The 288,358-nt window shown below is 45.6% G+C and overlaps 1 protein-coding gene across 1 annotated transcript; it reads left to right on the top strand.

The window, feature by feature from the left end:
* The first annotated feature begins 118,814 nt into the window (after positions 1 to 118,814).
* mrps5 (mitochondrial ribosomal protein S5) lies at positions 118,815 to 275,031 on the top strand. Its single transcript, XM_078212306.1, has 11 exons — positions 118,815 to 119,085; positions 144,874 to 145,017; positions 163,656 to 163,781; positions 168,840 to 169,073; positions 190,365 to 190,399; positions 239,777 to 239,867; positions 250,644 to 250,690; positions 260,208 to 260,265; positions 270,270 to 270,332; positions 272,156 to 272,292; positions 274,544 to 275,031. Exons 1-11 carry the CDS (start codon positions 119,037 to 119,039, stop codon positions 274,766 to 274,768), a joined length of 1,209 nt encoding a protein of 402 aa, XP_078068432.1. The 5' UTR covers positions 118,815 to 119,036; the 3' UTR covers positions 274,769 to 275,031.
* The last annotated feature ends 13,327 nt before the right edge of the window (positions 275,032 to 288,358 follow it).

The raw sequence follows: 288,358 nt of genomic DNA, 5'->3' as shown, positions 1-288,358 counted from the left end.
ATCATAACAGTTCTGTACTCAGATACCACATGACCATTAACTGCGCGCAAGCCCATTCCCTTGAGAATGGACATGGGTGGAAAGGAAGAACTCTGATAGCTGCTTGGGTGCCATCTACTACTCTTTGTATTGAAGGGAATGCTTCCAGTTGCTGAATTTCCTCCATAAGAAACCAGTGAAAGTTTTGCTCCCTAAGAAACACTTTGCTGATTCATAGGGGCACGGCTGGTTCTCTGATCTGCTGTTCCCTGAACTAGCTGGAAAGGTCCTGTGGCTTTGAACCCACAACAGAGTTGTGACCTTGGCAGAAACGTCCCTGAACTGGTCTACATTGCAGCTGGCTGCCAGGAACTGGTTCTTCACAAATGTGCGGAAATAAACTTTTCAGGTGATGGCCAAGTGGTATTATCGCTAGACTATTAATCCAGAAACTCAGCTAATGTTCTGGGGCCCAGGTTCGAATCCTGCCACAGCAGATGGTGGAATTTGAATTCAATAAAAAATATCTGTAATTAAGAATCTACTGATGACCATGAAACCATTGTCGATTATCAGAGAAATCCATCTGGTTCACTGATGCCCTTTAGGGAAGGAAATCTGCCATCCTTACCTAGTCAGGCCTACATGTGACTCCAGAGCCACTGCAATGTAGACTCTCAACTACCCTCTGAACAAGGGCAACATAGATGGGCAATAAATGCTGGCCAGCCAGCCACGCCCATGTCCCACGAATGAATAAAAAATAGATAGAATAATGAAGGCAAAACCACAGGAGTCACTTACTAAGCAATTGGATTTTACAATATCAGAGAGAGCAGGGGAGAGGTGGGGAACATGGGGGTCATGCTGGGCAGATGAATTAAATGGGTCCACTGGCCTTCTCTACATCCATAATTATCTTGTGAAGCTCTGATATGTTCTTTAGATTTCTGTTGGTGCCACTTCTGTAAAGTACAATTTCACCATTTGCTTTTCCAAAGCTGAACAGATCAAATTTCTTGAGTAGATGTTCCACTTACTGTCACTGGAGCAAAGTGCAATGGTACATTGTATTAGACACAGTAATACACAGACAAATGAATCGAAGCACGTCTTCGGCAAGTTATTTCAAGCTTCATTGATTTGTGTGAGATGACTCAGGAGTAAAACGAAAAATAAAACTCCAGCATGGAGAAGGGAGAGAAGAAGGGAGATGATAGAATTCCTACTGTGCAGAAGCAGGCCATTCAGCCCATCGAGTCTGCACCAACCACAATCCCACCCAGGCCCTATTCCATAACCCCACATATTTACCCTAGCTAATCCCCCTGACACTAAGGGGCAATTTAGCATTGCCAATCCACCTGACCCGCACATCTTTGGAGTGTGGGAGGAAACGGGAGCACCCGGAGGAAATACGGGGAGAATGTGCAGACTCCACACAGACAGTGACCCGAGCCGGGAATCGAACCCGGGTCCCTGGTGCTGCGAGGCAGCAGTGCTAACCACTGTGTCACCATGCCGCCCACTGTGCCACCTTGCCACCCAGAATGCTGACAAATATTCAACCAAAGTTGGCAAGTTAGGTTTAGTTAGGCCGCATTTGGAGTATTGCGTGCGGTTCTGGTCACCACAGTACCAGAAGGACGTGGAAGCTTTGGAGAGAGTGTAAAGAAGGTTCACCAGAATGTTGCCTGGTCTCAAGAGCGTTGGTTATGAGGAGAGGTTGAATAAACTAGGATTGTTTTCACTGGAAAGACAGAGGCTGAGGGACGACCTGATAGAGGCCTATAAAATTTTGAGAGGCTTAGACAGGATGGATAATCATAGGCTTTTTTCCAGGGTGGAAGTGTTGACTGTAAGAGGTCACAGGTTCAAGGTGAGAGTTGGTACGTTTAGGGAGACGTGTGGGGAAAGCTTTTCACTCAGAGGGTGGTGGGTGCCTGCAACGCTCTGCCAGTGAAAATGGTGGTAGCAGGCACATTAGCAAAGTTCAAGGTGTATCCTGATAGACATCTGAATGGGAGGCGAACAGAGGGATAGAAACTGCATTATGGCCCAGGCTTAGTGGGCCGAAGGGCCTGATCCTGTGCTGCAATGTTTTCCTTTGTTCTCTTCTTCTTCGTCTTAAAACACTGGCTCAAATTTCACCCAGCAACATAGAAACAACTTGCATTTTTACTGTGTCCTTAGTTTCGAAAGAAATTCCAGGGCACTTCATGAGGAGAGTGAGAGGTGCCACACCAGTGATTCCGAGAAGCGACTCTGAGCCCTGCCAAAGAGGCGGGAGGTTTAAGTTTTGAACTCTGACTGTTGATCTGCTATCACTGCCCCCCATCCCTCTCTATGTCCCTCCAACATTTACATTTATTTCAGGATAAAGGCCTTGCCACCCAAGCTTATTGTGGATGACCATATTAATAAATTGGCCTTGATGGAGACTGGAGTAAAGGGTGATGACGCCTTTCCCCCTCATGAAGCTTCCCTGCCTGGCTATGCTTTCCACCTCTTGCCTTGCTCGTAGCGGTCATGTAGCCTTTGGCCGGAATTTTGCCATGCCGGCAGGGCTTTCCCACCCCACCGCAGAGAACGAAGATTTGGCTGACCGCCGAATTCTCCGGCTGCATTGCAGCGGGAGCGTGGCATGAGCGGTGGGTAAAATCGTGCCCGTAATCCATAAATTACACCTTGATATGCCCCCCAACTTCTCTGATAACTTCTCCCCCTTTGAGCGTCCAATCGTGTTTCACCCTTCACCTGGCCCAGTTCAAATCCTTGTTGTCTACTGCCCACCTAACCATCACTCCAAAGTTATCACTGAGTTAGCTTCTCTGCTTTCTTCCCTCAGACTCTGTACACAGCGACTTCTCATATATGATGATCTCAACCTTCCTCTCAACTGCTCTTGTTCTCTCCCCTCTGTGTTTACTGCCCTCTTGTCCTCCCTGAAACTCATCCTTCATAGAAACTCTCCTGCACACATAGTTACCCCTCTAATCTTTTCTCAGATGCCTTGCTATTCCAATCATGGCCATCACTGATAAGGCAATATCTCTGGTCATGTTCTTCTAACCCTCTACCCTCATTCCTCTTCGTTGTACTGGACACAGTTTGTACATAGCTCCAAGTGTCAATAAAGACTCACAGTTAATCTAGTTCATCTGATTGATTGTTACTGTCACATGTATTGGGATACAGTGAAAAATATTGTTTCTTGTGCACTATACAGACAAAGCATACCGTTCATAAAGTACATGGGGAGACAGAAAGGAAAGGGTGTGGAATGTAATGTTACAGTCATAGCTAGGGTGTAGAGAAAGATCAACTTAATGCAAGGCAGGTCCATTCAAAAGTCTGATGGCAGCAGGGAAGAAGATATTCTTGAGTCGGTTGGTACGTGTCCTCAGACTTTTGTATCTTTTCCCGATTGAAGAAGGTGGAAGAGAGAATGTCCGGGGTGCGTGGGGTTCTTAATTATGCTGGCTGCTTTTTCGAGGCAGCAGGAAGTGTAGACAGAGTCAATGGATGGGAGGCTGGTTTGTGCGATGGACTGGACTACATTCATGACCCTTTGTAGTTTCTTGTGGTCTTGGACAGAGCAGGAGCCATAAGCTGGGAGCTTTTTTTGTGCTTTCTGATACAAATGGTTCTGTCCAAAACTTGACAGACCCCGGATGCAGATCTTGTGATCTCTGATATCATTCTGCGATACATTAGCCTACATTAACCCTATACGTGCCAGACACTTATACTACACCACCCACCTCCATATTCCATTTCTTTCTGTGTCCGGCCCTGGGAAAACTTTCTCCAGTCTCTGATACACTTTCAAATTCCCAACTATCTAGCCTTTGGTCTTTAATTCATATCTTTTTATTATCTTATTTAACAGGGCAACTATCAATTGGCTAAATCACATCTCTTCAACATCTTTGATGCCCTTGTTCCAATTTGAACTCTTGCTCTTTCCAACCCAGAATCAATCCCTTTGGTATATCCCCCATTTCTGCTCCCTACGTCCAAAGGATACAAACTTGAATGTCTTTGGTAAACAAATGATTGAACCATCACCCGGATCAGCCTGGACCACTTAAAACATTGTCAGGCCTTGCTCTCTATCTCTTAAAGCAGCCTTTCCCAGGAACATAAGAACATAAGAACATAAGAAATAGGAGCAGGAGTAGGCCATCTAGCCCCTCGAGCCTGCCCCGCCATTCAATAAGATCATGGCTGATCTGACGTGGATCAGTACCACTTACCCGCCTGATCCCCATAACCCTTAATTCCCTTACCGATCAGGAATCCATCCATCCGCGCTTTAAACATATTCAGCAAGGTAGCCTCCACCACCTCAGTGGGCAGAGAATTCCAGAGATTCACCACCCTCTGGGAGAAGAAGTTCCTCCTCAACTCTGTCTTAAACCGACCCCCCTTTATTTTGAGGCTGTGTCCTCTAGTTTTAACTTCCTTACTAAGTGGAAAGAATCTCTCCGCCTCCACCCTATCCAGCCCCAGCATTATCTTATAAGTCTCCATAAGATCCCCCCTCATCCTTCTAAACTCCAACGAGGAAGACAAAGGTAATTCCTGACTTCTCTCCCCGCCACTAACTCACTCCTTAAACCATCCTCCTGTAACCGCCAACAATGTGGCCAAACTCTTACGAGCAACGGCAATGGTGATGGGATTGCCGCTGAACTTAAAGTGATTCCCAACTCGCTGCATGCTTTTTTCCGGGATCTTCCAATCCCAGATCTCAAGAAATGAACAGTGCAGCATCCATGGAGGAGCGCCTTTGGAGCAAAGTAGAGCTGGGGGAAGAAAGGACACATCATAGCGACTCAAGAACAGCTTCTTTCCTGCTGCCATCAGACTTTTGAATGGACCTACCTCGCATTAAGTTGATCTTTCTCTACACCCTAGCTATGACTGTAACACTACATTCTGCACTCTCTCATTTCCTTCTCTATGAATGGTATGTTTTGTCTGTACAGCGTGCAAGAAATAATACTTTTCACTGTATACTAATACATGTGACAATAATAAATCAAATCAAAACATCCAAGTTTGACAACATGGGCTGTTGTGAGGTTAGATTTTCCGTTCTAATTTGCTCCTGTTTTTAAAGTTTAATTATTAGTGTCACAAGTCGGCTTACATTAACACTGCAATGAAGTTACTGTGAAAATCCCGCAGTCACCACACTTCGGCGCCTGGTCGGGTACACTGAGGGAGAATTTAGCATGGCCAATGCACCTAACCAGCATGTCTTTGGACTGTGAGAGGAAACCGGAACACCCGGAGGAAACCCACTCAGACATGGGGAGAACGTGCAGACTCCACAGAGACAGTGACCCAAGCCAGGAATTGAACCCGGGTCCCTGGCGCTGTGAGGCAGCAGTGCTAACCACTGTGCCACCGTGCCGCCCGGTGAAATCAAGCAACTTTCCTGCATAACACCATTACCTCAGTAATCTCGTTATTTTTTTTGGTTCAACAAGTCATGACCCTCCCCCACTCCCTTGTCCCCCCAAACCTCTCCCCCCATTATTCGCTACCTCGTTGTTTGTTATTCACTTGCTTCCACACCCGACCCTCAGACCGCAGTCCCCTCCCACTTCACTCCTCCCCATCCTTCGCTCTCCCTTGGATCCCTCTTCTGTCCCTCCATACTCCCAACCCCTTGACCCCACCCCACTCAGCCCTGACTCACACTTGCCAGTCCTGAGTCTCTGTGCAGTCTGCCATTCGCCATCTCGCAGTGTTTGACAAAGGCAAATCACTGGCCTCAAACACAATGACACCAACCCCAGCTGTTTTCTTTTCAAACCCTTATGCAGCAGAACATTGTAAGTGATTTCATAAGTGCCTCTGAGATAGACTCCTATAAGTTCTTAATGCATAATTGCTTTCAGCTAGAAGCACTCCATCACTCTCTGGATTTGTATTCCTTGGTAATGTGGCCAATAAGTTAGTTATGATAACTGATTCACCTCCCCGGTTATCCTTGTATCTTACAAGCATGACTGGAATGATAAATCCAGAATGACTACTTGACTCTTTAATGCGGTTTCACCAGTTAAACTTTCATTCAATCCTACTCCCCTCTTACATAGAGCATAAGAACTGGGGGCAATTCAGCCCCTCAAGCCTGTTGCACTATTCATTATGATCATGGCTAATCTCATCTCAGCCTCATCACCACCTTCAAAGAACAAAGAAAATTGCAGCACAGGAACAGGCCCTTCGGCCCTCCAAGCCTGCACCGACTATGCTGCCTGACTGAACTAAAACCCCCTACCCTTCCAGGGACCATATCCCTCTATTCCCATTCTATTCATGTATTTGTCAAGACGCCCCTTAAAAGTCACTAACGTATCTGCTTCCATGACCTCCCCCGGCAGCGAGTTTCATGCTCCCACCATCCTCTGTGTAAAAAACATGCCTCGTACATCTCCTTTGAACTTTGCCCCTTGCATCTTAACCTGTGCCCCCTAGTAATTGATTCTTCCACCCTGGGGAAAAGCTTCTGACTATCCACTTTGTCCATGCCCCTCATAATCTTGTAGATATCTATCAGGTTGCCCCTCAACCTCCGTTGTTCCAGTGAGAACATCTCCAACATCTCCAACCTTTACTGCCCGTTCACCATAGCCCTTCTAACCCATTGCTAATTAACCCATTGCTAATTCACAATCTGTCCACCTCATCCTTAAAGTTACTCAAAGTCCCGGTCCACGGCACTCTGGAGTAGTGAATTCCACAGACTGATCATTCTTTGAGGGACCCTTTGAAAACATCTCTGTTTTAAATCTGCCACCCCTTATCCTAAAAATAAGAGCAGAAGAGCTAGGAGCAGGAGTAGGCCGTCCGGCCCCTCGAGGCTGCTCCGCCATTCAATAAGATCACGGCTGATCTTTTCATGGACTCAGCTCCACTTACCCGCCCGCTCACCATAACCCTTAATTCCTTTAATGTTCAAAAATTTATCTATCCTTGCCTTAAAAACATTCAACGAGGTAGCCTCAACTGCTTCACTGGGCAGGGAATTCCACAGATTCATAACCCTTTGTGTGAAGAAGTTTCTCTTCAACTCAGTCCTAAATCTGTTTCCCTTATTTTGAGGTTATTCCCCTTTGTTCTAGTTTCACTCGCCAGTGGAAACAGCTTCCCTGCTTCTATCTTATCTATTCCCTTCACAATCTTATATGTTTCTATAAGATCTCACCTCATTCTTCTAAATTCCATTGAGTATAGCCCCAGTCTACTCAGTCTCTCCTCATAAGCCAACCCTCTCAACTCCGGAATCAACCTAGTGAATCTCCTCTGCACCCCCTCCAGTGTCAAGTAAGGAGACCAAAACTGTACACAGTACTCCAGGTGTGGCCTCACCAGCACCTCACTGTTTTTAAACTCCATCTCTCTGGAACAAAATTCCATTTGCCTTCTTAATTACCTGAAACTATGACCTTTTGTTCTCATAGAATCATAGAAACCCTACAGTGCAGGAAGAGGCCATTCGGCCCATCGAGTCTGCACCAACCACAATCCCACCCAGGCCCTACCCCCATATCCCTACATATTTTACCCGCTAATCCCTCTAACCTACACATCTCAGCACACTAAGGGACAATTTTAGCATGGCCAATCAACCTAACCCGCACATCTTTGGACTGGGGGAGGAAACCGGAGCACCCGGAGGAAACCCACGCAGACATGAGGAGAATATGCAAACTCCACACAGACAGTGACCCAAGCCGGGAATCGAACCCAGGTCCCTGGAGCTGTGAAGCAGCAGTGCTACCCACTGTGCTACCGTGCCGCCCCCTGTTCTAGATTGCCCCTGAAGAGGAAACATCCTCTCCACGTCTACTTAGTCAATCTCCCTTATCATCTTGTACACTTCAATTAGTTCTCCTCCCTCTCCTAAACTCCAGGGAGTATAGGCCAAAACCACCCAATCTGTCTTCATAAGTCAAACCCATCGGGCGGGATTCTCTGACCACGCGCGCCAGACACCAGAAAATCCCACCCGAGGTCCACCTTTGCATGTTCCATATCCCACCCGCTACAATTCCCATGGCAGGCGAGACGGAAAAATACCGCCCCTCATCTCTGGAATCAATTGAGTGAACCTCCTCTGAACCCACTCCAATGCAACTACATCCCTCCTCATGTCAGGGGACCAAAACTGTACACAATATTGTAAGTGAGGTCTCACTAATGCTTTGTACAGTAGCAGCGACACATCACTAAAGTTTTAAAGTTCATTTATTAGTGTCACAAGTAAGGCTTACATTAACACTGCAATGAGGTTACTGTGAAAATCCCCTAGTCGCCACACTCCGGCGCCTGTTCGGGTACACCGAGGGAGAATTTAGCACGACCAATGCACCTCACCAGCACATCTTTCGGACTGTGGGAGGAAACCGGAGCACCCGGAGGAAACCCACACAGACACGGGGAAGAACGGGCAGAGTCTGCACAGACACTGACCCAAGCCGGGAGTCAAACCTGGGTCCCTGGTGATACGGGTGGCACAGTGGTTAGCACTGCCACCTCACAACACTAGGGACCCAGGCGTGGCATGGTTCTAATATCCCAACGTCTAATAAAGTGGAGAACCGGCATCTATACGAACTGTTGCCTCGGAACTGCTGTTGGTGTCAAGACGAAACCCTCTGCTAATGAAGCATTAGTGATCAGTGATGCCACCAGTTAGCTCTCAATTATCACGTGATTTCCAAATGCTGTTAAATTCCTATGAAACTGGAGGTTGGCTCTGACTGCAACAGCACCGAAAAGGGGCATTCTGATCACCAACAGCCGGGTCTGAGGAGCGTATAGCCAGCAATCCTACAGGAGTAATGTCCACGGCCTGGATGGGGAAAGTCGTGTTGCTGGGTGCTTGGACAGAAGTGTTAAAGCTTTGGTTTTAACTCGGGGCTTGGGATTGGCATGTGGGAGTGCGGCGTAGGGGGGATGGAGTGAGACAATGGTTCTGAAGTATTCACATCAGCAAGGGGCCTGTTTACTCCCTGAATCTCTTCACCGTATTCCAAAATGGACACCAGCCAGCTCGCGACGTGACTGAAGAGGATGTTGAGAGGGGGCAGAGGGATTTCGGGTGGGAGGAGATCTCTGCCAGGATTCCCCGTGGTTGGATAAGGCCGGGGGAGCTCAAGGATTCTTTGTGGGTCTGGGGGAGCACTCCTGCTCCAAATAAACATTTGAACATTTCAAAAACTGCTCGGCCTCCTCAGGCCTTGGGTCTATTTGGTCATAGGGTGTGGTTGGCATGGTAACCTGGGGGTGAAATGGCAGCATTGTAACCTGGGGGTAAAATTGACTGAAGTCTGAATGATGTCATCTGGGAGGCAATGGCCCAGTGGTATTATCATTAAAACTATTAATCCAGAAACTGCCGACTGCCAGCAAGGCCACTAAACAAGTGTTCGATAAGGGAAAATGGATATTGTTCTGCACTATCCTATGACTATGACTAGTTCACTATGACTTTAAAATCCTCACATAGCCTCACTGAGCCGTCGGTCTTCATGACAGGAACAATGGGCGTAGCCCACTCACTCGAGGCCATTGGTTTCAACACCCTCAAACTTACTAATCTCTCGAGTTTGGCTTCCACCTTGGGTCTTCATGCTGTTCAGGTGTGTATCTGGTTTCAGTCATAAACTCACTTTAACTCCTTTCATCTCTCCAAGGGTTCCATTAAACACCTTGGCCGGAATTCTCCTGTCCCGCCCACCACGGGAGTTGTAGCGGGCGGGGGTGGGGGGCGGACCATTCAAAAGTCCATTGACCTCGGGCAAGACTCTCTGGTTTTGAGGCGAGCACGGCCGGAGAAGCTCGCCCCTTATATTTATATTTATTTTATTTACTTGTCAGCATTGTGAACTGTGGGGAGGGCAAAGGGGTCTCGACAGGGTAGATAGGGAGAAACTGTTCCCATTGACAGAATGATTGAGAATCAGAGAACACCAATTTAAGTTTGTTATGTGGGTTGGGGCATAGCCCCTTTAAGGGAATGGGTCATGTGACCTGGGGCGTAGGGTGAGCTGGTTGGGAACAGCCCTGAGTGGGCAGCCAAGCTTTGGAGTGTGGAGCGACTGGACTGAATAAAGATCTTGTTCCCTGATGCCAGGCTGTGTTGTAGGTCTTGAGGAGACACCTCAAGATTTGACACTGGCGACAAAGGTTGGCTCGTCAAGTGAAGAACGGGGATCTTCAACATGGACCCCCTGGAGATCCACAGTGCACCGTAAAGAAAGAAACCTTTGGAGGATGGGTAGGACCATGGGGGTAAGAGGGCGTCGTGGGAAACAGAAAATGGACAGACTTGGGTTGCAAGTCGGTCTCCACGACCGTTGCTGGCATTGGGTTGCAGGCAATCGAAGGAAGACTCGGTTGCCGGGTGATTGCAATATCCAGTGCTCGGAGAGAAGTGAGCATAGGAGACAGCACAGGAAAAACAGGCTTTGGGCCTAGTTCAGGGGCTGGAAACCCCTGCCACCGCCAAAGAGAAATGGCAGGAAAATTTGGTATGATAGGAACATTTGATGAAGGAGCAGTGTCGTGGACGACCCACATCAAACGGTTCAGTATTTTTGTCAGCGCGAATAGGGTGGAAGATGACCTCGTGGTGCTGATCTTTTTGGGTACAATGGGAAGTAAAACTTTTGGCGTCTCGAGAAGCCTTCTGCAGTCAGAGAAACCAACAGAGAAATCTTTTTCAGGAGTTGTGTACAGTACTGGAGGGGCACTTTGTGTCAAAACGCCTGCTGATTGTGGACTGGTTCAGGTTATCCAAGCGGGATCAGAAGCAGGGCCAGACTGTTCCCTAATCTGTGGCGTCCCTGGAGAGCCTAGTGGAGCACTGAGACTGCGAGGTTTTCTAGCAAGACATGTTACGGGACCGGCTCGTATGCGGCCTCCAGTAGGAAGCAATTCAGCAGAGACTTTTGGCCAGAACCGCAGCTGGGGTTTATGAGGCCGGTGGAGATCGCAGTCTCTGTGGAACGGGCTGACAGAGAGGCAGCGTATTTAGGCATTAGTGCCAGGGTGCACAAGGTGGCAGAGATGCCAAAGAGTCAGTCATGGACTGAGGAATGTTGCCTTTGTGGCCGCGGGTGTCGCACGGAGTCTAGTTGTGCGAAGCTAAAGTGGTTAGGGTTCAAACCCAGGAGGAAGTGGCCAAGATAGATGAGGACAAGGCGTCCTGCAGATGGAACAGAGCAGACTGAGAAGACAGTTGAAGTTAAACATCCTGTCGGTACGAGGTGAAGCGGACAGGTTCTGGGTGATGCCCAAAGTTGAAGGCAAACTAGTGAAGATGGAAGTGGACACGAGTGTCATTGATTCCAGAGTAACTTTACAAACAAAGTTGAATCATCTTCCACTGAAGCTTGCAAACATCGTCCTGAGGACGGATACGGAATGATTGGACTCTCTGAAAGCCTACGTCTCTGCCAAGGTACAGCTGAGAGACCAGTGTGCGCAGCTGCTTCTGTAAAGTAAAGTAAATTAAAGTTTATTTATGAACAGTACAGCACAGAACAGGCCCTTCGGCCCTCGATGTTGTGCCGAGCTTTATCTGAAACCAAGATCAAGCTATCCCACTCCCTATCATCCTGGTGTGCTCCATGTGCCTATCCAATAACCGCTTAAATGTTCCTAAAGTGTCTGACTCTACTATCACTGCAGGCAGTCCATTCCACACCCCAACCACTCTCTGAGTAAAGAACCTACCTCTGATATCCTTCCTATATCTCCCACCACGAACCCTATAGTTATGCCCCCTTGTAATAGCTCCATCCACCCGAGGAAATAGTCTTTGAACGTTCACTCTATCTATCCCCTTCATCATTTTATAAACCTCTATTAAGTCTCCCCTCAGCCTCCTCTGCTCCAGAGAGAACAGCCCTAGCTCCCTCAACCTTTCCTCATAAGACCTACCCTCCAAACCAGGCAGCATCCTGGTAAATCTCCTCTGCACTCTTTCCAGCGCTTCCACATCCTTCTTATAGTGAGGTGACCAGAACTGCACACAATATTCCAAATGTGGTCTCACCAAGGTCCTGTACAGTTGCAGCATGAGTCACAAGTCAGCTAACATCAACACTGCAATGAAGTTACTGTGAAAATCCCCTAGTCGCCACACTCCGGCGCCTGTTCGGGTACACTGAGGGAGAATTTAGCATGGCCAATGCACCTAACCAGCACGTCTTTCAGACTGTGGGAGGAAACCGGAGCATCCGGAGGAGACACGGGGAGAACGTGCAGATGCTGTGAGGCAGCAGTGCTAACCACTGAGCCACCGTGCTGCCCTAAGTTACGTGCCAACTGAAAATTTAGTAACTGCACCCCGTACACCTGGGTTTTGGTCATTAACATAGATCCAGAGAAGCAATGATCCAATGGTACTGATCCCTGGGGAACCCCACCTGCCTCCAGTCTGAAAGACAATCATTTATCACCCACTCACCATCTCTGTCGCTTAGCCAACTCTTTTATCCAGCCTGCCATATTCCAATTTAAGTCATGAGCTGCAACTTTGCTGACAAGCCGATTATTTGACACTCTGTTAATCGCCTTTTAGCAATCCAAAAACTTGGTTAAAAGAAAAAAGTGGTGATTTTCAGCAAGGTCTTAAAGAGACCTTTAAGGGGAATCTAGATAAACACACCCTGCTACCCATCTGCTCTGAAATGCCCTCTGAATTGGAGGGTAGTTAGAGATCGGCAATAAATGCTGGTACAGCCAGCGATGCCCGCTTCCCATAAAAATAATTTTTTAAAAATTCTATTGTGATTTGATTTGCTTTATTATTATCACATTTATTGGGATGCAGTGAAAAGTATTTTTTCTTGCATGCTATACAGACAAAGCATACCATTCATAGAGTACATAGGGGAGAAGGAAAGGAGAGGGTGCAGAATGTAGTGTTACAGTCACAGCTAGGGTTTAGAGAAAGATCAGCTTAATATATGGTAGGTCCATTCAAAAGTCTGATGGCAGCAGAGAAGAAGCGGTTCTTAACGGATTATAGATCATAGAATCATACAGTGCAGAAGGAGGCCATTCAGTCCATTGAGCCTGCACCGACCACAATCCCACCCAGGCCCTCTCCCCATAACCCCATGTATTTACCCTAGCTAGTCCCTCCGACACTAAGGGGCAATTTAGCATTGCCAATCCAGATAACCCGCACATCTTTGGACTGTGGGAGGAAACCGCAGCACCCGGAGGAAACCCATGCAGACACGGGGAGAATGTGCAAACTCCACACAGGCAGTGTCCTGAGCCAGGAATCGAACCCAGGTCCCTGGAGCTGTGAGGCAGAAGTGCTAATCACTGTGCTACCGTGCAATGGGGCACGGTGGCACAGCGGTTATGGGAAGTGGGCATCACTGGCTGGGCCAGCATTAATTGCCCATACCTAACTGCCCTCCGTTTCAGAGGGCACTTGAGAGCAAGTGGGTGTGTTCTTGAGTCGGTTGGTACGTGAAAGGGTTAATAGTCACACCAGTTTAAAAATCGCTGCTATGAAAAACAAAGGCCTTCACAGACAGGCAGCAAGGTCGTTAGCCTGGGCATAGCTCATTACATCAGCTATCTGCATTGGGCAGGGGAGTGATCCATGTTCTAATAACCAGAGACAGTTGGAATGCCTAAAGACAGGGGAAAAGAATACTTAGCTGAGGCAAGGAAAAACCTTCCATCAATTGGATATTATAATTAAGCAAGTGTAAGGTGTGATTGGTTTTAAAAACTGTACTTTTATATGATGTAACCTTGTATGATTGGATGGAGATAACTCCTATTCTTTTATTGGTACATGCTAATTACTTGTAATTGAAGCTGAGACTTTAATTAGTCATAGAGTCATAGAGTCGTAGAGATTTACAGCATGGAAACAGGCCCTTCGGGTCCAACTTGTCCATGCTGCCCTTTTTTTTTAACACCCCTAAACTAATCCCAATTGCCCGCATTTGGCCCATATCCCTCTATTCCCATCGTACCCATGTGACTATCTAAATGCTTTTTAAAAGATAAAATTGTACCCGCCTCTACTACTACCTCTGGCAGCTTGTTCCAGATACTCACCACCCTCTGTGTGAAAGAATTGCCCCTCTGGACACTTTTATATCTCTCCCCTCTCACCTTAAACCTATGCCCTCTAGTTTTAGACTCCCCTACCTTTGGGAAAAGATATTGACTATCTACCTTGTCTATGCCCCTCATTATTTTATAGACCTCTATAAGATCACCCCTGAGCCTCCTACGCTCCAGAGGAAAAAGTCCCAGTCTATTCAGCCTCTCCTTATAACTCAATCCATCAAGTCCCGGTAGCATCCTAGTAAATCTTTTCTGCACTCTTTCTAGTTTAATAATATCCTTTCTATAATAGGGTGACCAGAATTGCACACAGTATTCCAACTGTGGCCTTCCCAATGTCTTGTACAACTTCAACAAGACGTCCCAACTCCTGTATTCAATGTTCTGACCGATGAAACCAAGCATGCCGAATACCTTCTTCACCACTCTGTCCACCTGTGACTCCACTTTCAAGGAGCTATGAACATGTACCCCCAGATCTCTTTGTTCTGTAACTCTCCCCAACGCCCTACCATTAACTGGTTCAATCTACCAAAATGCATTACCTCGCATTTGTCTAAATTAAACTCCATCTGCCATTCGTCAGCCCACTGGCCCAATTGATCAAGATTCCGCTGCAATTGGAGATAACCTTCCTCACTGTCCACCATTGCCTATGTATTTCTGAATTTTTCACTCTGAATGGTCTGAATGGCTTCATTCAGAGTCCTATAGCTGTAGTCTTCTTTAATAAATCATCTTAAACCACTCTGTTATTTTGTCTGGCTACTTGAGGGGAACAATAGTTTTAAGTACAACAAGAAAATCATCGGAACAGCTCCTAACAGGATGCGACCTCAGACTTTTGTATTTTCTTCCCAATGAAAGAAGGTGGAAGAGAGAATGTCCGGGTGCATGGGCTCCTTGATTATGCTGACTGCTTTTCCGAGGTAGTGGGAAGTGTAGTATCCTAGAATCCCCACAGTACAGAAGGAGGCCATTTGGCCCATCGAGTCTGTACCGACCACAATCCCACCCAGGCCCTATTCCCGCAACCCCACACACTTACCCTGCTAATCTCCCTGACACGAGGGTTAATTTAGCATGGCCAATCAACCTAACCCGCACATCTTTGGACTGTGGGAGGAAACCGGAGGAAACCCACACAGACACGGGGAGAATGTGCAAACTTCACACAAACAGTGACCCGAAGCCGGAATTGAGTCTGGGTCCCTGGCGTTGTGAGGCAGCAGTGCTAACCACTGTGCCACCGTGCCGCTCTCCACTGTGCTAATGGATGGGAGGCTGGTTTCCGTGATGGACTGGGCTTCGTTCACAACCTTTTGTAGTTTCTTGATCAGAGCAGGAGCCATACCAAGCTGTGATACAGGCAGAAAGAATGCTTTCTATGGTGCATCTGTAAAAGTTGGTGAGAGCTGCAGCGGACATGCTGTAAGTTTTTCGGGCAACACCAACGCATATAAGGACTGTAAAACACACATTGGCCATTTAAATGGTAGAAGTGGCCACGTTTGGCTGCAGAAACTGGCTGTTTTCTCCCAGCAGGCGCAGCCCTTCCTGCCTCCAGTCGAATTCATAAACAGTCAGGGTCCAGACAGGCTGCTGATTAGATTAACTGAATCACAAAGGGAGCAGATGACGTCACCAGACCAGACCTGCATCGAGATTGGAAGATCAATACCAGCCACAAAGTACCTGGATAAGATACAATAGATATGATAATGGGGCTATCCAGCAGTAAGGAGAAACCCATCTCCATGATGGGAAAGCAATCTGTAAGCCCCGGTAAAGTGATTAGGAACATCGATGGGCCATTCATACTGGACAAGGCAGTCTCAGCCATTTGTGATTTCAATAGACTATGCTATTACTGGAGCTGATAGCGATCTGGGACCAATGTTCTTGCAATTGCCGGTGGGGGCGGAGCTCACGGGACTTTTGAAATCTGAACTTTAAAAAGTGTGGCTTCGCAGCCATTTCTCACTCTTTTCTCTTCAGACCAGCATGGCAACTCTCTCACCCTACTGAACCGCGTTACAGACAGCAGTTTTCCAGCACACAGACAGCCCAGAAGGTCAAGGTCGGCTCAACTGAGTATTTCCTAGTCATTCATGAAGTTCCCGAGGGTAACATAGCAGTGGAGGCTTTTGTGGGAATGGTGGGTGCATGAACCTTTTCATAGTATAAGATATTGCTAACACTGTTTAAAATTAGAATTTACGTTGTGCCCATTTAGTTTTGTTCTCATAGTCATAGTTATAGAGTATAAGATACCTATAGGTTGTTTTCTGGTGTTGATGAGGTTTAACTTTGGTGTTTAATAAAAGATATATGATTTGAACTCGATTGGAGCCCATCTTGCTCTTTCATTTTCTCATCAGCTATCTCTGGTCGGGTCACATTTTAATATCCCTTACCATAATTCCGGAGTCGAGAATCGAGGGTACCCTGGGCGATTCGAACCTGCCCACTCAGGAAAGGCTGCCAGGTAGTGGATAGGCAGCAGTTTCCTTTTCTCTCTCTTGGGAGCGCTACTCTAGTGAAGTAGGCGCAAGGTGGCCGTTGCTCCATCGGCGAGAGAGAGAATCACTCGGGCATTGGTGGGGTTTGCGTAACAGAGAACCAAACCTAAAATAAGCCCACGAGTGGCGCTATAAAAGGGGCGGCACGGTAGCACAGTGGTTAGCACTGCTGCTTCACAGCTTCAGGGTCCCGGGTTCGATTCCCGACTCGGGTCACTGTCTGTGTGGAGTTTGCACATTCTCCTCGTGTCTGCGTGGGTTTCCTCCCGGGTGCTCCGGTTTCCTCCCACAGTCCAAAGATGTGCGGGTTAGGTTGATTGGCCAGGTTAAAAATTGCCCCTGAGAGTCCTGAGATGCGTAGGTTAGCGGGATTAGCGGGTAAATGGGTAGGGGTAGGGCCTGGGTGGGATTGTGGTCGGTGCAGACTCGATGGGCCGAATGGCCTCCTTCTGCACTGTAGGGTTTCTATGATAAAAAGAGGGAGCCCGCTACAATGCAAATTCCCTTAGCCTCCATGTGCACCAAGTGTTGTACATGGAGAGGCACTTGCCTTTGCTGATCTACACTGGCGTTCCAAAGTACTTCCACCACCAGCCCCAACTTGTTCTTTCATCACATTGAATTACAAATGAAGTTTACAGAGGCTGGAGACCGGCCAGGGATGCATTGGAAGAGTTGAGGCTGGCCCTGTTTCAAGCTGCCAGCCTGGCAAATTGAACGATTGTTCGCTTGGCTCTGAAAAGAAGAATTGCCCCAAGCGGGATTTCTTCATTTGATGCTGAAGCATTTATTTCAATTTGAAGTATTCATTTCTTTGGTTGTACAAACCAAGTTGGGCAATGTCACAGAGGCGACAATTGCACTCATCTCTTGGCAGGCAAAGATAAGTTGAACCGTTTGGGGGGGAGAAAAAGCCTATTAGCTTGTGGTGGTGCCAGAGTCTATCAACTACACAGATAGCCTGGAAGGTGTTGGGCACTACCCAATGTATCTGCTTTATCATTTAGACTGTGCTACAAGGCTCAAAATGACATTCTGGTTGGTAACATGTGCCAGCAACTAAATAATTAAAAACTGACTTTGAGAACACTTCAAGCACTGATACTATTTTCAAGTTGGAATCCCAGAAGGAATTGTCAAATGTGCCACCTGTACTTAAAGTGATCCAGTTATACTTCCATAGAGTAGAACATAGCTCATGGAATAGGACAGCACAGGAAACAGGCCCTTGGGCCCACGATGCTGCGCTAAAAACATGAGGCCAAATTAAACTAATCCATTCTGCCTGCCCTTGGTCCATATCCCTCTATTCCTTGTACATTCGCGTGCTTATCTAAAAGCCCCTTAAACACCCTTATTGAATAGCTGACAATATCTTCAGTGTGGACTTTTAATGTAAGTGAATTTTTTTAGGAAATTATTTTTTAATGATAGGAAAAGAATAAAAATATCTGGGGTGGATCTGTTGCATTCTTTAACACAGAGGGCTGTAGTTTAATTACTAGTCTCATAAGTATTCTTACATTAACACCGCAATGAAGTTACTGTGAAAAAATCCCCTAGTCGCCACACTCCGGTGCCTGTTCTGATGCACTAAGGGAGAATTTAGCATGGCCAATGCACCTAACCAGCACGTTTTTCAGACTGTGGGAGGAAACCAGAGCACCCGGAGGAAACCCACGCAGACACGGGGAGAACATGCAGACTCCGCACAGACAGTGACCCAAGCCGGGAATTGAACCCAGGTCCTTAGCACTTTGAGGCAGCAGTGCCAACCACCATGCCACACGGTTGGGTCATTAAGTATGTTCAAGGCTGAGATAGACAGATTTTTAATCAGTAAGGAGATCGAGGGTTATGGGGATAAGGTAGGAAAATGGAGTTGTGGATTATCACATCTTAGAATCTTAGAAATCCTACAGCACAGAAAGAGGCCATTCGGCCCATCGAGTCTGCACCGACCACAATCCCACCCAGGCCCTACCCCCATATCCCTACATATTTACCCACTAATCCCTCTAACCTACGCATCCCAGGACACAAAGGGCAATTTTAGCATGGCCAATCAACCTAACCCGCACATCTTTGGACTGTGGGAGGAAACCGGAGCATCCGGAGGAAACCCACGCAGACACGAGGAGAATGTGTAAACTCCACACAGGCAGTGACCCAAGCCGGGAATCGAACCCAGGTCCCTGGAGCTGTGAAGCAGCAGTGCTAACCACTGTGCTAAGATCAGTCATGATCTCATTGAATGGCAGAGCAGCTCTGATAGGCTGAATGGCCTAATTCTGTTCCTACACCTTATGGTCTTATGGATTTTCCCCATATACTGTAGATTTGGCCAAGGTGGAATTTGTTTTTCATTCATTCGTGGGATGTAGGCCTCACTGGCTAGGCCAGCAGTTATAGCCCATCCATAACAGCCCTCATGTTGCAATGCCAGTATTAGGCAGCTTTAAGTGCAAGATGTCATCTTGATAAAGAGCGTGCAAGAAGCAGCCAGCCCCACCCAGAGCTCTTCAATTGGCTGATTGACAATGAAACTGTTGTCCGAGTCCTTTGGGACCTGTGAGACACTTTGACCAGTAGGTTATGAATAAATTTACCCAGGTATCCCACAATATCGGAACAGTCAAATCACTTCAGACACAAGTCGGTACCGATGCAAACTGTCACAACTTTATTAAGGAGGTAATGCATGTGAGGTAATGCATTTTGGAAGGTCTAATACAGATAGGAAATATACAGTAAATGGCAGAACCCTTCAGAGTATTGATAGACAAAGGGATCTGGATGTACAGGTACACAGGTCACTGAAAGTGGCAATGCAGGTGGAGAAAGTAGTCAAGAAGGCTTACGGCATGCTTGCCTTCATCGGCCGGGGCATTGAGTTTAAAAATTGGCAAGTCATGTTGCAGCTTTATAGAACCTTAGTTGGGCCGCACTTGGAGTATAGTGTTCAATTCTGGTCGCCACACTACCAGAAGGATGTGGAGGCTTTGGAGAGGGTACAGAAAAGATTTACCAGGATGTTGCCTGGTATGGGGGGCATTAGCTATGAGGAGAGGTTGGAGAAACTTGGTTTGGTCTCACTGGAATGACGGAGGTTGAGGGGTGACCTGATAGAAGTCTGCAAGATTATGAGAGGCATGAACAGAGTGGATAGTCAGAAGCTTTTTCCCAAGGTGGAAGAGTCAATTACTAGGGGGGCACAGGTTTAAAGTGCAAGGGGCAAGGTTTAAAGGAGATGTACAAGGCGGATTTTTTACACAGAAAGTAGTGGGTGCCTGGAACTCGTTGCCGGGGGAGGTAGTGGAAGCGGATACGGTAGTGACTTCGAAGGGGCATCTTGACAAATACATGAATAGGATGGGAATAGAGGGATATGGTCCCCGTAAGGGAAGGGGGTTTTAGTTAAGTCGGGCAGCAGGGTCGGTGCAGACTTGGAGGGACGAAGGGCCTGTTCCTGTGCTGTAATTTTCTTTATTCTTTGTTCTTTGAACAAGCAGCAGTAAGACTTTAATACCATCAATACTATTCCTAACTCTGCCCAATCCCCTTAGTCATTACAATACTTCCCAGAGTCTCTTGTAACTTTCGTTGGGTCCAAGAAGCCCTTGCTCTCTTTCTCTCTCTCTCTCCGAATGGTCAGTCGGTCTTTGCCTTTTCCCCCAGAAAATCGAAGAGAGCAATCTGCAGGTAAGCTCTGTTTTTAAACCTTTTTGGATGGTTTTCTGGAACTTTCTATAGGCCAATCTCCCCTGCTGCCATCAGACTTTTAAATGGACCGACCTCACATTAAGCAGATCTTTCTCTACTCCCTTGCTATGACTGTAACACTACATTCTGCACTCTCTCCTTTCCTTCTCTATGTACGGTACGCTTTTTATAACGTGCAAGAAACAACACTTTTCAGTGTATCCCAATACATGTGCAATGATAAATCAAATCAAATCAATCACGGGGACTCACTTAATTGTTCGAAACATTGTTAATCATTTGGATGGCTTACTAATGTTTGTTCCTTTGTGTAGCAGTGCCTGGGTGCCTTGTTGTTTGGTGTTTCGATGAAAATATGCATTCCTCCTTTGTTTGGTAGATAGGATATGTCTGTCCAGGATAACTGTTGATGAAATATGTCCTTTCACATTATGCTAATGTTATTAGCACCTGGCTGCTGTATTTGCACTGTGTCTAGTTTGCAATTTGTAGAGCTTTACTTGGCCAATGTCTCCCATACCCAGCATCCCTTGCTGTTTGGCCAAGTTGGCAGCCTACTTGTGTTTTAGCAGCCATGACGCTGCTACAAGATTGTCTGCTGGCTCGCATTATGGAGGCTGCACACCATTTGGCCAGGAGTAAACAAAATATTATTAAAGATTTCTAACACTCCTTAAACCACGCTCAGTTTTCACTGCTCACTTGCTTTTGGATACAGACTGTGTTTGCAGAGGGATTTTTTGAGACACATTGCAGATAATTTGACAGGAATTCAATAACGTTTGTTCCCTGAAAACATCACCTAAGGGGGACGTGCCAGTGCTACTCGATGTTATTGGACACTGGTGTTAGAGTGACCAGTCAGAAGACCACGCTTGGTGTGGTGAACCATCGTTGGTTACCACTGTGGGGTTATTCCAATGTTACTGTTGGGTTAGGGTGTTGCCACTGTGGGGTTGTTATAATGTTGTTGTTGGGTTAGGGTGTTTACACTGTGGGATTAATATACCTGTGGTGGATGCTGTTATGGTACATCCCGGTCGGGCCCCGCCTCCTGGGGAGAGGTATAAGACCCTCTGCTCAGGCGGGACCCCTCCAGTCTGGATTGGTGTACTCGTGTTGGATAGTTCCATTGTTTGTCAATAAAAGCCTTCAATCGCTGAAGCCTTGTACCTCGTGCTTGATTGTCGCACATCAATTTTATTGACAAACATAAAACTCTCGACAGTAAAGAGAGTATGGAGCAAATGCTGAAACCAGAGCGTCTGACGCTGGACCCACGTGCGGTCGGTGCCTCTAACACCTTCGACCACTGGCTGAAGTGTTTCGAGGACTACCTGGCGGCCTCTGCAGCAGTTACTACGGACGACGACAGACTCCAGGTCCTCCACGCGAGGGTAAGCGACACGGTCTACCTCGCGATTCGTGCGGCCACCACTTACCCGAGGGCCATCGAGCTCTTAAAAAAACGATACACGAGACCACCCAACGAGATTCACGCTCGTTACCTCCTCGCTACACGACGTCGGCAGTCGGGCGAAACCATGGAGGACTACGCCAATGAGCTCTTGCAGCTTGCCAGGGGCTGCGACTGCAAAGCTGTGTCGGCTGAGCAGTATATGTACGACCTCGCCCGAGATGCGTTTGTAGCAGGGCTAGGGTCCTCGTACATCCGGCTTAAACTATTGGAGAAAGGGAACCTCAACTTGACCCAAGCGATGGAGATGGCTGAGATGCTGGAGGCAGCGTCGAAAAGCTTGGCTCTGTACCCCGAAGACCACGTGGAGACAACGTGGCAGGAGCAAGCACAGATCCCTCCTCGCCCCACGGGCTCGCGCTCCCATATCGACCCGACGACGGCGGCAGCTCCAGGCGGCCAGCGGTGCTATTTTTGCGGAGGAGCCAAGCATCCACGGCAACAGTGTCCAGCTAAAACGGTGATCTGCAGTCAGTGCGGTAAAAAGGGGCACTACGCTAAAGTCTGCAGGTCGAAGCCCAAGAACGGCAGTGTAGCCTGTGACCCTCCAGAGTGGAGACAATCTCCTTCGGCGTCGCAGTACCCGCGAGGCCCGACCACGTGCGAATCCAGGACGGCGCCATCGTGGCTGACGGAGGAGGAGGATGACCACCAGGAGTCGCTACGCTTGGCGCCCTCACCCACGTGCGATTCATGGGGGCGGCCATCGTGGTCGACGACAACCAGGAGCGACCAGCAGGGGTCCTCAGTATCAACCTCGGCTGCATGCAGTGACGCCCTAGGGCCAACGGTGGCGTCGATCTCTCTGGACCAGACAAAGCATCACAGGCTTGACTGTTCGATGATGAACATCAAGGTAAATGGTCGTACTGTGTATTGTCTGTTTGACAGTGGGAGCACCGAGAGTTTTATTCACCCTGACACTGCGAAAAGGTGTGGACTCCGGGTTCTACCTGCCAAACAGACAATTTCTATGGCATCACGGTCCCGGTCTGTACCGATCCAAGGACGTTGTATGGTAACCCTAGAGGTGCAGGGCACAATTTACAAGCGATACAGGCTCCTTGTGTTGCCGCACCTTTGCGCGCCAATTCTCCTCGGACTAAACTTTATGGTCCACATGAAGAGTGTGATCCTACAGTACGGTGGGCCACTCCCTTCGCTGGCAGTAGGGAATCAGCCGCAGCCTCCAAATTGCCCAAAGCGCCCCGCATGCAACCTTTCCACACTAAAGATCACCACACCTTCTTTATTTAAGAATCTGGTACCAGGCTGCAAGCCCATCGCTACTAAAAGTAGGCGTTACAGCGCTGAAGACCGGATCTTTATCAGATCTGAGGTTCAGCGGCTCCTCAAAGAAGGGATCATACAGCACAGTGCTAGTCCGTGGAGAGCGCAGGTCGTGGTGGTTAAAAGCGGGAACAAACCCCGGATGGTCATCGACTACAGTCAGACCATTAACCGTTATACGCAGCTGGATGCGTATCCTCTCCCGCGCATATCTGATATGGTCAATCAGATTGCGCAGTACCGGGTGTTCTCCACCATAGACCTTAGGTCCGCCTACCACCAACTCCCCATCCGCCCAGAGGACCGACAATACACGGCTTTTGAGGCGGATGGTCGTCTATATCAGTTTCTTAGGGTTCCATTTGGTGTCACCAATGGGGTCTCGGTCTTCCAGCGTGCTATGGACCGAATGGTGGACCAGAACGGGTTGCGGGCTACCTTCCCGTACCTGGATAACGTCACCATCTGCGGCCATGACCAGCAGGACCATGACACGAATCTCCAGAACTTTCTGCGCACTGCATCTCGCCTGAATCTGACCTATAACAGGGAGAAGTGTGTGTTCCATACGCGCAGGTTAGCTATCCTTGGATACGTGGTGGAAAACGGGGTCATCGGCCCTGATCCAGACCGTATGCGCCCCCTTACTGAACTTCCCTTGCCCGCTAGCGCAAAAGCACTGAGGAGATGCCTGGGCTTCTTTTCTTATTATGCGCAGTGGGTCCCCAACTACGCGGACAAAGCCCGTCCGCTCATCAAGTCCACGACTTTCCCACTCACGCCGGAGGCCCAGTTGGCCTTCAAGGCTTTGAAAAGCGACATTGCGAAAGCCACGATGCACGCGGTGGATGAATCCATCCCTTTTCAGGTGGAAAGTGATGCATCGGATTTCGCCCTGGCCGCCACACTAAACCAGGCAGGCAGGCCCGTCGCGTTTTTTTCCCGCACCCTTCAAGGTCCCGAAATTCGGCATTCAGCGGTGGAGAAGGAGGCTCAGGCCATTGTGGAGGCCATCAGACACTGGCGCCATTACCTGGCGGGGAAGCGGTTCACCCTGATCACGGATCAACGATCCGTGGCGTTTATGTTCAGTAATACGCAGAGGGGCAAGATCAAGAACGATAAGATCTTGCGGTGGAGAATTGAGCTCTCCACCTATAATTACGATATTATGTATCGTCCAGGGAAACTCAATGAGCCCTCGGATGCCCTCTCGCGCGGAACATGCGCTATCATGCAGGAGGACCGCTTGAACGCCCTCCACAATGACCTGTGCCATCCTGGAGTCACTCAACTCTACCACTTCATAAAAGCCCGCAACCTGCCCTACTCGGTGGAGGATGTCAGGTCAGTAACGAGAAGCTGTCGGATTTGCGCGGAATGCAAACCGCACTTTTATCGACCGGACCGGGCACAATTGGTCAAGGCCACTCGCCCCTTCGAGAGGCTGAGTGTGGATTTTAAGGGCCCCCTTCCCTCAACGGACCGGAATGTCTACTTTCTCAATATCATCGATGAATACTCCCGGTTCCCGTTTGTTGTCTCCTGTGCGGACACGTCGACTGCCACAGTGATTAAGGCATTCAGTGATCTTTTTACCCTGTTCGGGTACCCCTGCTACATACATAGCGACAGGGGCTCGTCGTTCATGAGTAACGACTTGAGGCAATTCCTGCTCTCATACGGGATTGCCTCTAGTAGAACCACGAGCTACAACCCTAGGGGTAACGGACAGGTGGAGAGGGAGAATGCTACAGTCTGGAAGGCTGTCCTATTGGCGCTGAAGTCCAGGGGCCTTCCAGTCTCCCGTTGGCAGGAGGTCCTTCCAAATGCGCTTCATTCCATTCGCTCCCTCCTGTGTACGGCAACCAATGCTACTCCCCACGAGAGGATGTTCTCATTCCCTCGGAAGTCGTCCTCGGGGATCTCCTTACCAGCCTGGTTGACGTACCCAGGACCCGTCCTTCTGCGGCGACATGTGAGGGCCCGCAAGTCCGACCCCTTGGTCGAACCGGTCCAACTCCTCCACACCAACCCTCAGTATGCCTATGTGGCATACCCTGACGGGCGAGAGGACACAGTCTCGATTCGAGACCTGGCGCCCGCAGGGGACGTAGCAACTCCTGTCGCTCCTATACCCCCTGTCACGAACCCCCTTTCACTTCTTTCTTCCCCAGACGTGGCGCGGTCAGCGCCGGGACCAGTGCATAACAGTTATACTCCCATGTACAGCTTGCCTGAGACTCGGAGATCGGCGCCACCACAGAAGGTACCAGGATCCCCTGCACCACCGCTTCACCAGGGTCAACCGGCCCGTGAGTCCTCGAGGGGACAGCCGGACGCTGTTTTGGAGAGAACGCCACCGCAAACACCTGCTCCGGTGTCGCAACCGGTGTTGAGGAGATCACAGCGACGGTGCGGTCCTCCAGACCGTCTGGACTTGTAGATTTTGTATATATGTAATCTGTTTTCGCACCCCGCCGGCCTTTGTTTTTAAAGGAGGGGTGAATGTGGTGAACCATCGTTGGTTACCACTGTGGGGTTATTCCAATGTTACTGTTGGGTTAGGGTGTTGCCACTGTGGGGTTGTTATAATGTTGTTGTTGGGTTAGGGTGTTTACACTGTGGGATTAATATACCTGTGGTGGATGCTGTTATGGTACATCCCGGTCGGGCCCCGCCTCCTGGGGAGAGGTATAAGACCCTCTGCTCAGGCGGAACCCCTCCAGTCTGGATTGGTGTACTCGTGTTGGATAGTTCCATTGTTTGTCAATAAAAGCCTTCAATCGCTGAAGCCTTGTACCTCGTGCTTGATTGTCGCGCATCACTTGGTCAGGGTGATCTTGCTCAGAGGCCAGGCAGAGCTACCAACTGCTGCAGGAAAGAACGACAGGAGGGACATGAGGGTGAGGTGAGCTCCTCCTCCCTCCCCCGTACAGAACGTCCCTCCTCCTCTGGATCTCCCCCACCAGACTTTCAGCGTCTTGTCTTTGAACCACAGCATGTCCCCCGGTCTATGAGCTGTCCGGAAATATGTTAGTCCACGTCAGCCACTGCATTTGACACCTTCCACGAAACCAGTGAAGCATTTTCTCCCGGTTCCCCATTATGCCAGACTCAGTCAAATGCTTCTTAGAAGTCGAGGACAGTCACTCTCACCTCACCTCTAGAGTTCAGCCATTTAGTCCATGTTTGGACCGTGTTTGGGTCTAATGAGGTCAGGAGTTGAGTGGCCCTGGCAAAAGCCAAACTGAGCATCAGTGAGCAAGTTATCGCTGTGCAGCTGCTGCTTGATAGCACCATTGGCGACACAACAGTTTCAAAGTTTACTTATTAGTATCACAAGTAGGCTTACATTAACACTACAATGAAGTTACTGTGAAAATCCCCTAGTCACCACACTCCGGCGCCTGTTCTCTTCACCCTAGCTATGACTGTAACACTATATTCTGCACTCCCTCCTTTTCTTCTCTATGTACGGTATGCTTTGTCTGTATAGCGCGCAAGAAACAATACTTTTCCTTGTATACTAATACACGTGACAATAATAAATCAAAGCAAAGAATTTAGCAAGGCCGATGCACCTAACCAGCATGTCTTTTGGAGCACCTGGAGGAAACCCATCCAGACACGGAGAGAACATGCAGACTCCGCGCAGACAGCAACCCAAGCCGGGAATTGAACCCAGGTCCCTGACGCTATGAAGCAGCAGTGCTAACCACTGAACCACCATGCCGCCCAGTTTGGGCTGACACTCACTGGACTTTAGAAGGATGAGAGGGGATCTGATCGAGGTATATAAAATACGAAATGGGATTGATAAACTAAACGTAGACCAAATGTGGGGCAATCTAGAACAAGAGGTCACAGGTATAGGTTGAGAGGCGATAGATTTAAAACTGAGATGAGGAGGAACTAATCCTCGCAGAGGGAGGTGAATTTGTGGAACTCGCTGCCCCATTGCGCAGTGGAGTCTGAATCATTGAATGGTTTCAAGAAGATGACATATATTTCTGACTTTAGAAAGCAGGTTAAAGGGATATGGGGAACAGGCGGGGAGGTGGATCTGAGAGCAGGGAGAGATTAGCCATGATCTGATTGAATGGCGGAGCAGACTCGAAGAGCTGAATTTGCCCACTTCTGCTCCTAATTCCTAGGCTCCTATGCTCCTATACCTTCCATCACTTTGCTGATGTTTGAGAGTAGACTGAGGGAGCAGCAACTGACCAGGGTGGATTTGTGTGCAAGACATAACCAGAACCTAGGCTTCATAAATGGAAGCATAGATTACAAATGGAAGGAAGTTATAGTGAACCTTTATAAAACTCTGGTTTGGCCTCAACTGGAGTACTGTGTCCAATTCAGGACACAATACTCCACACATTAGGAAGAAGATGAAGACTTTAGAATGTGCAGAAAAATTTACAAGATTGATTCCAGGTATGAAGGACTTCTGTTCTGTGGATGAGCTCTCACAGAGTCATAGAGTCTTAGAGGTTTACAGAATGGAAACAGGCCCTTTGGCCCAACTTGTCCATGCTGCCTTTTAGAAAAATCACTCAGCTAGTCCCAATTGCCCGCATTTGGCCCATATCCCTCTATACCCATCATACCCATGTAACTGTCTAAACGCTTTTTAAAAGACAAAATTGTACCCACCTCTACTACTACCTCTGGCAGCTTGTTCCAGACACTCATCACCCTCTGTGTGAAAAAATTGCCCCTCTGGACACTTTTGTATCTCTCCCCTCTCCCCTTAAACCTATGGCCTCCCGTTTTAGACTCCCCTACCTTTGGGAAAAGATGTTGACTATCTAGCTGATCTGTGCCCCTCATTATTTTAAAGACTGCGATAAGATCACCCCTCAGCCTCCTACGCTCCAGGGAAAAAAGTCCCAGTTTATCCAACCTCTCCTTATAACTCAAACCATCAAGTCCTGGTCGCATCCTAGTAAATCTTTTCTGCACTCTTTCTAGTTTAATAATATCCTTTCTATAATAGGGCGACCAGAACTGTACACAGTATTCCAAGTGTGGCCTCACCAATGTCTTGTACAACTTCAACAAGACGTCCCAACTCCTGTATTCAATGTTCTGACCAATGAAACCAAGCATGCTGAATGCCTTCTTCACCACTCTGTCCACCTGTGATTCCACTTTCAAGGAGCTATGAACCTGTACCCCCAGATGTCTTTGTTCTATAACTCTCCCCAACGCCCTGCCATTAACTGAGTAAGTCCTGCCCTGTTTTGATCTACCAAAATGCATCACCTTGCATTTATCTAAATTAAACTCCATCTGCCATTCAGATGGCAGAGAAGTTGGGGTTGTTCTCCTTAGAGAAGAGAAGATTGAAAGAAGATTTGATAGAGTGTGTTCAAAATCATGAAGCATCTCCTTTGGACATGATCCAGAGAACACCATATTAAGGTGGTTGGCAAAAGAATCAGGAGAAACCTTTTGACACAGCAAGTGGTTAGGTTCAGGAATGCACCACCGGAGGGTGTGCTGGAGTCAGCTACTATTGGGGTTTTAAGAGGGGATTGGGGTGAGCACACAAGAGAAAGAATTTGCATAGCCCAAGGTAAAAGGCAAACGTGGGGGTCCAGCTAAGTAGATCATGCAGAAAGCTGGCATGGACACAATAGGTTGAATGACTTCTTTCTGTGCTGTAACCATTCTATGATTTCTGATTGCTAGATTAAGTGACAAAGCAAAAATGTGGCAAATGAGTTTCAATATTGATAAATGTGAGATGCGCAATGTCTTGTTTGAGATCTCACAGATATACGCCTCAACACAGTCTTCAATGTTTCCTTAAATCTGTTTTTCCCCTTTGATCTTACACTCTATTGTTTCTACAATCCTTTAAAAGTTCATTTTCCCCAAAATTGATCAACCTTTATTTACTTTATGGCTATTATATTTTAAAAGTAAACTTACACTATTTTGCCTTATTTATTTACAATCTTCCAATTGTTTATGTTCCTTTTGAAATACAACAGACAACTTTAGAGCACTCCTTTTATTATCCTATGCAAATTCCTATTCAAGCTCTCCTGACACTCTGCTCATAACCATTTCAAACCATTTGCCTTCACACCTCCTTTATTGCTGTTTTGACCTTTGCAGTGTACTGTCTTCAATTCAATTAAATCAGTTACATCTTTACAAGCCGTGATTCCCAGGATATGAAAATATGACAATGACATTATAAAAAAGAAATATTAAGAATCTCATTTTCCTCACGCGGGCATCGTCTAAAAATTGGAACCGGAATTCATTCTGCTCTCGGCCATCAGCTATCTAGAAGGACGACGGCGCGGTGGCACAGTGGTTAGCACTGCTGCCTCAAAGCTCCAGGAACCCGGGTTCGATTCCCGGCTTGGGTCACTGTCTGTGTGGAGTTTGCACATTCTCCCCGTGTCTGCGTGGGTTTCCTCCGGGTGCTCCGGTTTCCTCCCACAGTACAAAGATGTGCGGGTTAGGTGGATTGGCCATGGTAAATTGCCCCTAAGTATCAGGAAATGTGTAGGTTAGAGGGATTAGCGGGGTAAATTTGTGGGGATAGGGCCTAGGGTTGTCAGTGCAGATTCAATGGGCCGAATGGTCTTTTTCTGCACTGTAGGGATTCTATGACTCTATGACTGTAATGGCAGCAGATACCTGGGAGCACCACCTGGAGGTTCCCCTCCAAGTCACTCACCCCCCTGACTTGGAAATATATCGCCATTCTTTTACTGTCGCTGAGTCAAAATCCTGGAATTCCCTCCCTAACAGCACTGTGGATGTACCTACACCTCAGGATCTGCAATGGTTGAAGAGGGCAGCTTAGCACCACCTTCTCAAGGGCAATTAGGGATGGGCAATAAATGCTGGCCTGGCCAGCGACGCCCACAACCCATAGAAATCATTTCTGAATACAAAGGGAGGAGATGTATGGAGCTCTCCTCTACAAATGGCAGTTGATGCGATATCTTTTGTTAACTTTAAGTCAGAAATTTATTGATTTTTGATAATTAAGGGATATGAGGCAAAAGTGGATTTTTGATTTGATTTATTATTCTCACATATATTGGGATACAGTGAAAAGTATTGTTTCTTGCGCGCTATATAGACAAAGCATACCATTCATAGAGAAGGAAAGGAGAGGGTGAATATAGTGTTACAGTCATAGCTAGGGTGTAGAGAAAGATCAACTTAATGCGAGGTAGGTCCTTTCAAAAGTCTGATGGCGGCAGGGAAGAAGCTGTTCTTGAGTCGGTTGGTACGTGACCTCAGCCTTTTGTATCTTTTTCCCGAAGGAAGAAGGTGGAAGAGAGAATGTCTGGAATGTGTGGGGTCCTTAATTATGCTGGCTGCTTTGCCGAGGCAGCGGGAAGTGTAGACAGAGTCAATGGATGGGAGGCTGGTTTGCGTGATGGACTGGGCTTCATTCACAACTCTTTATAGTTTCTTGCGGTCTTGGGCAGAGCAGGAGCCATACCAAGCTGTGATACAACCAGAGAGAATGCTTTCTATGGTGCATCTGTAAAAATTGGTGAGAGTTGTGGTCGAAATATGTAGTGAGATTATCCGGCCTTCCAGCTGCGTGCTTCCCGCCGGCGGGAGGTGGCGCCTTGTTTGCTAACGGCGGGATCCTCTGGTCCTGCCACTGTCAATGGGAATTCCCATTGACGTCACCCCATGCTGGCGGGAAACCAGCGGGCGGGATGCGCTGCCGGCGGAACTGGAGAACCCCGCCGGCATGAATGGATGGAGAATCCCGCCCATGGAGTTTGGTTACAAGTAAGCCACGATCGCATCGACTGGTGGACAAGGCTCGATGGGCTAAATGGCCTGTTCCTATGATCCTAACACACTGTAATATTGGTGAACAGATCTGCTCAAATGATTCTGGAGTTTCAAATCAATGATTCTTTGTGATCTTGTTCAATCTACCTTTGCCTGCTAACTTTTTTTCCACATGATGCTCTTGTACCCGTCAAATTCGATTCGATGCATGCAAGGCCAAAATACAGAAAATGTGACCTTAACAATATTGAAGGCTGTGACATTCCCATCCAATTACTGAGCTCATAGAACTTAAGCTACACTTAGGTAACCAATTTTCATCAAAAGAATGGAAGCACATTATGAAACAAAAGCACTGCAATGAGGAGAGATTATTCTTGCTGAGGCAGGACTGAATCAGTAAATTCATGCTTATTGTATGTTCATGCAATGAAAACACCACTGATGAAAGATGACACAAGTGGCAAAATGGTCCCAGGCGTGTGAAAAATTGCAGCAAACAAACTGTTGTTATAAATCACGAAAGCTCATTCAAAGTTACAGTTAAAGGGTAAATTATATGGTGTGTTTCAAGCTCAATGCTGCAGTACCTTATTTTTGTTATTCATTCGTGGGCATTGCTGGCTGGGCCAGCATTCATTGCCCATCCCTAGTTACCCTTGAACTGAGTGTCTTGCTAGGGCCACTTCAGAGGGCAGTTGAGAGTCAACCACTTTGCTGTGGCTCTGGAGTTACGTGTAGGCCAGACCGGGTAAGGATGGCAGATTTCCTTCCCTAAGGGACATTAGTGAACCAGTTGGGTTTTTCCAACAATCAAACCCGGGTCTCCAGAAAATTAGTCGAGTTTTTGGATTAATAGTCTAGGGATAATACCACGAGGTCATCGCCTCCCCATCACGTGGTGACTATTAGTTTGAGATGTGCAGAAGATATTTACAAGGATGCTACCGGGACTTGATGGTTTGAGTTATTAGGAGAGGCTGGAGAGACTGGGACTTTTTTCTCTGGAACGTAGAAGGCTGAGGGGTGATCTTATAGAGGTCTATAAAATAATGAGGGGCATAGATCAGCTAGATAGTCAATATCTTTTCCCAAAGGAGGAGAGTCTAAAACTAGAGGGCATAGGTTTAAGATGAAAGGGGAAAGATACAAAAGTGTCCAGAGGGGCAATTCTTTCACACAGAGGGTGGTGAGTGTCTGGAACAAGCTGCCAGAGGCAGTAGTAGAGGCGGGTACAATTTTGTCTTTTAAAAATGGGTACAGAGGGATATGGGCCAAACGTGGGCAATTGGGACTAGCTTCGGGGTTTAAAAAAAGGGTGGCATGGATAAGTTGGGCCTGGAATGCGCTGCCAAGTAGGGTGGTGGAGGCAGGCACGCTGACATCGTTTAAGACTTACCTGGATAGTCACATGAGCAGCCTGGGAATGGAGGGATACAAACGATTGGACCAAGGAGCGGCACAGGCTTGGAGGGCCGAAGGGCCTGTTTCCTGTGCTGTACTGTTCTTTGTTCTTTGTTCTTTGAAGGGCCTCTTTCCATGCTGTAAACCTCTATGACTCTATGTAGGAATATAAGAACTGATTGTCAAATAAAGACCAAGCTCTGGTTCAGCTTCAAACATCATGCAGTGGTAGAATTGCCTTCCAATCCTGGCAACCAATTAATCTAAGACATACCTAAACATCATGCACATTCTTGAACCATCGTCCACAGTCCCCTGCTCCTCCCAAACATGCAACATTTCCTTTCTTTTTCTTCCACAGGATGTGAGTGTTGCTGGCTAGACCAGCATTTGTTGCCATGAACCCTGTCTCAGATTAGTCCGATCCTGTCCCATTCAGCAAGGCATCATGTTGATGGCTCCGCACTCCCTTGACTCTAGGCTTCTCTGATGCAGCCTAAACTCTTAAACTGTTCCTGCAAATTGTTTGGTTGAACTGTGATCAGCAAAGCAAGCAGCACGAGGAACGGCTTTGGCAAAACGATACGGCTGGGCCGTACGGAGCTCTTGTCAGCCTCTGCTTCAAGCACTATGCCCAACACAGATCAGCACAATAGACAGGAGCTACTCAAACCCTGCTTGGTGTACGGGCGGTGGGGTAGCTACAATGTTAGAGGATTGAGTGATGGGGCAAACCAGAAACCCCAATGGTCCATTGACATTGGGCGGGAATTTCCTGGTTTGGGGCGAACGTGGCCAGAAATTCCCACCATTCGTGTCAAAACGGGGGAATTCCAGCCAACAACACACAATCCAATTGTTACTGACAGAGATAGTCTTGGAGATAACATTGTCACTACTGTCTTAGATACAGGAGAATCAGGATTTGATTTGATTTATTATTGCCACACGTACTGGGATACAGTGAAAAGTATTGTTCTTGCGCGGGACACAGACAAAGCATACCGCTCAGAGAGTACATAGGGGGGAAGTGAAGGAGTGGGTGCAGAATGTAGTGTTACAGACAGTGGGGGCGAATTTTCCCGTTCCGCCTGCCACTGGAATCGAAGCGGGCGAGGGGCGGACCATGAAAAGGTCCGTTGACCTCAGGTGGGATTTTCCGGTTTTGAGACAGGTGACGCCAGAAAATCCCACCCAATGGGCAGGAGTTTACGACCTCATTCAGGCAAGATCATAAAATTACGCCCGAGGCCAACGGATATTTCCGTTCTGTGATTCCGAGGCGGGCATGGTGGCAAAATTCCAGCCAATGTCTTTTCATCATCGGCTTCATCTCCTTCTTACACGTCTTGTGGTTGACAGAGGGGAACCGGTGGATGTGGTGTTTTTAGATTTCCAGAAGGCGTTCGATAAGGTGCCTCACAAAAGGTTGCTGCAGAAGATAAAGGTACACGGAGTTGGGGGTAAAGTGTTAGCGTGGATTGAGGATTGGCTATCTGACAGAAAGCAGAGAGTCGGATTAAATGGGTACTTTTCCGGTTGACAATCAGTGACTAGTGGCGTGCCGCAGGGATCGGTGCTGGGACCTCAACTATTTACCATATACATAGACGATCTGGAGGAGGGGATCGAGTGTAGGGTAACAAAGTTTGCGGATGACACAAACGTGAGTGGGAAAGCAAATTGCGTGGAGGACACAGAGAGTCTGCAGAGAGATTTGGATAGGCTAAGTGAGTGGGCAAGGATCTGGCAGATGGAGTATAACGTTGGTAAGTGTGAGGTTATCCACTTTGGAAGGAATAATAGTAAAATAGACTATTATTTAAACGGTGAAAAATTACAACATGCTACTGTGCAGAGGGACCTGGGGTCCTTGTGCATGAATCACAAAAACTCAGTTTGCAGGTGCAGCAGGTGATCAAGAAGGCAAATGGAATGTTGGCCTTTATCGCGAGAGGGATGGAGTATAAAAGCAGGGAGGTCATGCTGCAATTGTACAGGGTACTGGTGAGGCCGCACCTAGAGTACAGTGTACAATTTTGGTCCCCTTATTTAAGAAAGGATATATTAGCTTTGGAGGGGGTACAGAGAAGGTTCACCAGGTTGATTCCGGAGATGAGGGGGTTAGCTTATGAGGAGAGATTGAGTAGACTGGGCCTGTACTCATTGGAGTTTAGAAGGTTGAGGAGATATCTGATAGAGACATATAAGATAATGAAGGGGCTCGACAGGGTAGAAGCAGCGAGGTTATTTCCACTTACAATGGAAACAAGAACTAGGGGGCATAGCCTCAAAATACGGGGGAGTCAATTTAGAACAGAGTTGAGGAGGAACTTCTTCTCCCAGAGGGTAGTGAGTCTTTGGAATTCTCTGCCCAATGAAGCAGTAGAGGCTACCTCGTTAAATGTGTTTAAGTCACAGATAGATTTTTAACCATTAAGGGAATTAAGGGTTATGGGGAGCGGGCAGGTAAGTGGAACTGAACCCACTATCAGATCAGCCATGATCTTATTGAATGGCGGAGCAGGCTTGAGGGACTAGATGGCCTATTCCTGCTCCTATTTCTTATGTTCTTATGTCTTGACTATACCACGGCCTGGTCCGGTTATAGTCCTTGGCTACCTGAAGGAATAAAGTGACAAAGTTACGATGGTGCTGTGAAGAGAGGGGTAAAGCATTAAGAGGCACATCCTACAAGGGCGGTATTGTGGCACAGTGGCTAGCGCTGCTACCTCACAGCGCCAGGGACCCAGGTTCAACTCTGGCCTCAGATCACCACTGTCGATGTGGAGTTTGCACGTTCTCCCCGTGTCTGCGTGGGTTTCCTCCGGGTGCTCCGGTTTCCTCCCACAGTCCAAAGATGTGTGGGTTAGGTTGATTGGCCACACTAAGTTGCCCCTTAGTGTCCCAAGATACATAGGATCGGGGGATTAGTGGGGTAAATACATGGGGTTAGGGAGTAAACCAGAGTTTGAGTAGGTGCAGACTGGATGGGTTGAATGGCCTCCTTCTGCACTGTAGAGATTCTATGATTATCTATAGCTTGTAAATCAGAATTTGTTATGGGCTGAGGGTAAAATGGGATGTGATAAGAAGCATTGTTTTTATTTGTCCATGGGATGTGGGTGTCGCTGGCTGGATCTGATTTATTGCCCATCCCTAAGGGCATTTAAGAGTTAGCCACATTGCTGTGGATCTGTAGGCCAGACCGGGTAAGGACGGCAGATTTCCTTCCCTAAAGGACATTAGTGAACCAGATGGGTTTTTAACGACAATCGACAATGGTCATCGTTAGACTTTCAAAATTCCAGATTTTTATTGAATTCAAATTTCACCATCTGCCACGGTGGGATTTGAACCCAGATCCCCAGAGCATTACCCCGGGCCTCTGGATTACTAGTCCAGCAACAATACCACTGCTTCCCTAACAGGGTTAGGCATGAAATTACCATCACCTTCAATGGGTTCAGCCCCACCACTGGCCACACCCACAGTTGTGAACACTCCAAAGGTGGTGTGCACCACCTCCTCCATTGGGGTAAGGACATGCCTATCCCCAACCATCATGGTAACAAACGGGCTGCCTGGCATGGAACGCATGGGCCTGAGTTAAGCATCCTTTGCCACCCTACGGCTTTTTGTGGGGACTGTCCAAATTTGTCTGCTTTGCCGTAACCTAATGTTTCACAATTATACCATCTAAAGTGGGGAGGTGACGGCCTACTGGTATTATCACTAGACTATTAATCCAAAAACTCAGCTAATGTTCTGGGGACCCGAGTTCAAATACTGCCATGGCAGATGGTGGAATTTGAATTCAATAAAAAAATCTCGAATTAAGAATCTACTGATGACCATTGTCTATTGTCGGAAAAACCCATCTGGTTCACTAATGTCCTTTAGGGAAGGAAATCTGCCGTCCTTACCCGGTCTGGCCTACATGTGACTCCAGAGCCACAGTAATGTTGTTGATTCTTAACTGCCCTCTGGACAAGGGCAACTAGGGATGGGCAATAAATGGTGGCCAGCCGGCGATACCCATGTCCCTCGAATGAATAAAAATAAAACCATGTTTCAGTATCGTGGTGTCCAACTGGCCTGCTTTAGACATAGTCGGCATAAATAGGGTCAACCTTTCTCAGGTCTTGAAACTTTGAAAGATATTTGTGAATATTTGTTCTCCCAGCTGTTATTTATTTTGATCACAATTATTGTCAAACACATTTTGAATATTCAAAAGGCAGTCACGTCTCCATTGCTTTAGACGCCTGTCCCACTGGCGTTAGATCTGACATTTACAAGACTTCAGAGCTTAAGCCCGTGAACACCATCACTCACAGGAATTGTCAGGAGCCACAAACAACTGGCCGTAAACAGCAATTGTCGACTAGATAACTGTCATCGGGCAATCATTCCTTAACAAACAATACAACTATCAACACTATTAATGGGGCATCTGTTCCTGTTATGATTAGCAATTATGTCCAATCAAGTGTTTAAGGCAGATTGCTGCGATCATGTAGCTATTTGCTAATTGCGAAAATAATAAATTCCGCATCAAATTTCAAGATAATTGTTGCACTATGAATGTCAGAAGGTTCAAAGAGTAGCTTAATGATATTGCTTCAGAATTCAATATTGGTGAGGCAAGGATTCACGGAGAGATGGATTGTAACGATAGCAATGAATCCTCACCATCGAACATTGAATCTGTGGATCAAGTTGGATCTCTTCCACCCGCATGGTAGCACCCGGGTTGGGAATAACTCCCCGCTGGTGACCAGAATACCATAAGACACAGGAGCAGAAGAAGAACAAAGAGAACAAAGAACAAAGTACAGCCCAGGAACAGGCCGTTCAGCCCACCAAACCTGTGCCGATCATGATGCCCTAACTCAACTAAAAAAAATAACCTTCTGTCCTTACTCGGTCCGAATCCCCCTATTCCCTCCCTATTCATGTACCCATCCAGATGCCTCTTGAATGTTGCTAATGTGCCTGCTTCCACCACCTCCTCTGGCAGTGCGTTCCAGGCACCCACCACTCTCTGCATGATAGACTTCCCCCGCACACCTCCCTTAAACTTTCCCTTCTCACCTTGAACCTGTGCCCCCTTGTAATTGACATTAAAGAAGTAAACCAATCGGCCCATTGAGTCTGCTGTGCCATTCAATAAGATCAGTATTGCTCTGGTGTGATGATCCTCTTTCCCTGCCTTATCCCCATAACCCTTGATTCCCTTACTGATTAGAAATCTGTCTAACTCAGCCTCCTCAGTGTGGTAACTGCTGGGAGCCGGTGGCCTGTTTTGGGCCGTTCAAACTTCAACCATAGACCCTAGCATGATGGCACAGTGGTTAGCACTGCTGCCTCACAGCGCCAGGGATCTGGGTTCGATTCTGGCCTAGGGTCACTGTGTGGAGTTCGCACATTCTCCCCGTTTCTGCGTGGGTTTCCTCCGGGTACTCCAGTTTTCTCCCACATTCCATAGATGTGTAGGTTAGGTTGATTGGCCATGCTAAATTGCCCCTTAGTGTCAGGGGGATTAGCAGGGTAAATATATGGGGTTACATGGATAGGATGGATGGGATTGTTGTTGGTGCAGCTCGAAGGGTCGAGTGGCCTCATTCTGCGCTGGAGAGATTCTCTGATTCATTCAGACACAAAAGAAACCTTTTTTAAAATTCATTCTTGGGACATGCACGTCATTGGCTGGCCAGCATTTATTGCCCATCCCTAGTTGCCCTTGTTCAGAGGGCAGTTGAGAGTCAACCACATTGCTGTGGCTCTGGAGTCACATGTAGACCAGGCCAGGTAAGGACGGCAGATTTCCTTCCCCAAGGGACATTGGTGAACCAGATGGGTTTTCCCAACAATCGACAATGGTTTCATGGTCATCAGTAGATTCTTAATTCCAGATTATTTTTTAATGAATTCAAATTCCACCATCTGCCGTGGCGGGATTCAACCCGGGTCCCCAGAACATTAGCCGCAGAATCAGGCCACTCGGCCCTTCGAGTAATAGTCTAGTGATAATACCACTTGGCCATCACCTCCCCATAATAAAATAACCTGGTGGGCTGCTACCATGACTAAAGACCTGTCAGTCGACTAGTCTCCCTCAATCAGTGGATAGAAGTGTAAAACCAATCCCCAAATATGAAAGCCAATGTCAATGACAAAGGTGGGGATCAAATCTAGAGATACTTACTCAGCCATGCATTATTTAAGCAGTGGCCCATGTACTTACACAAGATGAGCTGAATAGATGTTCCTTTGATAGCTAGGAGGGTAAGTGCAAAGTCAAATTCATCAGCATTTGCAATTTGACAAGGTCATGCTCATTTAGGTTTATATTCATGAAGGTTTGACAGATTTCCGCAATGCACAGATTACTGTCGATCTACAACTATCCTCGGGATATTGAAGAAAAAGCACTGTGAACTCGGGAAATAAAAGACTGGAATTTTGTCTCCCTCTGCAGTTCAACAGGTTTACACAGTAATCAGCTGAACCAGACAGGCCCGAGAGGTTCCACGTTTGGCCTCCAGTCTATTCCCAGATGCTAGAATTGTTCCTCTAAACCTGCGCGAGGTCCCTCCTCAGTATTCAACAGCTGCAAGTGGCCATGTCTGGATATTAAGTCTACCTTTTTAAAAAATTCATCTTTGGGACATGGGCATCGCTGGCTGGCCAGCATTTACTGCTCATCCCTCGTTGCCCTTGAGAAGGTGGTAGTGAGTGACTGGCTAGGCCATTTCGGAGGGCAGTTGAGAGTCACCTACATTGCTGTGGTCCTGGAGTCACACGTAGTAACAGTTTTAACAACACCAGGTTAAAGTCCAACAGGACTTTATTTGGTAGCAAGTACCATTAGCTTTCGGAGCGCTGCTCCTTCATCAGATGGAGTGGAAATCTGCTCTCAAACAGGGCACAGAGACACAAAATCAAAATCAAGTGTTTACCCCAGTCCAACGCCAGCATCTCCACATCGTCACACGTAGGCCAGACCAGGTAAGGACGGCAGATTTCCTCCCCTAAAGGACATTAGTGAACCAGATGGGCTTTTCCGGCAATCGACAATAATTTCATGGTCATAAGTAAATTCTTAATTCCAGATATTTTTCACTGAATTCAAATTCCACCATCTGCCGTGGTGGGATTCGAACCCGGGTCCCCAGAACATTAGCTGAGTTCCTGGATTAATAGTCTAGTTAGGCCATCACCTCCCCAGAATTTATGAGTCCTGGGTCTTCCTTTCCAGTCTATGTGGTGTAACTATTGATTCCATTCGCCAGCTCAACCTATTTCACACAAATCAGTTCCTTCACCACCTACCACAGGCCCAGACCAGCAGCCTGGACTCAGCTAGATGGATCAGTAGTGATGTTGCCAAGGCAATCTTGGTGCTGGACATTGAAATCCCTCACCAGGTAAACATTCTGTGTTCTTGCCACCCTACAAAAGGTCATGAATGTAGCCCAATCCATCACGCAAACCAGCCTCCCATCCATTGACTCTGTCTATACTTCCTGCTGCCCCGGCAAAGCAGCCAGCATAATTAAGGACCCCACGCACCCCGAACATTCTCTCTTCCACCTTCTTCCATCAGGGAAAAGATACAAAAGTCTGATCAGACTCAAGAACAGCTTCTTCCCTGCTGCCAACAGACTTTTGAATGGTTTTTGCCTCACATTAAGTTGATCTTTCTCTCCACCCTAGCTATGACATTAACACCACATCCTGCACCCTCTCCTTTCCTTCTCTATGAACGGTATGCTTTGTCTGTACAGCACAAGAAACAGTACTTTTCACTGTGTACTAATACATGTGACAATAATAAATCGAATCAAATCAAATCAAAATCAATGTTTCTTCCAAGTGATTTTTTTTTTAACCACTCCAGCTGCTGAGGGAGGGAGGCAACCAGCAGGAAGTTTCCTTCCCCAATGTCAGCCTGATGCCATGAGACTGCATGGGATGCTGAGTCAATCTGGAGGACTCACAAGAGTAACTCCATTCCGACTGTATTCTACTGTGCCACCACCACTGGGGGAGCTATACCGGAACAGGACATACCCAGGAATGGTGATGACCGAGTCTGCGACATTAGCTGAAAGGTGTGACTTGATGAGTGTGGTTATATCAGGCTGCTGCTTGACTAAGCTCTGAGACAGCTCTTCCAAACTTGGTACAATCGCCCAGAGTTCAACACCATCCAAAGCAAAGCAGCCCGCTTGATCAGCACCCCACCTATCAGCTTAAACATTCAGTCCTTCCACCACTCAGGCACAATGACAGCACTGTGTATAATAAAGAAGATCATAGAATCATTGAATCCCTACAGTGCAGAAGGAGGCCATTCGGCCCATCGAGTCTGCACCAACTCTCCAAAGCTCCTTCGACACCTGCAAAATCTGCATCCAAAAGGACAAGAGCAGCAGATGCATAGGAACACCACCACCTGCAAGATCCCACTCGAGACACACGCCATCCTGACCTGGAATAATATCGCCGGTCCTTCTCTGTCACTGGGTCAAAATCCTGGAACTCCCTCCGTAACAGCACTGTGGATGTACTTACACCACACTGACTCAGAAGATCAAGCAAGCTGCAAACAGCACCTCTTCAAGGGCAATTAGGGATGGGAAATGTATGCGAACCTTGCCGCAGTGATGCTCACATCCCAAAAACAATTTTTTGCAAAGGATTTTGCGATATTGCCTGGATTGGGTTCCCTTGATTTGATTTGATTTATTATTGTCACATGTATTGGGATACAGTGAAAAGTATTGTTTCTTGCGTACTATACAAAGCATACCATTCATAGAGTACATAGGGGGAAGGATAGGAGAGGGTGCAGAATGTAGTGTTACAGTCATAGCTAGGGTGTAGAGAAAGATCAACTTAATAAGAGGCAGGTCCATTCAAAAGTCTGATGGCAGCAGGGAAGAAGCTGTTCTTGAGTCAGTTGGTATGTGATCTGCGTATCTTTTTCCCGACGGAAGAGAGAATGTCCGGGCTGCGTGGGGATCCTTGTTTATGCTGGCTGCTTTTCCAAAGCAGCAGGAAGTGTAGACGGAGTCAGTGGATGGGAGGCTGGTTTGCGTGATGGACTGGGCTACATTCACAACCTTTGCTATATCTGGTGCCCACGATTTGTTTTATTCTGTCATGGGATATGGGCCCCACTGGCCAGGCCAGTATTTGTGATCTATTTCTGGTTGACCTTGAGCTGAGTGGTTTGCTGGGCCATTCCAGAGTCAACCATATTGCTGAGGCATGTCGGCCAGACCTGATCAGGACAGCAGATTGCTTTGACTGAAGGACATTAGTGAACCAGATAGCTTTTTATAAGTATTGATAACAGTTGTAATAGAAGCTTCATATTGCCGATTTATTAACACTACTAGCAGCCGGGTTGGGGATTTGAACCCATATCCCCAGAGAATTTAGCCTAGGCTGCTAAATAACTAATCTGGGGACTTTACCACTACCCGACACCACCACCTCCCTCAACAAGGTGTGGTTTATTCTCCCCCAACTTTATTCTTATTTGTCTTAAACCTTTTATATTAAAAAGAGGAAAGGCAATCATTCCGAGCTAATACTGGTTTACGAAAAGAAGTTTAATGTATTGTAAGTTAGTGCAGATGCGGTGTGTACTGTGTGGAATGTAATGCAAATTGACTCTCTTAATTTTAATGTTTTTTAATGCTTTTTTCCCCCATGTTCTGCCCTCGTCTTCTCGAAAGCTGGCAAAGGCTGGGATTTCGCATTCGTTCACAGGATGTGAGTATAAACCAGGGCTAACTTTTAATGTCAATTCATAATTGTTCCTGCAAAGGTGCTGATGAGTAACCTTCCTGAGTGCAGCCAGGCAATTGATTATATACTAGAATAGCGAGGCCATTTTTTAATTTGTTCTTTATTCATTCACGGGATATGAACGTCACTGGCTGACCAGCATTTATTGCCCATCCCTAGTTGCCTGAGGGCAGTTGAGAGTCATCCATTTTGCTGTGTGGCTCTGGAGCCACATGTAGGCCAGACCAGGTGAGGATGGCAGATTTCCTTCCCTAAAGGACATTAGTGAACCAGATGGGTTTTTCTGACAATCGACAATGGTTTCATGGTCATCAGTAGATTCTTAATTCCTGATTTTTTTAAATTGAATTCGAATTCGACCAACTGTCATGGCGGGATTTGAACCCAGGTCTCCAGTAGATTAGCTGAGTTCCTGGATTAATAGTCTAGTGATCATACCATTCAGCCATCGCCTCCTTCAGAGGGCAGTTACAAGTTTGTTACGTTGCTGTGAGTTTGGATTCACATCCAGCCCAGGGAAGAATGACACACTTCTTCCCCTGATAAACCAGATGGACTTTTCCCAAATTTCCAGTACGGAAGGTGGATATTGCCGAAAACAGAGACATGTTGCTGAAAATGAAAACATTTTGCACCCATCAGGACAAACACAAGAATGCCAGATTTCAAACAATCGCAACAACTTATACTGTAGGAGGAAATGGATGCCCAGTTGGTTGGCAAGATGACTCTGATTGGCTGAGGTGTTGCCATGGAAAACTATAGGCTTCCCAAAGCTCCGGGTAATTCAAAAAAGATACAAAACTTGAAGAAGCCTTCCCTTTATTTGGAGAGAACAGCTCCTTGTGTGTGAATGTATGTCATCTCCAGAAAGTGTAAACGAGCTCAACTGATTATCTTAAATTGGTTGTTAGTGTAGCTATTAGCGCACTCAAGATTGTTAAGCAGTTGCTGCCCAATCGCAGAATCACATCTAATAGTAGATCTTCTCCGTACTTCCCATATTCAACAACCTCTACTGTATTGTAAAACTTAGAAATTGCCATAAGCCTATTTTTATGTTTCATTTTAACTTTGTTTGTCATCCAGGGAGCTCTAGCCTTGATTGTCCTTCCTACTCTGTGCCTAATCTATTTCTCTATAAAGGCCTCCATCTGTTCAATTACAGCTTTACTTACACCTAGTTTATGATTCCAATCTGCCTTTCTCAACCCTCTGAATTTAGCATTCCTCCAGTTAATCATTTGTGCATTTGATTCTTTCTTTTCCATAACTACATAGCTCTCTTATACATATTTCAAGAATTCCTCCCCCTCTTTGTCTTTTGCATTGTTACTGAGCCCAGTTCATCCATCAACTCTGTTCTCACTAAGCTGCATTAGCTCCCAGTTAAGCAATGCTTTAACGTTAAAGTTCCCATTCTTGTATGAAAATGTTTCCATGACATTGGCTCTCTATTTTTCTGTGACCCTCTCCAGCCTAACAAGACGATAAGATCATATGATATAGGAGGATAACTAGGCCGTTTGGCCCATCGAGTCTGCTCCACCATTCAATCCTCTAAGACCTTGTTGAACGGTATCAGGTTCTGACAGGGCTGGACAGGCTGGATACAGGAATGTCCTTTCCCCTTGCTTGAACAAGGGGGTCACAGCGTCAGGATACTGGGTGGACAATTTAGGACTGAGATGAGGAGAAACCTCTTCACTGGTGAACCTGTGGAATTCTCTACCACAGAAGATTGTGGAGGCCAAGTGACTAGCTATGTTTAAGAAGGAAATGGACAGATTTCTAAAATTCTAAAGGTGTCAAGGGTATGAGGAGAGTGCTGGAAACAGTATTGAGATAGAAGCGGAGCAGGCTCGAAGGACCAAATGGCCTACTCCTGCTCCTATATTCTATGTTTCTAAGATTTCTGTGCTCATTTCGAAATATAAACATAGAAACATAGAAGATAGGAACAGGAGGAGGCCACTTGGCCCTTCGAGCCTGCTCCACCATTCATCACAATCATGGCTGATCATCCAACTCAATAGCCTAATCCTGCTTTCTCCCCATAACGTTTGATCCCATTTGCCCCAAGTGCTATATCCAACCACCTCTTGAATACATTCAATGTTTTGGCATCAATTATTTCCTGTGGTAATGAATTCCACAGACTCACCACTCTTTAGATGAAGAAATGTTTCCGCATCTCTGTCCTAAATGGGCTACCCTGAATCTGGACACTCCCACCGTCGGGAACATCCTGCATCTACCCTGTCAAGTGTTGAATGCTCCCTCCACCCACATTATCTGTACCTTTAAGACCTGGCTGGCTGTAGAGATTTGCATTCTAATTAGTATTCTGTAACTTGATTTCTGTGTCTGTGCACTGTTGGAGAACAGATATTCACTCCATCTGACGAAGGAGCTGTGCTCCGAAAGCTTATGGTATTTGCTACCAAATAAACCTGTTGGACTTTAACCTGGTGTTGTGAGACTTCTTACAATAAATGCTGGCCAGCCGGCGACGCCCATGTCCTACTAATGAATTTTTTAAAATTCCCACCTGAGGTCAACGGAGATTTCCGTTGTCGGACCCTCGCCCAGGTCGATTCTGTGGCGGATGAGGTGATAGAGTTCCGGCCTATGTTTCTATGTTTTCCTTCCTATGTCATTGGTTCCCAATTGATCCATGGTTCCTGGCTGCTCCGCTCTGCTCCCCTCAGAATATTCTCACTTGTCCAGTGACCTTCTTTATTCTATCACCAGGGCAGCTAATACCATGCGGGACACATATTGGCAGCTGTAGAAATATTCGTCAGTCTCCCTGACTAATCAATCCTGGTGAACGTTGCACTTCTGCGCTCCCCATACAGTCATTTGCCCCAGGTGGCACTAGTTGTGGTCTGAGCTACATTCACCCAAGGTATTCTGACCCTCACTGGTGTTCAGCATTGAAAGCCATTTGGAGAATGCCACACTCCCAAAGATTGCTGTACTGCCTGCCCTTTCCTGTGGCCATTGACTTACTGTTCCTCTCAACTCTCTGTAGATGTGGAGTGACCGCTTTGTGGAACATGCACTCCAGGAAGCCCTCAGCATCGAGTCTGCCCCGTAGTGACCCCAGCTGCCTCCTAAAGGCCACACGAGATGAAATGGTCCAGGGGATGGCTGAGCGTATGAGTGGGGGAGTTTACGTGGTGAAATAATATTTTGAGCTGCAGTGGAGGCTGAAATCATCATTTTTTAATGGATGTAGCTTTGCTGACTAGGCCAACATTGATTGCCCATCCCTAATTGCCCTTGAGAAGGTGGCAAGGGAGCTGCCTTCTTGAACCACTGCCATCCATACGGTGTAGGTACACCCATAGTGCTGATAGGGAGGAAGTGCCAGGACTTTGACCCAGCGACAGTGAAGGAACGGCGATATATTTCCTTGGAGGAAAGCTTCCAGAAATGGTGCTCCCATGTGTCTGCTACCCACGTCATTCTAGGTGGTAATTGTTGTGGGTTTAGAAGATGCTGCTTAATGAACATTGGTGAGTTGCTGCAATGGATCTTGTAGATGGTACAGAGCTGCCACTGTGTGTCGGTGGTGGTTTGCGGAAAGGGTAGCAGTCGGGCGGGCTGCACTGTCCTGGTTTCCTTCCAAGTCAGAAAGACGTGCTGGTTAGGTGCATTGGCCATGCTAAATTCTCCCTCAGTGTACCTGAACAGGCACTGGAGTGTGATAACTAGGGATTTTCATAGTAATTACATTGCAGTGTTAATGTAAGCCGACTTGTGACACTAATAAATAAATTTTAATTATGTAAGAAGGAATAAATAGCACGGAGGTAGCAACGCAGATGTTTGCATACACGCCATGGAACTTAAAGCACAGCAATAAGTGATGTCGGACTTAGTCCAGGAAAACTGAACATCTGTCACCTGCTTTATACATCAGTGCATTGCTGATGAGTATAATAAAAATGAATAGGCTGCAGCTGTACATTGTTCAGGCAAAACAATACATACTGAAAGGAAAGAATGTTCATCTATCCACTCCCAGTGAGCTGGATCTTGGATGATTGGCACAAAGATATTATGGTTGACAAATACTAAAATCAGTTTTAAAACTTGTGTCGGAGCACAAGCCAATGTCACACCATGATGAGGCAATGACCTCGTGGTATTATCGCTCGACTATTAATCCAGAAACTCAGCTAATGTTCTGGGGACCCAGGTTCGAATCCAGCCATGGCAGATGGTGGAATTTGAATTCAATATAAAAAAAATCTGGAATTAAGAATCCACTGACGACCATGAAACTATTGTCGATTGTTGGAAAAAAAACCATTTGGTTCACTAATGTCCTTTAGGGAAGGAAATCTGCCATCCTTACCTGGTCTGGCCTACATGTGACTCCAGAGCCACTGCCAAGTGTTTGACTCTCAACTGCCCTCTGAAATGGCCTGGCAAGTCACTCAGTTCAAGGGCAACTAGGGAAAGGCAATAAATGCTGGCCAGCCAGCGATGCCCATGTCCCACAAATAAATTTTTTAAAAACACAGGAACAGTACAGCTCAGTGACAAACTAGTTGGGGCATTAAACCAAACACAATGGTACCAGTCACAACAAACTGGTCCTCAGCAGCCAGGGAAGTCGTACAGGCATGAACTTAATTGGTCAGCAGTGAGTGGGTGGGCCTTCCCACTTTATTGGCCAACATGGCTGCCAACTTAAAACAAGTACTTTAACAATTTTCTTCAGCCAGCAGAATGAATGTTCCTCCACTTTGATTCTACCGCTCTGAAAATCAGTGACACCCCAACCTCTTACCCCATCCCTTCACACATTTGTTTTCATTTGTGGGACATGGGCGTTGCTGGCTGGTCAGCATTTATTAGTCCAACAGGTTTATTTGGTAGCAAATGCCATTAGATGCGAAGTGATGCATTTTGGTAGAACTAACGGAGGGGGGAGCTATACGATAAATGGCAGAACCATAAAGGGTGTAGATACGCAGAGGGACCTGGGTGTGCAAGTCCACAGATCCTTGAAGGCGACGTCACAGGTGGAGAAGGTAGTGAATAAGGCTTATGGCATGCTTGCCTTTATAGGACGGGGCATAGAGTATAAAAGTTGAGGTCTGATGTTGCAGTTGTATAGAGCGTTGGTTCGGCCGCATTTGGAATACTGCGCCCAGTTCTGGTCACCACACTACCAGAAGGATGTGGTGGCTTTAGAAAGAGTACAGAGGAGGTTTACCAGGATATAGCCTGGGATGGAAGGGCTTAGTTATGAGGAGAGATTGGGTAAACTGGGGTTGTTCTCACTGGAAAGACGGGGGATGAGGGGTGACCTAATAGAGGTGTATAAAATTATGAAAGGCATAGATAGAGTGAACGGTGGGAAGCTTTTTCCCAGGTCGGTGGTGACATTCACATAGGTTCAAGGTGAGGCGGGGGAGGTTTAACACGGATATCAGAAGGATGTATTTTACACAGAGGGTGGTGGGGGCCTGGAATGCGCTGCCGGGCAAGGTGGTGGAGGCGGACACACTGAGAACGTTTAAGATTTATCTAGATAGCCACATGAATGGAGCGGGAATGGAGGGATACAAAAGAATGGTCTAGTTTGGACCAGGGAGCGGCGCGGGCTTGGAGGGCCGAAGGGCCTGTTCCTGTGCTGTATTGTTCTTTGTTCTTTGTAGATGGCATTTGCTACCAAATAAACCTGTTGGACTTTAACCTGGTGTTGTTAAAACTCTTACTGTGTTTACCCCAGTCCAACACCGGCATCTCCACATCAGCATTTATTACCCATCCCTATTTGCCCAAGGCTGTTGAGAGACAGCCACATTGCTGTGGCTCTGGAGTCACATGTAGAACATAGAACATAGAACATTACAGCGCAGTACAGGCCTTTCGGCCCTCGATGTTGCGCCGACCTGTGAAACCAATCTAAAGCCCCTCTAATCTACACTATTCCAATATCATCCATATGTTTATCCAATGACCATTTAAATGCCCTTAATGTTGACGAGTCGACTACTGCTGCAGGCAGGGCATTCCACGCCCTTACTACTCTCTGAGTAAAGACCCTATCTCTAACATCTGTCTTATATCTCTCACCCTCAATTTAAAGCTATGTCCCCTCGTGCTAGCCATCACCATCTGAGGAAAAAGGCTCTCATTGTCCACCCTATCTAATCCACTGATCATCTTGTATGCCTCTATTAAGTCACCTCTTAACCTTTTTCTCTCTAACGAAAACAACCTCAAGCCCCTCAGCCTTTCCTCATAAGACCTTCCCACCATACCAGGCAACATCCTGGTAAATCTCCTCTGCACCCTTTCCAATGCTTCCATATCCTTCCTATAATGCGACGACCAGAACTGTACGCAATACACCAAGTACGGCCGCACCAGAGTTTTGTACAGCTGCAACATGACCTCATGGCTCCGAAACTCAATCCCTCTACCAATAAAAGCTAACACACCGTTCGCCTTCTTAACAACCCTATCAACCTGGATGCCAACTTTCAGGGATCTATGCACATGGACACCGAGATCTCTCTGTTCATCCACACTACCAAGTATCTTACCATTAGCCCAGTACTCTGTCTTCCTGTTACTCCTTCCAAAGTGAATCACCTCACACTTTTCCGCATTAAACTCCATTTGCCACCTCTCAGCCCAGCTCTGCAGATTATCTATGTCCCTCTGTAAACTGCAACATCCTTCCGCACTGTCCACAACTCCACCGACTTTAGTGTCATCCGCAAATTTACTAACGCATCCTTCTACGCCCTCATCCAGGTAATTTATAAAAATGACAAACAGCAGTGGCCCCCAAAGCAGATCCTTGCGGTAGGCCAGACCAGGGAAGGGCGGCAGATTTCTTTCCCTCAAGGACATTAGTGAACCAGATGGGTTTTTCCGACAATCAACAATGGTTTCATGGTCATCAGTAGATTCTCAATTCCAGATTTTTAAAATCAAATTCAAACTCCACCATCTGCCGTGGCGGGATTTGAACCCGGATCTTCAGAACATTAGCTGGGTTTCTGGATTAATAGTCTAGCAATAATACCACTAGGCCGTCACCTACCCTATTGACCATTGACCAATCTCAACCTCCTCCTGGACTTTACCTCAGAGCCATTTCTCACAGCTGAACATTCATTTTTCTGATGAGCTGAGCTGCCTTTGGAGGTAGTTTGTGTTGTGTCTTCATGTTATTCCCAGTGCTTCCTCACTCACAGCTTTGCAGTGAAACAGGGGTACTTTAAGAGACCAATCACGTGACATGACTGACGACATTTTCGGCCTTTCGCGTGGGCAAACGAATGGTCTATCTCAGCAGTCTGTAGTGTTAACATCTTTTCAATAAAACTCTTCACTTGTTTGAACCTTCGATGCCTGCAGCCTATCTTTTAAAACCACCACAGTTCACTCGCAAGAAGTAATTGAGGCCTGAGGTCTGTAACATGGACTGAAAAGATTGAAATGATTACGCAATTGATTAATTTTAATATTATGACTATAGCTATGCCCGTTATGCTGTGAAAAAGTACATTAGACACAATGGGATTAAACTAAATAGGCCACCAATGAATTTGCTAGCTTGATTTTTGTGGAACATAAAGTAGGGCAGCACAGTGGCACGGTGGTTAGCACTGCTGCCTCACAGCATCAGGGACCTGGGTTCGATCCCCGGCTTGGGTCACTGTCTGTGTTGAGTTTGCACACTTCCCCATGTCTACGTGGGTTTCCTCCGGGTGCTCTGGAGTTTCTTCCCACAGTCCAAAGATGTGCGGGTTAAGTAGATTGACCATGCTAAATTGCCCCTTAGTGTCCCAAGATATATATATATTAAGGGGATTAATGAAGTAAAATGTGTGGGGTAGGGGATAGGGCCTCAGGGGAGGTGATGGCCCAGTGGTATTATCACTAGACTATTAATTTGGAAACTCAGCTAATGCTCTGGGGACCCAGGTTCGAATCCCGCCACGGCAGATGGTGGAATTTGAATTCAATAAAAAATATCTAGAATTAAAATTCTACTGATGACCATGAAACCATTGTTGGAAAAACCCATCTGGTTCCTTAGTGTCCTTTAGTGAAGGAAATCTGCTATCCTTACCTGGTCTAGCCTGACTCCAGAGCTGCAGCACTGTGGTTAACTCTCAACTGCCCTCCATGAGCGACTAGGGATGGGCAATAAATGCTGGCCAGCCAGCGACGCCCATGTCCCACAAATGAATTTTAAAAAGTGCAGACTCGATGGGGATTCTATTAAACACCAGGATTTAAGGAGTGGAAAGACCATAAGACCATTAGATATCGGAGCAGGAATAGGAAAGTAAGCAATGTGTAAGCAAACTTTTAACAGAAAATCAGTCTGAAGTGTTTATGTGTTGCATTCTTAAAACAGGATACAGGCAATAAAAAGGCCAAGAAGAGTGTAATTATAACAGATCAGGGAGCATGTCAATGGTACCATTAACCAGGGTTATCGAGACACTCAGAGGAAGAATCGCGTTAACCTTGAAACTTCTGATTTCATTGCAGCCAGGGGAGCGAGGACCTTGAAATAGCGTGAAGAACCTGTCTGTGCGATGTTTATCAAACACATGGAGTGGTTGGAAGTCCTGTAACAGCCAAAAAAAGGGCATTTTGAAACAGTGAACAGGACTCTATCCATGAGAAGTGACATCAGCTTTGACCACTCGCAGAGTTGATCGTGCAGGGAATAAGCAATCTCCAATCACCACTGGCTCTGAACACAGTGGGGTATAAGAAAGGTGTACCTTTGCTTTGACCTTTGCTCTGGAGCTGAACATGTGCCATTACTGTTTGCAGCAGCAAATACACGTGTGTAAACCATTAACATCTAGGGCTCTAGAATGCCCCACACTTTAGCTCCTCTGTGGGGTAATCGAACTGTCCTGACATTCCCTGTTCCTCCTCCTCTTCATCCCAATAGCAGATAATAACAAATCCATTTATTGTCCCAAGCTGCAGACAATCTAAATGTGTGTTTGAGAAAACTGGGGCTTCAGAATTGGTAAACAAAACTCTGGCAAATTGAAAAGGAAGTAACTGGTGAATTATTTGTTCATTACTAAGTTGAATTAAGCTTGATCTAATTTTTCCTGTTTGACCTTTATTAAGCTCACCTTGGAGATAAGTTATCAAGTAATGTAAAGTCAGATAGAGCTGCATGCTTTATCGAGCCACATACCTTCAATTGTTCCTCCAGACTCTTAAGTTTAAGTTTATTTAAGTTTTTAAGTTTATTTGTTAGGGTCACAAGTAGGCTCACATTAACACTGCAATGGAGTTACTGTGAAAATCCCCCAGTCGCCACACTCCGGCGCCTGTTCGGGTACACTGAGGGAGAATTTAGCACGGCCAATGCACCTAACCAGCACGTCTTTCGGACTGTGGGAGGAAACCAGAGCACCCGGAGGAAACCCACGCAGACACAGGGAGAATGTGCAGACTCCGCGCAGACAGTGACCCCCAAGCCGGGAATCGAACCTGGATCCCTGGTGCTGTGAGAAAGCAGTGCTAACCACTGTGCCGCTGTTAAAAACTAAATACACAGCCTACCTACACACTGATGAGTTCTTCACAAGTTCCTTACTTCTCCCCACTGGTTCCCTTTTGCCACATGATCTATGGTGCTGTCTTCCACTTCTCTGCCTGTGCGCTAGGCTTTGTTTTTCTCCATCAGCAACCGCCTGTCTTTTTGCTGCATTTCATGCAATCAACTTTTGTCAGGCAAACTTTTTTAATATTTCATTGTAAGGTATCTAATGTAAGGGGGAGCTATGCAATAAATGGCAGAACCATCAGGAGTATAGACACACAGAGGGATCTGTGTGTACAAGTCCACAGATCCTTAAAGGTGGCAGCACAGGTGGAGAGGGTGGTGAAGAAGGCATATGGCATGCTTGCCTTTACTGGACGGGGCATAGAGTATAAAAGTTGGCATATGATGTTGCAGCTGTATAGAACGCTGGTTAGGCCACATTTGGAATACAGCATCCAGTTCGGGTCGCCGCACTACCAGAAGGACATGGAGGCTTTGGAGAGAGTACAGAGAAGGTTTACCAGGATGTTGCCTGGTATGGAGGGTATTAGCTATGAGGAGAGATTAGGTAAACTGGGCTTGTTCTCCCTGGAAAGACGGAGGATGAGGGGTGACCTAATAGAGGTGTATAGAATTATGAAGGGCATAGATAGAGTGAGCAGTGGAAAGCTTTTTCCCAGGTCGGAGGTGACGAACACAAGGGGTCACGGGTTCAAGGTGAGGGGGGCAAGGTTCAACACAGATGTCAGGGGGACGTATTTTACACAGAGGGTGGTGTGGGCCTGGAATGCACTGCCAAGCAAGGTGATTGAGGCGGACACGCTGGGATCGTTTAAGACTTATCTAGATAGCCACATGAACAGACTGGGAATAGAGGGATACAAAAGAATGGTCTAGTGGGCACATGAGCGGCGCAGGCTTGGAGGGCCGAAGGCCCTGTTCCTGTGCTGTATGGTTCTTTGTTCTTTATTTCTGCCTATGTAACTAATTGTGCTATTCTTTGAAGCTAACTTAAGCTAACTTGCCCACATTTTAAAACTCAGCTTGGAATTCTGAGTTTAGCTTAGAAATTGATTACATTTGAAAGTGCAACGTTAACAGAAATGGATTTTCTTTACAAATAAGCTTTCATGGTCACACAGCTGCGAATTGTTTTTGAAAATTGGAGACTGTGAGATTTAATAACAAAAGATAAGCAAAAAAGCTATATTGTGGTAACAGCCATCCTGCAGTTCAGTAGTTATTGTTCTGTCGACTGCTGCAAGGTTTTGAATTCAAGTCTGTAATCTGGGACCAACTGCTTGGGCCCTCTCTCTTTTTTCTTTTCCGCTTTCTGTATTTTTTAATTTCAAGTTATATTCAATAAATCATTTTTAAAATCGTGCCAAGTGCCCTCGGTCTATTCCGAGGAATGAATGGATCGGACAATTGTCTTACATACATAATGGCCTGAATTTTCAATTCTTGTGGAGACAAAGTCCTGTCTTCACATTGTGGAAACATTCCATCGTGCTGTGTGGCACTCCCAACGCGCTAAATAGGACAGACTTCAAACAGATCTAGCGGCTGAAAACTGGGCACCCATGAGGCACTGTGGGCCATCATCAGCAGCAGAATTGTACTCAACCACAATCTGTAACCTCATAGCCTGGTATATGCCCCATTCTACCATTACCATCAAATCATGGGGTCAACACTGGTTCAAGGAAGAGTGCAGGAGGGCATAGAAACATAGAAACATAGAAGATAGGAGCAGGAGAAGGCCATTTGGCATTTTGAGCCCGCTCCGCTATTCATTACGATCATAGCTGATCATCCAACTCGTTCTGGATATCCCCACCATCGGGAATATCCTCCCTGCATCTACCCCGTCTAGTCCTGTTAGAATTTTATAATCCTCTATGAGATCCCCCCTCATTCGTCTGAACGCCAGCAAAAACAATCCGAACCTAGTCAATCTCTCCTCATACATCAGTCCCGCCATCCCCGGAATCAGCCTGGTAAACCTTCACTGCACTTTAGAGCAAGAACATCCTTCCTCAGAAAAGGAGACCAAAACTGCACACAATACTCTAGATGTGGCCTCACCAAGGCCCTGTATAATTGCAATAACACATCCCTGCTCCTGTACTCGAAACCTCTCTCAACGAAGGCCAACATACATTTGCCTTCTTTACCGCCTGCTGCACCTGCATGCTTACCTTCAGCGACTGGTGCACAAGGACACCCAGGTCCCACTGCACACTCCCCTCTCCCAATTTACAGCCATTCAGCTGAGAATGGGTGTGGACAATTACAAAACTCGTAGGAGGAGGAGACTCCAAAAATATCCCCATCCTCAATGACTGGGGAGTTCAGCACCTCAGCGCAAAAGACAAGCATTCGCAATCTTCACCCAGAAGTGCCAAGTAATGATCCATCTTGGCCTCCTCCAGTGGTCTCCTGCATCACAGATGTCAATCTTCAACTAATTTGATTCACTGCAGACAATATCAAGAAACAACTGAGGCATTGGATACTGCAAAGGCATTGGGCTCTGACAATATTCCAGCAATAATCCTGAAGGCTGGTGTTCCAGAACATGTCACTACATTCGACAAGTTGTTTCAGTACAGTTACAACAATGGCATCTACCCGGCAATGTGGAAAATTTCCCAAGAAACAGAACAACTTCAACTCGGCCGATTACCCTTCCGTCAGTCTACTTTTGATTATCAGTAACGTAATGTAAGGGGTTATCAACAGTGCTATCAAGCAGCACCTGCTCAACAATGACCTGTACACGGACGCTCAGTTCTGGTTTCGCCAGGGTCACTCAGCTCCTGACCTCATTACAGCCGTGGTTCAAACATGGACAAAAGAGCTGAATTCCAGAGGTGAGATGGGAGTGACAGCCCTTGACATCAATGCTGCATTGGACTGAGTGAGGCATCAAGGAGGCCTAACAAAACTAGAGTCAATGGGAATCAGGGGGAAAACTCTCTGCTGGTTGGAGCCATTCCCGGCACACAGGAAGATGGTTATGGTGGTCAATCATCCGGATTGGAAGGGGAGGGAATTGTGTGGTTACTGATAGAACCCATTTGGTTATTTGACCCAGTAATATTGCTGGCAATGATGAAACACAATAGATTGTCCATTTTAGCTTTCATTGCTTTAGAGGAGGAAGATTTCTAACGGTTAGATCCTAATTATAGAAGAAGGAGCCCTCCAGCAAGTTCCGGCCTTCCACACAATCTCCAGCTTTCCCAACATTGCAAGCTCTAAAGGTTTGAGAACAACTTCTTTGGAAGAGAATTAGAGCAGCAAGTAATTAACTCTGCTGATGAAACCATGGGGGCTGGGGACTGAGACAATCACAGAACAGCAGCGTATTTTTTACTTATTAAAATGGTTTTGCATATCCAATACTTGCTTTTAATTTTAATTTAAAATTATGGAGGTAATTTTCCTTCAACTTTCCCATTCAAGGGGGGTATGGTCTTGAACTGAGAAAAACAAATTCAAGAACTTGCAAGGCTAGTCAAGGCACAAATCAATTCCAGCCTCCCGGACTACCTGGATCCACCACAGTTTGCCTACTGCGGCAACAGGTCCACAGCAGATGCCATTTCCCTGGCTTTGCACTCAACCCTGGAACACCTAGATAACAAGGACAAAGAACAAAGAACAATACAGCACAGGAACAGGCCCTTCGGCCCTCCAAGCCCGCGCCGCTCCCCGGTCCAGGATTGAATCCTGAATCCAGGATCCCCGCCCAATTTTCCAGCCTATCTACATACTAATATCCTATCCACCGAGCTGTCCCTCACAGCTACGATGCTTTGTTCATCACAACCTATTAACTATCCCCCACCCCCCCATTTCAGACCATGTGATCTCCAGGGAGAGGCGAAACCCAGAGTCAAAACCCCAGGGCCAATATCGGGAAAAGAAATCAGGGAAATTCCTCTCCGACCCCCTGAGGCGATCGAAACGAGTCCAGGAGATCACACTGGCCCTGATCGGAAAATGCTTCCCAACCTTAGTCATTTCCACTTCCACAAACACCATATGAATTCCCTGCCCCCGAGACAGGTTCCCAACTATCCGCAGTCTCGCTCTGTACTGGCACCAGCAAGATGATCATAGAATGAAGCCTTGAAACGAGAAACAAAGAACAATTAGCCCGCGCCGCTCCCTGGTCCAAACTAAACCACTCTTTTGTATCCCTCCATTCCCACTCCGTTCATATAGCTGTCTAGATAAGTCTTAAACGTTCCCAGTGTGTCCGCCTCCACCACCCTGCCCGGCAACACATTCCAGGCCCCCACGACCCTCTGTGTAAAATATGTCCTTCTGATATCTGTGTTAAACCTCCCCCCCTTCACCTTGAACCTATGACCCCTCGTGAACGTCACCACCGACCCGGGGAAAAGCTTCCCACCGTTCACCCTATCTATGCCTTTCATAATTTTATACACCTCTATTAAGTCTCCCCTCATCCTCCGTCTTTCCAAGGAGAACAACCCCAGTTTCCCCAATCTCTCCTCATAACCAAGCCCCTCCATACCAGGCAACATCCTTGTAAACCTCCTCTGTACTCTCTCCAAAGCCTCCACGTCCTTCTGGTAGTGTGGCGACCAGAACTGGACGCAGTATTCCAAATGCGGCCGAACCAACGTTCTATACATCTGCAACATCAGACCCCAACTCTTATACTCTATGCCCCGTCCTATAAAGGCAAGCATGCCATATGCCTTCTTCACCACCTTCTCCACCTGTGACGTCACCTTCAAAGATCTGTGGACTTGCACACCCAGGTCCCTCTGCGTCTCTACACCCTTTATGGTTCTGCCATTTATCGTGTAGCTCCTCCCTACATTATTCCCACCAAAATGCATCACTTCGCATTTATCAGGATTGAACTCCATCTGCCATTTCCTTGCCCAAATTTCCAGCCTATCTATATCCTTCTGTAGCCTCTGACAATGTTCCTCACTATCTGCAAGTCCTGCCAGTTTTGTGTCGTCCGCAAACTTACTGATCACCCCAGTTACTCCTTCTTCCAGATCGTTTATATAAATCACAAACAGCAGAGGTCCCAATACAGAGCCCTGCGGAACACCACTAGTCACAGGCCTCCAGCCGGAAAAAGACCCTTCCACTACCACCCTCTGTCTTCTATGACCAAGCCAGTTCTCCACCCATCTAGCCACCTCCCCCTTTATCCCATGAGATCCAACCTTTTTCACTAGCCTACCATAAGGGACTTTGTCAAACGCTTTACTTAAAGTCCATATAGACAACATCCACGGCCCTTCCTTCGTCAACCATTCTGGTCACTTCTTCAAAAAACACCACCAGGTTAGTGAGGCATGACCTCCCTCTCACAAAACCATGCTGACTATCGTTAATGAGTTTATTCCTTTCTAAATGCGCAGACATCCTATCTCTAAGAATCTTCTCCAACAACTTCCCCACCACGGACGTCAAGCTCACCGGCCTATAATTACCCGGGTTATCCTTCCTACCCTTCTTAAATAACGGGACCACATTGGCTATCCTCCAATCCTCTGGGACCTCACCTGTGTCCAGTGACGAGACAAAGATTTGCGTCAGAGGCCCAACGATGTCACCTCTCGTCTCCCTGAGCAGCCTTGGATAGATTCCATCAGGCCCTGGGGATTTGTCAGTCTTTATATTCTCTAACAAACCTAACACTTCCTCCTTTGTAATGGAGATTTTCTCCAACGGTTCAACACTCCCCTCAGAGACACTCCCAGTCAACACATCCCTCTCCTTTGTGAATACCGACGCAAAGTATTCATTTAGGATCCCCCCTACTTCTTTGGGCTCCAAGCATAAGTCCCCACTTTTGTCCCTGAGAGGTCCCTGACATAGAAAGGACATCTATGTCAGACTCCTATTTATTGACTACAGCTCAGCCTTCAACACCATTATTCCCATGAAACTCATCTCCAAACTCCGTGGCCTGGGCCTCGGCTCCTCCCTCTGCGCCTGGATCCTGAACTTCCTAACTCACAAACCGCAATCAGTAAGGATAGGCAACAACACCTCCTCCATGATCATCCTCAACACCGGTGCCCCACAAGGCTGTGTCCTCAGCCCCCTACTATACTCCTTATACACCTATGACTGTGTGGCCAAATTCCCCTCCAATTCGATGGTCAAGTTTGCTGATGACACCACTGTAGTGGGTCGGATCTCAAACAATGACAAGACAGAGTACAGGAATGAGATAGAGAATCTGGTGAACTGGTGCGGCAACAATAATCTCTCCCTCAACGTCAACAAAATGAAGGAGATTGTCATCGACTTCAGGAAGCGTAAAGGAGAACATGCCCCTGTCTACATCAATGGGGATGAAGTAGAAAGGGTCAAGAGCTTCAAGTTTTTAGGTGTCCAGATCACCAACAACCTGTCCTGGTTCCCCCCATGCCGACACTATAGTTAAGGAAGCCCACCAACGCCTCTACTTTCTCTGAAGACTAAGGAAATTTGGCATGTCAGCTACGACTCTCACCAACTTTTACAGATGCACCATAGAAAGCATTCTTTCTGGTTGTATCACAGCTTGGTATGACTCCAGCTCTGCCCAAGACCGCAAGGAATTACAAAACGTTGTGAATGTAGCCCAATCCATCACGCAAACCAGCCTCCCATCCATTGACTCTGTCTATGCTTCCCGCTGCCTCGGTAAAGCAGCCAGCATAATTAAGGACCCCACGCACTCCGGACATTCTCAAAAGTCTGAGGTCACGTACCAACCGACTCAAGAACAGCTTCTTCCCTGCTGTTGTCAGACTTTTGAATGGACCTGCCTTGCATTAAATTGATCTTTCTCTACACCCTAACTATGACTGTAGCACTACATTCTGCACTCTCTCATTTCCTTCTCTATGAACGGCATGCTTTGTCTGTATAGCGCACAAGAAACAATACTTATCACTGCATGTTAATACATGTGACAATAATAAATCAAATCAAATCAAAGCATTTTAAAAAAATAATGATTTTAACCGATGATGAACTCTGAAATTGTCAAATTTCTTTACTGATAATCCTGAATTGCGCACCTCGGGGCTGATTCATATAATTTGCATTACCAGCTGTCTGTCTACAGTGCAAATCCACAGAAAAGCAGCTCCTTAATTGAATCAAACACTCTAGCGAATAGCTCCATATCAGTTCACAACCAAGAACAGGGAACAGCAGCAGATTTTGCCAACTATCACACTTGATAACATCACAGTTAACTCGCAGGAGCGCCTAGCCAGCAGCAGATCTTCACACATTCACACACACTTCCAGGGACTGAACGTAGAAACCTGCATTCCCTTTCCTCATAAATAAATCAGCAAAATGCTGAAAACACTATCTCTCACGGGAATTTTACCTTATGCTGGTGGGGTTTGAACTTCCTTCTTTTCCTCCCTAACCCTTTATGTTACATGTCAGACATGCTGACCGTCTCTGACCAGCCGATATATCAGTTGGCCCACTCAGGTTTTTTGGTGAAACGACAGTTGTATACCGTTGACATAGAAACATAGACACGTGGAAGAAACACAGAAACATAGAAGATAGGAACAGGAGGAGGCCATTTGGCCCTTCGAGCCTGCTCCACCATTCATCACGATCATGGCTGATCATCCAACTCAATAGCCCAATCCTGCTTCCTCCCCATAACCTTTGATCCCATTCGCCCCAAGTGCTATATCCAGCCGCCTCTTGAATGCATTCAATGTTTTGGCACCAACTACTTCCTGTGGGTGAAGAAATGTCTCCTCACCTCCGTCCTAAATGGTCTACCCTGAATCCTCAGACTGTGACCCCTGGTTCTGGACTCCCCCACCATCGGGAACATCCTCTCTGCATCTACCCTGTTAGAATTTTCTAAGTCTCTATGAGATCCGCCCCCCCCCACCCCGCCAATTTGTCTGAATGCAGCGAAAACAATCCTAGCCTGGTCAATCTCTCCTCATACATCAGTCCCGTCATCCCCGGAATCAGCCTGGTAAACCTTCGCTGCACTCCCTCGAGAGCAAGAACATCCTTCCTCAGAAAAGGAGACCAAAACTGCACACAATATTCCAAGTGTGGTCTCATCAAGGCCCTGTATAATTGCAGCAACAATTCTGTGACAGTTCTGATATTAACTTCACAGCTGTTGGGCGAGATTCTCTGCCCTCCCAGCCGCATCTTTCCTGCCAGCGGGAGGTGGCACGTTGTTTGCTAGCGGTGGGATTCTCTGGTCCCGCTGCTGTCAATGGGAATTCCCATTGACATCACCCAACGCTGACGGGAAATCCATGGGCGGGAGTGCACTGCCAACGGGACCGGAGAATCCCGCCGGCATGAACGGCCGGAGAATTCCAGCCATTAATTCTGCACTACCTTGTTTTTTTTAAATCCTCGGAGGCAGCAGCATCCATTGATTGCGTCTGATCCATCTCGTTACAGCAGGATTTTAACCAGGTTACCTCATCATCAATCTATTTCAGGATGAAACTCACAGCCTCTCTAATGCCCATCCCTAATTGCCCTTTAGAAGGTGCTGGGTGAGTTGTCTTCTTGAACTACCACAGTCCCTGAGGTGTAGGTGAATCCACAGTGCTGTCATGGAGGGGGTTCCAGGATTTTGACCCAGCGACAGCGAAGGAACAGCGATATATTTCAAAGTCAGGGTGGCGCGTGGCTTAGAGGGGAACTTCCAGTTGGTGGTGTTCCTATGTGCCTGCTGCTCTTGTCCTTCCAGGTGGTTTGTTTGGAAGGTGCTGCCTAAGGAAGCTCGGTGAGTTCCTGCTGTGCATCTTGTAGGTGGCACTGTTTGACCTGGGAGTTGTCTTCTTTGTGCATGCGTGCTTGCACTGTTGTCCATGGCTAGAAGGTTGCACATGGGGGAGATTCTACCTTTGTTGCTTGAATAAACTCTTTCCTGATGTCAGGCAGCCCATTAATGTGACGCCATGATCACACAGGCTCAGACTGTATCTTTGTAAATCACCCTGCAAACGGCAAGTGTTCCTTTCCAAGATTCGTCCTGTATGAGTGTTATTTAAAAAGTCAGGCCCCCAAATTGGAGATAAGGTCATTTCTAAACATCTTCTTTTGTAAAGTGTCTAAATACTCTAGTATTTTTGGAGATGTGCTCAGTTCACGATTGCCAGAGAGAGTTGCTGCACCCTCATACCCATGGGCTTTTGAGTGGCTCACCCGCCCTGCCACTGGGGAACCTGCCACGAGGGTGGCACAGTGGTTAGCACTGCTGTCTCAAAGTGCCAGGGACACAGGTTCAATGCCGGCTTCGGGTTATTGTCTGTGTGGAGTTTGTACATTCTCTCTGTGTCTGCATGGGTTTCCTCCGGCTGCTCTGGTTTCCTCCCACACTCCAAAGATGTGCGAGTTAGGTTGATTGGCCATGCTAAATTGACCCTAGTGTCGGGGGCGGGGAGGGTGGGGCTAGCAGGGTAAATACATGGGGTTATGGGAATAGGGCCTGGGTGGGATGTGGTCGGTACAGACCAGATGGACCGAATGGCCTCCTTCTGCACTGTAGGGATTCTATGAACTTCAGTTGGATTAGAAATTCCCCTTGGTGGGTTGGGCCAGAAAACCTCTTTCCATAGGCTGCACTACACTAAGAATCATAAGAACTAGGAGCAGGAGTAGGCAATTCAGCCCCTCGAGCCTACTCCGCCATTCAATACAATAATGGCTGATCTCATCATGGCCTCAACTCCACTTCCCTGCCTGTTCACCCTTCAAATCTTTACTAATTAAAAATCTGTCCACCTCTTCCTTAAATTTACTCAAAGTCCCAGCATGCACCACACTTTGGGGTAGCGAATTCCACAGACCCACGACCCTTTGAGAGAGGTAATTCCTCCACATCTCTGTTTTATATCTGTCATCCCCTTAACATAAAGCATCTCTTGTTCTAGATTGCCCCACAAGAGGAAATATCCTCTCCACGTCTAGTTTGTCAATCCCTCTTATCATCTCGTACACCTCAATTTGATCTCTCATTCTTCTCAACTCCATGGAGTGCAGGCCTAGACGGCCCAATCTCTCTTCGTAAGACAAACCTCTCATCTCTAGAATCAATCTAGTGAACTTCCTCTGAACCGCCTCCAATGCAACTACATCCCTCCTCAAGTAAGGGGACCAAAACTGTGCACAATACTCTAAGTGCGGTATTCACAGTATTCCAAGTATTCGTTGTCAGTAAAACAAAGGAGATAGTCATCGACTTCAGGAAGCGCAGTGGAGTGCCTTCAATACCAATAGAATCAATAATACCAATAGTATCAGTACCTTTTCCCTAGTAGAATCATAGAATCATTAAGTGCAGAAAGAGGTCATTCAGCCCATCGAGTCTGCACCAACAACAATCTCACCCAGGGCCTATCCTCATAACCCCACGAATTTAACCTGCTAGTCCCCTGACACTAAGGGACAATTTACCATGGCCAATCCACCAAACCAGCACATCTTTTAGACTGTGGGAGGACAGCGGGGCACCCAGAGGAAACTCACACAAATACGGGGAGAACGTTCAAACTCCATACAGACAGTGACCCGAGGCTAGAATTGAGCCCGGGCCCCTGAAGCTTTGAGGCAGCAGTGCTAACCCACTGTGCCATTGTGCCACTCTGCTGTACCTGGATACTAGTGATGATGATAGTTCTAAGTTCCTCCCTTTCTATAACCTCTGCATCTTCTGTTATTATTGGAATAATACCCGTGTCCTCCGCTGTGAAAGCTGAAGCAAGATATTGATTTAGTGTCTCAGCCATTTCTGCATTCCCCACTGTTTACTCCGGTCTCATCTTCCAAGGCACCAACATTCACTTTAGCTACACTCTTCCTCTTTAGATACTTATAGACGCTTCTGCTGTCTGGGGCAGCTGTGCCATTGTCTCTGGGTCTGCAGCACAACAGGAAGATGGAGAAGAGGCTGAAGTGAGGGAAGGCTTTACTTCATTGTGAAAGGGTTAATAATCGCACAAAGTTAAAATCACACAAGCTGCTATGAAAAACAAAGGTTCTCTTATAAGAGTCTTCAATGATAGGCACTACTCTGGGCAAAGCTCATTAAATCAAACATCTGTAACTAGGAGGGAGGGAGTGATCCATAGACACTGGAATGAGCTGGACTATGACAATTTGTAGCAAAGATTGTGGTGAACCATCGTTGGTTCACCACTGGGGTTGTTATTGTGTTACTGTTGGGCTAGGGTGTTGTTGTTATGGGGGTTGTACTATGTTGTTGGGGTAGGGTGTTTACCTGTCCTAAGTGTTATCATGGCACACTCCAGTGGGGTCCCGCCTCCGGTGGCAGGGTATAAGACCCCCTGCTCCGGCAGGACCCCTTCAGTCTGAACGGGTGAATTTGTGTTAGTAGTTTCATTGTTAATGTATTAAAGCCTTCAGTACTAAAGCCTTGTTTCCGGGTGCTCATTGAGGTGCATCAATTTAATACATTAACTGAGAATATGGAGCAGATCCTAAAACCGGATCGTCTGACACTGGACCCACGTGCGGTCGGTGCAGCTAACACGTTCGAACATTGGTGGAAGTGCTTCGAGGACTACCTGGCAGCCTCGGTAGCTATCACTACGGACAGTGATAGACTCCAGGTCCTCCACGCAAGGGTAAGCGACACGATTTACCTGGCCATTCGTGCAGCTTCCACTTACCAGGGTGCCGTCGAGCTCCTAAAGAATAGGTACATTACGCCACCCAACGAGATTCACGCTCGTTATCTCCTCGCTACACGACGTCGGCAGTCGGGCGAGACCATAGAAGACTACGCCAATGAACTCCTGCAGCTTGCCAGGGCTTGTGACTGTAAGGACGTCTCCGCCGAGCAGTACATGCACGACCTCGCCCGAGACGCGTTCGTAGCAGGGGTAGGGTCCTCGTATATCAGACTTAAATTACTAGAAAAGGGGAAACTCAACTTGACCCAGGCAATGGGGATGGCCGTGAGGTTGGAGGCGGCGTCGAAGAGCTTGGCGCTGTACCCCGAGGACCACGTGCAGTCAACGTGGTTGGAGCAAGCTCTGCTCCCTCCTCGCCCCGCGAACCCGCGCTCCCAGATCGATTCGACGACGGCGGCAGCTCCAGGGGGCCAGCGATGCTATTTTTGCGGTGGGGCTAAGCATCCACGGCAGCAGTGTCCGGCAAGAACGGCAATCTGCAGCCAGTGCGGTAAAAAAGGCCACTACAGCAAAGTCTGCAGGTCCAAACCTAAAAACGGCAGTGCAGCTTGTAACCCTCCAGAGCGGAGACCATCTCCTTCGGCGCTGCAGTACCCACGAGGTCCGACCACGTGCGACCTCAGGACGGCGCCATCGTGGCAAACAGAGGAGGAGGAAGACCACCAGGAGTCGCTGCGCTTGGCGCCCTCGGCCATGTGCGATTCATGGGGGCGGCCATCATGGTCCACGACGACTAGGAGCGACCAGCAGGGGTCCTCAGCATCCACATCGGCAGCATGCAGTGACGCCCAGGGGCCAACGGTGGCGTCGATCTCTCTGGATCAGACCAGGCATTTCAGACTGGAACATTCTATGATGGAGGTAAAGGTTAGTGGCAGAACTGTAAATTGTCTGTTTGACAGTGGGAGCACCGAAAGTTTCATACACCCTGAAACTGCTAAAAGGTGTGGACTCCGGGTTCTCCCTGCCAAGCAGACCATTTCCATGGCATCACAGTCCCGGTCTGTACCGATCCAAGGACGATGTATGGTAACTCTTGAGGTACAGGGCACAGTCTACGAGCAATACAGGCTCCTTGTGTTACCTCACCTTTGCGCGCCAATTCTCCTCGGACTAAATTTTATGGTCCACATGAAGAGTGTGATCCTACAGTACGGTGGGCCACTCCCTTCACTGGCCGTAGGGAACCAGCCGCAGCCTCCAAATTGCCCAAAACGCCCCGCGTGCAATCTATCCACCCTGAAGATCACGACACCATCCCTTTTTAAAAATCTGGTACCTGGCTGCAAGCCCATCGCTACTAAAAGTAGGCGTTACAGCGCTGAGGACCGGATCTTTATTAGATCTGAGGTTCAGCGGCTCCTCAAGGAAGGGATCATACAGGCCAGTGCTAGTCCGTGGAGAGCGCAGGTCGTGGTAGTCAAAAGCGGGAACAAACCTCGGATGGTCATCGACTATAGTCAGACCATTAATAGATACACGCAGCTGGATGCGTATCCTCTCCCGCGCATTTCTGATATGGTCAATCAGATTGCGCAGTACCGAGTGTTTTCTACCATAGACCTTAAGTCCGCCTACCATCAACTCCCCATCCGCCCAGAGGACCGACAATATACGGCCTTTGAGGCGGATGGTCGTCTATACCAATTCCTCAGGGTTCCATTTGGTGTCACCAATGGGGTCTCGGTCTTCCAGCGTGCTATGGACCGAATGGTGGACCAGAACGGGTTGCGGGCTACCTTCCCGTACCCGGATAACGTCACCATCTGCGGCCATGACCAGCAGGACCATGACACGAATCTCCAACACTTTCTGCGCACTGCATCTCGCCTGAATCTGACCTATAACAGGGAGAAGTGCGTATTCCGTACGCGTAAGTTAGCCATCCTCGGATACGTGGTGGAAAACGGGGTCATTGGCCCTGATCCAGACCGTATGCGACCACTCACTGAACTTCCCTTGCCCGCTAGCACGAAAGCACTCAGGAGATGCCTCGGGTTCTTTTCGTACTATGCACAGTGGGTCCCCAACTATGCGGACAAAGCTCGTCCGCTCATTAAGTCCACGACCTTCCCACTTACGCTGGAGGCCCAATTGGCCTTCAAGGTTTTGAAAAGCGACATTTCGAAAGCCACGATGCACGCGGTGGATGAATCCATCCCCTTCCAGGTGGAGAGTGATGCATCTGATTTCGCCCTAGCCGCCACACTAAACCAGGCAGGCAGGCCCGTCGCGTTTTTTTCCCGCACCCTTCAAGGCCCCGAAATTCGGCACTCAGCGGTGGAGAAGGAGGCTCAGGCCATTGTGGAGGCAGTCAGACACTGGCGCCATTACCTGGCAGGGAAGCGGTTCACCCTGATCACGGATCAACGATCCGTGGCGTTTATGTTTAGTAACACGCAGAGGGGCAAGATCAAGAACGATAAGATCTTGCGGTGGAGAATTGAGCTCTCCACCTATAATTACGATATTATGTATCGTCCAGGGAAGCTCAATGAGCCCTCGGATGCCCTCTCGCGCGGAACATGCGCCATCATGCAGGAGGACCGCTTGAAGGCTCTCCACAATGATCTGTGTCATCCTGGAGTCACCAGACTCTACCACTTCATAAAAGCCCGCAACCTACCCTACTCGGTGGAGGAGGTCAGGTCAGTTACTAGAAGTTGTCGGATTTGCGCAGAATGCAAACCACACTTTTATCGACCAGACCGGGCACATTTGGTCAAGGCCACTCGCCCTTTTGAGAGGCTGAGTGTAGATTTTAAGGGCCCCCTTCCCTCAACGGATCGGAATGTCTATTTTCTTAACATAATAGACGAATTTTCCCGGTTTCCGTTTGTTTTCCCCTGTGCGGACACGTCGACTGCCACCGTCATCAAGGCATTCAGTGAGCTTTTTACCCTGTTCGGGTACCCCTGCTATATTCATAGCGACAGGGGCTCGTCGTTCATGAGCAACGACTTGAGGCAATTCCTGCTCTCATTCGGGATTGCCTCTAGTAGAACCACGAGCTACAACCCTAGGGGTAACGGACAGGTGGAAAGGGAGAATGCTACAGTCTGGAAGGCTGTCCTACTGGCACTGAAATCCAAGGGCCTTCCAGTCTCCCGGTGGCAGGAGGTCCTTCCAAATGCGCTCCATTCTATCCGCTCCCTCCTGTGTACGGCAACCAATGCTACTCCCCACGAGAGGATGTTCTCATTCCCTCGGAAGTCGTCCTCGGGGACCTCATTGCCAGCCTGGTTGACGTACCCAGGACCCGTCCTTCTGCGGCGCCATGTGAGGGCTCGCAAGTCCGACCCCTTGGTCGAACCGGTCCAACTCCTCCACGCCAACCCTCAGTATGCCTATGTGGCATATCCTGACGGGCGAGAGGACACGGTCTCGATTCAAGACCTGGCGCCCGCAGGGGACGTAGCAACTCCTGTCGCTCCTATTCCCCCAGTCACAGATCCACTACTCCTCATTACTTCCCCAGACGTGGCGCGGTCAGCACCGGGACCAGTGCATAACACTTTTACTCCCATGTACAGCTTGCCTGAGACTCGGAGATCGGCGCCACCATCATCACCACCACCACCACCACCAAACGTTCCAGGATCCCCTGCACCATCGCCTCATCAGGGCCGGCCGGCCCGGGAGTCTTTGAGGGGACAGCCAGATGTTGCTTTGAGAGAGCCACCGCAAGCACCTGCTCCGGTTTCGCAACCGGTGTTGAGAAGATCGCAGCGTCGGTGTGGTCCTCCAGACCGTCTGGACTTGTGAATCCTGTTATTTTTTTTGTCATTGTCTGTTTTCATCCACCCCGCCACCTTTGGTTCCTAAAGTAGGGGTGAATGTGGTGAACCATCGTTGGTTCACCACTGGGGTTGTTATTGTGTTACTGTTGGGCTAGGGTGTTGTTGTTATGGGGGTTGTACTATGTTGTTGGGATAGGGTGTTTACCTGTCCTAAGTGTTATCATGGCACACTCCAGTGGGGTCCCGCCTCCGGTGGCAGGGTATAAGACCCCCTGCTCCGGCAGGACCCCTTCAGTCTGAACGGGTGAATTTGTGTTAGTAGTTTCATTGTTAATGTATTAAAGCCTTCAGTACTAAAGCCTTGTTTCCGGGTGCTCATTGAGGTGCATCAAAGATGCATTAAGTTTTCACGCTGATTGGATATTGTAATGAAGCATGCGTAACGTGATTGTGATTGGCATATGCTAAGTACTTGTAATCGAATTTGAAAACAATTGCTTATGTATCTCCAGATATGCCACTCTGGCTAGCTACAGAGATGTGAACTCTAGCTTTCCACTATCCTTGCTACAGCTTGCATTAAAACAGCTGTTTAAGAGAACTCCGTGACTTGGTCTGGTTACTCGAAGGGTAAAGCTGTGATCAAATGAAAGGCTGAAATCAATGCCCACAACACACACCCTCTGCCAACTTGCAACCTGATTCATCCATTCTCCCCGACTGTGACAGGGGGCTGATTCTGTAAAGGATCAACTCTAACAATACACCAAGAATAGCTACTGAGCATGTGCATAAGGGGCTATGTCAAAATGGTGTCGCTCAGAGAGAAGGATGAGGAGAACTATGTTCTGTCATTTTGTATAGAGTTCATTATGTAAATTAAAGTACTGTGAAGAAAAAATCTTTGCCTCCAGTCAAATCTTTGAGTAAAAATAAGACACCCATCGAGGAAGAGCAATCTGGGGGAGGATGAACTCAGTGGGCCTGGAGGTCTGGAGTGCATCTGCTTCAATGCAAGGAGCGTAACGGGCAAGACAGATGAACTTAGAGCCTTAATGCTTGCGTGGAACTTGGATGTGGTTGCAGTGACGGAGACTTGGTTAAAAGGACAGGACTGGCAGCTGAATATTCCGGGGTGTAAGTGTTTTAGGCGAGACAGAGGAGGGGCGAGGAGAGGTGGGGGAGTAGCAACACTGGTTAGGGAGCATATTACAGCGGTACAGAGGGTGGACAATTTGGAAGGATCATGTAACGAGACACTGTGGGTAGAGCTCAGAAACAGGAAGAGTGCAGTCACTATGCTGGGGGTATACTACAGGCCTCCCAACAGCCCACGGGAAGTTGAGGAACGGATATGTAAGGAGATTCTGGACAGGTGCAGAAAAATAGGGTTGTTGTAGTGGGAGATTTTAATTTCCCTTATATAGACTGGAAATCTCTTCGGGCTGGGGGTCCGGACGGGGAGGAATTTGTAAAATGTGTCCAGGAAGGTTCTTTGGAACAATATGTTGATAGTCCAACTAGAGAGGGGGCTATACTGGATCTAGTACTGGGGAATGAGCCCAGTCAGGTCATCAAAGTTTCAGTGGGGGAACATGTGGCGAACAGTGACAACAATTCTGTAAACTTTCGGATTGTCATGGAAAAGGATGAGTGTTGTCCTATGGGTAAGGTGCTGAATTGGGGGAAGGCTAACATCGCCGGATTAGGCAGGATTTGGTGGCTGTTGATTGGGAGAGGCTGTTCGAGGGTAAATCCACACCTGGCATGTGGAAGTCTTTTAAGGAGCAGTTGATAGGAGTGCAGGACAGGCATGTGCCTGTAAAATGGAAGGACAGGAAAGGTAGGATTCAAGAGCCGTGGATAACCAGAGAAATTGTGGGTCTAACCAAAAAGAAAAAAGAGACTTACATAAGGTCCAGGCAGCTAAAAACAGATGAAGCACTGGAGGAATAAAGAGAAAGTAGAATAGAACTCAAACAGGGAGTTAGAAGGACAAAAAGGGGTCATGAAATGTGCTTGGCAGACAGGATTAAGGAGAATCCCAAGGCATTTTATACATACGTTAGGAACAAGAGGGTTCTCAGAGAAAGAGTCGGACCTCTCAAGAACAAAGGAGGGGAATTATGCTTAGAACCCAAGGAAGTAGGTGAGATCCTAAATGAATACTTTGCATCAGTATTCACAAAGGAGAGGGACACGTTGATTGGTAGTGTCTCAGAGGGATGTGTAGACCCATTAGAACAAATCACAATTACAAGGGAGGAAGTGTTAGGTGTTTTAGGAAGCATTAAGGTAGACAAATCCCCAGGGCCAGATGGCATCTGTCCTAGATTACTGAGAGAGACAAGAGATGAAATTACTGGGCCTCTAACAGAAATCTTTGTTTCTCCATTGGACACAGGTGAGGTCCCAGAGGATTGGAGGATAGCAAATGTGGTCCTGTTATTTAAGAAGGGTAGCAAGGATAACCCGGGTAATTATAGGCCAGTGAGCTTGACGTCCGTGGTAGGGAAATTGTTGGAGAAGATTCTTAGAGATAGGATCTATACACATTTAGAACTGAATAATCTCATTAGCGATAGACAACATGGTTTTGTATGAGGGAGGTCATGCCTCACAAATTTGGTTGAGTTTTTTGAGGAGGTGACAAAAATGATTGACGAGGGAAGAGCCGTGGATGTCGTCTACATGGATTTTAGTAAAGCATTTGACAAGGTCCCATGGCAGGCTGGTGCAAAAGGTTAAATCTCACGGGATCAAAGGTGAACTAGCTAGATGGGGACAGAACTGGCTTGGCCATAGAAGACAGAGGGTAGCAGTGGAGGGGTCTTTTTCTGATTGGAGGTCTGTGACCAGTGGTGTTCCGCAGGGCTCTGTACTGGGACCTCTGCTGTTTGTGATATATATAAATGATTTGGAAGAAGGTGTAGCTGGTCTGATTAGTAAGTTTGCGGATGACACAAAGATTGCTGGAGTTGCGGATAGTGATGAACATTGTCAGAGAATACAGCAGGATATAGATAGGCTGGAAAATTGGGCGGAGAAATGGCAGATGGAACTTAATCCAGATAAATGTGAAGTGATGCATTTTGGTAGATCTAATGCAGGGGGAGCTATACAATAAATGGCAGAACCATCAGGAGTATAGACACACAGAGGGATCTGGGTGTGCAAGTCCACAGATCCTTAAAGGTGGCAGCACAGGTGGAAAAGGTGGTGAAGAAGGCATATGGCATGTTTGCCTTCATTGGACGGGGCATAGAGTATAAAAGTTGGCATATGATGTTGCAGTTAGATAGAACGTTGGTTAGGCCACATTTGGAATACTGCGCCCAGTTCTGGTCGCCACACTACCAGAAGGATGTGGAGGCTTTGGAGAGAGTGCAGAAAAGGTTTACCAGGATGTTGCCTGGTATGGAGGGTATTAACTATGAGGAGAGATTGAGTAAACTAGGGTTGTTCTCCCTGGAAAGACGGAGGTTGAGGGGCGACCTAATAGAAGTTTATAAAATTATGAGGGGGTATAGATAGGGTGAACAGTTGGAAGCTTTTTCCCAGGTCAGAAATGACAAACACAAGGGGTCACAAGTTCAAGGTAAGGGGGGCAAGGTTCAATACAGATATGCGGGGGACGTATTTTACACAGAGGGTGGTGGGGGCCTGGAATGCACTACCAAGCAAGGTGGTTGAGGCAGACATGCTAGGATCATTTAAGAGGTATCTAGATAGCCACATGAACAGACTGGGAATAGAGGGATACAAACGGATGGTCGAGTTAGGAACACATGATCGGTGCAGGCTTGGAGGGCCGAAGGGCCTGTTCCTGTGCTGTATTGTTCTTTGTTCTTTGTTCCCAGACAATATAACATTAATAGAGGTTCCAACTCTGATCTAGCCTCCCAGGTATCTGCAGTGCCAGCTTGTGTCAGATCAGATGCTTTCATTTATGAAGTCTTCCTTCTTGGACTGCAATGGCTGGGCAAACAGCTGTTCTTGGGTGTCTGGAAACAGGATGTTTTTTTATAAGTTTATCCATCAGTGTCACAAGTAGGCTTACATTAACACTGCAATGAAGTTACTGTGAAAATCCCCTAGTTGCCATAATCTTGCGCCTGTTCAGGTACACTGAGGGAAAGTTTAACATGGCCAATGCTCCTAACCAGCACGTCTTTCAGACTGTGGGAGGAAACCGGAGCACCTGGAGGAAACCCACGCAGACACGGGGAGAATGTGCAGACTCCGCACAGACAGTGACCCAAGCCGGGAATTGAACCCTTGCGCTTTGAGGCAGCAGTGCTAATTTTGGAATGGACCTACCTTATATTAAGTTGATCTTTCTCTACACCCTATCTATGACTGTAACATTACATTCTGCACCCTCTCCTTTTCTTGTCTATGAACAGTAAGAAGTCTCACAACACCAGGTTAAAGTCCAACAGGTTTATTTGGAATCACGAGCTTTCAGAGTGTCGCTCCTTCATCAGACGAGTCACTGGTGTTAACCTGGTGTCATGCCCTAGTGCCCACCCCAGTCCAACGCCGGCATCTCTACATCTTCTCTATGAACGGTGTGCTTTGTCTGTATTGTGCGCAAAAAACAATACTTTTATAGTAATGCATGTGACAATAATAAATCAAATCAAATCAAAGCCCTCACTGTGCCACGTGTGAGGGATGGAGAGATGGGGCAGAAATGTAAAGGTTCACAGTCACACCATCAGGACGTTGCCCAGCAAGCCAGATAGCAGAATGAGGGAGCATTGGGCAGGAACTTGCCACATCTTCAATGTTCTCAGTGATTGACAGTTGGCACCAACACCCATTCCAGCTGCTCTCAAGATGCAGATATCCATCTCCTCCATCGCGCTCAGGACATTCAAATGTTCTTGTCCACCACCCATTCTGTTCTTTTCCCTTCTATTGTGTGCCACCTTCAGGGAGAAAGCAGACTATCAGTGGATGGTGTTGCATTGTGTTTGGCTGTCATGTCTGTTGAATGGCTGAAGTGATGTGGAGGCAATGTGAGGTGGGTGTGAGCCTGACATCATTTGTAGGTGTGTGGGTGTGAGCGGTATCTTGATACTGCTCTCCGGGCGGCACGGTGGCACAGTGGTTAGTACTGCTGTCTCACAGCACCAGGGACCCGGGTTCAATTCCAGCCTCGGTCACTGTCTGTGAGGAGTTTGCACATTCTCCCCGTGTCTGTGTGGGTTTCCTCCGGGTACTCCGGTTTCCTCCCACAGTCCAAAAATGTGCGGGTTAGGTTGATTGGCCATGATAAATTGCCCCTTAGTGTCAGAGGGACTAGCTAGGGTAAATGCATGGGGTTGTGGGGATAGGACCTGGGTGGGATTGTGATCAGTACAGACCTGATGGGCCGAATGGCCTCCTTCTGCACTGTAGGGATGTATGATTTTATGATTCTATAATTAGACATGAATCGTGAGTGCCAGCGATTGTCTCCGGATAAGAGATGAGGATATGACAGAATCATAGAATTGTTATGGTGCAGATGGAGGCCATTCAGCCCATTATGTCTGCACTGACCAGCTCTCCAAATGAGCAATTCATCTGGTGCAGTCCTTGTGCCACCTCTCTGTAACCCTGCAAACTTGTTCCTTTGTAAATAGCACTCTAATTTCCTTTTGAATATCTTGATGGAACATGTCTCCACCACACTCTCAGGCAGTGCCTTCCAGTCCTTAACCTGTTGTGCATGAAACTTCTTTCTCGCACTGTTTTTGCTTCTTTTGCTTACTTTAAATCTGTGCCCTCTTGTTCGTGATCCTCTCACGAGTGGGAAGTTTCCCCCGTGTCTGCACATGATTTTGAATACCTCTATCAGATCTTCTCTCACTCTCAGCCTTCATTGTTCAATTCCAGATACTTTTTACTGAATTCAAAATCCACCGTCTGTCGAGATTCGAACCCGGGTCCCCAGAACATTAGGTGAGTTTCTAGACTAATAGTCTCGCGATCATAGCACTAGGCCATCACCTCCCCTGCCGCAGTTAATCTATACAACATTTTTTTGGGGGGTTTCCAGCCTTTGTACAACAATCGATCAAATCAATTGTTGGTAGATTAATTCTCTCAAACTGCCTTCCTATTTTCTATGAATCAAAATTAATAAAAGGTACTTTATAATGCAAGAGGCTTCCTTTAGGAACATTGAAAACAAAAGATGCAAATCTTTGCCCAATTTTATATGAATGAAAATATAAAGCGGTGAGTTTCTGGAGCGAAGACTAGACTGGGGTCTGATGATGCAGATGTATAGAACGTTGGTTCGGCCGCATTTGGAATACTGCATCCAGTTGTGGTCGCCACACTACCAGAAAGACGTGGAGACTTTGGAGAGAGTACAGAGGAGGTTTACCAGGATGTTGCCTGGTATGGAGGGGCTTAGTTATGAGGAGAGATTGGGTAAACTGGGGTTGTTCTCACTGGAAAGACGGAGGATGAGGGGAGACTTAATAGAGGTGTGTAAAATTATGAAAGGCATAGATAGGGTGAACGGTGGGAAGCTTTTCCCCAGGTCGGTGGTGACGTTCACGAGGGGTCATAGGTTCAAGGTGAAGGGGGGGAGGTTTAACACAGATATCAGAAGGACATATTTTACACAGAGGGTGGTGGGGGCCTGGAATGCGCTGCCAGGCAAGGTGGTGGAGGCGGACACACTGGGAACGTTTAAGACTTATCTAGACAGCCATATGAACGGAGTGGGAATGGAGGGATACAAAAGAATGGTCTAGTTTGGACCAGGGAGCAGCACGGGCTTGGAGGGCCGAAGGGCCTATTCCTGTGCTGCATTGTTCTTTGTTCTTTGTATGATTGACAGCCCCAATGAGGCTCCACCTATGCTTTGCAACAATTTCCTGAATCACTGATTGTCACTGGTAGAAATGTAACAGCACTGAAATTGCGGGCAGAAATACAGCATCTCCCGACCACCTTTTCCCCTCTGGTGAATGCCCCACTAGCACCAGTCGTTGCGTTCCGTGAAGGAGCTTTTACATAGACGAAAATGAAAGCCAGCTTCACGGGGAAAGCATGAGCGGTTAAAAACTTCAAGGTTACCGCAGCACGGAGAAGGAGCTGATGGGAAGTGACAAAATGATGCAGAGCAACACTGAGGATTGCAAATGGGCTTATCCAATTTGTACAACACGGAGATTGTTTTCTGGGGAAACAAAGAGAAGCATGGGTTGCTGATGCATTTGCTGCTCCGGCATGTCACAATATTCTGACAGACAAGGAACCTTACATCTTCTTCGCTGGTGCAGTAAAGTGTGCTCTGTTTTTTTGCTGCTGGATATACATCCAAGATGAACTGCTTGAAAGATGCAGCCTGCAGTCAACCTGCACCAGTATTTTGATACAGATGCTTGGAATCGACATAGGAGAATAACAAACGTGTATATATAATGCATTTATATATTATATATCATTTTAAGTTTAAGTTTATTTATTAATGTCACAAGTAGGCAATGAAGTTACTGTGAAAATCCCCGAGTCGCCACATTCCGGCGCCTGTTCGGGGACACTGAGGGAGAATTTAGCACGGCCGATGCACCTAACCAGCACGTCTTTCAGACTGTGGGAGGAAACTGGAGAACCCGGAGAAAACCCACATGCTGCCTGCGCGGAGTCTGCACATTCTCCCCGTGTCTGCGCGGGTTTCCTCCGGGTGCTCTGGTTTCCTCCCACAGTCCGGAAGACGTGAGGCGCATTGGCCATGCTAAATTCTCCCTCAGTGTACCCGAACAGGCGCTGGAGTGTGGCGACTAGGGGATTTTCACAGTAACTTCGTTGCCGTGTTAATGTAAGCCAACTTGTGACACTAATAAATAAACTTAAAACGGACACGGGGAGAACGTGCAGACTCCACACAGACAGTGACCCAAGCCAGGAATCGAACCAGGGTCCCTGGCGCTATGAGGAAGCAGTGCTAACCACTGCGCCATTCTATATTATGTATGTAATATATATATTTATATATATAGATATGCTTGTGACTGTGCCAGAGTGCACTTTCTTTCTGAGTCAGCTGGTTGGACAGTAATTAGAGCTCCCCTGTTAGATTACACATAAGGACACAGAAGATTTTCTGCTGAGCATGAATCATTGCAAATAAGAAGGCGATTAATGTGTAACACTGGTAGTCGGATCTTGTCACGAAAGATACATGGGCATGAGTAAAGCCATTCTGCTCGTTAGGGAGTCATCCTAATGGGGCTGGTAGATGATGAAGGATGTTCCGCTGTAGAAAAAGAGAGAGGCTTCGTGCAGATTCACCAGGTGTTCCTTCCTTTTCTCTGTGTGGACTCCTAATTCCTATTAGAGGCAGATATAAACACAGTCAAACCCCCGCGCAGTCTCCAGGTGAAGCAGCATTAGCGTGATAATGGGATAATTGGTTCAGAGCATCATTCAGTCCCCATTTTAAAATCGTACCTGCATCCTTGCATAGTGGATGCTGCTGTCTGTATTTAAATGAGCAAAACTAATGGGTGTTTAGGAAGTAGAGGAATAGTGGAATTGCGTGGGTTTCCTCCAGGTGCTCCGGTTTACTCCCGCAGTCTAAAGATGCGTGGGTTAGATGGATTGGCCGCGTTAAATTGACCCTTAGTGTCAGGGGGACTAGCTAGGGTAAATGCATGGAGTTATGGGGATAGGGCCTGGGTGGGATTGTGGTCGGTGCAGACTCGATGGGCCGAATGGCCTCCTTCGGCACTGTAGGATTCTATGATTCCATGATGGTGAGATGTGTCAGTAGCAGCAGTAATTACACTGTGACATATTTGTATAGGCAGTTTTCGTCTTAAATGAACAATGGGAAAAGTTGACACAGAGTGAAATGAAAGTGATGACTGGTAGTAAGGCTGTAAGGATATGAAATAAGTGAACAAATGAAAAAGGTATGAACATCTTATAAATGACAATGCCATTGCCATTCATATCAACCATCAGATTTGGATTTGTCAGGTGGTTCTACAGTGATATACCCCACCTGCTGCTAACCCACCCCATTTTCCCAGACTTGGTACCAGCACCAATACATCATAGAATCATAGAAACCCTACAGTGCAGAAGGAGGCCATTCGGCCCATTGAGTCTGCACCGACAACAATTCCACCTAGGCCTTAGCCCCGTAACCCGACGTATTTACCCCGCTAATCCCTCTAATTTATGCATCCCGGGACACTAAGGAGCAATTTAGCATGGCCAATGCACTTAACCCGCACATTTTTGGACTGTGGGAGGAAGCCGGAGCACTTGAAGGAAACCCACGCAGACACGGGGAGAATGTGCAAACTCCATACAGACAGTGGCCCAAGCCAGGAATCGAACATAAGAACATAAGAACTAGGAGCAGTGCCAGATTTAGACTTGGTGAGGCCCTAAGCTATATAAAGCTTGGAGGCCCCTTGTTAAAAAGTTACACCAAAAGGTCTCACAAAGGTGCGTACCAAAACAGGACCTTGGGTCGCCACAAAAAAATTGAAAATATAATTATGCCTTTTAATTATTTAATAGCAAGGTATTTAAAGTGAAAAATACAAATTATTGTCAAATGAATGCATTTACTGATGACATATTTATCATTTGGCTGGCTTGATCTCTCTCATAGATTTTAGTAATTTTTTGAGTTGCTCTTCAAGCTGGTGCTTTCTTTTTCTTTTCTGGTATCCGCTCTTAAATGTTCTCTTCATTATAAATCTTCTGAAATTTTGTGAGGCCCCTGCGGATTGTGAGGCCCTAAGCTGTAGCTTGTTTAGCTTATGCCTAAATCCAGCACTGACTAGGAGCGGGAGTAGGCCATCCGGCCCCTCGAGCCTGCTCTGCCATTCAATAAGATCTTGGCTGATCTTTTTGTGGACTCAGCTCCACTTATCCGCCCACTCACCATAATCCTTAATTCCTTTACTGTTCAAAAATTTATCTATCCTTGCCTTAAAAACATTCAATGAGGTAGCCTCAACTGCTTCACTGGGCAGGGAATTCCACAGATTCACAACCCTTTGTGTGAAGAAGTTCCTCCTCAACTCAGTCCTAAATCTGCTTCCCCTTATTTTGAGGCCATGCCCCCTAGGTCTAGTTTCACCCGCCAGTGGAAACAACTTCCCTGCTTCTATCTTATCTATCCCCTTCATAATCTTATATGTTTCTATAAGATCTCCCCTCATTCTTTTGAATTCCAATGAGTATAGCCCCAGTCTACTCAGTCTCTCCTCATAAGCCAACCCTCTCAACTCCGGAATCAACCTAGTGAATCTCTTCTGCACCCCCTCCAGTGCCAGTATATCCTTTCTCAAGTAAGGAGACCAAAACTGTACACAGTACACCAGGTGTGGCCTCACCAGCACTTCACACAGCTGCAACATAACCTCGCTGTTTTTAAACTCCATCCCTCTAGCAATGAAGGACAAAATTCCATTTGCCTTCTTAATTACCTGCTGCACCTGCAAACCAACTCCTTGAGATTCCTGCACAAGGTTACCCATGCTGCAATTTTTTACCATTTAAATAATAGTCCATTTTGCTGTTATTCCTACCAAAATGGATGACCTCACATTTACCAACATTGTACTCCATCTGCCGGGTCCCTGGAGTTGTAAGGCAGCAGTGCTAGACACTGTGCCACTGTGCTGCCCTGAGGCTGGGCTCTGTTTCACCATGGTTACTAAGCTGTGTGGCAGCCGTCCCAATGATCCAGATACATGCTGAAAGTATAAGGCATAGCAATCCCTGGGTAAAATCCCAAACACCCATTACAGCAGTCTAATTATCCATGGGTGAAACAGCAGCAGCCATTAGAGTCTCTGGCAGGGAGGTTTGAGGCTGGGGAGTTGGGGGGTTGGTGGGGGGAGGGGGGGAGGGCGGTGGGGGGTTGATGGCTGCTGTACTGCAGATATCCCTGGAGTAATCACACAATCTATAGTATTGCAAAGCCATCTTGCAAAGCTCTGTAGGTACAGGAGGTTGAAGACTTTCCTTGGGGCTGAGTATATAGAAACATCGATGTAGAAACATAGAAGAAAAGATCAGGAGGAGGCTATTCGGCCCTTCGAGCCTACTCCGCCATTCATTATGATCATGGCTGATCATCCAACACAATACCCTGATCCCGTCTTCCCCCCATGTCCCTTGATCCCCTTTGCCGCAAGAGCGCTGTCTAACTCCTCTTGAAAATTTACAGTGCAGCATCTTGCGTCTGCGCTCATCCCAAAACCGGAAAATCCCACCCGAGGTCAACAGACCTTTGCATGGCCAATCCCCTACAATTCCCATGGCAGGCGGGCGGGCAGGGCGGGAAAATTCCTCCCACAATGTTTCGGCCTCAACTGCTTTCCATGGTAGCAAATTCCACAGGTTGAAAACTCTCTGACTGAAGAGATTTCTCCTCATCTTTGCCCTACGCATAGTATAGCCTGTATCCTCAGACTGTGACCCCTAGCATACATAGAAACATAGAAGATAGAAACAGGAGGAGGCCATTTGGCACCTCAAGCCTGCTCCACCATTCAACACAATCATGGCTGATCATCCAACTCAATAGACTAATGCTGCTTTCTCCCCATAACCTTTGATCCCATTCGCCCCAAGTGCTATATCCAGCCATCTCTTGAATACATTCAATGTTTCAGCATCAACTGCTTCCTGTGGTAATGAATTCCACAGGCTCACCACTCTTTGGGTGAAGAAATGTCTCCTCACCTCCGTCCTAAATGGCCTACCCTGAATCCTCAGACTGTGACCCCTGGTTCTGGACTCCCCCACCATCGGGAACATCCTCCCTGCATCTACCCTGTCTAGTCCTGTTAGAATTTTATAAGTCTCTATGAGATCCCCCCTCATTCGTCTGAACTCCAGCGAAATCAATCCTAACCTAGTCAATCTCTACTCATACATCAGTCCCGCCATCCCCAGAATCAGCCTGGTAAACCTTCGCTGCACTCCCTCGAGAGCAAGAACATCCTTCCTCAGAAAAGGAGACCAAAACTGTATACAATACTCTAGGTGTAGCCTCACCAAGGCCCTGTATAGTTGCAACAACACATCCCTGCTCCTGTACTGGAAACCTCTCGCAATGAAGACCAACATACCATTTGCCTTCTTTACCACCTGCATGCTTACCTTCAGTGACTGGTGCACAAGGACACCCAGGTCCCGCTGCACACTCCCCTCTCCCAATTTACAGCCACTCAGGTAGTAATCTGCCTTCTTGTTTTTGATTCCAAAGTGAATAACCTCACATTTATCCAAATTATACTGCATCTGCCATTGATTAGCTCACTCACCCAACCTGTCCTGATCATTCTGAAGGATCTCTGCATCCTCGTCACAGTTCACCCTCCCACCCAACTTTTTATCATCTACAAACTTTGAGTTGTTTCATTTTTTTCACTCATCGAAATTATTCATATATATTGTGAATAGCTGGGGTCTCAGCACCGATCCAAGTTGCATCCCATTAGTTACTGCCTGCCAATTTGAAAAGAACCCATTAATTCCTGCTCTTTGTTTCCTCTCTGCCAACCAGTTTTCTATCCATCTTAATACACTTCCTCCAATCCCATGCGCTTTAATCTTGCACGATAATTTCTAATGCGGGACTTTGTCAAACGCTTTCTGAAAGTCCAAATATACCACATCGACTGGTTCCCCCTTGTCAACTCTACTAGTTACATCTTCAAAGAATTCCAGCAGATTTGTCAAGCATGATTTCCCCTTCATAAATCCATGCTGACTCTGTCTGATCCTGCCACTGCTTTCTAAATGCTCTGCTATAAAGTCCTTGATAATGGATTCGAGAATTTTCCCACAACCGATGTTAAGCTTACTGGTCTATAATTCCCTGTTTTCTCTCTACCTCCCTTTTTGAATATTGGAGTGATATTCGCCACTCTCTAATCTGCGGGGACTGGTCCAGAGTCTATAGAATCCTGGAAAATGACCGCCAATGCATCCACTATTTCTAGAGCCACTTCCTTAAGTACTCTGGGATGTAGATTATCAGGCCCTGGGGATTTATCCACCTTCAATCCCATCAATTTTCCCAGCACCTTTTATCTATTAATATTGATCTCCCTCAGTTCTTCCCTCTCACTATATCTTGCATTCTCCAACGTTTCTGGTATCTGATTTGTGTCCTCTTTTGTGAAGACAGAACCGAAGTATGTATTCAGTTGCTCAGCCATTTCTTTGTCCCCTGTTATACATTCCCCCATTTTTGTCTGTAGGGGATCTATATCTGTTTTCACCAACCTCTTTCTCTTCACGTATCCGTAGAAACTCAGTGTCAGTCTTTATGTTCCCTGCAAGCTTACTTTCGTACTGTACTTTCCCCTTCTTAATCAATCCCTTGGTCCTTCTTTGCTGAATTCTAAACTATGACTAAAGGAACAGTTAACCAGCAAAGGCTTGGGCATCTAAGTTCACCCAATTGCCTGGTGGATATTCATGATAAAGTGTGAAATAAGTTTATGATAGTATAAACAGGAGGTGGCAATAAACGCCATACCTACTCATTACATTGCATTCGTGAGTTCTCGAACCCTGGCTGAGCTGATTAAGCCACTAAAGTTCTTTCATCACGCTTCCAGTGGCTCTGTCATGGAGTTGGCACTCATTCTGGTGGGCACCTGCTCCTGTTCCCTATCGCTATGCTTTCCTCGGCTATTCCTTTCAATATAGAAATCATCTCAGTAAATTGAAAGCAGTGACTACTGCACTGGCATCACTTTGATCAAAAGAGCTGGGAATGTAATTTTCAGCACAATAGGAAAGCTAGCAAAGGCTAATTGATATGAAGTTGCATGTCAGTGATACGTGGGCACCATCCCAACCGACTGCTTAGTGAGAAAGCAGTGCGACAATCTGCCGCACACTGATCCGCAGCCCCACCGTGAACTCCTTGTCAATATTCTCACCCTGGGAAGGTGACAAGTGGAGCGCTGGCACACTCCCTCAGAACGCAAGAAAAGGAACATTATATCCATTAAATGTTTGGTTCGCCTTTTAACCTGTTTTATGGAAGCTTCCTCCTAATAGCCTGCTGTTTTTCCACATTCAGGCAAGCTGTGAAAGGTACAGTTCAGAGACACCGTGAGCAACTGAACTGCTGAAAGCAACAGATGTAAAGGTGGGGGAGGGTTGGGGGGGGGAGGGGGTCAGGATGATTCCGGGGGGGGAGAGGTGACGGAATGCTGGTGGGTGGTGCAAAGAACTCGTATGAGCTACTAGATTGACACAACGAAGAGCAAATTTTTTATCTCAAACATTTCAGCAGATATTTATAGAAATTTATCCCCACCGAATGCACCATATTGAAATGCAGTTACAAGATAAATGCAGCGATCTGTGCATCAGTGCATGTTTACTTCAGCAAAAACTGTGTCGTTTTAGTCCTCGTTTGCATATTTCTGTGGGCGTTCAGTTAAATTGTGAATGAATATGTCGGCAACAGAGTCCTCCCAACCTGCCTATCGAGTCAGTGAGCAACTGCTTTTGATAAAGCACAAGATCTCATTAAAACCTATAAAATTCTAACAGGATTAGTCAGGGTAGATGCAGGAAGGATGTTCCCGATGGTGGGGGAATCCAGACCCAGGAGTCACACAGTCTGAAGATACAGGGTGGACAGTTTAGGACAGAGATGAGGAGAAATTTGAAAGTTGAAGGGTCAGTTACGAGGGGACACAAGTTAAAAATGAGGGGTGGGAAGTTTAGGGGGGATTTTAGGAAAAACCTTTTTACCTAGAGGGTGGTGATGGTCTGGAATGCACTGCCTGGTGGAGGCGGGTTGCCTCACATCCTTTAAGAAGGACCTGAATGAACATTCAAGGCTATGGGCCAAATGCTGGCAAGTAGGATTTAGTGGGCAGGTCAGGACCTTTCATGCGTTGGTGCAGACTCGATGGGCTGAAAGGCCTCTTCTGCACTGTAGTATTCCGTGATTCTATGAATCTCTTCACCTAGAGAGTGGTCAGTCTGTGGAATGCACTACCACAGTAAGTAGCTGAGGCCAAAACATTGTGGGCAGAATTTTCTTGTCCCGCCCACCATGGGAATCGTAGCAGGGCCGATGCAGACCTTGCAAAGATCCGTTGATCTTGTGCGGGAATTTCCAACCTTAGGGCGAGAGTGGCTGGAAAATCCAGCCCTGTATGTTTTCAAGAAGTGGTTAAATATAGCACTTGCGGCGAAGGGGATCAAAGAATATGGAGGGAAGGCAGGATCAGACTATTGTGTTGGATGGTCAGCCATGACCATGATGAATGGCGGAGCAGGCTCGAAGGGCCGAATGGCCTCCTCCTGCTCCTATCTTCTATATAAGAATGAGACATCAATGTTCTAGTCCCGTCTCTCACTCTCAATCCCTGGTCACTTCCTGTAGACTGGATGGCCATGTGGTTGCTGGAATGACATGGGTGCATATGGGGTCATGTGTCAGGAGCGCAGGAGTTCTCCCCGGAGTGCGGGCAGACACACAGCACGTCAGAGCTGCGCAGAGTTAACAATAAACCTCTGCTATTCTAAGTCCTTGGTTACCAGTCATTGCAAATCCAGTACATGGTGTCAGGGATTGGCAGAATAGCACAGAGACTTTGTCACCTCGACCCGCTTGTGTTTGACAAAAACATTGTGGACAATTGGACAAAATTTGCATCTGCTGCTTGCAGGACTAACAAACAAATCCAAGAAGTTACAGGCATTTACTTTATTACACGTAGCGGAGCCTGAGGCTGTCAAGACATTGGATTCTTTTGTCTTTCAATTGGAGAAAAAGAAAGGGGACCCTGATAAATGGCTAAAGAAGTTCACCTGCAAGTTCCCCTCCAAGCCACTCACCATCCTGACTTGGGAATATATTGTCGTTCCTTCGCAGTCGCTGGGTCAAAATACTGGAATTCCCTCCCTAACGGCATTGTGGGTCAACCCACAGCACATGGACTGCAGCGATTCAAGAAGGCAGCTCACCACCCCCTTCTCAAGGGCAACTAGGGATGGGCAATAAATGCTGTCCAGCCAGCGACGCCCATGTCCCATGAATGAATAAAGTTCGAGCACTTACGCATGCCAGTAAAGAACATCATATAGGATAGACATGTGTTTAATACCACCAACCAAAGCCTCGAGGAATCAATTCAGTCCTACGCCAGAACTCTAAAAATCTTTGCAAAATAACGTGCGTCTGGAACCCCCACCGACGAGCTTGTGAAAGATCGCATTGTGTGCGGGGTCCATGGTAATGTTATCTGCAAGCCGCTTCTTTGCAAGAAGGATCTAACATTACAATCAGCCATCCATATCTGCGGGCTGGGTGAGCAGTCAAAAAGAAACAGGAAGGAGTTCCGGTGGGAAACAGAAGATTTTGAGGTACAGGACATGCCCCGCCCCAACTTTGGCGGCCATCGCTCATAGATTAGAGCTGCATATTTGGCGCTTGATAAATGCTGCAATAAGTGTGGCAAATAGAATCATTTTGTGAAACGCTGCAGAGCTAAACCACAGCAGCCTGCCGAAAGCAGCAACCACATTGCAGCCAATCTCATTGCGCCCAAGACCTGAAGCATGAATAAGGTAAAAGAATTGGCGCTCGATCAGAGTAACCAAACACTGAACCTCCAATAACACTCTACAGTGAGAGTGACAACTCCATCACAGAGAACGGTGAGTTTCCACCACTTTAAACATTGCCTGTAACAATGCAAAACTAAAAGTGAAGATTGACACAGGAGCAAAGTGGTACGTGCTGCCCAGGGAAAGAAGGTTCACCAGGATGTTGCCTGGTCCCTCGAGGGTGTTGGTTATGAGGAGAGGTTGAATAGACCGGGATTGTTTTCACTGGAAAGACGGAGGCTGAGGGGAGACCTGATAGAGGTCTACACAATGATGAGAGGCATTGACAGGGTGGGTAGTCAGAGGCTTTTTCCTAGGGTGGAAGTGTCAATTACAAAGGTTCAAATTGAAAGGGGGAAAGTTTAAGGGAGATGTGCAGGGGAGGTTTTTCACGCAGAGATTGGTGGGTGCCTGGAACGCGCTGCCAGAGGAGGTGGTGGAAGCAGGCACATTAGCAACATTTAAGAGGCACCTGGATGGGTGCATGAACAAGGAGGGAATCGAGGGATACGGACCGAGTAAGGGCAGAATGTTTTTTTTAGTTTAGTTTGGGCATCATGATCGGCACAGGCTTGGAGGGCCGGAGGGCCTGTTCCTGTGCTGTACTGGTCTTTGCTCTTTGAAGTAAACCCACATGCTGCAGCAGATCCTAGCACCCAGGTAGATCTTGTGGTAATGTTGGACAAACTATCCGCACGGAAGGTGTGGCCATTTTCCATTGCACACAAGGCAGCTTCCAGTTTCATATCGTTAACCAAAACATAAAGTCACTGCTGGGCCTTCGGGACAGGATCGCACTGGGTCTAATCCAACTTGGTCCAGATGTTCACACTCTGCAGCACCAGGTACCAGAAGTGACACACTATGACAGCCCATTCAACAGCAACACCATTGGCAAGCAAGCTGTCATATATCATTTGAGGCTAGATGACCTGGTACCACCCACGGTCTGTGCTCCAAGAAGAGCACCCTTAACTATGAAGCAGTAGGTATTGGATGAGCTGGACCAAATGGGGACACTGGGTGTCATATCCCCCACAGATAAGGCCACAGAATGGGTTTCAGCAATGGTGACTGCAGTGAAGAAAGATGGCACGGTCAGGGTGCACATGAACAAGGCGCTGCTCAGACCTCAACATCCTGTGAAGATGATTGAACAGGTTATATCTGACATATATGCCAAGATTTACAGTGTCACGGATGTGAAGTGTGGCTTCTGGCAAATCCCGCTGGATGAAGAATGCTCAAAACTCACCACATTCATGTCTCTGGTAGGCAGATACCATTTTCTTTGTGTTCAGCGACTCTGCGCTGTCATGTGTCGCGAAGGCCGCCTTGGAGAACGCTTACCCGAATATCAGAGGCCGAATGCCAGTGACCGCTGAAGTGCTCCCCAACAGGAAGAGAACCTAAGGGATCTCCACTGGCAGTGAGGTCTTCCAGCGACGCATCGAGCAACTCTTCGCAGGCCATCCCTGCAAAGTCATCATCGATGTCATCCTAGTCTGGGGTCGTACAATGCAGGAACATGATACACGTCATCATTTAGTCCTCAACAGAATTAGGACCATTTGGTTAAAGTTCAACCCTGCTAAGTGCAGATTCTGGGTCACAGAGGTCTGGGTCCAGAGGGCATAGGTTTAAGTTAAGAGGGGAAAAAATTAATGGGAACCTGAGAGCAACTATTTTACAGTAAGAAGTTTAACAACACCAGGTTAAAGTCCAACAGGTTTATTTGGTAGCAAAAGCCACACAAGCTTTCGGAGCTCTAAGCCCCTTCTTCAGGTGAGTGGGAATTCTGTTCACAAACAGAGCTTATAAAGACACAGACTCAATTTACACGAATAATGGTTGGAATGCGAATACTTACAACTAATCAAGTCTTTAAGAAACAAAACAATGGGAGTGGAGAGAGCATCAAGACAGGCTAAAAAGATGTGTATTGTCTCCAGACAAGACAGCCAGTGAAACTCTGCAGGTCCACGCAACTGTGGGGGTTACAAATAGTGTGACATGAACCCAATATCCCGGTTGAGGCCGTCCTCGTGTGTGCGGAACTTGGCTATCAGTTTCTGCTCAGCGACTCTGCGCTGTCGTGTGTCGTGAAGGCCGCCTTGGAGAACGCTTACCCGAATATCAGAGGCCGAATGCCCGTGACCGCTGAAGTGCTCCCCAACAGGAAGAGAACAGTCTTGCCTGGTGATTGTCGAGCGGTGTTCATTCATCCGTTGTCGCAGCGTCTGCATAGTTTCCCCAATGTACCATGCCTCGGGACATCCTTTCTTGCAGCGTATCAGGTAGGCAACGTTGGCCGAATTGCAAGAGTATGTACCGTGTACCTGGTGGATGGTGTTCTCACGTGAGATAATGGCATCTGTGTCGATGATCCGGCACGTCTTGCAGAGGTTGCTGTGGCAGGGTTGTGTGGTGTCGTGGTCACTGTTCTCCTGAAGGCTGGGTAGTTTGCTGCGGACAATGGTCTGTTTGAGGTTGTGCGGTTGTTTGAAGGCAAGAAGTGGGGGTGTGGGGATGGCCTTGGCGAGATGTTCGTCTTCATCAATGACATGTTGAAGGCTCCGGAGGAGATGCCGTAGCTTCTCCGCTCCGGGGAAGTACTGGACAACGAAGGGTACTCTGTCCACCGTGTCCCATGTTTGTCTTCTGAGGAGGTCGGTGCGGTTTTTCGCTGTGGCGCGTTGGAACTGTTGATCAATGAGTCGAGCGCCATATCCTGTTCTTATGAGGGCATCTTTCAGCGTCTGGAGGTGTCTGTTGCGATCCTCCTCATCCGAGCAGATCCTGTGTATACGGAGGGCTTGTCCGTAGGGGATGGCTTCTTTAACGTGTTTAGGGTGGAAGCTGGAGAAGTGGAGCATCGTGAGGTTATCCGTGGGCTTGCGGTACAGTGAGGTGCTGAGGTGACCGTCCTTAATGGAGATGCGTGTGTCCAAGAATGCAACCGATTCCGGAGAGTAGTCTATGGTGAGCCTGATGGTGGGATGGAACTTGTTGATGTCATCATAGAGTTGTTTCAGTGATTGTTCACCATGAGTCCAAAGGAAGAAAATGTCATCGATGTATCTAGTGTATAGCATCGGTTGAAGGTCCCGTGTGGTGAAGAAGTCTTGTTCGAACCTGTGCATGAAGATGTTGGCATATTGAGGTGCAAATTTGGTCCCCATGGCTGTTCCGTGTGTCTGGATGAAGAACTGGTTGTTGAAGGTGGAGATATTGTGGTCCAGGATGAAGCGGATGAGATGTAAAGTTGCATCTGGAAACTGGCAGTTGTTGGCGCTGAGCACTGAGGCCGTTGCAGCAATGCCATCGTCATGGGGGATGCTGGTGTAGAGTGCCGAGACATCCATTGTGACGAGGAGCGCTCCTGGTTCAACTGCTCCATGTGTGCCGAGCTTCTGTAGGAAGTCCGTCGTGTCGCGACAAAAGCTGGGGGTTCTTTGTACAATGGGTTTCAGGATGCCCTCGACATAGCCGGAGAGGTTCTCGCACAGGGTCTCATTGCCCGATACGATGGGACGGCCGGGTGTGTTTGCCTTGTGTATCTTCGGGAGGCAGTAGAGATCTCCAACGCGGGGAGTACGTGGGATGAGAGCACGGAGGGTGTTCTGAAGGTCCGGATCAAAGGTCTTGATCAGAGTGTTGAGTTGACGGGTGTGTTCTTTGGTCGGATCTGCAGGTAATTGTCTGTAGTGTTCCTCATTGTTGAGTTGTCGGTACACTTCTTTGCAGTAATCCGTTCTGTTCAGTATGACGATGGCCCCTGTTCAGTATGACGATGGCTTGGGCATACATGTCAAGTCGAGGGCAGCGGCCTTCCGGAGGAGTCCAATTCGAGTCTTTCCTCTTCGGATGCACTGCGGATCTCTCTGTCGGCTGTTCCGGTTCATTGGCTGTCTCATTGTGTTCGTTGTTGGCCTCTTGGGGTTTGTGGAAGAACTCCCTCAGCCTCATTCGCCTGATGAATTCCTCTGTGTCTGCTGCGAGACTGATGGGGTCTATTTTGGTGGTGGGGCAAAAATTAAGCCCTCGGCTGAGAACTTCGATTTCATCTGGTTGAAGTGTGTAGTCGGACAAGTTGACAATGGACTTCCCTGCAGTGGTACTGTTTTCTACTGTGGTACCGGGGGAGACTTGCTTGCTGCTGGTGGTGATGCCGAGTTTCTCAAGTTTCCTGTTCTTAGTGTGCATGTAGATGGTGTAGTTCCTTTGTCTCGTCTGCTTGGCAGTGTTTCGCAGCTGGTCTGCGTCCTGAGCGCAAGTTGAGAATATGGATTCGATCTTGGTTTCCAGGCTGCGGCGTTTGCTGTAGAGTTGGTGTATGAGGTGGTTGAGGAGGGTGAGAGAGGTGCGACGGCAAAGTCTCTCAGCATAGTCTGTGTTATAGGTTGACCTGAGTGGGTTCGTGATCTGTAGTCCTTTCGGTATCTTGTCTGCTTTCTTGCATCTTTGTAGAAACTTGATATCTGTGTCGATATGCGGGATCTTCTTGGAGATCCTCTCCACTTGGAGCCGGCAGTTTGCGGTGTCGATGGTGGTCATGATGTGGCACAGCAACTATTTTACACAGAGGGTGGTATGTATGTGGAATGAGCTGCTGGAGGAAGTGGTTGAGGCAGGGACATTGACAACATTTAAGAGGCATTTGAACAGGTACGTGAATAGGAAAGGTTTAGGGGGATATTGGTCAAATGCAGGCAAATGGAGTTAGCTTAGATGGGCTTTTTGGTCGGCATGGACCAGTTTGGGCCAAAGGGCCTATCTCCGTGCCGTAGATTCTTTGGTTCTATGATTCTATGAACTAGGATCCTTATGTGGGTCACTTAATCACAGCTGATGGTGTGAAGCTAGATCCAGACAAGACAACAGCTGTATGATTGAAGACCATTTCTGTGGACAAGCAAACTTTACGGCGCTTCCTTGGTATCAGGTCCTCCACTACTACACAAAGTAGTTGAAGTCAAAACATTATCTGATTTCAAGAAGGAATTAGATATAGCTCTTGGGGCTCAAGAGATCAAGGGACACAGGAGGAAGGGGTGAATCAAGATATTGAATTCGACAATCAGCCAGGTTTCCTCCGGGTGCTCCGGTTTCCTCCCGCAGTCCAAAGATGTGCGGGTTAGGTTGATTGGCCATGCTAAAATTGCCCTTACTGTCCTGAGATGCGTAGGGATTAGTGGATGAATATGTAGGGATATGGGGGTAGGGCCTGGGTGGGATTGTGGTCGGTGCAGACTCGATGGGCCAAATGGCCTCTTTCTGTGCTGTAGGGTTTCTAAGATTCTTCTAAGATGATCAAAATGAATGGCGGGGCAGGCTTGACGGGCCGAATGGCCTACTCCTGCTTCTAGTTCTATGTTTCTATGTCCTAGTCAACTTTACTAGTAGTCGTAAAGGTTATTGAGAGTAACACTGTTTATTAATTATAAATTTATTAAGAATAAATTAATTAATGGCTGTCTAACACTGGAGGGCATGAACTTAGGGTGAGAGGGTGAAAGTTCAAAGGAGATTTAAGGGGCAGGTTTTTTACACAGAGAGTGGTAGGTGTCTGGAATGCGCTGCCACCCTGACGCTTGTACTCGATGCCCCGACCAATAAAGGCAAGAATGCCATACACCTTCTACAACTAATAAAACCTTACAATTACAAATAAATTACACAGGTTCTGAAGATGCACAAGCTAAATATTCATCTTTCTTTTCCAAAAATAGACTTTATTCATAAATCTGTGAGAAGATGACAAACATTCCAAAATGCCCATCACACAAAAAAGCAATAATATTTACATACATCACAAGTAAAGGCAGCACGGTGGCACAGAGGGTAGTGCTACTGCCTCAGCGCCAGGGACCCGAGTTCAATTCCAGCCTCGGGTCACTGCCTGTGTGGAGTTTGCACATTCTCCCCGTGTTTGCGTGGGTTTCCTCCGGGTGCTCCGGTTTCCTCCCACAGTCCATAGATGTGCGGGTTAGGTTGATTGGCCGTGCTAAATTAACCCTCGTGCCAGGGAGTGATTAGCAAGGTAAATATGTTGGGTTACTGGTATATGGACTGGGTGGGATTGCAGTCAGTGCAGACTCGATGGGCCTAATGGCCTCCTTCTGCACTGAAGGGATTCTATGATTCAAAATATTCGCCAACTGGTCCGTCACACTTTGACGTCTCAGAGAACTCAGCAGCTCTGACCTGGAGACACAGACTGGTCCAGATTGCTGAGCTCTGCTAATTGGGGGGTTACTGGGTGTTCTTTTTGCCCACACAAAATGAAAGTGTTGGACATCGTTCAAAGAAACACTGCCATGGAAACCTGGGGGACTTTCAATACTTGTCAATGCATAGAATGGAATCAGTTACCAGACACAAATCTGTGGAAACAATCCATAATCAACAGGGGCACTGAATGTTAAAAATAAAAGTAAACACACTGACTCGATCACAAAAGCTGCTGACAGAATAATTTCCTCGACTGGCAATATACTGGATTGTCATTTCTTTGTTATGTTGAGGTGGTGATAAAGCTGTGTTATTAGAGATTCGCATTTCATGGCCAGCTTGTTACATTCCCATTGTTCAACTCCAAGTCGGAAATTCGGATATATCAATCTGAATCTGTCAACTGGCTCATCTCTTGTGATTTTTATCAATCTGAGGAATGATACTTCTCAAAGGTAACTCTGCAGGGTAAAATTGACAACGCCGTGAGTATTTCGCATCTCATTGTCTTCATTTTTACACTATTTCATCAGGGTAGCTGTCAGGGGAAAACGAACGGAGGTGAATTTTGAATGAATTCCACGCACATCTTGTACTTAATGTTTTCCGTTAGACCCGTGATCTTGAGCAGTTCAGTCAGTTAGGCCAGTGAGTCACTCAACCATTATGGCCATTTATGGGTGGCACAGTGGTACAGTGGTTAGCACTGCTGCCTCACAACGCCAGGGACCCGGGTTCGATTCCCGGCTTGGGTCATTGCCTGTATGGAGTTTGTACATCTTCCCCGTGTCTGCGTGGGTTTCCTCCGGGTGCTCCGGTTTCCTCCCACAGTCCAAAGATGTGCAGGTTAGGTGGATGCTAAATTGCCCCTTAGTGTCAGGGGGACTAGCTAGGGTAAATGCATGGGGTTATGGGGATAGGGCCTGGGTGGGATTGTGGTCGGTGCAGACTCGATGGGCTGACTGGCCTCCTGCACTGTAGGGATTCTATGGGCCCGATTTTAACATTGCCTCACGCTCGTTTTCGGGCGTGAAAACTTGGTAAAGTCGGGCATGAGGCGATTAGCGCGATCTGCGCCCACGTCCACGCAGATGCCCACTTTACCAAGGTCCGAAAATGGCTGCGATCTGAGCCGCACCTGAAACGAGCGCAACGGCAATTTAAATGCAATTGCATGCATTTAAATTGAATTAATGAACTGCCCGCCCAACTTTCCCAGAATTTCCCCCTTTACCATTGCGTTCGCCCGTCCAGGTTCGGCGCGAAACAGACCTGCTCGGCAAAGGTCTGTTTCGGGCACTCCGGCTTCTGAAGAGATAAGTTCAGAGCTTCCAACGACTAACTCAGATCAGTGGTGGTGGGAGGGGGAGGGAGGCAGGCTAGATCATTCTCTGGTGAGGGGGTGGGGAGGAGAAGGCGGGTCGGATCATTCTCTGGTGAGGAGGTGGAGGAGGGAGGCCCAATCATTCTCTGGTGGGGGAGGGCGGGGGGGTAGGGGGTGGGGACGACAGGGGGAGGCCCGATCATTCTCTGGTGGGGGGGGGGGACGAGGAGGGAGGCCAAATGGATCTCTGGTGGGGGGGCAGGGGAGCAGGGGCGGGGGGGACTACTGCCACTCTGCGGGCGATCAGTGGGGGGGGGGGAAGGGGGCAGGGGGTCGCGATCGGTCTGGGAAGTGGGGGGATGGATGGATAAGGAGGACAGTTATGTTGTGGGGGTGGGGGTGATATCTGTGGGGGCCATCGCTCCCGCTTTTCGCTCCCGGGCCGCTATATCCACTTTTCACGGCCCAGGAGCAATGTGACAGGGGTGCGTTTTTCTTTTTTTTTCACTGCAGATGCGCAGTTCAAAGCTCCAATCAGAGCTGCAGCGTTTTGGGCGCAATAAGCCCCGCCAACAGCACGATTCAGACCCGCGATTATTTTTTCAGGCTAAGTGTGTATGGGGGCGCCAGAGAGCAGTTTTCTCAGTCGGATCTGAATTGCGCCCAGATTCAGCACCTGGAATCAAAATGGTAAAATCAGGCTCTAAGTGTGTGAAAATGAGGCTGAAACTCAGTAGTTGCTATGCTACAGGAAAGGGGGCCTGAACAAATGATCAGTGTTTCCTCACTGAAAGTATTCCATCTATATGTAAGGCTTTACATTCTTTTTTTTGGTCTAAATTCAAAAGCTATCTTTGAAATGTTTGATTAAAGAGCAATACTCTTACAGGCCCCAAAGAGATGCCTGAGGCCTGCTGTGATTTTCCTCTGTTCCCCTATGACCTCACGATCAAAATTCATTTCAAACATGAAGCTCTGACGGTTCAGTGCTGTGTCACCTGGAAGCAGTGTCTCATTGAGTCTCTGGAAAGTGGTGACTCATTTCTACTCCCCAGATTATTTATCACTTCATGTTTGCTACGATACACAGGATTAAGACGGAAAGAGTGCATTTCACAAAATCGCAGTGCTAACAAATGCTGGCCAGCCAGCGACGCCCATGTCCCACGAATGAACGTCGGCACGGTAGCACAGTGGTTAGCACTGCTGCTTCACAGCTCCAGGGGACCTGGGTTCGATTCCCGGCTCGGGTCACTGTCTGTGTGGAGTTTGCACGTTCTCCTCGTGTCTGCCTGGGTTTCCTCCGGGTGCTCCGGTTTCCTCCCACAGTCCAAAGATGTGCGGGTTAGGTTGATTGGCCGTGCTAAACTTGCCCCTTGGTGTCCTGAGATGCGTAGGTTAGAGGGATTAGCGGGTAAATGTGTGGGGATATGGGGGTAGGGCCTGGGTGGGATTGTGATCGGTGCAGACTCGATGGGTCAGATAGCCTCTTTCTGCACTGTAGGGTTCCTATGATTCTATGATTTGTCAAAACCTCAGAAAGTGAGTCTCAAGCAGTGTATTGAAGGTACTGAAACTCTGAATCATGCCTTGGAGCACTCTGCAGTGTGTCATGCTGAAGAGCAGACACAAAAGCTATGGCCGCGATTCTCCCATCCTGCTGCGCTAATTTTTTACCACAGCGGGCTGGGGGAATCAGGCGGGGGGCCGGTGCGTAGGATCAACCAGTGCCAGGTTTCCAGTGCGGTCTGCTCCGTGCCTGAAATCAGCAGGAAGGCAGAGCTAGCATTTAAATGATACTTAAAATATTAGTGGGCCCTGGACTGAATTCTCCAGGCCTGCTAGCCTCTCTCACCCTACCAGAGTGCTTCACAGAGATTTTAGTGTGAACTCCCACTGAAAAAACCAGCATGAATTACTCCAGTTTTCCCGTGAATTCAACACTTAGAATTTTTTTGGGAGAATTCCGCCCTATAACTATAAGCAAAAGATAGTGTGAATTATGGTACAAGGCATGACTGATCAGGTATTAATTGTATATTGTCACAGACAGGAGGAGGGAGGGAATTAATTTAAACAGCACTGATTCCTATTCCAAGTGCTTGTCCACAAACAGAAATCGGGCCCTGCCTTGACAAAGGGTCGTCTGGACTCGAAACGTCAGTTCTTTTCTCTCCTTACAGATGCTGCCAGACCTGCTGAGATTTTCCAGCATTTTCTCTTTTGGTTCCATAAACAGAAAATTGATTTTGTTTTGTTTCCCTCTTTGTAAGAGGTGGCATATTTCCCAACCCCTCGGTTTTTTGTGTGATCCAATTTCCAATTAATAATCTCACAGCAAACTCGAGATAGCATGAACTCAAAGGGTTAGTTTATTTGCACACACTCAAAATGTGGAAAGGAGGGTTTCAAATGTCACCCACCTCCACACTCAAACAGTAAAGAGAGAGATGGAGAAAAGAAAGTTTTATAATACTGAGATCATAGAGAAAATAAATATTGGTTCCTCGGGGTTCTGGAGTCCAGAATCAAATTCCGGTGAGGTATTCCTTCACGGAGGTTGGCAGGTTGAGAACTGATTCTATAGAATTTACTTTTCCGGTAGTGTTGACTTCACAGGGTGTGATAGGACTGCAGAGATGAATCAGTGTTGTAGGCTATGGTACATAACTTCCAACAGAAGCAGTGTAGATGGGAGAAGATTTTCAAATTGGTCAGAGTTGCCTTCTGTGTGACCTGCCAGGCAGATGTGTATCCATTGTCTGGAATTCAGCTGGGTCTCAAAAGCCGCTAAATGTCCCAGCCATTATGAGTTGAAAGGGATGTTTGAGGGGCCTTTATCTTTCAGGCCCTCTGATTCCTGCTGGCAAGCTGGATTATAAGATGCAAATAGTCTTTTGTAAGGCTGTCTTTGAAGTTGGGTTGTGGAGTGCTCAAGTGATCATTAGTGACTCCTCTGAGATAACGAGGTTTGAGTTTTCCTGAAACTGCAAAGTGGTTTCTTTTGTTCTGGGGACACAGACAGATTGCTGACTCATCTATTTTAAGGATCATGTTCAGTCAAAGTCTGGTTTTAAAATTTAGAAATAGCAAAGAATATAGATATTATATTTTAAAAATTAAGTACAGTCTGATGTCGTAGTCCATCACAATATCAAGTGGAGTTGATTGTATTGAGGGCATGGACATTAATTGGGGAATCACCTATGATCATATTCCAGAGCAGAAGAGGCTGTTTGGCCCATTGAGTCTGCACCGACTCTCTAACAGAGTACGAACCCAGGCCCTCTCCCCCTCACCCTATCCCCGTAACCCCACACATTTCCCATGACTAATCCATGTAACCTACACATCTTGGGACACTAAGGGGCCATTTAGCACAGCCAATCCACCTAACCAGCACATCTTTGGATTGTGGGAGGAAACCGGAGCACCCGGAGGAAACCCACACAGACACAGGGAGAACATGCACACTCCACACAGACAGTGACCCAAGACTGGAATTGAACCTTGGTCCCTGGCGCTGTGAGGAGGCAGTGCTAACCACTGTGCCACCGTGCTGCCCCATGGGCACTTAATTGCATCTCTTTCTCAGCAATATAAATGCTAATTTCTGTGTTAGCATTTACCTGATTAAGTCAAATTTCATCATCACAAAGCAGCAAGATATCACATCTTAACACATAGACTGTGCTCCTGTCAGTGAGGGGCAAATGGAAATTAAAAGCATTGATCATGAAATTCAAAACCTGCACATCAAAAATGTACAGTTAACAACAGCTATAAAACAGTAAATGTGAACCACAAAATATTTGAAATCTATTCTACTTTGTATTTAATGAAAGATTTCTGTTAGAAATACGACATAAAGTCATTAAAATATATATTTGACATTAATGTGATTAAATTTACCTGAAATATTTCATTTTGACTCTTATAGCTCCTTTATAAATATTTTAATCCAAAGGCCTATTATCGAAAAGGAGAGGTATGGAGGGATAACATTTCCACTTTCCCCTCACCTCTCTGTTGTCTACAACAAGATGTGTTTTAGTGGAAGCATTTCAAAACTTCTGAATGTTGTGATTTTCGGTGATAAACATGAAGGAGGCTTTTGGATACGTTTAAGTCAGAAGACAATAGAAACATAGAAAACTACAGCACAAAACAGGCCCTTCGGCCCCACAAGTTGTGCCAAACATATCCCTACCTTTTAGCGCATAGAAACAGGGATAAATGTTTACTCATTTATCGTCCGAAAGTTTAACATCCGAAAGACGTGATGGTTAGGTGCATTGGCCATGCTTATCCTTCCTCCTCCCCATAACCCTACACGTCCTATTAAAAAAATGACCGAATTCCCTTTTGAACACTTTGAGTGAAGCAGCCCCCACCACACATTCGGGAAGGCCTTAACCACTCATTGCATTTTAAGAACTTACATTTAAGGAACTTTCCAGAAGCATGTTCAGACTTGAGTTAATCCTTTGTCTGTGCAGAAATCACAGAATGTCTCTGATCCTCTAGTGGCTATTGGGGGTGGCACGGTGGCGCAGTGGTTAGCACTACTGCTTCACAGCGCCAGGGACCCGGGTTCGATTCCCGGCTTGGGTCACTGTCTGTGCGGAGTCTGCACTTTCTCCCCGTGTCTGCGTGGGTTTCCTCCGGGTGCTCCGGTTTCCTCCCACAGTCCAAAAGATGTGCTGATTGGGTGCATTGGTCATTGCTAAATTCTCCCTCAGTGTGCCCGAACAAGTGCCAGAGTGTGAAGACGAGGGGGGTTTTCACAGTAATTTCATTGCAGTGTTAATGTTAAATAAATAAACTAAAATAAAAGTTTGAGGTAAATTGTCCATCGGCCATGTTGTGTTTTAATTTTAACAGGAAAAGAAAACGTCCATTTTCTTCAAACATTCACGGACTTTTGAGGCGAGCATGACAGGCCTCACAACCTCTCTGAATAGCATAGAATTTGAATGAATATTCCTTGCACTCATTTCTCTGAAAAGACTAAACAACTGTCATTCTCCGCATGCTAATATCTGAACGTGGGAACAGTGGGTCCATCTCCCAACATGCGTCAATTTAATTCCTTCAGGTAATTATGCACACCAACTCAAAACATGTCTTTCTTCAGGCTTTAACTGCAATTATGAATTAGCATGAATGTTCAAATCCTGCTTTTGATTGACAGGCTAATAGGAAAACTGCTTCTTCAATTGTCTATTTCTGCTTCTCAGAAAGAGGTTAAGAGAGAGGAGGACAGGCAGATGGGGAAAGATTTGTTGGATGGGTGGGGAAGACTAGCCGTGAGTGAGACAGACACCCAGGCGAGAATAAAAAACAGATCGTGAAAGAAATAGAGGGAGAAACTGAGAAAGGAATATAGAAATTTGAAGAATCTGAAAGATGTGCTGGTTAGGGTGCATTGACCCAAACAGGCGCCAGAGTGTAGCGACTGAGGGAATTTCACAGTAACTTCATTGCAGTGTTAGTGCAAGCCTTACTTGTGACTAATAAATAAACTTTAACTTTTTACTTTTTCATTTTATTACAATGGGTGGGATTTTCCAGTCACACCTGCCCTGAGACCGGAAAGTCAACAGACTTTTATATAGTCCATTAAATTTTCCAGTTTTGCCCATGATGATTCCCACAGCGAACAGGACTGGAAAATCTACTCCAATATTTTGTAAGTCGCTACAGAACTGTTAATGTCACAGGTGATCCTCCTGTAAAACCCTCGTAGACGTCCTCCACACTTCTGACAGCAATTCCAACAATCTCTGGAAGGAACCTGCTGGATGAAAACAAAGAACAAACAAGGAACAAAGAACAATACAGCATAGGAACAGGCCCCTCGGCCCTCCAAACCTGCGCCGATCACGTTGTCCTCTCTAGACCAACCGTTTATGTCCCTCTATTCCCCATCTGTTCATGTGTCCATCCAGATAAGTCTTAAATGTCACTAACGTGTCTGCCTCAACCACCTCACGTGGCAGTGCATTCCAGGCCCCCACCACCCTCTGTGTAAAAAACTTCCCCCGCACATCTCCACTGAACCTTCCCCCCGCCCCCCCCTCCTCCCCCCACCCCCCACCGTATCTTGAACTTGTGCCCCCTTGCAATTGTCATTTCTGCCCTGGGAAAAAGCTTCCAACTGTTCACCCTATCTATACCCCTCATAATTTTATAAACTTCTATCAGGTCTCCCCTCAGCCTCCGTCTTTCCAGGGAGAACAATTCCAGTTTTTTCAATCTCTCCTCATAGCTCATATCCTCCATACCAGACAACATCCTGGTAAACCTTTTCTGTATTCTCTCCAAAGCCTTCACGTCCTTCTGGTAGTGTGGTGACCAGAATTGGACACAGTATTCCAAATGTGGCCTAACGAACATTTTATATAACTGTGACATAATTTGCCAACTTTTATACTCGATGCCCCATCCGATGAAGGCAAGCATGCCATATGCTTTCTTCACTACCTTTTCCACTTGTGCTGCCACTTTTAAGGATCTGTGGACCTGTACTCCCAGATCTCTCTGTGTGTTGATGCTCCTGATGGTTCTGCTATTTATTTTATAGCTCCCACCTGAATTGGATCTACCAAAATGCATCACCTCGCATTTGTCTGGATTAAATTCCATCTGCCATTTCTCCGCCCAATTTTCCAGTCTATCTATATCCTGCTATATTCCCTGACAATCTTCATCACTATCCGCAACTCCGCCAATCTTAGTATCATCCGCAAACTTGCTAATCAGACCAGCTACATTTTCTTCCAAGTCATTTATATATATTACAAACAGCAGAGGTCCCAGCACTGATCCCTGCGGAACACCACTGGTTACAGACCTCCATTCAGAAAAACGCTACACATCTCTTTAGCCTGTCTTGATGCTCTCTCCACTCACATTGTTTGTATCTTAAAGACTTGATTAGCTGGAAGTATTCACATTCCAACCATTACTCATGTAAATTGAGTTTGTGTCTTGAGATGCCCTGTTTGTGAACAGAATTCCCACTCACCTGAAGAAGGGGCTTAAGGCTCCGAAAGCTTGTGTGGCTTTCGCTACCAAATATACCTGTTGGACTTTAACCTGGTGTTGTTAAACTTCTTACTGTATTCTATGGAAAGCCAGTTCTGAATCCAACCAGCTAGTTCACCCCTGATCCCGTGAGATTTAATCTTTTGCACCAGCCTGCCATGAGGGACCTTGTCAAAGGCTTTACAAAAGTCCATGTAGACAACATCCACAGCCCTTCCCACATCAATCATTTTTGTTACCTCCTCAAAAAACTCAATTAAATTAGTGAGAAATTAGATCCCCACTTGTCCTTGGCAGAATTAAGGCCAGCACAGGAGTATATCCGGAGCTCAGCAACTTGTAGCCACCCTCCAACACTCATCCGAGAGTTCCAGTGATCAGTCGTACATAGTTTTCTTTTCTGGCATGGAGCCCAAAATTTCACAAGCACCAAACTATAAGTTTCCTCCATTAATAATCAGAGGTGACACAGTGGCACAGCGGTTAGCGCTGCTGCCTCACAGCGCCAGGGACCCAGGTTCGATTCCTGGCTTGTGTCGCTGTCTGCATGTTCTCCTTGTGTCTGCATGGGTTTCCTCCGGGTGCTCCAGTTTCCTCCCACAGTCCGAAAGACATGTTGGTTAGGTGGATTAACCATGCTAAATTGACTATTAGTGTCATAGAGTCATAGAGGTTTACAGCATGGAAACAGGCCCTTCGGCCCAACTTGTCCATGCCACCTTTTTTTTAAAACCCTGAAGCTAGTCCCAATTGCCCGCATTTGGCCCATATCCCTCTATACCCATCTCACCCATGTAACTGTCTAAATGCTTTTTAAAAGACAAAATTGTACCCGCCTCTACTACTACCTCTGGCAGCTTGTTCCAGACACTTACCACCCTCTGTGTGAAAAAATTGCCCCTCTGGACACTTTTGTATCTCTCCCCTCTCACCTTAAACCTATGCCCTCTAGTTTTAGACTCCCCTATCTTTGGGAAAAGATATTGACTATCTAGCTGATCTGTGCCCCTCATTATTTTATGGACCTCTATAAGATGACCCCTCAGCCTTCTACACTCCAGAGAAAAAAGTCCCAGTCTATCCAGCCTCTCCTTATAACTCAAACCATCAAGTCTCGGTAGCATCCTGGTAAACCTTTTCTGCACTCTTTCTAGTTTAATAACATCCTTTCTATAATAGGATGACCAGAACTGTACACAGTATTCCAAGTGTGGCCTTTCCAATGTCTTGTACAACTTCAACAAGATGTCCCAACTGTCCACCTGTGACTCCACTTTCAAGGAGCTATGAACACGTACCCGTAGATCTCTTTATTCTGTAACTTTTCCCAAAACCCTACCATTAACTGAGTAAGTCCTGCCCTGGTTCAATCTACCAAAATGTATCACCTTGCATTTACCTAAATTAAACTCCATCTGCCATTCATCAGCCCACTGGCTCAATTGATCAAGATCCCGTTGCAATCGGAGATAACTTTCCTCACTGTCCACTATGCCACCAATCTTGGTGTCATCTGCAAACTTACTAACCATGCCTCCTATATTCTCATCCAAATCATTAATATAAATGACAAATAACAGTGGACCCAGCACTGATCCCTGAGGCACACCGCTGGTCACAGGTCTCCAGTTTGAAAAACAACCCTCTACAACCACCCTCTTCTGTCATCAAGCCAATTTTGTATCCAATTTGTGTCAGGGGGATTAGCAGGGTAAATAGGTGGGGTTACATAGAAACATGGGAAATAGGTGCAGGAGTAGGCCATTTGGCCCTTCGAGCCTTCATTATGATCATGCACTTTCAATATCCCACTCCTGCTTTCTCTCCATACCCTTTGATCCCTTTAGCCGCAAGAGTCACGCCCAGCTCCCTCTTGAACATATCTAATGAACTGGCCCCAACAGCTTTCTGTGGTAGAGAATTCCACAGGTTCACAACTCTCTGAGTGAAAACGTTCTTCCTCATCTCAGTCCTGAAAGGCTTACTCCTTACTCTTAGACTGTGAGGGGATGGGGCCTGGATGGGATTGTTGTTGATGCAGACTCGATGGGCCAAATGGCCTCCTTCTGCACTGTAGGGATTCTATGATTCGATTCTATGATTCCAACAAGCATGAGCTTCTAATTGGCTTCAGGATTTCCAACAGTTACATCATTTGGCTTCAAAGATGTGGGACAAATTAAATAAGTAGACTGCTACTTTCTATTTTGATATAAGTCAGCTTAGCGTATGAATTACTCTGAACAACACCATGGGATACTTATTAGTCTTTCTAATAAGGTTGGATTTTTGCACACAAATTCGACTGAAAGAAGTTGCACTTCTGAAATAAATATTACTAATGACCGTGAATGCCAATTCTACAGGGCTTAAATCTCCATTTATACACTTCTTTATTTGTGCTGTTTCTCAAGAATTACTTTAGGACCAGTGCCCATCAATCTCTTGAGGTAACTTGCCTAAACAGTGAAGTGTAAACACCTGAAGTGTAAACAATTGGAATTTAAAATGAGATGCCCCAGTGATAGATATTTCAGATATTTGGTGTCTTGTGTAATTTAAAACCAAGACAATCTCATGCAATATTCATTCAGCTCCAAAAGAAATTCAGCTAAATTTGAAAATGTAAATCAAAAATTATAAAGAGCGGGTTTGAAGACATCTAATAGATCAAAATGAAATGAAATTTGTCTCTATCTCTCTCCCCGAACATTTTAAAGTTTGATTCGACGTAATTAGGGGAAAGGCAATGGTGTACTTGTAATTCCACTGGGCTGGTAAAGCAAAGGCTCAGGTTGATTGCAATGTTGCAACTATTAAAGTTTTAAAGTATATTTATTAGTGTCACAGGCAGGCTTACATTAACACAGCAATGAAATTACAGTGAAAATCCCCTAGTTGCCACACTCTGGTGCCTGTTTGGGTGCACTGAGGGAGAATTTAGTATGGCCAATGCATCTAAGCAGCACATCTTTCGGACTGTGGGAGGAAACTGGAGCACCCGGAGGAAACCCACGCAGACACGGGGAGAACGTGCAAACTCCGCACAGACAGTGAACCAAGCCGATAATTGAACCCTGGCGCTGTGAGGCAGCTTATCACTGTACCACTGTGTCATCCCATTGGGCTATTGGGCTGTTAAACCAAATGCTTAGGGTGACTCTAATGTACTAACTATGTTTGGGGTTGTGGGTTTTAAACAAAAAGAATAAAGATGTAGTTTGCACATGTAGATCCTAAATAGCAACAACAGGTTCTCGGCCTTTTGGCTAAGATCAAGTGTAGTATGGTCGGCAGCCCATGGTCGGCCGCACTTGGTTGAGGTCATTGGGTTGCACTGAGGCTTCATGTGTTTCATATGAAGCAATTTTTTAAAGTGGCATCTCGGCCTTTTGGCTAAGATGCAAATGAGCTCAAGTCTTGGAGGAGGAACCTCCCCCTTCTCCAATCAGCTTGGCTCATGTAGATCAGGCCCAGAACAGGGTGGTTTGGTCGCTCGCCCTGTCTTGTCAGCCTGGATCTGAAATGTCTCAACTTGTTGAGACTCTGAATTGGATTTGATTTGATTGAATTGGAAAAGTATTTTAAAAAAACAACAGGTTTATTGCAGGAGCCTGTACAGAGTAGAAAATGAAACTAAAACAGGAGCCTGGTAAACATCTCAATTACATCACCATCAAATTGTGTGACGGCTCTTAAGGCAATCATGTAACCACTTAAATATATAACATTAATGTTCTGGGACACATGAGTTTTAATCCCACCATCATAGTGGGTGAAATTTAAATTCAATTATCAATATTTTCACAGTGACTTCATTGCAAAGTTAATGTAAGCCTACCTGTGACACTAATAAATAAACTTTAAACTCTTATATGGAATTGAAAGCATGTGTGAAATTTTCCATTCCAGGATAAAGTTCCGTGGTAAGGATGGGAATAGGGCATGCTTTCCACCATGGAGGTTGCTGGAATTTAACACTGCATCACATGACCCTGGCCTAATTAATTATGCAGTCGGTAGTCTCCTGACATATCATGTGGCAGGGCAGGCTCCATGATGCGCGCTCCACCATGATATCCCGATGCCATTTTGAAAAGGCCTGAGTTCGGGTTCTGAAATGTAATCAACCTGGAGTCACATCGGTTTCATGCTGATCCCTGGCGGGAATCACAACCCACCAAGGACAACACCTTCCACCCCACACCACCCCACCCCCACTGGTGCTGTCCAGATAGGTCGACGGGACTGGTAAATCCTGCCCCTCAGTCTCAGTGACGATGAAATTGCAGGTCAGACAGAATAGATTCAAATAGAATGTTCCAGATGGTGGGGGAGTCCAGAACTAGGGGTCATAGTTTGAGGATAAGGGGTAACCCTTTTAGAACTGAGGTGAGGAGAAATTTCTTCACCCAGAGGGTGGTGAATGTGTGGAATTCACTACCACAGAAAGTAGTTGAGGCCAAAATGTTGTGTGATTTCAAGAAGAAATAAGATATATCTCTTGGGGCCAAAGGGATCAAGGGATACAGGGGGGAGGGGGGATCAGGATATTGATGATCAGCCATGATCATAATGAGCAGGCTTGAAAGGCCAACTTCTGCTTGCATTTTCTTTTGTTTAAGTTATAAGTTTAAGTTTATTTAGTAGAGTCACAAGTAGGCTTACATTAACACTGCAATGAAGTTACTTTGAAAATACCTTAGTCGCCACACTCCGGTGCCTGTTTGGGTACACTGAGGGAGAATTTAGCATGGCGAATGCACCTAACCAGCACGTCTTTCGCACTGTGAGAGGAAACCGGAGCACCCGGAGGAAACCCATGCAGACACGAGGAAAATGTGCAGACTCCACAGAGGCAGTGACCCAAGCCAGGAATCAAACCTGGGCCCCTGGCACTGTGAGGCAGCAGTGCTAACCACTGTGCCACTGTGCCGCCCCATAGAACCATACATGTTTCTATGTACGTTAATTGTTCACTGATGTCCTTACCCTGTTTGGCCTACATGTGACTCCAGATACACAGTTATTTGGTTGACTAGCTAGAGCTCAGTTCAAGCGGACAATTAGGCATGGTGTTTGCACGTTCTCCCCATGTCTGCGTGGGTTTCCTCCGGGTGCTCCGGTTTCCTCCCACAGTCCAAAGACGTGCTGGTTAGGTGCATTGGCCATGCTCAATTGACCCTAGTGTCAATGGATTAGCAGGGTAAATATGTGGGGTTACGGGGATAGGGCCTGGGTGGGATTGTGGCCGGTGCAGACTCGATGGGCCAAATGGCCTGCTTCTGCACTGTCGGGATTCTATGAACTATTCGGAATGGGCGACAAAAGCCTTGCTGGTAACACAAACGTCCCTTGACAGAATATAAAAACAGCCTTGTGAATAAAACAGATTTTATTTTGCTTCCCAGACATCAAGGATTTTTGTTGTTCAGTAGCAATTATGGATCATATAAATCATGCAAATGCATCTGAAAACAAAATAACATTTCTTAATTGAACACTGACTTTTCAGTGGCCATCAGCTCTCCTTAATAATTCAGAGAAGAAAGACTTCGGCGCAGACAAATATTATCCTATTTATGTCCTCATTTACTTGTCACTTCTTTGTTATTGCCATTGACAGACAAACATCATTAGCTCTACAGAGACCCAATCACAGTTCCCAAAATAAAAGATACTAAAGATTTAATTACGAGTTCTAATGTTCAAATGTCTGCATAATTAATTATACATTAAAATGTCTTAGATTTAAGACCACTTGAACAGATTATGCTGTAAATCCTTAAAATTATCTGCCAAAGACATAAGAACATAAGAATTAGGAGCAGGAGTAGGCCATCTGGCCCCTCGAGCCTGCTCTGCCATTCAGCAAGATCATGGCTGATCTTTTCATGGACTCAGCTCCACTTACCCGCCCGCTCACCAAAACCCTTAATTCCTTTACTGTTCAAAAATCTATCTATCCTTGCCTTAAAAACATTCAATGAGGTAGCCTCAACTGCTTCACTGGGCAGGGAATTCCACAGATTCACAACCCTTTGTGTGAAGACTCAACTCAGTCCTAAATCTGCTCCCCCTGATTTTGAGGCTATGCCCCCTCGTTCAGGTTTCACCTGCCAGTGGCAACAGCTTCCCTGCTTCTATCTATTCCCTTCATAGTCTTATATGTTTCTATTAGATCTCCGCTCATTCTTCTAAATTCCAATGAGTATAGCCCCAGCCTACTCAGTCTCTCCTCATAAGCCAACCCTCTCAACTCCGGAATCAACCTAGTGAATCTCCTCTGCACCCGCTCCAGTGCCAGTATATCCTTTCTCAAGTAAGGAGACCAAAACTGTACACAGTACCCCAGGTGTGGCCTCACCAGCACCATCATTCTATCTGAGCATATCATATCTCCTGAATAGAAAATTTCCTCTTGGACAAAGTAGGTTTCTAAAACTCAAGTCCTTGAACTTTGAATTTAAACATAGCATTCATGATGCTGCATGATTATTTGAACATCTGTGCCTTGCCTACTGTTGCCTCAAGATATCCCCAGATCTTTCTGCACTGCTGGCAGCTAATTCAGTGAAATCTTTTCCTACTGGTGTTATAAATTATTATTTTTAACAATAAGACAGAAATGATATATAACAAACTATAAAAATGCAACTCTGCATTTGGCAAAAATGGATTTGTGTTGGTTCCTATAAAAGGTTCATCGGTGTCACAGCGGTTGGCACTGCTGCCTCATAGCGCCAGGGACCCGGGTTCAATTCCCGTCTTGGGTCACTGTCTGTGCGGAGTCTGCACGTTCTCCCCGTGTGAGTTTCCTCCGAATGCTCCGGTTTCCTCCCACAGTCCGAAAGACGTGCTGGTTAGGTGCATTGGCCATGCTAAATTCTCCCTCAGTGTACCCGAACAGGTGCCGGAATGTGCCGGCTGGGGGATTTTCACAGTAACTTCATTGCAGTGTTAATGTAAGCCAAAAGTTAAAATTCTAAATTGGGGCAAGGCCAATTTTGATGGTATCTTTCAAAAGTTAATTGGGGGAGTCTGTTGGAAGGCAAAGGGATGTCTGGTAAGTGGGAGTCTTTCAAAAGTGTGTTAACCAGGGTTCAGGGTAAGCACATTCCACTTAGAGTGAAAGGCAAGGCTGGTAGAAGTCGGGAACCCTGCATGACTCGGGATATTGAAGCCCTGGTCAAGAAGAAGAAGGAGGCACATAACATGCATAGGCAGCTGGGATCAAGTGGATCCCTTGAATAGTATAGAGGTGCAGGAGTAGAGTTGTGACACTAATAAATAAACCTGAACTTAATCCGTGCCCAGTGCTCAGAGAGAGGGCATTGCCAGGTTTTGAATAGTACAAGTCGATAATGTGGGATAATAGAGAATATTTCTATTCATCTCTGTTGCTCAGCCTGGTTGACAGGTTACACTTTAGAACTTCAACAGATTAGCATGTATCAAAGAGAGTGCAGTCAGCATTGTCATTTTGTTGTGAATTATATATCTCCACCGCACTGCTCTGCAAGAAAATATTGGAACATCCTTAGATTTGCTGGAATTTTTCTCATCTGTGTTAGAGATTTTGGGTGGGATTTTCCGGCTGCACTCGCCCCAAGACTGGAAAATTTCACACGAGGTCAACGGACCTTTGCGTGATCCCTATCCCGCCCGCTACGATTCCCATGGCGGACAGGATGGGAAAATTTCCCCCCTTAATGTTTCATGCCATTAAAATAATGATGGGCACTTCCTTATTTGGTTTCAGAGCAGCACATGGACGGTCAGATTATTTCTTATATTTAGTTGCCACAGAAATTGTGTTTTTTAAACTGACTGCCATTAAAAGTCAACTGCACAGCGTGGGCTGAGAGCCAAGTGTGCTAAATGCTAATTTATGCAGCACAGAAGCAGGCCATTCAGCCCAAAAGGTCCATGCTAGTGCGAATGCTCCAAACAAGGCTTCTCCAACCCGCTCCATCTTACCCCCATCAACATTTCCTCCTCTCTTTCTTCCTTGTGTACTTACCGAGCGTACCCTTAAGTTTCTCTACACTATTTGCCTCAATTACTCCTGTATCTTCTAACCACACCCTGGGTAAAGAAAAGCAAAATACTGCAGATGCTGGAAATCTGAAATCAAAGCAGAAAGTGCTAGAAAATGCAGTGGGTCTGGCAGCATCTGTGGAGAGAGAAACAGAGTTAAAGTTTAGAGTCCACATGACTCTTCTTTAGCACTGAAGAGAGGTAGGGGTATGATTTATGGAGATAATGCTTTTTACCGCTGTTGAAAAAGGGGTGAGGGGCTTGTGGAGCAAAAGAGAAGGTCAGGGTTCAGTTGGAGGGTGGGGGAGATTAAATGACAAAGGTACCATGGAACAAAAGGCAAAGGAAATGGTAATGATAGTATTAAAGAAACAAAGCATTGGTCCAGAGTAGGTGTTAATAGCAAAGTAAAGATCAGCACTATCTTAGGAGTGGCATGGTGGCACAGTGGTCCGCACTGCTGCCTCACTGCGCCAGAGACCCGGGTACAATTCCAGCCTTGGAAGACTGTGTGGAGTTTGTACATTCTCCCCTTGTCTGCAAGGGTTTCCTCCAGGTGCTCTGGTTTCCTCCCACCGTCCAAAGATGAGCAGGTTTAGGTCATGGTAAATTGCCCCTTAGTGTCCAAAGATGTGTAGGTTAGTGGGATTAGCAGGATAAATATTTGGGGTTACAGGGATCGGGTCTGGGTGGGGTGCTTTGTTGGAGAGTCGGTGCAGAGTCGATGGGCATTGTAGGGATTCTATGAGATCAAGGGCAAAGAGAACGAAGTACAGCTGGCACTGGGGGAAGTATTCAAGATGGAGGACAGATTTCACGGTGTGAGGCTGTTGAAGACAATGTTGAGTCCAGAAGACTGTAAGGTGCCTCGTTGAAAGATGAGGTGATGTTCCTCCAGTTTGAGCACTGTAACAGGCTGAGTACACAAATGCATGAGAGTAAGATGGTGAATTGAAAGGCCGAGGTCACACTTGTGGACTGAGTGAAGGGTGTTCAGTTGTGTTTAATCTCCCCGTTGAAGCAGAGACCACATTGTGAACAGTGAATAAAGTAAACTAAATGGAAAGAACCACATTGTAAATTGCTGCTTCACCTGAAAGGAGTGTTGAGACCTTGGACACTGAAGAGGGAGGAGAGAAAGGGCAAGTGTTACGCTTCCTGCAATTGCATGGTGAGGTGCTGTGGGAAGGGGGGGTGAGCTGTTTGGGGTGATAGAGAAGTGAACCAGAGGGTCCCAGAGGGAATGGCCCCTTCGGAATGCTGACTCGGTGATAAGGGAAGATGTCCATGGGGGTGGATCATTCTGGAGTTGGCAGAAATGGCGGAGGATGAGGTGGGCGGCACGGTGGCACAGTGGTTAACACTGCTGCCTCATAGCGTCAGGGTCCCAGGTTCAATTCCAGCCTCGGGTCACTGTCTGTGTGGAGTTTGCACATTCTCCCTGTGTCTGCGTGGGTTTCCTCCGGGTGCTCCAGTTTCCTCCCACAGTCCAAAGATGTGTGGATTAGGTTGACCCCATGCTAAATTGAACCTTAGTGTCAGGGGGGATTAGCAGGGTAAATGCGTGGGGTTACAAGGATAGGGCCTGGGTGGGATTGTTGACGGTACAGACTCGATGGGCCAAATGGCCTCCTTCTGTACTGTAAGGATTCTATGATCCTTTAAATATGTAGGCTGTTGGTGTTTTGAAAGTGAGATGAAGAAGGTTTCGCCACCTTGAGCTTCTGGTTGTTTCCCCTTTCAATTCAACATCTTGCTCTCATGCTCATGCTTCTGTCCTTGGCCTGCTGGTGATGTTCCAATCAAGCCCAAGCCAAGCTGGAAGAACAGCACCTCGTCTTTCAATTAGGCCAAGTGCGGTGGATACTGGGACAGTGAGTAAACTTAAGGAGGAGTGAGACAGATTTTTAATTGGTAATGGGTTGACGGGTTATGGGGAGAAGGCAGGAAAATGGGAAGGAGGAGCATATCCGCCATGATCGAATGGTGGAGTGGACTTGATGGGTCGAATGGCCTAATTCTGCTCCTATATCTTATGAACTTTACAGCCTTCTGGACTCAACAGTGAATTCATTAACATCAGACCATGAATTCTGCCCTCCATTTTGATTTTAGTCCTAAGTGCCAGTCTGTATCTTGTTCTCAAGTTTTTGTTTTCAGACAGTGCTGACCTTTACTCTGCTATTTATACCTACTCTGGACCAGTGCTTTGTTTCTTTAAGACAATTGTCCATTCCCTTTGCCTTTTGTTTCATGACCCCTTTGTTCTTTGATCTTGCTGCCATAGAACCTGGCATTCTCTTTTGCTCCACCTGCCCCTCACCCCTTTTTCAGCAGCATAAAACACATCACATTTCTACCGCTCTCCAGTTCCGAAGAAGAGACTTATAAAGACGGTAAATGCACATGGGATACAGGGTAATTTGATAAAGTGGATTCAAAATTGGCTCAGTTGTAGGAGACAGAGGGTGATGACACAGGGGTAGTGACTGGAAGCCAGTGACCAGTGGGGTACCACAGGGATCCGTGCTGGGTCCCCTATTGTTCGTCATTTATATAAATGAATAAATGATTATGTGGGGGGTCGGATCAGTAAGTTTGCGGATGACACAAAGGTTGGCTGGGTGGCTAACAGTGAGGTTGAGTATCTTGGGTTACAGGAAGATATAGACAAGATGGTCAAATGGGTGGATAAGTGGCAGATGGAATTTAACCCTGAAAAGTGTGAGGTGATACATTTTGGAAGAAGTAATTTGACAAGGAAGTATTCAATGAATGGCATGACATGAGAAATTTCTGTGGAATAAAAGGACCTTGGCGTGTTTATCCACAGATCTCTGAAAGCAGAAGGGCATGTTAGTAGGGTGGTGAGAAAGGCATACGGGACATTCGCCTTTATCAATCGGGTATAGATTACAAAAGCAGAGAGGTCATGTTGGAGTTGTATAGAACTTTGGTGAGGCCACAGCTGGAGTACTGTGTGCAGTTCTGGTCGCCACATTATAGGAAGGACATGAACGCACTGGAGTGGATGCAGAGATTTACCAGGATGCTGCCTGGGATGGAACATTTAAGTTATGAAGAGAGGTTGGATAGGCTTGGATTGTTTTCGTTAGAGCAGAGAAGACTGAGGGGCGGCTTGATTGAGATGTTCAAGATTATGAGGGGCATGGACAGTATGGATAAGGAGCAGCTGTTCCCATTAGTTGAAGGGTAAATTGTGAGGTGACCTAGGGTCAAGGTGAGGGACAGGAGGTTTAGAGGGGATATGAGGAAAAACATTTTTACCCAGAGGGTGGTGATGGTCTGGAATGCGCTGCCTGGGAGAGTGGTGGAGGCGGGTTGCCTCACATCCTTTAAAAAGCATCTGGATGAATACTTGACACATCATAACATTCAGGGCTATGGGCCAAATGCTGATAGATGGGTTTAGATGGGAGGTCAGGTGTTTCTAATGTGTCAGTGTGAACCCAATGGGCCGAAGGGCCTGTTCTGCATTAGGTGATTCTATGATACTGTGCTATGGAGACTGGTCTTGAGACGCAGAATCCTCAAGTTAGAATCTGTAGGATGTTGCAGCTTAATGATCTCTCACATGAATCATGTAAATTTCCTTGCTGGAATATCTTTGAACAGCAATAATCATGTTTACTCTTAAAACACTCCAACGTTTAAAAAGCCCTTGAGCAATTTCATTAAAAGAAAACTGAATTAGTTTTAAAGCAATGTTTTTTTTTATTACAACTGAGAAAAGTTCTAATGCTTGGTGAATTATTCAGGTTTAGAATAATAAAACTCAAAGCTACATGAGTAAGCTACATGCTTAGCACCTTTCAGCTCAAGGTCTGTGAATTCTCCATGGCAACGCAAGGCCCATAGCGTAGTGGAGTGTGCTAGCCTGTGGCTGCATGTTAAATCAGTCAGCGATGCTTAGAGGCCTGCTGGTTACAATTAAAACAAAGCTGTGCACACTGGCAGATTTGAATCACAGAATCATAGAATGCGGAAGGAGGCCATTCAGCCCATCGAGCCTGCACTGACAACAATCCCACCCAGGCCCATCGCGTACCTGAGCTGAACACTAGATTTAACCCAGGGGAACTGTGGAACTCATGCAACCAAAGGATTGGCTCAGTCTCAGTACTTCTATCAGTCCTAGATGACTTTTGCAGTGAGGAGAAGTTCATGGCTTGTGTAAGGAACCAAAGTGAGGGCCTGCGGACCAACTGTGCGTTAGTTTGTTCCTTTCCTTCATCTATTGAAAGTTAACCTGCTTCCTAATGGGTGTTTTTTTTTAATTTTTGGGACATGGGCGTCACTGGCTGACCAGCATTTATTGCCCATCCCCAGTTGCCCTTTGAGAAGGTGGTGGTGAGCTGCCTTCTTGAATCGCTGCAGTCCTCGTGCTGTGGTTTGACCCACAATGCCGTTTGGAAGGGAATTCCAGGATTTTGACCCAGCGACTGCGAAGGAACAGCGATATATTTCCAAGTCAGGGTGGTGAGTGACTTGGAGGGGAACTTGCAGGTGGGGTGTTCCCATGTATCTGCTGCCCTTGTCCTTCAAGATGGATGCAGAATCGCAGAAAAGCAGAATTCCCGAGCAGAAACTGATAGCCAAGTTCCACACACATGAGGATGGCCTCAACTGGAATCTTGGGTTCATGTCACACTAATTATAACTCCTATCATTTGGCCTGGGCTTGCAAAATCCTACTAACTGTCCTGTCTTTAGACAATTCACACCTCTTTAACCTGTGCTTATCTCTCTCTCCTCTCGCATTGTCTGTACCTGTAAAGACTTGATTACTTGTAAAGACTCGCATTCCAACCATTATCTTGCAATTGAGTCTGTATCTATATATGCCATGTTTATGAACTCAACTCTCCACTCACCTGATGAAGGAGCAGCGTTCTGAAAGCTTGTGATACCAAATAAACCTGTTGGACTTTAATCTGGTGTTGTGAGACTACTTAATCTTCTAGATGGATGTGGTCGTGGGTTTGGAAGGTGCTGACTAAGAATCTTTGGTGAATTGCTGCATCTTGTAGATAGTACACACTGCTGCTACTGAGTGTCGGTTGTGGAGGGAATGGATGTTTGTAGATGTGGTGCCAATCAAATGGGCTGCTTTGTCTTTGATGGTGTCAAACTTCTTGAGTGTTGTTGGAGCTGCACCCATCCAGGCAAGTGGAGAGTATTCCGTCACACTCCTGACTTGTGCCTTGTAGATGGTGGATAGGCTCTGGGGAATCAGAAGGTGAGTTACTCGCCACAGTATTCCTAGCCTCTGACCTGTTCTTGTAGCCACTGTGTTTATGTGGTGAGTCCAGTTGAGTTTCTGGTCAATGGTATGAGTTCGATAAGATCATAAAAATCAAAAGAAATAGGAACAAGAATAGGTCATTCAGTCCACTGAGACTACCACTCAACACTTTCTTGCCTGTCCCTCATAACCCTTGACTCCCTTGTCAAGTAAAAATCTATCTAACTCAGCCTTGAATACACCCGCTGACCCAGCCTCCATTGCTCTCTGCATACCAAAGACTAACGACGTTCGTCATTTCTGTTTTAAATGGTAGATCACTTATCTTCAAGGTGTCTCCCCTAGTTCTAGATTCCCCCATGAGAGGAATCATGCTCTCAGCATCTACCATGTCAAACACCCCTCAGATCATTTCTCTAAACTCTACTGAGTATAGGCCCAACCTGCTCAACCTTTCCTTATAAAATAGTCCTTTCATCCCAGGAAGCAGCCTAGCGAACCTTCTCTGAACTGCTTCCAATGCAAGTACATCTTTCCTTAAGTCAGGAGACCATAGTCTTCCAGGTGCCCTCCCTGTACAGTTGAAGCAAAATTTTTATGTTCCAGCCTCCTTGCAATAAAGGTCAACATTCCATTTGCCTTCCTTGTGTGACGAAACTATGCCTTTAAGAAGTGTATTTTAATCACGTTTCTTTGCAGGTTTTTTTCAAGCACCTCCTTTCATATTGGCACCGCTTTGTCTACAACCGGAGTCCTCTAATTGTTACTGAAGCAATATAATGGACATCATGTTTATTTTTAATCTGGCCTAATGCAGTGTCCTGGGATTTTATGATCCTTTTGGAATTGCTGAGTGATTGACAGGTTAGGTGGTGCCTGGGGACAGTTTTTGGTCCACAAAAAAGTCCAAGGTTTTAATTTTGGTTTAGTTGCTGTTGGAAGCTACTGAAAGAAGGCAGTGTGTTTCTGTCTGTCTCTCTCTCTCTCTCTCTGGAGCCCACAGAATCATAGAGTCACCATACTGAAAGTTCTAGGACTGGGAAGTCTCAGAGTTTTAATCCAACATTCAAAAGGCCAATTCACAGCAGGTGTTAAAAAGCTGCAAAATCAGCATCAGGCGAGCATACTTGCTTTTTGTGCCAAGTCCAGAAGGGAGGTGTATGTTTGTTGAGTTTTGTTTGACTTGGAACATCATAGATAGCTAGCTGTTAAGGTTTATACTATATTATCCTTGATTCTTGCAAATGGTAAAAGTTGTGCTAAATATTTTTGTTATATTTAACTGTGTTCTTACATAAACTTTGCTTGATAAAATCTCCCTTGTGGGTCACTTGAATTATACCTGGAGTGAAACATCTTATGCTCACCAATGCCAAAATCAAATGTAAAACACAGGGTCTAGACTATCCTCATAAAACACCTTGGAGTTTCTGGCCGGGGTTCTAACACTTGCTATACCTGCAGACTAAAATGTTGTGATTCATGTACTAGATCCCTCTATACCGCAGTATTCTGCAGTCTCTCTTCACTTTAATCATAGAATCCCTACAGTGCAGAAGGAAGCCATTCGGCCCATCGAGTCTGCACTGACCACAATCCCACCCAGGCCCTATTTCCGTAATCCCACATATTTATCCTGCTAATCCCCTAAGGATCAATTTGGCATGGCCAATCAACCTAACCCATACATCTTTGGACTGTGGAAGGAAACTGGAGCACTCGGAAGAAACCCATGCAGACATGGGGAGAATGTGCAAACTCCACACAGACAGTGACCCATGCTCGGAATCGAACCCGGGTCCCTGGCGCTGTGAGGCAGCAGTGCTAACCACTGTGCCACCGTGCCGCCCCTATTTTGCTTTTGTATTCAATGGCTCCAAACCGCTATGGAGGTGCTGTGTCAATTACTGATGTGAGAAATATTAGCCGTTGTCTGATTCTTCATGTCTATAAAAAGGCCCACCGCAACTTAAACACGATCATTTGTTTAAAAACTGATTTTCAGGAAGTGAAAATCACTGGCAAGATCATCATTTATTGCCCAAAGCTAGTTGCCTTGAAAAGTTGGATTGCTACATAACTAGCATGAGACCAAAATATTACACTCTTTATTGGCACTGAAAATACTACTTTGCTACCACTTTTTAAACCTGCTTAAGATGCAAGTCACTTTATTCTTCCCTCCCAGACCCTTTGTCATCAGCTACTTATGTTATATATTATTTATGTCTGATTTGTTAATACCATTTAAAGCCGACATGGGAGGTATTTTTGCTGAGATAGGTGAAGTTATTTTCTGAATTATGTATTTTTTAGGCTATAAATATTATTCTTCCTCATTGTGCAATGCCTGAACGAAGAATAAAATGACAAAGAAATTTGCACTGATATCAGGCCTTAAACAAACAGAAATATCCAAAGGCATTTCACCACAGATTGGCAAAAAGCAAATGGATACCAAAGCGAAGAGGATTAGGAGCAATGACACAATACTTGGTCAGAAATGTTGTTTTTAAGGCGCATGTTAAAGGAGGATCAGCTCTGCACCATCCAGTCTTGGATGAGCTTCAGTTTCTTCCTGTTAAAAGAATCCATAGAATCCCTCCAGTTCAGCAGGAGGCCATTCAGCCCATCGAGTCTGCACTGACAACAATCCCACCCAGGCCCTATCCCACAACCCCACATATTTATCCTGCAAATCCCTCTAACCTACACATCCTGGGACACCAAGGGGCAATTTAGCATGACCAATCAACCTAACCTGCACATCTTTGGAGTGTGAGAGGAAACTGGGGCACCCGGATGAAACCCACGCAGACACGGGGAGAACGTGCAGACTCCGCACAGACAGTGACCCAAGCCAGGAATTGAACCCGGGTCCCTGGTGCTGTAAGGCAGCAGTGCTAACCACTGTGCCACCATGCCGCTGTAACAGTACAAAGAACAAACCTGCTTTAACCCACACCACAAATTCCATACACTTGCCATTGATTCCAGCTTCCTCCTGGTAACTGCCTCTGGTTGAATTAAAGTTTATTTATTAGTGTCACAAGTAGGCTTACATTAACACTGCAATGAAGTTACTGTGAAAATCCCCCAGTCGCCACACTCTGCTTTCTGTTCGGGTACACCAAGGGAGAATTTAACATTTTAACCAGCAAGTCTTTTGGACTGTGGGAGGAAACCGGAGCACCTGGTGGAAACCCACGCAGACACTGGGGAACATGCATACTCCGCACAGACGCCCAAGCTGGGTCCCTGGTGATGTGAGGCAGCAGTGCTAACCACTGTGCCACCGTGGTGTCCTCATGCATGAGTCACAAAAAGTTAGAATGCGGTTACAGCAAATAATTAAGAAAGCTAATGGAATGAAATGCTTATTACAAGAAGAATTGAATACACGAGTAAGGATGTTATGCTGCAGTTATACAGGGTATTGATGAGAGCACATCTAGTATATTGTGTAGTTTTTGTCTCCGTAGTTAAGGAGGGATGTAAATGCATGGGTCAGAGAAGGTTTACTGGATTGATACTGGAATGAGCGGGTAATCTTATGAGGAAAGGACTGGACTTATTTCCGCTGGAGCTTAGAAGAGAGAGGGTGACTGATTGAAGTATATAGGATCCTGAGCTACCTTGACAAAGTGGCTGCGGAAAGGATGTTTCCTGCTGTGGGTGACTCCAGAACTAGGGGACACTGCTTTAAAATTAGGTGTTGCCCTTTTAGGGCAGAGATGAGGAGAATCTTTTCTTTCAGAGGGTTGTGAGACTTTGAAAATCTCTGCCTTAGAATTTGGTATCAGTAGGGTCATTGAATATTTTTAAGGTAGAAGTAGATAGATTCTTATTAGGCAAAGGTATCAAAGGAAATAGATGGAAATGTGGAATTCAAAACACAATCAGATAAACCATGATATGATTGAATGGTGGAGCAGGCTGGAGGGGCTTGATTGGTCTATTTCTGCTCCAATTTCATATGTTTGTATTTAATAATGTAATTTTATGCAAGTTCATTAAAATAGTCATGATGTGGAGATGCCGGTGTTGGACTGGGGTGGGCACAGTGAGAAGTCTCACAACACCAGGTTAAAGTCCAATAGGTTTATTTGGAATCACAAGCTTTCGGAGCGCTGCTCCTTCCTCAGGTGAGTGAAGGTTGTGAACTAACCTCCACTCATCTGATGAAGGAGCAGCACTCCGAAAGCTTGTGATTCCAAATAAAGCTGTTGGACTTTAACCTGGTGTTGTGAGACTTCTTACTGTGCCCATTAAAATAGCATTTTTCCAGAAAAATCACAATAGTGTCACAAAGCTTAGCGAATTTTTCTCCACTTGATGAGCAGCACAGTAACACAGCCTCACAGCGCCAGGGACCCGGGTTCAATTTTAGCTTTGGGTGACTGCCTGTGTGGAGTTTTCTCCGTGTCTGTGTGGGTTTTCTGGCTTCCTCTCACAGTCCAAAGATGAGCATGTTGGGTGGATTGACCATGCTAAATTGCCCCTTAGTGTCCCAAGATATGTAGGTTAGGGGGATGGGGGGGTGGTAAATGTGTAGGGTTACAGGGTCGGGTGGAGGGTGGGCCTGGGTAAATTGCTTTTTTAGAGAATCATTGCAGATCTGATAAGCCGAATGGCCTCCTTCTGCATTGTAGGGATTCTATCATTTGATAAGCAGTGGGTTCACAACAATCGGGAATGAGCGGTCAAGTTCATATATGTGGGAGATTTAGGGCAGAAGGTCGTGGCTGCAGAAAGACTCTGGTAATATTTTGTGTTTTGGGTGGGGACCCTGATTTTGGGTCACATGCGGCTCCCAATCGCACCCTGTGTTGGAAGCAGCTGATATTGATCAGCGACACTAATAGTGATCGGCCAATTAATGGCCAGGAGGCACATTTACCAAGGACATCTGGGAAGTTCTTGAAGCTGGAGGGCCAATGGGAGGACCTCTAGCACAGAAGGCCTTCTGCTTGCCATTGCTGATAAAGGCAATGGAGGCACTTCCATCCGGAGGTGCCCTCTCAGGACTTTTAAAAGATTTGAACTGAGTGTCACGCTCAGTACAAGCATGAGGATATTGAATATTATGAGAACATTAGATCATACTTTATTGATTTGATTTGATTTATTATTGTCACATGTATTAGTATACAGTAAAAAGTATTGTTTCTTGCGCGCTATACAGACAAAGCATACCATTCACAGAGTACATAGGGGAGAAGGAAAGGAGAGGCTTCAGAATATAATGTTGCAGTTACAGATAGGATGCAGAGAAAGATCAGCTTAATATATGGTAGTTGGTGAAAGTAGTCACAAACTCTGTTAAGATGGTTGTAACAACATGTGGCTCTGTTTAAATCGTGGACCATTTAAACTTGTTGATCTTCCAGTGCAAAGCATTGTCCCCAACCGAGTGTTGCAGACTGGCACATTCCAAGGTCCAGGGCTACGTGCGGAGGAATGCACTAGAGCTTGGGATGGCACTGCAGAGTTGCAATGGGGGAAAGTCGCAGTCTAAAACCATTCAATTGGGAGGGAGTAGAATTGTATAGATGGGAGTAGAATTGGAATATTATTGCACTTTGTATGATGACCACTTGGAGATGTTTGTAATGTTCTTTTGGATATTTTATGAAGAAAGAATATTCTTGCAAAAAAACCCAGCTTACCACCACCTTCTGAAGGGCAATTAGGGATGGTCAATAAATGCTGGCCTAACCAGTGATGGCCTAATCCCATGAGTAAATAAGAAAAAATACAGACATCCTGATTATGGCTTGAAATGGACCATACAAATCTTGTCTGTAACAAAAGAGCACCAACGGCAGTATATCCTTATGGAGGGGAAATATTTCAGGGCGGCACAGTGGCACAGTGGTTAGCACTGCTGCCTCACAGCTCCAGGGACTTTTGTTTGATTCCCAGCTTAGATCACTGTCTGCGTGGAGTTTGCACATCCTCCCGTGTGTGCATGGGTTTCCTCCGTGTGCTCCGGTTTCCTCCCACAGTCCAAAGATGTGCGAGTTAGGTGCATTGGCCATGCTAAATTGCCCCTTAGTGTCCCGGGATGCATAAATTAGAGGGATTAGCGGGGTAAATATGTGGGGCTACAGGGCTGGGCCTGGGTGGGATTGTGGTCAGTGCAGACTCAATTGGCCGAATGGCCTCCTTCTGCACTGCAAAGATTCTATGATCTGCAAGGCAGCTTTCAGCAGCAACAGTGACCAGATAGGCCGAGTGTCCATCCCTAGATGACAGGTGTGCTACCAATGCTGTGGGGCACTGATGGGCAACTTAGTCTAGTGAATGGGCTGCGTGAGTGGCCCACCTTCATTTCAGTGGGCTGCAAGATTGAACTCGGGTTTGTCCACTAATCATGACCCCGTGAATAAATTGAAAACATTTAATACATGTCAAACATTTAATAGTGTGTTGTCGAAAATACTTTATGATTCTATAAATACAGATATCGTGTAGAATAAACACCAACAGGAAGTAAAACAAAAACAGCAGCAGATCTGACAGCATCTGCAAAGAGAGAATAGGAAGGGTCATCCCGACTCGAAACATTGAGCGAAATTTTACCATTCTGCACGCCATGGGAATCGTAGTGAGTGGGGAGCGGACTATGCCAATGTCCGTTGACCTTGGGTGGTATTTTCCAGTTGGTTGGCGAGCATGACCGGAAAATCCTTCCTGTTAACTCTATTCTCTTCCGCAGATGCTGTCAGACCCGCTGGCTGGTACTCTACGACCTTGTCCACCACGTAATCGGCGCGGTCGAGAGTTCGAGAACGGGAATCTCCGTTGACTTCGGGCAGGATTTTCCAGCATGTGGGCGAGCGTGGCTGGAAAATCCCACCCATTAACTCTAATCTCTCTAGAGAAGTTGTCGGACCCGGTGGCCGGAACTCTACCACCTCGCCCGCCGCGAAATCGACACGGGGCAGAGATCTGACAACGGAAATCTCCGTTGACCTCGGGCGGGATTTTCCAGTCTCGCCCCGAGCGAGGCCGTAAAAACTCGCCCGCTGAGTTTCTCCAGTAATTTCTGTTTTAGTTTCAGATTCCAAGCGTCCGCAGTAATTTGCCTTTACTGACAGGAGCTGGTCTGTTCCCGGAGTGAAATAAAAATAAATAATTCCGGGAAATAAGAAAGGTCCCTGATCAATAAAAGCTGCCAGACATTTATTCATTGACAGGGAGCCTTTAAGGTCTCCACACACACAGGGGCTGTCCCGGAAAGCGGCTGCAGGCAGCTTCAAATCATCAAACCCGGCAGCGGGGAGAGGGAGACATGGCAGCAGCGGCGGCGGCCAGGAGCCTGGGCCTGAGCCTGAGGAGAGGTCAGTAACCGGGGACTGAGGTCCGGGGCTGGGGGAAGCTCAGTAACCGAGCCCGGGGATTTTGAGGCCCGGAGCTGGGGGGGGACGTCAGTAACCGAGCTCGGGGATTTTGAGGCCCGGAGCTGGGGGAGAGGTCAGTAACCGAGGCCGGGGATTTTGAGGCCTGGAGAGAGCAGTTCCTCAGGGACAGGAGGTTAGTTCTCTCGCACTCAAAGCCTTTCACTTCTTTGCAGCATCTTGTGAGTGAATCTCCCCCATTGAGCAGTAGCTGCCCCATGTGCAGCCTGAGCCAGCACTGTGGCACAGCTCTGGGCCTGACTGTCACAGGTGACATTCTTGTTCTTTTAGTTGTAACTGCTTCTTGAAAGGTTTTCTGTCTGAATTCCTAAGTCTCTGGGTTTTTTAAAAAATGTGGTTTCAGCATCTCACCTCTGAGAATGTACTGCTCCATCTTTTAAGTTTTATCTGTCCCTGCTGGTCCTTTTGACAGGTAACCTGGCATCCTATTTCTGGGGTAAATAAAAACAGAAAGTGATGGAAAAACTGAACAGATCTGGCAGCATCTGTGGAGAGAAACAGAATTAACATTTCAAGTCCATCTGACTATTGTATTCCTGTGGTAACTGGAAATTTTGATGGTGCTTGAAGTCTACATTATTGATATATGTTTACATACAGCACAGAATACAGGCCATTCAGCCTAGCATGCCTATGCTAGCTCTTTGAAAGGGTTAACCAATCACTCCCATCACACAGGTTTCTACTCCGTAACCCTGCAAATTAGCCTTTACTTGCATGCCTAATTGCCTTTTTGAAAGTTCCAGTCGTATCAGTGGCAGCACAGTGGTCAGACCAGGACCCAGGTTCAATTCTGGTTTCGTTGCTCAACTGTCTATGTTGAGTTTGCACCAGGCCCTCCAATTTCATCCCACAGTCCAAAGATATGTGGCTTAGGTTGATTGGCCATGCACAGTTGCCCCTTAGTGTCGGGGGGGACTCGCAGGATAAATATGTTGGGTTATGGGGATAGGGCCTGGATGGGATTGTTAGTGCAGGCTCGATGGGCCAAATGGCCTCTTTCTGCACTGTAGGGATCCTATGATTCTATTCTTGTTCTGTCACTCCTTCAGATTGTGAAAATCTTAATGATATTTGTAAAATATTGTCTTAATTTTGCACCTAGTTACTCTACCAATTCTGATCCACATTTTACTGCAACAACAGCTAGTGCATAACAAAATGAAATGCCCCTAGGTGTTTCACAGGAACATTATAAAACAAAATTTGACATTGAGCCACATAAGATATTGAGTTAGATGATGACCAAAAGCTTGATCAAAGATGTCAGTCTTTAAGGGGGAAGAGAGGTGACGAGGTTTATGGAGGGAACTCTAGAGCTTGGCCTTCACAGCTGAAAGCACGGCTGCTGGTAGTGGAGTGATTAAAATCAGGGATGCTCAAGAGTCTGGAATTAAAGGATTACCGATACTTGAGGGTTGTAGTGTTGAGAAGATCACAGAGTCGGTGAGGGATTTAAAAGTAAAACCATTTTAAAATTGAGTCTTTGACTTATATGTTAGTTTTCACTTAAGCAATGAGCAGAGGGATGACGGCTGAATGGAACTTGATGCAAGGAAGGGCATGGACATGTAAATTTTAGATGACCTCAAACCTAATGGAGGGTAGAATGTGGGAAGCTGGCCAAGACTACATTGGAATAGTCAATTCTAGAGGTAACTGAGTATGAATGTGCGTTTCATCAGCACGTGAGGCAGAGTTGGATGATGTTACGGAGGTGGAAATAGGTAGTCTTAACGACAGCGTGTGTATGTGGTTGGAAGCTCGACTCTGGGTCAAATATGACACTCATGTTGCAGTAAGAAGTTTAACAACACCAGGTTAAAGTCCAACAGGTTTATTTGGTAGCAAAAGCCACACAAGCTTTCGGAGCTCTAAGCCCCTTCTTCAGGTGAGTGGGAATTCTGTTCACAAACAGAGCTTATAAAGACACAGACTCAATTTACATGAATAATGGTTGGAATGCGAATACTTACAACTAATCAAGTCTTTAAGAAACAAAACAATGTGAATGGAGAGAGCATCAAGACAGGCTAAAAAGATGTGTATTGTCTCCAGACAAGACAGCCAGTGAAACTCTGCAGGTCCACGCAACTGTGGGAGTTACAAATAGTGTGACATGAACCCAATATCCCGGTTGAGGCCGTCCTCGTGTGTGCGGAACTTGGCTATCAGTTTCTGCTCAGCGACTCTGCGCTGTCGTGTGTCGCGAAGGCCGCCTTGGAGAACGCTTACCCGAATATCAGAGGCCGAATGCCCGTGACCGTTGAAGTGCTCCCCAACAGGAAGAGAACAGTCTTGCCTGGTGATTGTCGAGCGGTGTTCATTCATCCGTTGTCGCAGCGTCTGCATAGTTTCCCCAATGTACCATGCCTCGGGACATCCTTTCTTGCAGCGTATCAGGTAGACAACGTTGGCCGAATTGCAAGAGTATGTACTGTGTACCTGGTGGATGGTGTTCTCACGTGAGATGATGGCATCTGTGTCGATGATCCGGCACGTCTTGCAGAGGTTGCTGTGGCAGGGTTGTGTGGTGTCATGGTCACTGTTCTCCTGAAGGCTGGATAGTTTGATGCGGACAATGGTCTGTTTGAGGTTGTGCAGTTGTTTGAAGGCAAGAAGTGGGGGTGTGGGGATGGCCTTGGCGAGATGTTAGTCTTCATCAATGACATGTTGAAGGCTCCGGAGGAGATGCCGTAGCTTCTCCGCTCCGGGGAAGTACTGGACAACGAAGGGTACTCTGTCCACTGTGTCCCGTGTTTGTCTTCTGAGGAGGTCGGTGCGGTTTTTCGCTGTGGCGCGTTGGAACTGTTGATCAATGAGTCGAGCGCCATATCCTGTTCTTATGAGGGCATCTTTCAGCGTCTGGAGGTGTCTGTTGCGATCCTCCTCATCCGAGCAGATCCTGTGTATACGGAGGGCTTGTCCGTAGGGGATGGCTTCTTTAACGTGTTTAGGGTGGAAGCTGAAGAAGTGGAGCATCGTGAGGTTATCCGTGGGCTTGCGGTACAGTGAGGTGCTGAGGTGACCGTCCTTAATGGAGATGCGTGTGTCCAAGAATGCAACCGATTCCGGAGAGTAGTCTAAGGTGAGCCTGATGGTGGGATGGAACTTGTTGATGTCATCATAGAGTTGTTTCAGTGATTGTTCACCCTGAGTCCAAAGGAAGAAAATGTCATCGATGTATCTAGTGTATAGCATCGGTTGAAGGTCCCGTGCAGTGAAGAAGTCTTGTTCGAACCTGTGCATGAAGATGTTGGCATATTGAGGTGCGAATTTGGTCCCCATGGCTGTTCCGTGTGTCTGGATGAAGAACTGGTTGTTGAAGGTGAAGATATTGTGGTCCAGGATGAAGCGGATGAGATGTAAAATTGCATCTGGAAACTGGCAGTTGTTGGCGCTGAGCACTGAGGCCGTTGCAGCAATGCCATCGTCATGGGGGATGCTGGTGTAGAGTGCCGAGACATCCATTGTGACGAGGAGCGTTCCTGGTTCAAAAACCAAGTTCCGCACATACGAGGACGGCCTCAACCGGGGTATTGGGTTCATGTCACACTATTTGTAACTCCCACAGTTGCGTGGACCTGCAGAGTTTCACTGGCTGTCTTGTCTGGAGACAATACACATCTTTTTAGCCTGTCTTGATGCTCTCTCCATTCACATTGTTTTGTTTCTTAAAGACTTGATTAGTTGTAAGTATTCGCATTCCAACCATTATTCATGTAAATTGAGTCTGTGTCTTTATAAGCTCTGTTTGTGAACAGAATTCCCACTCACCTGAAGAAGGGGCTTAGAGCTCCGAAAGCTTGTGTGGCTTTTGCTACCAAATAAACCTGTTGGACTTTAACTTGGTGTTGTTAAACTTCTTACTGTGTTTACCCCAGTCCAACGCCGGCATCTCCACATCACTCATGTTGCAAGCAGACTGGTTCAGCTTCAGACAGTTGTAGGGAGAGGGATGGAGTTGTTAGCTCAGGAACAGCGTTTGACAATGTCTTTTTGCCCAGTATTTAGTTGGAGGAAATTTCTGTTCATCCAGTACTGGAAGATGGACATACAATCTGATAATTTAGCAACAGTGGGGGAGTGGAGAGATCTGTTTGCAGCAAGTGTGATTCAAACGCATTGTTCTATTTTTGGGTGGCATGGCGGCACAGTGGTTAGCAATGCTGACCTACAGTCCCAGGGACCTGGGTTCGATTCCCAGCTTGGGTCACTGTCAGTGTGGAGTTTGCATATACTCCCCGTGTCTGCATGGGTTTCCTCCTGGTGCTCCGGTTTCCTCCCACAGTCCAAAGATTATCTCTTTCGACAGTTCTTCCTTATCACTGGTATATACTTTTGCTGAGCACTGTGAAAAATCATTTTGAGGAACAGTGGAGCATTTTCAAAACGATTTTTCACAGTGCTCAGCAAAAGTATATACCAGTGATAAGGAAGAACTGTAGAAAAAGAGATAATCAACCATGGATATCTAAGGAAATAAAGGAGGGTAACAAATTGAAAGAAAATGCATACAAAGTGGCAAACATTAGTGGGAACCTAGAGGATTGGGAAATCTTTGAAGGTCAACAGCCACGAAAAAAGCTATAAAGAAAAGTAAGATGGATTATGAGAGTAAACTAGCTCAGAATATAAAAACAGATAGCAAAAGTTTCTACAAATATATAAAACGAAAAAGAGTGGCTAAAGTAAACATTGGTCCTTTAGAGGATGAGAAGGGGGATGTAATAACTGGAAATGAGAAAATGGCCGAGACATTGAACAGGTATTTTGTGTCGGTCTTCACAGTGGAAAACACAAATAACATGCCAAAAATTGATGACAGGAAGGCTATGGCAGGTGAGAACCTAGAAACTTTCGTTATCACGAAAGAGGTAGTGTTGGGCAAGTTAATGGGGCTAAAGGTAGACAAGTCTCCTAGCCCTGATGGAATGCATCCCGGGTACTCGAAGAGATGTCGGGGAAATAGCAAATGCATTAGTGGTAATTTACCAAAATTCGCTGGACTCTGGGGTGGTTCCCACAGATTGGAAAACAGCAAATGTGACGCCACTGTTTAAGAAAGGAGGTAGACAAAAGGCGGGTAACTATAGGCCGGTTAGCTTAACTTCTGTAGTAGGGAAAATGCTTGAATCTATCACCAAGGAAGAAATAGCAAGACATCTGGATCGTGAATCGTGTGGAGGACGGAGAAGATCTGCAGAGAGATTTGGACAGGCTGAGTGAGTGGGCGAGGATATGGCAAATGGAGTATAACGTTGAGAAATGCGAGGTTATACACTTTGGAGGAAATAATAACAAATGGGATTACTATCTCAATGGAAACAAATTAAAACATGCTACCGTGCAAAGGGACCTGGGGGTCCTTGTGCATGAGACGCAAAAGCCCAGTCTGCAGGTACAACAGGTGATCAAGAAGGCAAATGGGATGTTGGCCTATATTGCGAGGGGGATAGAATATAAAAGCAGGGATGTCTTGATGCACCTGTACAGGGCATTGGTGAGGCCGCAGCTGGAATACTGTGTGCAGTATTGGTCCCCTTATATGAGGAAGGATATATTGGCATTGGAGGGAGTGCAGAGAAGGTTCACCAGGTTGATACCGGAGATGAGGGGTTTGGATTATGAGGAGAGGCTGAGGAGATTGGGTTTGTACTCGTTGGAGTTTAGAAGGATGAGGGGGGATCTTATGGAGACTTATAAGATAATGCGGGGGCTGGATAGGGTGGAGGCGGAGAGATTCTTTCCACTTAGTAAGGAAGTTAAAACTAGAGGACACAGCCTCAAAATAAAGGGGGGTTGGTTTAAGACAGAGTTGAGGAGGAACTTCTTCTCCCAGAGGGTGGTGAATCTCTGGAATTCTCTGCCCACTGAGGTGGTGGAGGCTACCTCGCTGAATATGTTTAAAGCGCGGATGGATGGATTCCTGAGCGGTAAGGGAATTAAGGGTTATGGGGATCAGGCGGGTAAGTGGTACTGATCCACGTCAGATCAGCCATGATCTTATTGAATGGCGGGGCAGGCTCGAGGGGCTAGATGGCCTACTCCTGCTCCTATTTCTTATGTTCTTATAAATTGTCCCATCGGGAAGACGCAGCGTGGGTTCATGAAGGACTGGTCATGTTTGACTAATTTGGTGGAATTCTTTGAGAACATTGCGTGCGTGGCGGACAATGGGGAACCTGTGGATGTGGTGTATCTGGATTTCCAGAAGGCAAGGTGCCGCACCAAAGGTTGCTGCAAAAGATAAAGGTGCACGGTGCTGCGGGTAATGTACTAGCATGGATAGAGGATTGGTTAACTAACAAAGCAAAGAGTGGGGGTAAATGGGTGTTTTTCTGGTTGGCGATCAGTGAATAGTGGTGCGCCTCAGGGATCAGTGTTGGGACTGCAATTGTTTATAGTTTACATAGATGATTTGGAGTTGTGTGTCAAAATTCGCAGATGACACTAAGATGATGGCAGAGCAAAGTGTGCAGAGGACGCTGAAAGTCTGCAAAGGGATATAGATAGCCTAAGTGAGTGGGCGAGGGTCTGGCAGATGGAGTACAATGTTGGTAAATGCGAGGTCATCCATTTTGGTAGGAATAACAGCAAAATGGACTATTATTTAAATGGTAAAAAATTGCAGCATGCTGCTGTGCAGAGGGACCTGGGTGTCCTTGTGCATGAATCACAAGGAGTTGGTTTGCAGGTGCAGCAGGTAATTAAGAAGGCAAATGGAATTTTGTCCTTCATTGCTAGAGGGATGGAGTTTAAAAACAGCGAGGTTATGTTGCAGCTGTATAAGGTGCTGGTGAGGCCACATCTGGAGTACTGTGTACAGCTTTGGGCTCCTTACTTGAGAAATATATACTGGCACTGGAGGGGGTGCAGAGGAGATTCACTAGGTTAATTCCGGAGTTGAGAAGGCTGGCTTATGAGGAGAGACTGAGCAGACTAGGACTAATTGGAATTTAGAAGAATGAGAGCGAATCTTATAGAAAGATATAAAATTACGAAGGGGATGGATAAGATAGAAGCAGGGAAGTTGTTTCCACTGGCAGGTGAAACTAGAACTAGGGGGCATGGCCTCAAAATAAGGGGAAGCAGGATTAGGACTGAGTTGATGAGGAATTTCTTCACCTGAAGGGTTGTGAATCAATGGAATTCCCTGCCCAGTGAAGCAGTTGAGGCTACCTCATTGAATGTTTTTAAGGCCAGGATAGATAGATTTTTAAACAGTAAAGGAATTAAGGGGTTATGGTGAGCGGGCAGGTAAGTGGAGCTGAGTCCATGAAAAGATCAGCCGTGATCTTATTGAGTGGCAGAGCAGGCTCTGGGGGCCAGATGGCCTACTCCTGCTCCTAGTTCTTATGTTCGTAAGATGTGTGGGTTAGGTGGATTCGTTATGCTAAATTGCCCCTTAATGTTGGGGACGAGCTAGGGTAAATGCATCGAGTTATGGCGTTAGGACCTGAGTGGGATTGTTGTAGGTGCAGACTTGATGGGCCGAATGGCCTGCTTCTGCACTGTAGGATTCTATGATACTATGAATCTCTTGGGAAGGTAGAGATGGATGATTGGTTGATAGCGTTTTGAGGGACATGAAGAAAATCTGGGCAAGTGGAGCTAAGGTTCGATCAGTCAGATCAAATTGAATTCCAGCAATTTTGTTTTAGTGATTTCTGTATCTATAACTAGCAAATTTTCCATCGTCTTCTCTGTACCTTTTCATTCACATTAATAAATAAATTTAACCTAAATTTAGATAGTGTCACAAATAGGCTTACATTAACACTGCAATGAAGTTACTGTGAAAATCCCCTGGTCGCCACACTCTGGCGCCTACTTGGGTATACCTGAGGGAGAATTTAGCATGGCCGCAGCATCTAACCAGTACGTCTTTTGGACTGTGCGAGGAAACCGGAGCACCCGCAGGAAACCCACGCAGACAACGTGCAGACTGCACACAGACAGTGACCCGAGGCTAGAATTGAACCCGGGTCCCTGGTGCCGTGAAGCAGCAGTGCCACTGTGCCATTCACATACAAAAGTGTACATTTAGTATTGTCACTGTTCTTTTGTCATCTGATCAGTTCTATGCTTTCTCTAATTATTCTTATGTTTGTCTATAAAATTCTATATTATTCCCCATTTTTATTACCTGTCCACCTTTTATATCCCCACTGTCTTTCTAATGTTTTGCTTCCCTTTTATTTCCTATATTTATTTTTTTTAGTATTATTAGTTTTAGACTTCTGTCATTTTTTTTAAGGCTCATTTTAATTTCTCCACTCATAACTTCAGATTTTACTGCGTGCTTTTACTTACGGGAATGTTAATTTTTTTAATGGAAATGTGTCTGCTTTGTGCCCTAATCATCATCTCTTTGCAAGTTTTAGTGAGAATCAGCAGTTCATCATCAGAATGGTGGATATGAACGTTTTATGTCAAACAAATTGTTATTGAACAAAGAAAATTACAGCACAGGAACAGGCCCTTCGGCCCTCCAAGCTTGCACCAACCATGCTGTCCATCTGAATTAAAACCCCCTACACTTCCGGGGACGATATCCCTCTATTCCCATCCAATCATGTATTTGTCAAGACACCCCTTAAAAGTTACTATCGTATCTGCTTCCACTACCTCCCCAGCAGCGAGTTCCAGGCACCCACCACCTCTGTGTTTAAAAAAAAAACTTGCCTCGTACATTTTCTTTAAACCTTGCCCCTCGCATCTTAAACATATGTCCCCTCGTAATTGACTCTTCCACCCTGGGAAAAAGCTTCTGACTATCCACTCTGTCCATGCCCCTCATAATCTTGTAGAACAAAGAACAAAGAATAATACAACACAGGAACAGGCCCTTCGGCCCTCCAAGCCCGTGCCGCTCCCTGGTCCAAACTAGACCATTCTTTTGTATCCCTCCATTCCCACTCCGTACATGTGGCTATCTAGATAAGTCTTAAATGTTCCCAGTGTGTCCGCCTCCACCACCTTGCCTGGCAGCGCATTCCAGGCCCCCACCACCCTCTGTGTAAAATATGTCCTTCTGATAGACTTCTATCAGATCACCCCTCAACCTCTGTCGTTCCAGTGAGAACAAACCAAGTTTCTCCAACCTCTCCTCATAACTAATGCCCTCCATACCAGGCAACATTCTGGTAAATCTTTTCTGTACCCTCTCTGATGCTTTTTCCTCATACTGTATCTTAAATTTCCTACATTTTGACCTTGAGCAGGACCATGAATTAATTTTGCTATTTGCTCTTTGGGAGGAAAGAAAGAAAATGCGCGTTTATATAGTTCCTTTTCCGACCTCAGGACAACTCCAAGCACCTGACAGCCAATTTAAATAGGTTTGGTGCTTGAGTCGATTGGTACATGATCTCAGACTTTTGTATCATTTTCCCAGTAGAAGAGAGAATGTCCGGGGTGCATGGGGTCCTTGATTATGCTGGCTGCTTTTCTGAGGCAGCGGGAAGTGTAGATGGAGCCCATGGACAGGAGGCTGGTTTGCGTGATGGACTGGGCTACATTCACAACCCTTTGTAGTTTCTTGCAGTCTTGGTTGGAGCTGGAGCCACACCAAGCTGTGACACATCCGGAAAGGATGACATACTAGTCAGCTCAAAGCTTGATAGCAAAAGACATGATTTTTTTGTCCAGAGAGTTTGCTAAATAAATGTGTATTGACACAGGACATTGATGGAAATTCTTTACTGGTTCCACTGTGGAGAGTGAATTTAAACTGTGATTTAATCATTGGATCTGTTCTTGTGAGAGTGAGGTTGAAGTAGTCTATTAATTATGTCAGTTTCACACTGGGAAGTGACTTTGTGGGATATACTGCAGATGTTGGCACATAAGTCAACATGTGAAGCCACCAAATATCGTTCCAAAAATGAGGTTTGACGTGTATGCCGAGAGTAAAATATGAACTGCTGGATTGGGTCTGGGAGGTCACCATTTTAAAATGCAGTGAAAAAAAGCCCACTGGTAATTCATAAATTAATGTGATACGGTTTAAGATGTATGAAAGTGTTTTTAATCCAGTCAAATTTATTGTCTTTGGCATCTAATGCAAAGAGTTAATCAAATTCATTCTGAGTCACCTTGATTTAACATCATCGTACAGATTTGACTTTGGATCACAAGAACACAAGAAATAGAAGCAGGAGTAGGCCACCAGACCCTTCAGGCCTGCCCCACAGTTCAAAACGATCATGGCTGATCTATTTATCCACCTCCACTTTTTGAATACTTTTGATGATTCAGCCTCCACTAAGCTTTGGGGCAAAGAATTCCAGAGATCCACCACCCTCTGCGAGAAGAAATTTCTACGCACTTCAGTTTTAAATGACTAGGCTTTTATCTTGTAGCTATGTCCCCTTGTTTGAGACTCTGCCACTAGTGAAAACATCTCGCCATCTATCCTGCAAACCCCCTTAGGATCTTGTGTTTGAATAAGTTCACCCCTCACTCTCCTAAACTCCAAGAATACAGACCCAGACTATTTAGTCTCTTTTGATAGGACAACTCTCTCATTCCAGGAATTAGCCCGGTGAATCTCCTTTGGACTGCCTCCAATGTTACTGTACCCTTTCCAAGGTAAGAGGACCAAAACTATACAGTATTCCAGGTGAGGCTTCACCAACACCCTGCACCAAAACCTCCCTATTTTTAAACTCCAACCCCTTTGCAATAAAGGCCAAAATGCTGTTTGCCGCCTTAAATACTTGTTGGACCTGCTTGCTAGATTTTTGTGATTCATACACTAGAACACCTACATCCCTCTTCACTCACCTGCAGCCTCTCTCCATTTAGATAATCTGCCTTTTGATTCCTCCTACGAAAGTGCATGACCCCTCACTTCCCACATTAAACTCCATTTTGCCAGATTTTCTCCCTGTCACCCAAACTATCCTTTGCAGAACCACAATATCCTTATTGCAACTTGCCCTTCCACCTATCTTCGTATCATTGGCAAATTTGGACACCTTAAATTCTGTTCCTTCCTCCAGGTCATTAGTGAACAATTGCAGGCTAAGAACTGATCCCTGCGGTATTCCACTAGTTACATCTTTCCACTCTGAAAAGGATCCGTTTATCCCAACTCTGTTTTCCGAGTGACAGCCAGTTTTCAATCCATGCTAACACGCTTCCTCCACTTCCATGGGTTTTTACTTTATGCACCAGCCTCGTCTGTGGCACTTTGTCAAATGCCTTTTGGAAATCTAAATACACTACATCTACAGGTTCCCCTCTATCTGCTTTCCCTCAAAGAATTCAAACAAATTTGTCAAACACAATTTTTCCCCTCATAAAACCATGTTGACTAGGTTTGATTAACTGGCCTATAGCTCCCTGCCTTCTGCTTTTCTCCCTTTTTGAATAAGGGAGTCACATTGGCTGCTTTCCAATCTTCTGACCCCCTCCTGGAATTTAGCGAGACACCTCCGCCTACAGAATCATTTCCTCTACAACAAATCATCTTTCTCTCCATCCATTGAAGCTTGCATCATGAACAATCTGATGGAAGTTTGTGTACGAATAGCATCTCACATTTGGATGAAGAAGCCACACAAAACATCGTGTTTCGGTGCACCTATTTCTACTTTTTGTGAAGGCTCTTTCTCTGTCAACCATCCACATATTCCATTCAGCGGGAAGAAGATTCTTGAATGGCTTGTTGCGACAAACCTCCAAAGGTTGATTTACCGATGGTAGACCCCTGGTATAAATGGTGTTTCTTTGCAGACGCCTCTTGATCTGATCACGTCTTGCACTAATAAACTGCATTATTTATGAGGCGTCTGGGACACCTAATCCTTATCGATCCATAACTTCACTCCCTCTTCATCCTTCTAACTGTTGTCATGGGCATGCACAAAAAGGGATTTATTTTTTGGCATGGTTTTAAATTTGAAAATTACCATAGACTTTAATTTAATTCTATTGGCTATGCAGGCTAGTACCGCCGGGAATCTTCAATGTGGGTACTTGTGTTTTTGCCACTGTCTGATGATGAATTGCTGGAAACTGATAATTTTGGTATCAAGGTTTTTGTTGGTCTCGAAGGGATCTTGGTCTTCTGCCAGATATGTGGAGAGCACAGATGAGTTAACGTTTCAGATTTAGACCTAGGCTGACTGACCTGAGTGTTTGCCACATTTTCCGTTTCTGTTTTTGATTTCTAGCATCTGCAGCTTTGGACTTTTTTTGTGTCAAGGATTAAAGCTGCATCTGTTGGCTATCTATTTTTCCATGAATTCAGCAGGATTAGCCGGAATGGATTTTGGTAATATTTGATGGAAAGTCAAAGCAAGGTTCCCTCGTTTGTTAAAACAAGCGGGTGGAATGTTTGTAGGTTTGGAACGTTGACAGGAACAGGATGCAGCGTGTGGGAGAGTGTTCAAAGAAAAGGCGCAAAATGATGCTTGGGATCAGCTGTGGCTCAGCAGATAGTTGTCTCACCTCTAAATCCAAAGGTTACCTCATGAAGTCCCATTCGAGAAAGGTCAGCACACAAATCTAGGCTGATATGGTAGTGCAGTACTGAGGGGAGTGCTGCATTGTTGGAGGTGTGCAACGATGAACCCCTCAGATGGATGTTTCAAAATCCCATGGCTACTATTTTGAAGTTATCCTGGTCAATATCTATCTCTCAAACCAAGATCATTAAAACAGATATTTTTTTCATTCTTTCATGGAATATGGCCATGCTAAATTGACCCTAGTGTTGGGATTATCAGGTAAATATGTTGGATTACGGGAATAGGACCTGGGTGGGATCGTTAGTGTCCCAGGATGCATAGGATAGAGGGACTAGTGGGTAAATGTGTGGGGTTATGGGAGTAGGGCCTAGGTGGGATTGTAGTTGGTGCAGACTTGATGGGCCGAATGGCCTCCTTCTGCACTGTAGAGTTTCTATGATTCTATGGGTGCCGCTGGCTGGGACAACATCGCGCATCCTTAATTGCCCATGAACTGAGTGGCTTGCAAGGCCATTTCAGGCATTTTAAGCGTCAACCAAGATGTTTTGGGGCTGATATGATTGGCCTCCAACAACCACAAGCATCTTCCTTTGGATATGACTCCAGTCTTATTCCAATTCTTGTTGACTTAAATTTTATGATTCACACTTGTCAAGGGCAGTTATTTTTATCTCCCTTATGAAATTTAGATTGAATTGATTTATTATTGTCACGTGTATTGGAGTACAGTAAAAAGTATTGTTTCTTGTGAGCTACACAGACACAACATAGTGTTCATAGGGTACATGTTTGGACGAAGACTGCCGTGGGGGTCTGGAGCTGAGTTGTACTAGTGGAATCCAAACTTGGTGAATAAGTGTTGCTTAATAATACTGTCAACGACGTATTCTGTCAACTTTGTATCTGATTGGGAGGAGACTGATGGGTTGGAAATTGGCCCAATTAGATTTGCCTTGCTTTTTGTGGACAGGACATGTGGGTAATTTTCCATTTTGTCAGGTAGATGCCAGTGTTGCAGCTCCACTGGAAACGTTTAGCTAAAGGTGCTGCTCGTTTAGTGAAAATAAGTCTTCAGCACTATAGCTGAAGTGCAGAAAAGATTTACCAGGATGCTGGTTTGAGTTATAAGGAGAGGCTGGATAGACTGGAACTTTTTTTCTCTGGAGCGTAGGAGGATTAGGGCTGATCTTATAGAGGTCTATAAAATAATGAGGAGCATAGATTAGCTAGATAGTCAACAGCTTTTCCCAAAGGTAGGGGAGTCTAAAACTAGAGGGCATAGGTTTAAGGTGAGAAGGGAGAGATACAAAAGGGTCCAGAGGGCAATTATTTCACTCAAGAGAATGGTGAGTGTTTGGAGCAAGCTGCCAGAGGCAGTAGTAGAGGCGGGTACAATTTTGTCTTTTAAAAAGTGTTTAGACAGTTACATAGGTAAGATGGGTATAGAGGGATATGGGCCAAATGCGGGCAATTGGGACTAGCTTGGTCATTTAAAAAAACAAGGGTGGCATGGACAAGTTGTGCTGAAGGGCCTGTTTCCATGCTATAAACCTCTATGACTCTGATAGCCGTGATGTACATGTGAGCCACTCATTCATTATCTCCCTCAAGCTTCATCCAGTGGCCCTTGTTCAAGTAACCGTACTAAACAGTATCTCGTCGTTCAACTTATTGATGTCTTAACGATCCCTCAATAAGATCTCTTTGCGGCCTTCTCTAGTGTAACAAAACATAATCATTTTGTGCATGTAATGGTCGTAAACAGCTATGAGGTAACTAGCTACTCTGTTTTGGTGATGTTGGTTGGGTGACATTGTCTGGAACACCCCATCTCCTCTTCGAATGGTGCTATGGCAACTGCTATGTTCACTCAGGAGGACAGAGGTTTGCTTTAGTGTCTCGTCCAACAGCCGGTTTGGCCACATTATCAACACGTCTTCCTTAACCATCAAGTCCTAGGGTGGGACTCGAACCCAAAGCTCCTGGCTCAGAGGCAGGGATGCGACCCACTGTGTAACAAGACCTCTGACGTGTGCTACCTCCAGCTGTGTGTGGAGTGTTTATAGCTTGTATTATGTGCTCAAGGCTCCGTAGTGAGACTCGAACCCACAACCTGCTGCCTCAGATGAGAATCTTACTTCTCGGCTACGGTCCAACTGAGCTTGTCAGGTAAGCGGTAAAGAACGATGTTTGTGTTCCAGTCCAACAAGTGGTGGAAAATCCACTTTGAATGGATAATCCGCTGGAGCTCGGCAGCACCACTCCACTTCTCATTCCCGTTGAGAAAATGAAATAATTCCTATCTGCCTGGTTCAAAGTAGCCTTTGCAAAAATCTGCTTATTTTCCTCCAAAAGCTCAGTTGGCTGCTTTAACAATCAACAGCACTCTTCTTTTTTGGATGGAAGCTGTAGCTTAAAGTGTGGTTTGGGCTTATCTCACGCCTCACATGCCACCTCTGTCATTGTTGTTGGTGAACAAAAACTGAAAGCATCCTTCAATGTGAATTCAAGGTGAAGCCTTTATCCCGCTGGGCTCACCAGGAGCTTTGACCTGAGCAGAAGATTTTTAAAAAGCCATAGTAGGCATTGGGGGGGAAAAAAAATCATAATTTCAGAGAATACTATTGATTGGATTGACTGTGTTCCTGTTCAGAAAAAATCTTAAGTACCTCTCCGGGACAATATACTATATCTAATTTTCCTTAAATTAATAAACACCCTGTCGCTAATGTCACATAGCTATCCTTTTTACAGGCATTGTGACCTAGGTAAATCTTATTTCAGTGTGAAGACTTATTCTGTATAGGGATGTCTCCCACTAAGATGGTAAGAGTTTTAACAACACCAGGTTAAAACTCTTACTGTGTTTACCCCAGTCCAATGCTGGTATCTCCACATCCCACTAAGATGGCCAGCTGATTTTCAAATGACAGCTCTATTTTTGCTATAGTGACAATGTTTTTTTTGTGAACTGCTATTCGGTGATGTTGGTGGCGACACAGTAAATAAGACTAGGCCAGGTGAGCATGTTGCAAGAAACCTTGTAAGAGTTTTAACAACACCAGGTTAAAGTCCAACAGGTTTATTTGGTAGCAAATACCATTCGCTTTCGGAGCGCTGCTCCTTACTCTTACTGTGTTTACCCCAGTCCAACGCCGGCATCTCCACAGCAAGAAACCTTCGCAGCAGTGAAACACATACTTTCCTTTGCTGGTGTGCTGGGAGAGGTGGTGCTGTATTGTCACTGGACTAGTAATCCAGAGACCCAGGGTAATGCTCTGGGGACCCGGGTTCGAATCCCACCAGGGCAGATGGTGGAATTTGAATTCAGTTAAAAAATCTGGGATTTAAAAGTCTGATGATGACCATGAAACCATCATTGATTGTTGTAAAAACCCATTCCATCGAATCATAGACTCCCCACAGTGCAGAAGGAGGCCTTGATTCACTAATGCCCTTTAGGAAGGAAATCTGTCATCCTTCCTTAGCCTGGCCTACACGTGACTCCAGACCCACAGCCATTCTTAATTGCCCCCTGAAAGTTGAAGGGCAATTAGGGATGGACAACAAATGCTGGCCCAGCCAGCGACACCCACGCCCCCATGAGTGAATGAAACAAAATCCTCTTTCACTCCTATTATATCAAAGATAAGGACCACTCCATCCTACTTAGTAAATAGAAACCAAAGGCAGAAAGAGAAAAGTTCTCTGTATATCTTTTGAATTTATTATATATCTTTGTAGAAGACTGACATTGAATTAAAGGGCATCAATTATTTTTCAGGCATGTCGATGCCATAAGAGATAAAATGGCCTTCAGAATGATGGGTACTGTATCTTGTTGAGGCAGAGTTGCCCATGTTTACAGATGAGACTCCTTATCTGTCTATATTCCTGGGGAAAAAACAAACCTTGTGATCTTTTGGCATCGTCACTGTGTGACCTATTTTTATCTGAAAAATAAATGTAATGAATACGTGGCTCTATAAAAAGGAATAATACAATTATTCACTGCATACCGCTGTGTAGGTGCTTTAACCTAACCATGGTTAAAATTACATTCTGGCCCTTTTAGCTTCAAGTTCCTGCTTCCCATGATGAGTGGATGATAACAGCGTGGCCCGTGATGTATTAAATGTGATTTTGTTTATTTTTTTTCAGTTGTCTGGAGTAGAGACAGTCATTATGTGTATTGATTTATCTGTTTCCCGAGCACCTGTTACTAAAATACAACATCCATCACGTCTAAGGCAGCTGTGTAAAAATTATTTTAAGATTTTAGTATCTTTTAAATCAAATTTGCCCAGAATATAGCAGAGCATAACATCTACTAATCACCATAAATCCCAGTGAACAACATTGAACTTAAAATGCACATTGTTTTCTGCTCATGTTTGGAGGATACTTTAAGTTTATTTATTAGTGTCACAAATAGGCTTACATTAACACTGCAATGAAGTTACTGTGAAAATCCCCTGAAGATACTGAAGAAGAGACTAAGATGGCACTGGAGCAAGGCAACTTCTTGCGAACGCTTTAACTCTCGTTCCATGCTTTTAAAACTGTACTCTAACTCTTTTAAACTCTCTCACTATATTCTGCACCCTCTCCTTTCTTTCTCCCCTATGTACTCTATGAATGGTATGTTTTGCCTGTATAGAGTGCAAGAAACAATACTTTTCACTGTATCATAGAATCCCAGTAAGAAGTCTCACAACACCAGGTTAAAGTCCAACAGGTTTATTTGGTAGCAAAAGCCACAAGCTTTCGGAGCGCTGCCCCTTCATGTGGAAGCGCTGGAAGGAGTGCAGAGGAGATTTACCAGGATGCTGCCTGGTTTGGAGGGTAGGTCATATGAGGAAAGGTTGAGGGAGCTAGGGCTATTCTCTCTGGAGCGGAGGAGGCTGAGGGGAGACTTAATAGAGGTGTATAAAATGATGAAGGGGATAGATAGAGTGAACGTTCAAAGACTATTTCCTCGGGTGGATGGAGCTATTACAAGGGGGCATAACTATAGGGTTCGTGGTGGGAGATACAGGACGGATATCAGAGGTAGGTTCTTTACGCAGAGAGTGGTTGGGGTGTGGAATGGACTGCCTGCAGTGATAGTGGAGTCAGACACTTTAGAAACATTTAAGCGGTTATTGGATAGGCACATGGAGCACACCAGGATGATAGGGAGTGGGATAGCTTGATCTTGGTTTCAGATAAAGCTCGGCACAACATCGTGGGCCGAAGGGCCTGTTCTGTGCTGTACTGTTCTATGTTCTATGTTCTATCAGGTGAGTGGGAGTTCTGTTCACAAACAGGGCATATAAAGACACAAACTCAATTTACAAAATAATGGTTGGAATGCGAATCTTGACAGGTAATCAAGTCTTAAAGGTACAGACAATGTGAGTGGAGAGAGCATTAAGCACAGGTTAAAGAGATGTGTATTGTCTCCAGACAGGACAGTTAGTGAGATTTTGCAAGCCCAGGCAAGTCGTGGGGGTTACAGATAGTGTGACATGAACGCGAGATTCCGGTTTAGGCCGTCCTCATGTATGCGGAACTTGGCTATCAGTCTCTGCTCAGTGACTCTGCGCTGTCGTGTGTCGTGAAGGCCGCCTTGGAGAACGCTTACCCGAAGATCAGAGGCCGAATGCCCTTGACTGCTGAAGTGTTCACTTGATGTGAACACTTGATGTGAACTGTGTTCGACACAGACATCAAGTTTCTACAAAGATGCAAGAAAGCAGACAAGATACCGAAAGGATTACAGAACAGGAACCCACTCAGGTCAACCTATAACACAGACTACGCTGAGAGATTTTGCCGTCGCACCTCTCTCTCACTCCTCAACCACCTCATACACCAGCTCCACAGCAAATGCCGCATCCTGGAAACCAAGATAGAGTCCATATTCTCAACTTGCGCTCAGGATGCAGACCAGCTGGGAAACTCTGCTAAGCAGACGAGACAAAGGAACTACGCCATCTAGATGCACACCAAGAACAGGAAACTTGAGAAACTCGGCATCACCACCAGCAGCAACCAAGCCTCCCCCGGTACCACAGTAGAAAACAGTACCACTGCAGGGAAGTCCATTGTCAACTTGTCCGACTACACACTTCAACCAGATGAAATTGAAGTTCTCAGCCGAGGGCTCAATTTCTGCCCCACCACCAAAATAGACCCCATCAGTCTCGCAGCAGACACAGGAATTCATCAGGCGAATGAGGCTGTGGGAGTTCTTCCACAAACCCCAACAGCGAACACAATGAGACAGCCAATGAGCCGGAACGGCCAACAGAGAGATCCGCAGTGCAGCAACCGAAGAGGAAAGAGTCGAATTGGACTCTTCCGGAAGGCCGCTGCCCTCGACTTGTCATGTATGCCCAAGCCGTCAGGAGGTGCGTCAACACCAAATTCATCAGCCGCACTCACAAGACAGCCCCGAACATCACCCAAGCACAATGCAACGCCATCCGCGCTCTCGAGACCAACCGCAACATTGTCATCAAACCAGCAGATAAAGGAGGGGCCATTGTCATACTGAACAGAACGGATTACTGCAAAGAAGTGTACCGACAACTGAACAGCGAGGAACACTACAGACAGTTACCCGCAGATCAGACCAAAGAACACACCCGTCAACTCAACAGACTGATCAAGACCTTTTGATTTGGACCGTCAGAGCACCCTCCGTGCTCTCATCCCACGTACTCCCTGCGTTGGAGATCTCTACTGCTTCCCAAAGATACACAAGGCAAACACACGCGGCTGTCCCATCGTATCGGGCATTGGGACCCTGTGTGAGAACTTCTCCGGCTACGTCGAGGGCATCCTGAAACCCATTGTACAAAGAACACCCAGCTTTTGTTGCGACACTACGGACTTCCTACAGAAACTCAGCACACATGGAGCAGTTGAACCAGGAGCACTCCTCGTCACAATGGATGTCTTGGCACTCTACACCAGCATCCCCCACGATGATGGCATTGCTGCAACTGCCTCAGTACTCAACGCCGACAACTGCCAGTCTCCAGATGCAATTTTACAACTCATCTGCTTCATCCTGGACCACAATGTCTTCACCTTCAACAACCAGTTCTTCATCCAGACACACGGAACAGCCATGGGGACCAAATTCGCACCTCAATATGCCAACATCTTCATGCACAAGTTCGAACAAGACCTCTTCACCGCACAGGACCTTCAACCGATGCTATACACTAGATACATCGATGACATTTTCTTCCTTTGTACTCGTGGTGAACAATCACTGAAACAACTATATGATGACATCAATGAGTTCCATCCCACCATCAGACTCACCATGGACTACTCTCCGGAATTGGTTGCATTCTTGGACACACGCAGCTCCATTAAGGATGGTCATCTCAGCACTTCACTGTACCGTAAGCCCACGGATAACCTCACAATGCTCCACTTCTCCAGCTTCCACCCTAAGCATGTTAAAGAAGCCATCCCCTACGGACAAGCCCTCCGTATACACAGGATCTGCTCAGATGAGGAGGATCGCAACAGACACTTCCAGATGCTGAAAGATGCCCTCATAAGAACAGAATATGGCGCTCGACTCATCGATCGACAGTTCCAACGCGCCACAGCGAAAAACTGCACCGACCTCCTCAGAAGACAAACATGGGACATGGCGGACAGAGTACCCTTCGTCGTCCAGTACTTCCCCGGAGCGGAGAAACTACGACATCTTCTCCGGAGCCTTCAACATGTCATTGATGAAGACTAACATCTCGCCAAGGCCATCCCCACACCCCCACTTCTTGGCTTCAAACAACCGCAGAACCTCAAACAGATCATTGTTCGCAGCAAACTACCCAGCCTTCAGGAGAACAGTGACCACGACACCACACAACCCTGCCACATCAAACTCTGCAAGACGTGCTGGATCATCGACACGGATGCCATCATCTCACGTGAGAACACCATCCACCAGGTACACGGTACATACTCTTGCAACTCGGCCAACGTTGTCTACCTGATACATTGCAGGAAAGGATGTCCGGAGGCATGGTACATTGGGGAAATCATGCAGACGCTACGACAATAGATGAATGATCACCGCTCGACAATCACCAGGCAAGAGTGTTCTCTTCCTGTTGGGGAACACTTCAGCAGTCACGGGCATTTGGCCTCTGATCTTCGGGTAAGCGTTCTCCAAGGCGGCCTTCATGACACACAATAGCGCAGAGTCGCTGAGCAGAGACTGTTAGCCAAGTTCTGCACACATGAGGATGGCCTCAACCGGGATCTTGGGTTCATGTCACACTATCTGTAACCCCCACGACTTGCCTGGGCTTGCAAAATCTCACTAACTGTCCTGTCTGGAGACAATACACATCTCTTTAACCTGTGCTTAATGCTCTCTCCACTCACATTGTCTGTACCTTTAAGACTTGATTACCTGTAAAGACTCGCAATCCAACCATTATTTTGTAAATTGAGTTTGTGTCTTTATATGCCCTGTTTGTGAACAGAACTCCCACTTACCTGATGAAGGAGCTGCGCTCCGAAAGCTAGTGGATTTTGCTACCAAATAAACCTGTTGGACTTTAACCTAGTGTTGTGAGACTGCTTACTGTGTTTACCCAAGTCCAACGCCGGCATCTCCACATCATAGAATCCCTACAGATGGAGGCCATTGGGACCATCGTGTCTGCACTGATCATAATCCCAACCAGGCCATATTTCTGTAACCCCACATATTTACCCTACCAATCCCCCTGACACTCGGATCAATTTCCCATGGCCAATCAACCTAACCCTCACATCTTTGGACTGTGGGAGGAAACTGGAGCACCCGGAGGAAACCCACGCAGACACAGGGAGAATGTGCAAACTCCACACAGACAGTGACCCGAGGCCGGAATTGAACCCGAGTCCCTGGCGCTATGAGGCAGCAGCGCTAACCACTGTGCCACCCGATTACGTATCCCAATTATGTGACAATAAATCAAATTGAAGAGTCATACGAAGTTGAAACATGAACCCAATTTCTCTCCCTCCACAGGTGCTGCCAGACCTGCTGAGCTTTTTCAGAGTTTTCTGGGTTTTTTTATTTCAGTTTTGCAGCGTCCATGATATATTGCTTTTATTATACTTTATATTTGAGATTTATTCTGGACAGCTGTTCTGATTAGAAAAAAAGTGTGTAGCTCAAGCAATTTATAATTCTTATCCTAGGTATAAAATTCTTTTGTTAAAATTAAGATACTTTGAAAATGTGGAACGTAACCTTTAATGGGTGGTTTTTATTTGCCCTTTGGCCTGTTTGGAGTGCTGAGTGTGCTGCCAATGTTGACATTTAGTATGTGGTTGATTTAATCCGTAGTTGATTAATGATCATTCCAAAGGAGCCACGATGACATTATCAAGAGATAATTAGTTGATCGTTGAGACATGTTATGGACAATTTTGTCCTAATTTGTCCTTGGTGTCAACGGTTACTTGTACAAATGTGGATTAATTAAGGAGAGCCAGCATGGATTTGTTAAGGGCAAATTGTGTTTAATTTGATCAAGATTTTTGCAATGAACTAACACAGAGGGTTATTGAGGGTAGGGTGTGGTGTACATGGACCTGCAGTCTTTTGTTTTTCTCCAGCTATTCAAATCCCTTTGGAAAGCCATAATTGAATCTGCCTCCGACACACTCCCAAGCCGCAGGGGAGTGGGGCTCGTCATGTTTTTTTTTCATTAGTTCGTAGGATGTGGGTGTCATTGGCTGGGCCAGCATTCAAGAGGCGACTGGATATAGCACTTGGGGCGAATGGGATTAAAGGTTATGGGGAGAAAGAGGATTAGCCATCGAGTAGGATGATCAGCCATGATCGTAATGAATGGCGGAGCAGGCTCGAAGGGTCAGGTGGCCTCCTCCTGCTCCTATTTTTTTATGTTTCTATGTTTATTGCCATCTCAGAGGGCAGTTAAGAATCAACCAAATTGCTGTGGGTCTGGAGTCGCGTGTAGGCCAGACCAGGTAATGGTGGCAGATTTCCTTCCCGAAAGGTCATTGGTGAACCTGACGGGTTTTTATGACAATCGACAACGGTTTCATGGTCATTCTTAGACTCTTAATTCCAGATTTTTAAAAATTCAAATTTCGCCATCTCCCATGGTGGGATTCAAACCTGGGTCCCAAGAGCATTACCCTAGGTCTCTGAATAACTAGTCCAGTGACAATACCAGTACGCCACTGCCTCCACATGCTTTGTTATTGCTCTTGCACAGAGCTGACACAGTCACTACTGGCTGAACAGCTTCCTTTTGTAACCATCTTTCACATATCCAACAGGCATTTTATAAAGTGCCACGTAACAGACTTGTCAGCAAAGTTAAAGCCCACAGGATAAAACATCCAGTGACAGTGTGGGTATAAATAAAAGCAAAATACTGTGGATGCTGGAAATCTGAAATAAAAACAGAAAATGCTCAAAACCCAACAGGCCTGGCTGGCAGCATCTGTGGAGAGCAAAAAATAGTGTTAACGTTTATGAGTCTTTGAAGAAGAGTCAGACGGATCCAAAACGTTAATTATTTTCTTTCTCTCCATACATGCTGCCAGACCTGCTGAGTTTTCCTGGCATTTTCTGTTTTTATTATAGCATGGAGGTGAAGTTAGCTGACTATTAGTGTCGCACGTAGGCTTACATTAACACTGCAGTGAAGTTACTGTGAAAATCCCCTGGATAAAAGCAAATTACTGCAGATGCTAGAATCTGAAACCAAAAGAGAAAATGCTGGAAAGTCTGGCAGCATCTGTAAGGAGAGAAAAGAGCTGACGTTTCGAGCCCGGATAGCCCTTTGTCAAAGCTTTGACAAAGACGTGCTGGATAGGTGCATTGGCCATATTAAATTCTCCCTCAGTGTACCCGAACACAGGCACTGTGAGGCAGCAATGCTAACCACTGTGCCACCACGCCACCCCAGATGCCGTGACCGGATGCAGAGTGTAGCTTTTGAACAGTTGTTTCCTTTCTGGATTAGAGGAAGATTTATAGTGGGGTTCTCCCAAGTGTTGGCAGTAGGAGCACTGCTTTTCCTGGTTTACATGAATGGATGTGACTTCACTTGCACAGAGCTGGCATCGTCACTATTGGCTGAACTTTGACTTGATGGGCCAAATGGAATCTGCATTAATTTGCTTTCATCTTAATGGTAATCTTCATACCAACCTTATCCCGTAAAACATATTGGCTGCTTTCTCAACTGACAAATGATTTCTGCACATAACACCTCAAAGTGCCTGTGCTCCTACAGTTCCTTTGTTTATATATTGCCTTTCCTCAGTCTCCCTACCAAAACATATGATTTCCTACCTCTCTGCACTGAACTGCTTCTGTCATGTGTCCGCCTGTCTATGTCCTATTTAAGTCCATCATCATCGTCTTCACATTTCGCAATACTTCTACGTTTTGTGTCAAATTCTGAAATTGTACCCCGTGCACCCGTTAATATAAACTGCTGGAATCTGAAGCAAAACAGAAAATGCAGGAAAATCTTAGCAGGTCTGACAGCATCTCTGGAAATAGAACAGAAGGCTGAGAGCTTTGATCGAGGTATTCAAAAGCATGAGGGATCTGGAGCGAGTAGATAGGGACACATTTCCCACTCATAGTTAGCACTGCTGCCTCACAGCGCCAGGGACTCGGGTTCAATTCCGGCCTCGGGTGGCTGTCTGTGTGGAGTTTGCACGTTCTTCCTTTGTCTGATTGGGTTTCCTGCGGGAGCTCCAATTTCCTCCCACATTCCAAGATGTGTGGGTTAGGTGGATTGGTCGTGCTAAACTGCCCCTTTAGTGACCCAAAATATGTAGGTTAGGGGGATTAGCCATGGTAAATGCACAGAGTTACGGGGATAGGGCGGGGGTGGGCCTGGGTAAGATGCTTTTTCGGAGAGTGGGTGCAGACTTGATGGGCTGAATGGCCTCCTGCACTGTAGGGATTCTATAGTCCTGTGGAAAGGATAGAGAACGAGGGGGCACAGATTTAAAGTAAAATAAGCCCAAGTGATATGAGGAAAACCTTTTTCACGCAGGCAGTGGTTAGGGTCTGGAATGCACTGCTTGAAAGTGTGCTGGAGGCAGGTTCAGTCAAAGCATGGGAAGGGGAATTGGACTGTTACTTGAAAAGGATGGATCTGCAGGGTTTCCAGGGAATGGCACTAGATGAGTACTTCATTCGGAGAGCCAGAGCAGGCATGATGGACCAAACAGCCTCCTTCTGCACCGTAACAACTTTGTGAATCTGTAAAAGGAAAATATCAAATGACTTTGCAAGTAAATTAAGTATTTTTGCAAATGCGCACTAGATTTGTTTACTGTCAATTCTGAAATAAACTAATCTTTTTATCAACAGTGTTTAACCTCCTGGTTCTTCCCCTTTATTCTGAGCTGGATCTAGGCAGTGGTGTAGAATAGTATTGTAGTGTTTTTCAACTTCTCAATACGGTGCTTGGTGAACCTATTGCGGTTAGTGCTGAATTCCTATACATTTGGGAGGCAGCACAATGTGCATAAATCCTTGTTCAACATTGAATAATTTCTTGATGTCATTAGTCAGTGTGATGCACACTGAGAGGATCTACTGCCATTTTTTCTTTCTATGCAAGCTCTTTTCTGCCCTTAACGTAAGAATATTGATATGTTACAATGGGTAGAAAGAATAAAGCAAACAAACATGCCCATGATTCAAATAATAGGCTTAAATTAGCCTCCCTATTATCAGTCGTATAAACATTTTGTTCCAAGGCTTCTCGTTATTTACCATCTTTGGAATCATATATGCAGAAAGAGGCCATTTGGCCCATCGAGCCTGCACCAAGAACAATCCCATCCAGGCCCTATCCCTGTAACCCCACATATTTACCCTGCTAGCCCCCTGCTGAATGGTCACATTCTGTACTATATGTCAATATATATCAACAATGTAGACTTCGAGCACCAACAAAATTTCCAGTTACCACAGAAGTGCAGCAATCAGATGGACTTGAAATGTTAACTTTTTGTTTCTCTCCACAGATGCTGCCAGATCTGTTCAGTTTTTCCATCATTTTCTGTTTTTATTTACCACAGAAACAGGATGTCAGGTTGCCTGTCAAAAGGACCGGCAGGGACAGAGTTGTATATTCACACTGGTCTGTCATTTTTTAATTGTCACGTTTTTGTTTTCATAAACCTCTTCATTTTCTTCCCCCTCTTGTAGGTAGTTTATGTGTGAGCACTGTTAGGCAGTGGACTGCCTGCCCTTTTCTTCACTGCACCTCTGTCACGCAGACCGGATTGTCCACCTCGATGCCACTCCCTTTTGTATTCCAGCAGTATAGATACGGCAGCTTCTTCAATAAATGTAAGTTTATTTTCCTGTCGTTATAAGTGGCCCAAAGCTTTTTAATATCCCTGGCATTCAACATTTCTGCTGTGTTGTTTGGTGTTTGAAAGCTGCAGGCTGTATTCTTAAACTTCACTGTCAAAAGTGCGTCTGTGTGTATCGAGGGGTAAGATGCTCTTTCATTAGTTGACTAAGCAGCTCCTGAAATGAATGCTTTCAAAGTGAAGTTGAAAAGCTAGAGTTTAAAATATTGTACCCGCAGTTCATTCTGTCCAGCATGACCTGGTCATATTTATGCCGTGCTGCCACTCAGCATGAAGAATAGTTTGATTATCTTGTTGAATCATAAATTGTTAATACTGGAGGCTTTTCAATCTGATTATACCATCTGTGCTGCCACCAGCAGAAGTAGTTTGCATTCTATGTCTTTGAGAAGAGGAGACAAAATATAACATAGCCACAGAGAATAAGGTTCATTTTCTCGTTAACTGTTTAAAAGTCCAAACATTTTTAAGTTAATTTGTTCAAAGTATGGAATGGGCAAGTCGATCATAAAATCCCAGCAGTGCAAAAGGAGACTATTCAGCCTATCGAGTCTGCACCGACTCTTACCCAAGCCCTTATCCCGTAACCCCACATATTTACCCTGCTAATCCCCCGAACCTATATATCTTGTGACATTAAGAGGCAATTTAGCATGGCCAATCAACCTAACCTGCACATCTTTGGACTGCGGGAGGAAACCGGAGCATCGGGAGGAAACTCACGCAGACCCGGGGAGAAAGGGCGAACTCGACACAGACAATCCTCTGAGGCCAGAATTGAATCTGGGTCCCTGGCGCTGTGAAGCAGCAGTGCTAACCACTGTGCCACCCAATGTATTTTACATTGCCCACACCATTTTTCAGTGGGTGCACAGGAAAACGTTCAGAGGTACTAGACTGATAATGGGAATGAATAGGTGAGGATAGGTATGACAGCTTGCCCTTGAGTCTCCTGGCATTTAGAAGATTTGAGAGGTGACTTGATTGAAGTGAATAAGATCTTGAATGGTCTTGGCAAGCTGGATGTGAAAAGGATGTTTCCACTTGTGAGTGAGTCCTGAACTAGGGGGCACCATTTTAAAATTAGGGGTCGCCCTTTTAGGAGAATTTTGAGGAAAATTTTTTTTTGAGGCTTGTGCGGCTTTGGAACTCTCAGTGAAGTGATGGGAGGGGCCATCAGCAGCACTATGAAGTGGTACTTACTCAGCAATAACCTGCTCACGGACGCTCAGTTTTGGTTCTGCCAGGGCCACTCCCCTACTGACCTCATTTTTACAGCCATGTTAATGGGCAAAACAGCTGAACTCTAGATGTGAGGTGGGAGTGACTGCCCTTGACACCAAGGCAGCATTTGACTAAATATGGCATCAAGAAGTCCTGGCTAAACTGCGATGGGAATCTGAAAGAGAACTCTCCACTGGCTGGAGTTATACCTAGCACAAAAGAAGATGGCTGTGGTTGTTGGAGATCAATCAACCCAGCTCCAGGACATCACTGCAGGAGCTCCTCAGAGTAGTTTCCTAGGCTCAACCATCTTCAACTGTTTCATCAACGACCTTCCTCCCATCATAAGGTCAGATTTGGGAATGTTTGCTGATGCCTGCAAAGTGTTCAGCACCATTCTTAACTCCTCAGATAATGAAGCAGTCCATATCTAAATGCATCAAGACCTGGACAATGTCCTGGTTGGGCTAACAATTGGCAAGTAACATTGACGTCAGGCAATGACCATCTCCAACAAGAGAAAATTTAACCCCTTGACATTCAACAGCATTACCATCGCTCAATCCCCTACTATCAACATCTTGAGTGCTACCATTGACCGGAACCTGAACTGCACCAGGGTGGCACGGTAGCACAGTGGTTAGCACTGCTGCTTCACAGCTCCAGGGACCTGGGTTCGATTCCCGGCTCGGGTCACTGTCTATGTGGAGGGTGCTCCGGTTTCCTCCCAAAGTCCAAAGATGTGCGGGTTAGGTTGATTGGCCATGCTAAAATTGCCCCTTACTGGGGCAAGAAGGATAGGAAGGGTAGGATTAGAGAACCGTGGATAACCAGGGAAATTGAGGGACTGGTCAAAAAGAAAAGAGAGGCGTATGTTAGGTCCAAGCAGCTAAAAACGGAGGGAGCTCTGGAGGAGTACAAAGAAAGTAGGAAAGTACTCAAACGGGGAATTAGAAGAGCAAAAAGGGGTCACGAAATGTTCTTGGCAGACAGGATTAAGGAGAATCCCAAGGCATTTTATTCATACGTTAGGAACAAAAGGGTTGTTAGGGAAAAAATCGGACCTCTCAGGGACAAAAGTGGGGCCTTATTCTTGGAGCCCAAAGAAGTAGGGGAGATCCTAAATGAATACTTTGCGTCGGTATTCACAAAGGAGAGGGATGTGTTGACTGGGAGTGTCTCGGAGGGGAGTGTTGAACCGTTGGAGAAAATCTCCATTACAAAGGAGGAAGTGTTAGGTTTGTTAGAGAATATAAAGACTGACAAATCCCCAGGGCCTGATGGAATCTATCCAAGGCTGCTCAGGGAGACGAGAGGTGAAATTGTTGGGCCTCTGACGCAAATCTTTGTCTCGTCACTGGACGCAGGTGAGGTCCCAGAGGATTGGAGGATAGCTAATGTGGTCCCGTTATTTAAGAAGGGTAGGAAGGATAACCCGGGTAATTATAGGCCGGTGAGCTTGACGTCCGTGGTGGGGAAGTTGTTGGAGAAGATTCTTAGAGATAGGATGTATGCGCATTTAGAAAGGAATAAACTCATTAACGATAGTCAGCATGGTTTTGTGAGAGGGAGGTCATGCCTCACTAACCTGGTGGTGTTTTTTGAAGAAGTGACCAGAATGGTTGACGAAGGAAGGGCCGTGGATGTTGTCTATATGGACTTTAGTAAAGCGTTTGACAAAGTCCCTCATGGTAGGCTAGTGAAAAAGGTTGGATCTCATGGGATAAAGGGGGAGGTGGCTAGATGGGTGGAGAACTGGCTTGGTCATAGAAGACAGAGGGTGGTAGTGGAAGGGTCTTTTTCCGCCTGGAGGCCTGTGACTAGTGGTGTTCCGCAGGGCTCTGTATTGGGACCTCTGCTGTTTGTGATTTATATAAATGATCTGGAAGAAGGAGTAACTGGGGTGATCAGTAAGTTTGCGGACGACACAAAACTGGCAGGACTTGCAGATAGTGAGGAACATTGTCAGAGGCTACAGAAGGATATAGATAGGCTGGAAATTTGGGCAAAGAAATGGCAGATGGAGTTCAATCCTGATAAATGCGAAGTGATGCATTTTGGTGGGAATAATGTAGGGAGGAGCTACACGATAAATGGAAGAACCATAAAGGGTGTAGAGACGCAGAGGGACCTGGGTGTGCAAGTCCACAGATCTTTGAAGGTGACGTCACAGGTGGAGAAGGTGGTGAAGAAGGCATATGGCATGCTTGCCTTTATAGGACGGGGCATAGAGTATAAAAGTTGGGGTCTGATGTTGCAGATGTATAGAACGTTGGTTCGGCCGCATTTGGAATACTGCGTCCAGTTCTGGTCGCCACACTACCAGAAGGACGTGGAGGCTTTGGAGAGAGTACAGAGGAGGTTTACCAGGATGTTGCCTGGTATGGAGGGGCTTTGTTATGAGGAGAGATTGGGGAAACTGGGGTTGTTCTCCTTGGAAAGACGGAGGATGAGGGGAGACTTAATAGAGGTGTATAAAATTATGAAAGGCATAGATAGGGTGAACGGTGGGAAGCTTTTCCCCGGGTCGGTGGTGACGTTCACGAGGGGTCATAGGTTCAAGGTGAAGGGGGGGAGATTTAACACAGATATCAGAAGGACATATTTTACACAGAGGGTCGTGGGGGCCTGGAATGTGTTGCCGGGCAAGTTGGTGGAGGCGGACACACTGGGAACGTTTAAGACTTATCTAGACAGCTATATGAACGGAGTGGGAATGGAGGGATACAAAAGAGTGGTTTAGTTTGGACCAGGGAGCGGCGCGGGCTAATTGTTCTTTGTTTCTCGTTTCAAGGCTTCATTCTATGATCATCTTGCTGGTGCCAGTACAGAGCGAGACTGCGGATAGTTGGGAACCTGTCTCGGGGGCAGGGAATTCAGATGGTGTTCGTAAAGCAGAAGTGGAAATGAATAGGGTTGGGAAGCATTTTCTGATCAGGGCCAGTGTGATCTCCTGGACTCGTTTCGATCGCCTCAGGGGGTCGGAGAGGAATTTCCCAGATTTTATTTTCCCCATATTGGCCCTGGGGTTTTCACTCTGGGTTTTCGCCTCTCCCTGGAGATCACATGGTCTGGAATGGGGGGGTGGGGGTGAGTTAATAGGTTGTGATGAACAAAGCATCGTAGCTGTGAGGGACAGCTCGGTGGATAGGATATTGGTATGTAGATAGGCTGGAAAATTGGGCGGGGATCCTGGATTCAGGATTCAATCCTGGACTGGGGAGCGGCGCGGGCTTGGAGGGCCGAAGGGCCTGTTCCTGTGCTGTATTGTTCTTTGTTCTTTGTACTGTCCTGAGATGTGTAGGTTAGAAGGATTAGTGGGTAATTATGTAGGGATATGGGGATAGGGCCTGGGTGGGATTGTAGTCGGTGCAGACTCGATGGGCCAAATGGCCTCTTTCTGCACTGTAGGGTATCTATCTATCTATCGATTTAAATACTACAAGAGCGGGTCAGAGGCTAGGAATCCTGCAGCGAGTAACTCGCCTCCTGACTTCCCCAAGCCTGTCCACCATCTACAAGTCAGGAGTGAGATGGAATACTCCCCACTTACCTGGATGAGTGCAGCCCGAACAACACTCCAAGACGTTTGGCACCATCCAGGATGAAGCAGCCTGCTTGATTCCTTCCCCTTCCATAAACATTCATTCCCCCCTCCGCTGTATCTACAAGGTATACAGCAGGAACTCACCAAGGTTCTTTAGGCAGCACCTTCCAAACCCATGACCTCTACCATCTAGAAGACAAAAGTAGCAGATGCCTGGGAACAACACCACCTCCAAGCCACTCACCATCCTGACTTGGAAATATATTGCTATTCCTTCACTGTTGCTGGGTCAAAATCCTGGAATTCCCTCCCTCACAGCACTGGGAGTATACCTACATCTCCGGGACTGCAGCCGTTCAGGAAAGCAGCTCACCACCACCTTCTCATTGGCAATTAGGGATGAACAATAAATTCTGCTGAGCCAGTGATGCCCGCAACCTGCAAATGAATTTTTAACAAAAAGTAATTTTAAAAACTATCATGAGGCAATTTAGCCAGATGCTTCCAGTATTCTATTTCCAGTCCCATTGAACTGTCCTGAGAAATTAGCCCTTTTAATGGAAGCTTAATTTCACACAATTTAATAACTCATCCAATCTGTATCCTTTCCATTGCAAATTTCCCATAATTAAGCTTTGATGATTGAATTGTCTATTGTTTGACATTATGGTTGCGAGCAACATGTGACAGGAAAAATATAAAATCTTCAAAATAACCTCTGCATTCTCTTTCGTCACTGCTATGCAAATGGAAAAAGGAGGGGGTATTCACTTGTAAAGTTAAAAGAAATCCTAGAATTATTTGGGATTTGTTTTGGTGTATATATATATTTAAAGTGCACACTTAACCAGGTTGTCAGTCAAACGGTATCGCTTGAATTTATATCCCTCCACGGGTCTGACAAGTGCTTGCTTTCAGCCATTCTGGGGATGTGAAAAACAGGTAGTACAATTTTCAGGCTACGTTGCATGTTGCGCTCGTGCCTAGCAACAGGAACCACTCCCATAAATGAATTCCGTGAACCAAAGTGTGAATTTATGTACACCCCAATTTAATCATGTTCCTAAGATATGCCTTGGACTGTTTTACAAGCCACCGTATAAATGCAAGTTGTTGTTAATCAAACCAAAATGCCCTTATTGCAGTGAGTGCATTGGAAATGACACCTGCTCTCTCATATCCTTCCCGACAAAAATATAATCGCTCCAGACCAAATGGCTTAGGCTATAATCCGTGAGCCAGGTTTATTAAAAGTTTAAAATTAAATGGCAAAAGATCTGCACCGAAAATGAAACTAGGTTACAACATTATCACTTGCAACTCCTCAATGTTGAAACAGCTGCTGCAATAACTCTTCTAACAATATTGAACCTGGCACAGCATCCGCAGCACAAGACTTGGGAAGCGTGAAGTTTGCCCTGGGGCCTTCAGATGCTCAGCACCTGATGGACTGAAATACATTAGGACAGGAAGAGCTGCTAAGTTGGCTAAAAGCTGTCAAGTACCTCTCGGTTTGAATCAATGCCGGATAAAATGCCAATCACAACAAGGCTGTTTCCCCATCCTTTGGTGGGTTGGTAATTATCTCCTGTCTCCTCTTGTTACATTTACAAGCAACTTCTTAAACATCGACAATTTCCTGCCTTGACCGAGAATGAAAAGAAACTCTGATCATTGGATGATATTTTCATGTTTTGATATGTAACCTCTCCAAACTTGAATCATAGAATCCCTACAGTGCAGAAAAGGCCATTCAGCCCATCGAGTCTGCACTGACTCTCCTGACAGAGCATCTTACCCAGGCCCTCACTCCCGTCCTATCCCTGTAACCCCACACACTTCTCATGCCTGATCCATCTAGCCTACACATCTTGGGACACTAAGGGGCAACTTACCATGGCCAATCCATCCAACCCACACGTCCCTGGATTGTGGGAGGAAACTGGAGTACCAGGAGGGAACCCAGACAGACACCAGGAGAATGTGCAAACTTCTCATAGAATCCCAGCATTGCAGATGAAAGCGGTTGGTGTGTTGCCTCCCAGGTGCCAGGGTCCGTGATGTCTCGGGATCCTTAAGGGGGAGGGGGGACCAGCCCCAAGTCGTGGTCCACATAGGCATCAAAGACATAGGTAGGAAAAGGGATGGGATGTAAGGTAGAAATTGAGGGAGTTAGGGTGGAAGATTAGAGCGAGAACAAACAATCTCTGGTTTGTTACCCGTGCCACGTGCTAGCGAGGAGAGGAATAGGGAGAGAGAGCAGTTGAACATGTGGCTACAGGGATGGTGCAGGAGGGAGGGATTCAGATACCTGGATAATTGGGGCTCATTCTGGGGTAGGTGGGACCTCTACAAACAGGATGGTCTACACCTGAACCAGAGGGGTACCAATATCCTGGGGGGGAAATTTGCTAATGCTCTTCGGGAGGGTTTAAACTAATTCAGCAGGGGGATGGGAACCTGAATTGTAGCCCCAGTGTACAGGAGGTTGAGAGTAGTGAGGTCATGAATAATGTTTCAAGGTCGCAGGAGTGTACCGGCAGGCAGGAAGGTGGTTTGAAGTGTATACTTCAATGCCAGGAGCATCCGGAATAAGGTGGGTGAACTTGCAGCATGGGTTGGTACCTGGGACTTCGATGTTGTGGCCATTTCAGAGACATGGATAGAGCAGGGACAGGAATGGTTGTTGCAGGTTCCGGGGTTTAGATGTTTCAGTAAGATCAGACAAGGTGGTAAAAGAGGGGGAGGTGTGGCATTGTTAGTCAAGGACAGTATTACGGTGGCAGAAAGGACGTTTGATGAGAACTCATCCACTGAGGTAGTTTGGGCTGAGGTTAGCAACAGGAATGGAGAGGTCACCCTGTTGGGAGTTTTCTATTGGCCTAGAGGAAAGGATTGCAAAGATGATTCTGGATAGGAGCGAAAGTAACCGGGTGGTTGTTATGGCGGACTTTAACTTTACAAATATTGACTGGAAAAGCTATAGTTCGAGTACTTTAGATGGGTCAATTTTTGTCCAATGTGTGCAGGAGGGTTTCCTGACACAGTATGTAGATAGGCCAACAAGAGGCGAGGCCACATTTGGATTTGGTACTGGGTGTAATGAACCAGGCCAGGTGTTAGATTTGGAGGTAGGTGAGCACTTTGGTGATAGTGACCACAATTCGGTTACGTTTATTTTAGCGATAGAAAGGGAAAGGTGTATACCGCAGGGCAAGAGTTATAGCTGGGGGAAAGGAAATTATGATGCGATTAGGCAAGATTTAGGATGCATAGGATGTGGAAGGAAACTGCAGGGGATGGGCACGGTACGGTAGCACAGTGGTTAGCACTGCTGCTTCACAGCTCCAGGGTTCGATTCCCGGCTCGGGTCACTGTCTGTGTGGAGTTTGCACATTCTCCTCGTGTCTGCATGGGTTTTCTCCGGGTACTCCGGTTTCCTCCCACAGTCCAAAGATGTGCGGGTTAGGTTGATTGGCCAGGTTAAAAAAAAAAATTGCTCCTTAGAGTCCTGAGATGTGTAGGTTAGAGGGATTAGTGGGTGAATATGTGGGGGTAGGGCCTGGGTGGGATTGTGGTCGGTGCAGACTCGATGGGCCGAATGGCCTCCTTCTGCACTGTAGGATTTCTATGATTTCTAAATGTGGAGCTTGTCCAAGGAACAGCTACTGCGTGTCCTTGATAAGTATGTACCTGTCAGGCAGGGAGGAAGTGGTCGAGCGAGGGAACCGTGGTTTACTAAAGAAGTTGAATCTCTTGTGAAGAGGAAGAAGGAGACTTATGTAAAAATGAGACGTGAAGGCTCAGTTAGGGCGCTTGAGAGTTACAAGTTAGCCAGGAAGGACCTAAAGAAAGAGCTAAGAAGAGCCAGGAGGGGACATGAGAAAACCCTAAAGCTTTCTATAGGTATGTCAGGAGTAAAAGAATGACTAGGGTAAGATTAGGACCAGTCAAGGACAGTAGTGGGAAGTTGTGCGTGGAGTCCAAAGAGATAGGAGAGGCACTAAATGAATATTTTTCGTCAGTACTCACACAGGAAAAAGAAAATGTTGTTGAGGAGAATACTGAGATACAGGCTATTAGACTAGACGGGATTGAGGTTAATAAGGAGGAGGTGTTAGAAATTCTGGAAAGTGTGAAAATAGATAAGTCCCCTGGGCCGGATGGGATTTATCCTAGGATTCTGTGGGAAGCTAGGGAGGAGATTGCAGAGCCTTTGGCTTTGATTTTTTTGTGCTTTTGATCTTTTTATGGTCATTGTCTACAGTAACAGTGCCAGGAGACTGGAGGATAGCAAATGTTGTCCCCTTGTTCAAGAAGGGGAGTAGAGACAACCCTGGTAATTATAGACCAGTGAGCCTTACTTCTGTTGTGGGCAAAGTTTTGGAAAGGATTATAAGAGATAGGATTTATAATCATCTAGAAAGGAATAATTTGATTAGGGATAGTCAATACGGTTTTGTGAAGGGCAGGTCGTGCCTCACAAATCTTATTGAGTTCTTTGAGAAGGTGACCAAAGAGGTGGATGAGGGTAAAGCAGTTGATGTAGTGTATGTGGATTTCAGTAAAGCGTTTGATAAGGTTCCCCACGGTAAGCTATTGCAGAAAATACGGACGCATGGGATTGAGAGTGATTTAGTGGTTTGGATCAGAAATTGGCTAGCTGTAAGAAGACAGAGGGTGGTGGTTGATGGGAAATGTTCTTCCTGGAGTGCAGTTACTAGTGGTGTACCGCAAGGATCTGTTTTGGGGCCACAGCTGTTTGTCATTTTTGTAAATGACCTGGATGAGGGTGTAGAAGGATGGGTTAGTAAATTTGCGGATGACACTAAAGTCGGTGGAGTTGTGGACAGTGCGGAAGGATGTTGCAAGTTACGGAAGGATGTTGCAGGTTACAGAGGGACATAGATAAGCTGCAGAGCTGGGCTGAGAGGTGGCAAATGGAGTTTAATGCGGAAAAGTGTGAGGTGATTCATTTTGGAAGGAGTAACAGGAATACAGAGTACTGGGCTAATGGTAAGATACTTGGTAGTGTGGATGAGCAGAGAGATCTCGGTGTCCATGTGCATAGATCCCTGAAAGTTGGCACCCAGGTTGATAGGGTTGTTAAGAAGGCGTACGGTGTGTTAGCTTTTATTGGTAGAGGGATTGAGTTTCGGAGCCATGAGGCCATGTTGCAGCTGTACAAAACTCTGGTGCGGCCGCACTTGGAGTATTGCGTACAGTTCTGGTCACTGCATTACAGGAAGGATGTGGGAGCATTGGAAAGGGTGCAGAGGAGATTTACCAGGATGTTGTCTGGTATGGTGGGAAGGTCTTATGAGGAAAGGCTGAGGTACTTGAGGCTGTTTTCGTTAGAGAGAAGAAGGTTAAGAGGTGACTTAATAGAGGCATACAAGATGATCAGAGGATTAGATAGGGTGGATAGTGAGAGCCTTTTTCCTCGGATGTTGATAGCTAGCACGAGGGGACATAGCTTTAAATTGAGGGGTGATAGATATAGGACAGATGTCAGAGGTAGGTTCTTTACTCGGAGAGTAGTAAGGGCGTGGAATGCCCTGCCTGCAACAGTAGTGGACTCGCCAACATTAAGGGCATTTAAATGGTCATTGGATAAACATATGGATGATATTGGAATAGTGTAGGTTAGATGGGCTTTAGATTGGTTTCACAGGTCGGCGCAACATCGAGGGCCGAAGGGCCTGTACTGCGCTGTAATGTTCTAATGTTCTAAAGCCATTGGGCCTATCGACTGTCACCACCCTCTGGGTAAAAACGTTTTTCCTCAAATACCCCCTAAATCTCCCATCCCTCACTTTTAACTTGTGTCCCCTCATAACTGACCCTTCAACTAAGGGGAACAGCTGCTCCCTATCCACCCTGTCCATGCCCCTGAGAATTCTGTGCACCAACCACAATCCCACCAAGGCCCTATCCCTGTAACCCCACATATTAACTAGTCTCCCTGACACTTGAGGGGCAATTTAGCATGGTCGATCAACCTAAGGTGTGCGAGTTAGGCTGACAGGCCATGCTGAATTGACCCTTAGTGTTAAGGGGACTAGCAGGATAAATAAGTGGGACTATAGAGATAGGAACTGGGTGGGATTGTGGTCGGTGCAGACTCGATAGGCCAAATGGCCTCCTTCAGCACTGTAGGGCTTCTTTCTATGTTTCTAACCTAACTTGCGCATCTCCACAAAGTCATCCGAGGCCGCAATCAAACCCGGGTCCCTGGAGCTGTCAGGCAGCAGTGTCAACCACCGTGCTGCCACACTCTTTCTTTAGTGTATGTCAGGCTCCGCCAAGCGTGATGATTTGTCAGATAAAGGCAGGTTGCTAATTTGTCACCCCAGGATGTTTTGAAAAATGAGGTGCAAAAACTGCTGTTTGCATGAATACATGTCCTTTAAGGGGGGAAATCTGCCATCTTTACCTGGTCTGGCCTACAGATTGGCCTGGTGGTTAACAGTGAGGTTGAGTGTCTTGGGTTATATAGCATCATTGAGGTAATACAAATGCCCTAAAGCACTTCACAGGAGGGTTAGCAGACAAAATGTGACATGGAGACATACAAGGACATCAAAGGCTAGGTCAAAGAGTTATGTTTTAAGGGGGATCTGAATGAGAGAGACTCGGTGAATGCTGTGCTTGCTACAGATATAAAAGATATAGACGAGATGGTCAAATAGGCGGATAAGTGGCAGATGGAATTTAACCCTGAAAAGTGTGAGGTGATGCACTTTGGAAGGAGTAATTTGAGAAGGAAGTGTACCATGGAAGGTCTGACACTGGGAAGTTCCGAAGAACAAAGGGACCTTGGCGTGTTTGTCCAGAGATCTCTGAAGGTGGAAAGGCCGGTAAACAGGGTGGTGAAAAAGGCATACGGCACACTCGCCTTTATCAATCAGGGTATAGATTACAAAAGCAGAGAGGTCATGATGGAGTTGTATAGAACTTTTGTGAGGCCACAGTTGGAGTGCTGTGTGCAGTTTTGGTCGCCACATTATGGGAAGGATGTGATTGCACTGGAGGGGGCGCAGAGGAGATTCACCAGGATGCTGCCTGGGATGGAACATTTAAGTTACACAGAGAGGTTGGATAGGCTTGGGTTGTTTTTCTTGGAGCAGAGAAGACTGAGGGGCGACCTGATTGGGGTGTTCAAGATTGAGGGGCACGGACAGGGTGGATAGGGAGCAGCTGTTCCCCTTAGTTGAAGGGTCAGTTACGAGGCGACACAAGTTAAAAGTGAGGGGTGGGAGGTTTAGGGGGGATTTGAGGAAAAACGTTTTTACCCAGAGGGTGGTGACGGTCTGGAATGCGCTGCCTGGGAGAGTGGTGGAGGCAGGATGCCCCACATCCTTTAAAAAGTATCTGGAGAGGTGTCTGGCACGCCATAACATTTAAGGCTATGGGCCAAGTGCTGGCAAGTGGGATTAGGCGGGCAGGTCAGGGCATTTCATGTGTCAGTGCAGACTCGATGGGCTGAAGGACCTCTTCTGCACTGTAGTAATCTGTGATTCCAGAGCCACAGCAACGCGGTTGACTCTCAACTGCCCTCAGACAACTATGGATGGGCAATAAATGCTGGCCAGCCGGCAACGCTCATGCCCCATGAATGAATTTTAAAAATGTACAATACTATTGAGCTGGAAAATGCACTATTTACTCAACCCAACCAAAGAATCTTGTGTTCCCTGGAAAAATCTGGGGAATATATCACAGTACAGGGTCAGAAATTGCTTCAGGCAACTTGGCCAGTCTTGAAATCAAATACCTTTTTAGATTTATACCTCTTTCCACCTTCCCCGATCCCAAATTTCATATGGTTCTCCTTTAAATTTTTACACACTCTCTCTCTCCTGGAGCTCTGCCACCCTCTTGAGTAAAGTAGTGAAATGTAAATTGTTCAGTCAGCTTTGACTCAGTGGGAGCACTGAGTTGGAGGTTGTGAGTTTAACCACCAGTTCAGAGACTTGAGCCAATGTTCAGCACTATTCGCGACTGCTCAGATACTGAAGCAGTCCAAGTTCAAACGCAACAAGATCTGGACAATATCCAGGCTTGGGCTGACAAGTGGCAAGTAACATTCGTGCCACGCAAATGCCAGGCAATGACCATCACCTATAAGAGACACTCTAACCACCGCCCCATGACATATCGGTAAAATTTATTTGGGCTTCCTAGGGTTCCCCCTCCCCTGTCCTCCAAAACCCCCCCTCCCCCCACATCCCCAAAGCTCAGCTGGTCCTGAAACCCCAGGACGTAGGCTCTGGGGACTTGCTGGCAGTCACAGAAATATTCTGACACATTAGTTGTTTCCGTATAAAGGGAATTATTTTTTATTTTCTATTTCTACTTTTTCAGTGGCCTTTCTGGAATTATGAAATGTGAACCCATAGACTGCAATTTTTTTTCCCCCCAAATTCATTCACTGACCTGTGTTAAAATATAAATTGGCTATATTTCTAAACTCTTAAGATATGAGTTTCCAAGCTTGGGCTACAGGCATGGTTAGTTTTGGAGCACAAGTTATCAGTACTATTGACAGGAAGTTGGCTGGGCCAATAGCCTGAAGTACCCAGTACCTTCAACTCTCTTTCTGATATCAAATGGTGTGAATTGAATTGATTGATAACTGGTTCCTATGATGCTCAGCATTTTGGGAAGTAACTTAGTTAATAGGTGCACGTGTAGGCCATTCGGCCCTTTGAGTCTGCGCCATGATCATGGCTGACCGTACTTTCAGTATCCCACTCCCGCTTTCTCTCCATACCCCTTGATCCCTTTAGCTGCAAGGGCCAGGTCCAGCGATAATTGGCAAGAGGCTTGACCATGGGGAATAAACCAGGGAATGGCTGTCCACTATGAGATTGAATAGGTTGGGACTTTATTCCCTGGAGCGTAGAAGATTGAGGGGAGATTTGATAGAGGTGTATAAGATTTTGATGGGTATAGATAGAGTGAATGCAAGCAGGCTTTTTCCGCTGAGGCTAGGGGAGAAAAAAACCAGAGGGCATGGGTTAAGGGTGAAAGGAGAAAAGTTGAAGGGGAATATTAGGGGGGGCTTCTTCACGCAGAGAGTGGTGGGAGTGTGGAATGAGCTGCCGGATAAATGGTAAATGCGGGTTCACTTTTAACATTTAAGAAAAACTTGGACGGGTTCATGGATGAGAGGGGTGTGGAGGGATATGGTCCAAGTGCAGGTCAGTGGGACTAGGCAAAAAATGGTTCGGCACAGACAAGTAGGGCCAAAAGGCCTGTTTCTGAGCTGTAATTTTCTATGGTTCTATGCTTTTGTCCAGATGAAAAAGACACACAGAGTGGACATGCTCTTTCTGTTTTCAAAGGACAGGGCCCTTAGTGTGAAAACATGTAGCTTCTAGCATGTGTAACTGAGAGCTTGATTGATAATCTTAAATTGGTTGTCAGTTTCATTCTTAGTACAAACATGATTCTTTAGTAAGTATTGTCTATTGGTCCAGGCATGCTGTGGGGTAATCAGAGTTGATTTGCCTGGTTTGAATTTAAACAAAGGCTTGACAGTTAACTGTTCCCTGGGTGCATTTTCTATGGCAATGCCTCTACTCATCAGAGTCGTCTTGCCAACCAATCAGCACCTTCCCCTCATGCAGAATAAATTATTGTTCCCTTTATATTTGACATTCTTGTGAATCTCTCTTGATGAGTGCAGGACAAAAAACTTCAACAGTATGTCTCTTTTATCAGCAATGCTCAACTTCTGTATTACCAAGCAACTGTTCCATTTCCTAATGCTTTTTTTCTGATTTTTGCCATAATCTGAGGAGTTTGTTCAGGAAACAAGGAAGAGTTAATCCAAAAATCTACTCCAAAGAAAATACCTTTAGACAATAAGACATAGGAGCAGAATTAGGCCACTTGGCCCATCGAGTCTGCTCTGCCATTCAATCATGGCTGATATTTTTCTCATCCCCATTCTCCTGCCTTTTCCCCATAACCCCTGATCCCCTTATTCATTTGTCTCTAACTTCTAGAAGTGCCATCATTGTTGGTACACACATGCTCAGCAACTCACTTCAGGACTGGCTTGGATGAACGTCAGTAGCTTCAAAATGGGTTCACAGGTCTTTCTACTTCAGACACAGACTGGGATGGATACCCTGTTAGAGGAAAGTACTTGCCTCTCAAATGGCTACAAGCAGAAACAGCTGATCTCTCAGGGAATAAAATAGGGGCAGAATATACGGTGGTTAGCACTGTTGCCTCACAACGCCAGGGACCCAGGTTCAATTCCGGCCTTGGGTGACTGTGAGGAGTTTGCACATTTTCTCCGAGTCTGCATGGGTTTCCTCCAAGTGCTCTGGTTTCCTCCCACACACCAAAGATGTGCGGGTTAGGTTGATTGGCCATGCTTGTTATAATTCCGGTCAGAAACTCGAAGTGTTTTATGAAGTCTGCCTGGACCATGGGTTTTGCTATTTGAATTTGGCTAGGGTAAGCATGAGATGTTTCACTTCAGGTATGATTCCAATGACTCACTAGGGAGCTTTTATCAAACAAAGTTTATTTAGGAATACAGTTAACATATAGCAATAACTTTTATCAATTACAAACAAGAGAAAAAACAACCATGATGTTGTATAAACCTTAACAACTCAATGCAATGTTCCAACCAAAAAAACTTCCCTATAAACAAACACCTGCCACAGGTTTAACACAGAAAATAAGAATGTTCATGTAATGGTGGAACTTAGTCCTTTGGTTGGAGAATTGAAACTCTGACTTCCCAGCCTTATAACTTCCTGCAGACTTGGAGGTAGAGATGATGCCACTGTTGACCACTAATTTGTCCCAGCAAACCACTGCAAGAGACAGAATTTTCACTTCAGGAAAGCTAGAAGACCTGCTTCCAGCTAGCCAGCAGAATCTATAATACCTGAGAGAGAGAGAGAGGAAACCTGCCTGCAACTTGAAAACCAGGACAGCTTCTGACTCTGAACCAAAACTGAAAATGAATCCTTGGATTCCTCTGGGGAGGAACCACCTGACTTTGACTTGTCAATCAATCTTCCCCCTAAAAATTCAAAAGGTCGTAAAATCCCAGACGCTGCATGAGGCCCAGAGTAAAAATAAACAAAACCCCATTTAAACCATTGAAACAGCAATAACAGGACTTCTAAGCAGGCAGCCAATGCAGATTGTCAGCAGTTTTTTGTAATTGTGGCAGAGACCATAATTTTTTTAAAAATTCTTAAAGGTACAATTGCGTCACATGTTAAGTTTTTTTTGAGTTTATTTATTAGTCACAAGTAAGGCTCACATCACTGTAATGAAGTTACTGTGAAATTCCCCTAGTCGCCACAGTCCGGCGCCTGCTCGGGTCAATGCACCTAACCGGCACGTCTTTCAGATTGTGGGAGGAAACCGGAGTACCCGGAGGAAACCCACGCAGACACGGGAGAACGTGCAAACTCCACACAGACAGTGACGCAAGCCAGGAATCAAGCCCGGGTCCCCGGCACTGTGAAGCAGCAGTGCTAACCTCTGTGCTACCGTGCTGCCCATGGTGTTGAATTGCCCCTTCGTGTCAGAGGGGTTAGTGGGGTAAATGCATGAGGGTTACAGGCATACAGCCTGGATGGGATTGTTGTCAGAGAGTCGGTGCAGGCTCGATGGGCTGAATGGCCTCCTTCTGCACTGTAGGGATTCTATGATTCCATGAATATCAACTTATGGCTGCTCACTTTTACACCAGAAAATTGTATTGGACATAATTTCATAGCGATCCACCATTTCTGAACTGTGCCAGAAGTGTGCTTTAGCCCAGATGATTCTTAACCAGACACAGCACCTGCCCGAAACAGACTATAAAACCTCCTTGTGTACTGAAATTGGGATTCCTCACTGGTTATGAGATTTGTTCCCGTGCATCCCATGCTATTCTATCCTTCTTATGTCACCCCTCATGCCATACTCCTACTCCTTTTAAAGTTAATTTATTAGTGTCACAAGTAGGCTTACATTAACACTGCAATGAAGTTACTGTGAAAATCTCCTAGTCACCACACTCCAGTGCCAGTTCGGGTACACGGAGGGAGAATTTAGCATGGCCATTGCACCTAATCAGCACGTCTTTCGGACTGTGGGAGGAAATCGGAGCACCCGGAGGAAACCCATGCAGACACTGGGAGAACGTGCAAACTCCACAATGATAATGACCCAAGTCGGGAATCAAACCCGGGCCCCTGGTGCTGTGAGGCAGCAGTGCTAACCACTGTGTCTCCGTGCCACCTTCATCCCTCATATCAGATACATCACATCCCTTCTGCCTGTGCCATCCCTAATTCTTTGCCCCTGACCTTCTGACCTGCAATAAAATTAGTACCTTTTATTGCAACCATATTTCTTTAAATCCCCATCCCATACCAATCCTTTCCATCTCCTTTACCCCGCCACATCCTCCAGTGCCAATTTGACCCACCTACCTCCACTCCACCATATTTGCCATCAAAAGTCAGAATTGCATCAAACTTCATTCCCAAGCCTGTCAGACAGGTACTCTCCCATGCCATTCTCAGGATCTGAGATCTCCCACCCCACCTGACTAAGGAGCAGCACGCTCCGAAAGCTAGTGGCGTTTGCTACCAAATAAACCTGTTGGACTTTAACCTAGTGTTGTGAGACTCCTTACTGTGTTTACCCCAGTCCAACGCCGGCATCTCCACATCATTCTCAGGGTCTCCCAGACTCTGTCAAAATCCCTCCCCCTTTTCTCCAGCAAAGCTCTCACCTTGTCCCCAGCAACCAATAACAATCATTTGAACCACAAATGCTGCATCTCAATGAAGCATCCACCAACTAGGGCTCTTTTATAAAAAGAAATGAGAGGTGGGGGTTGGGGGTGTCTGTGATCAGATATGTCTTTGAGTCTGTCCCTCACATTTACTGATCTCTCAGCCTACGTTTATCGGAAGAAGTTAAAGTAACTGCCCTCTGTGGGGGTGGAGGGGGAAGGGAAGGGGCAGGAAAAATCAAACGTAAGAGTTTGTTCTGCTCTGTGTACACGGTACCATAGTATTGCAGTGAAATATTACACTATCGGTTTAGCCAACTATCGATCCAAATTTTGTTGGATCAGCATCTGACCAATTAAAACCATTTGAACAGATTAAAAGTTGTATTTTTTTAAATTCATTTTTTATCAGATGTGGGCGTCGCTGGCTAGGCCAGCATTTATTGCCCATCCCTAGTTGCCCTTCAGAAGGTGGTGGTAAGCTGCCTCCTTGAACCGCTGCAGTCTCCGTGGTAAATTATTATAGATGGACAAGCCATCCAGCTCTTCATGATTTTATCGATCTCTATCAGGTCACCTCTATAAGAGTACAGTTGGTTACTTTTAGAGCTCTCAGGAAATAAAACCATTTTGTATAATATGATGCTGAGTATTTTATGATGAATATTTCTACTTTGGCAATAACACAAAATGTATGATGCTACTCAAAAGCTCCATTCACTTTATTTCCCTTGATGCCCAACGCAACAAAACCAGGTGAAGCTTTGTTGGGTTAAAGGCATTGAGAAATTCACCCACTCCAAGTTGAATGGTGTGTCATTATCCTTTCACCTGTCAGAGCAGAGATGGAGTTATTTAAGTCCGAAGCCCTCTAATGCCTGCAGCACTGTTTTGCATGTGTGCGATTGCTGCATATCAATTTGGACATCAAACAAAACATTAAGACTTTGACAAAGATCTGACGGCAGAACTTTACCTGGAAGATTGTAACCTAGAGCTTCCGGCAGTCAAGCGTGCTGACGTTTATGGCTTTGCTCACCAAGGAAAATGTTTTTATTTTCCACAGTGACGGCGGATGAATTATGGCGGGGTGTAATGGCAGAATTTGGTGCTGGGGCACGAAAGGGCCGAGGCAAACGAACTAAGAGGAAGATCAAGAAAGATTTGAACCGGGGACAGATGATCGGGGAAGGTAAGCGACTGTACCCTTTCACTTTGGCAGCAGAGTGCAGTGGCAAGCCTTTGCAACCTGTGATAATCATGGATGCAAATCTACATTCGGGGTCCATTGGCACAGAGCACTGATGTACCAGGGTACAATTTAAACAGGTGGCATTGAGCCTTTGCCTTGAATGTTTCTTGCAAAGTCCCATCCACCACCACCACTCCTCCGCCCGGCTGAACCCGTTCCATCTCTCAAGAACTTCTCCTTTAACTCATCCCTCTTTCTCCAAATCAAAGGTGTGGCACTGGGTACCTGCATGGGTCCTAGCTAGGCTTGTCTTTTTATGGGGTATGTGGAACATTCCTTGTTCCAGGCCTACCTGGATCCCCTCCTACAACTCCTTTACTGGTAAATCGATGACTCTTTTGGTGCCGCTTCATGTTCTCGTTCAGACCTCGAAAAATTATCAACTTCGCTTCCAGTTTCCACCCCTCCATCACCTTCACTTGGTCCAGCTCAGACACTTCCCTTCCCTTCCTTGACCTTTCTGTCTCCAGTTTCGGCGATAGACTATCTACTAATATCCATTACAAGCCCACTGACTCCCACAGCTATCTGGACTACAGCTCTTCACACCCTACATCCTGTAAGGACTCCATCCCTTTCTCTCAGCTCCTTCGCCTCCGGCGCATTTGTTCCAATGACGCCACGTTCCAAAGTATGTTCCTTTTTCCTCAACCGTGGATTCCCATCTACAGTTGTTGACAGGACCCTCAACAGCGTGCGGTCCATCTCCCGTGCCATGACCCTCACCCCCTCCCCTTCCTCCCAGAACAAGGATAGAGTCCCTCTTGTTCTCACATTTCACCCCACCAGCCTCCGCATGCAAAGCATAATCCTCCGCCATTTTCATCAACTCCAGTGTGATGCCACCACCAAACACATCTTCCCTTCACTCCCTCTGTCAGCATTCCGCAGAGACCGTTCCCTCCGGGATAACCTAGTCCGCTCCTCCACTATATGCAACACCTCTCCCATCACCCTTGGCACCTTCCCAGGCAATGGCAGAAGGTGTAACACCTGTCCCTTTATGTCTTCTATGCTCACCAGCCAAGGTCCTTCTAAACTACTGCTCATTCCAGGTTAAGCAGCGTTTCACATGCACCTCTTTCAATTTGGTCTATTGCATTGCAGCTCCCAATGTGGTCTCCTCTATATCGGAGAGACCAAGCGTAGACTGGGTGATCACTTTGCGCACAGACCGAAGGTGCTCAACAGTCAGGACCCTGACCTTCAGATTGCTTGCCATTTTAACACACAATCCTGCTCCCCATGCCCACATGTTTGTCCTTGGCCTGCTGCAATGTTCCAGTGAAGCTCAACGCAAACTGGAGAAACAGCATCTCATCTTCCGGCTAGGCACTTTACAGCTCAACATCGAATTCAACAACTTCAGATGATCAGCTCTACCCCACCTTGACCCCTTCGTTTTCATTTAATTTAATTTTTTACTGTTCTTTACCTTTTTATTTCTTTATTTTCTTCATCTTTCTTCTCCCCCCCCCCCCCCCCCCCACTTTTTCCCCCTACTTAGAACATAGAACATAGAACATTACAGCGCAGAACAGGCCCTTCGGCCCACGATGTTGCACCGACCAGTTAAAAAAAAACTGTGACCCTCCAACCTAAACCAATTTCTTTTCGTCCATGAACCTATCTACGGATCTCTTAAACGCCCCCAAACTAGGCGCATTTACTACTGATGCTGGCAGGGCATTCCAATCCCTCACCACCCTCTGGGTAAAGAACCTACCCCTGACATCGGTTCTATAACTACCCCCCCTCAATTTAAAGCCATGCCCCCTCGTGCTGGATTTCTCCATCAGAGGAAAAAGGCTATCACTATCCACCCTATCTAAACCTCTAATCATCTTATATGTTTCAATAAGATCCCCTCTTAGCCGCCGCCTTTCCAGCGAAAACAATCCCAAATCCCTCAGCCTCTCCTCATAGGATCTCCCCTCCATACCAGGCAACATCCTGGTAAACCTCCTCTGCACCCTCTCCAAAGCCTCCACATCCTTCCTGTAATGTGGGGACCAGAACTGCACACAGTACTCCAAGTGCGGCCGCACCAGAGTTGTGTACAGTTGCAACATAACGCTACGACTCCTAAATTCAATCCCCCTACCAATAAACGCCAAGACACCATATGCCTTCTTAACAACCTTATCTACTTGATTCCCAACTTTCAGGGATCTATGCACACATACACCTAGATCCCTCTGCTCCTCCACACTATTCAAAGTCCTCCCGTTAGCCCTATACTCAACACATCTGTTATTCCTACCAAAGTGAATTACCTCACACTTCTCCGCATTAAACTCCATCCGCCACCTCTCGGCCCAACTTTGCAACCTGTCTAAGTCTTCCTGCAAACTACGACACCCTTCCTCACTGTCTACCACACCACCGACTTTGGTGTCATCAGCAAATTTGCTAATCCACCCAACTATACCCTCATCCAGATCATTAATAAATATTACAAACAGCAGTGGCCCCAAAACAGATCCCTGAGGTACACCACTTGTAACCGCACTCCATGATGAATATTTACTATCAACCACCACCCTCTGTTTCCTATCCGCTAGCCAATTCCTGATCCAATTTCCTAGATCACCCCCAATCCCATACATCTGCATTTTCTGCAGAAGCCTACCATGGTGAACCTTATCAAACGCCTTACTAAAATCCATATATACCACGTCCACTGCCTTGCCCCCATCCACCTCCTTGGTCACTTTCTCAAAAAACTCAATAAGGTTAGTAAGGCACGACCTACCTGCCACAAAACCATGCTGACTATCACCTATCAATTCATTACTCTCCAAATAACTATAAATCCTATCCCTTATAATTTTTTCCAACATCTTGCCGACAACAGAAGTGAGACTCACCGGTCTATAATTCCCGGGGAAGTCTCTGTTCCCCTTCTTAAACAATGGGACAACATTCGCTAACCTCCAATCTTCTGGTACTATACCAGAGGCCAACGACGACCTGAAGATCAGAGCCAGAGGCTCTGCAATCACTTCTCTTGCCTCCCAGAGAATCCTTGGATAAATCCCATCCGGACCAGGGGATTTATCTATTTTCAGACCCTCCAGAATATCCTGCACATCCTCCTTATCAACTGTAATACTGTCTATTCTACTCCCCTGCAACCCAGTGTCCTCCTCAGCTATATTCATGTCCCCTTGCGTGAACACCGAAGAGAAATATTGGTTCAATGCTTCACCAATCTCCTCCGGTTCCACACATAACTTCCCTCTGCCATCTATAACTGGCCCTAAACTTGCCCTAACCAACCTTCTGTTCTTGACATACCTATAGAACGCCTTAGGATTCTCTTTAACCCTATCCGCCAAAGTCTTCTCATGTCCCCTTTTAGCCCTTCTAAGCTCGCTCTTCAACTCCCTCTTAGCCAATCTAAAGCTTTCTAGTGCACTACCCGAGTGCTCACGTCTCATCCGAACATAAGCCTCCTTTTTCTTTTTAACCAACAAAGAAACTTTTTTGGTGCACCACGGTTCCCTAGCCCTACCAATTCCTCCTTGCCTGACAGGGACATACCTATCACAGACTCGCAGTAGCTGCTCCTTGAAAAAACTCCACATGTCGGACGTTCCCAGTCCCTGTAATCTCCTAGTCCAACCTATGTTTCCTAATTCTCTCCTAATAGCCTCATAATTACCCTTCCCCCAGCTAAAACCACTGGCCCGAGGTTCATGCCTATCCCTTTCCATCACTAAGGTGAACGTAACCGAATTGTGGTCACTATCACCAAAATGCACACCAACTTCCAAGTCTAGCACCTGGTCTGGCTCATTTCCCAGCACCAGATCCAATATAGCCTCACCTCTAGTTGGCCTGTCTACATACTGAGTCAAAAAACCTTCCTGCACGCTTTGAACAAAAACTGACCCCTCTAACGAGCTAGAGCTATAACAATTCCAGTCAATATTAGTCAAGTTAAAATCCCCCATAACAATTGCCCTATTACTTTCACTCCTAAGCAGGATTGACTCCGCAATCCCCCTTTCCTTACCTTTCCTCCCCCTTTGCTTCCCCTCTTCCCCCTTTTTCTAAATTTTACCTCTCCCATCCAATTGCCCTATTTTCTAAATTTTACCTCCCCCATAACAATTGCCCTATTACTTTCACTCCTAAGCAGGATTGACTCCGCAATCCCCCTTTCCTTACCTTTCCTCCCCCTTTGCTTCCCCTCTTCCCCCTTTTTCTAAATTTTACCTCTCCCATCCATTCCCCCCCCCGCCCCCCATCTTCATCTGTCACAGCTCACCCTCTTATTTCAGCCTCCCTGCCGTTTAGCCATTCACATTTTTTCTATGTCCTACATCCTTTATTCTCTCTATGGGCTGCTATTAGCAGCCTTTTCCCCTCTGGTTTCTGTGGCTATGACTCATATTTCATTCCCTCACCCTGCAGTATAAATATCTCCCGCTTTCTATGCCTTTTAGCTTTGACGAAGGGTCATCTGGACTCGAAACGTCAGCTCTTTTCTCTCCCTACAGATGCTGCCAGACCTGCTGAGACTATCCAGCATTTTCTCTTTTTGTTGCTGCTAATTGCCGATGAATAATAGTTGCACAGATAAATTTAGAAGGGCATTGACAAATCTCTGTGCGTTTAGCATCTGGTGGTTGTAGAGTGCCTCGTAGAATGGCTAGTGTTAAATAAAATAACATCTCTTTACATTATTTCAATGAGCAATCCATTCCGTGCAAAACATGAGTGAGGTATAGAAAGTAAAACCGAGGCAATGGAAGACTAGTTAATTGGTCATTTGTGAATGTGAAGGAAGAGCAGGTGTGAGAGAAGTGGAATTGTGTAGTACTGACAGTTTTGCAATTTGCATGATTTGTACTCCATCGAAAGAATGTAATTTCCAGAGGGAATGTAGTGCGAAAGTACATGTCTTGAAGTTCCTCTGTTCATACTGTTCCTGTTGATCTATCGATGTTATTAACTTTGGCTGAATGCAGTGTTTTTTTTCCTCCCAAGGACGAGCTGGGTTCCTGTGGCCAGGTTTAAATGCTCCTGTTGTGAAGAGTGGAACCATCCAGTCCATCGGGAAGCGTGACCAAACCCAGCAGGAGGTGTTGCAGGCTGAAGCCCTCAGACAGCGAGAGGAATGGGATAGGAAAAGGAAAATGAAACTGAAAAGAGAAAGAGGCTGGACTGGTAGCTCCTGGGGTGGCATCAGCATTGGCCCCCCTGACCCTGGTCCGAATGGAGGTAAGAGAAAGATGATCAGGGCTAAACACTGTTTAAATGGGAAAGATGATGGGCAGCACAGTGGTTAGCGCTGCTGCCTCACAGCGCCAGGGATTCGGGTTCAATTCTTGGGTCACTGTCTGTGTGGAGTCTGCACATTCTCCCCGTGTCTGCATGGGTTTCCTCCGGGTGCTCCGGTTTCCTTCCGCAGTCCAAAGATGTGCAGATTAAGTTGATTGGCCGTGCTAAATTGCCCCTGGTGTTAGGGGATTAGTAGGGTTAATATGTGGGGTTACGGGAATAGGGCCTAGGTGGGATTGTGGTCGGTGCAGACTCGATGGGCCAAATGGCCTCTTTCTGCACTGTAGGGATTCTATGATCTGCACCTCTGACTGAACCCATTCTGCCAACCCAGAGCACTTTGGTTTAATAAATTGCCGGATCTGGCTCTGTTCAGCAATTACCAAAATTTGGGGCCAGAATGTTAAGGTCCCTCCAGAGTAAATGGAGTGTTTGATGACCCCGTTGTGCCCACTGGAAAATCCTGGTCATGGTTCTTATTGGTGGGGCTGGGACTTTATTTCTAGTGATTTGGTTCAGAGTACAATAATCTACAGCTGCCAAGCTAATTCCAGTAAAACGCCGTAGAGAATAGATTTTGCTTGGTTTTGACTGCAGTGATAGACACTGCCATGTTAGGTAGTCGGGCCCAATACGAGATGATGCATTTATGACTGTGAGAATTGAAGTGAATGTTTAAGCTGCTACTTTGCTGAATCAACAAGATATGGACAGCCTGGTCTAATGAAATGTGCATGCCGATATCTGCAGCGAAGTAATGTTTTCTAGAACCTTCAGCTGCTTCCCTATACTTTCCACTGGCAAAACAGGCAGCACAGTGGTTAGCACTGCTGCCTCACAGTGCCAGGGACCTCGGGTCACTGTCTGTGTGGAGTTTGTATGTTCTTCCCGTGTCTGCGTGGGTTTCCTCACGCAGTCCAGAGATGTGTGGGTTAGGTGTATTGGCCATGCCAAATTGTCCCTTAGTGTCAGGGGGGATTAGCAGGGTTAATATTGTGGGGTCACGGGGATAGGGTCTTGTTGGGAATGTTGTCAGTGCAGACCCAATGAGTCAAATGATCTCCTTCTGCACCGTAGGCATTCTTTGATTCTATGAAACAATTGTTTAAAGTTTATTTATTAGTCACAAGTAAGGCGTACATTAACGCTGCAATGAAGTTACTGTGAAATTCCCTAGTCGTCACACTCCAGTGCCTGTTCGGGTCAATGCACCTAACCAGCATGTCTTTCATGTGGGAGGAAACCGGAGCACCCGAAGGAAACCCACGCAGACACAGGGAGAACGTGCAAACACCACACAGACAGTGACCCGAGCCAGGAATCGAACCCAGGTCCCTGGCGCTGTGAGGCAGCAGTGCTAACCACTGTGCCACCCGTTGAGCCATTTAAAGCTGAAAGGCCTGCTCAATGTCTCTACACGGCCTAAGTTGGCACGTTTTCTGTTGGCCTGTTTTTGCCCAACCTTCCATTCATTGCTCACTTTAACCTGTTCCACCATTAAATCTCTGCTTTTGTATTCAATACCTCACCTAATAAAGGAAAACATTCCATATGCTTTTATGGCCGCCTTGTCCACCTGTCCTGCCACCTTCAAGGACCTGTGGACATGCACTCCGGGGTCTCCTACTTCCTCAACCCCTCTCAATATCTTCCCATTTAGTAAGTATTCCCTTGCTTTGTTCCATATCCTCCCTATGTGCATTACTTTACACTTTTCCAATTGACTTGCATTTGTTACTTCTCCGCCCCCGCAATCCATGTGTGGCACAGTGGTTAGCACTACTGCCTCACAGCGCAAGGGTCCCAGGTTCAATTCCAGCCTTGAGTCACTGTCTGTGTGGAGTCTACACGTTCTCCCTTTGTCTGCATGAGTTTCCTCCGGGTGCTCCGGCTTCCTCCCACAGTCCAAAGATGTGCGGGTTAGTTTGATTGGCCATGCTAAATTGTCCCTGGTGTCAGGGGGATTAGCAGGGTAAATATGTAGGGTTACGGGCCTGGGTGGGATTGTGGTTGGTACAGTCTCGATGGGCCGGATGGCCTCCTTCTGTACTGTAGGGATTCTATGAAAATTCAATCCACTGATATAATTAGGGGCGACACAGTGGTTAGCACTGCTGCCTCACAGCACCAGGAACCCGGGTTCAATTCTGGCCTTGGGTGTGATACTCTTGTCGGATATGTTGGTGCAGATTTGATGGGCCAAATATCATCCTCCTGCACTGTAGGGATTCTATAATTCTATGATTTCTATGATTTTTGGAGTCTACAGCTGTCTTCTTCACTGTCAACTACATGGCCAACATTTGTGTCATCTTCAAATTTCCCAATCATGTCTCCCTCATTTAAGTCTAAATCATCAATATATACAACAAAGGGCAATGGCCCCATCACTGAGCACTGTGGAACACTACTGAAAACCATTTTCCATTTGCAAAAACAGCCATCACCATTAGCCTTTGTTTCTATCACTGAGCCAATTTTGGATCTAGCCTCCCCTGTATTCCATGTGACCTCACTTCTCTGACCAGTCTGCCATGTGGAACCTAGTAAAATGTCTTACTGAAATCCATGTAGACAACATCCACTTGTACTACCCTCATAACCTCTCCTTGTTACTGCTTCAAAAAAATTATATAAAGTTAGTAAGACATGGCCTTCCCATAACAGTAAGAAGTCTCACAACACCAGGTTAAAGTCCAACAGGTTTATTTGGTAGCAAATAAACCTGTTGGACTTTAACCTGGTGTTGTGAGACTTCTTACTGTGCTTACCCCAGTCCAACGCCGGCATCTCCACATCATGACTTCCCATAACAGCCATGCCGACTATCCCTAATCAATCCATAGCTTTCTAAGTGACAGGTTATCCTGTCTCTTGGAGTTGTTTCCAATAATTTGCCCACCACCAAAGTCAGGTGATACCTGTAGTGATGTCCCAGTACTAAGATGATTGAGTTCTAACAACCACAACTATTTTCATGCAGTCCTTGTCCATATGCAGCAAGGCTTGGGCTGATAAATGGCAAGTAACGTTCGCACAACACCAGTCCCAGGCAATGACCATCTCCAATGAGAGAGCATCTAACTATCTCTCCTTGACATTCAATGGCATTGCCATCGCTGAATCCTCCACTGTCAACATCCTGAAGGGTTACCTGGTCGGTGCAACATCGTGGGCCGAAGGGCCTGTTCTGCGCTGTAATGTTCTATGTTCTATGTTCTATGTTCTACCTTTGACCAAAAACTGAACTGAACGAACCATGTGGCTAAAAGAGCAGTTAAAAGTCTGGCATTTCTGTGGAATGTAACTCATCTCCTGGCTCCTAAAACATGTCCACCATCTGCAAGGCACAATTCAGCAGTTTGATGATTTACTCTCCACTTTCCCGGATGAATGCAGTTCCTATAACTCTTGGAGCTTGACAGCATCCAGGACAAAGCAGCCCACTGACTGGCACCCTGTCCACAATAAACATTCCCTCCTACCACCGACACACAGTGGCAACTGTGTGCACTAGTGCTCTATCTACAAGATGCACTGCAGCAACTCACCAAGGGTCCTTCCAAACCCGTGCCCCCTACCGCCTGCAAGGACAAGGGCAGCAGATGTTTGGGAGCACCACCACCTGCAAATTCCCCTCCAGATGAAACCCCATCCTGATTTGGAATTATGTCACCGTTCCTTCACTGTCAAAATCCTGGAACTCTCTTCCTAACAATACTGTGGGTGTTCCACACCAGATGGGCTGCAAGAAGGCTACTCACCACCACCTTCTCAAGGGCAATAAATGCTGGCCTCACCAGCAGTGTTCACGTCCCATGAATGAATGAATTTTTAAAAAACCATAAGGAGAGATTAGATGCTATTAACCCCTGTCGGAAATAAAGATGCACAGACGTCATGTTGGTTCCTAGCTTTGAATAGATTTTGTATATTAATTTAAATTTTTATTTATGATTGCTGTTCTGTGAATGCAGTAATCTTAATGGAACAAAGAACAGTACAGCACAGGAACAGGCCCTTCGGCCCTCCAAGCCTGCGCCGATCATGATGCCTGCCTGAACTAAAACCGTTGGCATTTAGAGTTCTTATCCTTCCATTCCCATCCCATTCATGTATTTGTCTAGATGCCCCTTAAATGCCACTATCGTACCTGCTCCCACCACCTTCCCGGGCAGCGCGTTCCAGACATTCACCACCCTCCATGTAAAAAAAAAAAACCCAAACTTGCCTCATACGCTTTTGATAATGTCATAATTTCCCCTCGATATCTACGCCTTTCGTCAAGCTTTTGCTCGCCTGTTCTAGTTTTTCCATTTTTTTTTTGACTTGGTGTCAAATTTTGTCTGAAGCACGCTGCTTTAAGGTACCTTTTTTAGATATTGGGTTCTATATAAATGTTCTAGTTTTCTTGCAGAGTCAGCATTCGGGTTGATATGTAGAGAACCGATTCAGCTGTACAATTGGGCAGCTTGTCAGTATGATATTAATAAAGTTGCTGCAATAGTTCTTTCTCGCTGATGTTCCCAGCAAGTTTAATAAGTAATTATATTTAGCATCTGTGACCACAGCGTCGCGATTGCAATAACTGGGGCTCAGCGTATCTCACGTTGGATTTCCAGTAATTATAGAACATGGGAGTCTAAATTGATTAATAGCTTAAAAAAGAACCCTAGAATGAGCCTTCCCCTTGATTTTCAGATTTTAATATTATGTTGCTTCAGGCATCTCATGCATCATGTCAATCCCAAATATTTAGCCTTGTACAAACTGAGCTTAATTATACGATAATTAAACAAGAAGGAAAGCCCAGGGGGAATCACTTCAATACAAAACGCTCCCCATCTGTATATTTAAAAAAAACAACCTCAATTTATTAACAGTTTCTCACCCGTGACTGTTCATCAGAGCTAGGAAATGGTTACTGTATGTGCTGAAAATCCCTACAGTGCAGAAGGAGGCCATTTGGCCCATTTGAGTCTGTACTGACCACAATCCCACCCAGGCCCTATTCCTGTAACCTCACACATTTATCCTGCTAATCCCCCTGACACTAAGGGGCAGTTTAGCACAGCCAATTAACCTAACCTGTACATCTTTGGACTGTGGGAGGAAACCGGAGCACCCGGAGGAAACCCGGGCAGACACGGGGATAATGTGCAAACTCCGCGCAGACAGTGACCCAAGCCAGGAATCGAACCCAGGTCCCCTGGCACTGTGAGGCAGCAGTGCTAACCACTGTGCCACCTGTGTTTAGCTCCACAGCTTGTCAGCAATGACTCCATTTATGGTATTTTTTTTCCTGTGGGTCAGAAGGTTTTGGGTTCCAATCCCAGTCCAGGACTTGATCACAAAAATCAAGGCTGACACTCCAGTACAGTGGGAGTACTGGAGGGAGGGACGGTACATTGTTGGACGAGCGTCTCAGGATAGCCTTGACACTCGATCATTAAAATAGAGCACTTTAACTTTTTCGCAAGGGCACTGACTTCTCTCTCGGGTTAATGAAGGGGATAACAAATTTAGCCGATTGAAACTGCCACGACCTTTAATGGGCAATTTGTGATCAGCAATGACCCCCTCGGTAACATTTTTACACAATAAGGGCCATTGACCCATGGTGCCGGAAGATCAGCTAATTGCATGTGGATCATTTCCAATGACGCTACTGGTCCTTGACCTGTAACATTTTGAATTGATGAAATTTTTGATTGATACCCTCAGAATGCATGATGGCATCAACGCCTCCCTTTGTTAACTCGAGCCCAGAGTGTTCATAATATTCCAGGTGACACTCTTCACAGCCAAAAGTATAAAGGGAAAACCATCAAGGCTATGTTTATTTTAAACACTGAGCTGAACATTTACAACCAGTTGTTCCCATAAACTGACAACAGACCCACGGTGGCACAGTGGTTAGCACTGCTGCCTCACAGCACCAGGGACCCGGGTTCAATTTCCGGTTTGGGTCACTGTCTGTGTGGAGTCTGTACGTTCTTCCCATTCTGTGTGGGTTTCCTCCGGGTGCTCCGGTTTCCTCCCACCGGTCTGAAAGACGTGCTGGTTAGGTGCATTGGCCGTGCTAAATTTTCCCTCGGTGTACCCGAACAGGCGCTGGAGTGTGGCGACTAGGGGATTTTCACAGTAACTTCATTGCAGTGTTAATGTCAGCCTACTTGTGACACTAATAAATAAACTTAAAAACCCACACCCCTAGTGGATTTTCAAACATTGCCAAGCTCAGCCTGGTAACAACTGACCCGAGTAGTGAAGTTCCAGGTTTCATCCTTCCCACAGAAAATCAAAACAACCCTCAGCAGATTGAGGGCGGGCCAGCGAAGGATGACCACTTGCTTCTCAAGGGTAAATTGAAAAATAGCTCCAGTTGTGACTGGCCATCCAAGTCAGACCATTGCCCATGTGCTGAACTTCCTGCCCTGAGAGAGTCATTCCTGGTGACCATTCACACTCCCATCGGATTGAAGGCACTGAATGGAATGACTGGATTAGCATCGGACTATAACTGCTTCCCCAATATACAAATACATTTTTTAAAAATGACCAGACAATAATTGAACTCGATGTCAGGGATAGTTTGGCTACTTCTCCACTGAACAACATCTGAGCATCAATACTGAAGAGATCAGCATGATCAAAAATGCCTGGGCTGAGAACAAAGAACAATACAGCACAGGAACAGGCCCTTCGGCCCTCCAAGCCTGCACCGATCATGTGTTCCTAACCAGACCATCCGTTTGTATCCCTCTATTCCCAGTCTGTTCATGTGGCTATCTAGATAAGTCTTAAATGACTCTAGCGTGTCCGCCTCAACCACCTTGCTTGGTAGTGCATTCCAGGCCCCCACCACCCTCTGTGTAAAATATGTCCCCCGCATATCTGTATTGAACCTTGAACTTGTGGCCCCTTGTGTTTGTCATTTCTGACCTGGGAAAAAGCTTCCAACTATTCACCCTATCTATGCCCTTCATAATTTTATAAACTTCTATTAGGTCGCCCCTCAACCTCCGTCATTTCAGGGAGACAACCCTAGTTTACTCAATCTCACCTCATAGCTAATACCCTCCAAAGCCTCCATGTCCTTCTGGTCGTGTGGCGACCAGAACTGGGCGCAGTATTCCAAATGTGGCCTCACCAACGTTCTATATGCCAACTTTTATACTGAGATCGCAGGCTGGATATGCGCAATGCCATAGGAGCTCAGCTAATTGTAGCTCACTATTTTCAGTTTATTATGTACATTTTTATTCCTTGCAGCATATTGTTCTGTACCCAACATTTGTCAGGGCAGTATGAATTGGTGCAATTTTAAATAAAATAAAGTCGGGAGGGGGAACTATAATGGGTGATTAAATTGATTCGAATAGTGCTGATGCACTGAATTGTGTAGAGGCCACTGTGGTGTTTTGTTCTCTGTTCAGTTGTCAATTTTTAGTTTGTGTTGTTCATTTGCTTTCCCAGCAAGTGGATTATAGAGTACCTAATATTTTTAGACATAAACACCAAGTTGCTGCACACTGGTGATGTTTATAAGCATACAGTGATTATCTTGGAAACTAGAGTTGTCTGTTGAGCATTTTAGCCTCGGGCAAGTTATTTCAGCTTAGTGGAGCTTTTCCTCCTGTTTGTTGGACTAGAATTTTACCAACATCTATAAATTGTGTGAATGGATTAGCCATTATGTGGAAGACAAGTTACTTTTGCATTCAGCTAGAATGCCGCAGTTGCACTTTGGGGGCGAGATTTTCCTGCTGCACTCGCCCCAAAGCCGGAAAATCCTGCCCAAGGTCAATGGACCGCTGCATGGTCCGTGTCTAGAGTGGCACAGTGGTTAGCACTGCTGCCTCTCAGCGCCAGGGACCCGGGTTCAATTCCGACCTCGGGTCACTGTCTGTGTGGAGTTTGCACATTCTCCCAGTGTCCACGTGGTTTTCCTCCGTGCTCCAGTTTCCTCCCACACTCCAAAGGTGTGCGAGTTAGGTTGATTGGCCATGCTAAATTGACTCTAGTGACAGGGGAATTGGCAGGGTAAATGCATGGGGTTACGGGAATAGGGCCTGGTGGGATTGTGGTCGGTGCAGACTCGATGGGCTGAATGGCCTCCTTCTGCACTGTAGGGGTTCTATGTGTCCCACCCGCTACAATTCCCGTGTGGGGGAAGAGAAAATTCCACCCTTGGAGTCCATGTTCCTGTCTCAGTTCAGGAATGACACTGCAGATTTGGAAGTTTGTTGCTATCCGTCGCTTTGCAAATTTGTTCAATGTTGATTTAACTTTCAGTAAGACAGCTCGATCTCGGAAAACTGTGCATAAATACAGTCATAATCATTACACTTTCAGCAGCTGCATCTGACTTTGCAAATGGAATCTGGCTGTAGAAAATATCTCATTATCTGCATCCTATCTGGCATTGTTCCACTGAGCAGTGTGGAGAAAAATTAACATTTTGGATTTAATTTAATGGCTTCTGTTCAAATAGTGGCAATTCTGGACAAAAGAAATAGGAGCCTGCTCTTCCTTTCAATTTGATCGTGGGCTGATCTTTTAGCTCGTCTTCCCGCACCATCTCCATATCCCTTACTTTAATTCCCTTGTTATCCAAAAATCTATTGATCTCTCTCTGTCTTGTCTCAGTTCACTAACTGAGTATCCATGGCTTTCTGGGACAAGAGAATTATCCTCGCCTCAATCCATAATGATTGAAGTAGTTCTGGGTCTTTCAGCTTGGATCTTTTAATCTCTGCAGTTTCAAAACAAATTTGTATGCCTTGAAAGACGAAGATGTGTAGATTAGCTGGATTGGCTGTGGTAAATGCCCGGGAATAGGGTGAGGGGGTGGGGTTAAGATGCTCTTTCAGCGAGTTGGTGGAGACTTGATGGGCTGAATGGTCTCCTGCACTGCACTGTTAAGACTTATTTTCAATGCATGTGACCCCTGCCCTTTTAAATCATGATTTCAATGGGTTTTATTCAAATTTTGCAAGTTTTTCCTTTTTGTCAGACACTCTATTCCTCTTGCAAGATAACTGGGACCTTGCGAGAAGTGAGATATAGAATCCCTACAGCGTAGAAGGAGGCCATTCGGCCCATCAGTCTGCACCGACAACGATCCAACCTCGGCTGTCTTCCCTTAACCCCTCTAGCCTACGCATCCCGGGACCCTAAGGGGCAATTTAGCATGGCCAATGCGCCTAACCTGCACATCTTTGGACTGTGGGAGGAAACCCCATGCAGATATGGGGAGGACATGCAAACTCCACACTGACACTGACCCGAGGCCGGAATTGGACCCAGGTCCCTGGCGCTGTGAGGTAGCAGTGCTAACCACCGTGACACCCCTCTGTCATAAATAGACGCACTCAAACTGTCCTACGTGTTTCATTTCTTTCGTAAGGTAGAATTTCACGTGTTTGGCACTAAAATGAGATGGAGGAAAATAGTTAAGATGTTTAATAGCTATTTTTCCAAGCTATTCACATTTTCAAATCTGTATGGCTGATTTTTTCCAAATTACGGGGACTTGAGATTGAATCTTTTGGACCAGATAACATATATCTGATATAATAATGAAGTAGATTGTGTGGGAGCGGTTTTACAAATGACTATCATCATTAAGGGGCGAAGTATAACTCAGACATCAGAGGGACGTTTTTTACACAGAGGGTGGTGGGGGCCTGGAATGCGCTGCCAAGTAGGGTGGTGGAGGCAGGCACGCTGACATCATTTAAGACTTACCTGGATAGTCACATGAGCAGCCTGGGAATGGAGGGATACAAACGATTGGTCTAGTTGGACCAAGGAGCGGCACGGGCTTGGAGGGCCGAAGGGCCTGTTTCCTGTGCTGTACTGTTCTTTGTTCTTTGTTCTTAAGGATTTATGAAACATTAATGAGGTCTCTCAGATTGAAGCCAACCAAAAATTCTGTCATTATTAAAAAGCATTGATAAATTTGACCCAACTAACTACAGGCCCATTAGCCCACTGCCAGCAGGTATAAGAATGAAAACTATTCTGAGTTGTAGTCTGGAGGATTGCCTGTATAGTGCTGGCTTAACAAGAAACAGTTGGCGTGGATTTAGAAAGAGGTTGCCCTGTCTTGACACTTTGGTGCCATTATAGATAAAGATGTTCATCAAACTGCCTATTAAATCATTTCTTTGGAGTTTCGGAAAGCTTTAGAAAAGTTCCCATGGGTTGGAAGGGCAGAGATGTCGTGTGATGGTCCACAGGAATTGATGAGTTGATGACTCTTGCTTTTAATCTGCATAAATCACCTTGCTAATCAATGGTGGATCTCAATTTAAGCTACTGCCGATGAGAGTAACATGAGAGCATTTGAGACAGGAGCTTTGATGAAGGAATGTTGATTGTCTTTGATTGTCCATATCAATGGCAAATGAAAGTTAATGCTGACGAGTGTAAGGCGTTTTGTATTGTATATCACTATAAATCTACATTGAATTGAGAAGCAAAGAGAGGCTTAGTAAGGAACCTAGTGATTGTGTCAATTCCAAACACAAAAAACAGTGGAGACAGTACACAGAAGAGCCACAAACAGTCTAAAGGGCCAGGCTGTGAGGAATAATTCAGGAAATTCAAGCAGAAAGAAAATAATTATGGTTGACCTCCTAAAGATGCAGACTACCTCCGAATAATTCAAAGTCTGTTTATGCATGTTTCTAGTGCTTGCTTAGGGACCAATTCATAAAACATATATTTTTAATTTATTAATTTCTTCAACCTACAATATTTCACAACGGTACAGGCCAGGCTGTTTGAGGCTCACAAGGTGAAGTTCTGCAGTGGAAATATGGCCAATCTGTTGACATGCACGGTGGGTCTTGTTGAAGATCTCTCATCGTTTTGAATGACGATGATGTTACAGCCCAGATACATTAAACGACTGAATTTAGAGCAGACTAGATACAAAAAATTTCAGTTTAGGTGAAGTAGGTCCAAACTATTACTTCAAATCAGTTCACAAGAAATGCACTAAGGGTGGCACAGTGGTTAGCACTGCTGCCTCACAGCACCAGGGACCCCGGTTCGATTCCCAGCTTGGGTCACTGTCTGTCTGTGCAGCGTCTGCAAGTTTCCCCCATGCCTGCGTGGGTTTCCTCCGGGTGCTCCGCTTTCCCCTCTCAATCCGAAAGACGTGCTGGTTCGGTGCATTGGCCATGCTAAATCCTCCCTCCGTGTACCCAAATAGGCGCCGGAGTGTGGTAACTAGGGGATTTTCACAGGAACTTCATTGCAGTGTTAATGTAAAGCCTACTTGTGACACTAATAAATAAACTTAAACTTTAAACTCAAACTAATGCAAAATAAATTCAGAACAGCTTCAAGGAGTAATTTCCACTGATGATGAATGTTTCGACTAACGTGAAAGCCATGATAACAAAAAATGTTAATGTTCAAAATGTGATTTGCTGCTGAAGTGATAGCCGCAGGAAGAAATTCAAAGGGTTGTAAGGCTTTTTTTCAGCTCGGCAACCTCCCACCTAGAAGTATAAGAGCTGCAGACGCATGGGAACACAACTCTGTGGGTGTACCTAGCAGACTGCAGCGGTTCAAGAAGGCGACTCACCAGCACCTAAATCTCTTCTATATTGTTTCTCCTGTGATCAAATCCTTCCTGGTGACTAAAACCATATGCTGTTTTATAACCGTGGCTTAACTATTAGGTACAGTTCTAACATAATCTTCTCACTCTTGTATTCTATGTCTCCGCTAATAAAAAAAGTACCTTTTGCTATCTGCCCTGCTTCCGAATCTTCAAGAACCTGTGGACATGCACTCCAACATCCTTTATGTTCTTGAGTGATGCATCCCTTCATTATCGTGAAAACAATTTAAGGATTTTCATCAAAATAGACAACTGATTTCCTCTCCTTATCCTCTGGGTTCCTTTCTAATTTACCATGCCGTTGAAATTGTCAGTGCTGCAGGCCCATTCTGGTTAATTAGTCTGTACTCAAGCACTTGTTCATTATCTCCAGATTTTGAAAGGTTTTACTGGTTGGTATCTAGGGGTGAGAAGCCGCGAACATTGACTACGCTGGTAGTTCTTGGCTGGAGTTCAAGCCACCTCTGCCTTCGGGTCGAAAGCAAATCTTGCTATGATCATTGCAGGGTCTTTGTGCACTTGTCAAATTTTGCAGCTCAGGCCAGCTTCAATCTTAACTTTGAGCTTTGTGCCATGTGTGTCACAGAGCACAGTGGCACAGTGGTTAGCACTGCTGCCTCACAGCACCAAGGACCTGGGTTCAATTCCCGCATTGGGTGACTGTCTGTGTGGAGTTTGCACATTCTTCCCGTGTCTGCGTAGGTTTTCCCCGAATGCTTGGGTTTCCTCCCACAGTCCAAAGATGTGCAGGTTAACTGGATTGGCCATGCTAAATTGCCCCTTAGTTTCAGGGGGATTTGCAGGGTAAATACGTGGGGTTACAGGAATAGATCCTGAATGGGATTGTTGTCCATGCAGGCTCGATGGACCGAGTGGCTTCCTTCTGCACTGTGGGGATTCTATGAATGATGTTCTGACTGACTAACGATGATGGTACTCTGCTGACGTTTCACTCATTTGAACCAATGCGAGGGAGGGGCAAACCTTTGGTTGGGAGCAGGTTGTTGGAGTCGTCATCACATCAACCATTTGGAAACCTGAGGCAATCACTCCCAGCCCTCTGAGAAAGCTGCCTGGAATGGCAAAAGGCCGAAACGGGTTACTCTTCCGTTATGTAGTTGATCGTTGACCACTCGTTTTTAAGCTCCACAATTTCAAAGAAATATAAAAAGAATTTGCAAGAGCTTTTGTTTGTGTTTAAAAAGGAAGAGAGTATCTAAAGTAAACATTGGTCCCTTAAAAGCAGGAAAAGTTACTGTGGAGAACGAAGAACTGGCAGAGGCGTTGACCAAATGTTTTGTGGCTGTCTTCACAGACGCAAGTATTTTTGTCTCGCAAGTTTCATACCCAAAATTGATAGTGACACAGAGGGTAAACAGAATGAAGAAAGTAAGGACATCAGTTTCAGCAGAGAAAAAGTAATGTAAAAACTTACGGGACTAAAATCTGACAAATCTCCAGGACCTGAAGGGCTACAGCCTAGGGCTCTAAAAAAGATAGCGGCGGATATAGTGGATGTGCTAGCTCTTATTTTCCAAAATTCCTTTGATTCGGGAATGGTCCCGAAAATCGGCAACTATTATACACTGCTTTTCAAGAAAGGAAGGAGAGATGAAACCATGAACTACAGGCCAGTTAGCCTAGCATCAGTCACTGGAAAAATCCTGAAATCTATTATTAAGTAAGTTTTAACAATGCACTTAGAGAAGCATTGTATGATCAGAAAAAGTCAACTTGGTTTTACTAAAGGGAAATCATGTTTGACAGATTTATTAGAGGTTTTTTTTAGGATAAATAATAGGGTAAATAAAGAGGAACCAGTAGATGTTATATACCTGGATTTCCAAAAGGCATTGAAGGTGCCAAAGGAAAGGTTAATAGGCAAGATCAGAGTTATGGGTTGGGGATAATATATTAGCACGGATAGAAAATTGGTTGATAGACAGAAAGCAGCAAGTGTATCTAAAGTGCACGTTCAAGTTGACAGGCAGTGAATAGTTTCATGTAGGCTCACCTTCTCAACCTTGCCCCTCAACCTGAGTGTGGTAACCCTCGGGTTAAATCGCCACCAATTACCTCTTTCTCAAAGGCGGGAGCAGCCTCTGGAACTATGGCAACACTTACATTAGTGGAGAGCTGCAAGGATCTGTGCTGGAGCCTTAATTATTAAAATCTATATTAATGACTTAGATGACAGTATCTAACTTTGCAGATCATGCAAAGCTACATGGTGAGAACATAGAGTGGCTGCAGAGAGATTTGGACAAGTTAAGTGAGGCAACAAGACGGCAGTTGGACTATAATGTGGGGAAGAATGTAGTTACTCACCTTTAGTCCAAAAAATAGAAAAGCAGCATATTTTTTAAAAGGTGAGAAACTTGTAAATATTGATGTTCTAAGAGTCTTCGACAGGCTCGTACAAGGAACGCAGAAAGTTAGCTCCAAAGATGTGCGGGTTAAGTGGATTGTTATATTGCCCCTTAGTGTCCTAGGATGTGTAGGTTAGGGGGATTAGTGGGGTAAATACGTGGGGTTACGGGGATAGGGCCTGGATAAGATGCTCTGTTGGAGAGTCAGTGCAGACTCAGTGGGCCAAATGGCCTCCTCCTGCACAGTCAGGATTCTTTGATTTTAAGTACAGCAAGCAATTGGAAGGCAAATGGCACAGCACCCTTTATTGTTAGGAGATTGGAGTACAGGAATAAAGAAATCTTGCTAGAATTGTACAGGGTTTTGTTGAGGCCAGATCTGTGTGCAGTTTTAGTCTCCACATTTAAGAAAGAGTGCTTGCATTGGAGAAGGTACAGTGAAGGTTCACTATATTGGTCCCTGGGATGAGGAGGTTGGCCTATCATGAGAGGTCGAGTAAATTGGGCCTATGTTCTCTGGAGTTCAGAAGCATGATTGAGGGTTACAAGTTAGCAAGGAATGAGCTGAAAAAGGGGCTGAGGAGAGCTAGGAGGGGACATGAGAAGTCCTTGGCGGGTCGGATCAAGGAAAACCCCAAGGCTTTTTACTCTTATGTGAGGAATAAAAGAATGACCAGGGTGAGGTTAGGGCCGGTCAAGGACAGTGGTGGGAACTTGTGTATGGAATCCGTAGAGATAGGCGAGGTGATGAATGAATACTTTTCTTCAATGTTCACCAAGGAGAGGGGCCATGTTTTTCAGGAAGAGAAGGTGTTACAGGCTAATAGGCTGGAGGAAATAGATGTTCGGAGGGAGGATGTATTGGCAGTTTTGAATAAACTGAAGGTCGATAAGTCCCCTGGGCCTGATGAAATGTATCCTAGGATTCTTTGGGAGGCGAGGGATGAGATTGCAGAGCCTTTGGCTTTGATCTTTGGGTCCTCGCTGTCCACGGGGATGGTGCCAGAGGACTGGAGAGTGGCAAATGTTGTTCCTCTGTTTAAGAAAGGGAATAGAAATGACCCTGGTAATTATAGACCGGTTAGTCTGACTTCGGTGGTTGGTAAATTGATGGAAAAGGTCCTTAGGGATGGGATTTACGACCATTTAGAAAGATGCGGATTAATCCGGGATAGTCAGCACGGATTTGTGAAGGGCAAATCGTGCCTCACAAATTTGATAGAATTTTTTGAGGAGGTAACTAGGTGTGTTGATGAAGGTAGGGCGGTTGATGTCATATACATGGATTTTAGTAAGGCGTTTGATAAGGTCCCCCATGGTCGGCTTATGATGAAAGTAAGGAGGTGTGGGATAGAGGGAAAGTTGGCCGATTGGATAGGTAACTGTCTATCTGATCGAAGACAGAGGGTGGTGGTGGATGGAAAATTTTCGGACTGGAGGCAGGTTGCTAGCGGAGTGCCGCAGGGATCGGTGCTTGGTCCTCTGCTCTTTGTGATTTTTATTAATGACTTAGAGGAGGGGGCTGAAGGGTGGATCAGTAAATTTGCTGATGACACCAAGATTGGTGGAGTAGTGGATGAGGTGGAGGGCTGTTGTAGGCTGCAAAGAGACATAGATAGGATGCAAAGCTGGGCTGAAAAATGGCAAATGGAGTTTAACCCTGATAAATGTGAGGTGATTCATTTTGGTCGGACTAATTTAAATGTGGATTACAGGGTCAAAGGTAGGGTTCTGAAGACTGTGGAGGAACAGAGAGATCTTGGGGTCCATATCCACAGATCTCTAAAGGGTGCCACTCAAGTGGACAGAGCTGTGAAGAAGGCATATAGTGTGTTAGCTTTTATTAACAGGGGGTTGGAGTTTAAGAGCCGTGGGGTTATGCTGCAACTGTACAGGACCTTGGTGAGACCGCATTTGGAATATTGCGTGCAGTTCTGGTCACCTCACTATAAGAAGGATGTGGAAGCGCTGGAGAGAGTGCAGAGGAGATTTACCAGGATGCTGCCTGGTTTGGAGTGTCGGTCTTATGAGGAAAGGTTGAGGGAGCTGGGGCTGTTCTCTCTGGAGCGGAGGAGATTGAGGGGAGACTTAATAGAGGTTTATAAAATGATGAAGGGGATAGATCGAGTGAACGTTCAAAGACTATTTCCTCGGGTGGATGGAGCTATTACAAGGGGGCATAACTATAGGGTTCATGGTGGGAGATATAGGAAGGATATCAGAGGTAGGTTCTTCACGCAGAGAGTGGTTGGGGTGTGGAATGGACTGCCTGCAGTGATAGTGGAGTCAGACACTTTAGGAACATTTAAGCGGTTATTGGATAGGCACATGGAGCACACCAGGATGATAGGGAGTGGGATAGCTTGATCTTGGTTTCAGATCAAGGTCGGCACAACATCGTGGGCCGAAGGGCCTGTTCTGTGCTGTACTGTTCTATGTTCTATGTTCTATGATAGGCGATTGCATTGAAGCACACAATATTTAGAAGGGGCTTGATCACTTAGACGCTGGGAGATTGTTTCTGTTGGCTTGGGAATCTAAAGCATGGGGGGCACAGCCTTAGGGTAAATCATTTGGTACTGAGATAAGGAGAAATTACTTCACTCAAAGATTTTGAATCTTGAAATTTTCCACCCCAGAGGATTGTGGATGCTACATCGTTGAATATGCTTAAGGATGGGTTTTTGGTGCCTTGGAATCGAGTGATATGGGGAGTAGCCAGGAGAGTTAATGTGAAGCTCATGATCAGCTATGATCTTATGGAATGGTGGAGCAGGCTCGACAGGCCATATTGTCTACTCCTGCTCTTTGAGCCTTGCTGCAGGCTCAGTCTTCAGCGTGTCTCCCTCCACAGGTTGTCTGTGAACAGGTGAAAAACATAGATGGATTCTTCAACAAACACTCAGCAGGACATGTAAAAAAAAAAACAATGTTGGGAATTAGATTTCAATCACGTGCTTTTAAGTAAAATAAAAATCGAGAAAGTTAGATGGAACTCCAGGAGTGACGTAAGTGACACATTTAAAAAAAAAAAAGTCTCCAACACTAATTTTCTTCTGACGGAATAAGATCCCACAATTACGAATTACATTTTGTGTGTCGGAGAAATCGTTCAAGGGTAATTATCACTGATCGTTCTGTTCAAAACTCAACTGTTCTTGAAAACACTGGCCCCAACTTTTTCAGCTGTTTTTTTTTATGGCCGACTTGGGGGTGGGGGGGGAAGTAATTGTAGTTGTTGTTGCAGCCACGTTAGCACTGTACTGGATCTGTCATCGAAAACCTGTTTGTGGCTGGAAATAGCTGCCCGATTTACTCCATTATAATACTGAGTGTTGATCCAGCCTAATGGCATTCTATATGGTATTCATTTTAATGTACTTTAGCTCTTTCCATGTTTGTGTACAGTGAATACATTTTAATTATCACTGCACACACAGACTTAGTCTGAACTCTAAAGGGGCATTCTCACAATGTCACTTGCATAGTTTAGATTCCGCGAGACTGGCTACTGCTTATCCCTGGGAGAAAAAATGGTTTACAATTCTGATATTGGGATAAGGTTTGTTTATTAGTGTCACAAGTAGGCTGACATTAACACTGCAGTGAAGGTACTGTGAAAATCCCCGAGCCGCCACACTCCAGCACCTGTTCGGGTACACTGAGGGAGAATTCAGCATGGTCGGTGCACCTAACCAGCACGTCTTTCAGACAATGGGAGGAAACACGGGGGAGAATGTGCAAACTGCACACGGACAGGAATCGAATCCGGGTCCCTGGCGCTGTGAGGCAGCAGTGCTAACCAGCGTGCCACCGTGCTGCCCCATGATAAGGAAGGTAAATGGGTTGGTCCAATGTGTAACTTGGTTCCCGATAATGCCGTTGCTCCAAAAAGTGACTTTTCGCTCATACATTGGTCAACAAGACTGCACCTGTGTGGTTTGAGTAAATGTGGTGTTTCGATCGCTGAAACTGCAGTGTGATATCCACACACTGGCAGAAGTACGAAGCAAGAGAAAACGAAAAGTAAAAAACAATTATTCAAAAAATGTGGGATGGGAAGATGCCAGATGTCTTTGAAAACCGTTCTGGGGCCTAAACTCTCTTGAGAAATTTGTTAAATTGCCGTAGAATCGTGAAAGCAAAAAGTACATCAATATGTATATCTGGCTTGTTGCATTATGTTCTTCACATGCTGTAAATATTAATTCAACATTGATATTTCTCCCCGGATCAATATTGCATTAAAGTTTCATGATGATTGTGGATACTTGCAGACTGGCACATAAAGGAAGGGAACTTTTGATCAATAACCAAGCAGTCTGCCCATTATATTGATGCGTTGTTGCATTAATCAACTTGAAATGATCTGATCCCAGTATATGTCAAAGAAAACCCCTGGAATGGTATTGGACAAAAGATTTCGCTTGTAATATATGAGCTCCAGAAAAAGATGCAACGTTGTTTCTGTAAAGTCTATTGGCATTAGGGACAGAATTTTCAATTCTGGAGAATTAAGTGCAGTGGTGGGCGAGAAAGTCAGCAGGATTCCTGCCGGGCCGATGAACACACACAATCCTCTACTTTTCAGCTCATTTATCATGGACACGCAAGGAGCTCGGCAAATTTTGTGGCAGGGCAGGAAGGAAGTTGCCTGCCCTGCCGATATCTTACAGGGTTGAGGGGCCTGACATGATTCTTAGAGGGCACCTGGGCACTCATTCACTCATTGCAGATCAAGAGCTCCACATTATTCTGGAGTCCTTATGGCCACAACTTGTGCTGGAGAATCTCACAGGTGTGAGCAACCACATCCCAGGATGTATGAAGATAGCTCCGGCATCGTCTTTTGCTCATCTCTAGACAAGAGCTCAGCCAACGATGCATCCATGGTCCAGCCAATGCTCACCATTGCAGTGGTCCATGTTCACCATCATCTTGACTTCTAGAGGCCCTGCTGCCTCTTGCTACTCTGACCCTTGTTCCTCATGGCCCTGTGCCAACCAGGCCCTCCAACTCTTCATCTGAATGAGAGTCATTGCCAAGGCAAGGTTGCCTGCAGCTTGCACTGTCGCCTCAATGTTTGTGAAAATTAATTGAAGTGTCACATTTAGTGAGCATGGTCTTTTAGAGGTTTCTCTCCATCTCAAAGCCAGCAGACAAGTGTTAAGCCCTTCATATTCTATTCTGTAGAATCCTATTCATAGACTACAGCTCGGCCTTTAACACCATTATTTCCACGAGACTCCCCTCCAAACTTCGTGACCTGGGGCTGGGCTCGGCTCTTCTCCGCAACTGGATCCTAGACTTCCTAACCCACAGACCGCAGTCAGTAAGGATAAGCAACAACACCTCCTCCACGATCATCCTCAACACCAGTGCCCCACAGGTGTATAAGGAGTATAGTATGGCCAAATTCCCCTCCAACTCGATTTTCAAGTTTGCTGATGACACCACCGTAGTGGGTCGGATCTCAAACAATGATGAGGCACAGTACAAGAAAAAGACAAAGAATCTGGTGAACTGGTGCAATGACAATAATCTCTCGATGTCAATAAAATGAAGGAGATTGTCATCAACTTCAGGAAGCATAGTGGAGGACATGCCCCTGTCTATACCAATGGGGGCGAAGTCAAAATGGTCGAGAGCTTCAGGTTTTTAGGTGTCCAGATCATCATCAACCTGTCCTGGTCCCCCCCATGCTGACACTATAGTTAAGTTACTTTCTCAGAAGACTAAGGAAATTTGACATGTCCGCTACAACTCTCACCAACTTCTACAGATGCACCATAGAAAGCATTCTTTCTGGTTGTACCACAGCTTGGTATGCCTTCTGCTCTGTTCAAGACCACAAGAAACTAAAAGGTTCAGGAATGCAGCCTAATCCATCACTCAAACCAGCCTCCCATCCATTAACTGTGTCTACACTTCCTGTTGCCTCGGAAAAGCAGCCAGCATAATCGAGGACCCATGCACCCCGGACATTCTCTCTTCCACCTTCTTCCATCGGGGGAAAAAGATACAAAAGTGTGAAGATGCATACCACCGACTCAAGAACAGCTTCTTCCCTGCTGCCATAAGACTTTTGAATGGACCTACCACATATTCAACTGATCTTTCTCTACACCCTAGCTACACCCTAGCTATGACTGTAACACTACCTTTCCTTCCCTATGTACGGAATGCTTTGTCTGTATAGTACACTAGAAACAATATTTTTCACGGTATACTAATACATGTGACAATAAATCAAATCAAATTCAGCTGTCCTGCATCTAGACATGGCATTCAAACCCCACTGCTGCTGGGTAAAGGACACCCTGGAGGACCAGAGTCAGCTGTTTTTCCCATTCATATGTGACTCTGCATGGAGACATTTCTCTCTGACCAGGATGATGAGAGCCATGAGCAAGAAGCCTCACATGGACACTTTTCCACTTTATCTCCATCCCCCTTGGAATTCTACATAGAGAGACCATTCCCTTGGCAGCATAGTGAGACCAACCACATAATCCCTTGTCAGCCGTGACCATTCGAATGCCTGGGAAGATGGAGGTTTGGAAATCACAAGTTGGCTACCCTCCACCAACCATGTCCTTGGAGCCATCCATCTTCATCCTTGCCTCTGACTGCAAATAATGACAAGTGGTACAGAATGAACAACAGTTCCAGGCCCTGCTGGGATCTTGATGTTATGAGACCCATGATTCAGGAGCAAACTTTCTGCTGTGTCGGCTTCACCACGGTGAGGATCACACCGAGCACTGTTCTCATACAGTTCACTCATGATTACTAGGATGTCCTTTTAGTTGGCCAACTGTGCTGACCTTGAATTCCACCCACAGAAAAGACCCTCCTCCCCACTTCAGGTTATTGCAATTTTACATCAAATGTGTTGTATTTGATTTCCTGGTGATTGAAGAGAATAAAATGTCAGCGATTTAAAAAAAAAATAAATCAAGATATTGTATGCAAGTTACTTTGCGGCAGAAAATGACTTGAGTTAGCAGGAGCAGTTTGTAATTTTATAATTGAGTTTGTTTCATTTGCGGTGTAAACTGGAAACTTTGCTTTAAATGATCAGTGTAGAGAGACGGTCTATTCTGAACTGCCAGTAGTTCAAGTGTTTTAATTTGGAATTAATCTAAAGTTCTGTAATTTTATTGTCTTATCAAGAGGCTTATGGAAATGAAAGTTCCCATTTCTTTTTATTTGCAGAAACATACGAAGACTTTGACTCCAGGGTGATTGAGGTAAGGGTTCTTGAATTATTTTAAGTTTTTTAATCTCTGCTGTTGAAGGTGGGTGGAGATAATGTTTTTGCATCTGTTTGTTTTAAGTAATAAATCTCAAACTAATGGACAGATTTCGATGAAACTTGGTACTCAAGGTATGACCCAAGGTAGAACTGATTAGGTCTTGGTGAAGATGCAGACAGGGATCCAGATGCCAGGATTTTGGATTTGGAGATGGGGGAGAATTGACAATTTTTAAACTGATGTTGGTTGTTTTATTTAGAATGTTTTCAGCTTCTGTGTTGAAATTATCACAGTTGTCAAATGTGAGCAGCATTTTCAGAGCAGGTTGTTGGACCCGGATTGGCCTGAAGCCTCCTCAGTGAGATGGGAGTTCCAGATAAAAAGATGGATTTTTTTTTAGCGTTTGAGGTACAGAGCCTCAACCAGGCAGAGAAAAGCTTCAAAGATAATTGCAATAATGTTGAGTTTGAATGCTGCCGAGTGCCCTCTGCACTTGTTTATATGTATGTAGTGCCGAAAAAAGTACACCCAGAAATAAAATATGCAAGGTACATCCATTTTACTTGTACTCATATGTAAGTAACCTGATTGGGGGGAAAAAATGGATTGAAATAAAGGATGCCACTTCACAAGGTGCTTTTGGCGATTTGTCACAAAGGGCACATGTCATTTTCGATCACAATATAATGGGACTGAGGTAATGCTGTCTTGTTTCTTCTTGATCAGATCAGAACTCAACAGAAGTTTTAGTGTGTGATTATTTTAAAAAGAAATGTAGAGGTCACTGCTTTAGAAATTACAAGTACTTCCTTTATTAGAAGTTTATTTATTAGTCACAAGTAAGGCTTACATTAACACTGCAATGAAGTTACTGTGAAATTCCCCGAGTCGCCACAGTCCGGTGCCTGTTTGGGTCAATGCAAGTCTTTCAGACTGTGGGAGGAAACCGGAGCACCCGGAGGAAACCTACGCAGACACGGGAAGAACGTGCAAACTCCACACACACAGTGATCCATGCTGGGAATTGAACCCGGGTCCCTGGCGCTATGAAGCAGCAGTGCCAAGCACTGTGCTACCATACTGCCCCCTATTAACTGAGCCAGTTGGGGGCAGAATGTGGCAGCTTGCCTTTTAGAAATGCTCTGTGTGTCGTCAGCTCGATAGCCAAGTGCAGATTCCAGTAGAATTTACTGAAGCAAAATGGGGCTCCTTCTATTTTAAGAGGAGCCTTATCAGTTGCGTATGTGTCCTCTCTGCCAGACCATCTTTAGTGGCATTGGAAAGAACAAGGCATATGCGATAAAAGCCAGGCATGAAGTGATTTTAGCACTCACGCAGCAAGTTGTCCGATTGTAGCCATGTGCTGATATGAGAAGTGTTTTCTGCATACCCTCCTGTAAAAGGTGTGACGTGGATCTGAATGCTAATGACCAGTTTTGCACAACGCGCCAGGACTGAAGTTTTGTTTGTCTTTATCGTACCCATGCTTTTTAAAATTTAACATAAAACATTGGTGTTAATGCTGTGATGTGTGCCAGAGAGCAGTTTTATCCTAGTAATGACTGGGTTGTGGGGGCAGGGGGAATGCCACAAATTGTGAGCGATACCGATATTTCCTTCAGTAGTATAATTTAACACTCTGTGGCACAGTGGTTAGCACTGCTGCCTCACAGAGCCAGGGACCCGGGTTCGATTCCTGGCTTGGGTCACTACCTGTGCGGAGTCTGCACATTCTCCCCATGTCTGAGTGGGTTTCCTCCGGGTGCTCCGGTTTCCTCCCACAGTCTGAAAGACATGCTGGTTAGGTGCATTGGCCGTGCTGAATACTCCCTCAGTGTACCCGAACAGGCGCCGGAGTGTGGCGACTAGGGGATTTTCACAGTAACTTCATTGCAGTGTGAATGTAAACCTACTTGTAACGAATAAAAAAAAAACTTCATGTGCGAGAGAAAATGTTTCCTTTTTTGTATTTGTGCAGTATGAAAGTCCCAGATTTTTGTGGAATATATAAATGAATACCCAGTGCACTTTTGTGAGATACTTGCTGAGTTTGCTCTTTATTTCCTTCAGTGACTATGGTAACAGTGGCTCCAGAAGCTCCAAAGTTGATGGAGCTTCAGGGGATTTCTTTTAACGATTGCAGCATTTAAAGTACCTTTTTAGTGTTGTGCCTCATTAAACATTTCTCTAAATTTCTAACATTTTTACTAATAACTTTGAGAAAAAAATAGATGGATTTTTTTCTGCTTAAGTTGAGTGGAACTTTAGAATGCCTCCAGTACGGTTTTGCATGGTTGTGGTGATGCACAGTGAAAGGATGCACACCAAGGAGGTCAGGATCCCTATTTACACCTTATGGACCAAGGACAATATCCTCAGTGGGCTATCAGGAAATCAGTTTCAACCCTTTGTGATCTTTTTGATTTGATTTGATTTGATTTATTGTCACATGTATTAACATACAGCGAAAAGTATTGTTTCTTGCGCGCTATACAGACATAACATGCCGTCCATAGAGCAGGAAAGGAGAGAGTGCAGAGTGTAGTGTTACAGTCATAGGTAGGGTGCAGAGGAAGATCAACTTAATGCAAGGTAGATTCATTCAAAAGTCTGACGGCAGCAGGGAAGAAGCTGTTCTTGAGTCGGTTGGAACGTGACCTCACACTTTTGTATCTTTTTCCTGAAGGAAGAAGGTGGAAGAGAGAATGTCCGGGGTGCGTGGGGTCCTTAATTATGCTGGCTGCTTTGCCGAGGCAGCGGCAAGTGTAGACAGAGTCAATGGATGGGAGGCTGGTTTGCGTAATGGATTGGGCTACGTTCACGATCTTTTGTAGATCCTTGCGGTCTTGGGCAGAGCAGGAGCCATACCAAACTGTGATACAACCAGAAAGAATGCTTTCTATGGCGCATCTGTAAAAGTTGGTGAGAGTCGTAGCTGACATGCCAAATTTCCTTTGTCTTCAGAGAAAGTAGAGGTGTTGGTGGGCTTTCTTAACTATAGTGTCTGTATGGGGGGACCAGGACAGGTGGTTGGTAATCTGGACACCTAAAAACCTGAAGCACTCGACTCTTTCTACTTTGTCCCCATTGATGTAGACAGGGGCATGTTCTCCTTTACGCTTCCTGAAGTCGATGACAATCTCCTTCGTTTTTTTGACATTGAGGGAGAGATTATTGTTGCTGCACCAGTTCACCAGATTCTCTATCTCATTCCTGTACTCTGTCTCATCATTGTTTGAGATCCGACCCACTACGATGGTGTCGTCAGCAAATTTGAAAATCAAATTGGAGGGGAATTTGGCAACACGGTCATGGGTGTATCAGGAGTATGGGGGGCTGAGAACACAGCCTTATGAGTGATCGTGGAGGTGGTGGTGTTGCCTATCCTTACTCCTTGACAAGATGAAGGATATTATTGAACTAGAAAGAGTGCAGAAAAGATTTACTTGGACGCTACCAGGACTTGATGGTTTGAGTTTCAAGCAATGGCTGGATAGACTGGGACGTTTTTCCCTAGAGCGTAGGAGGCTTAGGGGGGATCTTATAGAGGTCTATAAAATAATGAGGGGCATAGAGTCATAGAGGTTTACAGCATGGAAACAGGCCCTTCAGCCCAACTTGTTCATGCCGCCCTTTTTTTTAAAAACCCCTAAGCTCATCCCAATTGCCTGCATTTAGCCCATAACCCTCTATACCCATCGTACCCATATAACTATCTAAATGCTTTTTAAAAGACAAAATTATACCCGCCTCTACTACTACCTCTGGCAGTTTGTTCCAGACACTCCTCATCCTCTGTGTGAAAAAATTGCCCCTCTGGACACTTTTGTATCTCTCCCCTCTCACCTTAAACCTATGCCCTCTAGGTTTAGACTCTCCTACCTTTGGGAAAAGATATTGACTATCTAGCTGATCTGTGCCCCTCATTATTTTATAGACCTCTATAAGATCACCCCTCAGCCTCCTACGCTCCAGAGAAAAATGTCCCAGTCTATCCAGCCTCTCCTTATAATTCAATCCAATCCATCAAGTCCTCGTAGCAGCCTAGTAAATCTTTTCTGCACACTTTTTCTAGTTTAGTAATATCCTTTCTATAAAAGGGTGACCAGAACTGTACACAGTATTCCAAGTGTGGCCTCACCAATGTCTTGTACAACTTCAACAAGACGTCCCAACTCCTGTATTCAATGTTCTGATCGACGAAACCAAGCATGCCGAATGCCTTTTTCATCACTATCTAGATCAGCTAGATCGTCAACATCTTTTCCCAAAGGTAGAGGAGTCTAAAACTAGAGGGCATTGGTTTAAGGTGAGAAGAGAGAGATACAAAAGGGCCCATTGCCGCAATTTTTTCCACACAGAGGGTAGTGAGTGTCAGAGGCATTAGAGATGGTTGCAATTTTGTCTATTAAAAAGCATTTAGACAGTTACATGGGTAAGATGGGTATAGAGGGATATGGGCCAAATGCAGGCAATTGGGACTAGCTCAGGGGTTAAAGAAAGGGGCGGCATGGACAAGTTGGGCCGAAGGGCAGGTTTCCATGCTGTAAACCTCTGACTCTGGCAGCACTGGTGGTTGGCAAAATCAGCACGGACCTCGTCCACTGTGGGCTTTTTATATCCTCTTCTGTATTTCCCCATATATCAAATGGGTGTCTGGTGTACCAGTGGGTAGGGCAGGCATTTTCATGTCCTTACGCAGTGAACAGCCGGACTTAGCTACGCAGCTCTTGGGGGGGCACTGGTGCACTTCCCCAAATCAATGCCGCCGCTGTAGGGCCACCAATCGGCTTTCCAGCTCTAAACTGTTAATTTATCATATCATCTATTTCGTCAGGATAAAGTCCAAGATTTGAAACCCACACGGATAGAAATCAAAATGTAGCCAATGGGGGAAAAAGTCAACATTTCAGGGCAGCGGACAGCAAAAAATAAACAGACAAGCTTTGTCTTCTCACTAAAGTGATAGCTCTTGTGCTGTTCAGTGTCATCATTGCAACATGCTAGCGAGGGTGCAGGGCCAAGATCCTGGGCTGACTGTTGCTGTGATTGGACCTGACGGGCATCTCTTGCAGTGTTAATGTAAGCCTTACTTGTGACTAATAGATAAACTTTAACTTTGGCAGCATCTCAACAGGTGTGATCAACCAAGCTATGCTTTTGATCACCCCGACATGCTTTCCTTTCTGCAGTACCTCTGAAAATACAACGTACTGTGATTTCCGAGGACATGGTCAACATTGATGTTAATTTGGCATTTTGACATCCTAGTTGCGTCAGTAGGTCCGCCATCAGAGTGAAGAAGGCTTACCTTTGTTTACAGATCTTGGGGTATTACATGCTTCCTGGTATAAGTCCACATTCCCCTCCCTCCTTCTAAATATGTAAGATATGGGATCAACATTGGACTGGGAACCTGCTGGTAGCAATAATGGTGACTGGGAAATATTTTAAATAATTGCGAGCGTAAGCAAGAAAGTCAGTATGATAAAAGAAGAAAACAGAAAATATGGCCAGAATTATTACTTCAGTGTTCTATACTTTAGCTTTTGCTGCCACATGTCCTGTCCACTAGAAAGTGTAATGCAATGCATGTATCTCCCCGGTGTCTGTTTAAACTCCTGACCGTGTTTTAGAGGGATGGGGTCAGGAAATTTGTGAATCCTGGGTGCAAACCAGAAAGTAATTGTTCCCTATATTTCTTAATACTGTTGAAATTTTTCCTTAAATACTTAAAACACTACAGTAGTACATTTGGAAGACTAGGATGCACAACTGCTGCCGTTGTTTCTAGAGTCCCTTATTTCAGAAGAGAATTAATTTGTTGTTAGTCACTTAGTTGGCTACAGTACATTGTCCTTAAAGAGCATTAACTTAACAAGCTGGCTACAACTTTCAGCCAGGCGTAGAAATACCAACATGGCGGGGAGGGAGGGGGGCTAGTGTGAAACACAGCAGTTTACCTGCTCAGGCCTTGCACAAGAAGGTGTGGACCCCCTCCCTCCCTCATGGGCCCTCTCTACTAATTGGAACCCATTTCCCAGGTGCCCTCTGCCCTGGCCCGCCAAGAGACCTCCTCCAGTACTTGCCTTCCAACCAGTACCTGGCTCCTCTTCGCTGGGATTGAGTGTAGTCCCAACTGCAGCCTGCTGGGGTTCAAGAGCTGCTGAGATGGGGCATAGTCCCCAGATCAGGGCAGAAGGCCTGTCTCCAGCCAGTTAATGCTCCACAGGGCATCAGAAGCGGGGTGCGTTTCCCACTCTCCACAAAATCCTGACCTACATATGTAAACAAATACCATTACTGTTACAAGTGTTCCAATAATAAGAGGAACAGTGCTGATTTGCGATAATACCTTTGTGCTACCTGTCACTGCTTTGTTATAGAAGAAGCACGTGAGCAGCTATTTCCTCTAATGGGATAAACAATTTAAATTAATATTCAGATGTCTGTGAGACATTGACTGCTCTAGATTGGTTGTATGAAGGGTAAATTACTGATTCTGACCTTGGTGTGGGGCAAGATTAGCCTTTATTCAACTCCAGCCCAAATCATTGCGGTTGACTCTTGTTACACACTTTTACCAGAAAGCAGTATTTCCTTGATGCAGAAACAGCAAGGAGAACTGGATGATTCACTCATCACCACCCTCCAAAAAGCTGTATAATTTTAGTGAGGAAGTCCGGTTCCTTTATGTTTAGTTCTTGACACTTCTTCATTTACAGGTTGTCTTTGTCCTGGCAATCAGTGTATCATTGCTGGAATAACCGCGAGTGTTGTAATAGCTTCAGGATGATGTCACTTCAGTTCTGACATTGGAGCGAAACTGCTCATTCTAGAAAGATGACAGGCAGCGGAGTGGGTAGAGCGGCTACATAAACACCTGGTGAAGGGCTACAAATAGGTATTAGAAGCGGAGGATTTGCAGTCGGGAAACAGAAACCAAGCATCACTTCAGGATCTGCCAGATTTGCCCAACTCATCATAACCTGAATTTTAAACATGGAAGGACAAAGCACCGTTCACAGTGGAGAGAAACTGCACACGTGTTGTGTGTGTGTGTGTGTGACAGGGATTCAGCTGATCATCTGGCCTGTGGAAACACAAGCACACACACTGGGGAGAAACTGTGGAAGTGCGGGGACTGTTGAAATTGGTTCTATGACCAGTTCAGGCTGGTAAATCATCGACACACTCACACTGGGGAGAAACCGTTCACCTGCTCTGTGTGTGGGAAGGGATTCATTACTTCATCCCACCTGCTGGAACGCCAGAGCGTTCACGCTGGGGAGAAGCCGTTCACCTGCTCAGTGTGTGGAAAGGGATTCACTCAGACTTCCCGTCTGCTGCAACACCTGCGAGTTCATGCTGATAAGAAACCTTTCAGGTGTCCAGACTGTGGGAAGTGCTCTGAAAGATCAGGGGAACTAACACGCCATCAACTTGTTCACTCCGAGAAGAGACCTTTCAAGTGTTCTCACTGCGGGATTGGTTTGAAGACATCATATAGCCTCACTGTTCATCAGCACAGTTATACTGGGGAGAGGCCGTTCAACTGCCCAAGAGTGTGGGAAGAGATTCATTACCTCGTACAACCTGCAAATTCACAACTGACTATAGTGTTTGGATTTTGTTGTCAATCAATATTAGGAATGAACCATATTCACGGAGGTCTGTTTCTACTGATAATAAACTCCAGTCCAGTTATAGGTACTAACAATGTGGATCAAGTCAAATAAATCAGCATGGTGTAAAATACGAGAAAAAGGGCGACATGGCGACACAGTGGTTAGCCTCACAGCGCCAGGGACTGGGGTTCAATTCCCAGCTTGGGTCACTGTCTGTGTGGAGTCTGCACATTCTCCCTGTGTCTGCGTGAGTTTCCGCCAGGTGCTCCGGTTTCCTCCCACAGTCCAAAGACATGCAGATCAGGTTGATTGGCCATGCTAAATTGCGCCTTAGTGTCCCAAGATGTATAGGGTAGGGTGATTAGTGGGGTTATGTGGATAGAGTCTGGGTGGGATGCTATGTCAGAGAGTCAGTGCAGCCTTAAATGGCCAAATGGCCTGCTTCTGTGCTGTAAGGATTCTGTGATTCTATGTACAACTGAACTGAATGATATTAATGTAACTGCAAAACAGCTACGATTCTCACCAACTTTTACAGATGCACCATAGAAAGCATTCTTTCTGGTTGTATCACAGCTTGGTATGGGCTCCTGCTCTACCCAAGACTGCAAGGAACTACAAAAGGTCATGAATATAGCCCACTCCATCACGCAAACCAGCCTCCCATCCATTGACTCTGTCTACACCTCCCGCTGGCACGGCAAAGCAGCCAGCATAATTAAGGGTCCCATGCACCCCGGACATTCTCTCTTCCACCTTCTTCCGTCAGGAAAGTGATGCAAAAGTCTGAGGTCACGTACCAACTGACTCAAGAACAGCTTCTTCCCTGCTGCTGTCAGACTTTTGAATGGACCTACCTTGCATTAAGCTGATCTTTCTCTACACCCTAGCTATGACTGTAACACTACATTCTGCACACTCTCCTTTCCTTCTCTATGAATGGTATGCTTTGTCTGTATAGCGCGCAAGAAACAATATTTTTCACTGTATACCAATATATGTGACAATAATAAATCAAATCAAAACAAGGTCAGGGCCCTCCCTCCATTAGATTTCCACCAGATGGGTTACTATCCCATTTATTCATGCAATACATTACTGAAGGGTCTATAATGAAGCCCTGGAGGAAGTTCCTTGATGACTGAGAGAAGACTTTATTTTTACATTCGGCATTGTAATAAAAAAAAACATGATTTTGTGGAAAAACAGAAAATGGTGGAAAATCTCATCAAGTCTCATTTCCCAAAGTTTTCTGCGTGTGTTTTGGATTTCAGCATCCGCAGTATTTTCCCTTCCATTACTCACTGAAGAGAAAGTGGTTGAGTATGGCAGAATTAGCTTTGTGCTGGTATTACCGGTGGATCTCATGGGGAATATTTTTTTGGTTGCCAGAGAGCCCACAAGTCAGAATAAACCTTTATGTCGTTCTAGGAGAATAATGCAACTGTGGTTAAGAGTGGCGATAAAGGTCATAATTACTTGCTCTTTAGTCATGAAGGGTTCTCCATGACAAAATTGATTTCACACCAGCTGAGACTACAGACTGAAGGCTTGGAGGGCATTTCTTCAATACAGAAGCTCTTGCACAGTGCAGCCTTTGAAGAGTTTGAACCAGAGAGCTAATTTAGATCAGCAATTTCCATCATTTTCTGCAATCGCGTTTCGAGCCCTGAAAGGCCTATTAAGAGCAGGAACTAGAAAGAACACAGACAAAAGGGAAAGATATTGTGTTCGAGATTTATGCCATCATTCTGCAGAATTGTTATAATTTGGAGAAAGCTGAATAATAACACTTTTCGAAGCCCATACTTCACTCTGTTGTGCTTCCAAGCAACCAGTGCTGTAGGTAGTGAGGCTGTTGCTGCATTGTCGCTGTGTTCTAAAATGGCATCTGAACGATTCTGCTCTTCTGGGACACTGGGCTAAAGCCACTTTCAAGTTGAAAAGCAACAGTGGCTCTGAATGCTGATTGCTAAGAAAATCCATAAGTAGTGGAAAAAATACAACATTTGATTTCATCCAAGTGGATGTAGCCAATTTCTAAAAATTCATTTATGGGATGTGGGCTTCGCTGGTTAGGCTGGCATTTATTACCCTTGAGAAGATGGTGGTGAGCTGCCTCCCTGAACAGCTGCAGTCCATGTGGTGTAGGTACACCCACAGTGCTGTTAGGGAGGGAGTTCCAGGATTTTGACCCGGCGACAGTGAAGAAGGAACAGCGATATTTTTCCAAGTCAGGATGGTGGAGGAGAACCTGCAGGTGGTGCTGTTTCCATGTATCTCCTGCCCCTTGTCCTTCTAGATGGTAGTGGTCACGGCTTTGGAAGGTGTTGTCCAAGCAGCCTTGGTGAGTTCCTGCAGTGCATCTTGTAGATGGTACGCACTGCTGCCACTGTGTGTCGGTGGTGCAGTAAGTGAATGAGGTGCCACCAAGTGGGCTGCTTTGTCCTCGATGTTGTCAAGCTTCTTGAGTGTTGTCAGAGCTACACTCACCAAGGCAAGAGTGGGTTATTTCATCACACCCCTGACTTGTGCCTTGTAGATGGCGGACAGGCTGTGGGGAGTCAGGTGATGAGCTACTTGATGCAAGATTTTTAGCCTCCCACCTGCTCTTGTAACCATCGTATTTATATGCCGAGTCCAGTTCAGATTAACATGCACGAAAATATATAACATAGTTTGTAGGTGCAAGGCCAAGTAAATCCAATCGCCTGGCGATCATGAGTTGCAAGTGACATAGAATCGTGGATTGCTTACTGTCCACCCAAATAGAGCGATCTGTTATGGTGACATGTAGCATGAATTTGAAATGTGTAACATTTTCCAAAAGTCAGTTGTTCCTATGACTATTCATTCGAATTCATTCATAGGACATGGGCGTCGCTGGCTGGCCAGCATTAATTGCCCATCCCTAGTTGCCTGAGGGCAGTTGAGAATCAATCGCATTGTTGTGACTCTGGAGTCACATGTTGGCCAGGCCGGGTAAGGAAGGCAGATTTCCTTCCCTAAAGGAAATTAGTGAACCAGATGGTTTTTCTGACCATCGACAATGGTTTTGTGGTCTTGTAGATTCTTAATTCCAGATAATTTCTTTTTATTGTGAATTCAAATTCTACCATCTGCCATGGTGGGATTTGAACCCGGGTCCCCAGAACATTAGCTGAGTTTCTGTATTAATCATAGAATCTTTACATTGCAGAAGAGCCCATCAGGTCTGCACCGACTACACTCCCACGCAGGCCCTATCCCCATAACCCCATGCATTTACTCCAGCTAGCTCTCCTGACAAGTGGCAATTTAACATGGCCAATCAACCTAACCCACACCTTTGGACTGTGGGAGGAAACTGGAGCGCCCAGAGGAAACCCACACAGACACGGGGAGAACGTGCAGACTTCGCACAGACACTGACCCAAGCCGGGAATCTAACCCGGGTCCCTGGCACTGTGAGGCAACAGTGCTAACCACTGTGCCACCATGCCGTTCCTGTCTAATAGTCTAGTGATAACACCACTCGGCCATCGCCACCCCTAGCTCACCATTTCTACATTGCAAATCCGCCACGTCTGTTTGTTTGCACTCTGGAATCTGATTATAAGGTTCGAGGTCCAAGTCCCATTCCTGAACTTGAGCACAAAAATCAAAGTTGACACTTGAATGCCGTACTGAGGGAGCGCTGCACTGTCAGAGGTGCCGTCTTTCAAATGAGATGTTAAACTGCGGCCTCCTCTGCCTGTTAAACTGGATTTAAAATACTTCCTTGTTTTGAAGAGTAGCAGGGGATATGTCCCTGGTGTGCTGGCCAATAATGACCCCTCAATCAGCATGATGGAAAACAGATTCTCCGGTCATTATCATGTTGCTGTTTGTGGGAGTTTGCTGTGTGCATATTAACTCCCACGTTCTTTTTTCCATTACAACAGTGACTATACTTTGATTTGATTTATTATTGTCACATGTATTAGTATACAGTGACAAGTTTCTTGCACGCGATACAGACGAGGCATACCATTCATAGAGAAGGAAAGGAGAGGGTGCAGAATGTAGTGTTACAGACATAGCTAGGGTGTAGAGAAAGATCAACTTAATGCGAGGTAGGTCCATTCAAAAGTCTGATGGCAGCAGGGAAGAAGCTGTTCTTGAGTCGGTTGGTACGTGACCTCAAACTTTTATATCTTTTTCCCAACGGAAGAAGGTGGAAGAGAGAATGTCCGGGGTGCGTGGGGTCCTTGGTTATGCTGGCTGCTTTTCCGAGGCAGCGGGAAGTGTGGACAGTGTCAATAGATGGGAGGCTGGTTTCTAAAATGCTTCTAAAAGCATTTCATAATCTGTAAAATGCTTGTGAGATCTCCGGTAGTGACGAAAGGCAGTATTTTTTCTTTCCCATTGAGCCGGGCTTCTGGACTAAAATTGAAGCAAGTGTGTTTCTCCCTATAATTTTCACTCAGCTTGATTCGTACTTCTCCTTTTCATCTTTTTCCGTCCCTCTCTTTCTCACGTACTTTCTTCCTGTGCATCTCAGTCCTTTACTTCGCCCTCCCACTGTCCAAATCATCAGGAACTGACAGGACAGCCTGACTGCCTGATGGCTGCAAAAATGTTCTTGTCACTCTTGGCTACAAACACATTGCATCAATCCTCACATTTCCTTTGAAAGGGTTAGCCACCACAGAAATAATAGGCTGGCAGCAAGTAGGCCACACACAATGGGGAAGGATGCAAGCAGAGAGTTTGGCTGCTGCATTGGGATTGGTCTCTGCTAACTATATAACGCGTTAGCAGTCACATGGCTCATTGATGAGCCAAAGAAACATAACTCTTATTCTAAGATAAAGGTTCATCCTTCAGCAACATGTCTCTCTTTTAAGCAATATCCTACAATGATGAAATGATCCCTTCCGAATAGTACAAAGCAGTGCAGAAGGCGACCATGCAGCCCATCAAGTCTACACTAGCTCTTCAATCCAGTTTTGTCCCAGTCCCACTCCCCAGCTTTCCCTATATCACTGTAAGTTGTTCTTTAAATATTTATCCAAGTCACTTTTTTGAAAGCTCTGTTGAATCTGTTTCTATCGCTATCAGATTCCAAATTCAAGCTACATGGTCAATGGCTCTTTTGGTTATTGGCCCTTCAGCAAATGCAAAAAAATTCTCTTTATTTACTCTATATTCTCAACCATTCGTAGTTTTAAATGTATTTTAGAACCGTGACCATGTTTTCTGTATCCTACACTTAGGCAACTTGTATTAGGCATGTATTTATTGCTTTTCCTTCATCGTCACTGAGTCAAAATCTTGGAACTGCCTATCTAACATCCCTGTGCGAGTGCTTTGAGGACTGCAGCAGTTAAAGAAGGCACATCTCAAGCATCAAGACTTGGACAACATTCAAGCTTAAGATAAATGATCAGTAACATCTACCATACAATTGCCATGCAATGACCGTCTCCAACAAGAGAGAGTCTATCCTTCACTATTCTTTGCAACATTGTAATCCACTGGTAAGCCTGAGGATTTGAGAGTGTTTTAGAAAACCAGCTAAGGCTGACCAAAAGTTGATGAAAAGGGAAGAAATAAGAACATGAGAGAATAGACCAGCCAAGAATATACAAGCAGCAGAGATCCTAAGTAAGTGTTGATCCCTTAGAGACAGAGGCATGAAGAAATAACAGAAGCATTGAGCAAATGTTTTGTGTCTGTCTTCACAGTGGAAGACACAAATTATACACCAGACATAAAAGGAAAACCAAAGGGTCAGTAAGAATGAAGATCTTGAGGTAATTAATATAGACAGAGAAAACATATTGGAGAAACTTGAGGACTAAAAGTTAACATGGGTGCAGTACAGCAAACATTTACCCGATTGGTTCCTGGGATCAGAGGATTATTTTATGAGATGCTATGTAAATTGGGTTTGTAGCTGCTGCAGTGCAGAGGAATCTGAGGTGATCTATTGAAACATACTAGATTCTAAAGGGGCTCGATGGGGTGGACACTGAGGTTGTTTCCTCTGGCTGGGGAATCGAGATGTGGAGACGAGAACATGGGAGCACGGTGTAACAATGATAAGTTTTATGAGATAAATTAACAATATCATGTGACCTCTTCTGCAGTTTGCCTGCTAGTAAGCCTGGGTAGTATGTTGTTGGAGATCAAAGGAAGGTTTTAATGGGATGAAGGCACAAAGTATTTATGCTGGAGACATTAGCAACAGTCTGAATGTATAATGATTAGATTCTGAAGTGTTGAAGAGATCAGGTTGTAAACAGTCGTGCTGTAAATAGTACATTTACTCCTAAGGTGAAAGGGAATTGAAATCCAGGATAGTCAATTAGCATTTCTACCCAGATGCAAGGTTAATTTGTTTTACATTGCCATGGGGAAGAGGGCAGAGGAAGCCATTTTTGAGATCAGATCATGTTTCCCTACAAATCAATGAATATTACAAACAGACAGCAGCAGTTCTGTGTGCTCAGCCGAGAGAAAACACTGCTTGACTTTGTGAGCTATCACAGCTGGATTTGGGAAAGTGGCAGTCTCCAATGGGTTCCAGGAGCAGGAGGAAGAAGAATGGTCAGAACTGGCTTTACTGGTGAAGAAAGCACCTGGAGACAGCTACTCAAAACCACTACTCAGTAAAGCAGGGAGATACGGGAACCAAAGAACAAAGAAAATTACAGCACACGAACAGGCCCTTTGGCCCTCCATGCCTTCACCGACCATGCTGCTCGACTGAACTAAAACCCCTTACCCTTCCGGGGACCATATCCCTCTATTTCAAACCTACTCATGTATTTGTCCAGACGCCCCATTGGAAACTGGAAGTAACTGTGCATTGTTTGCTATAAGGACTGTAATTCCATAGAGAGTGCAATTATGTATAAAAGGGGAATGTTCCTCTCTCTAGTATAAAGTTTAAGTTGATTACAAAATAAAATGTTTAGTCAATAGTGTCTTTAGTCATTTCTTACAGTAAAAGTTTCAAAATGTGAAATTTTCTCACCACCAATATTCTGGGGGTCTATTGACCAGAAACACAATTGAACTAACCTCCTAAAAGCCTTGATCAATACAACAGGTCAGAGATTTGGAATTCTGCAGTAAAAGGTTTATAACCTGATTTTAAAAAGCTTCTCCATTACCTACAAATCAGAACCATGATGGAATATTTTTCAGTTGCTTGAATAGAGTAATTAGCTGCAACTTGAGAAGTGCAGCAGCATCCAGGACAAAGCAGTCCACTTGATCGATACTTAATTTAGTCTAATTTAAACATTCAACTCTCCCTCACCTACCTACACTGCAGTGCATGCCCCCATGTAGTGTCAGGGCACTCCATCCCAAACACACAGCCTCCCTCATTTGGAAGGAGATAGGCAATAGGTGCATGGGAATATTATCATCTCCCAGGTCCCCTCCAAGTTGCATACTGACTTGAACATATATTGCCCTGCCTTCAAAATACTTGGACATATACAGTGAGTGCATCTTCACTTCCCTGGTCAGAGAAGGTGACCCATCACCACCATAATCTCAAGAGTAACTAGTTGACTTGCAAATAATGAATTGGAAGAGAAAAACTTGGACATTTGTCGGTATTTGGTATGGAGTAGATTTAGGGTTTTTTTTCTCCAAAATTGGATCACTCAAAATAATGGCACAGTGGTTAGCACTGCTGCCTCTCAGTGCCAGGGACCAGGATTCGATTCCAGCCTTGGTTGAATGACTGTGTGGAGATTGCACATTCTTCCTGTGTCTGCTTCCGTTTCCTCCAGGTGCTCCGGTTTCCTCCCACAGTCCAAAGATGTGCAAAATAAGTGGATTGGCCATGCTAAATTGCCCCTTAGTGTCCCAAGATATGTAGGTTAGGAGGATTAGCAGGGTAAATATGGGGGGTTACAGGGAGACGCTACGTTGGAGCGGACCCGATGGCCGAATAGCCTCCTTCTGCACTGTAGGGATTCTGTGATTCTAATACTCAATGTGAAATACTCATTGGTATAAATTCCTCTACTTCAAAGTTGCCTTGAAAGTTGAAACAGTGTTAGGGTGTGGAAGGAATGTTGGTAAGTGACTTTGTAAGTTAGCTGGTCTGGAGTACAGATAACATGCTGCCTGCTGGGACCATATGATGGATGTGAGGATTTTTCAAAGGTCAAGTCAGATAACGGAATACTTCACATTTCCAACCAGTTTTTGGCACCTTGCCATTTCACATCTACTGTCAGTGTGTATGGATTTTAACTACTTTAGATGTAAATAAAACTTAAAAATCCCAGTGAAAGGTTGCATTTGGACTACATTTTAATATTCTCAGTAAGCTCGTATATGAGGATTAAAGATCTAAGAACTGCTCACTGTCAAATCTTATCCTATCCATTCAATTTGCATTTTGTGATCAAGGCACCTTTATATCCTGAACACTGCTGGGAACTCTCAGATCACAATGGATTGTAGCCAAGGAGGAACTTTGGCATATTAAAACGTAATTTACAGTTTCCTAAATTCATTCATAAGTTATGAGCAATGTTAATTCTGATACCAGTTGAGTAAATAGGGAACCAGATGCCAAACCCTTAATTCGGACTAAATTTATGATAGAAATAGACGTTACAAATCACTCGCATTGGCTTCTCAGCCTGCCCCTACACTGTTACCTCTGGTGTCCCCCAATGATCTATGCTTAGCCCTACGTATTTCTCATCTGCATGCTACTCCTTGGCAACATCATGCAAAGGTGCCTCGTTTCCCCCCAAAGCCTGTCCACAGTCGACAAGGCGCATATCAGGAGTATGAGGGAATACTCGCCCCTTGCCTGGATGAGTGCAGCTCCAACAACACCCTCCAAGCTCCACACTATCCAGGAAGAAGCAGCCCACTTGATTGTCACCCTTATCCACAATCATTTGCACTCTCCAACACCAATGCACAGTAGCAGCAGTGTGTATCATCTACAAGATGCATTGTAGGAACTCACCGAGTTTTCTTAGACAGTACCTTTCAAACCCACACAACTACCACCCTCTAGAAGGAGAAAGGCAGCAAAAACATGGGAGTGCCACCACCTGGAAGTTCCCCTCCAAGCCTCTCACTACCCCCTTGGAAATCTAATGCTGCTGCTTCTCTGACGCTGGGTCAAAATCCTGGAGTTTCCTCTCTAACAGTGCTGTGAATGTACCTACACCACATGGATTGCAGCTGTTCAAGACGGTAGCTTCACCACCCTCTCAAGGGCACTTAGAAATAGGTAAAAATGTGCTGGCCTAGCCAGCGAAGCCCACATACATTGATTGAATAAAAAATATAGTTTTCACATGTATACTGACAGCACCCAGCTCTACCTTACCACCTCTCTCTTCACTGTCGCTAAATCATCAGACCACTTGTCTGACATCAGTACTTTTAAAAATTCTTTCATGGGATGTGAACATCACTGGCAAGGCCAGTACTTATTGCCCTCTTGCTTGGCCATTTCAGTTAATAGTCAACCACGTTGCTGTGGGTCTGGATTCACATAGGCCAGACCAGGTAAGGACGGTAGATTTCCTTCCCTGAAGGACATTATTGACTGGATGGATTTATGTAGTTTCAATTGACTCGTTTTCAATTCCAGACTAATTAGTTGAAATGATTAGCATTCAATTTCCACCAGCTGCTGTAGTGGATTGTGAACCTATACCTCCAAAGCGTTAGCCTGGGTCTCTAGATTACTAGTACTGTGACGTTACAGCTATACCACCATCTGCCCTGGAGGAGCAGGCATTGTCTCCGATATATTAGGAAGACAGAAGTCATTCTTTTCAGTCTCCACACCAAACCCCGCTCACTGTATTGACTCCATCCCTCTCCCTGGCAATGGTCTGAGGTTAAGCTCGTCTGTTTGCAACGTTTTAAACATCATGTTTGATCTTGAGATGAGCTTCTGGCCTCATGCTCACATCATTACTGAGACAGTCTATTTTCCTCGTCCCTGTCTCAGTTCATCTGCTGCTGAAACTCCCCCTCATGTCTCCATTATCCCTCAATTTGACTGTTCCACTGCACTCCTGACTGGGCTCTGCAAGCCTCTGTAAACTTGAGGTGATTCATAATTGTGCTGGCCCGTGTCTCAACTTGCAACAAGTGTCATTCCCCTTTCACACCTGTGCTCACTGACCTACTCCGGCTCCCAGTAAAACAACAGCTCAAACTTAAAACCCTCATCCTTACCTTCAAATCCCTCGCATGGCGTTGTTCCTCCCTATCTCTGTAATCTCCACCCCCACAGCCCTCTGGTATCTGCGCTCTTCAAATCCTGCCCTCTTGTACATCCCCAATTTTAGTTGCTCCACCGTTAGAGGACGTGGCTAGCTCCTAAGCCCTGGAATTCCCTCCCTACATCTCTCAACCTCACTTTCCCCCTCTTAAACACTCCTCACAATGTACCTATTTGACCAGGCTTTTGGCCATCTGACCTTCTACCTTCTTTTGTAGCTCGGTGTCATACTTTATATGGGAACATACAAATTGATTTGATTTATTATTGTCGCATGTATTAGTATACAGTGAAAAGTATCATTTCTTGTGCTATACAGACCGAGCATACCGTTCATAGAGAAGGAAAGGAAAGAATGCAGAATGTAGTGTTACAGTCATAGCTGGGGTGCAGAGAAAGATCAACTTAGTGGGAGGTAGGTCCATTCAAAGGTCCGATGGCAGCAGGGAAGAAGCTGTTCTTGAGTTGGTCGGTACGTGTCCTCAGACTTTTGTATCTTTTTCCCGATGGAAGAAGGTGGAAGAGAGAATGTCTGGGGTGCGTGGGGTCCTTGATAATGCTGGCTGCTTTTCCGAAGCAGCAGGAAGTGTAAACAGTGCCAATGGATGGGAAGCTGGTTTGCGTGATGTACTGAGCTTCATTCACGATCCTTTGTAGTTTCTTGCGGTCTTGGACTGAGCAAGAGCCATACCAAGCTGTGATACAACCAGAAAGAATGTCTTCTATGGTGCATCTGTAGAAGCTGGTGAGAGTTGTAGCGGACATGCCAAATTTCCTTAGTCTCCTGAGAAAGTAGAGGCATTGGTGGACTTTCTTAACTATATGGAGGGACCAGGACAGTTTGTTGGTGATCTGGACACTATAAATTTGAAGGTCTCGACCATTTCTATTTCTTCCCCATTGATGTAGACAGGGACATGCCCTCTACAACATTTCCTGAAGTCACTGAATTGAGAAAGAAGTAGGCCACTCTGCCCCTTCAGCATTCAATAAGATATCGGCTGATCTGATTGTAACCTCAACTCCACATTCTTTGGGAGCTGTCGAAAGAAGAAGTAGCTCTGAGTCTCTGAAGTCTGGAGACTGGGACCTGCCGGAGACTAGATTTATTTCTGAAGTTCTGGCTGTTGCTGACACTTTCTGTAGATGTTTGTCCTGGATCATGTTGGTGCCCAGGAGTCTCCACAATCCGATGCAACACCCGTCCTGCCATTATTATTATTATATATGTTATTTAGTTGATGTAGCCAGCAGTAGCAGCACAAATAAATTAAGGAGTGTTCCTCTTAAGGAAGCCAGAAGTCTTCGTGCTTCAGTGTTATAGCATGGTGTTCTAGACACACTACCATTGTGTGAATCAGTATTCGCTGAGCTTATCCCTATTCGTTGAGCTTACAAACTCAGCAACCCGTGCAGTTGAGTTCAGTTTTAACGACACTGTGTGAATGCCCAAATGATGGCGTTGCTATGGAAACCCCTCTCGGCCCAGCTCTGGCAAACATCTTTGTTGGGTTGCATGCGAAACGTGTCTTTGTTGGGATGACACCTAACCTCCTACCCCTTGCATGTTTCCCATATGTGAATGATACATTTGCTATGTTTAAATCCACAACTGCATGTAATAATTCCCTTGCATATCTTAATGGGCTCCATCCTGTGCTAAATTCACCTTTGAAATGGAGCAGTCAAATGAACTCCCTTTCTTGATGTACTAGTTGAGAAATCTGCCAGGGGGTTCTCTGCCACGGTCTACCACAAGCTTACCTTCACTGGTCAATGCACACGTTACAGTGCCACGCGCTTTATTGGTATTTATGTAAACACGGCCTAAGCTATTTGTTCAGCATGCGAGCTTGATGCTACACTCTGACACATCAAAGCCATCCTGCGGGATGGTGACTACCCTTATTGGATCATTTCATGCTGCATTTCGAGCAACTGATAAATGGGCCTAAGGCCGTCACTTTCACCCCTAAAGTGCGCGGTCTACCTCAGATTACACTGGAAGGGGAAGGTATCTCAGAAATTTCAGCAACCGGTGAAGCTCGTGCTGCTGCTATGCAAAGCAACACGAGTGGTATTCGCCACAAAGTGTGCTGCTAACAAACCAAAAAGATGTTCTTCTTCCTATCACACAAAGGAGTAATGTGCTATATGAATTTCAGTGCCAGAGTGATGCCAGGTATATCTCAAAACACGTGAATGGATCGTATCAAACAGCATGTCCCTTCTGCTGTTTGCAACGGGCAAGGTAAAGACCGCACGTACCCAACCAGCCCACGCTAGCAAAACTCAAAACAGTTGGTCGCCACACTACCAGAAGGACGTGGAGGCTTTGGAGAGAGTGCAGAGGAGGTTTACCAGGATGTTGCCTGGTATGGAGGGGCTTGGTTATGAGGAGAGATTGGGGAAACTGGGGTTGTTCTCCTTGGAAAGACGGAGGATGAGGGGAGACTTAATAGAGGTGTATAAAATTATGAAAGGCATAGATAGGGTGAACGGTGGGAAGCTTTTCCCCGGGTCGGTGGTGACGTTCACGAGGGGTCATAGGTTCAAGGTGAAGGGGGGGAGGTTTAACACAGATATCAGAAGGACATATTTCACACAGAGGGTCGTGGGGGCCTGGAATGTGTTGCCGGGCAAGGTGGTGGAGGCGGACACACTGGGAACGTTTAAGACTTATCTAGACAGCTATATGAACGGAGTGGGAATGGAGGGATACAAAAGAGTGATCTAGTTTGGACCAGGGAGCGGCGCGGGCTAATTGTTCCTGTTTTCTCGTTTCAAGGCTTCATTCTACGATCATCTTGCTGGTGCCAGTACAGAGTGAGACTGCGGATAGTTGGGAACCTGTCTCGGGGGCAGGGGATTCATATGGTGTTCGTGGAAGTGGAAATGACTAGGGTTGGGAAGCATTTTCCGATCGGGGCCATTGTGATCTCCTGGACTCGTTTCGATCGCCTCAGGGGGTCGGAGAGGAATTTCCCAGATTTTTTTTCCCCCATATTGGCCCTGGGGTTTTTCACTCTGGGTTTTCGCCTCTCCCTGGAGATCACATGGTCTGGAATGGGGGGGTGGGGGTAAGTTAATAGGTTGTAATGAACAAAGCATCGTAGCTGTGAGGGACAGCTCGGTGGATAGGATATTGGTATGTAGATAGGCTGGAAAATTGGGCGGGGATCCTGGATTCAGGATTCAATCCTGGACCGGGGAGCGGCGCGGGCTTGGAGGGCCGAAGGGCCTGTTCCTGTGCTGTATTGTTCTTTGTTCTTTGAGTTGATTCTGCGATTGGTCAACATTTGCTAAATAATCCTCAGAGTGTGCTAAGAATTGGCTAAGATTGCCAATCAGGCTCACAGTGTGGCGTATTTGCGTGTACCGGGAGCTGCATATATTAATAGACAGGACCCTGTTCTTTGCAGGCAGAGAGAACATATACACCTGTTGCGTCTGTTTCCACCAAAAAAAGTAAGTGACAGCCATTCGCTGGTTCATTCCTCAGGCCAATGCCTTCACCAATCAGGGTCAAACTGTCTGGTTGGCGGTTAACTGTCAGTCATTTGGTTCTCTATGGCAATGTCTCTACCAATCAGAGCCTACTTTCCAACCAATCAGCACCCTCTTATTATATACAGTATAAATTGTTTTTTCCTTTATATTGGCATGCATGTGAAGTGTCGTGATGAGTGCAAGATGAAAAGCTTCCACGTGTCCTTTTTTTTTCAGCAATACTGTACCACCAACAACCGTTTCTATATTTCTAGTCTTTGGAGGTGACACTACAACAGCTGGAACGGACTTGGGTAGACAACTAACTAACCAGCTGCTCTCCAGTGGAGCTTCTTTACCCTGCCTGAGGCTGGAAGGAATCTATTTGTGTATTAATTTACTCTACGTAAAGACCAGCTAAATGCTAACTGCACACCAGATTTTTAGGAAGATACTGGTAATTTCATCTCCCCACTTGCCAAACTCCTATCAGCATGCTCGCTTGCAGTCTGCACTCCCATTTGTTTTATAATGCTCCTCTGAAGTGCCTTAGGATGTTTCATTATGTTAGAGGTGCTATATAAATTGTCAGTGATGTTATTAGTGGACCTAACAGAGTGGCACTGCAGTTTCAGTTCCTGAAACAATGCGTTCATCAGAGCTATCAAACCAGGTCTTGGAACTTTCATGCCTTGGGGCGCCACGGTGACACAGTGGTTAGCACTGCTGCCTCACAACACTAGGGACCTGGGTTCGATTCCTGGCTTGGGTCACTGTCTGTGCGGAGTCTTCACATTCTCCCCGTGTCGGCATGGGTTTCCTCCGGGTGCTCTGGTTCCCTCCCACAATCTGAAAAACATGCTGGTTAGGTGCATTGGCCGTGCTAAATTCTCTGTACCCGAACAGGCACCAGAGTGTGGCGACTTGGGGATTTTCACAGTAACTTCGCTGCAGCGTTAATGTAAGCCTACCTGTGACATTAATTTCCTTTGCAAATATTATGGTCTAAGGAGTCATAACAGCTGGTTGGAAACGTACCAACTGGTGTATGTTGTTATCATAGTAAAAAAATATAGGTTTATATCAAAACAGCCCAAGAGGAATATCTTGTACATATGGGGCAGTGTGATCCAGAACATGTTAAGAGCATCAACACCCAAGATCACCTGAACAAATTAAGCTGGAAAAGTGGCAGTATCTGAATGTCTCCATGTGGCCCTTGGACACAGATTAATGCTAAATTCCACCATATTAATGCATAGATTATAATCTGTGGATCCACGCTGCGCAGGAATGATTAAAAGTAAGTACAAGACCCACGTCCTCAATAATTCAACAGTCAATACTTATTTTTGCAAAATCCAATAGTCAGTATTTCTTCAACTGGCAGTGGAGTGCAATAGAATAATGTTTGTGTGCACTGGTGGTACCGATTGCTGCTCTGAGATTTATTTTTTGCAGTAATGTGAAAAATGAGTAATTACACTCGCACTGCTTCAGTGATTCTAAAAGAGTTTTTATTTTAATGAAACTCTCTGATGCAGTACAGTTTAGACACCGGACATTTATCTGAATAGGTATACCCTATTCATTCAAATTGCTCAAACTTTTCCCAAACACCCATATAAATCATGTCCCGTATTCTTTGAGTGGAGCAGAACGAACATACCCGTGCTGGGTTACATTTATTATCAGGGCCATGGGTGCAGCACCACAGAAGATGGAGATTCCCGAAGTGCTTTGTTTGTGTAAAGGCTGCAGCCCTCAGCGCTGTTTGCTTCTGCTAATCGCCTGTTCCAGGGAGGCAGTATCCCTCGGGGCTTTCAAATTTCCAAGGGTAGAATGATAGAGTTAAAAAGTAAAATAAAGTTCATTCATTAGTCACAAGTAAGGCTTGCATTGACACCGCAATGAAGTTACTGTGAACTTCCCCTAGTCGCCACAGTCCGGCACCTGTTCGGGTCAATGCACCTAACCAGCACGTCTTTCAGACTGTGGGAGGAGACCTGAGCACCCGGAGGAAACCCACGCAGACACGGGGAGAACGTGCAAAACTCCGCACAGACATTAAATTGATCAATGAGTTTGGCTCCTTCAGTATTTACAGCAGGTGGATAGAATGTGAGGTGAGAGCCTGCGTGATGTTTGACTTTATGGTACAGTGGTTAGCACTGCTGCCTCAGCTCTAGGAACCTGGGTTCGATTCCCGGCTTGGGTCACTGTCTGTGTGGAGTTTTGCACGTTCTCCCCGTGTCCGCGTGGGTTTCCTCCGGGTGTTCCAGTTTCCTCCCACAGTCTGAAAGATGTGCTGGTTAGGGTGCATTGACCCGACAGGTGCCGGACTGTGGCGACTAGGGGAATTTCACAGTAACTTCATTGCAGTGTTAATGCAAACCTTACTTGTGACTAATAAATGAACTTCATTTTACATTTTACTTTACCGTTCTACCCATGGAAATTTGAAAGCCCAAGGGGATACTATGTCCCCGGAACAGGCGATTAGCAGAAGCAAACAGCACTGAGGGCTGCAGCCTTTACACAAACAAAGCACTTCAGGAATCTCCATCTTCTGTGGTGCTGCACCCGTGGCCCTGGTAATAAATTTAACCCAGCACGGGTATGTTCGTTCTGCTCCACGTATTTGCTTTTATATATTCCAACTTTTACAGATGCACCATAGAAAGCATTCTTTCTGGTTGCATCACAGCTTGGTATGGCTCCTGCTCTGCTCAAGACCGCAAGAAACTACACGAGGTTGTGAATGTAGCCCAATCCATCAGGCAAACCAACCTCCCATCCATTGACTCTGTCTACACGTCCCGCTGCCTCGGCAAAGCAGCCAGCATAATTAAGGACCCCACGCACCCCGAAGATTCTCTCTTCCACCATCTTCCTTCGGGAAAAGGTACAAAAGTCTGAGGACACGTACCAACCGACTCAAGAACAGCTTCTTCCCTGCTGCTGTCAGACTTTTGAATGGACCTACCTCGCATTAAGTTGATCTTTCTCTACACCCTAGCTATGACTGCAACATGACATTCTGTACTCTCTCCTTTCCTTCTCTATGAACGGTATGCTTTGTCTGTATAGTGCGCAAGAAACAATACTTTTCACTGTATGTTAATACATGTGACAAATCAAATCACTTCCAAAATAAGTTGTTGGATTTATCTATTGAAGTTCTGTCGCACCGACTGCCATGTACAGAGCCTCTCCCATTATTTCTTTTCTGCAGTCAGCGATTTATTTGCATTATCTGAGAGTGTTCATTCGTTCAAGCACAACCACGTCACTGTCTCTGCTCAGCTGTTTGTCATGTTGTGGCTGAGCAGTGTGAATGGAATATCTCCAGCTCTCTGCCTTCTCTCTGAGCTGATGGTGGTCAGCATTGCCCCCTAGGGGATAACACCTGAAAATGCTCATCGAAACTGAGGTTCGACTGCAGCGATTTTTAAAAAATATATATATATTGCAGCCAAGCAAAATATCACCTTGCCTTATTTGAATTATGTGGCGCTTTATCAGTTCACTTCTGCTACTTCCATTTCTAGAATTTCTCCTCTGAAGTATTTCCAGATCAATTTAAGAATTAAGTTAAGGGATGCTGATAAACCTTTCGGATTATGTAGCCGTGTGATTTATGAGTTGAAATTGTACAATCATCTCCAGGAATTTGTGAAACACTCTCTTCTGTACTAGTTTGTGATTATTTTTTTTTTAAATGAGCAAACGCTTGCATTTATTTTCAATGTTTTTTTTAACCGAAAAGTGCCGTCAATGACCTGATTAACCACACTGTACACCATCTGCTGGAAGTTTTTAACAATTCGTTTATGATTGTGTGGGCGTCGCTGACTAGACCGCCATTTATTACCCTTGGGAAGGTGGTGGTGAGCTACTTTCTTGAACTTGCACTCACCTGATGAAGGAGCGGCGCTCCGAAAGCTCGTGCTGCCAAACGAACCTGTTGGACTTTAACCTGTTGTTGTGAGACTTCTTACTCTGCCTACCCCAGTCCAACGCCAACAACTCCACATCTTGAACTTTTGGTTACCTTGTTCCCTCATTTGATAGAGGTATTCGAAATCACGAGGAACCTGGACAGAGTAGTTGGGGAGAAACTGATCGGTGGTTCAAAAAGAGAAGGGCGTGGATTTAAGGTGACTGCCAAAAGAAGGCATGGCGACATGAGGAAAAACCTTTTCCCACGGAATGTGATTGGGATCTAGTCTACACTGTCTGAGAGTCTGGTGGGACGCGGGTTCAGTCAAGGCATTGAACAGAGGATTAGATTGTTATGTGAAAAGGAAAAATGTGCAGGACTGCAAGAAAATGGGTTGGAAGTTGTTCCATTGATTTATTATTGTCACATGTATTGGGATACAGTGAAAAATATTGTTTCTTGCGCACTATACAGACAAAGCATACCGTTCATATGAGTGCACATGGGAGAAGGAAAGGAGAGTGCAGGATATAGTGTTACAGTCATAGCTAGGGTGTAAAGAAAGATCAGCTTAATACATGGGAGGTCCATTCAAAAGTCTGATGGATGGCAGCAGGGAAGAAGCTGTTCTTAAGTCAGTTGGTATGTGTTCTCAAACTTCTGTATCTTTTTCCCGACCGAAAAAGAGTATGTCCGGTGTGCATGGGGTCCTTGATTATGCTGGTTGCTTTTCTGAGGCAGCGGGAAGTGTAGATGGAGTCAATGGAAGGGAGGTTGGTTTGCATGATGGACAGCGCTTTGTTCATGACACTTTGTAGTTTCTTGCGGTCTTGGGCAGAGCAGGAGCCATACCAAGCTGTGATACAACCAGAAAGAATGCTTTCCATGGGTGCATCTGTAAAGGTTGGTGAGAGTCATAGCGGACATGCCAAATTTCCTTAGCCAGCTGAGGAAGTAGAGGCGTTGGTGGGCTTTAACTATAGCATCCGCTTGGAGGGACCAGGACAGGACACCTAAAAACCTGAAGCTCTCGAGCACTTCTATTTCATCCCTGTTGATGTAGACAGGAGCATGTCCTGCACTTGTATTGTGATTTGCTCTTGTAGAGAGCCAGTACTGGCATGATGGGCCCAGTGGCCACCCTCCATGCTGTAACCATTCTATGATTCATTTATGTGAAAGGAACTAATGCAGCATAATCTGAAGGGATCGTATTTTGTATGCAAGTCTGGGTGAAGGGTATGTTTTACTCTTTTCTCTCTGTTAGCATGTTAGTGAGCCGATGCCCCAAATGTCGTTTGATGAATTCTTTTGTTTCTTTTAACCACCCACGAGGCAAAATGGTGACCCTGGCATCAGGCTGCTCAGTCTTTTTTCTATTTAATTAGACATCTGGTGATAGAACAAAAGTATTAACAATTCTATTGCCGCGAGTGGAGAATTTATATTTAACTCTGGCAGAATTTGATGTGCGTCAGTGCCAAGCTTCATTATAATTCCGCATATTTGTAAGATATTGTTTTACTCATTTCTACTGACTTTCTGTCCCAATCTGAACACGAAAGAGAAAAGAATGGTCGAAAATGTTACAGTAACCTTTTTGTAGACATGGTGCAGCATAACACAAGTACATTTTATATGAATGTAAAGGAGGGAATTAGAACTCTACCAAACAGAGTCCACTGATCAGGATTCTCTTCTTGTGTAGTACAAATTGTAGTGATATTCCTGAGGAGTGCAAGATGGAAAACTTCAGCTTGTCTCTTTTTCAGCAATATCCAAGAACTAAAACTCTTAATTTTATTGAAATTTGGCATGTCAGCTACGACTCTCACCAACTGCACCATAGAAAGCATTCTTTCTGGTTGTATCACAGCTTGGTATGGGCTCTTGCTCTGCCCAAGACCGCAAGGAACTACAAAAGGTCATGAATGTAGCCCAATCCATCACGCAAACCAGCCTCCCATCCATTGACTCTGTCTACACTTCCCGCTGCCTCGGAAAATCAGCCTGTATAATCAAGGACCTCACGCACGCATGCTCTCTTCCACCTTCTTCCGTCGGGAAAAAGATACAAAAGTCTGAGATTACTTACCAACCGACTCAAGAACAGCTTCTTCCCTGCTGCTGTCAAGACTTTTTGAATGGACTTGCCTTGCATTAAGTTGATCTTTCTCTACACCCTCGCTATGACTGTAACACTACATTCTGCACTCTCTCCTTTCCTTCTCTGTGAACGGTATGCTTTGTCTGTATAGCACGCAAAAAACAATACTTTTCACTGTACGTTAATACATGTGACAATGATAAATCAAAATCAAATGTTGATAACCACTGAAGGGCTAAATTTTATCAGGGTTTGGGCAGCATTTCGACTTGTCACTAAATTTTCAGCACATTTTCCGTTCTCGAGGGACATATTGTTCACATTTTACTTGCCTTGAGGTGGTGATGATGATGCCTCCTGTGGTGGTACGAATTGGAGGAATGCCAGCATTTGCCTCCGTGATGAGAAAGGAATGGCAATATATATCCAAGCAGAATGCCATTTGATTAAGAGATGCTGGCAGGATCCGGGAGAAGGAAATGCTGGCTGTGCTAACTACCGGGGCCCATGTCTCGCAGGGATGGGGTGGGGGCTTGTTGGCCAGGAAGCCTGTCCATCGAGATACTCAGTGCCCAAAACAGCCTGTCCAACGTGTGGACTGTGCCAGTTGACAGGTTGCTCGGCTGATGATTACTGTTGGTCTGAACGACCGCAATCATTGGTCGAGTAGGACGCACCAGATTCCCTAGTGTCTCCTACATCATGTCGGGACTCATCCCAGGACTGTTCGGTTGGAACTTTTTTCATTTCAGACCAGGGTGGAGCGCAAGATAAGGAAAGCACCTGGTGCCTCATCACTACCCCCCGGAAAGCCCTTCCCAACCTCCTCCTACTCAGTGGTGTGCCAGGCCCTTCCTGACCCTTTTGCTCGCATCTCATTGGCAGAGTGCATGCTCTGCACCCTACAACACAGCTATCAGGACTCTCCATCTTTGCTGCAGAGACGGTGTCAATCCCCCACTACCACCACATTCATTTTTGCTCCCCCCTCCCCACTTGAATGGCTTCCTGTACCACGGGGCCATGGTCAATTTGCGCGTTACTTTGCAGACCCCACTCTCCGCCAAACAAGCTAGGAGAACCTCAAATCTATTGGGCAATTGAAAAGACTGAAGTTGCGTCTCTTGCCTGCCTCACTCCCAGTCATGCCCACCTGTCACTGACCACTCCAAAGGCCCTATCCTGAGTTGTGTGACTGCCTCCTGGTACAAAGCATCCAGGTAACCTTTCCCCTCGTTGATGTGTCAGTGTCTGCAGCTCAGCCTCCAGCTCAATGACTGAGCTGAAGCTCCTCGAGCCGCACTCACATATTGCAGACGTGTTTGCCCTGGATCACACTGGCATCCAGGAACACTCTCATGCTGCAGCCTTGACACCTGTCTCGTCAACCTTTGTGTTTTAGCTAATTACTTGAATTATATTATTCACTTAGTTATTTTCCTTTTTTTGTATATGTTAATTTTACCACCAGTTTGTATACTATTTTAAATAGAAGTTTATTTATCAGTGTCAAAAGTAGGCTTTCATTAACACTGCAATGAAGTTACCGTGAAAATCTCCGCATCACCACGCTCCGGCCTGTTCGGGTACACTGAGGGAGAATTTAGCACGGCCAATGCACCTAACCAGCACGTCTTTTGGACTGTGGGAGGAAACAGGAGCATCCGGAGGAAACACACGCAGACATGGGGAGAACGTGCAGTCTCCGCACAGACAGTGACCCAAGCTGGGAATTGAACCCAGATGCCAGGCACTGTGATGAGGCAGCAGTGCTAACCACTGTGTCACCGTGCCGCCCATATTAACTGTGTTCTTGATGGCATTTGCCTGACACAAACTAGCAAAAGATTGGCACCTGTCGTGATAAGCTGAGAATTTGTCATTCTTTCAAGTGCATAAGGAGATTTTTTGAAGATCGGGCTGAGAGAGAAGAATTGACCTCCTGACAAGTCGCGTCCTGTGCCAAGGACAAGGAAAAGATTATTATAACTGCGGTGATTCAGCTATCTTGATGAAAATGGCTTTTAAACCATGACAAAACTTATTTTCTGAATCTCCTAGTCTTTATCGCAGTCTGCAATGGTGGGCTGAATATTGGTTTTTAGATGTGACCTTGGTTTAAATTCAGCAATAAGCAAGGACTGTTGTGGCATTTTGCAAAATTCGATGGGTAGTTTATTGGAAACTAATTTTCCAATTTTGTTCAAAGCTGGCAAGTCCTACCAATCTTAACAACTTACTTTGCTTCGTTGTTTGCCAATCCGGAATTAATCCAGAATTTCCAAGCTAGTAAGATGGAATTTTGCAGGCATTTATTATTTATATTTTTTCTTTACTTTTGGAAAAAAAATACAGTGGGGAACATCACAGTTTACACGCAAGTCATTTGGTTCCCCAAAATCTTTCACGTGGTTTGAGACAAAAATAGTGCTGCTTGCAACTGTTCATCTTCTGAAAAGTTCTCAGATGCTCTGTCTCTGAAGCATGGAACATGGATCTCATTCCTATCCTAGTGATCTCATAGAATCCCTACAGCGCAGAAAGAGGCCATTCAGCCCATCGAGTCTGCACCGACAACAATCCTACCCAGGCCCTATCCCGTAACCCCACGTATTTACCCTGCTAACCCCCCTGACACTAAGGGACAATTTAGCATAGTTAATCAACCTAACCTGCACATCTTTGGACTGTGAGAGGAAACCGGAGCACCTGGAGGAAACCCACGCAGGCACAGGGAGAATGTGCAGACCCCACACAGACAGTGACCCGAGGCTGGGATTGAACCCGAGTCCCTGGAGCTGTGAGGCAGCAGTGCTAACCACTGTGCCACTCCAGATCTGTTGTCTATTACGGCTTGTGAAATGTAGGAATGCAGTAATTTATTTGCTGCTTAATATTTATTAACTGTCAGCTACTCAATAAATCTACTGATGGTTTGAGATGATACATTTGGTCTCCAGGGAAGACTGATCGGGAACATTTACTGGATTTCCCGTTTCGGAACTCCTTCTAAGTGACACTTACAGAAAATGCTGGAAAATCTCAGCAGGTCTGACAGCATCTGTGGGGAGAGAATAGAGCCAACGTTTCGAGTCTAGGTGACCCTTGGTCAGAGCCCTGACAAAGAGTCATCTAGACTCGTAACGTTGGCGCTATTCTCTCCCCACAGGTGCTATCAGACCTGAGATTTTCCAGCATTTTCTGTTTTTGTTTCAGATTTCAGCACCCACAGTATTTTGCTTTTATTCTAGTGACACTTGCTTGGCAAATATACATCTATGAACAGGAAGCAAGGACAACCTAAAGTCTATGAATCGGTTATGCGACACACTTGAATAGACCTCCCAACACCCATCACTTAGGTTCACATATTAAGAGTGGCCATTCAGCTGATGTATTAGCAAGCACAGAAAGACTTGTATGCTAAATGTGTTTTCATAAGTGCAAAGTAATCATTGCAGTCTATTTCAAAGTTAGATTTTGCCCATTCATCCCTTTGTTATTTCTGGTCCTGACTATCCAATCATCTCTTTGCTGGCCTCCTACATTTCACTCTCCATAAACTCTGAGGTAATCCAGAACTCTGCCCCTGTCTTAACTTGCACCAAGTTTCATTCACCATATTATCCGTGTTCTCTGATTCCTGGTTATCAACTTTTAAAGCTCTCATTCCTGTTTTCAGATCTCTCCTAACGTCCTTCCTATCTCTGTAATCTCTTCTAGCTCCATAACCCTGTGAGATAGCTGCGTTCTTCAAATTCTGGTCTCTTGATCATGCCCGAATTTTATCATTTTGCAATGGGTCGCCATGTCCCATAGAATCCTTACAGTGCAGAAAGAGGCCATTCAGCCCATCGAGTCTGCATCCACTCTCACCTAGGTCCTATCCCAGTAACACCACATATTTATTCTGCTAATGTCCCTGACACTAAAGGGCAATTTATCATGGCCAATCAACCTAACCCACACATCTTTGGGCTGTGGGAGGAAACTGGAGCACCTGGAAGAGAAATCCATGCAGTCCAAAGATGTGCGGGTTAGGTTGATTGGCCAGGTTAAAAAAAAAAAATTGCCCCTTAGAGTCCTGAGATGCGTAGGTTAGAGGGATTAGTGGGTAAAATATGTGGGGGTAGGGCCTGGGTGGGATTGTGGTCGGTGCAGACTCGATGGGCCGAATGGCCTCCTTCTGCACTGTAGGGTTTCTATGATTTCTATGATTCTATGACATGGGAGAACATGCAAACTCCACACAGACTGTAACCCGAGGCTGGAATTGAACCCGGGTCCCCAGTGCTGTGAGGCAGCAGCGCTAACCACTGTGCCACCGTGTCTGCAACTGTCTTGAGCCCTGAGCTCTGGAATTCCCTCCCTAAATCTCTTTGCCTCTCTATCTTTTTTCCTCTAAGATGCTACTCTAAACCTATTTCCACCTGCCTTGAATATCCCGTTACATCAATCTATGTCAAATTTTGATTGACGGTGCTCCCGCAAAGTGCCTTGGGAAGATTTACTACACCAAAGGTGCTGCATAAATACAAGTTGTTAAAGTAAAGTTTATTTATTGGACACAAGTAAGGCTTACATTAACACCGTAATGAAGTTACTGTGAAGTTCCCCGAGTCGCCCCAATCTGGCGCCTGTTCGGGTCAATGCACCTAACCAGCACATCTTTCAGACTGAGGAAACCGGAGCACCTGGAGGAAGCACATGCAGACATGGGAGAACATGCAAACTCCACACAGACAGTGACCCGAGGCTGGAACTGAACCCGGTCCCTGGTGCTGTGAGGCAGCAATGCTAACCACTGTGCCACCGTGCTGCCCACCTTGTTGGCTCACCTGTCTATTTCCCCTCCTCCTTTCTTTCCTTGTGATTTTCCACATTCCTTTCGCAATACATATATCTTCTTTAATAAAATATTTGCTCAGAGTCGGACCTTATATAAAACCTTTTTTTTTCAATATAACAGGTGCCTCTAAAATACTGTAGATTTAATAAGTGGATTTGAACCAGCACTATTTCTTTAATCAAACTCTGTCCAACAGCATCAAAGAAAGCCACGTGTTCCCAAAGCAATTGAAGACATCGTAGAAAATAAAGGTTCTGGGCTCAAGTCCAACTTGAAAACCTCAGCACTGACACCCCAGCTCCGTAAAGGGAATGCTGCACTGTCAAAGGTGCCACCTTTTGATGAGTCATTAAACCTCACTCGGGTCAAGGTAAAAGATTCCATACCGTTATTTCAAAGACAGGGAAGTTATCCCCATTGTCCTGGCCGCGATTTATCCCTCCATCATTATAGCTTTAAAAAAGAAATCATCATTCTCACATTGCTGGCTGTGGATGTTTGCTATATGCAAACTGAAGCCAAGTTTCCAACTTTATGACTGTCACAACACTTCAGAGCTAATTTATCGCTTGTGAAGTGCGATTATCCTGATTTTGTTACAGGCACTATATAAATGTAAGTCTTTTGTGCTTTTTCTCCTTTTGAGATAACTGGGGGGAAGGGAGTGTGGGGAGGGGGGCTTATATTAAGGATGAAGTAAGAGGTTTCGAGTGGATTTTGGGAGGAATCTTTGCACCCAGAGGGTGGTGGGGAACTGGAATGCAATGCCTGAAAGGGTGGTAGAGAAAGAAGCCCTCATTACGTGTAAAGCATATTTGCCTTTGCATTTAAGTGCTAGAACCGACCAAGCGCCGGAAAGTGGGATGAAGCCAGCTGGCGCTGACACAATGCGCTGAATATCCTCCTTCCATTCTGTAAATGTCTTTTTTTTTTATTCACTCGTGGGACATGGGCGTCGCTGGCTGGCCAGCATTTATTGTCCATTTTCACAGTAACTTTATTGCAGTGTTAATGTAAGCTTACTTGTGACTAATAAATTAATTTTTAAGTTTAAAACTTTTTAAGTTTTAAAAACTTTTTGCCCGAGGCCAGCTGAGTGTCAACCACATTGCTGTGGCTCTGGAGTTACATGTAGGCCAGACCAGGTAAGGACGGCAGATTTCCTTCCCTAAAGGACATTAGTGAACCAGATGGGTTTTACCGACAATCGACAATGGTCATCAGTAGATTCTTAATTCCAGATATATATATTTTTTTAATTCAAATTCCACCATCTGCCGTGGTGGGATTCGAACCCGGGTCCCCAGAACATTAGCTGAGTTTCTGGATTAATAGTTTTAGCGATAATATCACTAGGCCATCGCTTCATTCTAAATGATTCCATGGGGGAAGAGGGGGACAAATGAAAAGGGCAGCAAGAACAAAAGAGGCCATGAATAGAATCACAGCACTGCACACCATTCGGATGGCACCTGCGGCCCTGGAGTATGTCATTCCTTGGGTGACCTTTGCGTAACGTGAGCGCCTTTTGGGGTGAAGACTGAAAGCGGCCGTGTAAGAAAATGCTGTGAGAAAGAAAGGCACTTCAATCCTGTTTGTACCAAACCACAGTGTAAAGTTTGCGGTGTCATTGATTTGATTCTGTTTAACCTCCAGGTAAAGCTTGTTTTGAAAACCCAGTGGTAATCTAGTAAAGCTGTGGAATATTGATGTAACATGTCAATCAGCATTATTGAATTCTGACCACTTGCATTACACTCAAGTGACATTTACATAAACCGAGCACCGCAGGGAGCTGTACAGATGAGTAAATGACACTTCTAAATTTTGCAGTGTTATTGATTCCTGTGAAATATTTATCCACGATTCTGATATACTAACCATGTGAGGACCACAGTGCTATTTGGGTGCCAGTTATACCGTTTGCCAAGTTGTAATTTCCACTATGTTACGAGTCAATAATTAGTTTCCAGATCGAAAATTCATACCATTATAACTGTACCATCGATAGTACTGCAAAATTATTGCGGGGTCACCATATAAGTGGCTATAGTTTGATTCCCAATTGGACGGCACGGTAGCACAGTGGTTAGCACTGCTGCTTCACAGCTCCAGGGACCTGGGTTCGATTCCCGGCTTGGGTCACTGTCTGTGTGGAGTTTGCACATTCTCCTCGTGTCTGCGTGAGTTTCCTCCGGGTGCTCCGGTTTCCTCCCACAGTCCAAAGATGTGCGGGTTAGGTTGATTGGCCATGCTAAAAATTGCCCTTAGTGTCCTGAGATGTGTAGGTTGGAGGGATTAGTGGGTAGATATGGGGGTAGGGCCAGGGTGGGATTGTGGTCGGTGCAGACTCGATGGGCCGAATGGCCTCTTTCTGTACTGTAGGGTTTCTATGATTGATTTCTATGGACCCGTTTTCTTTCGACCAGAGGTGTTGTACAACAGTGCCACAGCTGTGAATACAAATAATTAGGGGCACAGATTCAAGGTGAGAGGGAGAAAGTTGAAGGGAAATGTGTGGGGGAAGTTTTTCGCACTGCCAGAGGAGGTGGTGGAAGCAGACACATTAACAACATATAAGAGGCATCTGACTGAGTACATGAATAGAGGGATATGGACCAAGTAAGGGCAGAGAGTTTTAGTTTAGTTATGGCATCATGATTGGCGTGGGCTTGGAGGGCTGAATGGCCTGTTCCTGCGCTGTATTTTTCTTTGTAATTATAGAATCTATAAGTAAAGGTTAAAATATTTTTGACTGCTCGGCCTTTGTTTTGCCAGTTCAAATTTCAGACAACACATTGTCTTCAGTTTTGCAAGAATGCATTTTGGCTAAATTGATCCATCAGTAAGTCACTCAACCCTTGAAATTACTGTGTTGTGACCATTAAATTTTATGTCCTGGTCATCTCTATATGTGGGCAGAAGCAGTCTGCACTGGCTGACTGATGGGCAACAACAAGAGCACTTCTGGAACAACAGGGGTGGGAGTGTGAATGCTTCCTTCCTGAGAGAAGACAGGACACTCATGCTCTGTGCAGCCAAAGAACAATACAGCACAGGAACAGGCCCTTCGGCCCTCCAAGCCCGTGCCGCTCCCTGGTCCAAACTAGACCATTCTTTTGTATCCTTCCATTCCCACTCCGTTCATATGGCTGTCTAGATAAGTTCCCAGTGTGTCCGCCTCCACCACCTTGCCTGGCAGCGCATTCCAGGCCCCCACCACCCTCTGTGTAAAATATGTCCTTCTGATATCTGTGTTAAACCTCCCCCCCTTCACCTTGAACCTATGACCCCTCGTGAACGTCACCACCGACCTGGGGAAAAGCTTCCCACCGTTCACCCTATCTATGCCTTTCATAATTTTATACACCTCTATTAGGTCACCCCTCATCCTCCGTCTTTCCAGGGAGAACAACCCCAGTTTCCCCAATCTCTCCTCATAACTAAGCCCCTCCATACCAGGCTATATCCTGGTAAACCTCCTCTGTACTCTCTCCAAAGCCTCCACGTCCTTCTGGTAGTGTGGCGACCAGAACTGGACGCAGTATTCCAAATGCGGCCAAACCAACGTTCTATACATCTGCAACATCAGACCCCAACTTTTATACTCTGTGCCCCGTCCTATAAAGGCAAGCATGCCATATGCCTTCTTCACCACCTTCTCCACCTGTGACGTCACCTTCAAGGATCTGTGGACTTGCACACCAAGGTCCCTCTGCGTATCTACACCCTTTATGGTTCTGCCATTTATCGTATAGCTCCTCCCTACATTATTTCTACCAAAATGCATCACTTCGCATTTATCAGGATTGAACTCCATCTGCCATTTCTTTGCCCAAATTTCCAGCCTATCTATATCCTTCTGTAGCCTCTGACAATGTTCCTCACTATCTGCAAATCCTGCCAATTTTGTGTCGTCCGCAAACTTACTGATCACCCAGTTACACCTTCTTCCAGATCGTTTATATAAACCACAAACAGCAGAGGTCCCAATACAGAGCCCTGCGGAACACCACTAGTCACACTAGCCATTGCCACTTTCCTGAGGCGACATCATAGTAACCCCAGTAACCAGTTAAAGGGCAGATTGCTGCACTGCTATGACATCCTTTTACATGCTGTAAGCCAACATGACAACAGTCTGAGCTTGCACTGCAACACTCGGGGATTGAGGTGCCTGGTGCTCGTGCTACAATGAAAGCTGAGGCATCAGCCAACGATGCTGCAGCCCATTTGGGTTCACAAGTGTGTTAATGCTGGAAAGGACAGGCTCCAAGCTCTGTGCAAAGTCCTGTGTCAGGTTGGTGCTGTATTCTCCCAAGCCCCTTAACATTACACTGGTTTCCCAATGCACCAAGTATTTTGGTATGCATGTCCATCAGTGCTCTTCAGTGGGCTGTTCCATCAAAGGCACAGGCTTGGAGGGCCGAAGGGCCTGTTTCCTGTGCTGTACTGTTCTTTGTTCTTTGATTTCTCTGCAGCAGCAACCGTGTGTGATCTCTGTCAGACTTACCCGTACCAGCCTTTCCCATCTATACTGAGTGTTTCAACACCTACAGACTGTCTCGAATATATGTCTTAAGTAATGCACAGTACCAATTTCTGAGCTGGTGGCTGTGGATGTAAAATCACCTCCTGGTACTTTGTTAATCTCTTGATGATTTCCTCCGCAGCCTGACCCAGTTGTAACTCTTTGGTATCTGAATGCTAAAAGGCAGAAGGGTAAGGTTATGTTGCAGGTTGGAAGCAAAGCAAGAGGTGCATACTGGTATACCATTCATAGCTTATAAACCAGGAGAGAGTTTTCAATGAGGGGGAAGGGAGATGTGAGAAATTGGATTAGTTATGAGGATGTATGGTATATAGTACACATATCATAGATTATCATAGAATCCCTACAGTGCAGAAGGAGGCTATTCGGCCCATCGAGTCTGCACCGACCACAATCCCACCCAGGCCCTATTCCCGTAACCCCTCATATTCACTCTGCTAATCCCCCTGACACTAGGGTCAATTTAGCCGGATGCTCCGGTTTGATTTGATTTGATTTGATTTATTGTCACATGTATTAACATACAGTGAAAAGTATTGTTTCTTGCGCGCTGCACAGACAAAGCATACCATTCATAGAGAAGGAAACGAAAGAATGCAGAATGTAGTGTTACAGCCATTGCTAGGATGTAGAGAAAGATCAACTTAATGCAAGGTAAGTCCATTCAAAAGTCTGATGACAGCAGGGAAGAAGCTGAGTCGGTTGGTACGTGACCTCAGACCTTTGTATCTTTTTGCCGATGAAAGAAGGTGGAAGAGAGAATGTCCGGGGGCATGGGGCCCTTAATTATGTTGGCTGCTTTGCCGAGGCAGCGGGAAGTGTAGACAGAGTCAATGGATGGGAGGCTGGTTTGAGTGATGGATTGGGCTACATTCACGACCTTTTATAGTTCCTTGCTCCCACAGTGGGTTTCCTCCCACAGTCCAAAGATGTGCGGGTTAGGTTGATTGGTCATGTTAAATATATTCAGATATTTCTGAAAGGCTTGATAAAATACCACATAAATGCAAGTTCTTCTTTTCAGCTTGCTTTAATTTTCATTGTTAGCCACCTTACTAGGATTATCACTTACTATTAATCTTTCCAAGCAGCCTCAGGTATCACGTACTGATGTGGAACAAAATCATAGCACAGCCTGAAGATGGGTATTGCGAGCTAGCGAAGCAGACTACATTCATTTTACATACATGTGAAAAAGCACTTATCATAAATAACAACAAATAGCTCGAGGCAATGTTCCAAACGTGGCTTTCACTCTCATGCTTTATGATATTGTGTCAACCCCAGATTGGATTGCTGCCTTGCCATTACATCCCGGGAATGTACGATTCTCGACATAAGCGACAGTAGCCAGTTTCACGGGATCAAGATGGATAAACTGGCAAACAACTGCTTTTATGATCATTAATCAACATAAAACTGAACCCGGTGCAGAGATCAAGCTGCGATGGGACGAATGAATCAGAGGATGTGATAAACCGAACCATTAAATCCACGACAATTTCCTAGAATTGCTAAGTCATGCTTTACCAACTTAAAATGAACTGAGGTACTTCAAATGGATGGTTCACCGTCTGCGCCTCATAGTGACACGACTTACAATTTTCACAGCAGGAACTAATCAAAATGAGAGTGTGTAGCATGTCGGTACTGAGTGGCATTGGGATTTTCTTTCATTATTCAGGTGATGCACAGAAACCTAATACTGTGTTTAAAGCGACTCCAAGACGAGCTACTGGCAAATATCACATTGATCGATTTTCTGTTTACCTAATGTGGAGTGCACAGATTGGAGGCTGCATTGAATGGCCTTGAAAAGGACAGGGGCTGCGATAAGCAATTAACCTGCACTCGCCATTGGAAATCGCAGGCAGCACTCCAACTTGGTGCTTTCTGCTCACTTCCAAGACCCTTGTATCCATCCAGCACTAACTGCACTATTCACTGGCTACACATAACAGCAAAGGGCCAATATCAGTAGTAGTAATTAAACGTTGTCTGTAACGCTTAACGCTAGCCTGCATCTCTTAAAGGGGAGATGCAAGCAGCTGCTGGGAGCTGAAGAAGATCTGACAGAGCGAAGAATGGCACAACATAGAAGAGAGCAGACTTCAAGGTTTCCAGAAACTGGATTGGAGATCTTGGTGGAAGGATGGAGAAGGAAGGGTATCCTGTTTCTGCAGTAGGAGATCAAAATGCCGTGGAAGCAGACAGCCATGGGAACAATGACAAAGTTTTAACTCCCAACGATCTGGATATAATGCCACAAAAAAGCTCAATGACTTCACATGAGTGACGAAGGTCAACAAATGCATATTCAAATGCCGTATCCTATTAACTCCACCAGTACTTGCAGACACAGCTGAGACCCCATCATTCACCTACCAACAATCTAGCACTTCGACCTCGTATCTAATATTCATATCAGCCACCGTGCCCTCACACACTTAACAGCGTGCAAGCCTCAACCCCAATTCTCAGTCTGCGCACTGATAATTTGACCACATCAGCCAGGCTGCACCACATTCAGTGACACTTCCTTTTTCAGGTCAAGGTAGTTCACGATAGAGGCAGCAGTTAATTGGAGGAAGACAGCTAGCTGTGCTTGCACATCTTAACCATCCCTGTCCCCATCAATGAAAAGGTGCTTTTTGGGATTGCCAGTGCTGAGGCAAAGAGATTTACAAGGCTGAAACTATCAAAGATAATGTCCTGATACCTAATCCAGATTCCATCCGTTTGGAAGGTGCTGTCATCTTGTTAATTGTACACACAGCTGCCACTGGGTATCAGTGGGGGAGGAGTGAATGTTTCTGATGGTGGATGGAGTGCCAATCAAATGGGGTTTTATTTATTGATTCATGGGTGTCACTGGCCGGCCAGCACTTATTGCCCACCCTTAGTTGCCTGAGGGCAGTTGAGAGTCAACCACATTAGTGTGGCTCTGGAGTCACATGTAGGCCTGATCAGGCAAGGACACCAGATTTCCTTCCCTGAAGGACATTAGTGAACCGGATGGGTTTTTCCAACAATCAACAATGGCTTCATGGTCATCAGTAATTGGTGGCAGGATTTGAACCGGGGTCCCCAGAACATTAGCTGAGTTTCTGGATTAATAGTCTAGCGATAATACCACTAGGCCACCGCCTCCCTGCTTTTTCTTAGATGATTCTAAACTTCTTGAATGTTTTTGGAGCTACAACTATCCAGGAAATTGAAGAGCGTTCCATCACACTCCTGACTTGTACCTTGTAGATGCTGGGCAAGCTATGAGAAGTCAGGATTTGAGTTACTTGCCCAAGCATCCCCAGCCTCTGACCCGCTGTTGTCACCACTATAGTTATATGGCATGTCCAGTTCGGTTTCTGGCCAATGCTAATGCCTCAGATGTTGATGGTGGGGAATTCAGCAACATTACTGCCCTTGAATGTCGAGCAGAGATGGTCTCTCTCTCTCCCTCTCTCCCACAAATTGCAAATCAACAGTGCATTTATAGCAGCAGCTAGCGAACTCATTCGAATGTTCTTGTCAGGTCTTATTCCTTGTCATGAAATGTCTAGTGTATTGCTGGTTGTGTATTCTCCAAGTGAAATATTCCATTACAGAGATAAATTAAGGTAGGGAAACCCTTGCGCTTCAATGGTTATTGATGATCTGTTGCACTGAGTTGAGAATTGCTTGCATTCTTGGCCTCCTGCTGCAGCCAAGGGACTAAATGAAAGCATTGAGAGGTAGTGGATCTATTACAGAATCCGAACACTGAAAATCCTTGCATATTGACAGTGGAGTCAGCTATTAGATTTCCGCTGAGCGGGCTTTTTCTAATTTGTTATACATAGACAGTGCTCCATCGTCTAGTATTTTGGTCTTAAAAAAACAATCTCTGAAAGCAGTTAGGAAATCTCTGTGGATGTTTGCAGAGGAAATCAATCAAATGGAATCTTTACTGTTTAAAAGGCTGGTAAGCAGCTACACGATGAGGCAAAATAAAATTGCTTGCAGAGCATGTAAGAAAAGTGCAATCGTCATTCCGTCTATCTCCCTGATTAAAATTGGACTGTCTTATACACATAGGCCAGTCAATATGGCCTTGGAATGCAAAATGAAAGAGGGAGGCCGATATCATTTTGTCAAGAAAATAATCTGATGGTGGCAACTGCCTTCCTTAAGCAACCAAAAAGAACACTGCGCATTTGGAGCAGCCCAGGGGATGTGTATAGAAATCAAATGGGTTATATGATGGTGAAACAACATTTGAGAAACAGTATAATGGAACATTCTTGCGTATCCCAGCACGCATTTAATTCAGATCATTGTCGGCTGGTGGCAAAAATGAGGATGAAACTTGAAAGTAGCAAAAAGAAAAGCTGTGCGACCTTTAGCCCTTGAACATGCTGAAGGATGAGGACATCAGGGAGGCATCCGTTCTTGAAGTTTAAAGAAAAACAAGGCAGAATCTCTCGGGGCTGAAGAAACCGAACAAACAGGTCTCGGAGCAAGAAATAGAAAGCAAATACGAAGGAGAGTATGTGACATCCTGCAAAGGAAATGATACTGAAATGGAAAAGAAAGTGTCAAGCAGTGGATGACAGATAAGGTACCCCAGCAATGGCCAAAGTCATAGTTTATTTATTGGTCACAAGTAAGGCTTACATTCACACTGCAGTGAAGTTACTGTGAAATTCCCCTAGTCGCCACCCTCCAGCGCCTGTTTGGGTCAATGCACCTCACCAGCACGTCATTCAGACTGAGATAGAAAAGGGAAAGAAAAAGAAACACACTGGAGTACGATGAAATTGAAAAGAAAATAAAGAATGCATGTCAGGAAGCTGAAGAGAAATGGTATGGGATGTGTCATAAAATGAGCGCCATGCACTCTTTCAATCTTTGACAGATGGAAAAAAAGAGATACGCACAGATAGTGGGTGTATAAAAATGAAAGATTGGCTGAAAGGAATGCAGCAGCGAAGATATGGGCAGAATATATAGGTGAATTGTATGATGATCTAATCAAGGAAACCCTCAAGATATAGAGGCAAACAATAGACTAACCATTATGTTATCAGAGGTAAAGAATACTTTGAGTACCAGAAAAGCTCCAGGCATTGATGAAGTGAAAGAACATCTACAAGTCCTTGGAGAAATAGAAGTGATAACAGAAATTTGCGATCAAAGGATGTATTCCAAGTGACGAGAACCATTCATTATTGGTTAATTCACTTAAGGAACTTAAAGCAATAGACTATGATCATTTCAGAATCATGAATGATGTTGAAAAACTGAATGGGGAGAAATAATAACACGTTGGAAGCAGAAACTGATGAAACACAGCCTGGTTTTAAGAGGGAATGTTTAACAAAAGCAGAAAATGCTGGACAAACTCAGGTCTGGCAGAATCTGTGGAGAGAGAAAATAGAGTTAAGGTTTCGAATTCATGTGACCCTTCAGAGCCTATTTAACCTAAGAACAACTTTTGATAAATATCTGGAAGTAAACAAGATCAGTTACATGTGCTTCATAGACAATGAAAAAGCGTTAGGTTTTAGACATGCTGCTGAAATGTGATATTGACAGTAAAGATGTGAGATTTATCCAGAGCCTGCTTGGCACCAATAATTAAAATGAGGCTAAAGGATGGATAACCAGATACATTTCAAGCGAAGAGGGGAGTACTACAAGGCTATGTGCTGTCGCCAACATTCTAAAATCTGTACACAGAACAAGTGTTCCAAGTTGGATGTACTTTGTGTTAAAATTGGGGGCAAAAGTATGCTGACAGTACAGTGGCACAGTGGTCAGCACTGCTGTCTCACAGCACCAGGGACCTGGGTTCAATCCCCGGCTTGGGTCACTGTGTGGAGTTTGCACATTCTCCCTTTGCCAAGGGGCTTTGACAAAGGGTCATCTGGACTCGAAACGTCAGCTCTTTCCTCTCCTTACAGATGCTGCCAGACCTGCTGAGATTTTCCAGCATTTTCTATTTTGCTTTCAGATTCCAGCATTCATAATAATTTGCTTTTATTTTGCATGTTCTCCCTGTGTTTGCGTGGGTTTCCTCCAGGTGCTCTGGTTTTCTCCCACAGTCCACAGAAGTTCCGGTTAGGTGGATTGGGCATGATAAATTGCCCCTCAGTGTCAGGGGGACTAACTAGGGTAAATGCATGGGGTTATGGGGATGGGGCCTGGATGGGATTGCAGTCAGTGCAGACTCGATGGGCAGAATGGCCTCCTTCTGCACTGTAGGGTTCTATGAGTACAATGCTACTTTCAGAGTCAGTAGAGGCCCTACAGAATATTGTAGGTCAAATAAAATCCAGTGTTTAGAGTATGGATTGAGTATGAATGAACATCAAAAGCAAACATGGTGGTGGTTAGAAGGATGTGGAGATGCCGGCGTTGGACTGGGGTAAACACAGTAAGAAGTTTAACAACACCAGGTTAAAGTCCAACAGGTTTATTTGGTAGCAAAAGCCACACAAGCTTTCGGAGCTCTTAGCCCCTTCTTCAGGTGAGTGGGAATTCTGTTCACAAACAGAGCTTATAAAGACACAGACTCAATTTACATGAATAATGGTTGGAATGCAAATACTTACAACTAATCAAGTCTTTAAGAGACGAAACAATGTGAGTGGAGAGAGCATCAAGACAGGCTAAAAAGATGTGTATTGTCTCCAGACAAGACAGCCAGTGAAACTCTGCAGGTCCACGCAACTGTGGGAGTTATAAATAGTGTGACATGAACCCAATATCCCGGTTGAGGCCGTCCTCGTGTGTGCGGAACTTGGCTATCAGTTTCTGCTCAGCGACTCAGCGCTATCGTGTGTCGCGAAGGCCGCCTTTTTGTGTTTAAATTTTAAGTATTGAATGCAAGTCACAAAGTGTGGGGAGGACACATATTAATAGGTGGTTAGAAGGAGCAGATTAGAAGAAATTGGAGTAAAGTTTGATGTGCACGCTATCATGTTGGAATACGTAGATACATTTGTCTACTTTTTTTAACATCATCACGCACATGTTTTTTTTTTCTTGGGAAATCGTGGGGAAGTGGTGGAAAGATACCTGGCTGATTATCAGCTTGTTGAACTGTCATGAATGCTCCCTCCATGGCCATTAATTCTCGTCAGGGGGAACTTCAACCCTGGGCTTTGGACCCAGAGGTGGGGACACTATAATCGAGCCACAAAATCTTTTGAGTTTGTCTGCTCTGGACAAATGGTAATGAAGATGGTAGCTGTGATGCTGAAATTAGAAGAAAGATAGAGATATCCTTCATCTTCACAAACTTTCTTCTGGCTTTGTTAACAACAGAAAAATCAAGGTTCTAACAAGGAAACCTCGACAGAAGCTTTCTTGTCCACAGGTTAACTTGCTGCGAGGAAGTAAGTTTTGTCAAATATGCAGCAATACTGATAAGAATTCAATAGGGACTGACGATGCCAAATAAAGAAATGATTTAGCTCGGTTATGTAATGAACATTTTGTGTTTAAATTTTAAGTATTGAATGCAAGTCACAAAGTGTGGGGAGGACACATATTAATAGAATTTAATTAATGGATTTTGATTGCTATTTTTAATATGCCACTTTCAATACAATGAAGCAATTTATTAAAATAATGAAACTGAACAGTCGCCAGGACAGAGGTTTCGTAAAACTTTATAGTGCAATGTTCGGAGCAAACTCGGAATACTATGTTTGAATCATAGAATCTGCAGTGTAGAAGGAGGCTGTTTGGCCCATTGAGCCTGCAACAATCCCTCCTATGTCCTATCCATGTTCATAGCTCCTTGAAAGTGGAGTCACAGGTGGACAGAGTGGTGAAGAAGGCATTCGGCATGCTTGGTTTCATCGGTCAGAACATTGAATACAGGAGTTGGGATGTCTTGTTGAAGTTGTACAAGACATTGGTACGGCCACACTTGGAATACTGTGTACAGTTCTGGTCACCCTATTATAGAAAGGATATTATTAAACTAGAAAGAGTGCAGAAAAGATTTACTAGGATGCCACCAGGACTTGATGGATTGAGTTATAAGGAGAGGCTGAATAGACTGGGACTTTTCTCTCTGGAGCATAGGAGGCTGAGGGGTGACCTTATAGAGGTCTATAAAATAATGAGGGGCATAAACGAGGTAGATAGTCAATATCTTTTCCCAAAGGTAGGGGAGTCTAAAACTAGAGGGCATAGGTTTAAGGTGAGAGGGGAGAGATACAAAAGTGTCCAGAGGGGCAATTGTTTCACACAGAACAAAGAACAAAGAAACTTACAGCACAGGAACGGGCCCTTCGGCCCTCCAAGCCTGCACCGACCATGCTGGGGGCAACTGATGGTGGCTCTAATAGAGGGGCAATTCTTTCACACAGAGGGTGGTGAGTGTCTGGAACAAGCTGCCAGAGATAGTAGTAGAGGCAGGTACAATTTTATCTTCTAAAAAGCATTTAGATAGTTACATGGGTATGATGGGTATAGAGGGATATGGGCCAAATGCGGGCAATTGGGATCAGCTTAGGGGTTTTAAAAAAAAAGGGCGGCATGGACAAGTTGGGCCGAAGGGCCTGTTTCCATGTTGTAAACCTCCTATGACTCGATGACTGTATGCTGGAAATCTGAAATTAAAGCAGAAAATGCTGGGAACACACAATAGGTCAAGATGCATCTGGCAAAGCTGGTTCCAGCAGAAGCTCATGCCCCACTTTTCGTTCTCTTCACAGCTGCTGCCTGTCCTGCTGAGTGTTTCCAGCATTTTCTATTTCAATTGCAAAAACATATACATATGGGAGAGAATGCAGAAAACAGTAACAAGACTTGATTTCAAATTTAGCTAAAAAGCAGTCAGGGAGGGACCTCATCAAAGTACACAAAATATTTAACAATACTGATAGTGTAAACGTAACCATATCTGTGTTGGCTCTTTCCAGAACTAACACATTGCCCTTGCATCTTCCTCTGCTTCGAATATTTTTCAAACTTTCCCTTAGAAGTTGAAATATTTGCCTCAACCACTGCCTGTGATAAAGGGCTGAGTTTTCTTCCCCAGCAATCTTTTCGTGCAAAATGAATTGCTCCGAACCTCACTCTTCACTCTCAGGCCAGAATTTCACCGGCATGCCCGCCCCGATTCTGGGAGCGGGCGAGGCTCGGAGAACGGCATTCTCCTTTGGCCTCGTACGAATCTCGGGCGGATGTGCCAGAAAAATTCCACCCTTAATGTCTTGGCACCGACTCCCCGACCAAATGAATAGTCTTTCACTCGCTCGATAGGATTTACCTATTCTGGCACAAGAATAACTCTGTATCCCACTCACAGTCAGGCACACAGCTTCTACTCTCCTAGGTTCCCCTGTTCGCCCTTCAGTCTCTTTGCATTGTGTATCTACCCAGCTTCTTTGCTTTTCCCTCGTACTTATTCATATTAAACTAAATATTCTGCCATTCTAGCAACCCGTCTGCCTTCCTGAAGACATTTACGGCCTCCTTGCTGTTTTGTCAAATCCCAAATTAATACACAAAATGCCACGTATGTATTACCAGTACACCTTGCCCTCACCCAACATTAATGTGCTTTCATCTACGCACACAGCTGCTACTCATGGCACTTGACAAAAATGATTATTAAAACCTTGCCATAGGCAAGGTCTGCCCACACTATTGTAATGAAAGCGTGTGCTGAATGTACCTATTGCTCCTTAACTACGGTGATTTCCCCACAGCGCCTGGATGATTTTTCATCTCCTAAACTCAGCCTCGAGCTCTCCCTGAGTGGCTTAGAGTGAATGAGGTGAATGGCTACTGCATTCTAATAGCCACCTCTTGGAGCTCATCCCACGGTTGCAAAGACATCAGATTGACAGGTTTAAAAAGTGAGAATTTCTCTAGCTCCTCTGACAGCTCACTGTCAGTTATAGATGTAATGACTGATGCGGGCAGTTAGATTCTTTAACAGAGTTTTTATGGTTTCAATTATGTGCAAGGCCGTGAGGAGGAGAGAACACTTGCAGGCGAAGGCTGGGTTTTGAAGGGTATTTGTCAGCCCCCCTGAGCTTTGACCATAAGCACTTGAAACATTGTGCAAGGGTATGCCATGAAAAGTGGCAGATTTCCTCCAAGAAATTCTTGGAAGGTATTGCTCTCTTGCCTTGCCCCAAGCTATGTGGAGATGCCAGCGTTGGACTGGGGTGGGCACAGTAAGAAGTCTCACAACACCAGATTAAAATCCCAACAGGTTTATTTGGAATCATGAACTTTCGGAGCTCTGCTCCTTTCTCAGGTCTCCCCTGAGGAAGGAGCAGCGCTCCGAAAGCTTATGATTACCAAATAAACCTGTCGGACTTTAACCTGGTGTTGTGAGACTCCTTGCCCAAGCTAGTAAGTGCTTTCAGCTTTTTCCAGTGCAGCAGATGCTAGCATGGATACGGACTCCCCTGGGTACCTTGTTAACATTGCTCCTGAACAGCTCTCTACAGATGCTGAATTGCTCTGTCTCAAACCAGGCTCCCTTCCTCTGCTGTCCTTCAGCAACTCCATTAGACAAGCTGGGGGGGCTCCCAGTTCTTCTGAACACCGTGCGTTTTTGTAAAGACAGGTTTGTGTTTTGCTTCCATTCCAGCTATTTTGGTACATTGCTGCCTCAAAGCTGCTGCAAGGTGCACTAGCCTTAGCTCCCCACCCCAAAGGGTGAGCTCCCGCTCTCTGGTAGTTCTGATACTCGGATTTTATCCTAATTATTCAGATTAGGTTGGGTCACGTTGGGCAAATGCAAATCATGTACCATCCTATTTCCATTTGTCATTTTCATTCCTGCAGGAAATCGAGGCTCATATTTCTTCCAGCTCAAATTCACGATCTATTCATTTGCATTTTCTTTCATTTTACAGTTCATGGAAGTTAATGAATCTTAATGTAGCCTACTTTTAAAAAAAAGAACAGAAGCGAAATAGTGTGGACGTTGGAAAGAGCAAACCTCCGATGGGTAATTACCCTGCACCGCGCCGAACTATCCAGTACTCCAAATTAAATTGGAGACTACGGAGATGGTTTCGATAGCAGAATAATTACCCCGGAAAAATGAGAAGAATTACAACCACTTCCAGTACCAGGCACCCCGTGACTACTGTCTAGACTACACCCTTCACCCCCCCGGTCTACCCCGCCATGTCCGGTCTGAACACCCTCCCCCGACTAACTCCCACCTTCCACAAAATCCTTCCGGCTGCTGTGTTTGACTGACGGAAACCCACTGCGTTGCACTCTCTTCTCATTAGGCCAGAGTCGGGAGGTGGGGGATGAAATGTCCAACTCACACCTAAGTTAACGAGCAGAATGATTATCGCTCCTTGAAAGTTCAGGCCTAACGAGTTTAAAAAAAACCTTGTATCTGAATTAGTCCATGTATTGCAGCTGCAATGGTATTTCTTAGCAACTGTTTACCTTTCATATGCTCCGACAGGTATGCATAACTTTAACTATAACTTTGTAAATATGAGCTTCAGACTAATATGTTAGTTTACCTTGAAGGTGAGCATTAGTGAGAGCAGGTATTTAGGGTGAGATATGCTTTCTCCAAGTTAGTTTGTGTGCACAATGATAAGAAATCTTCAACCAAGATTTCTCTTACATTCTGAATTACAATCGCCCCACCATGCCTTTAGCTGCCAAGGCCCTAATCTCTGCACCTCTACTTCTCTTTGCTACTTTTAAGATGCTCCTGAAATTAGGGCGGCATGGTGGCACAGTGGTTAGCACTGCTGCCTCACAGCGCCAGGGACCCGATTCCCGGCTTGGGTCACCCATCTGTGTGGAGTTTGCACATTCTCCCCCTGTCCGGGTGGGTTTCCTCTTGGTGCTCCGGTTTCCTCCCACACTCCAAAGATGTGCGGGTTAGGTTGATTGGCCATGCTAAATAGCCCCTTTGTGTCAGAGGGTTAGCAGGGTAAATAAGTGGGGTGATGGGCATAAGGCCTGGGTGGGATTGTGATTGGTGCAGACTCAATGGGCCAAATGGGCTCCTTCTGCACTGTAGGATTCTATGAAAATCTATTTAATTCAACACGCTTTTAATCAACTGTCCCCGATATTCCTTCATGTGGCTTGGTGGCAAATTTTGTTTGATTGTGCAACTGTGAAGCACCTTAGGATGTTTAGCTTTATTAAAAACAACATGGTATGTAAGTGTAAACTATTCTGGCTCTTGATTAACCCCATTGCTTCATCTCCCAGTCTTTACCAATAGCTAAGACTTGTGATGAATCTATCTTCAGTCATTCGCAATCTTTTGTTGGGCACTTTCCTCCTCCAAATGAAACTTGTGCTTCTCCTGTTTTGTTCAAACTCCCTCAGCAATCTTTAGATTTAGAATATTGCTGGAATATGTATGAATGCTGCTCTACTAACATCTCTTTGTCACGCTCCTGAGAGGATGCAAGATAAAGGCTGTAATCAGCTGTTCCCTGATATTGCAGCATCTCATTTGAATCTGGTTTGGTTTCAGAATAGAAATGTCCTGTTTCCCAATTCTTGAGGTTTAATCAGCTCGATGCTTTGTCTGACAGGTTAAAAGTGTCTTCAATATGACAGCAAAAGAAGGCAGGAAGAGATCTATCAGTGCTTTGGTGGTGGTTGGAAATGCAAACGGAGCTGCAGGTGAGTTTGAGATGAAGTAACCCATCAATTTAACTTTTCAATCGGGGTCGGTGAGATAGAAAGCTAATAAGTTTATAACTGACACATTGTTCAGTCATCCGATAAGTGGAAAGGAAAAGTAGTCTGCAGCATTTGAAAATGCCTTGGTTTTATGATAGAAAAACTTATTTTGTAGTCATTTCATGATGAAATGATGTTGAGGTAGGACAAATGGAGCTTGATCATATAATGTTAAAGGTGAGTGAAGACGGGGATTTTTTTTTTGTACATTCGTGGGACATGGGTGTTGCTGGCTAGGCCAGCATTTATTGCCCATCCCTAGTTAAGCTAAAGTTAAAGCTTATTTATTAGTCACGAGTAAGGTTTACATTAACACTGCAATGAAGTTATTGTGAAATTCCCCTAGTCGCCACACCCATTTGGGTCAATGCACCTAACCAGCACGTCTTTCACACTGTGGGAGGAAACCGGAGCACCCGGATGAAACCCACGCAGACATGGGGAGAACGTGCAAACTCCACAGCGTGACTCAAGCCGGGAATCGAACCCGGGTCCCTGGCTCTCTGAGGCAGCAGTGCGAATCATTGTGCCACCGTGCTGCCCCAGAGTGCAAGTTTGTAGTTGCCCTTGAGAAGGTAGTGGTGAGCTGCCTTCTTGAATCGCTGCAGTCCACATGCTGTGGGTTGACTCATTAGGGAGGGAATTCCAGGATTTTGACCCAGTGACTGTGTAGGAACGGCGATATATTTCCAAGTCAGGATGGTGATTGTCTTGGAGGGGAACTTGCGGGTGGTGGTATTCCCATGTATCTGCTGCCCTTGTCCTTCTGGATGGAAGTGGTGGTGGGTTTGGAAGGCGCTGTCTAAGGATCTTTGCTGAATTATTACTGTGCGCCTTGTAGACAGTACACACTGAGCATCGGTGGTGGAGGATGTTTGTAGATGTGGTGCCAATCAAGCGGGCTGCTTTGATTGGTGGGGGAAGCGATTTTTAATAAGTATTTGTGTGCAGCCTCACCCTCAGGAAGCTATCATTTGGTGCTAAACACTCCTAGGCCTGACTGCCGCCCCTCATGCCTGCTATCTCCGCAAATGCAGATCTCTCTTTATGCTGTCCTCTGAACCATTTGTTGCCACCTGAGCTGCGAGTGAGAAATCGAGTGAAGGTGTTTCTTTTTCATCATTGCCTTCTTCTACCAATGCCTGGTCAGGTGGGAGTTCTTCAGTACATTGATGGTGAAAGGCGAGAGTTGTGATGGGGCTGATGGGGCGGGGGGGTGGGAAAGAGGTGTTTGCTTATACCATCTGCAGCTTGTAAATAAGAAGAGACTGTGGAATGAGGGGGAAGAAGAGTTAGTGTGGAGGATATGGTCATCTTCCATGCTTTCAGCCTGACTGCTGGCCATGGCCACTGCAGTGATGTTGAGCACCATATGCTCCGTGGGGATGAGTACGCGTGGCTGTGCCTGTAGCCTATCAGTTAGATCCTGCTGTCTCTGGTCTTGCAAAGAGAGGGGGAACTATGTCATAAATGTGGAGCAATGAGTTTGGCTGATGTGACTGTCAAGGTTGAATAGTAGGCAGCACACACAATCTGGGCGATGTGGGTGTGAGGCTTGCAGCAGTGCTCACTACATTAGGGTGCTCCTGAGAGATGCTTCAGGATGGGTGGTGGATTTGTGGAACTTGCTGTCCCATAGCAGGGTGGGGTCTGAATTGTTGAATGGTTTCAAGAAGGAAATAGATCTATTTCAAAGACTACCAACTAATACTAAAATGGTAGTCTATCGCTAGACACTTTATTTGAATTGGATGGGGGACAACCACAAAATTTAATCTTAGACACACCCATTACATTATATTGACTAATCAGGGTAAGAGGTAAGAATGATATTGTGCCATCCAATGTACAAATTGAGTTGACCGCTGCAAAAAAAAACAATTTAGGCGATTCATGCATAAAGAAAATGTACAATAATGAGTGCATAAATAAAGGATAAGGGGAAGAGGTGGGGAGGTGGATTTGAGACCAGGGAGAGATCAGCCATGATCTGATTGAATGGCGGAGCAGGCTCAAAGGGCTGAATTTGCCTACTTCTGCTCCCAATTCCTGTGTTCCTATGCAGGATGTTTCCAGTGTTCAACCTGCTACTCAATGCAAGGTGTTGCTGTCAATGTTTTTCAGCCAGTTAGTTACTTCAAGAAGTGTAGTGTAGTCACTGTTGTTCTATCAGCAACCCCAGCAGCTAATTAGCACGCAGTGAGGTCCCACAAACAGCATTCAAGTAAATGACCAGTTTTATATGGTGATGGATCTGGGCACGAGGAAGAATCACTGTTGCTCTTCAAAAAAGTGCTATGGGATCTTTTATAAAATCATAGAATCCCTACAGTGCAGAAACAGGCCATTCGGCCCATCGAGTCTGCACCGACCACAATCCCACCCAGGCCCAACCCCCATATCCCTACATATTTACCCACTAATCCCTCTAACCTACACATCTCAGGACACTAAGGGGCAATTTTAGCATGGCCAATCGACCTAACCCGCACATCTTTGGACTGTGGGAGGAAACCGGAGCACCCGGAGGAAACCCACGCAGACACGAGGAGAATGTGCAAACTCCACACAGACAGTGACCCAAGCCGGGAATCGAACCCAGGTCCCTGGAGCTGTGAAGCAGCAGTGCTAACCACTGTGCTACCGTGCCGCCCACTAATATTTGCATGAACAGACAAAGAAAGCCCTTGTTTACCATCTCATCTGAAAGGGTATCATCTGGGGAGACAGTGACCTCATGGTATTATCCCCAGACTATTAATCCAGAAACTCAGCTAATGTTCTGGGGACTCGGGTTCGAATTCCACCACGGCAGATGATGGAATTTGAATTCAATAAAAAATATCTGGAATTAAGAATCCACTGATGACCATGAAACCATTGTCAACTATTGGAAAAACCCATCTTGTTCACTAATGTCATTTAGGGAAGGAAATCTGCCATCCTTACCTGTTCTGGCCTACATGTGATTCCAGACCCACAGCAATGTGGTTGACTCTCAACTGCCCTCCAAGGGCAACTAGGGATGGGCAATAAATGCTGGCCAGCCAGCGATGCCCATGTCCCATATTAGATTAAGGAGAGGTGATGGCCTAGGGGTATTATCCCTAGACTACTAATCCAGAAACTCACTTAATGTTCCGACCTGCATGTGAGTCCAAAGCCACAACAGTGTGGCTCTTAACTGCCCTCTGAAATGGCCTAGCAAGTCACTCAAGGGCAACTAGGGATGGGCAATAAATGCTGGCCAGCCAGCGACGCCCATGTCCCACAAATGAATAAAGAAAAAAGGTGGCACCTTTCAATGCAGCGCTCCCACCGTTCTACATCAGAATGTCATGGATTATGTACTCCATTGGAATTGGCCCCAAGTTGGATACGTCACTCTAGATTGTTTCCCATTTTTTTTGCTTGCCATTGCAATGTGGCTTATTCTGTAAACCCCTGTCATACTCCAAGTACCCACGTAGGTATAATTTGTGCCATTTCATTGTAAGTGAGTCCAGAACAACAGAAACATTCACTTCAGTGCACATCCCTGTCTCCAGACAATGCAAGTACTAGCAATCTGACTTCACATTGCCATCTGTGCTGATTGCCTGGAAGGTTCTGTTCGTAATCATAGAATATTGAGGCCCTTCAGCTTATCATGCCCGTGCTAGTTCCTTGGATGAGCTGTCAAATTTGTTCCACTTCCCTGTTCTTTCTCCGTTGCCTTGCAAATTTTGTCCACTTCACATTGCTGGTAGCCTGAAATCATTGATATTCAATGTGAGCTGTACCAGAGTCATTCTGATTACTTGTGCAACACTATTCGATTTGGATTATTCCAACAGCTGGAATCTGAAAATGATTGAAATATAACTAGTTTACCTGAATAAATTACACTTTTTATGGTTTCCGTAAACTCCGGAGGACAATCCTCAAGTTTGCAGAGCCCTGTTCTCGCAGTCTATTCTGTTATTGGCACAGCAAATCAGTTAAAGAAAACGCATCATTTTATTCTTCCAGGGATTGTAGGCAAGGCCAACGTTTATTACCAATCATTAATTGCCCTTGGACTGAGTGGCTTGTTCAGCCATTTCAGAGGGCAGTTAAAGAGTCAGCCATTTTGCTGTGTATCTGGAGCCACATGTAGGCCAGACCAGGCAAGGACAGCAGATTTCCTTCCCTAAAGGAGATTCAGCAATGGTTTTGGGTCACCTTTACTGATGGCACTTTATCAATTCCCATTTTATTAATCAAGTTTAAATTCCACCAACTGCCGTGGTGGGATTTGAACACTTGACCCTGGAGGATTCACCTGGGTCTCTGAATTACTAGTCCAGCGACATTACCACCGTCTCCCCCATTTCACATTGAAGTAATTAGACTTAGCTGCTGGATCTGAGCAAAGTTCAATGCTCTTGCATGGGTTTAGTGTTAAGAATATAAAGGCCAGTTCCTCATGTCGAGGCTATTTACAATCTACTGCATCATGGATTCTTTATCTGACCTATTTAAGATGGCAAGAATTATAAAAAATTGCCCATTGCCTTTTAAAGGTAATCACATTCAGCACTGGTATATCTGTCTAGCCTAGAAATCTAGATCATTCATCTTCTAACCAGTTTCTTTCCATGCCATATTTCCACAGTTTCAATAGCTTTGGAGCTATTGGGGCAGAACTTTCCATTTTAGAGGCTAAAGTTTTAAAGTTTATTTATTAGTGTCACAAGTAGGCTTACATTAACACTGCAATGTGTTAACGTATCCCCTAGTCGCCACACTCCGGCGCCTGTTTGGATACGTTGAGGGGGAATTTAGCATGGCCAATGCACCTAACCAGCATGTCTTTCCGACACTGGGAGGAAACCGGAGCACCCGGAGGAAACCCACGCAGACGCAGGGTGAACGTGCGGATTCCACACAGTCACCCAAGCAGAGAATCGAACCCGGGTCCCTAGCGCTGTGAGGCAGCGATGCTAGGTACTGTGCTGCCCAACCAGTAATGGTGTGAAAGTCAGTTCGATTAGCACTGGGCAATGGGGCAGGTGAACACGTACAATCTCTGCTTTTCGGCTAATTAATTATGCATCAGCGCGGAACTCGGCAAATCTCGTGAGAAGAGGGCAGGAAGTCACCCACCCTGCTGTGAGCTCATGGGGTCAAAACCCGGACGCTACTTTTAAAGGGCACCTGGACAGATATTGACTCATAGCAGACCTGGAGCCTGCACTACTCCAGAGTCCTTACAGCCGCAGCTCATACTAGAGAAATTTGCAGATTTGTGTAACTACATCCCGGGGCATATGAGAGACCTCCGTCTTTGCCTTTCATTCATCTCTAGGTAAGAGCACTGTGTGCAATAGACCCATGGTCAGGCCCGCTGTTGCAGTGGTCCATGTTCACTAGGATCTTGACCTTCTCGAAGTCCTGCTGCCTCTTGCTGCTCAGGCCCTCGCTCCTCATGGTCCTGTGCTAACGTGTGATGCTTCCTTCTTCTCATTGAGAGCCATTCTGGAGCAAGCCTGCCTACAACCTCAGTGGATGTGTGCACAAACTGAAGTGATACATTTAGTGATCATGGCCTCTACAACTTTCCCTCAAATTAGAGCCAGTTCTATTCTGTGCAGGTCCTTTCATTTCCTCACTCTTGGGATGTGTGCAGGGCTGACAAAGCCCATCCCTGATTCTCTGAGAAGATGGTGTGGTGGAACCTTCTCCCTGAACGGTTACAGTCCGTATGGTGATGGTGCTCCCGTAATGGAATGAGTTCAGAAAAAACAGTTTTGACCCCAGGAATGGTGATAAACATTGACGTCACAGTATTATATAGTTTGGAGAGGAATCGGGAAGTATTTTTTTAATACTTTTCCAATTCAATCAAATCAAGTCCAATTCAGAGTCTCAACAAGTTGAGACATTTCCGATCCAGGCTGACAAGACAGGGTATGCAACCCTTTACCCTGTCTTGGGCCTGATCTACATGAGCCAAGCTGATTGGAGTAGGCAGACGTCTCCGCCCCCCCCAGGCTTGATCTCATTTACATCTTAGCCAAAAGGCTGAGATACTGCTTTTAAAAATTGCTTCATATGAAAATGAAGCTTAAATGCAACCCAATGGCCACTACCAAGTGCAGCATCCGCATAACTACACTTGATCTTAGCCAAAAGGCCGAGGTATTTTTTTAAAATATACTTTTCCAATTCAATCAAATCAAGTCCAATTCAGAGTCTCAACAAGTTGAGACATTTCCGATCCAAGCTGACAAGACAGGGTATGCAAGCCTCTACCCTGTCTTGGGCCTGATCTACATGAGCCAAGCTGATTGGAGGAGGCGGACGTCTCCACCTCCAAGGCTTGATCTCATTTGCATCTTCGCCAAAAGGCCGAGATGTCGCTTTATAAAAATTGCTTCATATGATAATGAAGTTTATAATGCGACCTAATGACCTCGACCAAGCGCAGGCAACCCATACCACACTTGATCTTAGCCAAAAGGCCGAGAAGCGATAAGGCCGAGGTATTTTTTTTTTATTTCAAAAATATACTTTATTCATTCACAAAAAAAAACTCCAATAAAACATTGCAAAATGACAGATCCAAAAGTCATAAACAGTGCAAAAAAGAATCATTTTTACAGTACAATACAGTGCTTATTTACAAAACACTACTTTTCGTTACATTTCATTTCTTAAAACTATTTCCATGTGTCAGAGTTTACTGTGTGCCGTTATTTTTCAGGTTGGCACACAGTTACGCAGGCCGAGGGTATTCTGCAGTTACCCAGCCCTCGGTCTGCCTCGGTTGAGACGCTTTACACGGTGGCCTTTCCCCATTGTGCCTTGGCGGCGGCTGCCCCAAGCTTGAGCGCGTCCCTGAGCACGTAGTCCTGGACCTTGGAATGTGCCAGTCTGCAACACTCGGTCGAGGATAAATCTTTCAGCTGGAAGATCAGCAAGTTTTGGGCGGACCAAAGCGCGTCCTTCACCGAGTTGATGACCCTCCAGCAGCAGTTGATATTTGTCTCGGTGTGCGTCCCCGGAAACAGCCCGTAGAGCACAGAGTCCTGCGTCACCGAGCTGCCCGGGACGAACCGCGACAAATACCCCTGCATCTCACTCCAGACCTTCTTTGCAAAGGCACATTCCACAAGGAGGTGTGCGACCGTCTCATCAGCCCCGCAGCCGCTTCGAGGGCAGCGTGCGGTGAGGTTGAGACCTCGGGCGTGCATAAAGGATCTGACGGGGAGTGCCCTTCTCACCACCAGCCAAGCCAGGTCTTGGTGCTTGTTTGTGAGTTCTGGTGATGTGGCATTCTGCCAAATGACATTGACAGTCCGCTCAGGGAACCATCCGACAGGATCTGCCGTCTCCTTTTCTCTCAGGGCCTCAAGGACATTACGTGCTGACCACTGCTTGATAGCCATGTGGTCAAAGATGTGTTTCCGGAAGAATTTCTCCACGAAGGACAGGTGCTGCGGGGATAAGGCCGAGGTATTGGTGTTCCCATTTGTGGCCAGACTTAATAATACAAGGGCTACGCAAGTGTTGGCTGGTGCTGAATAGTGAGTGTTGGATACACATCAACGTAAAAGTGGCAATATAACATTGAAGTCAGGAAATTATTTATCTACCAAACGCACTGAAGAAGTGTGAGGTCACCTCTGGTTAGTTAGTCTTGTGTCAGTTAGATTACACTGGACCTCCAGGGAGCTTGTTACTGGCTCTGTTTTTAATCTTTCACAATATTAAAAGTTAATCCCCCAGCAAGCAAACACATCTTCGGTTCAATCCAGGCAGCATCGCAATATGGCCTCTGCCAGCTGAGTGGGACTGTTTAGATACAGGAATGACTCCTCTGTCTAAATTATAATTTACAGCAGCCTTTAAAACCTGAAATCCCAGGATCACCTGTCATTGTTCTTAGTGGATTCTCAAAACCCTAAGCAATATTGCCAGGATGATCTCTACGAGGTTAGATTTTAAAAACGTGCCCAGTGCTTAATTATCCTCGCTGATGATCACTTTCAATAAACTCATCACTAAATAAATTCTTCATATTTTTTCACTGCTGTTAGTAGAGAAAAGATCAATATTGGACCATTTCATCAGGGATTAATTTAATTTCTGTTCCAAATACATCTTTCTTGCGTCTGTGCAAATTAAAAAGTATCCACAGTTATGAAGCTGATTAATTGAACTGGGTTTCCTTTGAAGCTACGATCTTCATTTGTCATCTGGACACTGTGCTTAGGACCATCAGAGCAGTTTATAACATCACAGGAACATTCTTCTCAAAATTCATTATGCATCGTTTGGCTCCCAGTCCTCTTTAGCACTCCTGTGAATCATGGTATAAGTCAGAACTCTTGTAAAATTATCATTCAGCTTTATCTGCGTTCTAAAGTATTGTCACATCTCAATGCCCAATTTTACTTTTGATTTGATTTATTGTTGTCACATGTTTTTGGTATACACTGAAAAATATTGTTTCTTGCTCGCTATGCAGACAAGGCATACCATGGCGGCACAGTGGTCAGCACTGCAGTCTCACAGCGCCAAGGACCCGGGTTCGATTCCCAGTTTGAGTCACTGTCTGTGCGGAGTCTGCACATTCTCCCTGTGTCTGCGTGGGTTTCCTCCGGGTGCTCCAGTTTTCTCCCACAGTCCAAAAGAGGTGCTGGTTAGGTGCATTGGCCATGCTAAATTCTCCCTCAGTGTACCCGAACAGGCACCGGAGTGTGGCAACTAGGGTATTTTCACAGTAACTTCATTGCAGTGTTAATGTAAGCCTACTTGTGATAATAATAAAGAAACTTTAAACTTTAAACTTATGGGCCTTAATATTCTTTGAAAGTTTCATTTGTGAAGCTTTACCAAATAATTTCTTCAAATGCCAGTATGCTGTATTTTGTTTACTGGTGAAACAGGCTTTTTGGATTAGTAATTCTGTATAACACACGTGATCAGGAAGTGGTCGTGCATATTGGAATTTTGTGCCCGAAAAAAAAGACAAATCAAAAAGGTACTTTTTATCAGTATTGTCTTCAGCCTAAAATTCAAAATTGTCCATTATAAATTAATAATTAATATGTCCTGTTGCTAACCGTTATTGATAAGTCGCATCGACTACACACTGTAACTTAATCTACTGTGAAGATGAAAAGAATCCACTTTAAATGCAGAGTAATCTCCTGGATTTTAATTATGCAGATAGGCATTAAATTGGATCACTGCTGTCTTTACCTATCAGAAAATTACACTGTCGCGTGTACCTTATATCATCACACAGTAGTCACTAATTAAATCATAATTTCACTATTGCGTTCGTAGGAACGTTGGTACTAAATTGTTCTCTTGGTTTATGAAAGTGATATGCAATGTGATTCCATGTTTACTGGAACAAGCAGAGGCTGTCATTCGGTTCATAATCCCTGAGATTTAAGAGTGACTGAGTTAAACAGAACTGGTTCACAGCTGAATTACTCTTTCTGTAACCTTTTAAGTCCAGTCAATTTTTAATGTTTGTACAATGATAATGCACACATTCTATGCTGCTGAAAAGGCCCACCGCACACTTTTAAATTGTCAAAAACTTGACAAAATTATTATTCAAACCATGGCTGGTTTCATATTCATAGGATCCTTACAGTGCAGAAGGAGGCCATTCGGCCCATCGCGTCTGGACCGACCGCAATCCCACCCAGGCCCTATCCCCATAGCCCCATGCATTTACCTTAGCTAGTCCCCCTGACACTAAGGGGCGTTTTCAATCCACCTAACCTGCACATCTTTGGACTGTGGGAGGAAACCCACACAAGACACGGGGAGAATGTGCAGACTCCACACAGACAGAGACCCAAGCCGGGAATCGAACCTGGGTCCCTGGCGCTGTGAGGCACTTGGTGCTAACCACTCGGCCACCATGCCGCCCATTGCAGCGTGCTTAGCGTTCTGATAGAGATGGCAAATCGATGGGAGTCTCAACATAAAGGAGGTGCAGCAGACTATGTGGTGCCATGTTGTCGGACAAGCTAGAAAAATGGAATGTGCAGCTACTGAGGGAAAAGTAATGAGCATGGTAAACTGATGGAGATGGGAGAAAGGCAAATTGAAGCCATAAGACATAAAAAGATTAAGAGGCTAGACAGAATGTTAGGAATTGGCCATTGGAGGATTGTAAGCCAGAATTAGAGAAGAGATTGAGGGCCCGGACGAAAGAAATGTAATTATTTCCATATCCTACAAAAATCACTATTTCTGTCAAATGGCTTCATATTTTGAGGACATGGTCAAATAATTGGAAATCCAGTGCAAATTTGATTCTGTGCAGGCAGCTTGGAAAATGCAAACATTTGGACAAGATGTGAGTGGGCAGAACAATAGCAAGGAAAATATAATGCAAAAGAAATGAAGTACTGTACATGGGAAGGAAAATGGGCTTGTTTGATGAACAGCTTTGAAACATTTGAAGGAGTTGGGCGTGAGCTTGATACTCAATATGTCCAATTACCACAGATCAGCAATCAGCTGAGCAAATTGAAATGGAACACGGCCAAAGCCGTAAAATGCAAGAAAGAGGAAAGATATATAAAGACAAGATAATGTGAATCCTGGAAATGTGAAATGGACGGCACGGTGTCACATCTCCTGCTAGGACCCTCTTTAACATGCCTCCTGTTTGTTAAACTAGTATGTTGGAACTGATTAGCTCCTTGTTATTTTATTCAGGTTTTGCATTGGGTAAAGCACCTGACAGAACAACTGCTCTCCGGAAGGTAAGAGTGTGTGTGCGCGCGTGTGTGTGTGCCATGTTGGCTGTTTTCTTTGCTAATTATCTGTGTCCTCTGGTTACCAACCTCCCTGTTGGTGGGAATAGTTTCTCCTTAGTTACTCCAAAATGATTTGCAATCATGTTTTATCCAAAATTTGTAATAAATTGTGACGTTCCCATCGGTAAACGATTATATTATGTTGCAGGGGCGGCAGCATAATGTTTACGTTACTTATGTTATTCAGAAGTTTGGGCTAATAATGCATAGAATGTGAACTCACCATGACAGATTGGGAATTCGAACTCCAGTGTGAAAATAAATCTGGGTGTAAAGAACTGGTAGAAATAAAAGTGACCACAAATCTGTCAGATTATCATAAAAACGTAATTACAAAAAACGAATTTACAGTCGGTGCTGTAAATATGAAATTCTGAAAATACTTAACGGGTCTGGCAGCATGGCGAGAGAAACAGGATTAGCGTTTCAGCTCGTGATCTTTCATCTGAACAGCATTCTGTCACTTCTGATGAAAGCTCATGGGCCTGAAACGTTAACTCTGTTTCTCTCTCTCTCTTTCTCTCCACAGATGCTGTCAGATCAACGGAATAAAAACCTATCTTCTTGATCAACCATGATCGTAATGAATGGTGGAGCAGGCTCGAAGGGCCAAATGGCCTCCTCCTGCTCCGATATTCTATGTTCCTACTGTTCTTTTTAGGGATGGAAGATCACTGTGTATTTAACCCAGCCTGGAGTATATGCGATTCTATGACCCACAAGTAATCCCAGTCCCGCATAATAGTGGTTGATTCATGTGCTTTCTGAAGGGGCATAACAAGCTACTCAGTTGAATCAGATTGGTACAGAGGCAGCAATGGTTCAGGTTGAAGACCCAGCACCATCTCAAGGACAAATATATAGGATTGCATTCATAAGATATATGGCACATAACAGACCATTCAGTACATTCAGTGCAAACTGGTGCATATGCTCCACTCAAAACTACTTCTGCCTTTATTCATCTAAATCTACCACTGTAACCTTCATATGAATATCTAGTTGCCCCTTAAATGCATCCAAACCGTTTGCTTCAACCACTCCCTGCGGTGGCAAATACCCATGTGCTCACCACTCTGCAGATGAAGAATTTTCTTCTGAATTTCCAATTGAATTTTTTTTTAATTCATCCGTGAGATCTGGGCGCCGCTGGCTGGGCCAGCGTTTATTACCCATCCCTGAGGGCATTTAAGAGTCAACCACATTGCTGTGGCTCTGGAGTCACATGTAGGCCCGACCAGGTAAGGATGGCAGATTTCCTTCCCTAAAGGGCCTTAATGAACCAGATGGGTTTTTCTGACAATGGTTTCATGGTCATCAGTAGATTCTTAATTCTAGATGTTTTCTATTGAATTCAGATTTCACCACCTGCCATGGTGGGATTCAAACCCGGGTCCCCAGAGCATTACCCTGGGTCGCTGGATTACTAGTGCAGCGATGATAATATTGGTGAATACCTTGTATTTATGGCCCCTAATTATGTTCTTCCCCACGAGGGGAAACATTCCCACTGTTTCCTTTCTAGGCGTCCTTGCCAACAACGCCCCACATTCTGGAAAATTTTGTTTTAAAAGTACAATTTTCATTAATTTAATATTTGATGAATGCAATGAAAAAGCTGAGTGCACGCTTGGAGTTTGAGAAGTGGGGGAGTTTAAAGTGCTAATCTTGTTCTTAAATTTCGCTCTTAAAATCTAACCTAGTCAGTAATTGGCAGTAACTGGAAAGTACTCTGCCAGCAGGATAAGGTCTTTTTTTCCAGCAGTTTAGGCAGGGTAAACTCACTTTCAGCTGTTGGAGGTAAGTAGTTAACTGGTTTAATCTGGTTACTGCAGATCTGGTTCAGTTTTCTGGAAATTCAGTCCAGTTGGTACAGTAAGAAAGCTGAATGCAAGCTTAGAGTTTGGTGAGTGGGGGAGATCGGTGAGGGTGGGGAAGGAAATGTTTGTTTCCCTTCACTTTTTCTATCTTCTTTAGGACCGGTTCTCACAGGGAAATTAGCTAGCTGTTTGGTGACAACCTGGCAGGTGGGTAAGTTCTACTCCATCACTAAGTTTTAAAACATTACACTCCTTGGTGGTGAAGTTAAACAAAGAACAATACAGCACAGGAACAGGCCCTTCGGCCCTCCAAGCCTGCGCCGCTCATGTGCCCAACTAGACCATTCTTTTGTATCCCTCTAATTAGAATATGTAAAAAAAAAATCCTAACTAAGTAAATAATTTAATGCAGTAGTTGTTTAAAACACATGGCAGGGCAGGTGATGTGCCATGGCTGCAGCACGTGGGAGCTCCTGGATAACATTGTGACCCAGGGGAAACACGTCTACAGTAAGTGTTTGCAGCTCCAGGAGCTTCAGCTCGAGAATTACTGAGCTGGAGACTGATCTGCAGACACTGTGACACATTAGGGAAGGGAAACGTTACCTGGATACTTTGTACCAGGGAGCAGTCACACCTCTTAGACTCATACAGCACAGAAACAGGCCCTTCGGCCACTATGTCTACGCTGACCATCAAATACTAATCTATACTATTTACCAGCACTTGGACCATAGTCTACTATGCCTTGGCGATTTACGTGCCAAGGATAGGGTCTTCTGATTTGTTCTTTGGTCAGAGACAGGAGAGTTTGACTGCGAGTGAGGGGACCCAGAGGGCAGGAACATCAACGTCTGCAATTGTCTAACAGGTTTGAGGTTCTCTCAGCTTGTTTGGATAAGAGTAGGAGCTGCAGGGTGGATGAGCAGACTGACCATGGCACGGTGGTATAGGAAGCCATTCAAGTGGGGGATTACATAAGAATGTAGTGGTATTAGGGGACGGTATAGTTAGGGGGGGTTGACACTGTTCTCTGTAGCAAGAAGCAAGAGTCTACACGGCTGTATTGCCTGCCCAGTGCCAGGGTTCGAAACATCTGCTCCAAGCTGGAGAGGAACTTGCAGTGGGAGGGGAAGGATGCAGTGATCATGATCCATATAGGTATCAATGACATAGACAGGACGAGGAAGGAGCTTCTACATAGACAGTATGAGGAGCTGGACACCAAATGAAGAAGCAGAACCTCAAAGATAATCATTTCTAGATTATTACCTGAGCCATGTGCAAATTGCATAGGACAAATAAGTTAGAGAAATGAATGTGTAGCTCAAAGACTGGGGTGGGAGAAGTGGGTCCTGGTTTGTGGGGTACTGACTCCAGTACTGGGAAAGTGGAACCTGTACCGTTGGGGCTGCCTACACCTGAACCGTGCTAGGACTGATGTTTTACTGAGCCACATAGCTCATTAAAACATCAGTCCTAGCACGGTTTACCAGAGAGATAGGGCAATAGAGGAAGGTACAAATATGTGAAATAATAAACAGACCGTGACAGGCAGAAACAGAGAGTACAAATCTAATCAGCAGGTAAGGCTCGCTGCTACAAAAATAAGAAAAGGACAAAACTAAAGGCTCTGTATCTAATGAATACATATAGTATTCAAAATCAAAACAGATGAACGCAAATAGGAATTAATAAGTACAATCTGATGGCCATTGCAGAGGCAAAGCTATAGGATGACATAGATTGGGACCTGAATATTTGAGGGGTATGTAGCATTTGGGAAGGACAAGAAGTTATGAAAAGGTGGAGGGGTGTTAAAAATGTGCTGGTTAGGTGCATTAACCCGAACAGGCACCGGAGTGTGGCGACTCGGGGAATTTCACAGTAACTTCATTGCAGTGTTAATGTAATCCATACCTGTGACTAATAAATAAACTTTAAACTTTATTATTTAATTATGACGCATTAGAGAGTGATGGTGGCATAGTGGTTAACACTGCTGCCTCACAGCACCAGGGACCCTGGTTCAATTCTGGCCTTGGGTGAATGTCTGTGTGGAGTTTGCATGTTCTGCCCATGTCTCTATGGGTTTCCTCCGGTTGCTCCAGTTTCCTCCCACAGACTTAAGATGTGTAGGTTAGATGGATTAGCCATGGCAAATGTGTGGGGTTACAGGGGTTGGATGGGGGTGCCGGCCTGGGTAAGGTACTCTAGTCGGTGCAGGAAACCAGGATGTACAAAGAACAGTTCAGCACAGGAACAGGCCCTTTGGCCCACCAAGCTTGTGCCGACACACTGGTGCCTCTCTAATCTAATATTTTTTTGCCTCTCCATGGTCCATATCCCTCTATTCCCTCCCTATTCACGTATCTATCCAGATGCCTCTTGAACGTTGTTATGGAATCTGCTTCCACCGCCTCCTCCGGCAAGATGTAGAAGCAGTTTGAGTTGAGATGAGAAACGATGAAGGCAAGAAGTCACTTGTGGGAGTTGCATACTGGCCCCTTATTTATAACTACATAGTAGGACAGAATATGAAAGAAGAGATAATGGCAGTTTGTCAGAAAGGTACGGCGATAATCATGGGGAATTTTAATCTACATGATGGGTAAAGGTCGCATAAATGAGGAATTCATAGAACGTTTTCAGTTTTCAGGATAATTTCTTGGAACAGCACATTCTGGGGCCAACCGGAGAGCAGGCTATACTAGACTTGGCATCGTGCATAGATTAATTGAGCTAGCTGGAGTGAACTGACAAATGTGCTTAAGGGATAGATAGATCAATAGAGGTTCACTGGTAGACATTTATATGGATATTTCAGAATAGATTTATTCCAAAGAAAAAAAATCATTTCCATTAGGAAACTACTGGCCAGTTAGCCTAACCTCTGTGGATGGATGAATTGAAGATTAGCTAGCTAACAGGAAACAGTGTTGGCATAAATGAGTCTTTATCTGGTTGGAAGGAGGGGTCAGTGCTGGGACCTCAGACTTTTACAATTTATATAAATGACTTGGATGAAGGGACTGAAGGCGTGGTTACTAATTTGCTGACAACTCAAAGATAGGAAAGTAAATTGTAAAGTGGACATTAGGAGACTGCAAAGGGACATCGGTTATGTGAGTGGGCAGAAATGTGGCAAATGTGAAATGGTCCATTTTTAGCAGGAAGAATAAAAAAACAAGCTTATCTCCAAGAGGGATCTGGGTGTCCTGGTGCATGAATCACTAAAAGTTAGTATACAGGTACAGCAAGTAATTAAGAAAGCTAATAGAATATGCTCATTTATTGTGAGGGGAATTGACTACAAAAGTAGGGAGGTTATGCTTCAGTTATACAGGGCATTGTTGAGACCACATCTGGAGTATTGTGTACAGCATTATTCTCAATCTAAGGAATGATGTAAATGCGTTAGAAGCAACTTAGAGAAGGTTTACTAGACTAATACCAGGAATGGGCAGGTTGTCCTACGAGGAAAAGTTGGAGAGGTTAGGTTTGATCCATTAGAGTTCAGAAGAGTAAGAAGCGACTTGATCAAAACCTACAAGATCCTGAGGGACAGGATGGATGCGGAGAGAATGTTTCCTCTTCTTGGAGAATCTCGTACCAGGGATCACTGTTTAAAAATAGGAATACAAATGTCTAGAATACAAGAGCAGGGATGTACTTCTGAGGCTGTATAACGCTCTGGTCAGATCCCATTTGGAGTATTGTGAGCTGTTATGGGCCCGTATCTAAGGAAGGATGTGCTGGCCTTGGAAAGGGTCCAGAGGAGGTTCAGAAGAGCTTGTCCTATGAGGAATGGTTGAGGACTCTGGGTCTGTACTCGTTGGAGTTTAGACGGATGAGGGGTGATCTTATTGAAACTTGCAGGATACTGCGAGGCCTGGATAGAGTGGATGTGGAGAGGATGTTTCCACTAGTAGGAAAAACTAGAACCAGAGGGCACAACCTCAGGCTAAAAGGGATGATTTTTAAAACACAGATGAGAAGGAATTTCTTTAGCCAGAGAGTAGTGAATCTGTAGAACTCTTTGCCGCAGAAGGCAGTGGAGGCCAGGTCATTTACTGTCTATAAGACAGAGATAGATAGGTTCTCGATTAACAAGGGGATCAGGGGTTATGGGGCAAAGGCAGGAGAATGGGGATGAGAAAAATATCAACCATGATTGAATGGCGGAGCAGACTCAAGAGGCCGAGTGGCCTAATTCTGCTCCTATGTTTTATGATCTAAGGGGTCGCTCCTTTAAGATGGAGATTCGGAGAATTTTTTTCTCTGAGGGCTGAGAGTCACTGGAACTCTCTTCCTCAAAAGGCAGTGGAAGCAGAATCTGTGAATATTTTTAAGGCAGAATTAGATAGATTCTTAATTAATGGTGGGGAGACGGGGGTGGTGAAAAGTTATCGGGGGTAGGTTAGAATGTGGGGTGAGGTTGCTATTAGATCAGCCTTGATCTTATTGAATGGCAGAGCAGGCTCGAGGGGCCTACTCCTAATTCGGATTGAGTATTTTTCACACTCCATGATTTTCTAATTTCCTCTGAATTTATTTTTGTCGTATTATTAAACATTAATCAAATTGTAAAAACAAATACTTTACCTGCAGCACCTCAATTCACAGTGTATTGCTTTGTTTATTTTCTCCTGCTATTTATTGGCCCAAGATAGATGCACAGAAGTAGTTTGCTGTTCGGGTCCTGGACCTGAACCCCAAGGTATATTATGAAGCCAAACTAGACCCCAACAATGTTTCTATTTTGGCAAAGATTTGAGGAAAGGATGCTTCACTCCAGGAGTAATTCCACTGACAAAGTAGGAATCTTTATCAAAACAAGCTTTATTTATACCACAATTTAAGTATAAATCTAACAAAATGAAGCAGCTTAACTCCTAGCAGTTGAACAATCTTTAAAAGTGAAGAGAAAGAACTCTAATTTCTAACTTATCACTATTTCAGTTCCAAATAAACAACATCCTTCTTGCAGAATTAATAGCCACTTAGTTAGCAATCACAAATATACTTGCTATAATGCATGTAGGCAGCTTTGGACTTTGGAGCTTTCAGAAGCCTGCAAAATTCTCCTAACTTCAACCAGCACAGCCAAACTCCAACTTCTTTCTTTGCAAAAGCCCCTTTGCTGTTCTGCGCATAGGTCCAGGACTGTACCTAAACCACAATATCTCATGACCCTATCAGTCAACCGAGTCTGAAATCCCAGAGGAACTTGAGTAAACAAAATTCCATTAACTCTACTGCTGCCTCACAGCGCCAGGGACCCGGGTTCGATTCTCAGCTTGGGTGACTGTCTGTTTGGAGTCTGCACCTTCTCCCTGTGTCTGCGTGCGTTTCCTCCAGGTGCTCCGGTTTCCTCCCACAATCCGAAAGATGTGCTGGTTACGTGCATTGGCCGTGCTAAATTCTCCCTTGGTGTACCCGAACAGGCGCCAGAGTGTGGCGACATGGGGATTTTCACAGTAACTTCATTGCAGTGTTAATGAGCCTAGTTGTATAACTGCTTGCAAAGTTGAAGTGAGTAATTATTCTGCTCCTGCAGCATCTGAGCTGTATTTCTGTAGACAGCAACTTTAAAACATTCTCCTGAAACATTTTTTAAAAAGACTGAAAAATACATTATTTGTACACTTTCATCACATTGCTTTGTAGTATGTTTGACTGTCAAACAGAATAAACTCTGGAGCAGTTGTGAAGGTATTTAGGAGGCTTGCCTCAGCTGTCAATCCACTTTAACTGAGGACAGCGTCGCACTGCTATCTGTGGTGTTTAAGGCACAGCTTCACCTTCATGCTCGCAAAGCAAGAGGTGCTGCAAGCCCACCCCAGCATTCTGTAGTGTCCCACCTCCACTCTCTACAGAATATAAGCACTGAAACATCTCACACCACCTCCAACTGATGCTGGAGATATCCTTCCATGTGTAACTGTTTTGTGTTATATGGATCACTAACTCAAGCTTGCAAGGCTAGCTGTACCACAATCTTCTTCACTACCATCAGTCAAAGTAGCCCTGAGGCCAACTCGCCTCAGAAGGGCCTTAAGGCAGATTTTTAAAAATTCTTCTTTTTCATTCGTGGAACATGGGCATCGCTGGCTGGCCAGCATTTATTGCCCATCCCAAGATATGCTTGAGAAGGTGGTGGTGAGCTGTCTTCTTGAATTGCTGCAGTCCACATGCTGTGGGTTGACCCACAATGCCATTAGGGAGGGAATTCCAGGATTTTGACCCAGCAACTGTGAAGTAATGGCGATATATTTCCAAGTCAGGATGGTGAGTGGCTTGGAGGGGAACTTGCGGGCGGTGGTGTTCCCATGTATCTGCTGCCCTTGTCCTTCTAGATGGAAGTGGTCGTGCGTTTGGAAGGTGCTGTCGAAGGATCTTTGGTGAATTGCTGAAGTGCACCTGTACACACTGCTGCTACTGAGCGTCGGTGGTGGGGGGAGTGGCTGTTTGTGGATGTGGTGCCAATCAGCTGGGCTGCGTTGTCCTGGATGGTGTCAAGCTTCCTTATTGCCCTCGAGAAGATGGTGGTGAGCTGCTTTCTTTAGCCTCTGCAGTCCATGTGTAGGTACACCCACAGTGCTGTTAGAAAGGGGGTTCCAGGAGTTTGACGCAGTAATAATGAAGGATCGCCAGTTCAATCAAGTTGAGTGTGTGGCATGAGCAGCACTTGCAGGTGGTGGTGTTCCTATGCATCTGCTGCCCTTCCCCTTCTATGTGGTTGAGGTCTTAGATTTGGAAGGCACTGTTGGAGGAACCTTGGTGAGTTGCTGAAATGCATCTTGCAGACAGTACACACAGCTGCCACTGTGCATCGGTGGTGAAGGGAGTGAATGTTTATTGTGGCGGATGTGATGTCAGTCAAGTGGGCTGCATTGTCCTGGATGCCGTTGAATTTCTTGAGTGTTGTTGGAGCTGCACTCAGCCAGGCAAGTGGAGAGCATTCCATCACACCCTTGACTTGCACCTTGTAGACGGTGAACAGCCTTTGGGGCATTAGGAGGTTAGTTACTTGCTGCAGCCTCCGACCTGCTCTTGTATTTATATGGTCGATCCTGTTCAGTTTCTGGTCAATGACAACACCCCTCCCTCCCTTCCTCCCCTTCCCAGAATGTTGTTAGTGCGGGATTCGACAATGGTAATGCCATTTAATGTCAAAGGAAGATAGTTAGATTCTGTCTTGTTGGAGATGGTCATTTGTGGCATTTATGTGACACACATTTTGCTGCATGTGGACATAGTGTTTCAGTGTCTGAGGAGTTGCGAATGGTGTTGAACATTGAGCAGTCATCTGCAAACATTGACCTTATGATAGAGGGAAGGAGAAAGACTCAGTTGCTGGTGGTTTTCCCATTTCCCTTTGCAGAGCCACTGCTGTGTATCGTTTCCCCCACCTAGTGGCTGTGTTGAGAACAGGCAAAGTTATTAGCCGAGATCAACCAGCATTCTTTGGGATTCAATCTCGGTATTGTCTGACTAGACTAAAGCTGAGCTGAACTGCTTCGCCTCCCAAGTTACATGATTTACTTAATTAATAAACATAATATTTTTTGTCTTTAAACATTTAGTTCAGTAAACCATTCAGTGCTCTATTTTAGTTGTGTGTTTTGTTTGATTCATAGGCAAAAAACAGAGCTATCCACTACTTGTACTATGTCGAGCGGTACAACAGCCACGCGAGTAAGTATCTATCGTTTATTATTCTGTACATTTCTCATCTGTAGCATGATGAGTCCTGAGAAACTACATGCCAAGTGCTCACGAGAATGGTGTCGCAATATATGTAGATAGTTCTGTGTCATAATAAACCAGAGGATTTACAGATTTGTGCCAGTTTGCTAATCCTGAATCATAAATTGTATCTGCCAGCACATTATATGTTACACAACCCCCACATTAAATACAAAAACAGAAAATGCTGGAAAATCTCAGCAGGTCTGACAGCATCTGTGGAGAGAGAATAGACTAAGAAGTCTCACAACACCAGGTTAAAGTCCAACGGGTTTATTTGGCAGCACTAGCTTTCGGAGCTCCAAGCCCCTTCTTCAGGTGACCTGAAGTGACCTCCTTCACTCACCTGAAGAAGGGGCTTGGGGCTCCGAAAGCTAGTGCTGCCAAATAAACCTGTTGGACTTTAACCTGGTGTTGTGAGACTTCTAACTGTGCCCACCCCAGTCCAACGACGGCATCTCCACATCAGAGAGAGAATAGAGCCAACGTTTCGAGTCTAGATGTATGATTCTATGACCCTTGTCAGAGCTGAGAGGAAAGAGAATCAGCAGAGATTTAGAGTGGGGGGTGGGGGGTGGTGGAATGGGACAAAGGGAATGTAAATGAGGATGCAGGAGGCTGAGAAGGTGCTACTAGTGTCCATTAAGTGATCAGAATGCGTGAATGGCTGAACAAAGGTTGGGGGGGGGGGGGGGGGGGGCTGTAGAAAGAAAGAGAACGATAAAATGCAGAATGAAATGAAATAAAATAAATGGAAATGAGGTGGAGGGGCAGCTCATGCTCTGAAGTTGTTGAACCCAATGTTCAGTGCCTCAGAAGATGAGGTACTGTTCCTCCTGTTTGTGGACCCAGACCTTCCCTACCACCCCTCCGTACCCTCATAGTATCAATCTCTGCTGACTCTCTTTCTTGATGTGGAGATGCCGGCGTTGGACTGGGGTAAACACAGTAAGAGTTTTAACAACACCAGGTTAAAGTCCAACAGGTTTATTTGGTAGCAAATACCGTAAGCTTTCGGAGCGCTGCTCCTTCGTCAGATGGAGTGGATATCTGCTCTCAAACAGTGCACAGAGACAGAAAATCAAGTTACAGAATACTGATTAGAATGCGAATCCCTACAGCCAGCCAGATCTTAAAGATACAGACAATGTGAGTGGAGGGAGCATTAAGCACAGGTTAAAGAGATGTGTATTGTCTCCAGACAGGACAGCCAGCAAGTCCAGGAGGCAAGCTGTGGGGGTTACTGATAGTGTGACATAAATCCAACATCCCGGTTTAGGCCGTCCTCATGTGTGCGGATTTATGTCACATTATCAGTAACCCCCACAGCTTGCCTCCTGGACTTGCTGGCTGTCCTGTCCGGAGACAATACACATCTCTTTAACCTGTGCTTAATGCTCCCTCCACCCACATTGTCTGTATCTTTAAGACCTGGCTGGCTGTAGGGATTCGCATTCTAATCAGTATTCTGTAACTTGATTTTGTGTCTCTATGCCCTGTTTGAGAGCAGATTTCCACTCCATCTGACGAAGGAGCAGCGCTCTGAAAGCTAATGGTATTTGCTACCAAATAAACCTGTTGGACTTTAACCTGGTGTTGTTAAAACTCTTACTCTCTTTCTTGACACAGACATCAAGTTTCTACAAAGATGCAAGAAAGCAGACAAGATACTGAACTGTGTTTACCCCAGTCCAATGCCGGCATTTCCACATCATGACTCTCTTTCCTCTCAGCTCTGAACAAGGGTCATCCAGACTTGAAACGTTGGCTCTATTCTCTCTCCACAGATGCTGCCAGACCTGCTGAGGTTTTCCAGCATTTTTCTGTTTTTGCTCCAGATTCCAGCACCTTCAGTATTTTGTGTTTATCCCCACATTAAATAAGTGGGTAAAATGCAGGAAGACCCCCCCAAAGTCTACCGAGAGGTGAAATTAGAAATATAAGGAATAAAGTTGGGGATTTATTTCCAAACAAATGATGAATTAGTGAGCTTTGACCTAACAGATGTAGCTGGCTCCATTTCTGTCTCTGCTGATTTACCAGTTGGTAGAAACTTAACTTGTGACCGTTTCATTTTCCGTTCTGCTGTTTTCCCCTCCTTTTCCAGTAAGGTATACATTTTTATATTCACCACTGATAAGTTGTAATGTTCCTATTAAACTGAAACTGGGTCAGATTTTATATGATAGATTTCCAGAATGCCATGAGATATTCAGGCCAATATTTTGCCTCAGCAGTTGTTGAAATGGGAGGTCTTTGTAGCTTCAGCCTGACAGCAACGAGATAAAAAGGTGCCACTGTATTGGCAATCTCACTGAATGTTCGTGTAACGGAAATGCCTCCTGATTTAAATATGGATCTCTCTGAGGTTTGGAACTAAAGTGGAGTGGAGGAATCTTTATGGGGTTTCTGATCTGTGCTTTCCCTCAGTGCATTTGATTCTGGCATCAAGAGTGGGCATTTGTTCTACACAAACACTAGAAAGCAATAGCAGTGTGTTTGGACTGAAATTGGAACGTGCCAGAGGTGTTAACATGTCTCTCAGCAATCCATCACGCAAACCAGCCTCCCGTCCATTGACTCTGTCTACACTTCCCGCTGCCTCGGCAAAGCAGCCAGCATAATTAAGGACCTCGTGCACCCCGGACATTCTATCTTCCACCTTCTTCCTTCGGGAAAAAGATACAAAAGTCTGAGGTCACGTACCAACCGACTCAAGAACAACTTCTTCCCTGCTGCTGTCAGACTTTTGATTGGATATACCTCGCATTAAGTTGATCTTTCTCTACACCCTGGCTATGAATGTAACACTACATTCTGCACCCTCTCTTTTCCTTCTCTATGAACGCTAAGTTTTGTCTGTATAGCGCGCAAGAAACAATACTTATCACTGTATACCAATACATGTGACAAAAATTAAATCAAATTTTTTTTTAAATCTTTCACGAGATGTGGGCATCGCTGGCTAGGCCATTTATTACCCATTGCCCTTCAGAAGGTGGCAGTGAACCACACTGTTGAACCTCTGGTCCACGTGGTGCAGGTTCGCCCCTAGTGCTGTTCAGAAGAGAATACCAGGATTTTGACCTCGCAACAGTGAACGAATGGCGATTTTTCTAAGGCAGGATGGTGAGTGGCTTTGAGGAGAACATCCAGATGGCGGTGTTCCCATACATCTGCAACCTTTAACCTTCTAGATGGTAGAGGTTGAGGGATTGGAAGGTGCTGTCAAACACGTTTTAGTGAGTTGCTGCAGTGTATATTGTAGATGCAACACTCTGGCCACTGTGCGTCAATAGCGGAAGGAGCGCATGTTGAAGGTGGTGCGGCTGGGTATCAGTCAAGTGGGCTGCTTCGTCTTGGATGGTGTCAAGCTCTTGAGTGTTGTTAGAGTTGCACTCATCCATCACACTCTCGACTTGTGCCTTCTGGGTGGTGGACAGGCTTTGGGAAGTCAGCTGGTGACTTGATCGCCACAGAATTCCCAGCTTCCGACTTGCTCCTGTAGCCACAGTATTTAGGTGGCTGGCCCAGTTCGGTTTCATTTTTTAAAATATTCATTCCTGGGACACGGGCATCGCTGGCTGGCCAGCATTTATTGCCCATCCCTAGTTGCCATTGTTCAGAATCAACCACATTGCTGTGGCTCCGGAGTCACATATAGGCCAGGCCAGGTGGGAAAGGCACATTTCCTTCCCTGAAGGACATTAGTGAACCAGATGGGTTTCTCCAACATAGAATCATAGAAATCCTACAGTGCAGAAAGAGGCCATTTGGCCCATCGAGTCTGCACCGACCACAATCCCACCCAGGCCCTACCCCCATATCCCTACAGCTGTCCTGCTGACAATTGACAATGGTTTCATGGTCATCAATAGATTCTTAATTCCAGATTTTTTTTTATTGAATTCAGATTCTACCAACTGCCTTGGCGGGATTCGAACCCGGGTCCCCAGAGCATTAGCTGAGTTTCTGGATTAATAGTCTAGCAATTATACCACGAGGCTATTGCCTCCCCTTCTGACCAATGGTCACTCTTAATATGTTGATAGTGGAGATTTGGCGTAGTATTCAACATGGAGAAATGCTGATTCTTCAGCTTAGGTTTCTTTGTCCATGTTTGACTTGGTGACATGAGACCTCATGGGTTCTGGAGTTAATGTTGGGAACTTCCAGGGCAACTCCCTCACAACTGTACATGACTGCTTCTGCTGGGTCTGTCCTGCTGATGATTTGATGAGCGCGACTATGCCACGCCCTTACTTGACTGGTCTGTAAGACAGCTCTCCCAGTTTTGTCACAAGTCCCCAGGTGTTAGGAGGAGGACTTTGCAAAGCTGAGTGTGTCTTTGTTGTTCCTGGTACCAAAGAAAATCCATCCAATTTTATTCCCTTTTGACTTTTCTGTAGTAGTTTGGTACAACCGAGTGGCTTGCTAGACCATTTCAGAGGGCAGTTAAGAGTCAACCACATTGCTGTAGGTGTGAAGTGATGTGTAGGTCAGACTGGGTAAGGATGGCAGATTTCCTTCCCTGAAGGACACTAATGAACCAGATGGGGTTTTTCAACAATCGATTGATGGGACCATTAGTAAGAGCAGCTTTCAATTCCAGTTTTCTGTGTTTTTTTTCATTCATTCGTGGGATGTGGGCGTTGCTGGCTGGCCAGCATTTATTGCCCATCCCTAGTTGCCATTGAGAGAGTGGTGGCGAGCTACCTTCTTGAATCGCTGCAGTCCATGTTCTGTGGGTTGACCCACAATGCCGTTAGGAAGAGAATTCCAGGATTTTGACCCAGTGAATGCGAAGGAACAGTGATATATTTCCAAGTCAGAATGGTGAGTGGCTTGGAGGGGAACTTGCAGGTGGTGATGTTCCCATTTATCTGCTGCCCTTGTCCTTCTAGAAGGAAGTGGTCATGGGTTTGGAAGATGCTGTCTAAGGACCTTTGATGAATTAGAGACATAGAGTCATAGAGGTTTACAGCATGGAAACAGGTCCGTCGGCCCAATTTGTCAATGCCGCCCATTTTCTTTTAAACCCCTAAGCTAATCCCAATTGCCCGGATTTGGCCCATATCCCTCTATACCCATCGTACCCATGTAACTATCTAAATGCTTTTTAAAAGACAAATTGTACTCGCCTCTACTACTACCTCTGGCAGCTTGTTCAGACTCCTACCACCCTCTGTGTGAAACAATTGTCCCTCTGAACACTTTTGTGTCTCACCCCTCTCACCTCAAACCTATACCCTCTAGTTTTAGACTCCCCTACCTTTGGAAAAAGATATTGACTATCTAACTGATCTGTGCTCCTCATTATTTTATAGACCTCTATAAGATCACCCCTCAGCCTCCTGTGCTCCAGAGAAAAAAGGTCCCAGTCTATCCAGCCTTTCCTTATAACTCAATCCATCAAGTCCCGGTAGCATCCTAGCAAATCTTTTCTGCACTCTTTCTAGTTTAATAATATCGTTTCTATAATAGGGTGACCAGAATTGCACACAGTATTCCAAGTGCGGCCTTACCAATGTCTTGTACAACTTCAACAAGACATTCCAACTCCTGTATTCAACATTCTGACCGATGAAACCAAGCATGCCGAATGCCTTCTTCACCGCTCTGTCTACCTGTGACTCCACTTTCAAGGAGCTATGAACATGTACCACCAGATCTCTTTGTTCTGTAACTCTCCCCAACGCCCTACCATTAACTGAGTAAATCCTGCCCTGGTTCAATCTACCAAAATGCATCACTTCGCATTTGTCTAAATTAAACTCCATCTGCCATTCGTCAGCCCACTGGCCCAATTGATCAAGTTCCCGTTGCAATTGGAGATAACTTTCTTCACTGTCTACTATGCCACCAATCTTAGTGTCATCTGCAAATTTACTGACCATGCCTCCTATATTCTCATCCAAATCATTAATATAAATGACAAATAACAGTGGGCCCAGCACTGATCCCTGAGGCACACCGCTGGTCACAGGCCTCCAGTTTGAAAAACCACTCTCTACAACCACCCTCTGGCTTCTGTCAAGAAGCCAATTTTGTATCCAATTAGATACCTCACCCTGGATCCTGTGAGATTTAACCTTATGCAACAACCTACCATGCGGTACTTTGTCAAAGGCCTTGCTAAAGTCCATGTAGACAACATCAACTGCACTGCCCTCATCTACCTTCTTGGTTATCCCTTCAAAAACCTCAATCAAATTTGAGAGACATGATTTTCCACTCAAAGCCATGCTGACTGTCCCTAATCAGTCCTTGTGTCTCTAAATGCCTGTAGATCCTGTCTCTCAAAATACCTTCCAACAATTTACCTACCACAAATGTGAGGCTCACTGGCCTGTAGTTCCCAGGCTTTTCCCTGCAGCCCTTTTTAAACAAAGGTACAACATTTGCCACTCTCCAATCTTCAGGCACCTCACCCGTGACTATTGATGATTCAAATGTCTTGGCTAGGGGACCCGCAATTTCCTCCCAAGCCTCCCACAATGTCCTGGGATACACTTCATCAATTGCTGCAGTGCATCTTGTAGATAGTACACACTGCTGCTCCTGAGCGTCGGTGGTGGAGGGATTGAATGTTTGTAATGTGGTGCCAATCAAGCGGGCTGCTTTGTCCTGGATGGTTTCAAGCTTCTTGAGCGTTGTTGGAGCTTCACCCATCCAGGCAAGTGGGGAGTATCCATCACACTCCTGACTTGTGCCTTGTAAATGGTGGATAGGCTCTGGGGAGTCAGGAGGTGAGTTACTCACCGCAGTATTCCTAGCCTCTGACCTGCTCTTGTAGCCACTGTGTTTATGTGATGGGTCCAGTTGAATTTCTGGTCAATGGTAACCCCAAGGATGTTGACAGTGGGGGATTCAGTGATGGTTACACTATCGAATGTCAAAGGGCAGTGGTTAGCATGTCTCTTATTGGTGATGGTCATTGCCTGGCATTTGTATGGCGCGAATGTTACTTGCCACTTGTCAGCCCAAGCCTGGATATTGTCCAGATCCTGTTGCATTTGAACATGGACTGTTCCAGTATCTGAGGAGTCGCGAATGATGCTGTACATTGTGCAATCATCAGCGAACATCCCCACTTCTGACCTTATGATGGAGGAAAGGTCATTAATGAAGCAGCTGAAGATTGTTGGGCCTAGGACATCACCCTGAGGGACTCCTGCAGAGATGTCCTGGAGGTGAGATGACTGACCCTCCACAACCACAACCATCTTCCCATGTGCCAGTTTTGACTCCAACCAGCGGAGAGTTTGTCCCTTGCTACCCATTGATTCCAGTTTCACTAAGCTCCTTGATGCCACACTCGGTCGAATGCAGCCTTGATGTCAAGGCTGTCACTCTTGCCTCACCTCTGGGATTCGGCTCTTTTGTCCATGTTTGAACCAAAGCTGTAATGAGGTCAGGAGCTGAGTGACCCTGGCAAAACCCAAACTGGGAGTCACTGAGCAGGTTGTTGCTGAGCAGGTGCTGCTTGACAGCACTGTTGATGACCCCTTCCATCACTTTACTGAAGATTGAGAGTAGACTGATTGGGCGGTAATTGGTTGGGGTGGATTTGTCCTGCTTTTTGTGTACAGGACATAGCTGGGCAATTTTTCACATTGTTGGGTAGATGCCAGTGTTGTAACTGTATTGGAACAGCTTGGCTAGGGGAGTGGCAAGTTCTGGAGCACAAGTCAGTACTATTGCCGGAATGTTATCAGGGCCCATTGCCTTTGCAGTATCCAGTGCCTCCAACCGTTTCTTGATATCACGTGGAGTGAATCGAATTGGCTGGAGACTGGCATCTGACATGCTGGGGACCACTGGAGGAGGCCAAGATGGATCATCCACTCGGCACTTCTGGCTGAAGATTGCTGCGAATACTCCAGCCTTATCTTTTGCACTGATGTGCTGGGCTCCTCCATCATTGAGGATGGGAATATTTGTGGAGCCTCCTCCTCCAGTGAATTATTTAATTGTCTACCACCATTCTTGACTGGATGTGGAAGGACTGCAGAGCTTAGATCTCATCCGTTGGTTGTGGGATTGCTTAGCTCTGTCTATCACTTGCTGTTTTTGCCATTTGGCATGCAAGTAGTCCTGTTTGATAGCTTCACCAGCTTGACACCTCATTTTTAGGTATGCCTGGTGCTGCTTCTGGCATGCCCTCCTGCAGTCTCCATTGAACCAGGGTTGATCCCCTGGCTTGATGGTAATGGTTGAGTGGGGGATATGCCGGGCCATGAGGTTGCAGATTGTGCTGGAGTGCAATTCCGCTGCTGTTGATGGCCCACAGAGCCTCATGGATGCACAGTCTTGAGTTGCTAGATAGGTTCGAAGTCTGTCCCATTTAGCACGGTGATAGTGCCACACAACACGATGGAGGTTATTCTCAATGTGAAGGCGAGACTTTGTCTCCACAAGGACTGTGTGGTGGTCACTCTTACCGATTCTGTCATGGACAGATGCATCTGCAGCCGGCAGATTGGTAAGGATAAGGTCATGTATGTTATTTCCTCTTGCTGGTTCCTTCACCACCTGCTGCAGACCCAGTCTGGCAGTTATATCAAAGAACAAAAAACAAAGAAAATTACAGCACAGGAACAGGCCCTTCGGCCCTCCAAGTCTGCACCGACCATGCTGCCTGACTTAACTAAAACCCCCTACGCTTCCAGGGACCATATCCCTCTATTCCCATCTCATTCATGTACTTGTCAAGACGCCCCTTAAAAGTCACTATCGTATCCGCTTCCACTACCTCCCCCGGCAGCGGGTTCCAGGCACCCACCACTCTCTGTGTACAAAATCTGCCTCGTACATCTCTTTTAAAACTTGCCCCTCGCACCTTAAACCTATGCCCCCTAGTACTTGACTCTTCCACCCTGGGAAAAAGCTTCTGACTATCCACTATCCTTCAGGACCCGACCAGCTCGACCAGTAGTGCTGCTGCCGAGCCAGTCTTGGTGGTGGACATTGAAATCCCCCACCCAGAGTAGACTTTGTGCTCTTGCCACTCTCAGTGCTTCCTTCGAGTGTTGTTCAACATGGAGGAGAACTGATTCATCAGCCGAAGGAGGATGGTTCCTGGTAACCAATAAGAGGTTTCCTTGCCCATGTTTAACCTGAAGCCATGAGACTTCATGGGGTCCGGAGTCGATGTTAAGGACTCCCAGGGCAACTCCGTCCTGACTGTATACCACTGTGCCACCACCTCCGTCCTGACTGTATACCACTGTGCCACCACCTCTGCTGAGTCTGTCCTGCCACTGGGACAGGACATATCCAGGGACGGTAATGGTGGTGCCTGGGGCGTTATCTGTAAGGTATGATTCTGCGAGAATGACTATGTCAGGCTGTTGCTTGACTAGTCGATGGGACAACTCTCCCAATTTTGGCACTAGTCCCCAGATGTTAGTAAGGAGGACTTTGCAGGGTCGATAGGGCTGTTTGTTTTGCCGTTGTCTTTTTTCCGGTGCCGAGGTCGATGCCAGGTGGTCCGTCCGGTTTCATTTCTTTGTTGAGACTTTGTAGCGATTGGTACAACCGAGTGTCTCGCTGGGCCATTTCAGAGGCAGTTAAGAATCAACCACATTGCTGTGGCTCTGGAGTCACATGTAGGTCAGAACAGGTAAGGATGGCAGATTTCCTTCCCTAAAGGACATGAGATGATTAATGATGGACTAATGATTAATTAGTTATTGATTAATTTATTAATGAACCTTGGAAAAGTAGATGTGTTGAAATTTTGGACAATTAGAACTCAAAACTGTTCCCCTATTGTTGCTCCTTTTCAGATGCTGATAGATTTGTGCGCTTTTTGTGCTTTGTTTTCTGATTCTTGGCACTTGCAATTTTATTTCAATAACCATGCAGTGGCGTTTGCCAAGAAATAAAACAAATTAAAACAAGTTTGTTATTCATCTGTATTGACTGAAAAGTATTTTGTCTTAATTCAGTTTATCACGATATAACATCAAAGTTCAAGCGAACAACAGTCAAAATGAAGAAACAGAACAGTGGTAAGACTGATGTACAGCGAGTGTGCGCACAATTTGGTGCAGAGCACTAATTAAGTAAAGTGTCTGTTTGGATCATATTGGAGGAGGAAATCCAATTATAGCACTTCAGTAAAGAGGATTTTCCACACTAAATTAAGCAATGAGATAACGTTTGGTTAAAATCCAAAGGCTGAAAGCATCTTTCAGGTGCTGCTAGTAAACTCCTTTATCAGTCCTTGTGCCAGACTGAGAATTGAAGACAATTGTGTGAAATTTGTAAAGCCAATCTAATTTATTTTTAACCTGCTAACTAGCATCATTAACGGCTCCTTTGAACAGCACTTATCAGTTCTTCAAAGCCACTGTCGTCAAACCCTCTCCTCAAAACATTCTCCTTTATTTATTCTTCCGTGGGATGTGGACGTCGCATTTGTTGCCCATCCCTAATTGTCCCTTGAACTGAGTGGCTCGCCAGGCCATTTCAGAAGGCATGTGAAAGTCAACCACATTGCTGTGGCTCTGGACTCTCATGTAGGCCAGACTTGGTAAGGATGGCAGATTTCCTTCCCTAAAGGGCATCAAATGGCTTTTTATAAAAATTGGCAATGGTTTCATGTTCATCAGTAGACTTTTTTTTAAGTTGAATTCAAATTTCACCATCCGCTGTGGTAGGATTTGAACTCGGGTCCCCAGAGCATTACCCTGGGTCTCTGGAGTACTAGTCGAGCGACAATGCCACTAACATGTACTATATCGAGCCACTGCTTCTCTGTCCACATCTGTCCTTTCAAATTACTATTTAGCTTCCCATTCCTCTCTCAAGTTCTGGATGCACCCAACTCCACAGTAACTATTACATGTTCAAGTCTGCACACCCTGGTTCCCACCCTGCCAAAACCACCCCACAACTCTGGTCAAAGAGTTCAATTCATTTGTCTTAACTGTAAAAGGTCTTGGGGGGCAAAAGCCCCTTCACCAAAATCCCTTTATTTACAATTCCAACTGCAGTACACAGAGTGCTATCAGTCAGCAGTCTACCACACCCGGTTAAATACACTCCCGGTTATTAATAAATCGAATAAATAATGTATTAAATACAAAGAAAAGACTCCCTGATTGGCCCATCGATTGACTTCTTAATCAGGGAGTTCATATTCCAATAGGCCATCCTCAATGGCCTGATTGAAGTCATTACATCAACATGACTAGGTTTCATAATGATTGAAAGCAAATGTCGGTCATGTCTACATTAGCTCTGTACTTCCCTGGAATTTAATTTTTGCCTGTAAACAATGGGGCACAATTCAAAGACTGCTATCTATTATTTGTTAAGACGGTGCAATGAGTTGTCATTCACCCTATTATTCCAATATTTTTATTCCAAGATAAAAATGCATGGGGTAGAATTCCAAACAGGGTCTGCTGAAAGTTTTAAAGAAAATCCAAAAAAGAAACTGCTCCACCTCTTCCACCCCTCTCTCTAACTATTAACCCATCACATTCTTCCTCTCTAACTATTAACCCATCACATTCTTCCTCTCTAACTATTAACCCATCACATTCTTCCTCTCTAACTATTAACCCATCACATTCTTCCTCTCTAACTATTAACCCATCACATTCTACCGCTCTTCAGTTCTGAAGAAGTCATACAGACTCAGAACGTTCACTCTGCTTCTCTCTCCGCCGATGCTGCAGACCTGCTGAGTTTTTCCAGTATTTTATTGTATTAAAAAAAATTGTTGAAGCTTTTCAGTACTTTTCAGTACTCTCTTTTTCGAGTGTAGTTTCAGTCCATACATGTATGATGTTTTTAAACATGTTAATTACTTTTGTGCCCTCAGGCTATGGATTACATTGTCATCGAGCTATCATTACAATCTGCAAATTAATTGGCATTAAGGACATGCATGCCAAGGTTTCTGGATCGACAAATCTATTGAATATTACCAGAGCCCTCTTTCAGGGATTGTCAAAGCAGGTAAAGTGACATCTAAAACCACATGGACGCTATTGGTCATTTTTCAGGATCAGATTTGATGATTGTCGTCAAGCCAGTGACATCCACACTCCAAGTTGTTCATTCATGTCACATTCATCTGGTCTTTCTGTGGGTTATTTGGTAACCCATTCAGCAAAGTCAGCTTGCAATTGGGCCCTATAGACCAGTCCCTGAGCTATCAGATCCTGGTTGATGCCACAACAAGGGTGCAATAGTCACCTTATTAGCCCTGGACTGGGGAAGGGGAAATCATTCAGGCTCCTCATCTTCCCAAACATTCTTTAAAGACCTCTTCTAGCAAGGCATGTGTGGGGATTTTTTTTTTAATCCATTCGTGGGATGTGGGCGTCGCTGACTGGGCCAACATTTGTTGCCCATCCCTAATTCTCCTTGAATTGAGTGGTTGGCTTGGACATTTCAGAGGGCAGTTAACAGTCAACAGTTTATGGGCAGCATGGTGGCACATTGGTTAGCACTGCTATCTCGCAGCACCAGGGACCTGGGTTCAATTCCCGGCTTGGGTCACTCTCTGTGTGGAGTCTGCATGTTCTCCCCGTGTCTGCGTGGGTTTCCTCCGGGTGCTCCGATTTCCTCCCACAGGCCAAAGCTGTGCAGGTTAGGTGGATTGGCCATGCTAAATTGCCCCATATGTCAGGGAGACTAGCTAGGGTAAATGCATGGAGTTATCTGAATGGGGTCTGGGTGGGATTGTGATCGGTGCAGACTCGATGGGCCGAATGGCCTCCTTCTGCACTGTATTTATTCTATGATGCAATCATATTGCTGTGGATCTGACTGGGCCAGACCAGGTAAGGATGGCAGAATTCTTTCCCTAAAGGACATTAGTGAACCAGATAGGATTTTTATCAGGATCACCGGTGATTTCAGGGTCACGAGACTTAATTCCAGAATTTTATTGAATTCAAATTTCACCATCTGCCGTGGTGGGATTCGAACCCTGAGTTTCTAGATTACTAGTCCAGTGACAATGCCACTCTGCCAACGCATTGAACGATCAAACTCATCCATGATGCCGGGTGAGGCTGTTTTCCATGTGGAGAAAACCGGAGACACTGGCTGGGAGCTCACGCGCTCTGTGCCGCTGACGTTCCCAGCAGACAAATAGTCTGATTGCCAATCACTGTCTGGGCTCACACATAACGAATGGTCACTTGGACAGTGTGCCAGAGGGTGACTGCTGTGCATTAACCATGCTCCAGGGAGCACCAGTGCCCTCAGCAGTGGAGGGAAAATTGAAGGAGAAGTGAATAGAAATAAATAATAATTTAATATTAAACAGACATTCCTTCTTTGTTAAAATAATTTTAAAATGAAGCAGAATTCATTTTTGTTGATCCCAGTATCTTCTCCTTTTCTCCCTGAATGGACCTCCGCATCCCTGTAGTTGAGAGAGAGATGATCTGCTGCCAGGTCTCTACAATCACCTCATTTCTGTTGGATGCTGTGAGGGGGAGGAGGAATGTAGGTTAAAACATAGAGGAAACAAGGTACAGAATTGAGCATTTCCATGCTTCATCTTGACTGGATTCTCAGGGATCTACTTTCATGGTGTCCCCAGAAAGCTGTTTCAAACGTTTGAAAGACAGTTACTTAGCAGACTTGAGTTGGGGAGGGTCATAGAATCTCCACATGGCAGAAGGAGGCCATTCGGCCCATCGAGCCTGCACCGACAATCCCACCCGAGCCCTATCCCCTTAACCCCACCCCACTCATCCCCCTGACACTAAGGGGCAATTGAGCATGGCCAATCCACCTAACCTGCACATCTTTGGAGTGTGGGAGGAAACCGGAACACCCGGAGGAAACTCACGCCGACATGGGGAGAATGTGCAAACTCCGCACAGACAGTGACCCGAGGCCAGGATTGAACCTGGGGCTGTGAGGCAGCAGTGCTAACCACTGTGCCACCGTGCCGCCCCTTGGAGATCTTTGGAGTGTTTTATCAGCCTCTTTATCAATTCTCTTAATTGACTTTTTTCCGATTTGCTGCAACTTCCATATAAAGCTTTTGACGTTCGTAAATGATCTTTGTAATTATTTTCCATAAATATTCATTAAGGTTAACTGTTGTTCGTTACTCTTGTACCTTTGAGTTGAAGATATTAGCAACATAGGTGTTAGCAACTATAACTTTGCTGACAAACTGACGGCAGGTTGCGTGATCAAACTGTTTCACCCTGTTTGCCTTTTGTTGGCTGTAATCTCACAGGAGACTCACAGCGACTTGGCTGACAAGAAGGGGCTGCACGTAGTGGAGTTTCGAAATGAGTGTGGGCCTTTGCCCCTGCTCGTCGCGTCCCCACACGGTGCGGTCAGGAAGGAGCCCGAACCCGACGATGAAATTCCCGACACCAAGCTGGATTGGAATGAGGTGAAAGCAGCGCAGGGCATGAAACGGTCCATCTGGGCAAATGTCAAGCGCACGACATGGTGACCAGCTGGTGACGAGATGCCGGGTGAGGCTGTTTCCCTTGCGGAGAAAACACTGGCTGGGAGCTCACGCGCTCTCTGCCGAGCTTGGCACATCCTAGAAGGATGACAAGTTTGACGTCATCTGTATCTTATGGATGAAAAGACTGACTAATTAAACATTTTCCATCGTGTCAAGGGTTCTTTATCTGGAAGAGTGGAGGTTTGTGAACATATGTTGTCTTTTTTGCCATAATGCAAAATAAACTTCATTTGTGTTTAATAGAACGCTGACTCTGTTCATGTTAATGCTGAGATAATTTTCTGGTACCTGAACAGCTGCTGTGGGAGAGGGGAATTATGCATTGACGCCAGCATTCCGAATATCATCAAAATTACACTTCACAGTTTAGAAGGACAACGTTTGCACACAGGAGAAAGGTTAGCTCAAGTCCACTGGCATTTAATTAGCAAACTTTGTTCTGGCTTCAGATAATAGAAAAGGAAGTAGCAAAAGGAGTTGACTTGAGACGGAATAGATATGATGTTGTGCAGTGTGCACATTTTGAATGTCTCTTGCTGACTAATACCAGATTCTATTTCAAGAGTGCTTGCTTGCTGGTCTGTGGAAATCCATTATGTGCGACTCATAATTGCCCTGTTCAGGAGCCACTGGTGCGTTTTATTCATTTTTTTTTTTAGGAAGTTTTTTGTGCAGTGTTTGCTTTTTAGCAGCATATGAAGAGACTAATCATGCTTCTATAACTAACATTTCAGCAGTATGTAAATATTAAGAGATGAATGATGTGTGAGTGAATGGAAAGTTGCCCTGCGTTAACTGGCATGTTGTGATTATTTTAATTAAAATCCTGAAGAATTTCATTCGCACAGAATGTTTGTTAAAAAGATTGGGTGCCTTCAGTTTGTGTTCATAGCTATAATTTTCCGACAAATACCATAAACATTATAGCTTCTCACTTTCTCAAATACAGCCTCTTCACGGTGAATCTGGATTAGAATTAAATACCTCTTGATTCTCTAATTCACATGCTACATAATTTAAGAATCTAAGACATCTGGTGACCATCGCAAGCAGTGGAGTGTGCTCAGAGACAGCAAAGATGCCAACTTGTAGAGGATTTGTTAATCTGCATGCTGAACCAATTTCTTTAAAAGGTTCTGGTTCAAATTTACCTTGTACTGAAGAATTTGCAAAATTGCAGTACTTATCATCAGTTATTTCATTGCAGATTAAGCCACGAGCCTGAAAAAGCAAGGGGTAGAAGTTGGTTTTCATTTACACCATTTTAAAAGGAAAAATCTGAAATTTTTCAGGCATTCAGCACAGCCACCTAAAATAGGTTTTAGGTCTGAAAGATAAATTGATCATAGAAACCCTACAGTACAGAAAGAGGCCATTCGGCCCATCGAATCTGCATCGACCACAATCCCACTCAGACCCAACTCCCATATCCCTACATATTTTACCCGCTAATCCCTCTCACCTACGCATCTCAGGACACTAAGGGGCAATTTTAACATGGCCAATCAACCTAACCCGCACATCTTTGGACTGTGGGAGGAAACCGGAGCACCCGGAGGAAACCCACGCAGAAACGAGGAGAATGTGCAAACTCCACACAGACAATGACCCAAGCCGGGAATTGAACCCAGGTCCCTGGAGCTGTGAAGCAGCAGTGCTAACCACTGTGCCACCGTGTCGCCCCCTCTGAAAGTACATTCAGTGCCGGTGTGCTGCCAGCTATGTAGGCCGTATGACCGAACGACTTGGATCGTATCAAACAGCACGTTCGCAATAGGCAAAGAACCAACTGTACCCAACTAGACCATGCTTGCAAAACTCAAAACGTGGGTCGTGAGTTTCCTCCACGGCGTGTTTTGCAGCGACAAGAGGCCGATGGCAGAGTCTTCTGGTCTCGCCGCTGTCAACGGGGTTTCCCGTTGTATGCACCCCCTCACCAGAAGCCCGCAGCAGGAGTTCGCCATTGGCGGGAATGGAAGATCCTGCCGGCAGGACCAGCCGGAAAATTCCAACCATAGTGTCCAACGTTCAATGCGATTCTGCAATTGGACGGCATTTGCTAAACAATCCCGATTGTGATCCGATTTATACTGACAACCCATTTCAGATTATCAGTCGGACTTGAGGTGTAGCACACTTACTTGTGCAAGAAACGACATATATTCATATACACGGTCCTGTCCTTTTTAAACAAGAAGTCCAAGTCTATGCATTGCGCCTTTTTCAACTAAATAAAAGCTTGGGAAACAGCCATTTCCTGGTTCATTCCCTATGAAGAGGCCTTGATCAATCAGCCAACCTGCCTAGTTTGAATTTAAACAACAGCTTGGCTAGTTGTTCCCGGGTGCATTCTCCATGGCAACTTGCCAACCAATCAGCACCCTCTTCTCATGCAGTGTAAATTGTTGACCCCTTTAGAATTGGTATTCTTGCAAATCTGTCCTGCTGAGTGCAAGACAAAAAGCTTTGACAGCATGTATTTTTTTTCAACAATACTAAAGTACACTCCTTTCTGATTCTGATGAATCTGTAAATGAAAATAAAATACTTGCATCATTCACGGACTGCCAAAGTGCTTTACAGACAATTAGACACTTTAGAAGTCTAGTCACTGCTGTACTGTAGGAAATCTGATCACCAATTTGCGCACAAGGTCCAACAAACAACATAGAACCCTACAGTGCAGAAAGAGGCCATTCGGCCCATCGAGTCTGCACCGACCACAATCCCACCCAGGCCCTATCCCCATATCCCTACATATTTACCCACTAATCCCTCTAACCTATGCATCCCGGGACACTAAGGGGCAATTTAGAATGGCCAATCAACCTAGCCCGCACATCTTTGGACAATGAAATAACTTTTCAGATGATTTGCTCGACCCCACCTCAGCCCCCTTTGTTTTCATTCCATTTTATTTAATTTTTGACTGTTCTCTACCTTTTATTTCTTTGTCTTTCTTCACTTTTCTTCCCCCCCCCCCACTCTTTCCCCCTACTTTATCCCCCTTCCCTTACCTTTTCTCCCCCCCGCTTCCCCTTTTTTACATTCTACCTCTGTCCCATCTCTTCCCACCCCCAACCACCCTCCCTCCCCCAACATCTGTCACAGCTTACAGTTTCTCTGCCGTTTGGCCATTCACACCCTTTATTCTCTCTATGGACTGCCATTAGCAGTCTTTTCCCCTGGTTTCTATGGTTATCATAGAATCATAGAAACCCTTCAGTACAGAAAGAGGCCATTCGGCCCATCGAGTCTGCACCGACCACAATCCCACCCAGGCCCTACCCCCATATTCCTACACATTTACCCACTAATCCCTCCAACCTACGCATCTCAGGACACTTAAGGGCAATTTTTAGCATGGCCAATCAACCTAACCCTGCACATCTTTGGACTCATGGTTATGACTCATCTTTCATTCCCTCACCCTGCAGTATAAATATCTCCCACTTTCTATGCCTTTTAGCTTTGACAGAGGGTCGTCTGGACTCGAAACGTCAGCTCTTTTCTCTCCTTACAGATGCTGCCAGACCTGCTGAGATTTTCCAGCGTTTTCTCTTTTGGTTTACGAAATAAATGAAGAGATTATCTGTCTCACATGCTATGCAGTGTTAATTTTCAAGGAAGTGCCTGCCATAAGACCATGAGACATAGGAGCGGAAGTAAGGCCATTCGGCCCATCGAGTCCACTCCACCATTCAATCATGGTTGATTTCAACTCCATTTACCCGCTCTCTCCCCATAGCCCTTAATTCCTCGAGAAATCAAGAATTTATCAATTTCTGTCTTGAAGACGCTCAACGTCTCGGCCTCCACAGCCCTCTGTGGCAATGAATTCCACAGACCTACCACTCTCTGGCTGAAGAAATTTCTCCTCATCTCTGTTCTAAAGTGACTCCCTTTTATTCTAAGGCTGTGCCCCCGCGTCCTAGTCTCCCCTGTTAATGGAAACAACTTCCCTACGTCCATCCTATCTAAGCCGTTCATTATCTTGTAAGTTTCTATCAGATCTCCCCTCAACCTCCTAAACTCCAATGAATATAATCCCACGATCCTCAGACGTTCATCGTATGTCAGGCCTACCATTCCTGGGATCATCCGTGTGAATCTCCGCTGCACCCGCTCCAGTGCCAGTATATCTTTCCTGAGGTGTGGGGCCCAAAATTGCTCACAGTATTCCAAATGGGGCCTAACCAGTGCTTTATAAAGCCTCAGAAGTACATCCCTGCTTTTGTATTCCAAGCCTCTTGAGATAAATGACAACATTACATTTGCTTTCTTAATTACGGACTCAACCTGCAAGTTTACCTTTAGAGAATCCTGGACTAGGACTCCCAAGTCCCTTTGCACTTTAGCATTATGAATTTTGTCACCGTTTAGAAAATAGTCCATGCCTCTATTCTTTTTTCCAAAGTGCACGACCTCGCACTTGCCCTCGTTGAATTTCATCAGCCACTTCTTGGACCACTCTCCTAAACTGTCTAAATCTTTCTGCAGCCTCCCCACCTCCTCAATACTACCTGCCCCTCCACCTATCTTTGTATCATCGGCAAACTTGGCCAGAATGCCCCCAGTCCCGTCATCTAGATCGTTAATATATAAAGAGAACAGCTGTGGCCCCAACACTGAACCCTGCGGGACACCACTTGTCACCGGTTGCCATTCTGAGAAAGAACATTTTATCCCAACTCTCTGCCTTCTGTCTGACAGCCAATCGTCAATCCATGTTAGTACCTTGCCTCGAATACCATGGGCCCTTATTTTACTCAGCAGTCTCCCGTGAGGCACCTTGTCAAAGGCCTTTTGGAAGTCAAGATAGATAACATCCATTGGCTCTCCTTGGTCTAACCTATTTGTTATCTCTTCAAAGAACTCTAACAGGTTTGTCAGGCACGACCTCCCCTTACTAAATCCATGCTGACTTGTCCTAATCCGACCCTGCACTTCCAAGAATTTAGAAATCTCATCCTTAACGATGGATTCTAGAATTTTGCCCACAACTGAGGTTAGGCTAATTGGCCTATAATTTTCCATCTTTTTTCTTGTTCCCTTCTTGAACAGTGGGGTTACAACAGCGATTTTCCAATCCTCTGGGACTTTCCCTGACTCCAGTGACTTTTGAAAGATCATAACTAACGCCTCCACTATTTCTTCAGCTATCTCCTTTAGAACTCTAGGATGTAGCCCATCTGGGCCCGGAGATTTATCAATTTTCAGACCTTTTAGTTCCTCTAGCACTTTCTCCTTTGTGATGGCAACCATATTCAACTCTGCCCCCTGACTTTCCTGAATTGTTGGGATATTACTCATGTCTTCTACTGTGAAGACTGACGCAAAGTACTTATTAAGTTCCTCAGCTATTTCCTTGTCTCCCATCACTAGATTACCAGCGTCATTTTGGAGCGGCCCAATGTCTACTTTTGCCTCCCGTTTGTTTTTAATGTATTTAAAGGAACTTTTACTATCATTCCTAATGTTACTGGCTAGCCTACCTTCATATTTGATCCTCTCCTTCCTTATTTCTCTCTTTGTTATCCTCCGTTTGTTTTTATAGCCTTCCCAATCTTCTGCCATTTTGATAGTCTTTACCACCCTGAGCAAGCACAAGTCAAAGAATGCTACCATTGGTTAAGATGGTGTGGTGAGTTGTTCGACACACCATTATTCCACTATATTTATTCCAAGATAAAAATGCATAAGATAGAAGTCCTGCAAAGATGTGAATGAGGAGTAGGCTGCGATTACCAGTGAGTGTGCTGTTGATCTATTCAATCACTAATAATTTATCTCTCAAATATCTGCTGAAAAGAACATTATGCTCATAGCCACCGGGCAGGAGGTGCTGCCAATGTATAGGGGAAAGTAATACTTTATTGGCCGCGATGAAATACAGTTTGACCCTTCTCAAATCAGTACAACTCGGCAGTGAGCAATCAGTTTAATGAGATCAGTGGAGTTAGGTGCTTGGGCCACTGTCTGTGAGGAGTCTGCACGTTCTCCCCGTGTCTGCGTGGGTTTGCTCCGGGTGCTCCGGCTTCCTCCCACAGTCCGAAAGACGTGCTGGTTAGGGTGCATTGGCCGTGCTAAATTCTCCCTCAGTGTACCCGAACAGGTGCCAGAGTGTGGCGATTAGAGGATTTTCACAGTAACTTCATTGCAGTGTTAATGTAAAGTCTACTTGTGACACTAATAAATAAACTTTAAAATGGAGTGGATGGCGATTGGAAGCTATCGGCAGCAGTGCAACATTGAAAAGTTATAAGGAGCACACAGGAGTGACGGACACACCCAGAGAATTCCAGGTAAGTCTCAGTTTCCCACTTTGTGAAGTGACGGAACGGGGGTGGGGGGTAAGTTTGTTTTCATTTTTTAAAATTATTCATTCGTGGGACATGGGCGTCGCTGGCTGGCCAGCATTTATTGCCCTAGTTGTCCGAGGGCAGTTGAGAGTCAAACACATTGCTGTGGCTCTGGAGTCACATGTAGGCCAGACCAGGTAAGGACAGCAGATTTCCTTCCCTTAAAGGGTATGAGTGAACCAGATGGGTTTTTCCGACAAACAACAATGGTTTCATGGTGACCAAGATGGCTGTTTTGGAGTAGCTGTTCAGTCAGCAACATGCGGTCTCTCCAGTAAACTGTGGTCAGGCTTGGCAACTTGTTACACACCACCTCCCCAAAAATGGGAATAAATAAAGTGTAGATCTTCATTATAACTTGACAAGTGTCCCCTCTTTATGGAAATTAAAAAGCAAATTATTACAATGGTATACATATTACAACAGTGTATATTGTACAAAGCCAGTCAGCAAACATAGAAAGGAACAAAGAACAGTACAGCACAGGAAACAGGCCCTTCGGCCCTCCAAGCCTGTGCCGCTCCTTGGTCCAACTAGACCAATCGTACCTAAAAAGAGGCCAACTAGACCAATCGTTTGTATCCCTCCATTCCCAGGCTGCTCATGTGACTATCCAGGTAAGTCTTAAACGATGTCAGCGTGCCTGCCTCCGCCACCCTACTTGGCAGCGCATTCCAGGCCCCCACCACCCTCTGTGTAAAAAACGTCCCTCTGATATCTGAGTTATACTTCGCCCCTCTCACCTTGAGCCCGTGACCCCTCGTGAACGTCACTTCTGATCTGGGAAATAGCTTCCCACCGTTCACCCTATCTATCCCCTTCATAATCTTGTACGCCTCTATTAGATCTCCCCTCAATCTCTGTCTTTCCAGGGAGAACAACCCCAGTTTACCCAATCTCTCCTCATAGCTAAGACCCTCCATACCAGGCAACATCCTGGTAAACCTTCTCTGCACTCTCTCTAATGCCTCCACGTCCTTCTGGTAGTGCGGCGACCAGAACTGGACGCAGCACTCCAAATGTGCCTAACCAGCGTTCTATACAGCTGCATCAGCTGAAGCAGCTGTTCTACAGAAGAAGTCATGGGGGTGGTTGAGGGGGGGATCGTTTATCTGGGATCTGTGGTATATTTGAGGTCAGGAGTGACATGCTTCACCCATCATTCAGGTGAGGGCTGTGATAGTTTTATGTTATGATTCTAGGGATGTGGGCAAGGTTGGCATTTATGCCCTGCCTGAGTTGGTGCACTTATTAAAATACAATTTATTAGAATACAAAAGCAGGGAGATACTGCTGAGGCTTTATAAGGCTCTGGTCAGACCACATTTGGAAAATTGTGAGCAATTTTGGGCCCCGTATCTAAGGAAGGATGTGCTGGCCTCGGAGATGGTCCAGAGGAGGTTCACAAAATGATTCCGGGAATGAAAGGCTTGATGTCTGAGGAGCGTTTGAGGACTCTGGGTCTGTCCTCAATGGAGTTCAAAAGGATGAAGGGGGAGGGGGGGAATCTCATTGAAACTTACAGAATACTGAAAGGCCTGGAAAGAGTGGATGTGGGGAAGGTGTTTCCACTAGTGGGAGAGACCTGGATCTGAGGGCACAGCCTCGGAGTAAAGGGATGACCCTTTAAAACTAAGATGAGGAGGAATTTCTTCAGCGTGAGAGTGGTGAATCTGTGGAATTCATTGCCACAGAGAGCTGTGGAGGCCGGGTCATTGAGTACATTTAAGACAGAGATAGGTTCTTGATTAGTAAGGGGATCAAGGGTTACGGGGAGAAGGCAGGAGAATGGGGTTGAGAAATGTACCAGCCATGATTGAATGGCGGAGCAGACTTGATGGGCTGAATGGCCTTGTTCTGCTGCTATATCTTATGGTCTTATTAAACACTGCTGGCACAGAAGTTAACAGATTCTTAGGTTACACAACATGTTCATTTATGTTGGGTGTATATCAGCAAGAAAAAGATCGATCACAAGCAACAGTTAAAAACCATCAGCTTCAAAGCAGAACGCACAAAGCAATGATGTAAAAATTCCTTCAAGTTCAAGCACCAAGGCCTGTCCAATGAAGCACTCCAAATTACAGACATTTAATTATCGAGCATGAAATATAAGGGCATAAAATTTTGATGCAGAAAAAATATACTTGCATAATGGGAATTTTTTTAGAAGTAAAAAAAGACCAAGAATCCCTGATGTACTTTTGTAATGGAATTGATATTACTATGATAGTTTACACTTGGGTTCTGGTCCCAGTGTGTTTAAAGTACTCCACAAGACATGTCACAAAATGTAACACTACATGGATCGCTGGAAGGGAAGGGGAGCGGGAGCAGGGAGTGATAAATGTTTACTTCAAAACAAACCCATCTTGTTCAGCGGAGCATTGATTTTGAACCTTCCTTGATCCCTCTCTATACAAAGGAAATGCCTTGGAAACACTCTGCAGTTAATGAGCATCTGGCCTTCGTGTTGTAGCGTCCTTCCAGCTGAAGCGGTTGCAGCTCTGTGGAAGCTAGGCTTCATCACAGACAGTCATCATCATGATGCTCATTTAAGGTATCAAGCCGGCAGCCGTAACGGTATGGCTGAAGAGCCTCCTGGCAGCTTCGTGTTTTACTGGTTGGAAACACCAGATATCAACTTTGTTTAGAGTCTGTACACATCCCATAATGTCCACAAATGTGTGAATTTGATGTCATTGCAGTTTGTGTCTGAACTGCATTTTACAAAGGGAGACTTGCATTTAGGAAGCACCTTTCACAATGTCCCATTAACACTGCAGTGAAGTTACTGTGAAAATTGCCGAGTCACCACACTCCAGCACCTGTTCGGGTACACTGAGGAAGAATTTAGCATAGCCAGTGCACCTAACCAGCACGTCTTTCAGACTGTGGGAGGAAACTGGAGCACCCGGAGGAAACCCACACAGACACGGGGAGAACGTGCAGACTCCGCACAGACAGTGACCTAAGTTGGGAATTGAACCCGGGTAGTTGTTGCTGTGAGGCAGCAGTGCTAACCACCGTGCCACCCTCCAGTGCACTTTCTTGAAAGGCAGTCACTATTGTAGTGTGGGAAATGCAGCAGTTCATAGAATCTCTACTGTGCAGAAGGAGGCCATTGAGTTTGCACCGGCTCTCCGACAAAGCATCTTTCCCAGGCCCACCCCCTATCCCTGTAACCCCACACATTTACCCCACTAATTGCCCTAACCTACATACTTTGGGATACTAAGGGGCAATTTAGCATGGCCAATCCACCTAACCTGCACATGTTTGGACTGTGGGAGGAAACCGGAGCACCCGGAGGAAACCCATGCAGACACGGGGAGAAGGTGCAAACTCCACACAGTCACTCAAGGCTGGAATCGAACCCGGGTCCCCGGTGCTGTGAGGCAGCAGTGCTAACCACTGTGCCACCAAGGCGTCCCAGTTAATTTATGCACAGCAAGGTCCTGCAAGCAGCAAAGAAATAAGTAACCGGACCATTTGTTTTGGGTAATTTAAAAGAAAATGCTGGAAATCCTCAGCAACTGAGGCAGTATCTGTGGTGACGGAACAGAGTTAACGTTTCAGATCAATGACCTTTCAGCAGGATCATCTGTTTTAGGTGTTGGTTGAGAGATAAATAGTGGCCGGTGTAACAGAGGATGATCTCCGCTCTTCTTTGAAAAGTGCAGAGGATTTTACATGCAGCTGAGAGTACAGAAGGCAGCTCCGTTTGAGATCTCACCCCAATGGTGGTAGCCCTGACCCAGCAGCACTCCCTCATGATCACCTTGGACCTGGAATCAGTACAGCAGGAAAATTCGCAATTTGTTTAATCTCTAGGGGAGTTGTAATTGTTTTTAAGAATGTTTTAAAAATGACTTGTAAGACTTTGCGTCAGTTGCAAAGGGATCAATCATCCAAGAAAATTACAACACTGTCCATGTGAAGCTAGCGACCTTTGACCTGGAAATAGTGGCAGCAGATGTGAAGTGAAAGCTTGTAATCTCATGTCTTTGTTGTACCTGCAGTTGAATGTGTAATTTATTGTTTAAACCAAACATCATTCATGTTCAATTTGCACTGATTCTGATCCGTGCCGAAGTAAAAGTTACTAAAAGTGAATTCTTGTGGGTAATTTCTTCATTTGGGGGGTCATTTGATAAATTTGGCTATTTTGGTTTCCATTTCCCCATCATGATTTTGACACCCTCTGTACTGTTCCAGCCAAGCAACCACCTGACATTGAGTATGACCATGTCCCAGACATCAGCATACCCGCCAGAGGTGATTGCACTGTCATTAGGGAGTTTCCTTGGGAATCCTCAACATTGACTCTGGATCACGAAGTCTCACGGCACCAGGTCAAACATGGGCAAGGAGACCTTATCACTTACGTGACCCCCTAACCTCGCTCCCACCACCACCACCACTACTCTCAGCTGATGAATCAATACTCCTCCATGTTGAACACCACTTGCAAGAAAGGGTGGCAAGGGTGCAGAATGTATTCTGGATGGGGAACATTAATGTCCATCACCAAGAGTGGCTCAGTAGCTATATGGCCGACTCCTAAAGGACACAGCAGCTAGACATGATGAGGGATTCAAGAGAGGTGGCACAGTGGTGAGCACTGCTGCTTCAAAGTGCCAGGGACCGGGTTTGATTCCCAGGCTTGAGACACTGTCTGTGTGGAGTCAGCACACTCTCCCCGTGTCTGCGTGGGTTTCCTCCCACAGTCTGAAAGACGTGCTGATTAGGTGCATTGACCCGAACAGGTGCCGGAATTTCACAGTGACTTCATCGCAGTGTTAATGTAAGTTTTACTTGTGATTAATAAATAAACTTTAAAAAAATAGGAACAGCAAGTAGGCCGTTCAGCCTTTCGAGCCTACTCCGCCATTTAATAAGATCATGGCTGACCTAACACTCACTAAGTCCACTTTCCTGTCTTGTCTCTGTAAACCTTAATCCTCCTGCTGATTATAAACTTATTAATCTCAGCTTTGAAAATGTTCAAGGATTCGACCTCCACAGCTTCCTGGGGTAAAAAATTCCAAAGATTCATCACTCTTTGAGAGAAGAAATTCTTCCTCAAATCAATCCCACCCCTTATTCTGCGACTAAAGGTTTAGCAAAACTTCCCTATTTTATATTCCATTCCCTTTGATATAAAGGCCAACACTGGTTCAATGAAAGGTACTGAAGGGCATGCTAGGAATAGCACCAGTATGCCTAAAGATGAGGTGGCTACCTGTTAAAGCTACAACACAGGACAACTTGCGTGCCAAACTGGAAGCAGCAAGGGATAGACAGATCTACGGAGTTACACAACCAACAGATCAGATCTAAGCTCTACAGTCCTGCCATATCCAGCCCTGACTGGTTATGGACAATTAAACAACTTACTGGAGGAGGAGACTCCACAAATACCCCATCCTCAGTGATGGTGGAGCCCAGCAGATCAGTGCAAAAGACAAGGCTGAAGCATTTGCAATCGTATTCAGCCAGACGTGCCGAGTGCATGATCCGACCCGGCCTCCTCCGGAGGTCCCCTATATCGTAAATGCCAGTTTCCAGCCAATTTCTTTCACTACGCGTGATATCAAGAACAACTGAATACAGCAAAAGCTATGGACACTGACAACATTCCAGCAACAGTACTGAAGACTTGTGCTCCGGAATTAGCCACGCTGTTCTAGTACGGCTACAACATTGTAATTTACCCAGCAATGTGAAAAACTGCCCAGGTATATCCTGTACAAAAAGTTGGACAAATCCAACCTGGCCAGTTGCTGCCCCATCAGTCTACTCTCGATCATCATAGAAACCCTACAGTGCAGAAGGAGGCCATTCGGCCCATCGAGTCTGCACCGACCACAATCCCACCCAGGCCCTACCCCCACATATTTTACCCACTAATCCCTCTAACCTACGCATCCCAGGACTCTAAGGGGCAATTTTTTTAACCTGGCCAATTAACCTAACCCGCACATCTTTGGACTGTGGGAGGAAACCGGAGCACCCGGAGGAAACCCACGCAGACACGAGGAGAATGTGCAAACTCCACACAGACAGTGACCCGAGCCGGGAATTGAACCCGGGACCCTGGAGCTGTGAAGCAGCAGTGCTAACCACTGTGCTACCGTGCCGATCATCAGTGAAGTGACGGAAGATATGATTGACAGTGCTATCACTCAGCACTTACTCAGCAGCTAATACTCAGTTTGAGTTCCACCAGGGCCACTCAGCTCCTAACTTCATTGCAACCTTGGTCCAAACATGTACAAAAGAGTTGAACTAAAGATCTGATGTGAGGTTGATTGCTCTTCAAAGCAGCTTTTGACGAGTGTGGCATCAAGGAATCCTAGCAAAATTGGAGTTAATGGAAATCGGGTGAAATTCTGGTACGAGGCATTATTAATGGGTACAAAGTAGAAGAGTCGAGAGCTTCAAGTTTTTAGGTGTCCAGATCACCAACGACCTGTCCTGGTTCCCCACATGCCAACACTATAGTTAAGAAAGCCCGCCAATGCCTCTACTTTCTCAGAAGACGAAGGAAATTTGGCATGTCAGCTACGACTCTCATCAACTTTTCCAAATGCACCATAGAAAGCATTCTTTCTGGTTGTATCACAGCTTGGTATGGCTCCTGCTCTGCCCAAGACCGCAAGGAACTACAAAAGGTCGCGAATGTAGCCCAATCCTTCACGCAAACCAGCCTCCCATCCATTGACTCTGTCTACACTTCCCGCTGCCTCGGCAAAGCAGCCAGCATAATTAAGGACCCCATGCACCCCGGACATTCTATCTTCCACCTTCTTCCGTCGGGAAAAAGATACAAAAGTCTGAGATCACGTACCGACCAACTCAAGAACAGCTTCTTCCCTGCTGCTGTCAGACTTTTGAATGGACTTACTTTGCATTAAGTTGATCTTTCTCTACACCCTAGCTATGACTGTAACGCTACATTCTGCATTCTCTCCTTTCCTTCTCTATGAATGGTATGTTTTGTCTGTATAGTGTGCAAGAAACAATACTTTTCACTGTATGTTAATACATGTGACAATAATAAATCAAATCAAATCAAAATGATTTTGGTCTTGGAAGTCAGCCATCTCAGTTCCAGGACATCACTGCATGAATTCCTCAGTAAAGTCTCCAAGGCCCAACAATCTTCAGCTGCTTCATCAATGGCCTTCCTTCCATCATAAGGGCA

This window comes from Mustelus asterias, chromosome 5 (assembly GCF_964213995.1).
Source record: "Mustelus asterias chromosome 5, sMusAst1.hap1.1, whole genome shotgun sequence".
Lineage (NCBI taxonomy): Eukaryota > Metazoa > Chordata > Chondrichthyes > Carcharhiniformes > Triakidae > Mustelus > Mustelus asterias.
Note: the sequence above shows the minus strand (reverse complement) of the source record. Positions and strands in the feature narration are given on the sequence as shown.

Coding starts and splice junctions, on each gene's coding strand:
- mrps5 (XM_078212306.1), top strand. CDS start 119,037: ATGGCAGCAGCGGCGGCGGCCAGGAGCCTGGGCCTGAGCCTGAGGAGA. Junction 190,400..239,776: donor TTGACTCCAGGGTGATTGAG/GTAAGGGTTCTT, acceptor TTTGTCTGACAG/GTTAAAAGTGTCTTCAATAT. Junction 250,691..260,207: donor GAACAACTGCTCTCCGGAAG/GTAAGAGTGTGT, acceptor TTTGATTCATAG/GCAAAAAACAGAGCTATCCA.